Source organism: Homo sapiens, chromosome 8 (genome assembly GCF_000001405.40).
Source record: "Homo sapiens chromosome 8, GRCh38.p14 Primary Assembly".
NCBI classification, from domain to species: Eukaryota; Metazoa; Chordata; class Mammalia; order Primates; family Hominidae; genus Homo; species Homo sapiens.
This window is the reverse complement of record NC_000008.11, coordinates 73,128,874-73,372,666: the sequence shown is the minus strand read 5'-3', so window position 1 is coordinate 73,372,666 and position 243,793 is coordinate 73,128,874. Positions and strand designations below refer to the sequence as shown.

General features: G+C 42.1%; 3 protein-coding genes, 4 long non-coding RNA genes and 2 pseudogenes across 12 annotated transcripts, besides 19 other annotated features; 7 read left to right on the top strand and 2 right to left on the bottom strand.

Moving 5' to 3' along the window:
* Positions 1–2,046: 2,046 nt before the first annotated feature.
* Positions 2,047–4,559, top strand: LOC105375899 (uncharacterized). Its single transcript, XR_929044.3, has 4 exons — positions 2,047–2,220; positions 3,044–3,177; positions 3,312–3,454; positions 4,352–4,559. It is a non-coding gene; the product is annotated as an uncharacterized LOC105375899 (long non-coding RNA).
* An 11,646-nt stretch (positions 4,560–16,205) lies between these two features.
* RDH10-AS1 (RDH10 antisense RNA 1) lies at positions 16,206–61,761 on the top strand. The gene is made up of 6 exons (NR_125388.1): positions 16,206–16,375; positions 27,371–27,446; positions 31,369–31,503; positions 50,580–50,927; positions 57,062–57,101; positions 59,270–61,761. It is a non-coding gene; the product is annotated as an RDH10 antisense RNA 1 (long non-coding RNA).
* On the bottom strand, positions 47,386–78,065 carry RDH10 (retinol dehydrogenase 10). The gene is made up of 6 exons (NM_172037.5): positions 77,089–78,065; positions 75,238–75,473; positions 53,473–53,571; positions 51,590–51,735; positions 49,857–49,988; positions 47,386–49,754 (listed from the first exon to the last, which is right to left on the bottom strand). Exons 1-6 carry the CDS (start codon positions 77,375–77,377, stop codon positions 49,631–49,633), a joined length of 1,026 nt encoding a protein of 341 aa, NP_742034.1. The 5' UTR covers positions 77,378–78,065; the 3' UTR covers positions 47,386–49,630.
* Positions 67,922–68,423: an enhancer, noted in NCBI's record as "NANOG hESC enhancer chr8:74216479-74216980 (GRCh37/hg19 assembly coordinates)". NCBI's record gives its function as "activates a minimal SCP1, AML or CMV promoter by ChIP-STARR-seq in naive and primed H9 embryonic stem cells {active_cell/tissue: H9 hESC(naive and primed)}" and the evidence as "EXISTENCE:reporter gene assay evidence [ECO:0000049][PMID:30033119]".
* Positions 73,371–73,871: an enhancer, noted in NCBI's record as "H3K4me1 hESC enhancer chr8:74211031-74211531 (GRCh37/hg19 assembly coordinates)". NCBI's record gives its function as "activates a minimal SCP1, AML or CMV promoter by ChIP-STARR-seq in primed H9 embryonic stem cells {active_cell/tissue: H9 hESC(primed)}" and the evidence as "EXISTENCE:reporter gene assay evidence [ECO:0000049][PMID:30033119]".
* Positions 77,373–78,332: a silencer, noted in NCBI's record as "silent region_19287". NCBI's record gives its function as "represses an Ori minimal core promoter by ATAC-STARR-seq in GM12878 lymphoblastoid cells {active_cell/tissue: GM12878}" and the evidence as "EXISTENCE:reporter gene assay evidence [ECO:0000049][PMID:35858748]".
* RPL7 (ribosomal protein L7) lies at positions 78,201–82,425 on the top strand. 2 transcript variants are annotated; one of them, NM_001363737.2, is made up of 7 exons: positions 78,201–78,801; positions 79,870–79,978; positions 80,262–80,428; positions 80,757–80,894; positions 81,006–81,115; positions 81,415–81,624; positions 81,962–82,425. In NM_001363737.2, exons 2-6 carry the CDS (start codon positions 79,976–79,978, stop codon positions 81,621–81,623), a joined length of 627 nt encoding a protein of 208 aa, NP_001350666.1. In that variant the 5' UTR covers positions 78,201–78,801; positions 79,870–79,975; the 3' UTR covers position 81,624; positions 81,962–82,425. The 2 variants fall into 2 exon arrangements, with proteins under 2 accessions (NP_001350666.1, NP_000962.2); NM_000971.4 differs by lacking the exon at positions 78,201–78,801 and adding an exon at positions 79,034–79,068.
* Positions 78,366–79,073: an enhancer, noted in NCBI's record as "NANOG-H3K27ac-H3K4me1 hESC enhancer chr8:74205829-74206536 (GRCh37/hg19 assembly coordinates)". NCBI's record gives its function as "activates a minimal SCP1, AML or CMV promoter by ChIP-STARR-seq in primed H9 embryonic stem cells {active_cell/tissue: H9 hESC(primed)}" and the evidence as "EXISTENCE:reporter gene assay evidence [ECO:0000049][PMID:30033119]".
* Positions 78,423–78,912: an enhancer, noted in NCBI's record as "active region_27531". NCBI's record gives its function as "activates an Ori minimal core promoter by ATAC-STARR-seq in GM12878 lymphoblastoid cells {active_cell/tissue: GM12878}" and the evidence as "EXISTENCE:reporter gene assay evidence [ECO:0000049][PMID:35858748]".
* Positions 79,033–79,392: an enhancer, noted in NCBI's record as "active region_27530". NCBI's record gives its function as "activates an Ori minimal core promoter by ATAC-STARR-seq in GM12878 lymphoblastoid cells {active_cell/tissue: GM12878}" and the evidence as "EXISTENCE:reporter gene assay evidence [ECO:0000049][PMID:35858748]".
* Positions 79,033–79,782: a biological region, named in NCBI's record as "NANOG-H3K27ac-H3K4me1 hESC enhancer GRCh37_chr8:74205120-74205828".
* Positions 79,074–79,782: an enhancer, noted in NCBI's record as "NANOG-H3K27ac-H3K4me1 hESC enhancer chr8:74205120-74205828 (GRCh37/hg19 assembly coordinates)". NCBI's record gives its function as "activates a minimal SCP1, AML or CMV promoter by ChIP-STARR-seq in naive H9 embryonic stem cells {active_cell/tissue: H9 hESC(naive)}" and the evidence as "EXISTENCE:reporter gene assay evidence [ECO:0000049][PMID:30033119]".
* Positions 79,403–79,452: an enhancer, noted in NCBI's record as "active region_27529". NCBI's record gives its function as "activates an Ori minimal core promoter by ATAC-STARR-seq in GM12878 lymphoblastoid cells {active_cell/tissue: GM12878}" and the evidence as "EXISTENCE:reporter gene assay evidence [ECO:0000049][PMID:35858748]".
* Positions 86,210–86,709: an enhancer, noted in NCBI's record as "H3K4me1 hESC enhancer chr8:74198193-74198692 (GRCh37/hg19 assembly coordinates)". NCBI's record gives its function as "activates a minimal SCP1, AML or CMV promoter by ChIP-STARR-seq in naive H9 embryonic stem cells {active_cell/tissue: H9 hESC(naive)}" and the evidence as "EXISTENCE:reporter gene assay evidence [ECO:0000049][PMID:30033119]".
* Positions 86,710–87,211: an enhancer, noted in NCBI's record as "H3K4me1 hESC enhancer chr8:74197691-74198192 (GRCh37/hg19 assembly coordinates)". NCBI's record gives its function as "activates a minimal SCP1, AML or CMV promoter by ChIP-STARR-seq in naive H9 embryonic stem cells {active_cell/tissue: H9 hESC(naive)}" and the evidence as "EXISTENCE:reporter gene assay evidence [ECO:0000049][PMID:30033119]".
* Positions 86,735–131,336, top strand: C8orf89 (chromosome 8 open reading frame 89). Of its 5 annotated transcripts, NM_001391993.1 has the most exons (5): positions 86,735–87,054; positions 113,169–113,335; positions 115,541–115,694; positions 122,344–122,399; positions 131,062–131,336. In NM_001391993.1, exons 2-5 carry the CDS (start codon positions 113,209–113,211, stop codon positions 131,208–131,210), a joined length of 486 nt encoding a protein of 161 aa, NP_001378922.1. In that variant the 5' UTR covers positions 86,735–87,054; positions 113,169–113,208; the 3' UTR covers positions 131,211–131,336. The 5 variants fall into 5 exon arrangements, with proteins under 5 accessions (NP_001378922.1, XP_047277162.1, NP_001378924.1 ...); XM_047421206.1 differs by lacking the exon at positions 122,344–122,399; NM_001391995.1 differs by lacking the exon at positions 86,735–87,054 and having other exon boundaries at positions 113,137–113,335; positions 115,541–115,626.
* Positions 94,586–95,504, top strand: PRXL2AP2 (peroxiredoxin like 2A pseudogene 2; annotated as a pseudogene).
* Positions 110,412–148,256, bottom strand: LOC105375901 (uncharacterized). Its single transcript, XR_929046.3, has 4 exons — positions 148,071–148,256; positions 143,007–143,090; positions 138,033–140,547; positions 110,412–110,475 (listed from the first exon to the last, which is right to left on the bottom strand). It is a non-coding gene; the product is annotated as an uncharacterized LOC105375901 (long non-coding RNA).
* Positions 131,862–132,461: an enhancer, noted in NCBI's record as "NANOG-H3K27ac-H3K4me1 hESC enhancer chr8:74152441-74153040 (GRCh37/hg19 assembly coordinates)". NCBI's record gives its function as "activates a minimal SCP1, AML or CMV promoter by ChIP-STARR-seq in naive H9 embryonic stem cells {active_cell/tissue: H9 hESC(naive)}" and the evidence as "EXISTENCE:reporter gene assay evidence [ECO:0000049][PMID:30033119]".
* On the top strand, positions 156,041–156,938 carry LOC646197 (heat shock protein 90 alpha family class B member 1 pseudogene; annotated as a pseudogene).
* Positions 156,939–167,307: 10,369 nt separating this feature from the next.
* Positions 167,308–212,490, top strand: LOC107986891 (uncharacterized). The gene is made up of 3 exons (XR_001745719.1): positions 167,308–167,379; positions 170,937–171,029; positions 211,881–212,490. It is a non-coding gene; the product is annotated as an uncharacterized LOC107986891 (long non-coding RNA).
* Positions 186,931–187,431: an enhancer, noted in NCBI's record as "H3K4me1 hESC enhancer chr8:74097471-74097971 (GRCh37/hg19 assembly coordinates)". NCBI's record gives its function as "activates a minimal SCP1, AML or CMV promoter by ChIP-STARR-seq in primed H9 embryonic stem cells {active_cell/tissue: H9 hESC(primed)}" and the evidence as "EXISTENCE:reporter gene assay evidence [ECO:0000049][PMID:30033119]".
* Positions 187,432–187,932: an enhancer, noted in NCBI's record as "H3K4me1 hESC enhancer chr8:74096970-74097470 (GRCh37/hg19 assembly coordinates)". NCBI's record gives its function as "activates a minimal SCP1, AML or CMV promoter by ChIP-STARR-seq in primed H9 embryonic stem cells {active_cell/tissue: H9 hESC(primed)}" and the evidence as "EXISTENCE:reporter gene assay evidence [ECO:0000049][PMID:30033119]".
* Positions 187,499–187,793: a silencer, noted in NCBI's record as "tiled region #3216; K562 Repressive non-DNase unmatched - State 21:Repr". NCBI's record gives its function as "represses a minimal TATA promoter and a strong SV40 promoter by Sharpr-MPRA in K562 cells {active_cell/tissue: K562}" and the evidence as "EXISTENCE:reporter gene assay evidence [ECO:0000049][PMID:27701403]".
* Positions 198,039–198,333: an enhancer, noted in NCBI's record as "tiled region #10056; HepG2 Activating DNase matched - State 4:PromP, and K562 Activating DNase unmatched - State 12:CtcfO". NCBI's record gives its function as "activates a minimal TATA promoter and a strong SV40 promoter by Sharpr-MPRA in HepG2 and K562 cells {active_cell/tissue: HepG2 | K562}" and the evidence as "EXISTENCE:reporter gene assay evidence [ECO:0000049][PMID:27701403]".
* Positions 198,039–198,585: a biological region, named in NCBI's record as "Sharpr-MPRA regulatory region 10056".
* Positions 198,086–198,585: an enhancer, noted in NCBI's record as "H3K4me1 hESC enhancer chr8:74086317-74086816 (GRCh37/hg19 assembly coordinates)". NCBI's record gives its function as "activates a minimal SCP1, AML or CMV promoter by ChIP-STARR-seq in primed H9 embryonic stem cells {active_cell/tissue: H9 hESC(primed)}" and the evidence as "EXISTENCE:reporter gene assay evidence [ECO:0000049][PMID:30033119]".
* Positions 198,586–199,087: an enhancer, noted in NCBI's record as "H3K4me1 hESC enhancer chr8:74085815-74086316 (GRCh37/hg19 assembly coordinates)". NCBI's record gives its function as "activates a minimal SCP1, AML or CMV promoter by ChIP-STARR-seq in primed H9 embryonic stem cells {active_cell/tissue: H9 hESC(primed)}" and the evidence as "EXISTENCE:reporter gene assay evidence [ECO:0000049][PMID:30033119]".
* Positions 212,491–243,793: the final 31,303 nt, after the last annotated feature.

The window sequence follows — 243,793 nt, the reverse complement described above, 5'->3', positions numbered from 1 at the left end:
TGCTGATGCAAGAGGTGGGCTCCTACAGCCTTCGGCAGGTAGGATAGAAATGAGAGAGAAAGAGAGATAAAGCAGGGATGGTATGGTGGGAGAGAGGAATTGGATGAATAAAGAGCTGGAAGCAGAAATAAGCATGAAATATCTCAGTTACAGTAAATTATCAATATGAATGGCTGGACTGGAGGTCTGAGTCAAGATGTACTCATTAGACTATAAAGCAGAGCCAGCCAAATTGCAACAGTTCTGAATGCCAAGCTAAGGGTTCTGGACTCAGCATGTAAGCAGGACCCATTACCTCATTCACAGGGTCCAGTGAAAAATGAAAACATAAGGCCCCTTGTTCAAAAATGATTAAGAATTTCAAGACAGTGCAACAGAGATCAAACCAAATGCAGAGCCCTCCCAAGCATGGGGCCCTGTGCGACTGGCCAGGTCCTACACCCATGAAGCCCACCTTGTGTGCAAGCCTTATGCTAAGAATGCATTGAAAGATTTTGAGCAGGAAAATGCTGGATTAGAGTGGTCTATTAGATGGGTTAGCTGTCAGGTGCTGCCTGGATGGATGGGGACAGAAAGTGGAAGAGGGACACGTGTTAGGAAATCACTGGACTTGTCAAGGTTGGTGGCTGTTGTAGGAATGGAAAGAAAGGTCACATGTGATGTGATAGGATGGATCCCTGTGTATATGGGCTGGGAGGGGAAGAGCCCAGGCCTCCATGATATCACCATAGGTTGAGCCTGGATCTTGGAGAAAGCTGTTATCATTGAGAGAAAGAGGAAGTGTGGAGAGGGGAGCCGGCTTTGGGAGGCTGGTGCAGAGTAACCAGCCTTAGTCATGCTGAATGGGAGATAAGGGTAGGGCCTCCAAGAAGAAATGTCCAGCTGGCAGCTGAAGATGAGGAAGAAAATCCAGGCTTCGAAACGCAGCTTTGAAAAATAATGGGGTTGTGTAACTGTTGAAGTTGTGAGACCATATGCCATTTCTTAGGAATTAGGTGGATAGATAAGCAGAGTGCTAAAAAACAGATGAGGACTTTAAAATAATATTTTCTACCACCACTTCAAGAAATTGGGCAATTAGCTGTGATGTTGGATCTAGCAGCCTGGAAGGTTTATCCAATTGCGATTTCCACAAGGTGGTTGTGCAGAATAACAAATCTGTTTTCATCTATCAGTGTTAAAACATGGTTTTTTAAATAAATGCCGGAATATTGCTAAAAACTTATCAACATTGACTGTCAGAGGCGCTCCTGGCAGGTTCCCAACCCCCCTCTTCTCCCTTTTCTTCACTTTTTAATGATCCATTTATTTTTCGGGCAATTATTTCAGGAATTTGAAAGTTTAAGCAGGGGTTACATGGAGCACTAACAGGAAATGTCTCATCTTTCCAAGTTTATTGTTGAGAGTGGCCAGATGTCATTTGTTTGTGAGTGGGAAATGGGAAGTTAGATCACAGAACGTGAAATTTAAAACTCCATGTTTTTTTAAATAACGGGGAGTGCAATGGAGAAACACACGGGGAAGCCACTTTTGACTCCTCTGACTGTGTTAGCAGTGTAGGGGGCAGTGCTCGTGAGAAAGATGTTAATACGAGAACATGTTTCACTGTCTGCAAGCCCTGCTCGCTTCGAGGTCTGTGTGCAAACAGCTGGTCTCTGCCTGGCCGGGCCAGGGTGTTTGCGAGCTCTCCGTGGATCTGCTGTAATTATAAACCCCAAGAAGGGCCAGGAATGGAGGCCAGCATGCTTATTGGTCACTATGCCCCAGAATAAAGAATCAGAAAGTAACTTATAAAGAGTTCTGCAGTATTTAGCACTTACAAAAGCAATTATATTGATTTTTAAAAATTATATTTTCAGCCTCTGTGGTTTAAATTCTGGGTCAAACACTTCCCGACTGCTCGGGCTGGCTCGCTCGCTCTAGCCCCCGGTCTCTAATTGCTCACTAACTGTCCCGGAAATACCCTCTTCGTCCCTTGCTCTTGCTGCAGTGGGCTTTGGCAGGCTTCCGCTGGCCAGGTGTTGTCCCCAGCAGTCGCCATGGCAGCGATGTACAACAAAGACTCTGAGGGGCTTGGAATTGACAGGCCGGAGGTGGGGCCCGAGTTCCTGTCTCCAGCCCACGATTTGCCGATCCATCTGTCTTCCTCAGAGAGAGAGGGCGGATAATGCAGACTGCGCTTCCTTGGAAGACGGCAGGCTCCAGGCCAGACAAACGAATGTAAACTTGAAATTGGGCCAAATATGGGACATTTAGTTGAATGGGAGGATACAGAGCAAAGGGATCCAAGAGCAGCCCCAAGGTTCAGAAGGTTCTTGGCTGCTTTTGCAAAGGAAAAGAAAAAGTCTCCACCTACCTGCTGGACTTTCTTCTTCTTTTTTAAAAAAAATATTTATTTATTTATTTATTTTTTATAGAGACAGGGTCTCCATTGTTGCCCAGGCTGGTCTCAAACTCCTAGCTTCAAGTGAAGCTTGGCCTCCCAAAATGCTGGGATTACAGGTGTGAGGCACTCTGCCTGGCCCCTGCTGGACTTTCAAGAGCACAGGAAGGATTTCTCTTCAACCCTTACCCCGCTCCTCCACTCAAAGTTATTTAGCACGTTTTTCTTTCCTGGGCCCTGCCTAAGATCCTGAAATCCCACGTTAGTCTCTTCTTGGGGTTAAATCATTAAGGTTCCATTTATACAAATACTGAGCTGGTGCAGCCAGCCTATTGGCCAGCCTTGCCCACCATACTGGCTACCTGGTCATCTACTGCCACAATGCCCTGGGATGGGAAACACAGCTAACATGCTTTTTAAAATTCTAGTAAACTATACATAACATAAAAATGACCATTTTAACCATTTCAAATGTACAATTTAGTCTCATTACGTACATTTGCTGTCTTGTGCAACCATCACCACTATCAGTTTCCAGAACTTTTTCATCATCCCAAACAGAAACCCCATACCTGTTAAACAATAACTCCCCATCCCTCACCCCCCCTCCCCTGATAACCTCTATTTTACTTTCTGTCTCTATGAATTTACCTATTCTAGGTATCAACCATACAGATGAAGAGCTGAGGCTCAGGGAAGGAATTTGCCAAGGTCACGAAGCTGTAAGACACAGAACCTGGGGTGTCTGCCTGTAGAGCTCACACTGACTCTACAGCCACTGATCCAAAGCTTCAGTAAGGGGGTCTTTCTAGCAGGGCTCCCCCAGGGTGAGAGTAATGGTGGGGACTCAGCCAACCCTTTATGTTGACATTGTGCATTCCTGCAATTTATCTAATTTGCTCTTCTTCATAATATTCCTATCTGACAGATGAGCAAGAGATGAAGTGACCCCTCCAACCCCACAGCTCAGCGTCTTTCTTGAAGCTCCAACTCCAGGGCCATTGTTTTCCTGTTCTCCCCGCTCCAAGGCCTCTCCTCTCTCCTTGGCCCAACTCTCTGACAGTGATGCAGGTACTTGGCAAATTTAAATGGGAGGGACTGCCTTTAAAAACCAATGAACCCCTTCCGAATGAACATATTCTATTGAATGCCATATGAAGAAAAATCTAGGGGTTTGTACTGGTTTCCTGAGGCTGCCAGTAACAAATTGCCACAAACTAGGTGGTTTACAACAACAGAAATGTGTTCTCACAGTTCTGAAGGCCAGACGTCCAAAATCAGAATGGCATTTGCTTGAAGGATCCAGGGGAGAATCCCTCCTTGCTTCTTCCAGCTTCTGGTGGCTCATGGCAATACCTTGACTTGTAGACATATCCCTCCAATCTCTACTTATGCCTTCATATCACCTTCTCTTCTCTTATGAGAACAGTTGTCATTGGATTTAGGACCCACCCTAATCGAAGATGATCTCACATGTAGTTTAATTACATCTATAAAATATGCTTTTCAGTAAGGTCACTTCCGTGGTTTGAATGCCCCCTCCAAAACTTAATGTTGAAACTTAATCCCCAACGTGGCAGTACTGAGAGGTGGGGCCTTTTAGAGCTGGTTGGATTGTGAAGGTTCTGTCCTCATGAATGGATTAGTTCCATTCATGAATTAATAAATTAATAGGCTCATGGATTAGTGGGTTACCATGGGAGGGGAACTGGTGGCTTTATAAGAGGAGGAAGAGAGACCTGGGCTAGTACATTAAGATTCTCAGCCCCCTTACCATGTGGCGACCTGTGCCACCTGGGGACACTGCAGAGTCCCCACCAGCAAGAAGGCTCTCACCAGACTTAGCCCCTCAACATTGGACTTAGCCTCCATAACTGTAAGAAATAAACTCCTTTTCTTCATAAATTACCGAGTTTCAGCTATTCTGTTATAAATGACAGAAAACGACTAAGACAGTCACATTCACAGGTTCTGGGCAGGACGTGTCTTTTGGGGGCCATTCACCCCCAGGCTTCGTGGTGAATGACTGACTAGAAGCAGTGCCCTCCAAGTTGGTCCTTCTGAACCCATCAATGACAGTGGACAGAAAAGTTGGCCACTGATTGAACTTCAGATCTGTCTCGAACAGGGAGCCACTGATACCTGTGTAGGAACCAGCTCCATCACCCGGCATCCCAGCCAGACCCACCACTGCAAATGTTCCTACATTTTGCTATTGCATAGAATTTCCCTTTGGGGATTATAAATATACCTTCTTGCTTAGGTTTTTACTAGAAAAAAGAGAGAGAAGCAAAACAGCAAAGCAAAGCTCAAACCCCACCAGGCTGTGTCACAAATCTGTGTATAATGTTCTCCTGTTGCTCAAGGAAACACCCCCACAAAGGAGTTTTGTTGAATGCTTTGAACTGTCCCTCAGTGTAGAGGACATATTATGGGGTTGGAACATCCAACAATTTCTTTTTGGAAAATAAACTGGGTCCTGGTCCGGAACATACCCTTTGTCTGATTTTGTGCCACAAGAGCATAATGATGTAAAGCCTGAGGTTCCCAGCTTCCCAGGAAGATGTTGCATTGATAGATTCTGGTTCCACTCTGGCCAAGAGACCTTGCCCACTAACTCTTTGCCATATGAATTGCTTTCTAAGCTACAATTCTCCTTTCATCTTGCTTTTCTAGCCCATCTCATACTGAATTTAAAGAAGCTTACAATGGACCTTTTTTTGGTACCAAATATCTTTCCCTAGGAGGATGCCTCATTTCTTGTCATTCTGTCTGACTCAGAGTCCATGCTCTCCTTGAATCTTTTCCTCCTCACTCCTGGCCTCACAACTCAGGCCCTCCTCTAAAGTCCCAAAGGATACATTGCTGCCCCCCTCCCCAGCATGTGGCATCCCCCTCACCATGGAGGCCAATTTCCTGCCTCCCTGTATTCCCCTTCTATGTCCAGGACCAACATAATTGTATGTGACATAGTCAGAGCTATTTGAGTGACACTGGAAGCCCCCAGTATTCCTGTTACACGGGTTACCCCATGATCCCCGCCAGATAGGCAGCAGTTTCTCAGAATTCAATAGCTTCATAAATTTAATTCATTTTAAAATAGCTTTATTTTACTGATTTTTATTTATCCTGAAAAATTGTTGTGAAAGTTCCTAGCTTTGCTTCTTTTTAAATGGCCTATTGCTCATTTTATTATTCAGACCTCATCCTTGCTTTAAGAAAGAAAGGGAAGCATCGAATCCTGAGATCTGACCACTTTTATCTGTGACTAATTCATTTTAGCCTTAGAGAGTCAGCGTGATAGGAACCACTAGTCATGCATTGCTTCTGCATGGCTCGATCCTGCTAGGAAATGAAGCAGGATTCTCCGACACCGGGGTGCTTGGGCAGCCCCCCACAGGTTCGTCATCGTTGAGTGCATGGCTGTACAGTCAGGGGTAGAGAGTGGCTTCTTCACCCCTCTTCAGAGGTCCCTGCCAGGAACCCACACAGGGCCAACCGAGTCAAGCACTGCTCACTTGCTTTTACAAGTGTTTAATCCTCCCAGTGGGCCTGTGTAGACAGTCTTATTGTTATCTCCAGTTTAAAATAGAAAAACGGGGTCCTGAGAGGTTAAAGTCTCAGAGGTGGACCCCAGCTGCCTGGCCTCAGAGTCTGTGCATTTGACCACTGTGGCCCTTGCTGTGTCACAGGCCCCCTAAGGCAGAAGGCGCACCAGCCACCAGGCCACACTGCCGCCTCAGGGAGGAGAGAGTAGACATTTGAATCATGTTCATTAGGTACAGTGCGACGTGGAAAGTAAACTCCAGCATATCTCAGTTAGTATGATAAGAATCCCATAGGTTAGGATGAAGGCACTATTTATTTATTTAGTTAGTTAGTTAGTTATGTTTTGAGATAGAGTCTCTCTCTGTTACCCAGGCTGGAGTGCAGTGGCGCGATCTCGGCTCACTGCAACCTCCACCTCCCAGGTTGAAGCAATTTTCCTGCTTGAGCCTCCCAAGTAGCTGGGATTACAGGTGCCCACCACCACACCCAGCTAACTTTTGTATTTTTAGTGGAGACAGTGTTTCACCCTGTTGGCCAGGTTGGTCTCAAACTCCTGACCTCAGGTGATCCACCCACCTTGGCCTCCCAAAGTGCTGGGATTACAGATGTGAGCCACCACGCCCAGCACTATTTTTTTTTAACTTTTAATTTTTCCTTTCTTTCCATTTTCAGGTTAAGGTCACACAAAGGCACTGTTTTTATCACTATTTTACACATGAGGAATTGACAGTTCCTTGACTGGATTTGCCTAGGTTTGTTTGTGGGTAGAGGGAGGAGACAAGATTGGAACCCAGCCTAGTTCTTCCATCCCTAAGTCCAGGCTTTCTGGTTCCCAGGAGCACGCCTTCCCACAAGTGCGGAGGCAGTGCCTGCTGGGTCTGCTTTGATCACGTGGAGGAAACTCACTTCCCCCAAGACCTCTTTTGCACCTGCCTGCCCTTTTGTCTGAAGTCCCCCAAAGCCCCACCTCTGTTGGCCTCCGCCACGGGAGGTGCCCCCACTGGGTGGGCTCACTGTTTATTCCCAAACCTGACCTGGATGAAGTGGGCGCTCCTTACCTTGTTCCTCGTAAGGAGTTTTCCCCCAGAAAATCCCAGTTAAAATGCAAATGTGTTGCCTGGCAGAGACGCCTGGAGTTCGTGCATTGGTTCCTTCTCAGAGAGCAGGATTCTGAGGGTTGAGACTTGATAGGACTGAAGAACACAGTCGGGGGAACTGCAGGGAGGACAACGGGCCCTGGGGAGTTCAAGTGTGGGATGGAGGACCCCAACCACCATGGAAGAGGGAAGAGGAAGCGGTCCCGCTCTCAGGGAGAGACAGAGATAGAATGGGCACTATCCTCTTCAGCAGCACCCTGGGGTGTCTGGCCCTCAGGACACAGTGAGCCTGGCCACCTCATAGACAATGAGTGAAGCCCACTGGTGGAGTCCAAGGCTGGATTCTCCCCAGTCCTGGAAAAATGCAAAAGGAGCAGGTTTCCCCGAGAGGGCCCTGGGAGCAAGCTTAGCTACCCACTGCTCCTCTCCTACTCAGGCAAGTATCCCCCTGCCCCTTATAGGACAGTAAGTCAGGAAAGGATCCATCTCTCACCCCACCCACCCCAAGTTCATCAAGCAGCCCTGCACCCCATCTGGAGGCAAGGAGTGCCTCTTAGACCCTTTCCTAGGCCATACATACAGATGCACTGTACACGGCAATGGAATCACTCTACAGATCATTTTCTGCCCCACCATGCCCATTTAAATCTATCAGACCTGACACTGTCAATGACAGCAGTGTGCTGTCATCGTTTGAAAATAGCCGCATTATATTTCATCACGTCACATCGCATCACATAAGCCAGTTGCCCACTCATGAATTATAGACTCGTTTCCAACCTTTTGCTGCTGCAAATACTGCCACAACCGGCATTTGGGTACCAGTTTCTTGCATACATGGAGCAACTTGTTTTCTAAAGACATTCCATGAACCACTGAGCTTGCTGACCACAGCCTGTCCTTAGGAAAGGAGAGAACAGAAATGAGTTTTCCTAGGCAAAGGGCTCAGCTTTGGAAACTCAGCTTCAAGCTGCCCTCCAAGCCATGCCAACGCAGCAGGTGAATCATTTCACCCAGATTTCTGAGCCAACCTCAGTGAGAATGACCACGAGTGAGAATCTCACGCCAGCCAGGCCAGCCTCTCACCTCTTGTTCCGGGGAACAGAGGCAAAACCTGCATCATTTTCTGTAATGCCAGAGGAAATCCCCAGATAAGGCAGACACCCTGATGCCTCACAGAAGGCACTCCCACAGAGATATAAACGGATGAATGCTTTCTTCATCACAGTTCACAGTTCTCAATGGCCCTTCAGGGCTGCCAAAAAACCTCTCTTAGCTCATTGCTGCTTCTGCCGCAGCCAGACACAGCACTTCCTAGAAAATCGTCATTCCATTTACTGTTTATTCTTGGGGTGGATTACTATTTCCCATAAACTCTTGCAGCGTTAAAGGTAGAGTTTCAGTAAATCTCATCAGATGTCCACATGAAAGGAAAAAGATGTCCTTTATTTTTAATGTGCCAGAGAAAAGGAAACCATGACCGCATTTTTCAGTTAGTGACAAAAGCCAGTAATGGACGATTCTAGCTAGGGGACCCAGTGCTGCTTTACAATTGCTATCCCTACCTCTCTAAAAGGCCAGGGTGCTACCTGGCATGTAAAGATGTCAGGAGGACTGTTCCTTCATTACCCTTTGGAGTATATTAATTCTCATATTTGTCATTGACAGTTTGCATTTTAGTCAAATCTGTAAATCACTCACAAGAAGCTCATTATTTTTAATGACTTTTTTGTTAACATATTTTTATCCTGATCAATATTTGAAATAATGAGTTTAGTGTGCTAGTTGTATTTTTTTTTTCTAATGCCCATGTCAAAATGTCAAATGTTACATAGCACCTAGAATGCTCTGGAGCCTGGAGCAGCGGCACACTCTGCTAAATGCTGGACCGCATTGGATCCCAGATTCCAGCCTCCTAGCAGGGTGCCTCCAGAGGCTAACACACGTAGGCTACCTTTCAGACATGGAGATACTGTCATCTGTCTTTGCATTTATATGCATTTAATGTGCCACAGATTCAGAAAATGGGGGCTAGGAGAGATGGAGAAATTACCTACTTTTCAAAAGGCAGAGGTGCTTAATGGAAACTGCATAGGCTTTGGAATCAGGTCCGGTACACATCTTAGTGACATTAGATAAGGTGGCTCATTTGTAGAGGGGGCATATTAAGAGCCACTTTATAAAGCAGAACAAAGATTAAATGAGATAATAGACACAAAGTGCCTGATTGAGGAAAGGTATTCACAGCCCATGGCAGCCAGCATGACCTTCAGTGCAAGTCTGGATGTGATAATCACCCACGTGCAGACAGATCCAAGCCTTCGAGACGTTCATACCTGACCCAAGGATGGGTCTTGCCTCTGTCACTTGCCATCCATGTGATCTGGGGGAATGACTTAACCACCAGGGATTCTCAACTTCAGCTATACCATAGGGCTAACAATGTCTATCCATAGGACTTCTGAAAGGACCACACAAAACACACAGGGAAGCGCCCCAAGCATGCAGTAGGCCCATCATTAATGTAACTGAACTTTGAGCTGCGTGCCAGGATCAGTAGGCATCTGGGTGCTGGGAAACTGGGTTCCTTCTTTCCTTGCCTTCTGGGAATGGAGGGCAAAGCGAGGGAGTTGTGATAACATTTCTGGCTGATGGTCTCAGGGGACTGTGGCATTGATATGAAATGTCCATTCTAGATTCATGATCACAGCAGTGGAGGATGGTGGGCATTTGCGGGGTCTCTTATGATGATCTAAGTTTAAGTGTAGTCAGATTTATTGTGAGTAGGAGTTGGGGAGACAAAGAACACTCAGGAAAACCAGGAAGGGTATCAGACATCCCCCCTACCTGGCTCCATTTTCCTTAACAGTTACCACGTGGCATGGGGTCCTGCCCTGCCTGTCGGATCCAGGCGTGGTGGTAGTGGACAGGGTGGGGAATGGGAGGGCTGCATCCCGGCTGAGCTCCTGCAGCTCCCACACAGTCGGCCACCCTTAGAAGATGCGCTCAGATGTGGTGCTGAGAAAATAACTCTACTTCCTGCAGAGACTTCAAAAACCCACGCCCTGTCTACTGCTGCACATTTTTGCAGCTGAAGGAGAAACTGCTGGAAATAGGAGTTTCCCTGATGTTATCACGATGATGCCGACTGTGTTCTTCTGGAGACATCGGGGAGTTGGCTCAGGAAGGGCTGGGTGGGAAGTGATGCAGCTTTGGACAAAGGCTCTGGGCTCTTCACAAAGGGAGGTAAGGTGGGGCCTCCGGGTTCCGAGTTGGCTGAACTTTCACCTGCCCTCAGTGGCAATAGTTCTAGTCCTAAGAGTAAAGGGAGAGGAGAGCAGAGATTTAGAGAAAGAGATGAGCAGAGCAGGTAAGGCCATGCAAGACCCTCTTCAAACTTGCTGTCTTCCTTCACCCTACCCATCTTCTTCCAAAAAGGTAACATCTTTGTCCTATTGATCATCTTGGTGTTTCTAATTCCCTTTCTTTAGATCTTTTTGTATCGTTCAGAGATGCCCAGAGCAGTAAAATGAGCAATGACTCCTTTGGAGAAATAGCTGATTCCTGCTGGGATAGGAAATGTCCAAGATGAGCTTTATACATGTGATTTTACCAGAAAGCAGAAAAGCTCTTAAAAACTGGTCCAGAAGCCAGCTGGAGAGTCCTACTGGCCAAAGATGGGTTCATTTTTAACATTGCAAAAGAATAATGACTGCAATATATGGAAAGGTAATAAATATAGAAATCCATGAGCTCGCGATGATAAAAAGAGACCCCTCATTGATCACCACTAGAGGTTGTTTGGGTATCAACTCATTTCTCTAAAAATTGACAGAGAACAAGCATCGATCCCATCTTTCCTGTGTGAACTATATTTCAGAGTAACTAAAGAGCCAACAAGGTAAAGGTCATTTTTATGTAAGAATTTACCCCTAATAAATGCAGAAGGAATAACAGAATTAGAAAATTATGAGTTTGCAGTCCCTAATGAAATAATGAATTCAGAAATGATCATCAGTTGATACTGATGGCATGGTGGCAGGTGCCTGTAATCCCAGCTACTTGGGAGGCTGAGGCAGGAGAATCGCCTGAACCCAGGATGCAGAAGCTGCAGTTAGCTGAGATCATGCCACTGCACTCCAGCCTGGGCAACAGAGTGAGACTGTTTCAAAAAAAAAAAACCACTCTTACATAGTATTTAACATACTTGGCCAAGGTTCAAATCCTGCTTTTGGTGCCTACCTACCCATGCATTTATATTTTTTATTATTTATTATTTATTTATTTAGAGACAGAGTCTCACTCTGTTGCCCAGGCTGTAGTGCAGTGGCAGTGCAATCTCGGCTCACTGCCACCTCCACCTCCCAGGTTCAAGTGATTTTCCTGCCTCAGCCTTCCAAATAGCTGGAACTACAGGCGCCCACCATCACGCTCAGCTAATTTTTGTATTTTTAGTAAAGACTGTGTTTCGCCATGTTGGCCAGGCTGTTCTTGAACTCCTGATCTCAGGTGATTTGCCTCCCAAAGTGCTGGGATTACAGGTGTGAGCCTCCACACCCGGCTGACAGAGAACTTTAAAGCAGGAACTACACAGCAACACCCATGAAGTATTCGTTGCACATTAAAACTTTAAAATGGAATCTATTGAAACTCCTAGATCTGCCCTATCCTATCCGGTAGCCACAGGTGGCCTTTGAACACTTGAGATGTGGCTATTCTGAACTGAGATGTGCTTTAAGTGCACAATACATACCTGATTTTGAAGAATATAAAAGAAAAAGAATATAAAATATCTCATCTATAATTTTTTATGTTAATCACACTTTGAAATGATAATATTTTGGCTATTTTACATTAAATAAGTTATTAAAATAATTTCACCTATTTTTTTAAGTTTTAAAAGAGAAAGTTTAAAATTAAATATGTGGTTCAAATTATATTTCCACTGGACAGCACTGCTCTAAATATAACTTCACAGTTTATAGAAAATACTGGTGGTAATGGAACTAGTTAACACCAAAAGGAAATAAATCCAGAATGTGGGGCAATTTACTTCCTACAACAAATAAATGGTATTAGAACAAATTGGGAAGAGGGGTGGTCTCAGAATAAAATAGATATAACAACCAAATGCAGTATTTGAATCTTGTTTGCTTCCAGAACGACTATTTATAAAAAGATACTTTTGAAACAATCTGGGAAATTTGAACATTGAGACTGGGTATTAGATCATCTTAAAGGCTTATTGTTTATTTTGTTAGAGGTAATAACAGTATTACGGCTATGTTTTTAAAGATGTGCTTATCTGTTAGGAGTGCATAGCCAAGTATTTGTGGGTGGAATCATGTGTCCTCTGGGATTTGCTTTAAAATGTTCAGAGTAGGAAGGTGTGGTGGTTGGGTAAAACCAGGCTGACTAGATGTTGATTAATATTGAAACAAGGTGATGAGGCTATGGGAGTTCATTATATTTTTCTTTCTACTTTTTACACATTGAAAAATTCTAAAATTTAATTATAAATATTTAATACATATCTATATTTATACTATATAATGCTATATTTAATAATAAAAGTATGTATTTTATATAATAAGTTATAATGAATTTCGATGCCGCCAAAGCTATTTTTTATTTTTAACACCTGGCAAAGGTAAAAGCATGATTGGTTTGTCCGGCAAAGAGTCATGAGCCCTTAGAAGGCAGAGTCCAAAGGGACTGGGGAGGCAGGCTGAAAAGACCAGTGCCCCACTCTGGCCCTGCAGTAGCAGGTCATACCTGTTTCCCATGAGATGTGCAGGCCAACCAGGGCCAGTTCAAAAACACAGGATTCCCGAGGAGGGAGAGGGTTGGCAGGGCCCATGACCATCTAAAGGCCTGAGACGCACTTACAGGTCTGCCTGGGCAGGCCAGCTCAGTGCCTGGATGGGCCTCACGGGTGGGCACTGGGTCCCAGGGCCTGGCATATTCATGGTGTACCTGGAGGTGACTAGGCCTGAAATTCACGAGAGTGGATGAATAATCCCAATTTCTGTTTGCTAATTTACTGTGAGCTGTAACTGCCAAGGATCAGATATCCATGAACAGCATGTTGTGGAGAACCAACACTGGGTGGGAGAAGAACTTAGAAAGTAGCAGCGGCTGGAATCACCGGGCTGTGATAATTCCCAGTACATCTCTCCCCACCAGAGAGAAAACTGCCCTAGTGATGGCGCAGGACTTTCTTTTTGGTAGTAAGAGGATGTGGTTAAAAATGTAGTCCTGATTTTAAAGAATATAAAATATCTTATTTAAATTTTTTACATTAATCACATTTTGAAATGATAGTAGTGTGTCCCTAATTTTATCTGTTGTGGGAGACTGTGACCGACCACTGAACCCTCCTCCTCCCTCCAGACCTTTAATCAAGTTACCCTTGAGGTAGTCCATCTCTTTAAAGTAATTCTTCATTTTTATTCTGTGTTAAGAATCAGCTCTCAGAGGGCAAAAGTATTCTTTTGGTCCCAAGTTCTGATGGTGTCTTAGTCCCATTATGCTGTTTTAAAAAAATACCACAGATTGGGTAATTTATAAACAATAAACATTGATTTCTCACGGTTCTGGAGGCTGGAAAGCGCAAGGTCAAGGTGCCAGAAGGTCTGGTGTCTGGTGAAGGCTGCTGTTTGTTTCCAAGATGGCACCTTGTTCACTGTGTCCTTACGTGGAGGAAGGTTAAAGGCCAAAAAGGAGCAGACGCAGTGTGAAGCCTCTTTATAAGGCATTAATGCCATTCATGAGGGCAGAGCACTCAACCCCACCACCAGAAGGCCCTACCTTCCGATACAGTTGCGCTGGGGATTAAGTTTCAGCATGAATTTTGGAGCGGGCACGCACATTCAAACCATAGCAGATGGGATCCCTCATGTTACACCTTCAGGGTGTAGACAAGGGACTAAAGGTGAACTTTATCTGGTTCATGATTTCCGCAGCATAATAGTCATGAATATGGGTCCTGGAGTTGCACAAGTGGGGACTGTGTTTACTCTTACCTCATCTGTTGACTAATTGTGTGATCTTGAGCAAATATCCCCTCGAAGCGTTGGGTTCTTAAAAGTATATGCCCTTGACATGATTGCAAAACACCAATCACACAGAGCATCCACTACTGCACCTGGCATCTAGTGGGTACTTGGTAAATGAGAGCACTAGCTGTTGTGTTATTATTATGGGTGCAACTTAGAGTTGGTCCTGGCTAAATAGGTTTTGCTCACAGAGGCTAAACTATATGCCAAACCTAGGAAGCTTAGATCTGCACACCCCACTTGCAGATCTAAAGCATTTCTTAAGAGAATTAAAAATGGGACCAGGGCCAGGCACGGTGGCTCATACCTGTAATCCCAGCACTTTGGGAGGCCAAGGCAGGTGGATCACTTGAGGTCAGGAGTTCAAGACCAGCCTGGCCAATAGGTGAAACCCCATCTGTACTAAAAATACAAAAATTAGTCGAGCGTGGTGGTGCACGCCTGTAGTCCCAGCTACTCAGGAGGCTGAGGTAGGAGAATCACTTGAACTCAGGAGGCAGAGGTTGCAGTGAGTTGAGATCACGCTACTGCACTCCAGCCTGGGTGATAGAGCGAGACTCCATCTTAAAAAAAAAAGCGGGGGGGGGATACCAGGTTGAGGAATATAGGCGAATCTGATAAACGAGGTGTATTTGACATGCCCACCCTGCTTGTTTCTCTGCAATTTCATGAGGCTGCAGGGGTGGGGAAATGGAAGTTGCCTTTGACCTGACCCATGGCAGCCACTCATGACACAGGGAGTTAGCCTGTGTTCCACAGGATTCACTCCTCTTCTTTTCCCCAGCAACTTGTATCCATATGAGTCCTAAGACCCTCCCCATACAGCTGCCACCTTCCTTAGTGGTGTCCTGGGAAGGATGGTATTTGATGACTTGATAATGCTCAGTGGGTTATCCTCCAAGAGATATTTGCTTTTGAGCTCAGGATAAAGCCTCAGTTAGCTCAAAATAACAAACCTATAAGGATTCCTGTCAGAATCCCTAAGTGCCTGGCACCTAGTAGGTGCTCAAGAAATACTTATTAAGTGATAAATGGAGGGGATTTCAAGCACTGTTGTGAATTCCTGAGGGGCATCCTTAGGCCTGGGGACTTTCCTGGGACCATTCCAATCACCCCACAGAGGGTGCTTTCCTGTTGCAGTTATTCAGAAGGCCCGCCCTGAGCAAGGGCTCCAAACCAGGATTTCCTTCAGGGTTGAGGCCGACTCTAGTGGCAGCTTTAGGCGCTTCCTCGCTTCACAGTGCTTTAGCGCCATTAAAGCTCTGCTTTGGAGGACTGGGGTCCCAGGGGGAGTGAGAGAAAGCTCACCACTTAAGTCATTTATACTTTGGCTGCCCAGGCCTGAAAAAATGCCCTTGGGACTGATCCTGAAGTGCGGAAGGATAAGTTAAATGGCTTAATAGATCCTGGCAGCTTCGGAAAGGACTAATGGCTCAGCATTAATTGGGTACATAGAGTGCAGATGAATCTCTGAAAAGGTATTTCAGATTTGCCCGTTCAGCTTTCACTGGCTTCAAAGCATCACATCAGTTGACTCCCAAACAATGTGGATTATTAAAGAAATATGAATACTCGATATTTGCATCGACCTTCATATTTCTGGTGCTCTTGTTTATCCCCTGAGCAACAAACTGAATACCACTATGTGGCAGGGATTGTGCAGGGGGCTAGAGATAGATGAAGTTCCTGTCCCTGTCCCCACATGCCTTTATTCTGGAAGGCAGAGGTTGGGAATTTGAAAACAATGAGACAGCTGCTGGGTTGGAGGTCGATCCCAGGAAGACACAGAGGAAGGAGGAGGCCGGGGCTCCGCCTGGGTGGTAGGTGGCAGTGGAGGCTTCCTGGGTGGGTGGGGACTGGGGCATATGCCAGGCCTCCAAGGCAGGCAAACAAAGGCTCTGGCCGAGGGAGCAGCATGTGACTCACGCAGGGGGTTGGATGGGGAGCACACATGAGCTGGAGGGAGGAGGAGGGGGCTGGGCGAGGTAGGCAGGAGTCAGATAACGAAGAGCCAATGGGCTGTCAGGGGAGCGTCTGCCTGCACTGTGATGTGACTGTGAGTCACCGCAGGACCGGAACACGGACAGGACATGTGCGGCTCTGGGCTGTAAAAAAGACACCACTGAGAGTACAGAAAACACCTGTGAGAGAGGCTGGCATCCAGGGCGGGAAACCTCTTTTGAGGGCGTGAACCAGGATGTGAAGCAGCATTTGAATTCTTGCTGCTCTCTTCTGGAGCAGTGGGATATTGGGCAGTTCACTTAACCTCTCTGAGCTCCTTCCTCAAGGTGAGGAGAAAATGAAAAGATGTCTGAAAAAGAATATCTCAGGCACTTTGGTTGTAAGTGACACAGAGAAAACCATCTTTTATTTTTATTTATTTATTTATTTATTTTTTGAGACAGAGTCTCACTCTATCCCCCAGGTTGGATTGCAGTGGTGCCATCTTGGCTCACTGCAACCTCCACCTCCCTGGTTCAAGTGATTCTCCTGCCTCAGCCTCCTGAGTAGCTGGGACCACAGGTGCACCACCTTCACCCTTGGCTAATTTTTGTATTTTTAGTAGAGATGGGGTTTCTCCATGTTGGCGAGGCTGGTCTCAAACTCCTGAACTCAAGTGATCTGCCCACGTCAGCCTCCCAAAGTGCTGGGATTACAGGTGTGAGCCACTGCGTCTGGCCCAGAAAACCATTTTGAACCAGCTCAGTCAAAAGGAAGAATTTATGGGTAATCTCCTATTGCCCTGGAAGAGGCAGCGGTATGGAGGCCCTCAGGGTGGCAGAAACAGCTGCTGCAGGAGGCTCTCTCTCCATCCTTCACACTCCTGCTGCCCTCTGAGCACTGGTGCCATATTCCTCCCTGGAAACATGGCCAGCTACTGTTCACACGCCACAGATCACAGAGCTTCAGCACTTTCTGTAGTCTCTTTCTGTAGTTTCTGGTGGACAAATCCTGGAAAGAACTTTGATTGGCCAGGTTGGGGCTGGGTACTCTTCCATTGACCGGTCAGTTTGGACAGTGGGCAAAAATTATCATGACTGACCCAACTCAAGCCTTGTGGCCCCACTTCAGTCAATTAAATATGACCAGGGGAGCCACAGTTTAGAAACTGTGATGGCTCCCACTGAGAACACAGGATTGCAGTGTGGGAAAGAGTATTTCCTAAAGGTATGGGTGCTACGGGGTTGCTACGGGCTGAATGTTTGTAGGCCCCTAAGTTTGATACATTGAAGCCCTAAATCCCAAAGTGCTGGTGTTAGGAGTTGGTGCCTTTGGTGGTGATTAGGATTCGATGAGATCTTGGCTGGTATCCTCAAAATGGGATTTGCACCTTTTTAAGAAGAGGAAGACAGAGATTTCCTCACATACACCAATGAAAGGTCATAAGAGAACACAGTGAAAAGTCATCTATAAACCAGAAAGAGGATCTTCCAAGAACCAAATCTGCCAGTACCTTGATCTTGGACCTCCCAGCTCCAGAATTGGGAAATGAACATCCGTTGTTTAAGCCACCCAGTCTATGGTATTTTTATAGTAGCTCAAGCTAAGACAGAGGTGCAATCCCAGAAAATGAGAGATGCTGGGTAGATAAAACTGGATCAGCATTACAAAACACTTTGTAGATGTAAAACATTATACAAATATTAGATATTGAAGATATTGTTCCCTCTTTGAGAGTGGTACTTCTTTGGATCCATCTCTCTAGTTTCGGTGTGTAGAATAGTTACTGACACATAGTAGGGACTTTGTAACACACGGTACTGAGTTAGTGAATGCCACAGATTGAATTAGTGGATAGTCAGTGGACAGCATAACAGGCAGAGGAGTCCAACTTTATTAGAGATTAGGTTCTAAAGTCCACACAGGCTGGGCACAGTGGCTCACGTCTGTAATCCCAACACTTTGGGAGGCTGAGGCAGGAGGATTGCTTGAGCCGAGGAGTTCAAGATCAGCCTGAGGAACATAGCAAGACTCTGTATCTATTAAAAAAAAATGTGAAAATTATTTTAAAATTAGCCGAGTATGGTGGTGCACACCTGAAAAGTTCCAGCTGCTAGAGAGGCTGAGGCAGGAGGATTGCTTGAGCCTAGGAGGTCAAGGCTGCAGTGAGCCATGATAGTGCCACTGCACTCCAGCCTGGGCAACAGAGCAAGACCCTGTCTCAAAATAATAAATAAATAAGATGTGGAAATCACATGTAATCAACATAACCCTTGAAAATTCCCTAGAGAGGTGACCATGTTGAAAAACACATACCATCACTCAGTAAGTTTGATAGAACCATTTTTTCCTCCAAATTGGAACACATTGATGTTTCCTGTGGTCAAACACCAGAGGAAGCCGTTGGCTTTTATTTAAGCATGATGTTTTATAAGAAAATACATTAACAGCTGAATCTCATTTAGCATGGGGAGATGCTCAGGAGGAAACAGCAGATTCACTTCTCCCATCTCAGGCTCTCTCTGGACTGGGCTCATTGAGTCGAATGGCAGGTGGACTTCCTTGCGTTCAGTTTCATATTCTCTTGTTTACTTATTTGTACAGTGTATGGTGCTCATCTTCTAGAATGTGCATACATTGAGTTAGGAGGCCCATCTGTCCTGGTCACTACAGACTCTCCAATGCCTATCATGGTGCCTGGCATAGCAGGCTCTCAATAACCACATATCAAAGGAATGATCTACTGCACAAGGCACCATACTTGGTACTGAAGAGGTGGGATGAGATTTGTGAAACTAGCCTTTCCTCGGGGCATGGCCAGCCTAATAATAAGGGAGGTAAAATATGAAATGCCTGAAGAGACATGCAATGACAATAGCACCCAGCTGGAAGTGTCAGTAAATAACAGAAGAAAAAGTTCTGGTGGACTGTCAGATAAAGTAGGACCTACTTCTAGGGACCATCCTGACTTTTGCTTGAACTCCCTCCTGTTTGCTTCTCCATTCATCCAGAGACGTTTTTGCTTTTCTGTAGCCTGGGCCACGCTCAAGCCCAAGTGTTTACTTCAAATATGTGCTGGTGCCTGGAGCTAGCTGCTTTGTGACCCATTTGCTCAGGGATGTGCCTCAGTAAGGAGGCATGACAATTAGGTCTGGACTTGGTGACCCCTTGGGGGAAAGGGTCTTACATTCCTCCTCCCCACTGCCCGTTTACCACTGCTTTGTGGAGTAGGACTTCAGTCAGGCTGTCCCAGCTCTCACCTGAGTGTCCTAATTCCACAGCAGAGCTACTGAGGACGGTCACCACCTTTGTCCTCATGAACCTGCCCATCTGAGGAGCAGTTTCTTCCTCTTCTGCTCTTGCAGGCAAGAGAAAAAAAGGCCACCCACCCTGTCTGACCTGCTCTGGTCTGGGAAGAGTTTCTCTGCTAGTGGCTTTAGACTCATGTCCTGATGGGGATCATGTAACTGGAATCTCCGGTCATGGCCAATGTGGACAGGTAGTCAGTGCATGAAGGGAGGCAGCTAACTCATTCACCTGACTGCCAGGTCATGGATAGTTCACATGGAATATAAAATTTATTTTGTTTTACTGAGGAAAAGTTAAAGCATGCATACATAACCACCATACGTAGCAGACATTCCTCCAGACTTTTGAAAATTCTCTATGTATTTATCAATATACATGCATCTTAGTCCATTTTGGTTGCTATAACAAAACTACTATGGCTTATAAACAACTGAAATTTATTTCTCACAGTTCTGGAAGCTGGAAAGCCCAAGATCAAGGTGCCGACAAATTCACTGTCTGGCGAGAGCCCTGTTTCCACACAGACTGTTGTAACCTCACATGGCAGAAAAGGCAAAAAATCTCTCTGGCGTCACTTTTATAAGGACACTAATCCTATTCATGAGGGTTCTACCCATATGACCTAATCACCTTCCAAGGCCCCACATCCTCATATCATCACATTGGAGGTTAGGATTTCAACATATGAATTTTGAAGGTATGCAAACATTCAGCCTATAACAACACACAAATACAAGAATGGGATTATATGATAATTTTGTCACCTGATTTTTTTCACTTTTACTATATCATAAACATCTTTCAATGTCAAAAATACAGAATTGTCACTTTTTTTTATGTCTACATAATATTCTATTGCGTGGGTGTACCATAATTTATTTAATAGCAGCCTATCATTAACCAGTTAGTTGTTTACCATTTATTATTATTATTATAGGCAATGCTGCAATAAAATCTTGTACATACTAGCATACATTTGTTTGACAATTTTCTTTTTTTTTTTAAGACAGGGTCTCACTCTGTTGCCTAGTCTGGAGTGCTCACTGCAGCCTTGAACTTTTGGGCTCAAGTGATTCTTCTGCCTCAGCTTCCAGAGTAGCTGTAAGTACAAGTGCATGCCACCACATATGGCTAATTATTTTTATTTTTTGTAGAGACAGGGGTCATCCTATGTTGCCCAGGCTGGTCTTAAAGTCCTGGCTTCAAGTGATCCTCCCAAAGTGTTATGATTACAGTGCCAGGACTTGATAACTTCCTTAAGAGAATTTCCTGGAAGATTATCGAATTGAAGGGTATGCACATTTTAATATTGCATCAATTTACATTTTTTTATTCACTTAAAAAAAAAAAAAGAGATGGGGGTCTCTCTATTTTGCCCAGGCTGGTCTCGAACTCCTGGGCTCAAGCAATTCTCCCATCTCAGCCTCCTAAGTAGCTGGAACTACAGGTGCATGCCACTGGGCCCAGCTATAATCTACATCTTGCCAACGATGGACAGGAGAACCACCAATGGGGTACACACATTCTTTTTTGTCTTTAGTACTCTGAGCTCTTGTATCTTTTTCTAAGTGTCATTTTTGACTTCTATTAAGTTTTTTCATATGTTTAAGGTCCCTAGATTTCTTTTTTGGGTATTGCCTATTTGTGGATGATATTTTTTAATGTAAAACAAAATGACTCGAATTTACGAGGTCAGACTGTTTGAAGCATGTCAGTTTTATTCATTTCCATTTTCTCTTTTCTGTTTTTTCTCACTTTCTGAACATGACCTGTGTCATTTTCCCTCCGTTGCACCTATTTAGCCTGGTCTGGGCCCCTGGCCTGTCCCTGCCATAGCCCAAGGCCAGGATGATCCTCCCCTCCACACCCCCGATTGCCTCAGACACTCCTCAGGATAGGATTTGATTCATATTTCAACCTTATAAACAGTGGCCGAGAACCTCAGTGAGCTAGGGACTAGGCTGAATACTGAAGTGGTTAAAAATGAATAAAACAGCTGGGTGTGGTGGCTCATGCCTTTAATTCCAGCACTTTGGGAGGCTGAGGCAGGCAGATAATTTGAGCCTAGGAGTTGAAGACCAGCCTAGGTGACATGGCAAAACCTTGTCTTTCCAAATAAACAAAAAAATTAGCTGTGCGTGGTGGCGGCGCGTGCTGTAGTCCTAGTTACTCAGGAGGCTGAGGTGGGAGAATCACTTAAGCCCATGAAGCAGACGTTAGAGTGAGCCGAGATTGTGCCACTGCACTCCAGCCTGGGCAACAGAGTGACACCTCGTCTAAAAAAAAAAAAAAAAAAAAAAAAAAAGAATAAAACACAATCGTTCTCAGGAGCTGAGCATCTAGTAGGAGATTCAGACACGCCCCTCGTCACCAATGCTCTCAGATGTCCTCTAATAGAAGTGAGATGGGAATGGAGGAGGAGATAGGAATTTCAACTCTTGGATCTCAGATGATTTCTTTAAAAAAAAGTAGAGATGGCTGGGCATGGTCGCTCACGCCTGTAATCCCAGCACTTTTGAGAGGTTGAGGCGGGCAGATCACGAGGTCAGGAGATCAAGACCATCCTGACCAACATGGTGAAACCCCGTCTCTACTAAAATACAAAAAGTAGCTGGGTAGGCCTGGCGTGGTGGCTCACGCCTGTAATCCCAGCACTTTGGGAGGCCGAGGCGGGCGGATCACGAGGTCAGGAGATCGAGACCATCCTGGCTAACACGGTGAAACCCTGTCTCTACTAAAAATTCAAAAAATTAGCCGGGAGAGGTGGCGGGCGCCTGTAGTCCCAGCTACTCAGGAGGCTGAGGCAGGAGAATGGCGTGAACCCCGGGGGGCGGAGCCTGCAGTGAGCCGAGATCGCGCCACTGCACTCCAGCCTGGGCGACAGCGAGACTCCGTCTCAAAAAAAAAAAAAAAAAAAAAAAAAAAAAAAAAAAAAAAAAAAAATTTAGCCGGGTGTGGTGACACATGCCTGTAGTCCCAGTTACTTGGGAGGCTGAGGCAGGGGAATTGCTTGAACCTGGGAGGCGGAGGTTGCAGTAAGCCAAGTTCGTGCCACTGCACTCTAGCCTGGGCGACAGAGTGAGACTCTGTCTCAAAAAAAAAAAAAAAAAAAAAAAAAAAAAATTAGAGATTTGAGGGGAAAAGGTATTTCAGGCAGCACAAACAGTGTAACATTAAGAGCAACTGCTGATTAAATAATTGTCATGTGCCAGGTTAATTGGTGTTGTTGCTAATTCTGCCAACAGAGCTACACATGGTAATTTCTATTCTCATTCTTCTACAGCTGAGGAAAGGAAGGCTTAGAGAGGCTGAACAACTAGCCCAAGACTGCTAACTAGTGCCACAATGGAGGTTTGAACCCAGGTCTGGCAAAATAAAAGCGTGTGTTTCGTGCTCATCCAATTACTGCTTGAACGAAAGTTGGAGGGCAGAGAGTGTGCAGGGTACAGGATTCTTTGGAGATCAGGACTGCAGAGGGCTGTGAATGAGGTGGAAGCACCTGTTGTCTCTTACTAGTGTCTATTGTCCCTTCTGTCCTGCAAGTCTCAGTTCAGGTATCACCTCCTCCAGGAAGCCTTCCCCGACTTCCTCAGTTTTTCTGGATGACTATCCTCCGCCACCACCATTCAGGTGTAACCCTGTGCCTTCCTTTCCCGTGGAGTTATTCACTGTCTATTAATTGTCTACTCATCTCTTTCTGCCCACTGGACAGTAAGCTCTTTGAGGGTGGAGCCACATCTGATCATCTTTGCATTCCTACTTTGTGAGTGAAAGAATGAAGGAGTGAATGGGGCACTGGGTGTGGAGAAGAGGGAATGGATAGGTTCCAGGCAGCCTGGCAGGATCTGGCAACAGGCAACGGCAGGGGCAGGGTGGAAAGAAAGCTCTGAGGGTTCAGCCTGCCCTGAGAAGAGGGATGCAGGGAGAGAAGCAGGGTGGTGGGAGGGTCAGGGATCCATAATAAAGGTCATGGGGTCCTGAGGATAAACACCTTGGGTCTGGTTGCAGGCTGTCTGGGTTCATTTCCAGTTCTGCCACCTGACTCCCTTAGGACTTCTGGGAACTTTAAGACTGTGTCTCAGTTTTCCTCATTGGTAAAACGGGCCTATTAATCATACCAGCTCACAGGTTGTCATGAGGATTAAGCTGAGCTCATGTGTGCCCAGAGCTAGCATCACTTTCCTGCTTTTTCTCTGGGCATCTCCCGGTTTCCCAAGGCTCTGCTTCCCATGCAGGGTGTAGGCAGCGTTGGGGTGCTACTGCGGGGAGCTTGAACTGGTGCAGCCCAAGGCTGAGATGTCTTTGGTAAGGGATCTGTAGCAGTTTTGTTTTTTGTTTAAGGCAGTGGGCTCTGAGGTCACAGGACCAGGGACAAGTCCCAGCTCCAAACTTACTAGCCGTGGAATCCTGAATTTGTTACCTAACCACTCTGACCTTCAGATTCAGAGGATAACAAAACAGGGATAATAATAGCACATGCCTCGTCAGGTTGTTGGTGAGTGTTAATTAAGATAGTAGATGGCTTCTTCTTAGAATAACTTCAAATTTCTCATGGTAGCCTGGTGAGTCTCCATGTACTCTGACCTTAGATGGCCGCCCACCTGCCCCCGGCTACCCCCTGTCCTCCTCTCAGGCCCCTAGGACTCTGCTATTCCTGCAAACTTATTGTCATCTCAGAGCTCGCGCCTTGGAGCTGTTCTTGCCCAGGTCGTTGCAAATCTTTCTCCCTCACATCATTCAGGTCTTTGTTCAATGTTACCTCCTCAGAGTGGCCTCCAGGATCTCCCTTGTAAACTAGCTTCCTCCTGCCCTCCTATCCCCTCCCTACCCGCTTACCTTGCATTCTGGATGAGCCCTTCCATGCACATGATGTGCTATTCACAACTATTTGTGTATCGTTTCTCCCTTCTGGAATGTAAGCTTCCCGAGCACAGGCACCTGGTCTGTCTCCTTCACTGGTGTGACCCAGTGTCTGAAAAAGCAACTGGCACATATGAGGTCTCAATAATATTTATGAAATGAGTGTGTGAATAAACGAACTGCTTAGCACACACCTGACACACAGTCGGTACCCACTAAACGGTGGCGGTTGAGACTCTTAACATTATCATATCACCACGGCAAAGCAGAGTCATTTGGGTTGGAGCATGAGCTCCAGAGCACGGTGCCTATGTTCGAGTCCCAGTTCTGCCCTTTTCTACCTGCACAGTCCATGGCACAGCCTCTAGGCCTGGCCTTTGTGGTGTTGCAAGAGTCAGTGGGTGAATCCTCGTGAAGTCCATGCATCAGGGCCCAGGCAGAGGAAACCCTGCACGTGTCAGAGTTGGCTGATGGCACTTGTGGACTATACCAAGGCACACTCAGTAAAAGTGCTCGAGTTTTCAAAAGAGCAGATAACAAAATAACATTTCTACTCTCTTCTGCCACTTCTGTCTTGTTTTTAGCTTAAAAAACAAAACAAAACAAAACAAAGAGGCCAGGCACAGTGGCTCATGCCTATAATCCTAGCACTTTGGGAGGCCGAGGTGGGAGACTGCTTGAGGCCAAGAGTTCAAGACCAACCTGGTCAACATAGTGAGACCCTGTCTCTATTTTTTTAATTTTATCACAAAAAATTTTTTAAAATAAAAATTAAAAACCAGGCTGGGCATGGTGGCTCACAGCTATTATCCCAGCACTTTGGGATGCCGAGGCAGGAGAACTGCTTGAGCCCAGGAGTTTGAGACCAGCCTAAGCAACATAGCGAGACCTGTCTCTACAAAAAAATGTTTTAAAAATTAGCCAGGTGTGGTGGTGCTTGCTTGTGGTTCTATTATAGCTACTTGGGGGGCTGAGGCAAGAGGATCACTTGAGCCGGGGAGGTCAAGCTTGCCATGATCTGTGATTGTGCCACTGCACCCCCAGCTTGAGTCACAAAGCAAGACTCTGACTCAAATAAACAAACAAATAAATAAGTTTTTAAAATCAGGGCAAAATTTACATAACATAAAATAAACCTTTTTCAAGTGTACAGTTCAGTGGCATTGAGTACATTCACAATATTGTGCAACTCCACTTGTATCTAGTTCGAAAACCTTTCCTCACTCCAAAAGGAAACCCCACGCCTATTAACTACCTGTTAAGTAGCCAATCCCCAGTCTCCCTTCCCCCAGCCCCTGGAAATCCAGTCATCTATTTTCTGTCTCTATAGAGTTACCTATTCTGGCTATTTCATATAAATGGGATTATACAAATACGTGACCATTTGTGTCTGGCATTTTTCACTTAGCATAATGCTTTCAAGGTTCGTCTGCATTGTAGCATGCGTCAATACTTTTTCTTTTTAGGGCTAAGTCATTTTCCATGGTAGGTGGACACCGTATCTTGTTTATTCATTTATCCTTTGATGGAACATTTGGGTTGTTTCCACTTTGGGACGGTCACAGAAATGCTGCTGTGAACATTTGCATACAAAGTTTTGCTGGAATACCTGTTTTCAGTTCTTTTGGGTATATCTCTAGGAGTGGAATTGCTGAGTCATATGGTAACTCTATATTTAACTTTTTGAGGCACTGGCAGACTGTTTTTCCGTGTGGCTGCACCATTTTACATTCCCACCAGCAACGTATGAGGGTTCCAATTTCTCCACATCCTGACCAACATTTGTTATTTTCTGGTTTTATGATTCTAACCATCCTCGTGGGTGTGAAGACGTAGCTCATTGTGGTTTTGATGTTTATTTCTCTGATGACTAATGATGTTAAGCATCTTTTCATATACTGTGTGTTGTTGAACCAGGGGCAGGACTTAGTTTGATGGCCTTGTCTGAGGTTGTACAGTACAGGGAAATGTATTTGGAGAGTTCCATGTTTCCTCCCTGGTTTTCCCTTCATACCAGGGCGTGGGATTGGCTTCCTGGGTCCTATTTTACCTCCAAGTGGGCCCAGGAATTGGAGACCGCCCCGGTCTGTTATACAGGGACAGTGGTACCTGGCTCAGAGGGATAGCACATGAGATATGGGAGTAACTAAGGGAACAGACTGAAACCAGACTACTGGCATCCCAGTCCTGGCTCTACCTTATCTAACTATGACCTTGGGCTACATGAGTCAATGTCTCTGCCTCAGTTTCATGTCTGTAACTGAGTTTAATAATAGTAACTGCCTCGCAGGGTTGTCATGAAGATTAGATGAGTTAATATCTAAAAGCCAACACTCAGTCAGGGTCGGCTATCATTATCCCCAGCATTTCGTATTTCAGCTTCGGATGGACATGGGCTATCAAGTTCATGTTTGTTCTTCTGCCCAAAAGCCTCCTCGGAGTTCTTTATGGACCGTCTTCCATTTGAACTACATAGGAACTCTCTTATCTGCTATTTGTCTGTACCAATCTTCAAAGCAAAAAGAGCATGGTCTCATTTAATAGCTCATCTTGTGTCCAAGCAAGACTTTGATAAAACCTTTTAAAAACTGTGCACCTCTGATCATCAGACATAGGCCTGGAACGCAGAATGGGAGAAGTCAAATATGAAAGGCCAGTGTAACCCCCCAGACCACAGCTGCCTGGGCACTGCAGGACAGAGGGGAAAATCTGTTTCTTCCTCCAGCACAGGCCTCCCTGCCTTATCTCTGAATCCCACCCCAGTCCCTTCAGCATGCGGCTTAGCCAACCTAATCCAAACATCCCAGGAACCTCTTCTAGAGAAATGTGCCATGAGCCTCTCCTAAGGATGGCTTCCTCTGCCGCATCCGTGATTCCTTCAGCTCCCTTGATTCCTCACACCCTCATTTCAGGCCTCAAAATTCTTAGGCATGTGTTAGGGGTGGGAGGAGGGAGAGGATCAGGAAGAATAGTGGACGCTGGGCTTAATACCTGGGTGGTGGGATGATCTGTGCAGCTAATCGCCAAGGCACACATTTATCTATGTAACAAATCTGCACCTCCTGCATACGTACCCCCGAACTTAAAAGCTGCAAAAAAAAACTTAGGCAGGAAAATTCTTACTTTGTAGGAAGAGAAGAAAATCACTTTGAACTACTTTATCCCTTTTGTAGCCTTTTTTTCCTGACTACAGCGAGCAACAGCTGTTTGAGATGGTGGAGCACATTCTTGCTGGTGAAAGGAAGCAAGGTACTGAATGGAGTGGGAGATGGAGGGCGGGGGGAGTTGCCCATGGCTGTGTCACCAGGTCTGGTCTAAAAAAGTGTCTGGGTGCCCTTCATGCTCACAGCAGAGTAGGTTAACCACCTAGGGATCCCTTTCAGCCAGCTCCTGGAGCTAGGCAGGCCGTGAAAGCAAGGGCTCTGGTCCAAATCCCGGCTACCTACTTGTAGCTTTGTCCTTGTTTGTAATAGTGGGGTCTAATGAACTCACTGGCCTTTAATCTGACTTTTCCAATGATTGACCCGAGAGAGTCTAGTCCACACTCTCAGTTCCACAGATACGTGTAGAAATCCATCCTGAAAACCCAGACCCAACACAGGAAGATTCCTGGGCACTTCCAGGGCAGGCTGAAGACACACATAGGCTCCCTACTCTCCTCTGAGGAGTTCCAGAGCTGCCTCCCAGTATGTGCTACGGAATCTACCAGGTTCCAGTGTGGCAAATTAGGGGTGCAGGTCTGCAGTGACTGGAAACTCAATTTTCCCACAGCTTCAAATCCAAGTTCCTCTACGAGGATTCACCTCTAATCTACCTACTTATCGATTTAAACTAGTGGATCATTCAGCCTGCTAGTCACTGCACTCCTCGTGTTATCTCTCAAGAATTACAGTGGCTCACGCCTGTAATCCCAGCATTTTGGGAGGCCAAGGTGGGTGGATCACTTTAGGCCAGGAGTTTGAGACCAGCCTGACCATCATGGTGAAACCCCATCTCTACTAAAAATACAAAAATTAGCCAAGCGTGGTGGCATTCACCTGTAGCCTCAGCTGTTTGGGAGGCTGAGGCATGAGAATCACTTGAACCCAGGAAGTGGAGGCCGCAGTGAGCCAACATCACGCCACTGCACTCCAGCCTGGGTGACAGAATGAGACTCCAACTCAAAAAAAAAAAAAAAAGAATTACCAATAAGAGGTTGCAGGCTGAGCTGGGGCAAATTGATGCCATCACCTGGGGTGGGGACTTCGGGGAAGCCTGAAAGCCTCAGGGAGGGAAAGGGAGGAGGTGATGCTCCAGCTCCTATACATGGCATTGGCCTCAAACTCCGACACAAATGCTTGCAGCCTCCAAATCTGTGCACATCTCCTTTGTACTCCTGTGACATGCTGCTCTTCCCTCATCTTCTCTTTGTAGAGGTACAAAGAATCCCACCCCATGTGATTGGGCCTTGGGAGGATCCTTTGGACAGGTTGGCAAGAGGGAAGCACAAATGCGCCTGTGCATGTGTGAGTAGGGACCCATCCATGGACTCTAAAGAAGCAAAGGAATATGTCCCTGTGTCTTCATATCTGTGATCAGCTGTGAGGGGACTCTTCTGTTGGATAAACTCAGGGCTGGGGGCTGGAGGGACTACTCCTCAAAGTTCCTCAAATATGGCTGCTATGCTCCTGCCTCAGGGCCTTTGCACTGGCGGTTTCCTTTGCTTAGAACACTCTCCCCCAGACTTCTCTGTGGCTCACACTGTCACCTCACGCAAGCCTTTGCTTTGAAATTACCTTTTCAGTGACACCCATTCCATCCCCTGACCCTGCTGTATTTCCCTCCAAGTCATGTAACATCTTCTATAATTGTCTTATTTCTTGTGTTTGCTGCCCTTCTCCATCTACTACAGCATAGTTCCCTGGGGACTTGATTTGTCACCACTGTACCCCCAGTGCCTGAGATGGTGCCTAACCATTTATCTCATAGTAGACTTTCATTAAATATTTGCTAGATGAACTAATAAGTGAATGAATGACTTGTAAGGTATCCATTAGCTTTAAGAAGCTGTAATTTTGGGTCATGAATCTGAGGGCTCAGGTCTGAGTTCCAGCTTTGTCACTTGAAAACCAGGTTACCTGAAGAAAGTTAGCTGAAAGTGTGGGAGTCTCAGTTTTCCCATCTGTGGAGTGGGGTTAATAATAGATCATATTTATTTTGCGTTTGCTGTGTTCCAGGCACTTACCAAGCGCATCGCCTGAGCTTAACTCAGTTGTAGTGAGGCAACCTGTTATTAGGTGTCTCCTGATGTGATTCAATATTCAGTACACACCATTACTTAGGAAGTATTCTTGCCAAAAATATTTAACCTGAACCTAAACAAGCCTTTTGTTAGTTTACAAGAAAACCAGAAACAGAGAAACATGTTAAAACAATGCTATGAAGGAAAAGCTGACAAATTCAGAATTTAGGACATTTTTCATGACAACTGTCCTAGCCACTGAACACACATTAGTTTCAGAAAAATAATTATAAAGGTGAAAGCTTGTTTTAGATTAAAACGATATAAAGATACATGTGATGCATAATGATTTGCTTGGAATGTTGTTAGAAAAAATCATCTGAGTAGGCAGAAACTAGAAACAATAATAATATAGATAACCAGCTGAATGGATCTATAAACATGTATATAATATAATGAAATATTATACAGCTATAAAGCAGAATGTACTATATGACATAAATGTATCTCAAAAACATAACATGAATTAAATAAACCAGACTCAAAAGAAGAAGAAACCCATCATTTGGACATGTCTGAATTGGAACTGGGATTTAGATGACAATAGGAAATTGTTAGCATTGTCAGGTGTGATGTAACATTATGATTATAAAATAAAACATCCAGGAGATTTATACTAAAGCACTTTGAGATAAAATGTCATGAGATAACCTGAGGTAAGGAGTTCGAGACCAGCCTGGTCAACATGGTGAAACCCCGTCTCTACTAAAAATACAAAAATTATCTGGGTATGGTGGCGCACGCCTACAGTCCCAGCTACTCGGGGGGGCTGAGGCAGGAGAATTGCTTGAACCTAAGAGGCCGAGGTTGCCGTGAGCCGAGATCGCACCATTGCACTCCAGCCTGGATGACGGAATGAGACTCCATCTAAAAAAAAAAAAAAAAAAAGTCATAATATCTGCCAATGATTGAAATAGTTCTATATGTAGATAGATAGATGATAGATAGATAGATAGATAGATAGATAGATAGATAGATAGATAGATAGACAGACCGATAGATCTAGTTAGAAGTAAATAAACCACTGTGACAAAAAGTTTGCCACTGTTGAATCTGGGTGGTGGATAAATGGATGTTCATTGTACTATGTTTTCAAGATTTTGCATATTTGGAAATATTCATAAGAAGGTGGGGAAAAAAATCCAGGGAGTTTCTGTGCCTGTGCACTGCAGGGATTATGGACAGGAACACCTGCCCTTGATGTCAGCTTGTCCCCAGGTGTCCCTCTTTCTCACATGCATGCCCCCTCAGCAGCTCCTGTGCCACTTCTGTAAGGTGCTGTGGGCACCACAAGTTGATTGTTTAAATCTCCTTGAGGGGAGCTTTGTGTGTGAAAGGAGAGATTCTATTTGTAGTTATTTTTCAAAAATTATATTCAATTTATTTAATACATTGAAAAGAACTCTCATTTTCTATAAGCTTTTCATGTCAACGGACAACTCTCATTATTTTATTTATAAATCTAATAAATTTTAACAATCACTTTTAAGGGGGCTTTTTACATCTTAGTTAATTAAATCCCCTTATATATTTTAAACTGGACTTATAAATTTAGTATATTTGAATTCATTTACAAACACTCAAAATCCCTAACGATCAGAACATTCCCAAACACTTAAACAATTCTAGTAAGTATAATAAATTAAACTTTAAAATACAGTGCATCTCAAGTTCTCATGAACATTCCAATATTGTTTACAAACCTAGTAAAATCACAAATCTAAACAATTACTCAATAACACTTTTAAAATTGGAATCATGAGGCTAATATATTAGATTATTTAATGCCACTCCTCTTAAACATTACAAACCCTCAAAATGCCTAATATAAACAGATTGTTGCTAAACCTAACAGAAAAGCATTAATACTCAATCTGAACCCTTCCCAAGGTCAACAGAGACTCATAGAGGAAACATTCAACAACTTGAACAGTAAGCAAGTTGCAGTTTCCGTCTCAGTGGACTGAGGTGATACAGCAGATTTTGCTGTGGACCAAGATCCAGTTTTCCTCATAACACTCACAGGCAAGTTGAACAATCATAACGGAACTCCTTGCCTGCAGAGAGGGGCTGGAGTCTCTAGAGTTCACGTGATTCTATTGCCTAAGTCTCCCACCCGGTTTGAGTTTCTAACTCCTTATATCTAGGTTGCTTTGCATTATTTATTGCCTGATTCTGTTCAGAATTCCCTGCAAGTGTATCCCATCCCCATATATCCTTCCTGTCTAATGGGACGACAACTCTCAGCTATTTAATGACACCCAGTTGGATTCTGCACTTCTCTAGTGGCTTTGTCTAGCTCCACACTCAGAACACAAATCATGCTGGAGAACTGACTGGGGGCCCAGGAGCTGTTTACCGCCTCTGTGTCCTCTAAGGCAGCAGGTAGCCCAAACAGTGTCCCTGGGAGAGGGGTATGGGTCTCTTCTATGCTCAAATTCCAAATAATTGCCTTGGTTATTGCCACTTCCCCAGGGCTCTGCACAGGGCAAGGGCAGGGGCAGGGGTTCTTTATTTAGAGACCACAAAATCCATAGTTTTTTTTGACTACTCCTCTCTGAGTTTCTTCTCTTCATCTGCTAGCCCTGTGTGTATTTGAATATTTTCACAGTGTCAGGGGTGAGTGGGATCACTTCATCTTCCTTAAACCCCCTGAACCCAAGAAATTTGTCTGTGTGTCCCCTTTCTCTAAGGAGTCAAGTTCTCAGGATTTAGAAAGCAAACACCAGGAAGAGATTCGTTTCTCTTTCTTTCCTTCCTTTCTTCATCTCTTCCTTTATTTTCTCTCTCTTTCTTCCTCTCCTTCCTTTCTTCATCTCTTCCTTTATTTTCTTTCTCTCTCTTTCTTCCTCTCCTTCCTTCCTTCCTTGTCTTCTCTTACTTCCTCTCTCTCTCTCTTCTTCCTCTTTCTCTCTCTTCTTCCTCTCCCTTCCTTTTCCCTTCTTTTTATCTTTTTACTTCTAGAAAACTATGAAGTATTTCAAGCATGCAAGAAAGAATAAAGGATAATATAAAGAAAACCCAATTATCCATCACCCAGTCTGTTTGAGCTTAGCATTTTGCCATATTTGCTTTTGCTATATATACTTTAAAAAGGAAACACAAAGCATTATACGGCGGAAGCCCTGTATACTTGTCTCTCATCTGATCTTATTCTTTTTCCTCTAAGGAGATAAGCACTACCTGAAACTTGGTGCTTAGCATTTTGGGTATGCTTTTCTACTCTTATTTAATATGTGCATCCATAAATCAACATAAAATAGTTTTGCATCTTTTTTTTTTTTTTGAGACAGTCTTGCTGTGTCGCCCGGGCTGGAGTGCAGTGGTGCCATCTTGGCTCACTGCAACCTCTGCCTCCTGGCTTCAAGCAATTCTCGTGCCTCAGTCTCCCAAGTAGCTGGAATTACAGGCAGGTGCCACCACGCCCTATTAATTTTTATTTATTTATTTTTATTTTATTTTTTTGAGACGGAGTTTCGCTCTTGTTGCCCAGGCTGGCGTGCAATGGCGCAATCTTGGCTCATTGCAACCTCTGCCTCCCGGGTTCAAGCGATTCTCCTGCCTCAGCCTCCAGAGTAGCTGGGATTACAGGCATGTGCCACCATGCCCAGCTAATTTTGTATTTTTAGTAGAGACAGGGTTTCTCCATGTTGGTCAGGCTGGTCTCAAATTCCCGACCTCAGGTGATCCGCCTGCCTTGGTCTCCCAAAGTGCTGGGATTACAGGCATGAGCCACTGTACCTGGCCAGTTTTGCATCTTTTAAACTGTAAATACATGGCATTGTATAATGTGTCCTTCTGCAGTTTACTTTTTGTATCCAATAATAGGTTTTGTAAAACAACAACAGTACCTTTTTTTTTTTTTTTTTTTTTTTGAGACAGAGTCTCGCTCTTTCTCCCAGGCCGGATTGCAGTGGCGCCATCTCGGCTAGCTGCAAGCTCCACCTCCTGGGTTCACGCCATTCTCCTGCTTCAGCCTCCCGAGTAGCTGGGACTACAGGCGCCCGCCACCGCGCCCAGCTGATTTTTTGTATTTTTAGTAGAGAAGGGGTTTCACCATGTTAGCCAGGATGGTCTCAATCTCCTGACCTCGTGATCTGCCCGTTTCGGCCTCCCAAAGTGCTGGGATTACAGGCGTGAGACACTGCGCCCGGCACAACAGTACCTTTTGAGGTGTATCCATGTTGGTGCATATAACAATAATTCAATCCTTTTTTCATTGTTTCGTAACAATTAATTGAATGAACATATCACAATGTATTCATTCTCCTGTTAATAGACATTTAGGTTGTTTCAATTTATTTATGCAAAGATGCTACAATGACATTCTTGCTGACATCTCCTGTGCCCACGTGTGAGGATTTCTCTAGGCTTTCCCTCTAGGGGTGTGCTGTTGGATAATTCAGCATGTGCTGTCTTCAGTTTTGTTGGGTGTCAGAGGTTATATGCTCTCTCCAGCAATTATGAGAGTTCCTGTTGCTCTGCACCCCGGACGACTATTTGTATTGCTGGGGTTCACTTTTGCAATCTGATAGCCATGAAACGGTATCTCTTTGTGTTTGTTTTTAATTTTTTAAATTTATTTTTTCTTCAAACAATTTTTTTTTCTTTGTAGTGACAAGGTCTCACTATATTGTCTAGGCTGGTCTTGAACTCCTGGCCTCAAGTGATCCTCTTGCCTCGGCTTCCCATACTTTTGTGATTACAGGCATGAGCCCCTGCACCCAGCCTCTTTTGTGGTTTTAAACTGCATTCCCCTGATTACTCCAATTTCTAATGAGGGTGAACATTTGTTTATTGATCCTTTACTGCAGTTTTCTAGTCTGTGGCCTCTCACCCAGCTGTTTTAAAGAGATGGGGGATGTGAAACAGGTTTGGGAAAGAACTAATAGTTTCAGCAACCATACCAAGAAAGAATAATTAGTTTTGTTATTCCATAAATATGCAGTGGTTGGCTATAAGTGCAAGAGAATCAATGTGCCATTGCTGTCATATTTCCTTGTCTACCAATCTTACTTTATCAATTCAGCACGGCCTTCACCAGCAAAGTCTCATTCCCCAATTTGTTCCTAACCAACTCCAGTGCCAAAGGTGAGGTTCAGTTGCCTAGGATTGGCTATCCTTGGCCCCAAAGGCTTGCTACCTGCCTGGAAAAGTCTTTATCTCCAGCTAGTGTGCTTTGTTGGTGTTCTAATACTAACTTGGAGTTACTTTCCTGGGATGAGCACAGCAAATCTAGACATTCTGCCTCTAGATTCATGATGACTTCCTCCCTTCTCTAAAAGCCAGGGTTCTAAATGTTAGAATCTCTATATTTCACATGAAAACTCAAAGACTTTCATGAAACTCTAAAATAGTGAACAGCATCATCTGTTTATACTTACTGACTTTATGGCTATCTTCTTCCCACCCCAATCAGGGCCATTTTTTCCCCAAAAAGAAAGTGGTATTAGAGGCTGGGCCTGGTGGCTCACGCCTGTAATCCCAGCACTCTGGGAGGCCGAGATGGGTGGATCACCTGAGGTCAGGAGTTTGAGATCATCCTGGCCAACATGGTGAAATCCCATCTCTACTAAAAATACAAAAATCAGCCGAGCATGGTGGCGCATGCTTGTAATCCTAGCTACTTGGAAGGCTGAGGCTGGAGGATCGCTTAAACCTGGGAGGCAGAGGTTGCAGTGAGCCAAGACGGCACCACTGCCCTCCAGCTTGGACGACATAGTGAGACTCCATCTCAAAAAAAAAAAAAAAAAAAAAAGGAAAAAAAAGGTAGTATTAGAGTTTGTATCTCTGCTCTTTTACCTTAATTTATAAAGCACACTGATGTTGCATGGGTGAAGGAATATGGCTGGCATCCAGTCTCCCCACTTGGCCCAGGGACTCCCTAGAGTATGGCAGCCTCTTGGCTTACGGAATTCAAATTGGACCTCAGCAATTTTAAATGATGGCATATCATAGAACTCTGGGGTATTACATGCATATTCTTAGACACGAATGCTAAAACTTGAATGTTGAAAGTTTATTAAATATGTTCATTCATTCTGCCTTTAAGAAAATGCTCTATTGGAATATAATTTACATACTATACAATTTACCCATTTAAGAAGTGTGATTCAATGATTTTTAGTATAGTCACATATACATGCAACCATCACCACAGTCAATTTCAGAACAATTTTATCACCCCAAAGAGGAACCCCATACCCTTTAGCTGTCACACTCCCATCTTCCCACATCTGGTCCTGCATAACCACTGATCTTTCTGTCTCTATAGGTTTTGCCTATTCTGAACATTTCATATAAATGGAATTGTATATAATATAAGGTCTTTTTTGTCTGGCTTCTTTTATTAAGCATAATGTTTTCAAGGCTCATTCATGCTATAACAGGTATAGTACTTCATTCCTTTTTATGGCCGAATAATATCCCATTATATGGATGTACCACATTTTCTTTATCTCTTCATACACTGACAGACATTTGGATTGTTTCCACCTTTTAACTATTGTGAATAGTGCTGCTACAAACATTTGTTTACAAACTTTTATTTGAATATGTATTTTTAATTCTTTTGGGTATATAGCTAGGAGTGGAATTGCTGGATCATTTGATAATTCTGTGTTTAACTTTTTGAGGCACCACCAAACAGATTTCCACAGCAGATACACCATTTTACATTCCCATCACCAATGAACAAGTGTTCAAATTTCTCCACATCCTTGCCAACACCTATTTTCTGTTTTTCAAAAAATATTATTATAACCACCTTAGTGGGTGTGAAGTGGTATCTCATTGTGGTTTTGATTTGTATTTTTCTAATGACTAATGATGTTGAGTGTCTTTTCAAGTGCTTTTTAGCCATTTATATATCTCCTTTGGAGAAATATATATTCAAGTCTTCTGCCAACCTTCTAATTGGGCGTTTGAATTTTTGTTGTTGAGTGGCATGCATTCTTCAGTTAACATTTTCTGAGCACAAATTGTGTGCCAGGCATGGGGCTGTGGCACTTGGGAGGAGGAATGCAAAGATGAATAAGGTACAGCCCCTGTCTCGCAGCTGCCTTCAGCTGTCATGTGCACAGTGAGTGAGTCTAGCAAGGGACCCTGCATGCCGAGAGTTCAGTGGAGGGAAAGAGATGACACTTCCACCTGGCCAATTCTGGGACTCTGTGGAAGGAGTAAGGCCTGAGCTAGGCCCAGGGAAATGGGAGCTGAGTGAACTTGGGAGCCAATGTTGGAGTTGGGAAAGCAGTAGGAATGCATGGCCAGAGCCCAGGGATCCCCAGGGAGACAGTGAATCCAAGAGGATGTCAAGTGTAGAGGTGGAGGAAGGCACATGGGTAGAGGAAAATGCATAAATGAGATGATACACAGTTAAAAATTGACAGGGAGGCCAGGTGCGGTGGCTCACGCCTGTAATCCCAGCACTTTGGGAGGGCGAGGTGGGCGGATCACCTGAGGTCAGGAGTTCGAGACCAGCCTGGCCAACATGGTGAAACTGTGACTCTACTAAAAAATAGCTGGGCATGGTGATACACTCCTGTAATCCCAGCTACTCTGGAGGCTGAAGCAGGAGGATCACTTGAACCTGGGAGGTGGAGGTTGCAGTGAGCTGAGGTCGTGTCGCTGCACTCCATCCTGGGTGACAGAGCGAGACTCTGTCTAAAAAAAAAAAAAAAAATGGACAGGGAGCTGGGTGCAGCTGTAGCCTGTAGCTCCAGCTACTCAGGAGGCTGAGGTGAGCAGATTGCTTGAGAACAGGAGTTTGAGGCTGCAGTGTGCACTGTGGTGGGGCCTATGAATGACCACTGCACTCCAGCCTGGGCAAAAAAGGGAGACCCTGTTTGTAAATAAATAAATAAATAAAAGACAAGGTAAAGCTACCAAAAAGAAAGAAAATGAACGGAAAGTTTTGCCTGATGACTGTAAGTGCCTGGATCATGAATAACAAAGTGCCAAGAATTGCCTGTAGATGTAGCAACAGGTGGGTTGTACTGACGTGTGGTTGGGCTGTTATAGTCAAGGATACGAGTATGCCCAAGAAAACGTGGCCCAAATACCTTGGAGCCCAGAGGTGTTCTGTTTCTTACTAGGGAGTGTCTGCATTAACAGCTGGGCTGGTTTGGAAGGCCTAGAATTGTTGGTGTGGCCTCACTCCCTGTCCCCAGGATCTCTGCTCAGCTTCTCTGGAGCCACAGCTGGCTCTGCTGGCTGCCTTTGCACTGTTGGTTCCCCAGCAGTGCCTCAGCCTCACCGCTCCTTGTCAAATCTCAGGTCATCTACACATCTTCACCTACAGAGGTGAAGAACCAGAAGACTTGTGAGAAAAGTCAGCCTGGCTTCATTACTTTCCACCCTAGGCCAGTCAGAGAGCTAATTTCCAACTGGGTAAACTCCTTCCTTATCTTGGCAGGAAGACAGGTGTGAAGGACAGTAGCTCATGTGCCCTGAATACCTACTGGGTACCAACCACTCCAAGGGGAGGAAGGAAAGCAAGATTCCACCCTAACTCCAAGAGGCAACCCAGTCCAGCCAGGATCAAACACACCAGGAAGCATAAAAGCTGCATTCCCAGGGTTGCTCAGCGCGGAGTTGTTTCAGTGGGCAGGTCTATGCAAACCTACCTCAAACTCTGAGGAAACTGAGAGGCTCAAGAAAGAGGCTGACATATCCATTTCTCAGAAGGAAACCTTTAATAAGGACTTAGAAACAGAAACCATGACTGTGACAAGATGGTGGATCTGCTGAGCATTACCTCTCAAACTCAAAACCTATATACCATAGAAAAAGAAGCTGAAGCTGACACCTCAGGGAAAAGCAAGAATGCTATGGGAATCTGCCCAAGGGCAGGATTTATGGTTGAGGTTGTTTTGACCTAAGGGCAGGATTTACAGTAAGTACGTGCTCTTACACAAGGAACCCTAGACACAATAGAAACCTTAGAGGCATTCCTGGAACTGGGGTTAATTAGAAGTCAACATGGCGGATCAGCATCCAAGATGCAGTTACTTTAGCCTCTACACGAGTGCCCCTCAGCACTGAGGGGTGTTCACAGTGCGACTGGGAACAGTCTTTGGCCATGGAGTGCTTGTCTTCTCTTTTTTTGAGACAGAGTCTCACTCTGTCGCCCAGGCTGGAATGCAATGGTGCGATCTTGGCTCTTTGCGAACTCCGCCTCCCAGGTTCAAATGATTCTCCTACCTCAGCTTCCAAGAAGCTGGGATTACAGGTGTGCACCACCAGGCCTGGCTAATTTTTGTATTTTTAGTAGAGATAGGGTTTCACCATGTTGGCCAGGTTGGTCTCGAACTCCTGACCTCAGGTGACCCACCCACCTGGGCTTCCCAAAGTGCTGGGATTACAGGCGTGAGCCACTGCGCCTGGCCCATGGAGTGCTTTTCTAGCAGCATCTCGTGAGACCAATGCTCCAAGTGACACACTTGGGAAATTGTATCTTATGGCATCTTGTACATGCTTGACCTTATTTCTGGGTGTGTTACCAGTGGAAGGTATCTGAGTTACCAGCAGTGAATCTGTACAGGTCTGTGGCAACCTCAATTCTTAGCTCCTCAGAAGAAAGAATTCGACTGAGGGGATAAGGCAGAAAAGGAGACTGAGGCAAGTTTCAGAGCAGGAGTGAAAGTTTATTTAAAATGGATTTAGAACAAGAAACAAAGGAAAATACACTCGGAAGAGACCCAAGTGGGACACAGAGGTCAAGTGCGATATTTAACCTTGATCCTAGGACTTTATAGGCTGGCTCCTTTCCCATGCTTCTTCCCTTTGTGTGGGCTGCCCACATGTGCAGTGCCCTCCTTACCCTTGGAAAGTGAGCATGCACAGTGTGTTTAGGAAGTTGCACGCATGCCCATCTGAGACTTTCTTCCCGTTTCCAGTGGAGTGCCCTAGAAGGTCATGCTCTGCCATTTTGTCCCTTAATGCACATGCCCAGGAAGTTGCTTCTCCCTGGCAGCTGCATTCAGTTAAGACTTTAGTGCAATAGGTGTGGACCATCAGGGAATGACCTCTCCCTAGCCCTGGCTGCCAGTTTATCACTTTTAGAGAGGCAAAACAATAATTCCAAAACCGTCACTCGCCATTCCTAGTGGGTGGGGGAAGGTCCTCTCCTGTTCTGCTCATGCCTGTCTAACTACCTGTAACAGGTGCAACCTAGGAGTGGTCAGGGGAGCTGGAGAAACCATGGAAGCCAGGAAAGACATTGCTACATGGCTTAGAATATACACATCGCAAAAGTCTTTGTACTGTTCATAGAGAAATTATTTCATCTAAATATTTTGGCCTTTGGTGCCCTGAGAACAGGGGACTTCTGTATCCTGGCCCCCTTTGGGTTTTCAGTCCCCAGCATGTGGCATCAGCTAATAGTGTTTGTTCTGTGATCTGTCCTGTCTTGTCATAGAGAAGCATGACATAGGGTTGAGAGACCATCTGCTGCAGCTACTTACAGATGGAAAGCTGTCTTCTCAATAGTGGCTCCAAAGGCCAGGTCATTCTAGTCTTTTCTTAAAAAAAGAAAAACTGCAGTAAAATACACATAACATAAAACATACCATCTGGATCATTTTAAAGTGTAGAGTTCAGCAGAGTTAAGTATATTCACACTGTTGTGCAACCAATCTCCAGAATTTTTTTTCATCTTGCAAAGCTGAAACTTTGTACCCATTAAACGATAACTCCCCATTCCCGCTTTCCCACCAGTTCTTGGCAACAACCATTCTACTTTCTGTGTCTATGATTTTGACTACTCCAAGTACTTCATATAAGTGGAATCTCATGATACTCACCCTTTTATGACTGGTTTATTTCACTCAGTATAATCTCCTCAAGGTGCATCCTTGTTGTGGTATGTGTAGGAATGTCCTTCTTTTTTAAGGGTGAATAATATTTCACAGTAAGTATATGACACATCTTCTTTAAGCCATTCATGCACCAATGGATCTATGTGGTGGTTCCATCTTTTTGTTACTGTGAATAGTGTTGCTATAAATATGGGTGTTTGAATGATCTCTTCAAGACTCTGCTTGTAATCCCTTGGATATATACACAGACATAGAATTGCTAAATCATATGGCACTTCCAAGGTTTAATTTTTTGAGGAACTGCCATACTATTTTTTATAGTGGCGGCACCATCTTACATTCCCTCCAAAAGTACAGAGGGGTTCTAGTCTTTTAAATAGCTCTTCTAAGAGCAGAGTGTGTTCTCTAAATAGGTTTCACTTGAAGTTGGAAATATAGACCATTTTCTTCTCTGAGTCTCTTACAACTTTCTGCTTCCCAAAATTCCCAGTATGTCAATAATTTTGATGGCAAATGGATCTAATTTTAGGGGCCTGATACGATGAGAAAACACTAGAAACCCCAAGGCTGATAAAGAAATCAACTTCAGCCTGCAAGCCTCCACTGCCAGGGAGAGCAAAGCAAACTGGTCTGGTGAACCCTGCAATTTTGTGCATTTTTCTCTCTAGTCCACCAGAACCTCTCCTTTTCCTTTTAAGCTGACATTTAACTGATCTCTGAAGTTACTTAAATTCTTATTCTCATACATAAAATACTTCTTCCCTTCTAAGATAAATCATTTCAAACTGACATTTCCTCATGAAGAATAAGCCAGAAGCACCCACATTGCACAAATTTCTTATTCGTGGCTCACTGAGCTAAAATCTTGAGGTGCAAGTGAAACTCATTCCCAAAAGCCCAGTCCCGGAGAGGGAAATCTGGCGGATCCCTCTTCACCAGAATGTTCTCAGTTCCCTATGGCCTCTGTAGCAGGTAAGGAGAAATGGTTCCTGGGCTTTCAGCTGGCTGTGGGAAGGTCTTCAGGGACAGACTCCAGGCGGTGGTGGAGCAGGAAGTTGGAGCAGCTGGAGGAACTGTGGTTAGGGAATCTCCCCCGGGGCTGCAGTTTTGCTCCATCTACTTCCTTCCCTGACAGCAGTATTCATTTCTTCACTCCCTGGCCAGGTTCTGCATTTCCCGGCTCTCAGTCCTCAAGGGCCTCCGCTTCAGGAGCACTCAGGGCAGTGGATTGGGCTCCCAGAGTGGTCATGAGAAAAGCATCTCAGGTCCACTTCTGGGGGTGTTTCAAAGACCCCCTCAGCATACTGCAGTGAGTCCCAGGAAATCTGACAATGCCAAACCATCGCCAAAGTCAGAGAAAAGGGTAGAAAATAAAGGTGGCTTCTGGAGAACAGAGAACACTGTTTATTCTTTTTTTTTTTTTTTTTTCCCTGAAAGGATAAGCTTTCCATTGTCACTGCAAGCCAGAAGAAAATGGTGTTTATAGGGGTCAGATGGAAGTTCTCTCTGTTTGCATCTGTCTCAATGTTTGTCCTATTCAGAACCTGGCTAACTTGTTTTACTCTCTGAACTATCCAAGACTGGCCAGATATTCTGAGGGCTTGGGAGGACTCTCCTTGTTTAATTTTGGTAGAAGCAACATCTGTGCGGTTGCCTTACAAACTTTTCTGGCCTTCGGTAACCTCTTGCATACAGGTGACGTTGATCAGAGCAAAGGCTCAAAGAGCACATAAGTAGTAAACTCCTATGTCCTCACAGTTCGTTTAGGAGCAACAGGGCAGGGAAAAAAAATTCTCTGGTGCACAGACTTGGGAAAGCCCCATGCTTGGGTATTCCTATTTCACAGACCACCAAGTATTTGAAGAGCACAAAGGGCCATGAAGATCAACATTTATTGAGCATCTACTGTGTGCTTGGGTCTACGTGAGATGTTGGAACTAAGACTACCGAGATCACTAGAACAGGACACTTGTCTTCAGATGTACCAATAACTAATTGCAACACACTAGGTACTTGCAGTAGAGTGAAGACTATATTTGGTCTTTGTCCCTAGCTTCTGGCACAGAGCTCCTAAAACCCTTGGAATTTCCACAGTGACACGAGTGTCTCTTGTTATTCATAACCGGCCTCTTTACATCCTACTTGAGTCTATGCTAATGATGTGGACAGGGTGGGCCCTTAGAGAGTTTCAAGGGAGGAGTTGAAGTTTCAAACCCCGTCACTTCTGGGGAGAGAAAAAGGGGTGGAGACTGAATTGATTCACCTGTGGCCGATGGTTTGGTCAATCATGTCCACATAATAAAACTTAAGTAAAAACTCTTTAATGAGGAGATTTGGAGAACTTCTGGGTTGGTGAACATATGGAGGTGCTGGGAGGGTGGCTCCTGGGGAGGGCATGGGAAGCCCGCGCCCTTCCCACAGGGCTTGCTCTGTGCATCCCTTCCATCTGGCTGTGCCTGTGCAGCCCTTCTAATAAACGGTAATCAAGGACTGCATAGTGTTTTCCTGAGTTCTGGATCATTCTAGTGAATTATCAAACCTGAGCAGGGGTCTTGTGAACCCTGAATTTGTAGTCAGCTGGGCAGAAGCATGGGTAGCCTGGGGACCCCATTTGCGATTCTCTGGCCGGTATCTGAAGTGGAGGCAGTCTTGTGGGATCAAAACCTTAACCTGTGGGGCCTGCACTAACTCTGGGAAGTGTCAGAATTGGACCGAACTGTAGGACATCCAGTGGGTGTCAGGAAGTAAGAATTGTTGGAAACACAAAACAGTACCATAAATAGAGATTCTGATCTAGGTACTGTCACTATCCATCCCCCATCATCACTGTTATGTTGAACGAGATAAAAGTGCCTTTTTTGTAGGTCAAAAGAATTCAGTCACAGCAATTTCATATGATTCAACCTAATGCAATCTATTGCACACCTCCAAGGTGTGGTAGGCACAGTCCTAAGTGCTTATCTGTGTCCTCCCACATTCCTCACGATGCTCTTGATATAGGTACTGCAGTTATTCCCAGTGTACCCATGAGGAGATTGAGACTTACGAAGGTTAAGAAAAAGACCTGGGATCCATGGCTAGGGAGATGCAGAGCTGGACTTGCACTCAGGCTGTCTGACAACAGACCCTGAGTGTATTCATTTGCTAGGGCTGCTGTACCAAAGCATCACCAACTGGGTGATACTTAAAATAACAGAAATCTATGCTTTCACAGTTCTAGAGGCTATGCATCTGAAATCCAGGTGTCAGCAGGCTTGGTTCCTTTTTGGAGGCACTGAGGGAGGGCCTGCTCCATGCCTCTTTTCTAGCTGTTGGTCCTTGATACAATTCCTTGGCATTCCACGGCTTGCAGCTACGTCAGTCCGATCTCTGCCTATTGTTACATGGCATCTTCTCTCTGTGTGTGTCTGTGTCTCTTTGTATAAGAACACCAGTGATGGGATTTATGGCTTATTCTAATCCAAAATTACCTCATCTTTCTTCGTTGTTGAGACAGGGCCTCCCTCTGTCGCCCATGCTGGAGTGCAGTGGCACGATCACGACTCACTGCAACCTCAAACTCCTGGGCTTAAGCGATTCTTCGGACTACAGGTGTGCACCACCACACCCAGCTGATTTTCTCATTTGTTGTAGACATGGGGTCTCACTATGTCATCCAGGCTGGTCTTGAACTCCTGGACTCAAGTGATCCTCCCACCTCAGCCTCCCAAAGTGCTGGGATTACAGGCATGAGCCACTGAGCCTGACCAAAATGATCTCATCTTGATTACATCTGCAAAGACCCTATTTCCAAGTAAGGACACATTTGCAGGGACTAGGGGTCAGGATTTCAACACATCTCTTGAGGGGACATGATCCAATCCACAACACTGAGCTCTTAAGCAGGAACTCTGTGGCTGCCGGATACTGTGCTGTCAACATACGTAAGTATGCCTGTGTCCAGGCAGGACTCCCATCTGCTCATTAGCCTCCTGGACCACTCAGGCCCTGGATAAGCTGGGCTGGCCGGGAGATGGCCACCTGCTAGCAGAGGGCTGGAGGAGCTGGGCTCAGGTTCCTCCCTAGGGGGAGGGGATGCCTGCTGAGTGGCATTCAGGTGGACCACCCATGAGGTATGGACAAGGAGAGGGGCATTCTTCATGGCTGCTATGCACACACGTTTCTCCCTGCAGCATGGTTTCAATCACCTTGACAGGAAAACCTCAAACTTAGAATCTGGGCTGAAGATGCTTTGTTTTTCTTGCTAATCAATTCTCTTGCGTTTTGCTAGTGGTAGAAATGTTTCAACAGTCACAGCTCAAAAGCCTGTGAGGAGCTCCTGGAAGACATTAAGTTCTCTACAGCAACGGAGCACGTTAAATGAGAAATAATTACTCAATGAGCAGGATTCTCTGGACTGTGTGGCTGTGTGTTGTCAATGCTTTCCCCCAAATAATAGATGAGTTGTGAAATGTGTAGGTGCTTTGGTATAGCTATTGTAATGTAGGAACTGCAATCCCCAGAAAGCGTCATAATAAACAGTAGCAAGACTGTGGTTCCACACTGCTCTGCCGTGACATTTCCTGGGAAAGCTGGGAGTCACTGCATGTCCACCTTGACCCAGGACCTGCCTGAGAGGTTCTTGGCCCGCTGTGAGTTTAGTGCTTCAAGGACCAGATAGGAACCCGTCTTTTTGAGCACCCTGATAGAAGCAGGTCCTGTCTCATCTTTTTGGCACATAAAAATAGTTCATTTGCACTAACATGTATCCATTTGGTGATACTCAAAGTGCATTTTGTTTTTCCCCAGGGTTCTGATGAAACATTGCTTGCACATCTAAGCAAGTCATGCTTCTGAGGCCAAGCAAAGAAAATTGCCAAAGAACAACAGTTTCCAGGATTCACTCAGGAAGAAATTTTCCTTTGGTCCTTTTAACAATGGATTCAGTTACTAGAAACCCGAGTGCATGGTCGAAGCCTCCATGTGCTGTCTGTTAACACTGCCCTTCACCTTTTGGGCCTCTGCCCCAGGGCTGGCCACACAGACTCTTTTTCTTGGGCCAGACTGAGGTTTCTTAAGTGTGACTCAGCCTGGGGACTAGGTCCAAGCAGAGGAGATAATTATTTCTAGTCTGGTTTCTCCTTGGGAGGAGAAAGTTCCCTTCTTAACTTTACTCTGTCACCTTTTACACCTTCTGCTGCTGCTCCCCCACATTCCCCAAGCTGGGTCCTTGGATCTCCACTCATTCTGTGCTTTCCCCCTCCCAGGTTTGTTCACTTCACAGCCTCTATGTGGATGACTTCAGGATCCCAGCACCAACCTGTTTCCCGAGGGCCAGGATTATTCGCCTGTCTGCCAGCTATTGTCACCCGGCATCTCAAATGCAACATTTCTAAATCAGATTCACTGTTGGTGAATTCTGTTCTTCCCACTTAAAACCACTTGGCTCGAGGGATAAGCTATCTTCAGTCACCTAGGCTTGCAAGTTCAACCTCCTGCGGTATCGGTTGCTCAGCCTGGGTTTCTCCCTCCATTCCCTATCCCCCTCTCTTGCTGGCCCATTCTTAGCACCTCCCCGTGGACTACTGCAATAACTTCCTTCCTCACTGCTCCCTACTTCTTGTGCCTTGAAATTCTTCACAGCGGCTTCATTGATCCTATTAACTTACAACTCTGCTTCTGTTACTTTCCTGCTAAAAAAAACTTTCTAGGGCTTCTCTCTTCTGTATCAAATGAAGGGCCCATTCCTCAGCCTGGAATGAAGGCCATTCTCAAGATGGGATCTCCTTAGGGAACGCATGTCATTCTCTTCCCATGTTCTATGCTTCAGTCATAATGAGTATAATCTACTTTTTTTGATCTCTGGGCCTTTCCTGAGAATCTGTTCCCCGGAATCTGCAAACTCCCATTCCCAAATCCATCCATTGCATCACCAACCTTCCAGGCCACCTTTCCTTCCCTTACTGAGATGTCATCATACTCTGAGGCTTCATTTGTGGCATGTGCACATAGGTACTTACATGTGTACTTGTGAGTTACCTGCACGCTCGAGTCCCTGGGATGGGCGCTTCGGCAGATGCCTGGTGTGCAAATGCTGACTACATGTGCCCAGGGCCCACATCTCACCACTTCCGAACCATTACATCCTTGCTTTCCCTACTCTTCTGACTCAGGCACAGGCAATACATTTGGCATAGAAAGAATGACCCTGTTCCCCCAACCCCTACTGATCTTATATTTTGCTGGAGGCAAAAGCAAATTTCCAAGATTCAGGTCAATGTCAATTTAGAATTATTTCTGCCAGTTGGAAAAGAAAACATTTTCTTTTAACTTGAGAAAATTTGAAAGCTACAGCCTTCTAAGGAAACAGGATACCTAACACACACACACACACACACACACACACACACACACACACACACACACACACACACACACACCCCAGCCTGGCTTTACGTAGCTCAATCCTGTCAGGCTAATCTAATCTTTTGTGACAGAGCAGCAGACCTGGTAGATCAAGGGGGAAAACAATAGTTGGAATTTATGTTTGTTGGCTTCAAAACTTTTGATTCCTGGGTCCCACTCAATATAATTATCATTAAATTGGTTGAAAGGTTAGAGAAAGGGAGAGTGCCAGTATGAGCTGGGGGTGGTGCTCACAGACAGAGGTGGTGCTCCTTAGGGGATCAGCCTTGAGTGCAGTGGCCCTGAACATTCACATGAATGGGCCAGATGACAAAAAAGAGAACATATTCAAAGTCAGCATTCATGTTAAGGGGTGGGGGCAGGTGTAGATAAATAACCAGCCAGAAAAGCAACCTTGGCAATTACATAAGTGATCAACACAAACAGGCAGACTTGTCTAGAAGAGATTTCATGTTTAGAAACAATAATGCACACAATCAGCAATGTAGCATTAATAAGAACGTGACATTGGGATGAAGAAATGCAACTTGTAGGAATTCCATAGTTCTAAACCTGCATTAACTGTATCCCTTTCCAAACTCCACAGCTAAAGATGGGAGGGAGAATATGGACAACATTCAAGGAAGAGCCACAGAAGTGATTGAACTGGGCTGGGACATGGGAATGAAAGACTTCTACAAAAAAGTTAAATGAATTAGTTTATTGAACTTGGAGATGGACACCCTTATAAGGGCAATAACAAACAAAAATAGAAATAGGTTTAAGTTATAACACACAAGAATAAAATTAGATGTAAAGACGACTTTCCTCAGTTTTAAGGTGGATAAGTGGGTTGTTAAATTATAACAGATTTCTCTAGGAGGGTCTGGTGTACTCCAGGCTCGCTGGGAGGCAGACCTGGATAATCTCTGAGTATATCTGTCCCCACCTGGCATTGTTGAGACCCTTCAGAGTACTTCTTTAGGTCCATGATTGAAAATTAAGAGGCAGCCAGTGCCTCCATTGTTATAAGGGCCATAAGGTTTGGTTATCTTTGATAAAGAGAAATGGAAACATATAACAGAGCTCTTCCTCAAGTCCTGCATTGGGAACATTAGCACACACCAGGACCTTTCCTATATGTAGACACAGTGCAGATTTGATCTGTGGTGCAGCCAAACTAAAACACAGGTCATGGCATTGTTTCCCCACTTTTGGTACAAACAAGCCCTTAATCAAGTCTCTAATCTAGGGACAGTAACATCGGCTATTTGAGTGCAGGCACCCTAGGTTGTTAATGTCTGTTTCCCAACACTATTCCATTCCAATATTTTTCTTTACCTAAAGTGGGATAATGATCATAAAAAAAAACACAATAATTTTCCTTACAACACTGCTGATAACTAATAATCACACAATTGCATGTAAGTTAATTCTTTAAATTTAATCAGTCATTTATAAAACTCCCCAATTAGTAAAAGTTGGCTTATTTTAACAGCCTTAAACATTGGCCACTATTTAAACAAGACATTCTAAAAAAAAAAGCAATCACATAATAGTTTATAGTCATTTACAAGTGGATGGTATACATTTAGATACAGAGGTAGAAGTTCACCTTTACAATGTTTCACTAATACACATATACCAAATTCAAGGCACAAAATAGTTTGCTTTACAAAAAAATACTGTAAAAATGTCATTTGCTGTTCTACAATGTGAATAAACCTTTCAAAAGAATCTTTACACCCTTCCATACATATGCCATAGAATAAGATTTCTTCCTCTCACTAATCATAGTTGGCACAAAAATGGGGACTTTTCAATGTAGAAGTTCCCATTTTTAAAAACTGTTCCTTTGCAGAGCTGCTATGTATTCTAGATAAGAGTCCATCCAAAGAAATGAAACACAGCAACTTCCTGAGGAAAGGGCACTTTCTGTATGCAGCAAAATTCATAGGTAGAAAATGTATGATCTTTTAGGATAATTAGGTCTCCAGACACTTAATGAAGTATATCAGAGATAAAATTAAAAATTCAAGGCTGGGTGCAGTGGCTCATGCCTGTAATCCCAGCACTTTGGGAGGCCGAGGCAGGTGGATCACAATGTCAAGAGATGGAGACCATCCTGACCAACATGGTGAAACCCCGTCTCTACTAAAAATACAAAAATTAGCTGGGCGTGGTGGCGCATGCCTGTAGTCCCAGCTACTTGGGAGGCTGAGACAGCAGAATCACTTGAAACTGGGAGGCAGAGATTGCAGTGAGCCGTGATTGTGCTACTGCACTCCAGCCTGGTGACAGAGCGAGACTCCATCAAAAAAAAAAAAAAAAAAATTCAACTAATACTTTAGTCATTGTGACTTTAAGAAAGAGACTTGGTCACCTTTACTGTAACACTCAGACATCATTTACTTCAGTTGATGGAGATTTCAAAATTCCTTTTCAAAAGAGCTAAACATACAAACACCATGAAAAAGTCACCTAGGCCTTGCAAAACGGAAACTTAGAAAACGTGAGAAAATACAGCACTATCAGTCCTTGAAATTGCGAAGATGTCAACTGGCTAGAGTTTAATAACAAGAATGAGTAAACTCTGGGAATTCTGAAAAATCACACACATGAAACATACAGTCTAGTTATCATTTCTAGACTTCCTGCTCATTAAAAAATAATGGTAACCTGAAGATGTCACACTGCTTCTCTACAGATTTGACTGGTTTCTGGGTTCTGCCTAAAAGGACCCTGTTGGCAACAACCTAAGTTCACTTGTACTGATCACATTTTCCAAGTACTCTAGTCGGTTAATTTACACTTTATTTTTTTAAAAAGTTGATTTAAAAAAGAAACAACACAAGTTTAGAATCCATAAAATGTCAGCAATGCTGATGTGCACTGGACTGAAACATCTTGATCATCTTCTGATAGAAGTAATATTCCATACAAAAAGATTCTTAGATTCCATTTTTTGCTTCATTATTGTTTGTGGCTTGCTTTCTTTGAGCAATAAAGGGGTACATACACTTGTCCGCTCCTAGGAACCGATACATGCACACAACTGCTTCAAATGGTAGGATGCTGAAAAAGGGAAGTCACAGCTGTTAGCAAACTTGAAGTTTCAATTAAGACATCGGGCAGGCATGGAGAGACCCAGTCAGTGAGGGAACCCCTCCCAGTTACCTCTTCATGAAGGTCACGATGTACATGAGGCGGGGAGTGCAGATCATGGGCTGGTCAGTGAGGATGGCCTTCATGGCCTGCTTCACACAGTAATCAGGCTTCAGAGGTGGCAGAAAAGGCTCAATTTCTTTCCTGAAAGTTATTTATTCAAAAACAAAATGAAAAATTAACACAATAGAAAAGACTGGAAATACATATCAAAACATTAACAGTGATGTTATCTGAGTGATGGGATTTTGGGTACATTTTGTTTTCTTCATAGTGCTTTTCTGTATTTTCCAAATTTTCCTGCTATGAACACATTTTATTGGCACAGTCTGGAGAACAAGTTGGGAAAAAAAAGCAAAATTGGTCTGCTTTTCCATAAGATGAAAAAGTCATGTTTTTAAGATGCCTTAAAAGTATTTCAAATTATTTTCCTATGTTTTGCTTTCAATAGAAAGAGGAGAAGGTGTTTGGCATAGCAAACACTAATCTCAAGCAAGATGCCAAGCTTTTAGTATTAGTTGTAGTCAAAATGAGGGTGTAAGCTTTCAAAGTGAAAGGAAGGCCACAGGTATCCACTTTCCAGGATGCCGGAAGAGGGAAAGCTAAGGTATATTCTCTAGGGGCCCCTGAAATGAAGGGTATATAGACATCCTACCTTCAGTTTGATTCACTGGGTTACATGTTGAAATGATAGTGTGCAATTTATTCCTTTCATTCTTCATTTTGCCACCATAGCTTTGGACCCCTGCACCTGCTGCTATGCTACACTGGAGGAAACAGAGCTCCGCAAGACCCTCAGCAACTGCTTCCCAAGTACATAAGAGGAAAACAAAACAAAACAAACCACCAACACACACACATGTTCACACAGACACACACATGTGTGGGATAAGAGGCAGAGCTAGAGTCCATTTTCCAGGTCAGACTTGGGACTCCAAGCCTGACTTTGGAGTGATTCAAATCACCTTCCACCTATTTTGCTGCTTGTTCAGTTCAGTACACGTTAAGAATGGCCCCCAACCAACAGGGAACTGGTTTGGTTATCTTCCTTTGCCTTTCAAACTCACCCAAGCAAAGATAAAAGTAAGCATGTCTTCACAAGCATCCTCTTAATGATTCACAGTTTTGTTTATTCTGCTGAGCTCAAGTCAGATGTAACTTGACATTTATATTCCCATATACCTCCTTTCTATGTGTGTGGGTATTTTATTTCATTTTTCAGTATATCTAAATGGTTCTTCTCATTCTGCCAGAGTGAATCTAGTTACATACGCTTGCTGCAAAAAGGAAGTTTCCAAATCTGGAGTGTAATATTCAATGGTCTTTTCAGAAGAAAGGCACGTTACTCTCTGTGACAGTAACATTGCTTCATATCCAGACCCAAGTCACATGAAGGAATTTTCTTCTAGAATCCTTATTTACCAATACCAATTTTAAAGAAACAAAATAACTCCAAAAGATGAGCTTCTAAGGAAAAGACTGGATACTTATGTTTTCTCTTTACAGAGAAGCCATTTCCTATCTAATGATTCTGGATTAATTTCTGCAAATTAGTATCAGTGTGTAGCACCAGTCTCTCCTTTGCAAATCTTATACACCAATTTTACAAACTTTACAAATCTTGACCAATAAAAGCCACAGATTGTCAAATGATAGTTAAAATACAAGGTTATGTTTGAAAGTCCAGTTCCACATATTCTCCCAACATATTCTTTTTATCAGTAATAATATAGGTTCTCACTGACCTGATTCGGCAGCCTCTGAACATGCCAGTGTCTACAAGATAAGGGCAAACCAAGGTTGTTTTAATTCCATCCTTTTCAGCAGCCTTTAGTTCATGGCTCAGGGATTCATGAAAACCCACAACTCCAAATTTACTGGCACAGTAATCCTGAGTTAAAGAGGGGAGAAAGCAGAAATACTAAGCATATGCCCCTATCTCCAACCAAACTAAAGCTTCCCTGGTCCTATTACCATGTTTAGATGTCTAATACATAAGGTTACAGGTGACTACACAAAGAAAAGGAAATCATTTTAAAAGACAGATACCTGGCTGGGCATAGTGGCTCATGCCTGTAATCCTAGCACTTTGGGAGGCCGAGGTGGCTGGATCACTTAAGGTCAGGAGCTCGAGACCAGCCTGGCCAAAATGGTGAAACCCCGCCTCTACTAAAAATACAAAAATTAGCTGGGCATGGTGGGCCTGTGCCTGTAGTCCCAGCTACTCAGGAGGCTGAGGCAGGAGAATTGCTTGAACCTGGGAGGTGGAGGTTGCAGTGAGCCAAGATCACACCACTGCACTCCAGCCTGGGTGACAGAGTGAGACTCTGTCTCAAAAAAAAAAAAACAAAAACAAAAACAAAAACAAAAACAAAAAAAAAACACAAACCAGATACCTGATGTGGTTCAGTGCAGAAATAATATTTTCAAAGCAACAGCAGAAACAGATGAATACTTTTTGTCACATCAACTAAGTATCATATTACTTTGGGGAAGTTACCATAAAGGATTCTATGAAAGCTCACAAGCTGAAGTTAAAATGGAGAGAGGTTCACTTTGAAGTGTCTGGAAAATTTACAAATGGTCTCTTGTTCAGTAAAGGAGAAAGAAAAACCAGTTTGTTTAAATTAATGCAAGAAGAATAAAGGCAAATCTAGCTTAGGCTATAAATTGTTATGATTTGACTTTCTTTGTAAGGCGAAGTTAAAATGAAAATGATAATCATGCCTTGTAATCTTAAACTAGAACTTAACCTAAAGGCACAGAATATAGAAAAAAAGTTATTGTCCATGGCCCAACTTCAGAAATGGAATCCCTTGATATAGGTGCTATTTAAATAATGTGTCCTTTTGCATATTTGCATGGAGTGATGTTTTCAGTTTTACAGGCATGCAGAGGACAAACAGGATAGAACAACATATATACTCATACTTTATAATCTGAATATCGTGAAGAACAGGGTTTGATGAAATCCAGTTCTACAATTCTACAAACTTACAATGCAGGATACCTGACCGCCTCATCTGATGGGCTAATTAATACAAGATAGCTCAGTTTTGGCAAGGTGACCACAACCGAATGTGAACCTCTGGCCTCATTCTTCTGTTCCCCACAGCTTTCCATGGTTCCATTCTTGGCCCTGTGCCTCCTGCCATCGTCAAGTGAAGCTGCTAATGAAAATGGGCACACTGAGGGCTGGCCCATCTACTTTTCTTGTCGCTGCTGCTTTGTCAAACTAGTGTAAGAGATTTTATGGCAGAAGAGGCAGAAGTCCATTCCCTTTCTTTGTTTTGTTTTAGAGACAGGGTCTTGCTCTATCTCCCAGGCTGAAGTGCAGTGGTGCCACCATAGCTCACTGCAGTCTTGAACACCTGGGCTCGCACGATTCTCCCACCTCAGCCTCTCAAGTAGCTAGGACTACAGGTGTGCGCCACCACACCTGACATAGAATTCCATTCCAGTGGCTGGCCCTGGGTTCCTGTGGAACATTCTACATGCAGCACACATGCAGAGTGCCTTCGTGCAGCTTTCATGAATGGAGGGGCAGCAGGTGCTCTCCTGGAGGTTCTGGTGTACTTATCACAGGATAAACAGATTGAACGAAAGAAATGCTATATATCTGACAAACCTCAACTCCGGCAGTACTGAACAATCCCAAGGAACTTGCAACTGTCACAATATGACCATGATTAATCTCCAGCATCGTAGGAAGAAAAGCCTTAGTGGTCTGAAACAAAGTAAGATTCAAGTTTTAGAACTGATTTCATGAATTTCATCTAAAACCCAGTCCAGGATCACAAAACAAACTTTTATTCACATGATGTTTTGTTTCCCAATTCCTTTAAAAATATTTTATATTTATCAAAAAGATCTTTTAAGTGTCTGGCTAACTTAGCACTGTATCATCGGCATGGCAGGCCTATTATAAGTCGTGACCAACAAGACTGTAACTTAAAAGCTTTTGGGGACAGTGTCTAGAGATAAAAAGAGAGCCATTGGCAGAAGCTTCTTAATTACCTTTCAAGTGACAGTTATCTGCTAATTTAAAGTACTCCCAAGCCAGGTATTTGTTTCTGCTCGTGACACTTCAATGCAGCTATCTCATGGTTTAGGAGGGACCACAGCCTACTACAAACATTGCCTTGTATTAATGTGTGCCTTACGGCGATGTCTACGTAGTAATAGACCTATCAATGAAGAGATACTCCAGCAGCATGCTCTGGGATCCCAAGGCTTATTACCAAAATGTACTAGCAGGAGACAAAGTATTTTAGGATGTAAAAAACAGGCTAAATTATAGAACTATTTTTGTGAAAAACATATCATAATGCCAACTATGCACTGACAAGAACGTGTATCATTCTGAACAGTCACATTCCAACATGGGTTTCACCGCAGGGACTCTGCCACAGATGCAAGTGACTGGCCACACAGTGAGGCAGAGAGTGTGGCACAAGTTCCAGGCTGGGGGACCCAGAGGCCCTGAAACTTGTGCCAGAGGTGGCACAAAATCAGAGGTGGCGCCGATTTCTTACTCACTAAACTCTTTTCTCTCTAGCTCGCTTGCCTTCAAAATGCAAGGCTGTATCAAAAAAAAAAAAATTACTTCAAATTGCTTACGATGATCTATTAACTACTCCACCAGGCTCCCAACAGTTTTATAACCTGCTTCTTAAAAGAAAGCAGCGAAGAGCAATCTGTCTACTGCTGAGTTATCTCCTACTGCCAGCACAGCTTCCCATGATTTATGAAGTTAAAAAAACCCACACAACCAAACACTACAAAGCAGACTTAAGGAAGAGCTGCATTCCCTTCTCAGAGGATTTGCTGGCTACGGTATCACTGAGTTTTTGCATGAATACCTAATATGGGTTTGTGGTTTTTTTTTTTTGGGCGGGGGTGGGGGACAGGGTTTTGCGGTGTTGCCCAGGTTGGAGTGCAATGGCATAATCATAGCTCACTGCAGCCTCGAACTCCTGGGCTCAAGTGATCCTTCTGCCTCAGCCTGCCGAGTAGCTGGGACTACAGGCGCACGTCACCATGCCCAGCTAATTTTTAATTTTTTGTAGAGAAGGGGTCTCATTATGTTGCCCAGGCCAGTCTTGAACTCCTGGGCTCAAGTGATCCTCCCATCTCGGCCTCCTAAAGTGCTGGGATTACAGGCGTGAGCCACTGCCCTTGGCCTTATCTAATTTGTTATAATTTTTGTGTGTAAAGATTGAAAACAGCAATTCCCTTAATTCTGATGTTTTTCTGTGCTCCCACCAATTATTCATACAGGTGCCACATGAATTTTTGTGAAGTATCCCAAGGTCTTCCCCAGTCATCATGTAGTACCCCACTCCCAACTCACACCCTGTTTGAGTTTCCTCATCAGTACCCATGAAATGCTTATTCTCACCTGTGGCATTTGACCCATGAACTCTTCTGATAATCTATCCCAGACCCTTCGTGTGTAAATCAAAGTGTAATATTCATCACATATTTATATAGTCTCTCATGCTTTTCAAAGCGCTTTATGTCACTGGAGCCCCCTAATAATTCTTTACTGAAGGTAGTTAGGGTGTTAAACCTTTATCTAATATTATTCTAGGCCAGCCTGACTTTGTCTACATTTCTCTAAGACCTATAGTCAGTACCATTTACCTTAATGCGATTATGTGTTTTATAGTGCTTTGATTTTGATTGTCTTATACTTATTTGTCTGACTGTCCCAGACTAAGCTGGAAGACCCAGATCAATCTTCCAAATATTAAGGGAGAATTACCTTGCTACACTGAGACAGGCACTGTGGAGGAGAGCTAGTGATACGGTTTGGATCTGTGCCCCCACCCAAATCTCAGGTCAACTATAATCCTCAATGTCAGAGGTATGGCCTGGTGGGAGGTGACTGGATCATGGGAGTGATTTTTCATGTATGGTTCAGCACCATCTCCTGGTGCTGCTCTAGTGATGAGTGAGTTCTTGCGAGATCGGGTTGTTTAAACGTGTGCAGCCCCCACCCCCTCGCTTCCTCCTGCTTCTGCCGTGTTTATTGCTGCACCCTCTTTGCCTTCTACCATGACTGAAAGCTCCCTGAGTCTTCCCCAGAAATGGAGTAGAAGCCTCTATGCTTCCTGTACAGCCTGCAGAACCGTGAGCCAATTAGACTTCTTTTCTTTGTAAATTACCCAGTCTCACGTATTTCTGTATGGCAGTATGAGAACAGACTAATACAGCAAGTGAACACACTTCTCATTACTGCATTGCCCAAGTACACTGCTGAGGAAGAGAGACACATGTTTCAGCTTGATTGTATTTCTTTGTAGTAGTAAAAACAGAAAGAGTAATTATGACAGTAATTATTATTTTGATCTGTTACCAGAAAAAGTCAAAAACTGGTACTTCAGGTTATTATGGGTTCAACTTTAGGCTCTATAATTTATACATGGGTATTATATCACAGAATTGAAATAAAGTAACATCACAATGGAATTTATATATTCCAATCTAAACTAGAAAACAGCTGGGCACAGTGGCTCACACTTGTAATCCCCAAGCTTTGGGGGAGGTTAAGGCGGGAGGATCACTTGAGCCCAGGAGTTCAAGACCACCCTAGGAAACACTGTGAAACGCTGCCTCTACAAAAAATACAAAAAATTAGCCGGGCATAGTGGTGTGTGCCTGTAGTCTCAACTACTTGGGAGGCTGGGGTAGACAGATCGCTTGAGCCCAGGAGGTCGAGGCTACAGTGAGCCGTGATTGTGTTATGGCACCCCAGCCTAGGCGACAGAGCGAGACCCTGCCTCAAACAACTAGAAAACATATCCCTAAGTAATCAAGCCTATATGTCTTTTAAAAGTATCTAGTTATGATTAATTGTTCCCAGATTAGCCAAAAAGTATAAAACATATTATTGACGTTAACCAGAGATCATTTTTAAGTTTTGAAAATTTGCCTAGTCTTGGAAGACAGCAATAAACTTAACATAAAGGGTCTTAGTTATCTTTCTGTATAAAAGTTAAAGTATAAGGACTCAATATTAAATCCTAAGAAATTACATCCAATATCAAATTCCTATCAGAACCTGCTACTTGGTTACCTGACAAATCTGAATCACTCACTCACGTGTCCACTCTAACTCCAGCCAGCGGCTGGCTCTGACTAGAAACTCAGACACCATAGCAGGTTGGCTGTAATGACTTCCCTGTATTCACGTGCTCTGGTCTTGCCTGCAGGTATTAAATGACTAATCCAGATCCCCAGCACCACATCAAGGTAGGTGACAGAAGATTAACAAGTTCCTAACTGTTCTTTAAGTGTAATTTGTTGCAACGTTCTGAAACTGATTAATATCCCCTCCCCTTCTTGCCCTGAAATGAATCTGGTGGTATTAAATTAAATAAAATAGTTCCAGTTTGTCCATAAGGAGGGTAGTATGGCTGCATATTCTAAAAAATGTGACGTGGGGACACACTTCCACCTGTGGGACCCTCCCCCCACCCCCAAATTGTCTGAAGAGGAGTTAAGCTAGTGGTTTAAAGGAAAAGGAAGCAAAAAAGGGCGAGGGGGAGAGAGAGAGGAGGCCGGTGGGGGGAGAGAGAGAGAGAGGAGGCCGGTGGGGGGAGAGAGAGAGAGAGGAGGCCGGTGGGGGGAGAGAGAGAGAGAGGAGGCCGGTGGGGGGAGAGAGAGAGAGAGGAGGCCGGTGGGGAGAGGAAGGGAGAGAGAAAGAGAAACCAAACAATCCAGATATGGCTATGTGAAAAAAATCTTTTCCAACTGTGGGCTATAAACATTTGGAGAAATATATTCCAATTTTAAAGAGTAAAGTACGACACATGCTGGCTGGTTGTAATATGAAGCTTTCTTTTGAGAGGGAGATTATTTGTTTTGTTCTGTAAAGCACAGGTGAGTCAATGTTCAGTTTAAAACATGTGATTTCTTTGCCTAATCAAGGACAAATCTGGCCTTCTGTATAAATTAAATCCAATGTATCTTTGCATTTTCCACATTTTTAAGACAAAGATCCATATTTTTTATTTGAAAGGCTCATTAATTACAGGCAACACTGCAATTACTATAACAATCACTCACAGCGTCAACAACCACCAAAGAGCTGCGCGGAGGGAACTGAGAGGTGAAGAAAGCTATCCAGGGCCGCTAATCAGCCTGAGATCCCAGACGGCTTGTTTCTAAAGCTGGTGTCAAACATTTACTCAGCTCTGCTCTGTGTCGGGCAAAGGCAGGCTTGGGGTAGGAGCACCCACATCAGGACCACTCGGGTTTCTTTTAAGCCTGTGCTCAGGTTCCCGCTGGAGCCCAGTACACGTGACTGAGCACGAAGGCTGTTAATCATTTCCTTTGCTGCCTGAATAGAGGCGAGCAATTACTCCAAACTCCTGCCTTATGTCTGGGGCGCATTATTAAATAAACTTTGATCAACATGAATTCTATTCCATACTTTGCAAGAAAAATGCTATAGTTGGGTGACTAGAAAGCATCACATTTTCAGGAATTTTCCCAAGTAACCTGACTAGTTTTCTTTTCTAATTACTCTTGCCCTCAACAGTCTGGTAGATGACATTTGAGATAGCACAGCATATTCTGTCCTTGACACTGCTTGACAGCACAAAGAAATCTGGCACTTTGCAATGAATTATTAATGTGCACAAATATTGTAGCATGTATGAGATAGAGACCAGCAAAAGGTGAAGTGCTAGTTGCCATGACACCAGTCAGTTCAAGCTAAGGTTCATAATCTTTAACTTTGTCTCAAAGAGTCGTCAGAAGAACATAAAGGGCAAATCTGAAACACACAGCCAAACGGCTTTGGTATAGATTAATGCCTGTGACGCATGGGTGGATCTGAGAGGGCAGCACAGATAATTTGCTGACCAATAGGACTGCTGTGTTACATCAAGTATAAGGATGGATAGATCAGGAGTTATCATCTAGTAAAGGGGTCTCTAAATGCAGTACATGTGCTCAGTCTCCAGAGTGAGCTGGTGCCCATGCTGGTTGGCAAGGTTTGCTAGATGCTAAATGTAAGTCAGAGAATTGCACTCTATTGCAGTGTCCTCTTTACTGTCTAAAAAACAGAAGAGGACATCAAGTTCTTCAGCAGGAAAATATGGTTGACTCTTGATCTAGGGGGTCTCAAAGTCAGTAACCAATATATGAAACAGGAAGTTTACAGAATTTAGAGTTGGAAGGGGCCTAGGGATTTTCTTATTTGCAAAAGAGAAAACTTTTAATAACTGACTTTGGCTATTAAATGTAGAGCTAGAACTTTGACTACCATGATTAATTTGATCACAAGATTCCAATACCATATTCTGCTACCAGCTGACAGGGTTGCTGTGTGATTAAAAAAAAAAAGGGAAGGACATTCAAATGGACACTGACATTCCTATGAAACATGCTTAACAAGTCTAATATCTCCTTAGCTCCTCAGGGTTCCTCTTCAAAGCACTGGGCACTTTGAAAGATAACTGTAAAGGTCACATTTGTAATATAAGCAAGAACTTCTTAAACAGACATGTAAGTAACTGCACATAGACGTGACATGTCATAGCTCGAGAAATCTTTTAAAGTAAAGTTTACGCCAAATTAACTTCCAACAGCTCCGACTCTCCAGACCATTCTTGGTACTCTTAATGACAGACTGTGCAGCCCAAAGCCTGCAGCTGCAGTGTCAGGACAAATTAGCCTAAAGTGGAACAAAAGTCAATGTGAAGAAATGTGGTATCCGGCAAGGTCTGACTTTTGAAATTCTGAGATTGATGACATTTTAAAGGTGTAGGTACAACAGAATGTGTTTTCCATATTTGTAAGCAATTCTAGGTTCCTGAGCACTGAGAGAAAAGCAAAGTTAATTTCTCACCGTAGGAGAAGGCCTTATTATTTTTGTGCACATACACGACTGTCCTGTGATCAAGAAAAGGCATCTTTTAAAAGAATCGTTTTGAAATGTTTATCTCTTATTTGAAATCCAAGAAAGAGTAGACATTCATTTCCAAACAGGACCATAAATCATATAACGCTGGGAGAAAGGTCAACACCACCAGCACAGCACAGTTTTCTCACATATGCTTAAGGATTTTCAGAATCTCCAAATAATAGCATGATGTAAACTTTGAATAAAAAAGAACACCATCAAGACTCCACTGAACAAAGAACGTCTGACTGGAAATGCTTACGGCACCCTTCACATGGTTGGGCAACTTTCCTCTACTGTTCCACCCCTTCTGCCTGTGCAGCTGCCAGAGTTAACTTATCTTTATCAGAATCACAAAGGAACACTCTCCTGCTTATTTACAAGGCTAAAATGACATCTGGTGGCGCTCTTCTCTGAGAACTCAGTCACTGTTCCTGGAAAATGATGCAAAAGCACAAACTTTTGCAGGGCAACTGTAGGAGTATTCTTGTGCGTGTGTGTTAAGTACTAACTGCTGATGTTGCTCAAATGTTCCGCTAGTCCCTGTAGCCTCACAATGTTTTATTCATTGTCCTGTGATCAATTCAAAAAAGCCATCTTTTATAAGAATGGTTTTGAAGTGTTTATCTTTTATTTGAACATCCAAGAAAGAGTAGACATTGACTTCCACAGGGGACCATACCTCCTATAATGCCTGAAGGTGCTTAAAATATAGTGAACTGTGTTAAAGTTAATAGGATACATCATTAGTGTGTTAAAAAATGTAAAATGGTGACATACTATCAGCTCACCTGGGTAAGGAAAATATGGCTAAAGTACCTCTAAAGGTATCTACTTATTAAGTATACTGACCAAACTTTAGACATTTTACTTCGACCACAGAAAGTATTATTTGAAAAAAAAATCTTCATTACAAAATTACATATTTAATTAGGAAGTAAAACCTAAATCTGTATTTACTAGCAATGCCAACTTTAAATATTCTAGTTGCAGCTGACAACAGAAATTCTAACATGCATATGTTGTTGCATAATAGCCTCTTTTTCCTAGTTGGGTATGTTTGTAGAGACAGAAAGGTCCCCTGACCAATTGTGCAATAGAGCCCCAAGATACTTAAGCCTGGAACTACTCTCTCAGACTTAACAAAATGTTCATCTTAATTTCTATCAGATTGGGACAAAACATTCACTCTTTAGATAATAGAGGAGAGACTAAAGAACATGTCATAATAGTCAAATTTGTGCCAATGTTAAATCTATCCCTTTAAAAACATGTATTATTGTGAGGCCGCAGGGATTAGTGCAACATTTGAACAGAATCAGCAGTTAGTACTTAACACACATGCACAAGAATACTCCTACAGTTGCCCTGCAACCAAGAAGCTAATAAAAGAGCCAGGCTTTTCAAATGAACACCTCGATGATGACACCATTAGTTATTCAGCAAAAATAAATGCTTCATTAACTTGTCTTCCCACTGTTAAAGGATAGGATGAATTTACCTCAAGGCAGCAACTCAGATATTAACGTTCCCTTACATTTTAGAGCTCACTATGCAGAAATACCAGAAATAAGGTGACTTAAAACTCAATTTGTCTGTAAAATACACTGGCCTTTGGAATCCAGAAACCCACTTGGTCCTGACTGCCAATTACTTGACCTTCCTTTTGTTACTTGACCTCTCTGGATCTTGACTAAACTCATTTGTGAGACAAGAGGAGATGTCCAAAGTTTTTTCATCTCAAATATGTTACGATTTAGATTCAACAATTATTTTTCCAATTCCTACCACACACCCCGAATACTGAGGTCACGCTGAGGTATTATTTGCCTAAGACTCTCGTAAATGACTCAATAAGGGATCAACTCCATTAGTGCAGTGGCCAGCATTGAGTGATCAGCAAAAATATCTCATTGAGTATTTCTATGATGTCACGGCTGTGCCTTTTAACATAATGTAACTTGAATGTATGCCTCTTATCTATTAAAAAAATTACAAATTATTTGAAACAATCATCCTTCTTCCGTTTTACTTGAGTCCATGGAGGCTCAATGTGTTAAACAATGAATGCTGAACAGTGTTTCTGAAATGCTGTTTTCCCTCATCTTTCCCCTGCCGGGCCCTAGATGATCAAACGAGTGTTTGATGATCTCCTTCAGCCTCAGGCCCCTCCCCCTATTTAATAACTCTTTATGGAATAATGAAAATAACCCACAAAATTGCAGCCAAATAGCTTGCCAAACAACAGGCTGTCATTGATCTCTTTGCTTTGCCCCAAACTCAAACTGCTTCTCAGAAATTGTAATAAAGACAGATCTTCCAAAGGGCAGAGGCTTCGGTTCTGCTCTAGTGACCAGTAACTACTTCCATGACGCATAAACACATGCATGCGAGCTTAGCCACTGCTCCGGCCATCTGCAGTGGCAGACTTCTTAGCCCCTGTTCCAACAGCACAGCTCTCAATGTCCCCATCATCAACCCCTGTAATTCCTAAGTGTAAATAGTTCAAATTCTTCCCTGCTTTCTAGTTTGCTTACTGTGAAATCTTTAAAAAGTTAAAATCTTTACATAAATGAAGGGTAAATATATTCAAGAGATTACACCTGAAAACTTATTCTGTTTTTAAACATGCACTGTTAGAACTTAGAATTCACTCAACACATATGAGGGTCTATGAGGTACCTACATTGGGATAGGCATTGTTAAAAAACAAAAATAAGTATTTGTGAACCTCTTAAAGGATTTTAAAGATTGCAGATGGCAACTTTCCTATAAATCAGTGGTTTGGTACATTAGAATCACCTGGGAAGCTTTTCCTCCTGGTGTTCAGGTCACCTCTCAGACCAATTATACCAGAATCTCCAATGGGAGAATCAGGCATCAGGAGGCAACGTCCCTCAGGTGGTTCCCATTTGTAGCTGAGTTTGGGAACCAGTGCTCTAGAACAGCGTTTCTCAATCTCAGCACCATTACATTTGGGGCTGGGTAATTTTAAGCCATAGGATTGCCCTATGCATGGAAGGATGTTGAAGCAGCATCCCTGACCTCTCTCCACTAGATGCCAGCAGCAGCTCCACCAGTCTGACAAGAAAAATGTCTCCAGATGTTACCAATGTTTCCTGGGGGCAAAATCACCCACATGAGAACTACTCACTAGAAAGAACATGTACATTAGGAAAGGAAGTCCCGTATACTCCAGTGATGATTGTCCCTTAAGTTTTCATTCTCATATTGTAATGACATTTTCCAGGTTTGGAATATATTTGGGGCTGGAAATTGAAAAAAAAAAAAAAAAAGGCAACAACTTAAATATGGACTCAAAACTTCATCACTTTTAGTTTCTATACTTCAAACCACCACTCCACCATGAAATTAAGAAGTACCTTTGAAGGACAATAATACTGATCCAACAAGTCTGATATATTCTAGCTACCTCACAGAGGAACAATATTGAAATGTCATAGAAGATGACACCAATCACTTACCAATCACAACTCTGGTTAAACCACCGAAAATATCATTACTAAATTATGAGAACTGAAAAAAGAAAACTTCCTTTTAAGGACAACAAATATACATGAGACACCATTCCTTCCATTATCCAGCAATGCCACACAGTTCTTCACTGGCCGGCCCTGACTTTCTGCTGTGGTGCTTAGGGCTGTGAAAACTCCACCCTGGGCAGAGCAACCATTCAGACACTGGACCTGAATCAAAATTTAAAAAATAAACCTAGATCAGAGTGGGCCCCAGAGTGCGTGGTCTGACATCTTCCTAGGTACAAGATTCCTAAAGGGCTGGTTAGCTCAGGAAAAAAAAAGTGTGTGTATGTGGGTAAGGGGGAGATGGAATATTGAAAAAGTGGGAAGAGTAGTTCCTCTTCAAACTTTGGCGCACATGCGTGTAGGAATCACCTGGGCTCTGAATCAAATGCAGACTCAGATTCAGTAGTTAGGTGGTGCTGCTGTGGCTGCTCGGGACTACAAGCCGAGAAGAAGGTTCTAGAGTGAGCCTGAGCAATCTGTCTACTCCCAACCTCACGTGGCTTCAGATCAACTCTCCTAAGAGTTCAGTGAAACAGGCAATATAATTGATCCTCTTTCTGTTCCCAGTGCCTCCTACCCCTAGCATTTATCAGGTAAAGCCTGGTTCAAATCAATGCCAAGAGCCCCTAGTGCAAGAGCCCCTAGTATGAATGACCATGGGACTTTGTGGACTGACTCTATGTCTATTTACCTTGGATCCATTTTTAGCACTAGCAAGCCACCCAATCCCATTAGAACAAAGTTTGTAAAGAAGAAACCTAAAAGACTTCAAATCCTTCCCTCTGCATCCACAGAGGCTTTGAAGGCTTAGCTTTCAAGACAGGGACTGTAGACTCCGTCAGCCTTGGCACTTACCTCACTGGCTTTCCAACTTTACCTTGGACAAGTGAACCATAGAGGCTTTTATACTATGGTAAGCCTGTGAGAAAACCTCATTTAGGGAATAATTACCCCTTTATAGATCACATGCTTGGACTATAAGTTTGGACACTACCAGTGGCCCAAAGTGCACAATTTTGAAAATCCATGATTAACATTTCAAAGGCAAAGCTTATGAAGCTATCTGGAATTCTGATCCCATAAGAATATTATATAACAGAATAAAGGTTTTACATTTTGTTAGGAGATAAGCTAACAAAATGAACTAAACTAAAACCACACTTAACTGATATTTTGGTACCAATTATTCATAGAACTTTGTTCAGCCAGTCCTTGTAGAAGAGCCCTATCCATTCGTGACTTTTTTTGTGTCTAATTTGTCAATGCTGATATGCAAACTAGGAAGAGAAAGAAGGAAGCTGGGTGACGAAGGATGCACTACACTATTCTCAAGGAAATAATAACTCTCTCCAATACAAGCTATGGAAAAGTACAGAAAAGGCCCAGAAACACGCAAGTTGGGCTTTCGTAATAAAATTCTAGTATAGTATTGGTTCTTCAGGCTTGAATTTTACATGCTTGTCTAATCTACAGAGCAAGCTTCCTGGGGATATTAAGCTAGGGTTAATCAGTTACTGCTAAACTAACCATGCTAATAAAAAATCAACATTTGAAGATTAATTCTTACACTACACCACAGGGCAAAACTCCTAAGTGACTCATAGGAAAATCTACCTACTGTACCAGGAGCTTTGAACTTGTAGCCCACAGCTAAGTATTTGTACAGGCTCTAACCTGGAAGCCTAGGCTGAGGGTTTGGGTCCTAGTTTCTTCCTTCCCTGGCAGTGACCTTAGGGAAGTCCCTTCACCTCTCTGGGTTTGTTTCCTCATCCATAAACATGAGGATAGTGGCTCTATTTAATTCAGAGTTGCTGTGAGGCTCAAATGAGAAAAGTGTTTATGAAAAGGCTTTGTAAATTTAAGTGCTATATAAAAATTTAGTACACAAGGCTCATTAAGCATGTATTTATAGACTATTTTTGTTATAAGTGCTATCTATTTTTGGTTAGGTTGTTTCCTTAAGTTCCTGCAAGTCCTGGTTCTTACTATGTATGGCTCCTAGTCCTCCCTGCCCTCCACGCAGACCATATTCTGGTTAAAACACAGTATCTGACCTAAGAAAAGAAGTCGCAAAAACACTGCTAAGCAGTTGCTTCAGCTGCCTAGTCCCTTTCATCCCAAGTCCTAGATGACGCTGGAAAACAACGAAACTTTCCAACACCACCACCTTTCTAATCCTTCTTTTATCAGTCCCATTTTACTATAGGCAAAAAACGACTGTTATAAGTAAAAATCGCAACACTTAAAGAGTCCAGCAAACATAATAAAAATACAATATGAAATCATTTAGAAGTAATTCATTACACCTTATGCTTCTCTTTCCCAAGAGACTGCAGGACTAGCCCATGTAAAAAACCCTTAAGAAATCAGTAGGGGGCAGTATGTTAATTACAACTTAAGGTGGGAAAATTCAGGCTTTGAATTTTAAGTTTCACTTGTCCTCAAAATACCCATGTGTTTACATAAGTACCACTTATGTTATTTTGAGCCCTATTGTTTAGGCTAACACTAAGAAGCTGCACCATGTTAATATTCAAAAATTCCAGTACTAAACTATTTGAAGGAAAGGCAAGAAATTCACATTTTATGCAAGCAGCATGTAAGAAACACTTGTGGTTTTTTCCAAACCAAAAAATACAATGCTAACACCACTGCCACTTTCACACATCTTTGTGTGATCTTTGAAAGTTTCACAGACCAAGTAATGTTTTGTTTCCAAATGTGAATTCATTGTAAGTGGCTTGTCATTGTAAGGGGCTAATTTGACAGCACTCAAGGTTGCGGCAGTAATTGCCCTTACTTGTTAAATATTCTAGCAGCATTTGCTGCAGTGTTGAAAGTTTTATGAAGATTATAAGAGGATATTCATTTTTTCCCCCTGTGGCTCACTTCATTTCAGTTTCAGAGCATTTAGGAAAATGGTCCCTGACAGGTGTGAACCTGAGTTTTAAGAGAATTGACAAATAAAGTAAAAAAGAAGAAAAAAAATTCAAGAATGAAATACACTGGGGAAGCTCTTCAAGTAAAAAATGTTAGCATTCCTTCAGACCACATGAAAAGGTTTGCGTCCCCTCGCATCCACTCCAGTGTGGGGATGGCATAGGCCTGTATAAACCCAGGGATGCAGGTGACTGGAACTGGCCAGCCAGGTATGTCAAGGCAAATGAATCCCAAGGCCATGCTCTGTCAGCCTAGGCTCTGAACAATGGTATCTTAACAGAATGATAATTCACAATACAGGGAACCTTCTGAAGGCTACCTATTATGGGGACCAGCTGTATGCTTTAGAAAAAATCAGAAACCCCCATCTTCTGAGTTATTTTCCAATTATGTCTATATGGGGTCTCAGCCTAAAGGAGCTTCTAGGTCAGTTGATAGAATCTAGAAGTGTTAGTTCTTTGAATAGCTAACTACTATACCAACTTCTGATAAGAAAGATTAACATATTTTAATCTGATCTCTGGAGTTACAGGCTCAAAATATTGAACTTAACCCATTCAGCTGAGGCAGGAAATAGTTCTCTATTTCTTAAGGACTATTAGATTTTGTCATACTCCAAAGATTAGTTACAAAAGACCCTTTCTCTCAGGAAAATACTGGTTCTATGTGCAGGAAATAAGATACAAATCCACCCTGCCAGTACACCCCCTAGTGGAACTTCAGCATAGTACAGTTTGGGGGTCCAAAAACATCCTGGGTATTTAGGACTTTCTTTCCCAGGTCCAGTGGCTGTAACTGCACCATAATCATGTCTTCTACTTATTACTGAGCATAGAAAAACAAGCAAGCAAACAAACATAGCATGTCATCTGCACATTTATCCATATAGGCAGACATCTGGATTAGACACATGCAAATAGACTACTTACCATAATTGAAAGAGGCTTAATTTTAGTTTCTGAAAGAACTAAAGCAGAAATTTTAGATGAATTTGCTATTAATATTTCTCAACTCAAGACAAAACTTAAATGTAAAGGGGTTTCCTACTTAAAATTCATCTAACTCTCAGGTGAGGCTATTAAATTTTCTCAGATTGTCATGGGTTAGATATATTCAAGTTACTAAAACCGATTCATTAGAATTTCCCAAAGATCTCAAAAATCTGAAGCATGATCAGAGTAAAAACAAATGTAGGAGAAGAGAATAAGTGGAGTGTGAGCAGTTAAGTATTAAACTACAGGGTTTGTAGTGACCCAATCCTGCAATGAATGGCTAAGGGCTCTGCCGGGGCACTCTGCATTCAGTCTTTTTGAGAAAGCTATTCAGTCAGTGTTAGCATTAGCACAGGCTACACAATGCTTCCACTTTGACATATCCTATAGATTGATTTTATTTGGGCAGAAAATGGATAAAGCCTGGGATGTAGAAATAATGAGGCAGAAAAGAACAAATACCAACTTTGCTTCCTTCCAGGAATTGAGATAAATAACACAACTCACTCCATGATCAAACAAGAAAGGGCCATTCCTTGAGCCAAGAATTTCATGACTATTTTACAGGGACTGCCATCTTAACATATAAAGATATTATTAAGTGAACATGAAAATGTTTTGAACTTGTTTTTCTTTCTCAGGAATAGTGACGGATTTTTTTCTGAACTATTCAACTTCTGTTGTCTTCAAGTAAAACAGGACTCAAATGGCAGAACAGCCAAGCAGAGGCTCTTGTGTGAAGCATAAGTGTGTGCAAGGCTCTCTCCAGGCACAGTGAGGAGTCCAGCCCATCTGAAGTTTACAGTAGATGAGGGGATAAATAGGTGCTGACCTGGAAAAGCAGGTGGAAATCAGCTTTGGAAGGCCCAGGATGCCATGCTAATGAGCCTGGACTTCACGCTGTGAGCAATATGGTCATACAAGTGTTTTAAGCAGGCAGATAACAAACTCAAGGCTGCTTAGATGACCCTAGGTTGGAAAGCCAAAAGCGAATACAGGAAAAGAAGATCAGAGGCACTTTCAAGAGTCCAGGCAAGAGGTGATGGAGGCACACAGGATGAAGTAGGAAAGGAAAGGGGCGATCAATCAAAGCACAGGGGCACAAGCAAATAGTCAGGATTTGGGGACCCATGAATGTACGCAGGCTGGAGAGGTGAAGATAATGCTGATGTTTCTAAGCCTGGTGACCAGGGAATGCAAGAAGGAGCAAAGAGGAGTTTGTTCAGTTTTGTGACATGCTGCTTTAAGAGAATGTGTGGCGCAGTCAAGGTAGTTGAAGGCAGACAGAGAAGCACGACAAAGTGGGCTTATCATGGAAGCTAAAGCACTTGAGTTTCAAGGAGACGGTCAAGAGGGTCACATTCTGTAGAAAGATGAAGCTGCACACTGGATTTGGCAATGAGGGGAGCATTGCTGTTTTTTTCATTTAGGTTAGAAATTATGACATTGGTTATTTAGCAGTTATTTTTTAAACAACTGAGAAAAACAGACACAGATTAGAACATATTGAAGATGTTGGAGAACTTTTTATCTGATGCAGCGTCTGGTTCCCTATTCACACCAGCTATGTAAAGTGATATTTTATCATGTCATAGATTTTGATTTCTAGTAGCAACAGATTTGGGCCCAGCATGTAATGTATCAAATACAGAAACTCAAAGTTCAATGAGCATGTGATCCTATTTGGTGTATATAGGTATTCAGTCCCAGGTACCAAGCAGTTCCTATCAAAAGAGATGTTTTACTCAGTTTTCAACTGTGACTACAAGAATAAGATAAAATTGACCCCAGGTCAATTTACAACTCTGTTTAAGACATTGAAAGTACTTCTAAAGTTCAAACATTTTTATACATATGACATATATTTAATAACAGAAACCAGTTCTACTGGAGACTTCTAAAAATAGGCCATGAATTCCAAGTGTTTAGTAGCTATCTTAAGATAGGAAATCAATATTCTCTATAAACTAATTAGTCTTACAGTTATTATGGTAAGGAGAAATACTGGCCAAATATTTTTATGAATACTTTAGAAATGATTTTTGAAATTCTAAATGTAAGAAACCTTGAACAAAACTAGTTTCTGTAACCAGAGAACACAGGAATGCAGTATGTGAGATTAAAAACCAGTAAATCACATAAGAACCTAAACATTAATGATTAGGGACCATTTATGAGATATTAGGTACAACTGCAGCACTAATGTCTTTAAGTGCTACATTACTCAGATCTAGCTGGTGGGCTTTTACTTTTCCTGGATAGATTTTAACTAAATAGACTTTAGACATTTGGATATAGATAAATGCTTAATTCAGTAATTAGTATTTTAAAACTGTGAAACCTTTTAAGTTAAGTGGTCTATTAATTAACTACCAATTATCTTGTCTGACTACCATATCAATAGAAGTAAATTACCTACTAGCTATTTGACAGATTTAGTCCTTTACCATGCAAAAATTCTTCAGAATATAAAAGGCCTGGAGTTAAATGCTTTTGCTTCCCCCTTTTGGTTAATCAGGGATCAATTTGCTGCTCACGTATAAAGGCCAAATGCAGCTCTTCGGTTAAAAAGGATCTACAGATAAACTTTGGCTTTTAGAAATAGCAAGCTAAGATTCTACTTCTCTTAAAAAATAACAAGTAAAGCAATGTTAGTACTTTGAGGAAAACATGGGTTTGCATGGAGACCAACTTTCCATATTTCAAAGTAGAATACAGAGAGATATTTTTCTTTTCCTTTTTTTGAGACAGAGTCTGGCTCTCGTCACCCAAGCTGGAGTGCAGTGTTGCGATCTCAGCTCATTGCAGTCTACAACCCCTGGGCTCAAGCCAGCCTCCTGCCTCAGCCTCCTGAGGAGCTGGGACTACAGGCACGTGCCACCACGCCCAGCTAATTTTTGTATTTTGGTAGAGACAGGGTTTCGCCATGTTGCCAACGCTGGTCTTGAACTCCTGGGTTCAAGCAATCCACCCTCCTCGGCCTCCCAAAGTGTTGGGATTACAGGCTTGAGTCACTGCACCCCGCCCAAGAGAGGTATCTTTCAAGTTTTTACATCTCACCCAGATACAAACAGCCCACATGAATAATTTCTATGCTAGTGTTAAAGTGCATGATAGTGCATTCATTTTCCATGGTCTTGTACTGGGTGTTTCACAGTAGATTATGCTGACTAGAACCTACCCCAAATCTATCACTAAGTCTTGACTGGTGACCAGGAGAAGGTTCCTAGGAGAGCTACTGGTGATGGAACAACATTGGAAGATGAAGCGTCACAGCAGACTGGAAGGCTGTACAGAATTATGCCAGGCTGAGGAAAGGCTTCCAAAGGGTACAGAAATGGTACATGGTTAAGAGGGAAGGAAAGAATTGCCAAGGGGGTCCTCTTTTTGAGGACTGATCATTGGTAAATATGAATGGCTGTTACACATTCATTGTGAGCTTCATTCAAACTGGCATACCAACACCAGCCTTATCAAGTCACTAGCCTCACACCAATGAGCAGAGTTCTAACACAAAATAGTAAAAATCAGAACACATGTGGGACAGGGAGAATGGAAAGTTATGTAGGAAAGCAAAAGAAAATATGAGTGACAACAAGGGTGAGACAGCCCTGGTTTGCAATAATGGTCTTACACAGCTTTAGTCCAACATAATGCTCACCTTTTTCTTTCTTGAGATGGAGTATTGTTCTGTCACCCAGGCTGGAGTGCAGTGGCGCCATGTCTGCTCACTGCAACTTCGGCCTCCCGGGTTCAAACAATTCTCCTGCCTCAGCCTCCTGAGTAGCTGGGATTACAGGCTAGCACCACCACGGCTACTTTTTTTGTATTTTTAGTAGAGACAGGGTTTCTCCATGTTGACCAGGCTGGTCTCGAACTCCTGACATCAAGTGATCCGCCTGCCTTGGCCTTCCAAAGTGCTGGGATTACAGGTGTGAGCCACCGTGCCCAGCCCATAATGCTTACCTTTTAAAACTTCAGAACATAGACCCATGTGAGTATTCTCTGAATAGGTTATCTTCTAAATATTTAAGCCTATTATTATCAAATATTTATTGAGTGACTTAAGAATAGAGTTTTGGCCGGGCGCGGTGGCTCACGCCTGTAATCCCAGCACTTTGGGAGGCCGAGGCGGGCGGATCACGAGGTCAGGAGATCGAGACCATCCTGGCTAACACGGTGAAACCCCGTCTCTACTAAAAATACAAAAAATTAGCCAGGCGTGGTAGCGGGCGCCTGTAGTCCCAGCTACTCGGGAGGCTGAGGCAGGAGAATGGCGTGAACCTGGGAGGCGGAGCTTGCAGTGAGCCGAGATCGCGCCACTGCACTCCAGCCTGGGCGACAGAGCGAGACTCCGTCTCAAAAAAAAAAAAAAAAAAAAAAAAAAGAATAGAGTTTTGTTCCAGGCAAAGGAAAATGAAAGATGTATATAATAAACTGCCTTCAGACAGCTTGCCATCTACTTTGGGAGAATGATAACAAATGCTGTGAGAGATTAATGGAAAGAAAAGAAAAACCTTAGATGAGTCATTTAACCCCAACTTCACTGGAAAACAAAGGGTTGAACAAGAAGGTCTCTGGATTCTTGCAACTCTAATATCCAAAAATGCCAGAAGTGCTGCAGTGGGAAGGAAAGGTTATATTGAAACTTGAGCTACACCTTAAAAGACACGTGGAATGGAGGAAGAGGGTGTTTCAGGTAGAGGGAATAGCATGTGGACTGGTTTGGGAGTGCCCACAGCTTTTCAGTGGAAGTCCACATGGTTTTCTATTTCACTCACTTTTGCTCTGAGTCAGGATCAACATACTACTTGTTGAAATACAGGTATTAACTGCTGAAAACAGATATTAACGGTTACTTAAATGTCTGGTTCAGGATGATCTGTTCAAATGACTGAACAGTTCTTTGCTCAGCTGATGGACTTTTAAAAATGTATGGGGTAACTTCTTTTCCATACCCAGATACAGTAAAAAGACACACTCATTATTTTTTCTAGAAGGAAAACAGCACATGCCAACGTCAACACATCTTTGAAAAGTTGCCACCAACGCTTCGCATAAGAGGACTACTGGAAGGGAAGCTGAATTCAGGTGGCTCTTGTGACACTCCTTAACCCCTGTTAAAAAATTCACTGTAAAATCTATACTGAATTTTCCTTTAAATTTTGGTTGCTGAATCAAAACTTCTCAAAAGATTTGTAAATTTCAGCAAGAAGTCAGAAATTCCAACTCTAAAATGAATTTTCTGACTCAATATTGAAAATAAATTCTTAAGTTTAGATGCTTAGGGGAAAAACAGCTGGAGAATTCAGGAGCCTCCCATATTTTAATACAAAGTGACGTCATTACCATCAAGGCTTCCAAGAACTCCTTAAATTGTGTGGTTAAGCAACATCTCAAAGCACAGTGATGACTCTAGGAAGGTGCTATGCTCCTCCCTGGTATACAGATTCAGGTCCAGAATAATTTTTCTATTTAGAGATTTGATTTGACTTCCTCCTTATGTTAAAAAGTAGCCTAATATTAGAAAGACGGTATATCAATTTATGTGCATTTTCAAAGCTAAGGCTATGAATTTTCTGTGCTTTACACACACTAAATTAGCATTCATTTTATCAGATGTCTTCCTGGAGCTGGTTTCTTGTTTTAAGTATTTAACTGCAGATTGTATGGGGTTTCTTAAAAACCTGATTACACTTAAAATTTTACAATTAAGCAAAATAATCATGCAGACAAAGTAGGCAAGATGGCTAAACTTTAGAATACCTGGTGTAGGTAAAAGTTTAGTTATGTAGTCTTGCATCATCTTAGTCAAAGGTTACGGGAGAAAACAATCCCAGTCAGTATCTGCGGTTCATAATGAACCTACTGATAGTGCTGTAACTGTTTAGGGCTGACTTAAATCAACTGCAGTTTTTACGGCAGCTTCATCTTTACCATTCTTCAAATATGAAAATGACACTTCGCCTCCCACTTATGTATGTCTTTTATTTCAAATGGTAGTTGTTTTACTCAGGATTAGTCATAAACACACAAGATTCTTGATAAATTCTATGTCAAGTTTATTTGGTTGGACTGCCTTTTATTCATCTAACCACCCCTTTGACACCTGCTGCCTGTTCCTGGGGACCCAGCCACAGCAAGGACTTTAATTCAGTTCCCCACCCCCACTGAACACAACACACACCTACAGGCAAGCTGAAGTTGCCCAAACTGTATTTGGTGATTTCCTTACTTGTTTAAAACATATATAAGCTCAGGTCATTTATATATTCATTTCTAGAGGTTTGTAAATGAATTAAATAAAGTTCATGTTGGCCGGGTGCAGTGGTTTACACCTGTAACCCTAGCACTTTGGGACACTGAGGCGGGCGGATCACCTGAGGTCAGGAGTTCGAGACCAGCCTGATCAACATGGTGCAACCCCGCCTCTACTAAAAATACAAAATTAGCCGGGCGTGGTGGTGCATGCCTGCAATCCCAGCTACTTGGGAGACTGAGACAGGAGAATTGCTTGAACCTGGGAGGTGGAGGTTGCAGTGAGCTGAGATCACGCCATTGTACTCCAGCCTGGGCAACAAGACCAAAATTCCATCTCAAAATAAATAAACAGGCCAGGTGCGGTGGCTCACGCCAGCACTTTGGGGGCTGAGGTGGGTGGACTGCCTGAGCTCAGGAGTTCGCAACCAGCCTGGGCAACACCATGAAACCCCATCTCTACTAAAATACAAAAAATTAGCCAGGTGTGGCAGCATGTGCCTGTAGTCCCAGCTACTCAAGAGGCTGAGGCAGGAAAATTGCTTGAACTTGGGAGGCAGAGGTTGCAGTGAGCCAAGATCGCGCCACTGCATTCAGCCTGGGTGACAGAGTGAGACTCCATCTCGAAAAATAAATAAATAAATAAATAAATAAAGTTCATATTTAAAAATAAAACATTAAAATAAGCTTCCTCCAAGAGCAGAGAAAAGGTTTGATGCTTGAGGTGCAACATTTGAATAAGTACTTTTAATGCCAGATTAAGTTTTTAAGCAGTTGCTAAAAAATTAATGAGGTTTAATGTGACCTATTTAGGAGAAACAGTTCTTTGTTGTGTTCTATTAGAAGGCTAATCCGCCTATGGAAAAAAAAAGTAGAATCCTATTTCTTTACTCCTTCTTTATTGAATCGTATCTGTCTACAAAAGGAAAGGGAAAATACTGTGAGGAAAAAGAGCATAAAGTGGGTCAGCAGTGTGCAGTTATAGGGGACAGAGTCACACCTACCTTTACTGAAGACAACTTGAGATGAAAAACTGGGGTTACTTTTGCCCCTAGAGCAGCAGAAGGCCCTGCTCCCCTCCGTAGATCATGACATTGTTTAATGGTTAGAAGCGGACATTGTTTAAATCCCCAGCTTACCAGGTTTCACCACCTCGCCTCCCTCTCTAGGGTCCTATTAGGGTGATATTTGCGAGGCACTGTCTAACCCGAGAGAGTCCCGAAGCGTCCTGCAACAGGAAGATGCCCTGGACCCAATGGATGGTCAGGAGATGCGAAGTAACTGCCAGGGTGGCCTGGGCACTCCCAACAGACCACAAATGTTGATTTCAGAATCTTTGGCACTTTCCAAAATGTGGCTGAGCAGTAATTTGGAAGCCTAAATCCTGACTTTAGAAATTCATAAGAACAACCAATGTTTTATAAACTCAACAGAAAGTAAAATAAACAAACCCAGGGTTTTACGCTCCTTCGTGTTATTTTTATGGCAATCTTTCAAACTAGTTCAAAATGTTCAATCCTCTGCCCTCTCAAAAATACTGAGTTAGGGGTGGCGGGGGGGTGGGCGGGGACAAAACGACTAACAGTAACCAGCATACACTGCAGTTTACCATAGGGAAGAGCTAAGGAGACCTTGTGGCGAAAGAGTACAGGTTGCTTTCAGGCTGGCACTGAAGTCTCTCCCCTTCCCAACCTTCTCATTAAGGAGGGCCCAGCAAAGAAAACAAGGATGTTTATATTTACCCAGAAGTGTGCATGGCAATTGACCATCATGGTTCTCTCAATGAGCTCATCAGGACATTCCAGAAGGTGATGCCCAGAGACCACACCAGCATTATTGACCAGGACTGAGACTTCGCCAACCTCCTTGCGGACTCTTTCAGCCGTCAGGTAGACGTTCTCCCTCTTCCCCACGTCACAGGTGTAGGTAAAAACCTGCAAGTTACAGTGGGGCAGAATTTCTTCCTCACCATTCCCAGCTGTCCTCAGAAGTCCAGATGAGGAGAAAACATGCAAAAGAGAAGGAAGTGCAGAAAGTGAGTCACATGGCGATCAGTAGGACAAAGATCACACAAAACAAAAATACTACAGTGAGCTTCAAATTTCTAACGCTGCAAGGCTTGCCAACGACTGAGCTTTACAGCTGCCTTCCTCCCATGAAGTCTTTGGGAATTACAGCAATTTACTGGATAACTTTGCTTAGGGGAAAGTCATGTAATTGTGACAAGCCCAATACAAGTAGACCACATGGGATCAGCTTGCTGGAGCTAAAGACACCTGCAAAGAACTGATCTCAGCCCAGAGCTCAGAGAACAACACACACACACTACACACTCCTCTTTTTTTGGGGAAACAGTGGCCCAAGAGAAACAGCTCTTAGTCTTTAGTATGAGAACCCTCAAAATGGAAACTCACTTCAAGGCTCACAAATCAAAACTGCAATTAATAATCTGAACTCATCCAAAGCCAAGAAATGAATCCACAATTTTTAATGAAGAAATAGGGATCACTGGCTTGTTCTAACTGGGCTGACTCCTCTAAGAAGTACTCTCACAAATCAAGTTACAGGTAAATATGCAATTTTACCGCATAAGAACTTGACAATTTAAAAACCAAAATCGGTATCCTGGAAAATGAATACCCTTATCTTTTAGGTTTCGGCAGGGAGCACAAAAATCTGTATTTGCTACACCTCCATACCACCAATGAAAATGGTACATTTTCACCCTTAAATTAAAAACGCAGGTATCAATAAGTTTGATGATAAATTATCAATACAGGGGAGAAGTGCCCAAGTCAATTTTCTCCGTACAGGTAAATGTTTTCCCTAAAAATGAAAAATTTTGTTAAAAACCAACAGCCATTATCAAATTTCCTGAACCAATATTTATGGTTGGTTATGGACTTTGCTTTGGCTTAAAAAAAAAAACAACTCAGATTCAGGTTAGTTAATAAGTATTCAGAAATGCAGATTTTCTGGGGTGACCAAAAACATGGAAGAAATTTACAACGAAGCCTAAATCCTCCAAGAGCTTTCTCTTAGGAAGCAAGGCGTCTTTCAATCACGCTCAGGGAATGTAACTAAAGCACTTATCGCTGGCGAAACAATGTAATTATGTTCCTCAGGCTAAACTTATAATGAAACCGTCAATACTGCCCTCGTCTAAGGGGTTCAGACCACAGTAAGACAGACACTTCTTCAGTCTAGTCAGAACAACTTCCCAAAGACGCTTCAGTTTCCCATCGCGCCGCTTGTAAGTCGGAGCAAGACATTTCTTTGGGATCCAAACCTGTGGTAACAAGTTCCCTCCGCCTTCCCTACCCCGGAGGGCTTAGGAAACCCGCCCCCTCCCCCCGCCGTGGTCCCCAGAGACCGAACCTCCGCGAGGACAGGGCACCTTCTCCCTGGTAATACAGAAGTGATCGCGTTCCTTTATCAGGAAGCGAATTCCACTCGTCTCCCAAAAGACCGGTGGGGTGTTCCTTTCCTCCACAGCGGGGCTGACCAGGCAGCGGGGTTTGGGGCCTGCCGTGGTAGGGCGCGGGGTGGAAAGAGGCTTGACCCAACAATGCTCCCGCGCGGGTCCAGGTTACCTTGCAGCGCAGCGGCGTCGGCCGCCTCCAGGTCGCGGTAGATGTGGCGCACCATGCCAGCCGTCTCCTCGTTGCTTTGCGTGTTGATGTCCCACAGCACCAGCAGCGCCCGACGCCGGGCGAACTCCAGCGCGAAGAGGCGGCCCAGGCCGCTGCCGGCGCCGGTGATGAGGCACACCTGGCCCGCCACGCTCTTCTCCTTGGGCCGCACCAGCCAGCGCGCCGCGGCCAGCACGAACGCCCAGAGCACTTTGAAAGTGACCACGAAGAACTCCACCACGATGTTCATCGCGACGCCCGGGGCCCCGCACGAGCCCAGTGCCTGCGTCCGCGCCCACCCCGAGCCCGGCAATCGGGCTCCCGGCTCCGGGGCGCTTGTCACAGAGGCCGGGACGAGAAGGCTGCGCCCCGCGCCCGCCCCCGAGGTGCCCGCCGGGTTGGAGTGCGCGGCGCCGCTCCCTGCCTGCGCGGGGCCACTCCCGCCCGGGCTCGGCGCTGTGGCCCCGGACTGTGCCCGCCGCGGCAGTCACCCGGCTCGGCGCCTCCTGCCGGCAGCCGCCCGCCCGTCCCGCAGCGCCCGGCCGGCCGGCTCCGCTGCAGTGGCGGTGACAGCCGCGAGTTAGACTACTCGAACTGCCCTCATGGCCAAGCTGCTGCCGCCCGAGCGTCCCCGGAACCGGCGCGCCGGCTCCCTCTCACCCCGGGGGAGGGGTGCGCAGCGGAGGCGGCACGGGCCAGCGGGCTGCCGCGGGAGTTGTCAACTCGACCCAAGTTGCGAGAGGGTGGGAGAGTGGGGTGCGGGGCGGCGGAGCGCCGGGAAGGGGAGACTCGCTCGGCGCAGGCAAGCGCTGCCCAACGCCTTGCAGCTGCCCCCGAGGGCTCGCGTTCCCCGGCCCTGCACTCTCCGCGGGTGTCACTCGGGCACTGGGCTCCGCAGCGCAGCCCGCTTGCAAGTCAGAGCGCTCCGGGCCGGCTCTGAGCGGGCTCCACGCTCCGCGCTATATAACCCCGCGACCGGGAAGAGCCCGCGCCAGCCTCGGCATCGGCCCTCCCTCCGCCCGGCCTCCCCGCCCCCGGGCGCACCCCGCCCCCGGCCCAGCCCCCAGCCCGCCAGCCGTCCGCGGAGCCGAGCCGGGTAGCCCCTCTCACACGGCCGTGGCCGCAACCTCAGCCCTCCTCGCACCTCCCTTCGCAGCTCACGCCCCCTCCCGTGGGGTGTCCTGGCCTCCGCCTGCCGAGCTCGGCAGTCAGCAGAGCCCCGGCCATCCTCCTCCGGCCGTCCGGTCCCCACTGGTCCCTGGCTAGCCACTTTTCGTAAGCTAGAGCACTCCAGACCGCCCCGCCTGCGATCAGGCGCTGCGGAAGACAGCCCTGTGGGCTGGAGCGACGACAAGGACCTCGCGGAGCGGCGAAAGGGGTGTAGTCTGCGACTACCGCGGCAGGGAGCCGGGAGGGCGGCCAAAAGTGACTTCGAATTGCAGCTAGCCGTTTGGAACGTGGCCCAAGAGGCTCTCATTTTCCTGGCTGGAACCGTCGCCGCGGTGCTTGCCTGCGGTCCTGGTCAGCCGTTGCCCTCCCGCCGGGCGGGCGAAGACTGGTGCATGCTGGGATTTGTAGTTCGTCCCCATGAGGCTCGTCCTGGGAACATTATGGGGAGGAACGGAGCCTAATCCTGTCAGCGCAGCCTGGGGATTAGGACCCGGAGTTGCCAAGGTGTCAGCACTCTTTGCTCTTGAATTGATTAAAAAGTCTAATCAAATGCATATATTTTCTTCAAACAAGTTTTACCCGAAAGTTTGTTGAAAGAGGCTAAATCAGGGAGTTCTTTGCGTCTGCAAGGCGGCTTTTTAGTTCTGGATTCTTTTCCGGCTTATTCTAAGACACCTATGAGTCGTGGGGCTTCTCTCGCGAAGTCTTTAAGTGGACAGTACGCATGCGCCAACTTCCTCTTTTTCCGGCTGGAACCATGGAGGGTGTAGAGTGAGTTGCTTCTGGTCCTCTTGAGAATCCTTCTCCATCTCCAGAGCCAGATACTTTTTGTGTCACTTTTTCTCTCTCTGGCCGTAGCTTGCACCTTTGCCCACCTCCCTGCTTGATTGTGAACGCTGTGTGACACCAGTGGGGACCTGAGGCTAGGGTTGGGATGCGGGCGGTCTTAGGACGGAGGTTTTGGAGATCCCGGGAACGAGATGTCGGGTTGGAATGTGTGTGGAACCCGTCGGTTGGCTGACGGCCCAGTCCTCGGTAGAGGGTCTTTCGGGGGAGGCGCAGAACCTCTGAATTGTGTTCGTCCTTGGCTGGTGCTTGGTACAGGCCTCCCTGCCGCCAGGCCTTTGCTTTCAACATGTGGATCCTGATTGAACCAGAGTGGTGGTGGCTTGTTTTTTTTTTATTTTTATTTTTTAATTTTTGCGCTTAAAGTCTCGGGGTCAGTGCCTTGCAGTAGTCTTTCAGCTAGTACATTTTGTTATTCGGGTGTTGGTGTGTTTTTTTTGTTTTTTTTTTTAATTAGTCGTCGGAGGCCGGGCCTCTTGGTTGAAATAGGGAAAAACGTATTGCTATTGTCATATTTGTGATTGCGTTTTAGGCAACATGGTGTTAAAGGTTATTGACATGGAGCTAAAATATGCATCGTACACTGTAGCATGCCAGAGCAAGTAAAGTTACTAGTGACTAAAGTCAGTGACAGCATTTCTGGTAAACAACACTGCTCAGTACGGGAGTAATACAGCGCTGTGAGCTTTTTGAGCTATTGATAACATTTTTGTTTATTAACGTTAGAGAGAAGAAGAAGGAGGTTCCTGCTGTGCCAGAAACCCTTAAGAAAAAGCGAAGGAATTTCGCAGAGCTGAAGATCAAGCGCCTGAGAAAGAAGTTTGCCCAAAAGATGGTAAGTAAACTTTTTGAGGCACTAGCACATAAGGAGGCGCCTTATTGGGATTGAGGATGAGGTGAATGTTCTTGGCAAGATTTACTTCCTAACTGTACTGAGTAATTGCTTAGCTACCTAATGTTACAATCTGAAGGTAGTGGGGTTTTTTGGTGGGGGATGTAATTGCATACTGTGGCAAGAAAAGATTTAAAGGAAACATGTTGTAGTTTTCTTTTTAATGATTGGCATTGCTAATTGTGATTGAGCTAAAAATTATGAATAACTGATTATTGGTTTTCAGCTTCGAAAGGCAAGGAGGAAGCTTATCTATGAAAAAGCAAAGCACTATCACAAGGAATATAGGCAGATGTACAGAACTGAAATTCGAATGGCGAGGATGGCAAGAAAAGCTGGCAACTTCTATGTACCTGCAGAACCCAAATTGGCGTTTGTCATCAGAATCAGAGGGTAAGTTCAGTTTTACTGCATTCGGGTTTGAATGGGAAAAAAAAAAAAAACCTTCACATTACTTCTGGGAGCCCTGATTCTGAAACACCGGAGTAACAATATTTTAGGGGAAGCTAGAACAAGGAGGGTGCTGATCACTAATGGTTTAGTTGCAAGCCATGTTCCCCAAGCTCCTATCCCTTCTCTTAATAGAATACAGAAATTCAGTGTGTAACATGAGAGGATTCCTATCTGTTTAGGTAGGATTCGATATTCAAAACTATAATGGTTAGTATTAATAAAAATTTCGATGAAAGGCAAATGCATTTCTGGTCCGTTTTCACCACAGTATCAATGGAGTGAGCCCAAAGGTTCGAAAGGTGTTGCAGCTTCTTCGCCTTCGTCAAATCTTCAATGGAACCTTTGTGAAGCTCAACAAGGCTTCGATTAACATGCTGAGGATTGTAGAGCCATATATTGCATGGGGGTAAGTCTCTTTTCTCCTTTGATTTCTATTTGATAAATTGGTTATGTAGCAACATGAATTTTAGATGTTTTAACAGTGGTCACCTTATTTATGTTTGCTTTTTCACTTCAGGTACCCCAATCTGAAGTCAGTAAATGAACTAATCTACAAGCGTGGTTATGGCAAAATCAATAAGAAGCGAATTGCTTTGACAGATAACGCTTTGATTGCTCGATCTCTTGGTAGGTTCTATTTGGGGGAAAATTTGGTATTAGACCATGCGATAATTTCTTACCCTCTTGTGGCCGTACATTTCTCACTATTGTGAATCTTCATGTGTTCCCTATGATTCTTGATTTAGCTTAAAAGAAAACGTAAGACATGGTTTCATTAGCTTGAACCTTATCTTTGTAAAGCCATGCATTTACCTTGTTTATTCCTGGTTATGTTTTCATCTCACAGCCTATTCAAAAAGATTTTGAATAATTATTTCAAAACTTTTTGCAACTTTAATAATCTTAAATAACCTTAAAATATTTAGGTAAATACGGCATCATCTGCATGGAGGATTTGATTCATGAGATCTATACTGTTGGAAAACGCTTCAAAGAGGCAAATAACTTCCTGTGGCCCTTCAAATTGTCTTCTCCACGAGGTGGAATGAAGAAAAAGACCACCCATTTTGTAGAAGGTGGAGATGCTGGCAACAGGGAGGACCAGATCAACAGGCTTATTAGAAGAATGAACTAAGGTGAGAGACCTCATCCTGAGAAAGGTTGAGTTAATGTTAGAGTATAAGTGGTGGTAATCTTGAATACTTTTCCCATTAAATATTGATGGGGGTTTGAATTTTAATCAGTGCTTTTGTGGGGAGTGGGGGTCAACTATCTTAATGATTACAGTTGGTTTGTTTACTGCTTTTGAGGACCTTTCTGGAGGAAAGGAAAAGCCTGTTTTGGGGAGTCTTTAAAGATGGAAATTGGGTGGTCTTAAAAATGTAAACTCAATCATTACTTTATAACTGCCTAGTTTATGTTAATTGTTAGCTGCCTAAAGTGTTTTCTAATGGTTTTCTTTTTTCCTTTCAGGTGTCTACCATGATTATTTTTCTAAGCTGGTTGGTTAATAAACAGTACCTGCTCTCAAATTGAAATATATTGTTGTATTTGTGATTTGTTGTTGTTGTTGTTAGCCTGCCTCTGTCTTCCCTTAACTACTGTGGCAAGTGTGGTGTGTGATAAAATTAAGCCAAATCAACAGCCCATTTCGTGCAAAATCAGGGTCGAGTCTGTGTGAAAGACATCTCTTGGGTTTTTAAAAGGCTTTTCTATACAAAAGATTTTAATTTTTTGTTTTTTAACTGTGCTGAGTGATTCGAAATGGGTTTATTCTAAGAAAGCCTGTTTCACAAGCATTTGTACATGATTTGTCGGTAAGGTAATCCAACTTTGGTTTATGGAAAAAATTGAATTTAGTTGCTAAAATTTATTTCTCGGGCCTTCGCTTGTTTATAAACTGCCATGTAAATGTGTTGTTTTCCTTTTGCATTCCATTTTTGTGTTCTTGTTTTGCATCTTTTGCCATACTTACGTGAGTTACTAATAATTGTTACATACTGTGGGTATTATGAAGGAAGGCATGAAATTTGTGCCCAGGGATGCAAATTATTTCAGAGCATCTGATGAAATTAATGGGCAAAAACTTCAAAGGTTTTTTTGTAAATAACATTCCTTTATACTTCATGTATTGTTTCACCTAGACTAGTGAACAATGTAGAGTGTAACATGAAGTACATAGAATGAGAGTAAAAATGTTTGTGGTCCTCATTTAGTTGTCAAAGTTCTGACACACTGAAACAGCTCCCTTAGTAATTATTTTGGTACTACTGCTCCACAGTCATTTATTGCTTTTTAATATTCGAAAGTTGCTAGACAAATAGAATTTCTTTGAGTTCTTTGTTCCTGGTTTTGGGACCTATTTCTCTGGCTTAGTAAGTTTGTTTAGGGTCAGTGAATTTTGGAGAGAAATCAAGATGATCGTTTATAAAAATCATTTTACATATTTATGATTGTATCAGTGTTTTGCTAGATGTTTTTTGTCTTAGCAGTTGGGTCAATATTTTGAAATAGTACATGGATATCTAGGTAGAGCCAAAGAGTTTATTTTTTAATTTTCCTTTGTAGAGATGAGATCCACACCAGCCTGTATTCCCCAGCATGTTACTGAACTCCTGGCCTCAAGCAATCCTACTGCCTCAGTCCCCTGAATAGTTGGGATTACAGGCATGACCCACTGCCTCCAGAGGGTTTTTAAGTTATAAATTCAGTTTTGTCTTACTGCTTTGGTAGATAGAGAGTACAGTTCCCAGTGTTAGCACATCCAGTGTCATGAAGGGTAGTTGTGCCTCAGAAGATGTCAGAGCCTGTTTGGCTTCCAGGTTTTAGAGGAATAGTGAGGGCCATCAGTGGCCTCTGCAGGGTCAGAATTAAGACTAATTATGGAATGAAGTTGTACAGATGGTGTATTGCTTGCTTAATCTAGGTGCAGGTGGGTGGGTGCATGAAATGTGGGAAGTCTTCATTGGGATAGGAATAAGCACTTTATATACAGAGAGATACTTAGCAAAGCTTTTTTTAAAAAAAAATATATAAATATATAGCCCATGCAGACACATATTGTAAGTGTGGCCTGGGGCCAGGGAGGATGGGGAAATGTGGGAGGGGTTGCAGAGAACCAGGATTCCCATAGAGAACAGAGTAAAGTGGGATAACCAATCTGGTTTTATAAGAGGATTGTGAGGAACAATAATAGGTACGAAAATGTTTGTGAGCTGGTGGAACCTATTCAAATGCAGATTAACACCTGATTAGGAAACTCACTTCTTATAAATGTCATTGCTTTCAAGGGATCCTCCTCTGGAAGGCCTAACCAACCTTAGGGGTCTGGGCACCCAGTAGGTTCTCCTACAAGATTACACCTCATATATGTTTATTTCCTGTTCATCCTTCTAAGGTCCGGCTTTCTCTAGTGGATGGTCCCTTAGCTATCTCAGTTTTTATAAAGTTGTCTTGGACTCACTGGCCTTTAACCAGTGTTAACCTAGTTAGTAACTTCTTTGAAGGTTCATTTGTGGTTCGCTGGATTAGGAGTGTTGGCTTCGGAGCCAGAGTGCTTGGGTTCATATCTAGTCTCCACTTATTTGTTAGCGTGGGCCAATAAATAATCTCTGTCTCGGTTTCCATGTCAGCAAAATGGAGATAATTTTGCCTAATTTCATAGGATTTTAATGAAGATTAAATGTTAACAGGTCCTGTAAAATGCTTAGAGCAGCGCCTAGCTCGAAAGTGCTCAATGCTGCTGTGCAGTATAGCTTCAGCACTTAATGTGGGCACACAACAGTGAATTACGGAAAATAGCCTCTGCTTTCAGGTATCAGTCTGATGGGAAGACAGGCAACAGATACAGTGAAATGAGTGCCCTGGGGATGTATAGGATGTGATAGAGCTTCTTAGGGGTGTCTGGTGTCTTTGTGGGCCCACCTCCATGGGAAGATTGACAGCTTTCTGCTCCCAGTGGTTTTCCTTAGAAATGTGGTGTCAAAGAGCCAAAACATTCCTCTCATGTGCCTCCCTTCTGTTAGGTAGTAAACTTTAAGGCCAGGCCTTTTAATTTCTGCCCATTTGCTGACATGTAGGCACTCAGTGTTAAGTGAATGTATTAGTTTTCTTTTGCTGCTGTAACAAATGACCATAAACTTAAGTGAATTTATTGTTTTAACTTTTCTGGAGGTCAGAAATCTAAAATAGGTTTCACAGCCAAATCAAGGGGTCAGCAGGCCTGTGTTACTTCTGAAGACTCCTTTTCTTTGCCTTTTCCAGTTCTGGGAGCCCCTTGCTTTTCTTGGTTCGTGGCATCTCTGCTTCCATCGTCTTTGATCTTCCTCCTGCCTCCCTCTTAATATAAAAACTTCTGTGATTACATTGGGCTACTTGAATAATTGAGGATAATCTCCCCATCTCAAAATCCTTAATTCAAGCACACATCTACAAAGTCCCTTTTGTTGCTATATAAGGTAACAAATTTACAGGTCCCTGTAATTAGGGCATGGAAATTGGGAGGCCCATTATTTGATATTTTATTTCTGGCTCCCCAGCTATATTCTTTGTTCCTCAAAAGTGTCTTCAGCCTCCAGGTCTGGGTACTTGGCTTTTCATTCTGGAAAAAGGTCTTTTCTGACACACGTCTTCATATATCACCTTTTTTCATAGCATTAATTACTATCTGAAACTGCTGACTTGCTTTTCCCAGCCATTCTCCAATGTAAGGTTTGAGTCTTAGCTTTCTCTATTCTGGCACTTAGAACAATGCCTGGTGCATTGTAGGCACTTCACTTTTTTAAGGGAATCTAACCTCATCAGGAAAATAGATATTTAAAATCTTGAGACTTCAATTACTGGCATATTGTAGTCCTTGAGTATTTGGTGATGGGGGATGGCGACAGGAGGAATGGGGTAGAGTGTGGATTTATGGATATATATTTCTGTATATATAGTTTACTTTGGAGGACTCAGAAATTGCATTTTGTAGGAATAATGATTTGTAATAGTAGAAAACCATGTTAGGAGAGAGTACAGGAGATGCTTCATGCTGTGAAGATTTGGCAAGTTTCACAGAAGAGGTAGAATTTGGTCACCTGATGATAGGAACAGTTTGAGAAATGGCATGGAGTTTGGGAAGTGTCAGGTAGGGGTGTGATAGCAGAACTAAACAGGAGACCATTTAATAAACATTTGATCACTTGCTGAGTGCCAGTGTATCACTTGATCCACATAATCCTAGGTTAGTGTTTCTCCACTTTGATTGCAACCCCAGAACTAAATTCTTAATTGGTTTTGGGATGAGCCCTAGACTTTTTTCTAATTAAGTACTCCACATGATTTTTAATATGCAGCCTAGTCCTCTTGTTAGGTGGGTTAACTTTCCCTCACCCAGGATCACATAACTAAGTAGTGGGGCCAGTGTTACGATTCCAGGCCTAATTTGAGTGTTAAAAAAAATAACCAAATGACCTAGGAGAGGTTTGTGTAGAGCTTAATAAGAATGGAGAAAAGTGTGTTGAGAGCAGTTTCAGGAGTTTTTGTGGGCTCTGAAACCTTGTTACCAGGGATAAGCTTGCAGCTCTAGTGGGGAGTCAAGTCATGAAGGCAGAGGCTTTATATGATAACTTAATCTGGCAAGAGTACAGATGCTAAGATCCCACTGTGCAAGACAGGGTGCTAGGTGTCCAAGCCAGAGGGGGCACACACACCTAACCTTTTATAAAGGAACCAAAACAAAGGAGTCAGAACATGGAATTTGGGTGGACTCGTGAGGGAACTCGTCATTGTTGTCATTTACCTAAAATTGGGCTAGTCAGGTATTAAGTGGCTAATATTTGAAAGGTACAGCTCATCAGTACTCTGGAAAGCCTGGTTATTTTGAACCTGAAAAATAAGTCTTTGATACAAGCTGATGTGCAAACAACCCAGAAAATTGAATTACACCAAGCTTGCCCAACTGCCCTGTCTTTGCCCTATATGTGCTTCCTGGTGCTGTTTGCCATTGGGCCCCTCACCTTGTGTCACCACTGACCAGTGTTCACCCAGTTTTGATTCAGCTCACTCCCCCACATTACCCCCATACTCGGCAGCAGTGACCTGAAGGCAGAGGCACTAGTGCTGGTCGAGGAGTCCCGGTGGCCTCCGCTGCCCAAGCTGTCCAAGCACCCGTCATGGCCCTGAACCCTAACACTGGGCCCCTTGCCCTATGGAACTGAGGCGCGAGGCCCCGGGCGCCTAGCAACTGGTGTGCGTACGGCAGGCAGCGCTGCAGCCTCGGGAGACGCCGGCCGGGCCGGGCCCAGCGTCGCAGGGCTGCTGGCTGCGGGGCATGCTCACCCCAGGAGTGGTGAATGTGGGAGCTCGCGGCCACCTGCATCACCTGTCCCGCCCCGACGCCGTGGCCAGCCCTGCGACAAGGCTGGACTGGGCGGGGGGCTGAGGTGGGCACCGGGCTGCCGCTGGCTCCCACACTGCCCGCTGTGCCCGCTGCCCCAGCCACCCCTGCTGCCGGAGCCTCCTACCTGGGCCGCAACGGCCAGGATCGCAAAGAAATCCCTCCCCTCGGTGCAGCTGCGGGCACAGTGAGTGCTGGTGGCTGGCCCGTCTCAGGACGAGCCCTGGCCAAGGAGCGGGAGGCTCAGGGGACTTGCCAGGTCAGGGCTGGATGGGAGGTCGGGTCCAGAGGTCATCTAGTCCCACTCCCTCCCACGAAGGGGACACTAAGGCTCAGAGAGGCACGTGGGTCACTCCGAGGATGCTCTAGATGCACTTTATGATGGGAGCTGGCAGAAACATCTGAGCATGGGGACCTGAGGAAGGCTACTAGGTGGGGTCGGGGGATGAGATTGAGGGAAGCGGGTCCGCCTGCCGGATCTGTATATTCTTTCTGCACCCCTTACTTCTGGTAAGTAAGTACTTACATCTATCCGTTAAGTGGACACACCCTTACAGATTGACCCTCCCAGGCTTAAACTGGAGTGGGGGGAACGTGTTTACTTTCCTTCCCTTGCCTACCCCTGTGTCTTCCCTTCTCCCACACTTGCACCCAGCCATGCAGTGGGACATGGAAGACCAACCCAGTTAGACTGTTAAAACCCTCTTTCTGTTGCCAATTTTACTTTGAACCATTTCTGATTTACCTATAATTTGTGTGTGTGTTACTTTTCTCACCAGGAGTTAAACATTCTAGAAATTATTTGTGTAACATAGGTAGTCTTTTCTACTGTACTGGTCATTTTCCCATACAACCTTTTTGGGTTCATAGACATCATAAAAACTGGAGTCTCCAGACAAATGCAAACAATTTTGTGAGCACTTTTAGGGTATTATAATCCCTAAAGCACAAGAATTCTTGCTCCTCTTTATTGACTTGTTATGTACATTGTTAACAAGTTAAAATCTCTTGTTACAATGGTATTTCTTCAGAAATACTCTGACATTTCCTTTTTTAAGTTCTTCCTTACATTTTTCAAATTACATTATAATGTATAAGTACTTATTGAAACAGTACGGAAGTATATGGAGTTAGAAAGGAGAGGTCTATGCCTTTCTTTACTTTTTAATCCTTGTTAGAATTCATTTGGTGTTCATTCTTCCTTCTTTTTTCCTTTGTTTTTTGGTCATAATGGAATCATACCATGAATTATTTTGAGAAATGTCTTTTTTCACTTATGATGGAGCGGGCCAGGCATGGTGGCACACGCCTGTAATCCCAGCACTTTGAGAGGCCGAGGCGGGCAGATCACAAGGTCAGGAGTTTTGAGACCAGCCTGACCAACATGGTGAAACCCCGTCTCCACTAAAAATACAAAAATTAACTGGGCATGGTGGCGCGTGCCTGTAGTCCCAGCTACTCAGGAGGCTGAGGCAGGAGAATTGCTTGAAACCGGGAGGCGGAGGTTGCAGTGAGCCAAGATGGTGCCACTGCACACCAGCCTGAGTGACAGAGTGAGACTCCATCACCAAAAAAAAAAAAAAAAAAAAAAAAGATGGAGAATACCATTCATATCAGTTTACTTAGGTCTGCACTGAGTATTTCATAGTACAGATGTATCAGTTTATGTGACCATTCCTCATTGAGATTGGTTTCAATTTTTCCCTGTTACAAACAATGCAACAATAGGCATTCTTTTTTTTTTCTTTTTTTTTTTTAAGACAGAGTTTCGTTCTTGTTGCCCAGGCTGGAGTGCCATGGCGCGGTCCTGGCTTACTGCAACCTCCGCCTCCAGGTTCAAGCAGTTCTCCTGCCTCAGCCTCCCAAGTAGCTGGGATTACAGGTGTGTGCCACCATGCTCGAGTAATTTTTTTTGTATTTTTAATAGAGATGGGGTTTCACCATGTTGGCCAGGGTGGTCTTGAACTCCTGATGTCAGGTGATGTGCCTGCCTTGGGCTCCCAAACTGCTGGGATTACAGGTATGAGCCACCATGCCCAGCCACAATAGACATTCTTACACATGGGAACAGTTCTACAGAATAAATTCCTTGAAGCAGAAGTGCTAAGTCAGATGTAGGCACATTAAAAAATTTTGATAGAATCTTGCCTTTAAGAATCTTGAATGATTTATCTTTTTGTCAACAGACTGTATTGAGCAAAATCTGTATTTATTATTCTTTAAAAGAAGAGAATAGCTTCCACTTAGTGTTTATAACATGTCAGGTACTGTGCTGAACACTTCACATGCATTTTAAAATTTAATCCTCACCTTATGAGAGTCAGAGGCAGAATTATTTTCTTCATGACCCTGTGGTTCTGTAGCTCTTGAGGGGCACATTTAAGATTAGAATCCAAGTTCATTTTGCTTCAGTTCCTGGGTTCTTTGCAGGGTCTGAATCCCTGCTCAGTCATTGACTGGAATCTGTGTTTCATTGGGTGACTTAAGGATTAAATTGGATTGTGTATTTGCTGTTACAGTAATGTTATTAATAATTCCCTTCTCCAGTAACTTGCACAATTGGACATGGTCCAATGCTTCCTATGATGCTGGTTCCCCTGAACTGTCTGCCTCTCCATTCCTTCTCTGCCTTTTCTTCTTCCTGCCTTGCATATATTTTAAGGAAATCTCTGGCTTTTCTTCTTTCTCTCAAATCTCCTTTGCCAACTTTATTACAGTCTCTGGCCTTATTTCTCACGTGTAAGTAGATAACTCTTAACATTTTCATCTTCAAACCTGTGTACCTCAATTCATACTGCATAGATCCAGATTATATATCTCCATTGGATATCCTGTACTCACTTTTTTCTAAAACAGAACTCCTTGTTGCCCTCCACCTCCAGACTAGCATGTCCTCTTTGAATTTAATTCATGGTTCCATAATTCTCAGTCACCTCAATTCCCAGCCTCATTCAGCTTTGACTCCTTTTTCTCTGCTGAATCTCCCAAATTAAATAATCAATCTTGCATTCTCACTGTGACCACTCTAAATACTCTGGACTATTATGATTGCCTTGTAATTTCTCTTTTGGGCTCCAGTCTCTGCCATATTAATTTTTCTAAAGCATAGCTGTGAATAGAAACCATACCTCTGTTCAGAATATATACCATATGTCTGTTCTGTGGTTCCACATTACTCAAGAAAATATAGACCACTTTGTCCAGCATTCAGATTTGTCTGTAATCTCATCCAATTTATCATTTCATTATTTCTCACACTGCCTTTATCTGAACCCCTCCCTCCAGGCAATCCAGAGTACTTACATTACATTCTCTGTGACATCTTTCCCATCTATATCTTTTCCTGGAATGCCTCTACCTACATTTCTGCCGTCTAAATCTTATTTAAATGCCATTTTCTAATTTCTTTAAAGTCTTTTTTGAATCTCCCCCGAAAGTAATATCTCCCTCCTTTTAACTCTTCTACTACTTTATATATCTCCTAAGGATTTAATTTATACACACCGCTTTGTATTATAGTTGTATAAGTGGCTACTGTTTTTTCTTCTGGACTGGAAATTCTGTGCAGGCAGAATCTCTCTTTAGTTATTTTTGTGTGTTTTTTGTGCACGTGACACATTTATGTGTATATCGTACATGCTTAATGAATATATTTAAGTGAGTTACTACATTATTTGAGAATAAAAAGTCACATGTATTAGCCTATTGCTAGCTGTAGTGACAAACAGATCCCAACATTTTCTTGATTTAACATAGAAAAGTTATTTCTTGCTCACATAACAATTTCAAGGTAGGCGTCCCTGGTCAGCAAACGGCTTGCTTTCACTTGGTAGAAGGACCCAGACTCTGCCATTCGTCAGCACTTCACTCTTGTCTAAATCCAGTCAGCAGAAAGGCAAGGAGAAACTATGGAGAAAGCATACTTGCTTAGCTTCTTAGAAGCTTCTTGCAGTGTTACACATTACATTGGCTCACATTCCAGTCACAGGGAGGCAGCCACTTCCTAGAACAAACGCTATTCTCTGGAGGAGGAGCCAGGATTTTAGTGGACAAACAACCTTCTCTCCCACAGTTGATTTCTACTTGTGAAAACCTTTGGGACTTAGCTTGAACATCACTTGCTCAAAAAGCAAAAACAAACAAATAAACAAACAAACAAACAAAGAAAACCTTCCTACTTCTCCAGTCTGGTTAAGGTCAGCAAAAGTTCTGTTGTGCCATAGAATTTGAACGTAGCTTTATCGTAATGAACTAATTACTCCTCCCCACTACCTCCCATAGACCATGTGCTTTATCTTTAATCATTGTTGTATTACAACTACTAGCACAATGCATGACATGAATAAATAAATATCTTTCTCAATGAATCTATAACTCATCTTTCTTTATGTTCACTTGGTAATTATTTTGGTTCAAACAACCCTAAAATTAAAGATTATTTTGCCACCTGCTGTTTGACATTTGAGTTATTTTCATTCTCTTTTCTATTATAAGAAATACAGGAATTGATATTCATGTATCAATGATTATTTCTTTTTCTTTTTGTGGAGACAGGGTCTCATTATGTTGCCTAGGCTGGTCTCAAACTCCTGGGCTCAAGAGATCCTTCTGTCTCTGCCTTCTAAAATGCTAGGATGACAGGTGTGAGCCACCACACCTGGCCAGTGATTATTTCTTTAGGATAAATTCCCAGAAGTAGAATTGCTGGGTCAAAAATATATACAATTATAAGGACATGTATATTACTAGATTATTCGCTGGAAATATTACACCAATATATACTCCCACTGAAACCTTATTCCTTGCACTCCATCTTACTCTATTAATAGTAAAGAAAAAAATCCCTGCCATTTTGATTGGCGAAAGTAGCTCATTATATTATCTGCCTTTTATTTGAGTACTAGAGAGAATGAATTTTTTATTGACTGTATTTTCTCTGCAACAAGTTACCTGGTCTTTAATAAATGCACTCTCAGGATTATTTTTCTTTTCTTTTTTGATTTTAATATATACATATATGTATATATGTATGTATGTATGTATATGTGTGTGTGTGTATATATATATGTGTATATATATGTGTATATATATATGTATATGTATGTGTATATATAAAATAAATTACTGGCCAGGAGTGGTGGCACATGCCTGTAACCCCAGAACTTTAGGAGGACGAGGTGGGTGGATTACCTGAGGTCAGGAGTTCAAGACCAGCCTGGCCAACATGGTGAAACCCCTTCTCAACTAAAAATGCAAAAAAATTTAGCTGGGCCTGGGGCCATGTGCCTGTAATCCCAGCTACTCAGGAGGCTGAGGCAGGACAACTGCTTGAACCTGGGAGGTGGAGGTTGCAGTGAGCTGAGATCGTGCCACTGCACTCCAGCCTGGGCAACAGAGTGAGACTCCGTTTAAAAATAAATAAATAAATTATTCAGTTCTTTATGTCATTATTTAAAAAGCTATTCTGGGAACTTCTGGGCAATGTGGCAGACTGAGCTGGCATGGAAGGGTCCCCATTTTGCTTCAATATATTTCAAATGCTGAGTAAAAGATAATTTATGGAAATGTGGCTAAGCTAGGAACAAAGAAAAGGAAATCCCCAGGTGCCTGAAATGAAGGAATGTTCACAGAGAAAGCCACCGTTGAGCCATCTGCTGAAAGCTGGGAGTCACAAAGAAGTACTGTTCAGTTACTATGGCTTCATAACAAATTTCTCCAAAACTTAGTGGTATGAAACAACCATTTATTGTGCTCATGGATTCTGTGGGTCAGGAATTCGGACAGTGCACAGCAGAGACAGCTTGGCTCTGCTTCAGGATGTCTGGAGCCTCAGCTGGAAGATTTGAAGGCTCAGGACGGGAATCTCCTGAAGGTTTATTCACTCACATGTCTGGTGGTTGATGCTGGCTCTTGACTGAGACCTTAGCTGTAGATGTCAGCTGTAATCTTTGTATGTGGCCTCTCCATGTCACCTGGCTTCCTCACAAAATGGTGGCTGGATTTCAAAGGTGAGTGTCCTGAGAGCCAAGTGGAAGTCATATCACTTTTATGACCTAGCTTTGGAAATCACATAGTGTGGTTTCTACTGTTTTTTTGTTTGGCTGAGGAAGTTGGTTTCAGGGAAAGAAACATCTCACCTCTTGATGGAGGAGAGGAGGAACATCACAGTGAAGGAAGAGCATGTGGGACTGCATATGCATTAGTACACCTATCTTTGAAAAATAAAATCTACCACAAGAACCCTTTGACCCTAAGAAGATAACTAGAAAAACATCCCCTTATTGACCTGAGGAGGCAAGAAGGAAGCTTGCCATCTACTTGAGCTATGGTAAGAAAAGAGTCAGCTGCTAGAGATTAGAGATTAATGGTCCATACTAGCTCAAGTCTGGGGTCTGAATTCATATTACTACATGGTCAGGACCGTAGTCCAAGAAATTGACATTTTAGCTGGTCTGGTACCTCTGACACCCAGGGCCAGGCAAAGATCAATGAAAAACCTCTCTGCATAGCAAAGTTCCTGTAATTCAAGGAATCCTTGACTTCTATAGATATCGATCTCTCTATAGATGAGTTTGCAAAGATTACAGAATATGTAAGGAAATTAACTGCAAGGAAGCAGACTTGGCAGATGCTGCAAACGGGAGATTTGTACCCTAAAACTAAATAGAATGGCATAGAAAAAAATTTAAATTTTTCATATTCAAGAAGGTGAAGGAATGGAAACCATAAGACAAGAACAAGACCATATGAAGAAGAGCAGAAGGACTGGGAAAATGTCCTGTAATACTTAGGACAGTTTGGTACAACAAAGAATTGTCCTTTTAATTAACAGGGTAGCTAAAATGAGAATTAAAAAGGGGGAAAAAAAGAAAAAAAGAGTTGTCGTACCTAAGATGCTTGGGTTGAGACTCTCAGTATAGAAAATAGGGGGAGTTATGGATCACTAAAATGACTATAGTTAAAGATAGTCACTGAACACACTCATTAACTCACTTTCTTCTAAAATTCTATTGATAGGAAAGGGTTTAAAAATTTTTTTAATAGCATGGATTTATAAGGACTTAGAGAATAATAGATATAGTATCAACAAAATTTGGAAGTTGGAATCAGAACAGTATTGGGCTTCTCAACAATAAGAATCAAAACATGTAGACTATGGAATAGTCCTTTCAACATTTTTGGAAAAATAATTTATAATCTGAGATTCTGCTCTCATCCCAAGTTATCAATAAGTATGGGGGTGAAATGTAGAAAATTTTCAGACACACAGTATCTTAAAAAATTTTACTTCCAGGGGCCTGCCCCTGGGACCCTTGGGGCCAGGTGGTTTGGCCCCTCAGCGCCCGGGCGTCAGGGTAGGAGAAGGCTAGCAGAAGGGAGGCACTTGTGGTGGTTTTTAAAAAGAAAATAATGAGGATTTATTTTGAAAAGCATTGTGAAGGAGTCAGCTTGAATAGTCTTGAATGCTCCTGCTTAGGCCCAGCCTTGGAGAATGAGAATTGGGATTCTGACTGCAAACCCTGACTCCTTACCATACTCATTCATCAGAAAACTCTCCATTTTGTGTACAAATAACGTTTTAGGGGTAATCATTGTTTTAGAAATGAGAAAGAATTATACATCGTATTATGGCACTTTTTGTAAGCATCTATTCAGAGGTTTCTGAATCTGGCATTTGAGAGTAGGGCTGGGCCAGAACCAGGCAGACACACACCCCAAGGAGCAGAGCTGAGAGTTGGAGACTGAGGCAGAAATGTCTTTCTTCCAGAACCCAAGTTTCCTCACCATGGGCATGTGGTCCCTCGGTGCAAGAGCCCTGGGGGCTGCTGCCTTGGCATTGTTGCTGGCCAACACAGACATGTTTCTCTCTAAGCCCCAGAAAGCGGCACTGGAGTACCTGGAGGATATAGACCTGAAAATGCTGGAGAAGGAACCAAGGACTTTGAAAGCAAAGCAGCTATGGGAAAAGAAAATGGACCTGTGATTATGGCTGTGCGGAGGCCAGGCTGTTTCCTCTGTTGAGGGGAAGCTGCGGATCTGTCCTCCCTAAAACCCATGTGGACGAGCTGGGTGTCCCCCTCTATGCAGTGGTAAAGGAGCACATCAGGAATGAAGTGAAGGATTTCCAGCCTTATTTTAAAAGAGAAACCTTCCTGGATGAAAAGAAAAAGTTCTATGGTCCACAAAGGCAGAAGATGATGTTTATGGGATTTATCTGTCTGGGAGTGTGGTACTTCTGAGCCTGGAATGGAGGCTTCTCTGGAAACCTGGAAGGAGAAGGCTTCATCCTCAGGGAAGTTTTCGTGGTGGCATCAGGAAACCAGGGGATTCTTCTCGAGCACCGAGAAAAAGAATTTGGAGACAAAGTAAACCTACTTTGTCTGGTTCTGGAGGCTGCTAAGATGATCAAACCACAGACTTTGGCCTCAGAGAAAAAATGATCGTGTGAAACTGCCCAGCTCAGGGATAACCAGGGGCATTCATCTGCGTTCATTGGATGTGTTGCTCCCACTTGTGTCCCTAAGGAGTGAGAAACCCATTTATACTCTATTCTCAGTATGGATTATTAATGTATTTTAATATTCTGTTTAGGCCCAGTAAGGCAAAATAGCCCCAACTGACAAAAATCTAAAAAACCAATGAGGATTACTAAGCTAAACCCTGGAAGATTTGAGGCTTAAAATTGACTGCCGGGATGGGCGCAGTGGCTCATGCTTGTAATCCCAGCACTTTGGGAGGCTGAGGTGGGCAGGTCACTTGAGGTCAGGAGTTCAAGACAAGCCTGGGTTACATGACAAAACTCTGTCTCTACTAAAAACACAAAAATCAGCCGGGCATGGTGGCGTGCACCTGTAGTCCCAGCTATTCAGGAGGTTGAGGCAGGAGAATCACTTGAACCTGGGAGGTGGAGGTTGCAGTGAGCCGAGATCACGCCACTGCACTCCAGCCTGGATGACTGAGACTCCCTCTCAAAAAAAAAAAAAAAAAAAAAAATGACTGCTGTGCCTCATTACAAATGTATATGGTATTTGGGTGCTGTTGTTTGAAATTATTTTTCTTTCCAGGTCTTCAAAAATCTAAGAAAAGTTGATGGTTGACTTGAAGATTACAGAATTTAAGGTTTTTTGGCTTGTGTGTTTTCTACTAATAATTTGTTATATAATAATAATTTCATAATAGAATGGTCATGCTCTGGGATAGTTTGACAAAGGTAAATTATAAAGTGAAATGTCTTGTTTCATTGTCTTCCATTCTAACCTCAAAGATTTGTTTCTCTAGAATAAATAACCACCTCTGACTTTAATAAAAGTATGCATCAGAAGGCTGGGTGTGGTGGCTTACTCCTGTAATCTCAGCACTTTGGGAGGCTGAGGCGGGTGGATCACCTGAGGTCAGGCGTTCAAGAATAGGCTGGCCAACATGATGAAACCCCGTCTCTACTAAAAATACAAAAAATTAGCAGGGCGTGGTGGCATGCGCCTGTGATCCCAGCTACTTGGGAGGCTGAGGCAGAAGAATCGCTTGAACCTGGGAGTTGGAGGTTGCAGTGAGCCGAGATTGCACCACTGCACCCCAGCCTGGGTGACAAAGCAAGACTCCATCTCAAAAAAAAAAAAAAAAGCATCAGAAATCACCTGTATGTACAAGCTTTTCTGATACAACTAATAATAAAAATATATTTACCATAAAAAAATTTTACTTCCTATGAACCCTTTCTCAGGAAGCTTCATAAAACAAGGGAGCGAACAAAAACCAAACAGAAATAAGCTTATATGCACACATAAATGCATATATAATTTTTAGAAATTAAGGTAATGTGATAATGGCTCAGGGGTAGTTAATAAGATCAGAGAAACAGTATCAAAATCAGACTCAAATATTAGGGGATCTTGGCTTTATCTTTTTGTCTTAGAGTAGGAAAGAGGATTTCTTCAATATGATATTATAGAAAAATAGACAAATTTGACTATATCAAAATTTAAAGTTTCTGATAAACTAAAAGACATAAACAGGTTAAAAATAAACTAATATTGGGAGAGATATTTGCAACATATATAACATATAAAGAATTAGTACTCACCAAATATAAAGCACTACAAATAAGAATAAAACAAAACCCTGTACAAAAATGGGGAAAGCATAGAAATAGGCATTTCACAGAAGAGGAAACCTAAGTGGCAAATAAACACTTTTAGGGAAGTAAAAATTAACAAGGTACCATTTAACATCCAAAGATTAGCAAAAATTAAAATAGCTTAATTGGCAGGGTACAGTGGCTCATGCCTGTAATTCCAGCACTTTGGGAGGCTGAGGTGGGTTGATCACTTGAGGTCAGGAGTTTGAGACCCGCCTGGCCGACATGGTGAAAACCTGTCTGTACTAAAAATACAAAATGTTAGCCAGGTGTGGTGGGGCATGTCTGTAATTCCAGCTACTCCGGAGGCTGAGACAGGAGAGTTGCTTGAACCTGGGAGCCAGGGGTTGCAGTGAGCTGAGATCAAGCCACTGCATTCCAGCCTGGGTGACAGCAAGACTATGTCTCAAAAAAAAAAAAAAAAAAAAAAAAAGAACTATTACAAGTGTACATAAGAATGTGGGTAAACAAAAATTATGGGAATACAGGTAGAGATAACCACTTATTCAGTATAAATTAAGATTAGTACATGGAGAATAATCTATTAGTAGTAAGTAAAGTTAAATATCTGCACATCTTACAAACCAGTGAATCCAATTTTAGGTATATTGCCCTGCAGAAACACACATGTGTATTAGGAGTCATTTACAAAGATATTAACTGTCATATTGTTTGTAATATTAGAAAATTCTAAACAATTCACCTTACCACTTGTAGGAGGATGGATAATTACATATTCATATAATCGATATGATATAGACAGCAGCTAAAATCAATAAACTAAATCTATATGTACACTCAATCTCAGTCTCATGTGACTCAATCTCAATGACTCAATCTCGAGTGAAAAAAAGTTGCAGAAGATATGTGTAACTTATTTATGTAAAACTAATAAGATATCAAACAACTCAGTATCTTTTCTCCTATACCTACGTGCAGTTAAAATATAAAAGCAGACTTCAAGGATTCACACCAAATTTATGAGAGTGGTTGCTTCCGGAAAAGGAGCATGATGGGGGATGGAAAAATATTTGCTGTCTTTCCCTTAAAAACATAGGACGCAAACATGCAAATTCTTAAATTTTGCTAATATTTAAGCAATATTAGCATATATTTAGCATAATGTTAGGGTGATAGGGAAACAAATGTTACATTTCTCTCTGTACCAATGCATTTTTTAAAGCAAACAAAAGATAACCTAAAAAAGATGAAATGGCCAGGTGCGGTGGCTCACACTTGTAATCCCAGCACTTTGGGAGGCCGAGGTGGGCGGATCACAAGGTCAGGAGGTTGAGACCATCCTGGCTAACACGGTGAAACCCCATCTCTACTAAAAATACAAAAAATTAGCCAGGCGTGGTGGCGGGTGCCTGTAGTCCCAGCTACTCGGGAGGCTGTCAGGAGAAGGGCGTGAACCCGGGAGGCGGAGCTTACAGTGAGCTGAGATCGCGCCACTGCACTCCAGCCTGGGCGACAGAGCAAGATTCCATCTCAAAAAAAAAAGATGAAATATGGTCTGCTGTATACTAAATAATATAGTGTCAGGTAAGCACCTGTCTCCCCTCACCCAAAAAAAGTCCTTTTGACAAGCAATATAATATAAAAGAGAAAATAGTTAACAGTAATCTCAAGGTGGTAAAAAAAATTAGATGAACGTTTCAGAAAAGCATAATTTGGATGATATATCATTACAAAATATAACATTTTGACCTTTTAATGGTATTTCTTAGTTCTATTTAGTAGTTTTAAGAGTCATAAAATATACTTAACTAAGAAATAAAATAATTAGAATACATTCCATATAGTTACCAAGGTTAAGCAAGATAAACAGTTGGATATTAAGAAGACCATCTTATGTATCAATCTCCCATTTAAATTTTGAAGTTTGAAGTATCTTTCAGAAAAAAAAAAAAAAACTGGCATCACCAACAAAAAAGCACCACAAGTTCTCACTCTGGGCGCAGACTTCACGTGGAACTGACAGCCTGGGCCCCAGGCTTCAGGCTTCACTGGGGACCGCCTCTTTCCACCTAGGAGCCTGACTCCTGCCGCCATCAACCTGCCGTCCATGGTGCCCATGGCGCCCAGGCTATTCATGCAGAGGGGTTCCTGCAGGGCCAAACTGAGCTGCCCTCAGCCCCACCTCGGCCTCCCTCCTGTGCTCATCAGTGACCACAGTCTGGAGAGGGCCAAGGTGGCAGGCGGCTGGCATGTTAGTGCCTCCCTGAGCGAGCACACGCCCAGCCAGGTTGTGACAGTGCCTGGGCTCGGCCATAACTTTGCTCTAAAATCAGAGTGGGCACTGGGAGCTGGGAGAGGCCAGGCAGGGGAAGCAAGCACTTTGAAGCCTACAGAGGCAAGTGGTTTCCGGGGCCCTGAGAGTGCAGGGATGCCCAGGTCTGCAGCCATGGCTGGGTGGCTGCAGCTGTGCCCAGGAACATGGGACTTTTGCCCCGCCACTCAGAAACGGGCACGGCTTCTGCCTGTTCCTCGCTCCCACTGGCTCCATGGAGCATGCAGCCCTGGCTGCACCTCCCCCACTGCAACTGGCATCATGGCAATGACCACTCCAGGCCGGTTGCCGCTGCCATCAGAAGTTTTGAACAAAATTCTGAAAACTTTTGAGGCTCCTAATTTCTCTGATTTTACTTACCTTTTTCCTTGGCATTATAGGAGAGAGATTAAGGGCATCATCTTTGCAGTTGGGAAGGTGGCCTGAGTTAGATTTCCATTTCAAACAGTTAGTAGCTATTGGATTTTGTTATCTAAACCCCAGGTTTCTCAATGTAAAATAGAGATGATAATAATAATAGTGCCATCCTCCAAGGTAGGCTCAATATTTACACTTTACAAAAATTAAGCAGCCATAAAAAAATGATGAGTTCATGTCTTTTGTAGGGACATGGATGAAGCTGGAAACCATCATTCTCAGCAAACTATCGCAAGGACAAAAAACCAAACACTGCATGTTCTCACTCATAGGTGGGAATTGAACAATGAGAACACTTGGACACAGGAAGGGGAACATCACACACCGGGGCCTATCATGGGGTGGGGAGAGGGGGGAGGGATAGCATTAGGAGATATACCTAATGTAAATGACGAGTTAATGGGTGCAGCACACCAACACGGCACATGTATACATATATAATAAACCTGCACGTTGTGCACATGTACCCTAGAACTTAAAGTATAATAAAAATATATATATATTAAAAAAAAGAATTAAGTGGGCTGATATAATGTGCATGTCATAGTGCTTGGTACAGTGAGTATTCAAGGAATGTTAGATGTTTTAATTTTATTATGATTACAATAATAAGTATATTAAGCCCTGATTAGGTCCTTTCACAAATGGGCATAGAAATGGACAATTTTCCTGAGTTAACTGGTCAAAGGTGGGAGAGAGGAGAAAGGAAAAAGGAACTTAGAAAATGTTTCTGAATCTGCAAGAAAGATATACTTCTCTCATTAGGAATTAATTGAATTGCCAGTGGTAAAGGGGGAAAAGGTGGAGATCTAAGTTTGTAGTTTCACCCTGAAAGGAAAGAGGAAGAGGCATTGAGTCAAGCTATACATCCCCTACCCCAGCCATTAGTCGATTCTTGGCCTATAATAATAATCATGATGATTATGATAATAATTGCAGCTATCATTTCTTTCTGTGCTTAAGAAGGATCCCTTACTGTGGTCTGAAATGAAGATTCTTGCTTGAGAATTAAAGCAGTGTACTAGGTTATATGGTTTGGCTCTGTGTCCCCGTCCAAATCTCATCTTGAATTGTTCTCCTATAATTCCCACATGTTGTGGGAGGGACCTGGTGGGAGATAATTGAATCATGGGAGTGGTTTCCCCCCTCATGATTGTGAGGCCTCTCCAGCCACATGGAATTGTAAGCCCAATAATCCTCTTTCTTGTGTAAATTGCACAGTCTCGGGTGTCTTTATCAGCAGCATGAAAATGGACTAATACACTAGGCATTTAGTTAGGTGCTGTCTTAGTATGTTTAGTGTTGCTATAAAAGAATACCTGAGGCTGGGTAATTTATAAAGGAAAGTGGTTTATTTCACTCATGTCTCTGCAAGCTGTACAAGAAGTATGGCTCTGGCATCTGGTTGGCTTCTGGCAAGGGCTTTTGTGTTGCATCAAAAAATGGCAGAGAAAGTCTAAGGGGAAGTGGGCACGTGCAAAGAGGGACCTAACCCAAGGGGCATCCTGGCTTTATCACAACTCCCTCTCCTGAGATGTAATCCATTTCCCCAGAACCAATCCAGTCTCATGAGAGTGAGAACTCACCCACTGCCAGGAGAAGAGGCACCTAGCCATTCATGAGAGATCCACTCCCATGACCCAAACACCTCCCACTAGGCCTCACCTCCCAACACCACCACACTGGGGGTAAAAGTCAGCATGAGATTTGGGGAGGAAACAAACCATATTCAAGCTATAGCAGGTGTTTTCCTTAAGTTACCTTTAAACTTCACAATGACTCTGTAAGGCAGAGTGTGCTAGTTCTCAAGATTGGGAGACTGAGGCATAGACAGGTTGACATGAAAATAAATGGCTGCCTTATCCAGGAAGGGGTGGCAGGAATGGGGGATTGGCAAAGGGCTTTGAGGTGGCATGGATGGGGATGTAAATATATCACTCACCATTGCATCTATATACATTCATCTCTTCATTTCTTGATTCACAGGCTGTGAAGTTTTATTTCACAGAACTTTATTTAGGGAAAGCTTAAATGTAACTTTTCCTGTAAGTTGAATATTTAGACACAAATAAGCAAATTAATTGCTTTCAGATTTTGGAAGTGGGAAATACTTTTGTTCACATAAGCACTTTGCAAGTGTTTTTCCTAATTTTTCTGAATGCTGCTTATTTTGTTAATATTTATTTATTAATTTATTTGTTTATTTATAAGATTAGAGACCAGGTCTCCCTGTGTTTCCCAGGCTGGTCTCGAACTCCTGGGCTCAAGTGATCCACCTGCCCTGGCCTCCCAAAGTGCTGGGATTACAGGTGTAAGCCACCACGTCTGGACTATTTTTTAAATTTTGTTAGAGCTTCATTTTAATATTTCTTCTTTAGTTGTGTTCCTTCGGCCATCTCCCCTCCTTCCTGAAAGATAATTTGATAAAAGTAATAGTTTTTGTTTTGTTTTGTTTTGTTTTCTGTTGCATAACATTTGATGCAAACCATTTAACCTCCCCAAATCTGTTTGTTTAACTCAAAAATTAGGGGATTAGGTCTCTTAATCAGTGATTTCTGTTGAACCATTCTGTTAATTTTCAAGTAAGGATCTCAATTCAGACAGGAGTTAGATATTCTTTTTATACAGATACGTAGACCTGACTTTGAAAAACTGGTTATTACGCTATTAAATTTTCAACGACTTTCACTTATCTCCTTGCTTATTTTTAGATGTTTGGTATTGGGATGGGGGTGCATGGGCAATTCTAATTCCAGAAATCTTGCACAGAATAAATTTTTATTATAATGACTGAGGTTTTAAAAATGAAGATTTGAAAAAAAAACTTTGTTGTTTTTCATTTCACTCAATGATTCTATTCTCTTCCACTAAGTAATTAAAGATTTTCTTGCTACTATAAGTTTTTAATGAAGGTTCTTATATTAACAGGAACAACTTTCCCCATTAACATACTAGTGTTGCTTCAGTGAGTTTAATCTCTGTAAACAGGAACCCCTTACCTTCTTAATATCTTCAAAAATATAGATAAATATAACCAGATCTCTATGTTGAGGTCACCTTTTAATACATTTTAAAATTTTTGTTTAAGAATTCTGCTTTTAAAACAATATGTGTCAAGTGCTGAGTAGTGCTGATTTTTAAAATAACAGTGAAAGCTACAGCTTTTTGAAGCTTACTCTGTTTACATACTATATTGAGTTATTATGTCATGGGAGCCCCTAAGGAGCTGGGTTTGTGTTGTATTATTGGAGGAGGCAGACAGTAGTATCTTAGTGCACAGCCTGCAGGAATGCTGAATAGATGATTGCTTAAATCTACCTGCATATATTAAGTGCTTTGAAGGTTTGCTGGGTGGATGAATTTATCCTGAGGCAGCCCAGAGTCGCTGTAAGGGTTGGTGGTTCTGCTAATGGAAAAGAACACTGTGCATCTGCCATTGCTTCTCACCCAGTGCAGATCAGACTATAATGAATGTTCAAAGTTTTCTATTGTATTAGGTTTGGAAAAATTCTGTATTAGAGCAGAGACTATTGTTTCAATGTGATTTATGACAGTGGTGGTTAACTGAGAGGTTTTCATCTTTTCATTTTAGGAGAGCAAAAACTTATTGTCAGTTTTTTAGGGAGATTGTGGCATAACAGCAAAATATATTTTATACTCGTAATCACTTTTCCTCAAATTCTACAGGACAATTATTAAGTATTCCCTGTATTATATTATGAGACATAAAGGGAGGGAATGACATGTTTAGACTAATTTTTAAATAGAGATTTTGCCCTAGCCAGTGTAGCAGGGATTGCTAAAGTTTTCTCACTGTACCTGTTCCTTCTTTTTTTTCACTAAAAAGATTCCTGACATTTTTGCTGGATACTTGATCCCCACAATGAAGTCTACATTTTCCACCTTGTTTTGCAGCTTGGTGTGACCACATGGCTAAGTTCTAATCAATAGGATATAATCAAAACTCTGTATGACTTCTGGAAAGTGACCTTAAAGGGAAGGAGAATGTCTCTCCCCTTCCTTCTTCCTGTAGGCAGGAGCTCAAGCTGTTTTGTCTTGTTTTTCAATTGTGGAGTATGCTCAGAACATCCCAAAGTAGAAAGAGTTATATAATAAGGCCCAATGTACCAGCCATTCATTGCAACAATTAGCAACTCATGGCTGATGTGGTTTTACCCATACTGTCACCACTACCCTCTCCCTCCCACGCCCATTATATGGAAGCAAATCACAAACATTGTATCATTTTATCCATAAATATTTCCATATATATCTGGAAAGATGAGAGTTCTTTTGAAAACACAAACCATTATGACATCTTAAAAAATTAATCATAATTCTTTAATGCTATCAAATATCCTGTCAGTGCTCAGACTACCCTGATTGTCTCATAGAGTATCTTTTAAAAAGCAATTCATGCAAAGTTCATACACTGCAATTGTTTGCTATGTTTCTTTTCTTTTTTTTTTGTTTTTTGAGACAGAGTCTCACCCTGTCGCCCAGGCTGGAGTGCAGTGGCGCGATCTCGGCTCACTGCAACCTCTGCCTCCCAGGTTCAAGCAGTTCTCCTGCCCCAGCCTCCTGAGTAGCTGGGATTACAGGTGCGTGCCACCACACCTGGCTAATTTTTTTTATCTTTAGTAGAGACAGGGTCTCACCATGTTGGCCAGGCTGGTCTCGAACTCCTGACCTCGTGATCTGCCTGCCTCGGCCTCCCAAAGTGCTGGGATTACAGGCATGAGGCACCGCGCCCAGCCTGCTATGTTTCTTAAATCTCTTTTAATCTATAGATTATCCCTACCCCCTATACGGATGATTGACTGATTAATTGTAATTTATTTGTGGAAAGAAACAGTTTATTTGTCTCAGGTCAAAACTGCAGTCTGATTTTGCTGATTGTATCCCCGCGATGCCATTTAATATGTTGTTTTGTCTTCTATTCCTCTAAATCAGGAGTTAGATCTAAAGGCTTCATCAGAGTTGGGTTTGATTTTTTTCTGGCAAGAATGCTATATAGATGGTGGTGTTCTGCCAGAGACACATCTTCGGCAGGAGTTAGTACTGCAGTGTTGAGGTAGAATTTCCTTCCTCAAGGAAACATCAGTTTTTCTCCAGGGACTTTCAACTAATTAGATAAAGCCCACTCAGATTATTGAGGAAAATCTCCTTTACTTAAAGTCAACTGACTGTACGTGGTAACTACATCTACAAAATACTGTCCCAGCAACACCTAGATTAGTGTTTAATTAGATAACTAGATACTATATAGCCTAACCAAGCTGAAACAAAACATTAATCGTCATAATTGCCAAGCTCCATTTATTAAGGTTTGCAAAATGGTAATATTTTATAATCATACTCTAATTCCCTCATTTATTAGTTGAGATACTGTGAGAAACTTTCCTATCATCATTTATTTGAATAAATGCTTGGTTATTTCCTGATATGTATTGGGTTTCAAATTAAGTTGATCCTTTAGTATCCTCCAAAGATGAGTAAGGTTTTCATTTGTTTTTGCTGTTGTTTTGTTTTTAAGTGCTGTACAGCAGTTCCCCCTCATTTTCAGTTTCTGGTTTCAGTTATCCATCATCAACTGAGGTCAGAAAATATTACATACAATAAAATATTTTGAGAGAAAGGGCACATTCACATAACTTTTATTATAGTACATTGTTATAATTGTTCTATTTTATTATTAGCTGTTGTGGTTAATCTCTTACTGTGCCTAATTTATAAATTATCATAGGTATGTATATATAGGAAAAAACATAGCATATATAGGGTTCAGTACTATCCACAGTTTCAGGCACACACTGGAAGTCTTGAGCTGTATTCCCCAGGGATAAGGGGGGATTACCGTATATTTACACATTTGTGTATTCTACATGCTTAACATATTTTAATCCATTAAAGTTAATATTCTTATTAAGGTTTATAGTCCTATCTTTGGTCAGTTGGCACCTCATTAAATCGGTGACTGCCATGATTGCAGTTGTCTTTGATAGATTCCTAGACTTCTGAAATGACAAATTATTACAGGTTCATTTTGTATATTTCCTACCACAGACCTGGAATCAGCTACTTCTTCCAGGGGCCCTAGTTTTTTTTTTCTTTTTTCAGGAATGAGATCACAGCCTGGTTGTTAGGGGTTTTTAATGCTCTTGGTTTGATGATTGTTTCTGGGCGCCTGCAGTTCAGTGGACAGTGCTAGGAAACATTTTTTCATGGTTATTTTAAATAAAAGCCTGTATAATGATACTTCCAATTCATGTTTAGGACTTTGGGAGTTTTCACTTAATCTTATTGATCTTAAATCTTTATGTTTTTCTCCAACACTGGAAACCTTGGTTGCCATCAGCACCATATAAACATTCACCTACTGAAAAGCCACCTCAAACCATAAGGTAGATCCTGTACGTTCAGGGAGGTAGAGCAGTAAGATAGAAGTAGTCTGGCTCTCTGACATCCTGGCACCAGCCTTGAGAGGTCTGGCCAGGCTTTTATATGGTGGAAAATATTCTTGTGTAAGCCATTCATATTCCAGCCATCTTTTCCCATGTCATGATGACACCTCAAATGAGTGGATAGAAACTTTGAGCAATCTATCCCAAGATAGAAGGGCTTCATAGATTGCTCCATCTCAGAGTTCTGTGAGGGACCATAAGCAGGTCCATTCACTCACTGAAAAGCCCAGAAGGCTGCCTGCCAGCTACACAGTCATCCTAAATGAGCCAGAGGTGGCCGAAGGTTTTCACTCTTCTGTCTCCCTCTTTATCAATTTCTTTTCTGTTCTCCAGATGAATGGAGATACAAGAAAAGGTAAGAATCATTTTTTAAAAGTTAAGATACCTTCATTAGTGTTTTGAAATTCAAATTTTAGACTGTGGGAATGTGACTGGATGTGAGGAGATCAGTTAAATCCTAATACAACAACCCAGGCATGAAATGACAGTAGCTTGGAGTAGGGTGGAGATGGAGAGAAGTAGACAGATTAAGAGATATGTAAGAGATAAAACGAACAGCTCTTATTGAATGACAAGATTTAGGAGGAAAGAGGGGTGTCCATGTTGGCATCCAGGTTTCTACCTTTTGTTACTGGAGCATGATGATGTCAGGTACTGTTAGGGAATCTGGAAGGAAACATACTTCAGTTGGAAAACGTGGCTAGTTTGGGGGCATTTTGAATTTGAGATGCCCTTGAGACATCCAGGTAAAGCTCCCTAATAAGCAGTTCTTTTTGTATGCTGATTGCTCAGAAGAGATGCCTGAAGATATAGATTTAGGATTCTTTGAAGAATGGCATGGGAGAGATCACCATGCTAGCCATATTTAACTGCTTACATTCCTTGAACAGAGAAGTTCTTTTGATACCTCTGTGTCATTGCCCAGCAACGACTCTATAAAGAGGTCTGACCACTCCTCCAACCTGGACTTAGCTTAGGGGGGTCATCTCCTTAAAGCCTTTCCTGAGAATTAACAACTCCCTTCTTTGTGTTCCACAGTGTCCTTTATGTGCCTTTAAACCAGAGATTTGCTTTTAACCCAACTCTAAGATGTTTCTTCCTATTCAAAGCCTTCTGATGGATTTTTGATGCACGTAGAATAAAATCCAAACTCTGTTATGACTTATAAAGCCCTAAAATACCTGATATCTGCTATCTTTCAAACCTTGTCTTATTCTCCTCTCCCCTTTGCTAGCTTCATATGTAATTTAAAAATTTCTGAAAGCCACATTAAAAATGCAAAAAGAGACAGGTGAAATTAATGTAAATAACCTTATTTAATCCAAAGTATCCAAACTAGTATCATTTCAACATAAAATCAATACAGCATATAAATTGTTAATGAGATATTTTAGATTCTTTTTTTTTTCCTCAAGAAGTGTTTGCAATCTGATGTGTATTTTACACTTATAGCACATCACAATTCTGACTAGCATGTTTTAAGTGCTCAGTAGCCACCTATGACTAGGGTCTACCATATTGGATACCATAGCTGTGATACACAGAGCTTGTCTACCTATAGAACATGCCAACCTCATTCTGGTTTTATAGCCTTTGCACTCACTGTTCTCTTTGTGAAGAGTGCTCTTCACTTTTAGATATTCCTCCAGATATCTGTGGCTACTCTGGTCCATTGAGATCTCAGCTCAGGATCACCTTATTGCCAGATGTGGTGGCTCACGCCTGTAATCCCAGCACTTTGGGAGGTTGAGGCAGGTGGATCACTTGAGGTCAGGAGTTTGAGACCAGCCTGGTCAACATGGCAAAACACTGTCTCTACCAAAAATACAAAAATTAGCTGGGTGTGGTGGTGGGCACCTGTAATCCCAGCTACTCAGGAGGCTGAGGCAGAAGAATCACATGAACCCGGGAGGTGGAGGTTGTAGTGAGCCGAGATCGCGCCACTGCACTCCAGCCTGGGTGACAAGAGTGAAACTCCTTCTCAAAAAAAGAGATCACTTTGTCAATGAGACCTTCCTTAGCCACCCAGTCTGAAGCGCTTCTTGCCCCTCATGACATTGCCAAGTCAACCCTCATTATTCACAGATTCTGCCCTTACAGATTCATCTGCTCACTAAAATGTATTTGTAACCCCAAAGTCAATACTTGTGATGCTTTCCTAGTCTCCTGTGGACATGTGCAGAGCAGCAAAAAATTCACCTGAAGTATACTTTCCCAGCTGAGGTCGAACAAGTCAATGCTCTGCCTTCTCGTTTTAGCTTCCATACTGTAAACAAGTGTCTTTTTCACTATTTAGTACCATGTTTTTTGCATTTCTGTCCTTTTTTTGGTGATTTTCCTATTTTAGAGGACCCCCAAGTATAGTTACACTGAAGTGCTGTTCAGTGTTCCTAAGCACAAGAAGGCTGTGATGTATCTTGTGGAAAAAATACGGGTGTGAGATTAACTTATTTGACCGTGAGTTCCATGTTAATGAATCAATAATGTATATATTAAATAAGATGTCTTTAAACAGAAACACAAATATGACAAAGTGATGTATGGACTGGTTGATGAAAATGTTGGGACCAGAGGCTCATAGGAACCTACCCTTATAAGTCCCCCTAGGAACAATGGTTCAGTATTTGCTAATTCAGTGTTCACAGTGACTTTATAGAACTTAACCATCACCAATATAGAACTCTACTTTTATTGTACTTTATCTGAAATAAACTTGGTTCATTCATTTACTTACCTATTGTCTGACTGCCCCAATTAAGCTTCAGGAGAGCAGGGACCTTATCTCCTTGGGTTCAGTATTACATCTTCCATGCTTGACATGACAGATGTTCAATACATTTTGCTAAGTGAGTGAACGAATGGGTGGATGAATAATAAATATGTGAGCCAATATTTAACATTTCCTTTGAGTTCTAAGCTAGGTGATAAAAGGAAATCTTAATTTAAAAATATTTGAAATATTTTATTATTATTTTTTGAGATGAAGTCTCTCTCTGTCACCCAGGCTGGAGTTCAGTTGTGTGATCTCGGCTCACTGCAACCTCTACTTCTCAGGTTCAAGCAGTTCTCATGCCTCAGCCTCTGAGTAGCTGGGATTACAGGTGTGCACCACCACACATGGCTAATTTTTTTGTATTTTTAGTACAGATGAGGTTTTGCCATGTTGACCACACTGGTCTTGAACTCCTGGCCTCAACTGATCCACCCACCTCAGCCTCCCAAATTCTTGAGATTATAGGTGTGAGCCACCATGCCCAGCTGAAATATTTTTAAAATGTTTAAATACACCCATATTTGGGGGTGCCTTAAAAATACAGTAATTTTTTCACAGCTGTTAGTTTTAAACAAGTTTATCTCAACACTAGTTCTCTTTACTGGTAATTTGAGAAAGCATTTTTTCAGTGATTTTTTAATTGGTTGCCCTAGAACATAAGTACTTTCTTCTTTTTATTATCTCTTCCTACGTGTGTGTGTGTGTTTTAAATAGCCTTTTTATTAGTTCTGTAAAGTATCCTTAATTTTTCTTTTTCCACTAGAATTAGGTAGAGACCGTGTTTACAGGAAACATCACATCAAAAATATTTGGTTTTTCATGATTTCAGCATATTCCTTAAGTTATATATTCTTGCAGATATGGCTCTTTTATTTTGATTTTTTTCAATTTTTTTTTTTTTGAGCCAGGATCTTACTCTGTTGCCCAAGCTAGAATGCAGTGGCATGATCATGGCTCACTGCAGCCTAGAACTCCTGGGCTCAAGCAGTCCTATCACCTCATCCTCCTCAGTAGCTGGGACTACAGATGTATGCCACTATGCTTGGCTGTTTTAAAATTTTTTGTAGATTAGGGGGTCTCACTATGTTGCCTGGGTTGGTCTTAAACTTCTGGCCTCAAGTGATCCTCCTGCCTCAGCCTCTCAAAGTGCTGGGATTACATGTGTGAGCCATTATGCCCAGCCAGCTGTTACTTAAAAAAATTTTTTTTTATTTTGGAAAATTTCAAATACACACAAAAGCATAAGGATAACAATAGTATAATGAATGTGTATTTATCATGTGAACTTTTACTAAAAAGCCAGTTTTAGGAAAACTTTATCTTGGCCTGATAGAATAAAATGCCACTAAGAGGGCTGTTCTTTGGTATAACCTTGGTCTGGAATGTTCAGAAATGCAGATGTCCGCTGGAGGGTGTGAGGCATTTATTGTTAGTCCCTGATGGCCTCTTCTGTCCTAGAAGAGGGGCTTTGAAGAGGGAGAGGAGGCTGACTTAAAGCTGAAAGAAAGTTGTCTGGTCATCTTCACCTTTACAAATAAAATGAGAAAGAAGCTGTTAGAGTCTGGATCGTGATTCTGAGTTCTTTAAGACTGGAAATTATAATTTACTCCATATTTTAGTTAGTTTTGTTGCCATTTTCATTATTTTTGTGCTTATAATTGTCTTATTTGTTTTCTCAAGTCTTTAGCAACAAATCCTGTGAAATCAAAAGAGTTTGTCTTCAAGTACATCAAAGAAAGAAGGAGCCACTCTTCTTTCTTTGTTGCTTGGAAAGAGGATCAACCCCAAGAATAGAGAGGGTGGTGGCAGCATTAGAGAACAAGCCTGGAGCCTTGCTGCAGGGAAGGAAGCGTGGGCTGGGCCCAGAGGACCTGGCAGGACAGGTTGGAGCTGCCAAAACAGGCCTTTGGAACCAGTGCTGAGCTGGATTCTCCCCTTCCCTTTGCTGTCCCTGACTACGTTTCCTAATGCTCTTCACCTGTGCTCTGTAGCTCCTTACTGTCTGGTCTCCATCCTCACTTTTAGCTGCCAACACTGCCATTTCAAGCAGTGTAAAAAGCATGTCCAAGATCTCATCACAAAATCTAAAAACTTTCCCTCCTTTATTTTTAACTAATTTCTCACTTTGTAATAAATAACTTTCCAGGATCTGAGGCAGTGGCCCCTCAGGAGTAGCTTCTTGGGGAGGGCTCGCCTCTCCCTACTCCCCCATTGCTGAGGCTACCTTTGGGTCTCCCCCTCCTCTCTTCCCTCCCCTTCTCCCTGTTCCTCCTTTTCCCTCTTTCTCTTCTCCCCTTTGCCCTCACCGTTTGCCCTCTCTCCCCGTGTTCTGGGCCACATTCTTGTTTTTCCCCTTCCCTCCCTGCTGGTGTGCAGCACATACACTGCGGCTGTGTTAAACTACATTCTGGAACCCTGTTGTCTCTCACCGGAGAAAGGCATGCTTTTTATGTGCTTGTATTAGTCAGGGTTCTCTAGAGGGACAGAACTAATAGGATAGATGTATATATGAAGGGGAGTTTGTTAAGGAGTATTGACTCACGTGATCACAAGGTAAAGTCTCGCAAAAAGCTGCCTGCCAGCTGAGGAGCAAGGAAGCCAGTCTAATTCCCAAAACCTCAAAAGTAGGGAAACTGACAGTACCGAGAGCCCCTGACAAATCACTGGGTGTAAGTCCAAGAGTCCAAAATCTGAAGAACTTGGAGTCTAATGTTTGAGGGCAGGAAGCATCCAGCATGGGAGAAAGATGAAGGCCAGAAGACTCAACAGGTCAAGTCCTTCCACGTTTGCCTGCTTTATTCTAGCTACACTGGCAGCTGATTAGATCGTGTCCACCCAGATTAAGGGTGGATCTGCCTCTCCCAGTCCACTGACTTAAATGTTTCTCTCTTTTGACAACACCCTCACAGACACACTCAGGAAAAGTACTTTGCGTCCTTCAATCCAATCAAGTTGACACTCAATATTAACCATCACAATGCTCTTCCTCTGCTGGGAGCCATATCCTCCTCCTTCTGCTCTCCCACATCCTTGCTTTGCTGGCTTCCTCCAGAAATGCTTCCCTAATGCCCAAGGCTGCAGTGGGAATCCCTGCTGTGTGCTCCCACGGCACCCTTATTTTTTGCCCCCCATCATAGCACTTACTAAAACTGTATTATCCGTTTTCTTTCTTTCTTTTTTTTATTATACTTTAAGTTCTAGGGTACATGTGCACAACGTGCAGGTTTGTTACATATGTATACATGTGCCATGCTGGTGTGCTGCACCCATTAACTTGTCATTTACATTAGGTATATCTCCTAATGCTATCCCTGCCCCCTCCCCCACCCCACGACAGGCCCCAGGGTGTGATGTTCCCCTTCCTGTGTCCAAGTGTTCTCATTGTTCAATTCCCACCTATGAGTGAGAACATGTGGTGTTTGGTTTTTTTGTCCTTGCGATAGTTTGCCGAGATCAGAGAAATGTATTATCCATTTTCTCATCCGTATTTCTTTTACTAGATTCTAAGCTTCTCAAGGGCAGGGACTGTTTTGCTTAGCATGTTTCTCTAAGGCTTTATGTAATTCTTGGCATAAAATTGACACTCAGTAAATAATTTATTTTGCATGAATGAATAAGCATAGCTGAATCTGGCTATCTCTAATTCTTTGTTGTGATCACTGGAAAAAATGGATGCAAAATGCCCAGCAAGGATCCTGGAAAAATAGGCATTTCATAAATGGTAGCGGTCATGGTGGTGTCACTCCTCACCATTCCCATGGGACTCCTCAGGGTTTCTCATGGTTGTACTCTTTGGATGTAGTCTTGCCTTGCATGTAATAGATAATGTATATGACTGAATTGAATATGTGTTTAATATATTAAGTAAGCAGGGTAAGTGATTGATTTTCCTTCTGTGTCCACGTTTAAAATAAAAGTGATGATTATCTAGAAAACATGTTTATTTTCCATGGAGCATAAAATTTGTCTTTTTTTTTTTAGGCACAAATGCATTTTATAATGATAATGTTTTTGAGAGAATCCAAGTATTCCATTGTCTTGTAGGTGATAACTTGCTATTGGACTTTACTTTTAAAAATATTACCCAATATCTGTAACCTGGAATTTGAAAGAATTCATTAAAATGTTCAAAGTTTGAAAGAGAAACATTATGACACATCTGTTTGCCTTGTCTCGGACGTGCCTTGTTTTTTTTGTATTTTGTGTCCTGTCTCTGCAGCAGCATCTCCCTCTCATCAGCACTGTTGAAAGAAGAAAAAATGTCAGTGCTATCTCCTGAAATCAAATGTGAGACTTCTAAATTCACCAGAAGTTCCTTTGGCAGTTGTTTGATTTTTGAGAGTAGTTGGAAGAAAGCAGTTTTAGAAACACAAAAGATTAAGAAAGGTAACTTTATTGTTATTATTTTCCTTAAGAAAACATAGAAATAGTGCCTTGAATTTCCATGTATTTTTTTCATCAGGCAAGGGACATTTTCTGTGACATTTATGTAAGAATTATATCTTAAATTGATGAAAAAGAAAAATGGAAGCAAACTAAAATTAATTTAGTTAATGTAATTCTGTGACTCATGATGGAAACAAATTTTAAAGAGCTGTATTTCTTTTTTTTTAAACTCAAATTTGTCTGAAAGAACTGCATTTCTTAATATCCATTGCAGTACTGTCTCTGTTGAATCACACTCCGTTTTATAAATGGCATTTTCTTTTAAATAACTCAAGGTGATTTTTATATTTTAAGACATCCAAATCTTTAACAGTGCTGTTATGTATTAATAATTCTAACCAAAGCCAGGCACAGTGGCTTAGCCTGTAATTTGAGCACTTTGAGAGGCCAAGGCAGGTGGATCGCTTGAGCCCAGTAGTTAGAGATCAGCCTGGGCAACATGGTGATACCCCATCTCTACAAAAAACACAAAAATTAGCTGAGCGTGTTGGTGTGCGCCTGTGGTCCCGGCTACTCAGGAGGCTGAGGGTAGAAGGATCACCTGAGCCTGGAGAGGGTGAGGCTGCAGTGAGCCATGACCATGCCACTGTACTTCAGTCTGGGCAACAAAGTGATACCTTGTCTCAAAAAAAAAAAAAAAAAATTCTAACCAAAACTTTATTTTTGACTGAGTTATGTGGAGAGTATCTTAAATCCCATAGCTGCTCAATGAAGACTAGTTTGATAACTTTTGACATGTAGATGAGTATATTAATAGTTATTCCCCCTTACTTTCAAGTTAATTATATTTCTTGTTTATTCTGAATTCTGCTTCCATCTTTATTGATGGAGAAATAATTCTTTTTTTTTTTTTTTTTTTTTTGAGATGGAGTCTAGCTTTGTCACCAGGCTGGAGTGCAGTGGTGTGATGTTGGCTCACTGCAGCCTCTGCCTCCCAAGTTCAAGTGATTCACCTGCCTCAGCCTGCTGAGTAGCTGGGATGACAGGCATGCACTGCCATGCGCAGCAGATTTTTGTTATTTTTAGTAGAGATGGGATTTCACCATGTTGGCCAGGATGGTCTCGATCTCCTGACCTTGTGATCTGCCCACCTCGGACTCCCAAAGTGCTGGGATTACAGGCGTAAGCCACCACGCCCAGCCAATAATTCTTGAAAATAGTAAAATGCAAACTACTCAATGATTTATCCCTCTTTGGCTTTGAATGTGTTGCTATACTTTTTCTTCAACTTTCTTACCAGGTTTCCATTAAAGGTACTCAGACAGCAGTTTATCCACCCTTCTACCCCCCAAATCTAATTGATGAAAAAAGAGTCTATATGCTTTTTGACCAACAGAAACTATTTTTTCCAAAAGAGGAAAAAATCAAAAGTTACAAAATAACATTTTGAACATTCAATATAATAATTTTAGTCCCATTAAATACCATTTTTGTTGCTGTGCTACACTTGCTTTGTAGAGAATACTTTCAAAAAAATTCTCTATGTTTAGTTCAAAGAACACCCAAACCTTTAACCTCTTAATCTCCTTTTTCTTTTCATTTAATGCCTTGAAAATTTTTAAAAATAATTTGACCGTCTCTCTGTGCAATGGATATGTGAGGTTAGTAGAAGAAACAATCTTGATGCTTCAAGGTGATGGTTTACAGATTTGGTATGGAATTTTGTGGACAGAAAATCAAAATCAGTGCCTCAAGTATAATTCTTTGACTCTCATTGCTAGCTAAGATGATCATCTGTTTACACCTCTTATTTACATAAAAGCAGGAAAATGGAAATACTCTAAGTGCTAGATAATATCAGACTCTTGAAAGTGCCTTTTATTTCAGTGTGAAGGTATCTAATATTCTGGGAATTCTAACTGTATAAAATAATGAAAGCAGAGGATAGTGACGACTGTGGAAGATCCATGAAGCTGTTCTTTTTCCTTATTCCACTCTTAATCATCCCCTTAATCTACTCCTTCCTGCAGTCCCTATAGTCAGGATGTAGAAGGAAAGCCATTCTCTTGGGAAAGATGCTAAATTACAGTTGCTTAATTTTCTTTACTTAATAGCTGATTTTGTGTATTTTATTATGTGTTTTAGGATGCAGTAAAACAAGTAGTATGCATTTAATCAAGATGATTCTTATATATTTTTAACCAGAATATACCACAGCATTTGGTCTAGAAGAGCTCAAGGAATGTATCAAAATGCCATATTTACCAGGACTGCAAAGTTGCCAAAAAAGTGTAAGTTCAACTCCACTAGAGGTTCCTAAAAGACTGCCACGTGCTGATGCCGAGGTGTCTGCAGTCAGGTAGATCATTGCTATTTAATTCTCATTTGTTGAATGTGTATTTGTAGTAATACTGCTGAATGTAGAGGTTTTTCTGGTCAGTGAATTGCATTCATTTTTGCCTGTTTTTTTTTTTTTTTTACATAAAGGATTTAATTTTTAAAATCTAAGCTATTTTATTCAGTTTGACAACTCGGCACTTTTCTCTGTTTTCGAGTGATGTTACCAGAAAAGATTTAAGGGCTTTTTTTTTTTTTTTTTTTTTTTGAGACAGAGTCTCGCTGTTTTGCCAGGCTGGAGTACAGTGGTGTGATCTTGGCTCACTGCAACCTCCGCCTCCCGGATTCCAGCGATTCTCCTGCCTCAGCCTCCTGAGTAGCTGGGATTACAGGCGCCCGCCACCACGCCCAGCTAATTTTTGTATTTTTAGTAGAGACGGAGTTTCACCAAGTTGGCCAGGATGGTCTTGATCTCTTGACCTCGTCATCTGCCCAAGTCAGCCTCCCAAAGTGCTGGGATTACAGGCGTGAGCCACTGCACCCACCCCCGATTTAAGGGCATTTTAAAAAAAACCTTGATTGTCCTAGCCTAGATCATGCCCATGAGAGCATTGGAATTTTTAGCATTAGAAAAAAAAATTAACTCTCTGCAATATTAAAAAGTTTCTGTACCCTCTATATAGAACCTTGTGCTTCATTTCTGGTCTGACTGAAGTAATGTGAAGGAAGATTCTGAATGAGATGTTGGCCTAATTAACATCCTGCATTGACTATCAGAAATGAATTTTTCAGCCAGAAAAGTCTCCCTGACCTTGAATACTGACATTTGAAAACATTATTATTATTATTATTATTATTATTATTTGTTATTTATTTTTTATTATTATTATACTTTAAGTTTTAGGGTACATGTGCACAATGTGCAGGTTAGCTACATATGTATACATGTGCCATGCTGGTGCGCTGCACCCATTAACTCGTCATTTAGCATTAGGTATATCTCCTAAAGCTATCCCTCCCGCCTCCCCCCACCCCACAACAGTCCCCAGATTGTGATGTTCCCCTTCCTGTGTCCATGTGTTCTCATTGTTCAATTCCCACCTATGAGTGAGAATATGCGGTGTTTGGTTTTTTGTCCTTGCGATAGTTTACTGAGAATGATGATTTCCAATTTCATCCATGTCCCTACAAAGGACATGAACTCATTATTTTTTATGGCTGCATAGTATTCCATGGTGTATATGTGCCACATTTTCTTAATCCAGTCTATCATTGTTGGACATTTGGGTTGGTTCCAAGTCTTTGCTATTGTGAATAGTGCCGCAATAAACATACGTGTGCATGTGTCTTTATAGCAGCATGATTTATAGTCCTTTGGGTATATACCCAGTAATGGGATGGCTGGGTCAAATGGTATTTCTAGTTCTAGATCCCTGAGGAATCGCCACACTGACTTCCACAAGGGTTGAACTAGTTTACAGTCCCACCAAGGAGTGGGATTTCTCCACATCCTCTCTAGCACCTGTTGTTTCCTGACTTTTTAATGATTGCCATTCTAACTGGTGTGAGATGGTATCTCATTGTGGTTTTGATTTGCATTTCTCTGATGGCCAGTGATGGTGAGCATTTTTTCATGTGTTTTTTGGCTGCATAAATGTCTTCTTTTGAGAAGTGTCTGTTTGTGTCCTTCGCCCACTTTTTGATGGGGTTGTTTGTTTTTTTCTTGTAAATTTGTTTGAGTTAATTGTAGATTCTGGATATTAGCCCTTTTTCAGACGAGTAGGTTGCAAAAATTTTCTCCCATTTTGTAGGTTGCCTGTTCACTCTGATGGTAGTTTCTTTTGCTGTGCAGAAGCTCTTTAGTTTAATTAGATCCCATTTGTCAATTTTGGCTTTTGTTGCCATTGCTTTTGGTGTTTTAGTCATGAAGTCCTTGCCCATGCCTATGTCCTGAATGGTATTGCCTAGGTTTTCTTCTAGGGTTTTTATGGTTTTAGGTCTAACATTTAAGTCTTTAATCCATCTTGAATTAATTTTTGCATAAGGTGTAAGGAAGGGATCCAGTTTCAGCTTTCTACATATGGCTAGCCAGTTTTCCCAGCACCATTTATTAAATAGGGAATCCTTTCCCCATTGCTTATTTTTCTCAGGTTTGTCAAAGATCAGATAGTTGTAGATATGTGGCGTTATTTCTGAGGGCTCTGTTCTGTTCCATTGGTCTGTATCTCTGTTTTGGTACCAGTACCATGCTTCATGCTGGATATATGAAACTCAGACCCACAGATGTCTGCTGCGAGGTCTGTGGCTGGCCTAGGGGTGGGAGGGCCTAGGATGAGACCGGGAGGAGGGCGTGAAGAAGGGGAGGAGGTGGGACAAGCCCAGCCACCCAAATGACCAGGCATGAGGCGTCCCCTGGATAAAGCTGCATCTGGATCCCGTTTAGCAGCTTCCTTCTTGCCACTCCCAGTTCCTGTGACCTCCTGGGAATAGAGGAGGCCTCATTCCCTGAATGCCTTTTTTACAGAATAAAAGTGGTGGTGTTTTCAGTTTGGGCCAGCATCATCCTGATACCAAAGCTGGGCAGAGACACAACCAAAAAAGAGAATTTTAGACCAATATCCTTGATGAACATTGATGCAAAAATCCTCAATAAAATACTGGCAAAACGAATCCAGCAGCACATCAAAAAGCTTATCCACCATGATCAAGTGGGCTTCATCCCTGGGATGCAAGGCTGGTTCAATATATGCAAATCAATAAATGTAATCCAGCATATAAACAGAACCAAAGACAAAAACCACATGATTATCTCAATAGATGCAGAAACGGCCTTTGACAAAATTCAACAACTCTTCATGCTAAAAACTCTCAATAAATTAGGTATTGATGGGACGTATCTCAAAATAGTAAGAGCTATCTATGACAAACCCACAGCCAATATCATAGTGAATGGGCAAAAACTGGAAGCATTCCCTTTGAAAACTGGCCCAAGACAGGGATGCCCTCTCTCACCACTCCTATTCAACATAGTGTTGGAAGTTCTGGCCAGGGCAATTAGGCAGGAGAAGGAAATAAAGGGTATTCAATTAGGAAAAGAGGAAGTCAAATTGTCCCTGTTTGCAGATGACATGATTGTATATCTAGAAAACCCCCTCATCTCAGCCCAAAATCTCCTTAAGCTGATAAGCAACTTCAGCAAAGTCTCAGGATACAAAATCAATGTACAAAAATCACAAGCATTCTTATACACCAATAACAGACAGAGAGCCAAATCATGAATGAACTCCCATTCACATTTGCTTCAAAGAGAATAAAATACCTAGGAATCCAACTTATAAGGGACGTGAAGGACCTCTTCAAGGAGAACTACAAACCACTGCTCAAGGAAATAAAAGAGGATACAAACAAATGGAAGAACATTCCATGCTCATGGGTAGGAAGAATCAATATCGTGAAAATGGCCATACTGCCCAAGGTAATTTATAGATTCAATGCCATCCCCATCAAGCTACCAATGACTTTCTTCACAGAATTGGAAAAAACTACTTTAAAGTTCATATGGAACCAAAAAAGAGCCCGCATCGCCAAGTCAATCCTAAGCCAAAAGAATAAAGCTGGAGGCATCACGCTACCTGACTTCAAACTATACTACAAGGCTACAGTAACCGAAAACATTATTACAAATACTTTTCCTTCTAGAAATCAGACTGACTGACATACCATTAAAAGAAAACTCTCCAGAGGGATCTCTAAGTTAGTAAGATAGTCTCACATTCTACTCAGCTTCTGCTTTGGTTTGTTTATTTGTTCTTCAGATATTTGTTGAATGTCTAGTTCCTTTTTCTTTTTTTTGAGACGGAGTCTAGCTCTGTCGCCCAGGCTGGAGTGCAGTGGCGCGATCTTGGCTCGCTGGGAGCTCCGCCTCCCGGGTTCAAGCAATTCTCCCGCCTCAGCCTCTGGAGTAGCTGGGACTACAGGCGCCCGCCACCACGCCCGGCTAACTTTTTGTATTTTTTTAGTAGAGACGGGGTTTCACCCTGTTAGCCAGGATGGTGTCGATCTTCTGACCTCGTGATCCACCCACCTCGGCCTCCCAAAGTGCTGGGATTACAGGCGTGAGCCACCGTGCCCGGCCGAATGTCTAGTTCTTATTCACTCTGGTAGTATTAAAAAAAGTGAAGCACTTATAGCATTCTGAGTTGCACCTCCCTTTAGGGGAGGATTTATATTTTTATATTATCTTCCTATTATAATGAACTTTAAAGTCATCCAGTTATGCCTAGCACACAAGGTTGACGTTTCAAAATATGTTTCTTGAGTTTTCCAGCTAATACAATTGTTCTTTTTAAGTACTCTTGAAATAAATTCTGGTAATATAAATAGAGAGCTGGAACAGGTTAAAATGAAAAGTTGATAATTTTTATTTAAATTATGAAAATAAGAATAAGAACTTTGCAGAAAAAAAGGAAAATAATTATTTGATAATCTACCCATCATAACATATCCATTTTTATTGTTTGGATATTCCCTTCTTTCAAAAGAAAGAAAAAATTCTTTTTCATGGATATCATTTTCGTTGTGATTTTAGTGTACTTAAAATTTTTATCCTGCCTTTTTAAAAACTTTATATATATGCATTTTGTCATGCCACTATATGTTCTTTAAACAGTCTTACCAACCACATTATATTTCACTGACGGATCCACAGTTTACTTCATCACTTCCTATAGTTGGATTTTGAAAATGCTTTGATTGTTTTGGTTTTGTAAGTAACACCACAATAAACAATATCATACATATAGCTTTTGTCATCATTTTTAATATTATCTGAAGAAAGATTTTCAAGCTATAAAAATATAAAACGCAAAACTGTTCTTTCTGAAGTAAGGTTAGAATAAAATAAGGCAGAATTAGAAATGGAAGAGAGAGAGAGTTGCTACCAGATGGTAACTTAAGTCAAAGTGGAAAATGGCGGGGATGCAGAAAAAAGAGGGACCGTTTGAAACATGACTATAAAGCTACTAAGGACAGTCAGTTACATCGTAACCAAGACACTTGTGTCCCTGACTGTCAACTTATGTCATTTTCATCAAGGGTCACAGTGCCCTTTGGGGAGGAGGTAGGAGTGTGCAGGGCTGCCTGTGCCGATGGACTTTGTACTTTGCATCGGTATGGACCCGTCTTGTTACCCTTCCTTCGATACACGTGATCATCTCAAAGATACTGGAAGCCTGGAAAATACCCATGAATTAGCCCTTTCTGACTCTTAATTTGGGGTCTTTATTTTGCTTCTCATTATTTCCACCCTATTCAGGTTTTTGTTTGTTTGTTTCTGTTTTTCATTTGTGATTTGACTGTGAAATTATTTCTAAACATTTTACATTGATTTGAGTGTGAATTTACTTAGGTCAATGAAGGATAATTGACTATATTTTATTCATGTTATGACAAGTGTTCTTCATATATAAAGTGGAATAGTAATGGCTAAGTGACATAATGTATATGAAGTGCTTGGCAAACATAAGTGTTAGTTCTTTTCCCTGCCTTTAACTCAAGTGTCTTCATTTTAGCTGTTGTAGTGAGAACATGTCAAATTGCCTGCAAGTATTTTATTCTCCTGTGCACATTGCACAGCGGCCTGTGAAGGAGCGGTTTTGGCAAAGCAGAGAAGTACTCATTTTTGTTCGTTTTATGTACAACCCCTTACTCTCTTTTTTCCCTCCTTGTGTGAATATTTGATTGAAAGTGTAGTATTTTTTCAAATTTCCTTATTGGTAAGCAAAATATTTTAGTGACTCTCAAAGCACACTCTAGTAATATAAATAATAATAGTAATCCTAGAGGTGGAGTACTTAAAAGTCACTGCTGACTTTTAAAGTGTAAAATGGTTTCAAGAGGCTGGGCTCAGTGGCTCATGCTTGGAAACCCATTTTGGGAGGCTGAGGCAGGAGGATTGCTTGAGGCCAGCATTTTGAGGCCAGCTTGGGTAACATAGTGAGACCCCGTCTTTACAAACTTTTTTTTTTTAATTAGCCTTGTGTGGTGACATGCAGCTACCATCCCAGCTACTCAAGAAGCTGACGCAGGAAAATTGCTTGAGCCTAGGAGTTCAAAGTTACAGTGAGCTATATGATTGTGCCACTCCAGCCTGGGAGCGAGTGAGACCTTGTCTCAAAAAAAAATATTGTTACAAGAAATTTGGGATTTTATAATGGATTATCTCACCCACAGCAGATTCAATCATGATATATTTCCCCTAATAATCTACTTATTATCTAGATGTATTTCAGTGGGAACAAAATTATGACAAAATTCAGATTGAGGTGATTGATAGGTAAAAAGTGTACAAAAAAAGTGATAGTTGGTATTCAACGTATCCAAATGGCCTGTTTATCTTGATTCCCTCCCACTTAGCATTGCTTGAGTCATGACTAGTGAGAGGTATGATAAAGGTCTGTGGGAGAAGTTAGACCTAGCACTCAGCCACTGGTAAAATTTGCTAGCAAGATGTTGGGCTGGCTCATATCTGCTTCTGATGGAATGAGTTATAATGGAAAGACTTTCCTTTCCTTAACATTTATTTAATGTCTATGTGATGTTATTCAACAAGTGAGTTTCATTGTGCCCTGAATTTATATGTAAGTAATTTTATGATAATATATAATATTCAGGCTAAAGAAGACTAAGGAGACATGCAGTGTGGCACCACTTTGGGAGAAATCAAAAGGTAAGCTGACTCGTCCTTTTTTCTACTACCTCTCTTGGGTGTCATATACCTTATCTTTTTTTAAAAAAAATTCCTTTCTTTTCATTGATTAATTATCTTTGTTTTGTTACTACTTCTTTTAAGCTTTGTTTATTTTATAAACTAAGTGGATGTTGGGTTCATTATAAACATACTTTTATAATTTCAGGACTCAAGGGTAGGCCCTCATCATATCTCACTTGGGCCATTTAGTGCCTGCAAACTGGTCTTCTTGTTTTGAATGTCTGATCTTTGAAATCCTTCAATACCACAAAAAAAGCCTAAAACTTTGACTTCTAATCACATTAGTCTCTTCTTCAAACAGAATGACTCCCTCGTTACCCACAGACTGAGTATAAACTCTTTAGCTTGATGTTGAATCCCTTGCCATCTTCCCTCAGCTTTCCTTTCTAGCTTTATCTTCTAATTGCTATTTTTGTGAATCCTGTGTACTTATGACATCTAATACAGAAACTTATCTATATACCAATAGTTTTGGTCCCAAAAAACTACTTTTAAGTCAAGTTACTCCTAAGTTCATGGTGACTAAAAGGGTTTATGGTACTAAGGTATATTTTATTTGCCATTTGTCCTTCAGTCTATCAAATGATTCATCCTTTCCTATGTGCAACAATTATTTCATTAAAAGCTTAAGTTTTTTTATTGAATCAGTACAAATAGCCTACCATCAAAGAAAAGCCCAGGACTAGACAGATTCACAGCTGAATTCTACCAGATGTACAAAAAGAGCTGGTACCATTCACACTGAAACTATCTAAAAATTTGAGGATGAGGTATTCCTCTGTAACTCATTCTATGAGACAAGCATCATCCTGATACCGAAATATGCAGAGATACAACAAAAAAAGAAAACCACAGGTCAATATCCCTGATGAACATTGATGTAAAAATCCTCAACAAAATACTGGCAAGCTGAATCCAGCAGTATACCAAAAAGCTAATCCACCACAATTAAGTAGGCTTTATCCCTGCAGTGCAAGGTTGGTTCAACATACCCAAATCAATAAGGCAATTCATTACATAAACAGAGCTAAAGACAAAAACCACATGATTATCTCAACAGATGCAGAAAAGACTTTTGATAAAATTCAACACCTTTCCTATTAAAAACTCTCAACAAACTAGGTATTGAAGGACATACCATAAAATAATAAAAGCCATCTATGACAAACCCACAGCCAACATCATATTGAATGGGCAAAAGCTTAAAAACCTGAAAACCAGCACAAGACACTCACCACCCTTATTCAACACAGTATTGGAAGTTCTGACCAGAGCAATCAGGCAAGAGAGAGAAATAAAGTGCATTCCAATAGGAAGAGAGAAAGTGAACCTATCACTGTTTGTAGATGACATGATCCTATATCCAGAAAACCCCATAGTCTTGGCCCAAAAGCTCCTTAAGCTGATAAACAACTTCAGCAAAATTTCAAGATACAAAATCAACGTGCAAAAATTGATAGCATTCCTATACACCAACAACAGTCAAGCCAAGAGCCAAATCAGGAACACAATCCCATTTACAATTGGCACAAAAAGAATAATATACCTAGGAATACAGCTAACCAGGGAGGTGAAAGATCTCTGCAAGGAGAACTACAAAACACTGCTCAAATAAATCAGAGATGACACAAACAAGTAGAAAAACATTCCATGTTCATGGATAGGAAGACTCAATATAGTTAAAATAACTATACTACCCAAAGCAATTTATAGATTCAATGTGATTCCTATTAAACTACCAATGACATTCTTCATAGAACTAGAAAAAACTATTTTAAAATTCATATGGAACCAAAAAAGAGCCAAAATAGCCAAGGCAATCCTAAGCAAAAAGAACAAAGCTGGAGGTATCACACAACCTGACTTCAAACCGTGGTACAGGGCTATGGTAACCAAAACAGCATGGTACTGGTACAAAAACAGACACATAGATCAATGGAACACAATAGAGAGATCAGAAATAAGGCCACACACCTACAACTATCTGATTTTCAACAAAGCTGACAAAAACAAGCAATGGGGAAAGTTCTCCCTATTCAATAAATGATGCTGGGCTAACTGGCTAGCCATATGCAGAAGATTAAAACTGGACCCCTTTCTTACACCATATACAAAAATCAACTCAAGATAGATTAAAGACTTAAATGTAAAACCCAAAACTATAAAAACATTGGAAGACAACCTAGGCAATACCATTCTAGACATAGGAACAGGCAAAGATTTCATGATGAAGATGCCAAAAGCAATGCCGCAAAAGCAAAAATTGACAAATGGGATCTAATTAAACGAAAGTGCTTCTGCATAGCAAAATAAACTATCAACAGAGTAAACAGACAACCTACAGAATGGAAGAAAAATTTTGCAAACTCTGCATCTGACAAAGGTCTAATATCCAGCATCTATAAGGAATTTAAACAATTTACAAGAAAAAAATAACCTCATTAAAAAGTGGACAAAGGACATGAACAGACACTTTTCAAAAGAAGACATACATGCAGCCAAACAAGCATATGAAAAAAAAGCTCAACATCACTTATCATTAGAGAAATGCAAATCAAAACCTCAATGAGATACCATCTCACATGAGTCAGAATGGCTACTATCAAAAAGTAAAAAAATAACAGATGCTGGAGAGGTTACAAAGAAAAAGGAACACTTATACACTATTGGTGGGAATGTAAATTAGTTCAATCATTGTAGGAAACAGTGTGGTGATTCCTCAAAGACCTAAAAACAGAAATGCCATTTGACCCAGAAATCCCATTACTGGGTATGTACCCAAAGGACTATAAATCCTTCTGTAATAAAGACACATCCATGCATATGTTCACTGCAGCACTATTCACAATAGCAAAGACATGGACTCAACCTAAATGCCCATCAATGGTAGACTGGATAAGGAAAATGTGGTACACATATACCATGGAATACTATGCAGCCATAAAAAAGAACAGATCATGTCCTTTGCAGGAACATGGATGGAGCTGGAGGCCATTATCCTTAGCAAACTAATGCAGGAGGGTGTGGAGGGTGGGAGGTGGGAAAGGATCAGGAAAAATAACTAATGGGTACTAGGCTTAGTACTCAGGTGAAGAAATAATCTATACAACAAATCCCTGTGACACAAGTTTACCTATGTAACAAACCTACACATGTACCCCTGAACTTAAAATAAAAGTTAAAAAGAAAGTTAAAGATTTTTAAAACCTTATTTTAAATTTTTATCATAATCATACTTGTCTTCCTCTAATACACTCATACTTACATGACTTTGGCTTATGGAATAATGGAGTTAACTGAACACCTCCAAACAACCAACCAAAACTAAAATTACTAAGTAATGCTTCTATTGACATTATTGGTAGCTGTCAGAATTGACTTGTTAGCAGCTCTGCAAGCTCAGTCTATGGAAGTTTATAAGTTTAAATGTTCATGAACTTTTCCTTGGATGTTTTCTCTCTCTTAATTTCATATACTAAAACAATTTCTGTAATCAACAGACAGTGTAAAATAAAAATATAAATGTTAATTAGAACAAAAGACATTGCTGGCTGGGTGCGGTGGCTCACGCCTGTAATCCTAACGCTTTGGGAGGCCGAGGTGAGCAGATCATGAGGTCAGGAGTTTGAGACCAGCCTGGCCAACATGATGAGACTCCGTCTCTACTAAAAATACAAAAATTAGCCGGGAATTGTGGTGTGCGCCTGTAATCTCAGCTACTCAGGGAGCTGAGGCAGGAGAATTGCTTGAACCTGGGAGGCGGAGGTTGCAGTGAGCCAAGATTGTGCCACTGCACTCTAGCCTGGGCGACAGAGCGAGACTCTGTCTCAAACAAGCAAACAAACAAACAAACAAAAAACCCAAAAGACATTGCTTTGAATCTCGGCCCAAATGAACATTTGCCAGCCTCTTTTCTAACATTATGACTTCTGTGTCTTATTCACTCACCTTCATATCCCTACAGTGCCTACACTAGTTTCTGCAACAAAGTAAGTCTTCTGTAAATACTTATTATTACTTATTTTGATGTGAAGAATAACATTTACAGATTTTGTAATGTTAAGTCACTCTTGCATTCCTGAAATACACCCAATTTAGAAATGATTTATTATTTGTTTATATTCTGCCACATTTAATTTGCTAATATCTCATTTGGCATTTTTTACCTATGCTGGTAAGTGTAGTGAGATTGCCATGAATTTTCTTTTTTGTTCTGTCCTTGTCTGGATTCAGTGTCCACATTATAATGGCCTTGTGGAATGAATTGGGGACTATTCTTTCTCTTTCTGTTCTCTGAAGGATACGACCTAAAATTGGAATGATTTTTCTCTCGAAAGTTTGAGGAAATTCATTTATAAAATTCATTTGGGTTACTTGTTTTCTTTGGGAGAATCTTTTAATATTGGCTCAATCATTTTGAATTTAGGGCTCTTAAGGTATTCTAATTTTTCAATCAGTTTTGGTAAGTTATATTTTCTAGAAACTTGCATTTTGTCTAAGTTTTAAAAATTTATTAGCATAAAGTTTAGTCTTTGCTTTATCTGTAATTCTGTTCCTCTTTTCCCAATATTATATATTTGTGCCTTCTTTTATTTTCTTGAGTAATGTCACCAGAGGCTTTCCTTTTTTATTAGTTTTTTCAATGAAGAGCTTTTGTCTTTTTAAAAAATCCCTTTTATTGTAACTTGGTTTTCTACTTCATTGATTTCTCCCCTTTCCTATATTATCTTTTTCCTCCATGTTCTTTGGGTTTACTCTTTTCCTACTGTGTATCTAATACCTATGTTTTAAATTTTCAACCTTCTTTTCTAACATAGACATTTTAGGGTATAAACCTCTCTATATACAACTTTTGCTCCATTACACAACTTTTGTGATATTTATCATTTAGCAACAAATATTTGTATGTTTATTATGATTTGTTTTTTGACTGATAATTTAGAAAATGTGTTTATATGGTTTGACTGTGTCCCCATTGAAATCTCATCTTGAATTGTAGTTCCCATAGTTCCCATGTGTTGTGGGATGGACTCAGTGGGAGATGATTGAATCATGGGGGCGGTTGCCCCATACCATTCTCATGGTAGTGAGTAAGTCTCACGAGATCTGATGGTTTTATAAGAGGAAACCCCTTTTGCTTGGTTCTCATTCTCTCTTATCTGCCTCCATGTAAGACATGGCTTTTGCCTTCTGGTGTGATTGTGAGGCCTCCCCAGCCATGTGGAACTGTGAGTCCATTAAACCTCTTTTTCTTTAAAAATTACCCAGTTTCAGTTATGTCCTTATCAGCAGCATAAAAATGGACTAATACATGTGTACAAATTTCTAAATATTTCAGAATTTTAAATTTATCTTATTATTAACAACTTCCAACTTAATTGCATTTGTGTGTATGATACCGATTCTTTGAAGTTTTTTCAGGTTTGCCTAATGCCTGGAATCTAGTTATTTTGCTGCCAGAGGGTCTTTTAAAGTGTCAAGTCCATTGTACTGCTAAGAACAGAAGTCCTGATCATATTCTTAACTCTCACCTGTTTCTCTCTGAACTTCTCACTCATATTACCCCTGCAAACAAAACAAAACAAACAGAAAAATAACAACTACACTGGAGAATTGAAGATAGTGCTTTTTTTTGACACTTGAAACTGAAGTTAAATAATAATATTTTAAAGCAATATAGGTCAGTATTTTCAAGGCTGCATATATGTTTTTAAATAGAAATATTTCTACATATTTGTATATTGTATATAGAGAGGTTTATACCCTAAAATATTTCTACATGTATTTAGGGGTAATACGTAGTGATTGGAACTTTGATGAATCTGGATTCAAATCCTAACTCTGATAGTTACTAAGTATATGCACTCAGGCAAGTTATTTAGCATCCCTAAATTGTCTTTTTAAAATCTGTAACTCGAGATAGTACAGATGACTATTTCATAGTGTTGTTGTATGGATAAAATAGATGTAAAGTACTTGACAAAGATCATTCAACAAATGCTATCTGTTGTTATTACTACCACCCTATGATAGAAGTTTGATTAACGCTATTTCAGTTAAGTGAACGATTTTATTTTACTTTACAATTTTACTTCACTTAGCATTTATGAGAAATGTTTTTATTTGAAGAAAATAACTTGATAGGCATGTAAAATATGAAATGAGTTAATTATTTATGGAGATTATGCCTTTTACTTTGAAATAAATCTCACAGTTGTCCCATGTTTTAAAAAGTATTGTACAAAATCAGATTAAGTTGGTGCAAAAGTAATTGCGGTTTTTAGAACTGCAATTACTTTTGCACCAATGTAATTTTATATAATTAAATACAAGCATTAAAGGTTTTTTAGATAAATATTTTTTGAGGCACATAGTCATTTTATAAAGTAGCATTAAAACTGAGTGCGGTGGCTCATGCCTGTAATCCCAGCACTTTGGGAGGCTGAGGTGGGCAGGTGACTTGAAGCCAGGAGTTTGAGATCTGCCTGGACAACATGGTGAAACCCCGTCTCTACTAAAAATACAAAAACTAGCTGGGCATGATGGCACACGCCTGTAGTCCCAGCTACTCAGGAGGCTGAGGCATGTGAATCACTTGAACCCGGGAAGTGGAGGTTGCAGTGAGCCGAGATTGCACCACTGCACTCCAGCCTGGGTGACAGAGCAAGATTCCATCCTCCATCTCAAAAAAAAGAAAAGAAAAAGAAAGTAAACATGGCATTTTTAATTCAAAATATGTGTTATATCAAAAACTAGTCGTGTTTTTTTAATTTTCTGGGTACATAGTAGGTGTATTTATTTATGAGGTATATGAGATATTTTGATACAGGCGTACAACGTGTAATAATCACATTCACGTGAATGGAGTATCCATCCCCTCAGGCATTTATCCTTTATGTTACAAACAATCAAATTATACTCTTAAAGTTATTTTTAAATATACGATTAGATCATTATTGACTATAATTGCCCTGTTGTGCTATCAAATACGTGTTCTTATTCATTCTTTGTATTTTTTGTACCTATAAACCATCCCCACTTCCCCCGCATCTCTCCTCCACTATCCTTCCCAGCCTCTGGTAACCATCCTTCTAGTCTCTATCTCCATGAGTTCAATTGTTCTAGTTTTTAGCACCCACAAATAACTGAGAATATGTGAAATTTGTCTTTCTGTACCTGGCTTATTTAACCTAACATAATGATCTCCAGTTCCAACCATAATGTTGCAAATGACAGGATCTCATTTTTTTATGGCTGAATAGTACTCCATTGTGTATATGTACCACATTTTCTTCATCCATTCATCTGTTGATGGACACTTCAGTTACTTCCAAATCTTGGCCATTGTGAACAGTGCTGCAGTAAACACAGGAGTGCAGATACCTCTTTGATATACCGATTTCCCTTCTTTTGGGTATATGTCTAGCAATGGGATTCCTGGACCATATGGTAGCTCCATTTTTGGTTTTCTGAGAAACCTCCAAACTGTTCTCCACAGTGGTTGTACTAATTTACATTCCCACTAACAGTGAATGAGGGTTCCCTTTTTTCTCTGCATCCTTGCCAGCATGTGTTATTTACTGTCTTTTAGATAAAAGCCATTTTAATTGGGGTGAAATGATATCTCATTGTAGTTTTGATGCCTCTGATAATCAGTGATGTTGACCATATTTCATATGCCTGTTTGCTGTTTGCGTGTCTTCTTTTCAGAAATGTCTATTCAGGTCTTTTGGCCCATTTAACTAATTAATTAATTAATTTTTATTAACATGAGAGTTTAAATGAGACAGGGTTTTGCTATGTTGCCCAGGCTGGTCTTGAACTTCTGAGCTCAAGGGATCTGCTCACCTCAGCCTCCCAAAGTGCTGGGATTATAGACGTGAGCCACCCCTTTTGCCCATTTTAAAATGGGATTATTAGACTTTTCCCATAGAGTTGTTTAAGCTCCTTATATATTCTGGTTGTTAATCCCTTGTCAGATGGGTAGTCTGCAAATATTTTCTCCCATTCTGTAGGTTCTTTTCATTTTGTTGATTGTTTCCTTTGCTGTGCAGACACTTTTTATTAATAACTTGATGTGATCTCATTTGTCCATTTTTGCTTTGATTGCCTGTGCTTCTGGGGTATTACTCAGGAAATCTTTGACCACTCCCATGTCCTGGAGAGTTTCCCCAATGCTTTCTTTTAGTATTCATAGTTTGAGGTCTTAGATTTAAGTCTTTAATCCATTTCGATTTTTTTTTATATGTCGAGAGATGCGATCTGGTTTCATTTTTCTGCATAATCTCCAGTTTTATAATATCCATAATACCCAGTTTTCCCAGCACCATTTATTGATGAGACTATCTTTTCCCTAGTGTATATTCTTGGCACTTTTGTTAAAAATGAATCCACTATAGATGTATAGATTTGTTTCTGGGTTGTTTATTCTGTTCTATTGGTTTGTGTGTCTGTTTTTATGCATGCTTTTTTTTGGGTTAGTATAGCTCTGTAGTATAAGAACTAGTAGTGTGTAATAGTCATTTGTGGAAGAAATATTTCAGTCACATTATATTTAATAGAATATTATTCATGTGTGCTTAATTCATTTTAATAGCTGACTCCCCACCTCCTCCTCCAGGTTCTGGCTTCAGTGATCCTCTCACTGGAGCACCATCTCAATACTTAGAGAGACTTTCCAAAATAGCCATATTGGAATATGATACCATTCGTCAGGAAACAACCACAAAATCAAAAAAAAGCAAGAAACGAGACCTCCGAGACCGCTGAAAAATGTCGTACAGTGTGATGCTTTCTTCAGTGACTTTTAAGCTTTATATTTTCTTTTTTTATATGATATGATGCAAAATGATTTATATAAAAATGGAAATGTAAATAAATAAATATTTTACATTATAGATGAGTCATTTGTATTTTGTTAACATTACAGAGATAAATTATATTTTTTCCTTATTTATGTTGAAGGACTATAAATTATGGTTTATGGGAAAATAAGCATAAGATAAATTTTATTCCATGAATTTTATGTACATTGATTGTGTGTTTTGATTCAATTTGATACTCTTGAGTGTCTATTTTGTGCAATGACCTTGGCTAGCTGCTGGGGAAGATTGAAGAAAAAGAGAGGTCTTGAGGGCAGTGCAAGATGGCCGAATAGGAACAGCTCTGGTCTGCAGCTCCCAGCGTGATTGACACAGAAGACAGGTGATTTCTGCATTTCCAACTGAGGTACCTGGTTCATTTCATTGGGACTGGTTGAACAGTGGGTGCAGCCCATGGAGGATGAACTGAAGCAGGGCAGGGCGTCGCCTCACCCGGGAAGTGCAAGGGGTCAGGGGATTTCCCTTTCCTAGCCAAGGGAAGCTGTGACAGACTGTACCTGGAAAAATGGGACACTCCTGCCCAAATACTGTGCTTTTCCCAAGGTCTTAGCAACTGGCAGACAAGGAGATTCTCTCCTGTGCCTGGCTTGGCAGGTCCCATGCCCATGGGGCCTTGCTCACTGCTAGCGAAGCAGTCTAAGATCTAACTGCGAGGTGGCAGTCTGGCTGGGGGAGGGGCGTCTGCCATTGCTGAGGCTCGAGTAGGTAAACAAAGCAGCCAGGAAGCTCGAACTGGGCGGAGCCCACCGCAGCTCAGCAAGGCCTCTAGAGACTCCACCTCTGTGGGCAGGGCATAGCTGAACAAAAGGCAGCAGACAGCTTCTGCAGACTTAAACGTCCCTGTTTGACAGCTCTGAAGACAGCAGTGGTTCTCCCAGCATGGTGTTTGAGCTCTGAGAACGGGCAGACTGCCTTCTCAAGTGAGTCCCTGACTCCCGTGTAGCCTAACTGGGAGACACCTCCCAATAGGGGCCGAGAGACACCTCATATAGGTGGGTGCCCTTCTGGGACTAAGCTTCCAGAGGAAGGATCAGGCAGCAATATTTGCTGTTCTGCAACATTTGCTGTTCTGCAGCCTCCGCTGGTGAACAGGGTCTGGAGTGGACCTCCAGCAAACTCCAACAGACCTGCAGCTGTTGCAGCTGTTCTGCAGCCTCTGCTGGTGAACAGGGTCTGGAGTGGACCTCCCAGGAAAACAGGGTCTGGAGTGGACCTCCAGCAAACTCCAACAGACCTGCAGCTGAGGGACCTAACTATTGGAAGGAAAACTAACAAACAGAAAGGAATAGCACCAACATCAACAAAAAGGACATCTACACCAAAACCCCATCTGTAGGTCAACAACATCAAAGACCAAAGGTAGACAAAACCACAAAGATGGGGAGAAACCAAAGCAGAAAAGCTGAAAATTCTAAAAACCAGAGCGCCTCTTCTCCTCCAAAGGATTGCAGCTCCTTGCCAGCAATGGAACAAAGCTGGACGGAGAATGATTTTGACTAGTTGACAGAAGTAGGCTTCAGAAGGTTGGTAATAACAAACTTCTCTGAGCTAAAGGAGCATGTTCAAACCCATTGCAAGGAAGCTAAAAACCTTGAAAAAAGGTTAGATGACTGGCTACCTAGAATAAACAGTGTAGAGAAGACCTTAAATGACCTGGTGGAGCTGAAAACCATGGCATGAGAACTTCGTGGCGCATGCACAAGCTTCAATAGCTGATTCTATCAAGTGGAAGAAAGTGTATCAGTGATTGAAGATCAAATTAATGAAATAAAGCAAGAAGAGAAGTTTAGAGAAAAAAGAGTAAAAAGAAACAAACAAAACCTCCAAGAAATATGGGACTATGTGAAAAGACCAAATCTATGTTTCATTGGTGTACCTGAAACTGATGGGGAGAATGGAACCAAGTTGGAAAACACTCTTCAGGATATTATCCAGGAGAACTTTTCCAACCTAGCAAGGCAGGCCAACCTTTGAATTCAGGAAATGCAGAGAACACCACAAAGATACTCTTTAAGAAGAGCAACCCCAAGACACATAATTGTCAGATTTACCAAGGTTGAAATGAAGGAAAAAATGTTAAGGGTAGCCAGAGAGAAAGGTTGGGTTACCCACAAAGCGAAACCCATCAGACTGACCGTGGATCTCTTGGCAGAAAACTTACAAGCCGGAGGAGAGTGGGGGCCAATATTCAGCATTCTTAAAGAAAATAATTTTCAACCCAGAATTTCATATCCAGCCAAACTAAGTTTCATAAGTGAAGGAAAAAAAATCCTTTGCAGACAAGCAAATGCTGAGAGAGTCTGTCACCACCAGGCCTGCCTTACAAGAGCTCCTGAAGGAAGCACTAAACATGGAAAGAAACAACTGGTACCAGCCACTGCAAAAACATGCCAAATAGTAAAGACCATTGATGCTGTGAAGAAACTGCATCAATTAATGGGCAAAATAACCAGCTAACATCATAATGACAGGATCAAATTCACACATAACAATTTTAGCCTTAAATGTAAATGGGCTAAATGCCCCAATTAAAAGATATAGACTGACAAATTGAATAAAGAATCAAGATCCATCAGTATGCTATATTCAGGAGACCCATCTCACATGCAAAGACACACATAGGCTCAAAATAAAGGGATGGAGGAAGATCTACCAAGCAAATGGAAAGCAAAAAAAGGAGGGGTTGCAATCCTAGTCTCTGATAAAACAGACTTTAAACCAACAAAGATCGAAAGAGACAAAGAAGGCCATTACATAATGGTAAAGGGATCAATTCAACAAGAAGAGTGAACTATCCTAAATATATATGCATCCAATACAGGAGCACCCAGATTCATAAAGCAAGTCCTTGGAGACCTATAAAGAGACTTAGATTCCCATACAATAATAATGGTAGACTTTAACACCCCCCTGTGAATATTAGACAGATCGAGACAGAAGGTTAACAAGGATATCCGGGACTTGAACTCAGCTCTGCACCAAGCAGACCTAATAGACATCTACAGAACTCCATACTCCAAATCAACAGAATATACATTCTTCTCAGCACCACATCGGACTTATTCTAAAATTGACCACATAATTGGAAGCAAAGCACTCCTCAGCAAATGTAAAAGAACAGAAATCACAGCAAACTGTCTCTCGGACCACAGTGCAATCAAACTAGAACTCAGGATTAAGAAACTCACTCAAAACCACACAACTACGTGGAAACTGAACAACCTGCTCCTGAATGACTACTGGGTAAATAACGAAATGAAGGCAGAAATAAAGATGCTCTTTGAAACCAATGAGAACAAAGACAAAACGTACCAGAATCTCTGGGACACATTTAAAGCAGTGTGTAGAGGGAAATTTATAGCACTAAATGCTCAGAAGAGAAAGCAGGAAAGATCTAAAATTGACACCCTAACATCACAATTAAAAGAACTAGAGAAGCAAGAGCAAACAAATCCAAAAGCTAGAAGAAGGCAAGAAATAACAAAGATCAGAGCAGAACTGAAGGAGATAGAGACACAAAAAACCCTTCAAAAAATCAATGAATCCAGGAGCTGGTTTTTTGAAAAGATCAACAAAATTGATAGACCACTAGCCAGACTAATAAAGATGAAAAAGAGAAGAATCAAATAGAAGCAATAAAAAATGATAGACCACTGATCCCACAGAAATACAAACTACCATCAGAGAATACTATAAATACCTTTATGCAAATAAACTAGAAAATCTAGAAGAAATGGATAAATTTCTGGACACATACACTCTCCCAAGACTAAACCAGAAAGAAGTTGAGTCTCTGAATAGACCAATAACAGGCTCTGAAATTGAGGCAATAATTAATAGCCTACCAACTAAAAAAAGTCCAGGACCAGACGGATTCACAGCTGAATTCTACCAGATGTACAAAGAGAAGCTGGTACCATTCCTTCTGAAACTATTCCAATCAATAGAAAAAGAAGGTGTCCTCCCTAACTCATTTTATTAGGCCAGCATCATCCTTATAGCAAAGCCTGGCAGACACACAACAAAAAAAGAGAATTTTAGACCAATATCCCTGATGAACATCAATGAAAAAATCCTCAATGAAATACTGGCAAACCGAATCCAGCAGCACATCAAAAAGTTTATCCACCATGATCAAGTTGGCTTCATCCCTGGGATGCAAGGCTGGCTCAACATATGCAAATCAATAAATGTAACCCATCACATCAACAGAACCAATGACAAAAACCACATGATTATCTCAATAGATGCAGAAAAGGCCTTTGACAAAATTCAACACCCCTTCATGCTAAAAACTCTCAATACACTAGGTATTGATGGAACGTATCTCAAAATTATAACAGCTATTTATGATAAACCCACAGCCAATATCATACTGAATGGGCAAAAACTGGAAACATTCCCTTTGATAACCGGCACAAGACAAGGATGCCCTCTCTCACCACTCCTATTCAACATAGTGTTGGAAGTTCTGGCCAAGGCAATCAGGCAAAAGAAAGAAATAAAGCATATTCAATTAGGAAAAGAGGAAGTCAAATTGTCCCTGTTTGCAGATGACATGATTGTATATTTAGAAAACTCCATTGTCTCAGCCCAAAATCTCCTTAAGCCGATAAGCAACTTCAGCAACGTCTCAGGATACAAAATCAATGTGCAAAAATCACAAGCATTCCTATACACCAATAACAGACAAACAGAGAGCCGAATCATGAGTGAACTCCCATTCACAATTGCTACAAAGAGAATAAAATACCTAGGAATCCAACTTACAAGGGATGTGAAGGACCTCTTCAAGGAGAACTACAAACCACTGCTCAACAAAATTAAAGAAGACAGAGACAAATGGAAGAACATTCCATGCTCATGGATAAGAAGAATCAATATCATGAAAATGGCCATACCCACCCAAGTTAATTTATAGATTCGATGCCATCTGCATTAAGCTACCAATGACTTTCTTCACACAATTGGAAAAAAACTACTTTAAATTTCATATGGAACCAAAAAAGAGCCCACATTGCCAAGACAATCCTAAGCAAAAAGAACAAAGCTGGAGGCATCACACTACCTGACTTCAAACTATACTACAAGGCTACAGTAACCAAAACAGCATGGAACTGGTATCAAAACAGAGATATAGACCAATGGAACAGAACAGAGGCCTCAGAAATAACACCACACATCTACAACCATCTGATCTTTGACAAACCTGACAAAAACAAGAAATGGGGAAAGGATTCCCTATTTAATAAGTGGTGCTGGGAAAACTGGATAGCCATATGTAGAAAGCTGAAACTGGATCCCTTCCTTACACCTTATACAAAAATTAATTCAAGATGGATTAAAGACTTAAATGTTAGACCTAAAACCATAAAAACCCTAAAAGAAAACCTAGGCAATACCATTCAGGACATAGGCATGGGCAAGGACTTCATGACTAAAACACCAAAAGCAATGGCAACAAAAGCCAAAATAGACAAATAGGATCTAATTAAACTAAAGAGCTTCTGCACAGCAAAAGAAACTACTATCAGAGTGAACAGGCAACCTACAGAATGGGAGAAAATTTTTGCAATCTACCCATCTGACAAAGGGCCAATATCCAGAATCTACAAAGAACTCAAACAAATTTACAGGAAAAAACAACCCCATCAAAAAGTGAGCAAAGGATATGAATAGACACTTCTCAAAAGAAGACATTTATGCAGCCAACAGACACCCGAAAAAATGCTCATCATCACTGGTCATGAGAGAAATGCAAATCAAAACCACAATGAGATACCATCTCATGCCAGTTAGAATGGCAATCATTAAAAGGTCAGGAAACAACAGATGCTAGAGAGGATGTGGAGAAATAGGAATGCTTTTACACTGTTGGTGGGAGTGTAAATTAGTTCAACCATTGTGGAAGACAGTGTGGCAATTCCTCAAGGATCTAGAACTAGAAATACCATTTGACCCAGTAATCCCATTAGGATATATACCCAAAGGATTATAAATCATGCTACTATAAAGACATGCACATGTATGTTTATTGCAGCACTATTCACAATAGCAAAGACTTGGAATCAACCCAAATGTCCATCAATGATAGACTGGATTAAGAAAATGTGGCACATATACACCATGGAATACTATGCAGCCATAAAAGAGGATGAGTTCATGACCTTTGCAGGGACATGGATGAAGCTGGAAACTATCATTCTCAGCAAACTATCACAAAGACAGAAAACCAAACACTGCATGTTCTCAGTCATAGGTGGAATTGAACAATGAGAACACTTGGACACAGGGTGGGGAACATCACACACCAGGGCCTGTCAGGGGGTGGGGGTCTGGGGGAGGGATAGCATTAGGAGAAATACCTAATGTAAATGACGAGTTGATGGATGCAACAAACCAACATGACACATGTATACCTATGTATCAAACCTGTCCCTTATGCACAAGTACCCTAGAACTTAATAATAATAAAAAGTGAGGTCTTATTGTTGAGGTCATAAAAATTTCTTTTTTCCCTGCTTGAGTTTGGAAACAGTTGCTAGATAAGTATTCAGGCAGATGACAATGAAAATTTAGCTTGGTTTGCTGATCAACGCAGGATAGGAAGCCCTGTCTTAGATGTGTAGCAATAAGGGGCTTCCCATTACTGTCCTTCAGAATCGGGCAGATGGACACGCACAGGTAGTGTGAACACCCTCAGTCTCACCTGCACATCAGCGCCTTTACTGCCAAGCATAACAAGGCCTCTTCACTGTGTAGACAGGCAGGTCCCTGAGGAGAAAGGGAGGTGGGGACAGATGCTCTTCATCTCTATGGAGAGGAGAAAGAAAGTCTAGGTCAAGAGGAAAACCCCTTTTTGAAAAAGCCTGAGGAGTGGGGAAAAGTGTACATCTCTATCTCTTCCTGAGAAACAGGGAGAAAGCAAGGATATGACTGTGATGCCAAGGAGGGTGGGCTCTGGGCCATAAGAAAGCCACAGAGTGTTACAGACGTTTACAAACGGGCAGTCACATCCAGCGGGGTGCTCACAGAAAGCTTCAAGGAAGATATGGTGTTAGAAATGGGCCGTAAAGACAGGAAAGAAGGAAGGAGAGGGCATTTTCAGAAAGAGGGGGAAACAGAAGTAAAGACACTATGCATTTGGGAATGTCGCACTTGGCTGAGCACTAGGTATTCTAGAGCAAGTGTCATAAATCCACGTGCATGAAGGCACCAAGCCAGCACCAGATTGAGTGACACCAGTCAGGTGAAGGCTGTAGTGAACTGGGGCCTGTTTCTCCCTTTCAAAGGGCTCTGGCTGCCTAGCCTCAGCCCTTTGTGCCATGCAGGTTCAAAGCTGCCAGACATCCCAACTTTTCATGTTGGGATCCAGAAGCCAGAATCTGGATTTCTACATGAGAAAACCTTCCAATGTATAAATGTTAACAACTAATTTGAAATAAGCAGCTAATTCAAAATTTATAAAGCCATTGTGTTTCCCAAAGAAAATTATATCTGCAAGCTAGATCTGGCTTTTTGGGGCCATTCATGCACAACCTCAGGGACAAAGGAATAGAGGGCAATAGGTCCCAAAAGATAACTTGATCATCTGTGGTAGAGAGCCTCAGATGCCAAGCATGAGTTTATATTTAATGTTTCCCAGTGGGAGATTTTGAGAATGCAAGTAAGTTATTGCTTCGGTGATTAAGGATGAAGGTTCATCTAAGTATCATTTGTAGGCTAGACGGTAACAGGGGGACACTGAAGGTTGGGAAACCATTGGGAAGCAGGAATGGGAAGGAGGGACTGGATAATTAGGATATCAAGGGAGAGGACTTAAGATCAATTGTTTAGCTATAGAATATCAAGAAAGGAAGAATCAAAACTAGCTCAGGTTTCCAATCTTAGAGATAAGCATATCAGAAGGATATGCTAATTTGCAGGGGAATAAGATCATAAATGCAACTTCAGACATATTCGGTTTAAGGTGCCGTCAGGATGTCCACATAGAGATGCCAAGCAGGTATTTGAAAAGCAGCTCTGTAGTTATGGAAAAAAGACACTGACTAGAGTTGGAACTCTGAGAAACATTTGCACAGCAAAGACTGAGTTTTCCATGATAAAAATGTACAGAGAGAAAGAGTCCAAGTTCATGAGGGATGAGAGGAAATAGGAAGAAGACAGAAGACACAGAAGACAGAAGAGGAAGAAAGGAGGAGAAGAAGGAGGGGGAGTGGGAAGAAGAAGGAGGAAGGAGAAGGAGAAGCAGCAGCAGCTATCACAGATACAGGAGAATGAGCATATTCTATGTCCTTGCATGCTTTATATTAATTCATACATAATGCTATTAATACATATGTGTTTGTAAGCATTATGATACATTAGATCCTAGGAGAATAATTAACTACACTTAAATGGACATGTTTCTGCTTATGTCTGAATTTTGGTTAAGAATGATTTAGATTTATGTTTCTATTTTCTGATCACCTCTTCCAAGTATGGTCAATGATTAAAGAAATCGGAAGCAGGAGAAAATTTTCAAAGAAAATTTTAACTATTTTTTGGATGAACACTCCTAAACACCTTTGATTATCAGATGGATTTAATATTGAACTCCTACTATGTACTCTGAACATTTAATATTATTTATAAATCTTATGAAAACTCTAAAAAATAAGTAGGTGATATTATTTCTGCTTCATAAATAAGATAAATTTGGAGTCTCTGTTTTACACTAGGTCTCTAGCAAGAAAGTGGGAGAACTAGGATTTCAATCTACTAGGATTCAAAGCGGATATAATAAACTCCATGGAACAATTATTCTTAAAACCTTAAACCTAGCTGATACATGTAATAATGGTTTAATCACTTAAACTTTAGGGCAAGATAGTACTTCTGATACTGAAAATCCAGGGGTTCAGTCTAGATCCTGCTACTCGCCACACAGAAAGCCAATCACTGAGACAAGGATTATCACGGAGGAGGAAGTCTTTTAATAGGGTGCTACAGCCAAAGAGATGGGAGTTCAGTCTCAAATCCATCTCCCTGAACTACTAAAACTAGAGGTGTATATAGCAGGGAAGAAATGTAACAATATGCAAGAAAACAGAAACTAGGAACTAGGGAGGAGCATGGAATCAATCATGATGAATTAGTGGTCCAGCCTCACTGTCTGGATGTGGTGATCTGATGAGTTTCAGTTCTTTGATACTTTCTGTTTTGAGATGCTTGAAGGTCCTTCCCTGAGGAAGGAATTCACATAAAACAAATGTAAGTTTCAAGTTTTAAGACTAGAAGGATCAATTTCCATTTTTATCCAAAATAAAATTACCTATGGGAACATTGGGTTGGTTTCATTTCCACAGACAAAAATATCTCTCATGGGGACTTGTGGTGGTGGCTCATGCCTGTAACCCCAGCATTTTGAGGCCAGGAATTTGAGACCAGCCTGGCCAACATGGAGAAACCTGTCCCTATTAAAAATACATAAAAATTACCGGGGTGTGCCGGCACATGCCTGTAATCCCAGCTACTCAGGAGGCTGAGGCACAAGAATTGCTTGAGCCTGGGAGGCGGAGGTTGCAGTGAGCTGAGATTGCGCCACTGCACTCCAGCCTGGGCGACAAAGAGAGATTGTCTTAAAAAAAAAAAAAATCAAGATTGAGCTGAGTTCCTGACATGAACACATCATGGAGCATTTACACTGGTAGAATGGAAAGCAGGGACCATATACATGAATAATTATGTCTGCTCCCTGCCCCAGTCTTCCCTAGGAAAGAGTTAACTGAAGCCAATTCAAGAAAGGAGTGGAATGTTTATTTCTTTTTAATAAACAGGATGTGCTGACATTAATAATAAATCACCTTTTTAGCCTTGGGATTGGATTTATGTTTTTCATTAATTTTTTTTTTAACCACAGGCTCTACTTCCTTACCTCACATTTACTCTTTTCGTTTCTCATGAAATTTTAAGAAAAACCAGTGTATATTTTATTCACAGAAAGCTCGAATCACCCTCAAGTAAGATAAACTCAAGATTTAGAGATAAGCATGAGATGCCAACTTCTGATATTGCAGATGCCATGGATGTTCATCCTTGGGATGGAACACAATGACTCTTCTGCATTTGTGGTTTAGAAATTCCTCCAGTGTAAGCAATATCAATCATAACCTTGGGAAACTGTACCTTATGATAAATATTTAGGATGGGAAGATGGACTCCTGATCGTAGGCTGAGAAAACAATTCTTTACAAAGAATAATTACTTTGGTGAAGGACAAATCATTAGTAGTGATAGTTTCAAAGAAATTTCCTAAGACAGCTCACTTCCTTTTCTGTAATTTTCTGCTTACCAAGCAGCCTTCTAGTGTGTAATTTAGACTCGAGTACGTATGTCCACTAAAAATCAGATGCCTTCTCTTCATGACATGTTTTAGATCTGGGAATGAGTATGTTAATTAATGAATTGCTATTCTGCTTCACAGTCTCTGTGAATTTGGTTGGTGTGAATTACAGATCATGATCATCCTCATCAGATTAACATATAGAGGGTTTTTTTAATGAGAAAAATCACTTTAGTAATTTTGAAAAATAATGGATATTTTTAGGAATTTCAGCAATGTGGAATGGTACAAAAAAGAAGTCTAAAAAGCACCTCAAATCTCATCACTCATAAATAACATCAGATGCCATTTAAAATTGGATGATTCTACGTATGCTATACTTAAAGTTATTCAACTTAATTTTTACTCTGCTATAAGAAAAACTTCAGTAAAAATGTGACATTGCTTAAATTCAAATATTATTACTTTTAAAATTATATATTATAAATTCATATTTAGATCAATTTTTAGATTTATCTCCAAACTTAGATCTAGGTCTTCTTTCCTTAAAGATTCCTCTGTAAGGCTTTTGAAACTGAAGCATGCCTCCAGATCTCCTGGAGAGCTTGTTAAAATCCAGACTCTTGTAGGTCTGGAGTGGGGCCTGAGAACTTGCATTTCTCACAGACTCCCAGGTGATGCTGACGCTGCCTGTCCACAGACCACACTTTCCGTAGACCTGCTTGAGAATCGTCTGTACTCAGAATCACCTGGCAAACATCTGCGAATTACCATTGTCCAGGTTCCACCCCCACAGATTCTGATCTAATTGGTTTGGGGTGGCCTCTTGAACTGGGGTAATTTTTAAAAGCTCTTCTCATGACCAGCCTGGCCAACATGGCAAAACTCTGCCTCTACTAAAAATACAAAAATTAGCTTGGCATAGTGGCAGGCACCTGTAATCCCAGCTATCCAGGAGGCTGAGACAGGAGAATTGCCTGAAACAACCTCCCGGGAAGTGGAGGTTGCAGTGAGCCGAGATCGTGCCATTGCACTCTAGCCTGGGCAACAAGAGCGAAACTCCGTCTCATTTTTCTTCCCTTCAGACCTATATGGATGTTTTCCGTTGTCTTCTGGTATTAATTGTTACCATGGAGAAATCTGATTCCTCACCATGTTTTATCCCTTGTAGATTATTGGCTGTTTCTGTGGGGATGCCTCAAGATTTTCTTGATTTTTGAAACTGAATTAAAGTATGATTCACTGTAGGTAGTACCAGTTCAAGATGTCCTGGAACATGGTGTATTCTTTCAAGGCTGTAGAGTCCATTCTTTCTGCATTTTTGGAAATTTTTCTTTTATTAAATCTTTGAATACTTACTCTTTCTATTCCATAGTTTTGAGTTCTCTACTTCAGGGACACCAAATATCCTTATTTGGGATCATCTTCATCTGTTCTAAATATCTAGAGAATTGGAGAATAAGAATTTGTCAATATTTTCTATTTTCTTTCTGATTCCTTGAATCTGTGGAATTTTTTTCTCCCACGGATGCATTCACTGTTGATTATCTTAGCATTCTTCTAAGTCAGCAGTTCAGTTTCTAGTTGTGACTCTTCTTCCTTGCTGTTTCTAATTTATTAATTTTGTAATGATATTATTTATTTTCTTTGATCTACAATCACTCTTTATTTAATTCTATGTCCAGGGATTGGCAAACTTTTTTTTTGGTAAAAAGGCTAGAGGGTAAATATTTTAGGCTTTGCCGACCATACAGTCTCTATTGCAGCTACTTAACTCTGACATTGTAGCATGAAAACGGTTATAGACAATCTGTAAATTAATGGGCATGACTGTGTTCCAATAACACGTTATTTACAAAAACAAGCCGCTGGCTCGCTCATTCTCAGTGGCAGTAGTATGTTTAGCACATAGTGTTCTTTAAGTAATTGTAATCTTCCTCCTCCCTCTTTTCAAGACCAGCTCTTAATTCACTGCCTCTGGGGATAGTTTCCTAATTCTTCCTAAAGTGGATGCTTCTTCTCTGTTCTCAGAACACTTTGTTTACAGGCAGCATGATCATCACCAAGTTGATTTAATAATAACTAATGTTTTTTGCAGGCGAATTATGTGCAGGCCATTGCACTAAATGCTTTTCATCTACTATCTTGTTGAAACTTCCCAGTAAACCAATTTTACAATTCCTAGTCAACTCATCTTTACTCCATTCTCCTGGGTGACTATTAGGCACCTCTTTTCTTTTCAAATCACCAATGCCTTCCCTCAGCCTCCTATTCTGAGCTTATGACCCATCTCTTTATTTCACTAAGAAAATATTAAATAGACGGAGTCAGAAGAGAACTTCCAGCACCCTAAATGCTAATCTATAACCCTACCTGCTTCTGTTCTCAGACGTGCACTACCCATGTTCCCAAGAGCAACCTCTTCACTTGTGCAGCAAATACATCTCGATCTCCTCTTGCTGCAGCAATGTATCCCCGAACCATCACAGTTTTTCCTCTAAATTTGATCATTTCCACCAGCATAGAAACTTGCTACAAAATCTGTCTTAAATGAACAAGCATCCCTCTTGTCACCTGCTACTTCATTTCTTTGCTTCCCTTTATAGCAAAACTCCAGAGTGCCCTGGACTCAGTCTTCCTTCCTCAACCTCCTGGCTCTCTTGAACCCACTCCAATTAGGCAGTTGGCATCACCACTGCACTAAAACAGCTCTTGTCAAGGTTTCTGGTAACTTCCATGTGGCCAAAGCCAGTGACAATTCTCAGTCCTTATTTGCCCTGTCAAGCACCTTTTGACACAGTGGATCTCTCTTCCTTGAGGAGGCTTCCAGAGCATTATTTTCTTTCTCCTTTTACTTTTCAAGCCACCTCTTCTCATTCTCCTTAACAAAGTCTACAGCTGGTAAATTGGCACATGTGGGATTCGAGCTCCTCCAAGGCAGAAACTACTTCTTACTCATTTCTATGTCCCTAGTACCTAGCACTATCCCCAGCACCTCATGTGAACTGAGAAGAATCTTTATTATTTTGCAAGAAAGGATGTTAGTTGGCGATGAGATGGTTCAGATCAGAGATGCTGGACTCTGAGTAAGGTGAGGGAGATGGGATGGAATTTCCAAAGGGTGGAGAACAGGTAGGATACCTGGACAGCTAAGTGGCAAACATAGGGTAGGACCAGATGGAAGAAGGAAATTGAGTCTAGTCTGGCAGGCCCTGTCTTCAAAGACTAGCAGCATATAGTTGAGAGACCACTTCCTGGTCTTTAGTCAAGAACTCATTGCCTAAGGACATGTTCCCAGGGAAGAGAACTCCACATGTGCCAGAATTTTACTGGCTGTGCCTTCAGTAACAGTTCCCAGGAGGGTGGGCAAGCAAAATGATTGGGCAGAGGACTTGAACAGCAGTGCAGCCTCAGTGAAGGCTTCCACCAATCCCACATGGATCTGTGGAACTGGAAAAGACCTTCAGGATTTTCCTGCTCTGAGGCAAGGAGATTTCACCTTTATAAACTCCACCCCTCCCTGCACTAGTCAGCCACAAGATCATGGGATCATGGATCATGGGGTGCGACCCTGGGCAAGGTAGATCTCTTCTGCCGAGGGAAATTTCTCAGGAGGGCCTCTCCTGTGGACACTCTCAGCAACTGAGGAGCAAGTACTGCAGCTCTCAAGATGCAATTTGGATGGCACACTACAGTATTCATTACACCTCTCCCCAGAGAAACCAAAGTATGGTATTAGGTAGGAATGAAGATAAGCACCCAGGAGTAGAAGAAGAAGAAGATGGCTTGACCATGTATTGGTAGGGCTCCTCTTAGGAAATGGCTCAAATGAAGAGACTTTATGGACAGGGTTAAAGAAGCAGACACGATTGTGATGTACCTGGAGACTAACACAGTGAAAAGCTGTTGCCACCCTTAGGGCTAAAGGGCCAAAGGGAGAGCCAGTAGGAACAGGCACTGCAGAAGAAGTGCTGCCTGGTAGGAGCTGTGGTTATGAGGGATGCCAGAGATGGTGCCGCATGGGGAGCAGGGAAGTTCCTGACTCTTTCTACTCCCTCTTTCCACCTCCTGCCTGTGTGCCTCCCATGGCCAACCCCTGTTCACAGTCTGTTGATAATGGAGCACAGGTCCTGCATTCCACGGGAGTCAGCTTCTTGAGGTGCAGAGCAGGGTGAACAGAGAGTGGATGTGGGTAAGGAGATGGAGAATAATCAGCAGAGATCACAAGGTAAAAGCAGTATTAGAACCGGGGGCCACGGGTGCGTCTGAGATGCTACTCTGCTCTGCCTTCCAGGCTTTTCTACTGACTGAGACTGAGGCTGAAGTAGAGTCTGGGTGTGGCTGAGTCTGGGGTGGGTCCCTAATGTGAGGATTGAATGCCAAATTGAGGGCAATTATGAGTGGTAGGCATGGCTAAGTGTTCCCAGGTGGGAAGGTGGGAGGGATCGAGGGGAAAAGAGACAAGGAGGAGAATATGACGCCCAAGGAAGCAAAAACTCAACGAAACCCACACAGAACCCTGAGGCCATTTGACGTTGCCTCCAGTCCCACCAAGTCTGTTGGTTTTGTTTGGTTCTAGCTGAGGTCTCTAACACAGAGATCAGACGGAGGACCAGATCTTCCTTCCAGGGACACTTGAACTAGTGAACTTGGATGTGCCCTTCAGCATGAACAGCCTGTGAAATGCAGGGAGAGGGAGTGGCGAGAGAAGGGAACCTTTACAGTAAGGAGTTGGGCTGGATGGGAGCAACATCTTCCTATGGAAAGGCCATGTGTCACTGCCCATCACCATAAAAAAATCTTGTGGGCATCCGGTAATCAACACTTACGGAGCCCAAATGGTAGTGGAAAATGCTTTTGACTTTACTCATATAGTCGGAGTGAATTGGGCATCCAGGAATCCTGTCTTCCTGGTGTCCTCCCTCTTTGTTTTTAACCTCTGTAGCCTCCCTGCTCCCCCACCTTGGCAGGGGAGATCAAGGTTCTGGCGATTATTTTTCCTGAGGAGATGGGACGGTAGCAGCTTGTAAATGGTCCTCCTCCTTAGAGGTAATCCTGGTCTTTTAGTCTTTTCACAGTGGAACACCTATGAAACCAACCCATTTCCCTCCTGGCAAATGAGGCCACTCCCATGCACTTCTTTGATGTGTTATTCAAGTGAAGCTCCCCTTCCAAACAAGGGTGAGGGCAGGAGCCAAAAAAAAGGGTGGTGGTGGTGGAGGGCTGGGGGGTGGTGGTGAGGGAGAGAAAAGCCTTGTCCTTCCACACGAAAAATAGTGATAATAATTATTACTCTAGTGGGCTATTATTGAGCAGTGGTTCATCTATTCTGTGGCTACTCTATGTTGGTACATATTAAATGCATGTTGAATATCCCTAATGGGAAAATTGAAAGTGCTGCAAAATCCAAAACTTTTTGAGCACTGACATGACCCCGCAAGTGGAAAATCCCAGATCTGATCACATGTGATGGATCACAGTCAACACACAGGTGCGTGACACAGTGTATTCGGTGTCCTCAAGGAAAAAAAGACCCAGTCCATTTAAGCTGCAATATATCTGTGCAGACTCAAATTCCCCATGCAAGCACAACCATAAAAAGCTATAAAATGGTACGTGTGCCAGCTGGACACACCAACAGCAGCTCCCCCATGATGCCCCACCTGGGGCTAAGGCTTACGTGCATTGCTCACTGTTTTTTGGCGTGTGCTCTGTGGTATAAAGATATTGTTGAAAATGTCAAAAAAAAGGCTGCATGATATCCATAGGGTAATGCAGATATTCCAAAATCTGAAAAAATTCAAAATCCAAGACACTTCTGGTTCCAACTCACTTCCACAAGTTGAATATGAGGGATACTCAACCTGTACTATTTTGGCTTGAATGGCGGCCCTCCCAAAAGATATGTTTATATCCTAACGGCTGGAACCCATGAATGTGAACTTATTTGGAAAAAGGGCCTTTGCAAATGTTATTAAGTTAAGGATCTCAAAATGAGATCATCCTGGATTATCTGAGTGGACCCTAAATCCAAAGACAAGTGTAGAGTCCTTATAAGAGACAGATAAAGGGATCCAGGAGAAGAGGAGAAGACCATGTGGAGACAGGAGAAGAGACTGAAGTGATGCAACTGCCAGCCAGGGATCTCCTGAACCACCAGAAGCTGGAAGAGGGGAGTGATTCTCTCCTATGGCCTTCAGAGGGAGCATGTCCCCTTGTTCTCACACTTCGAGCCTCTGGAACTTTAAGAGAATAAATTCCTGTTGTTTTAAGCCACCCAGTTTGTGTTTATTGGTTTTGGTGGCTCTAGGAATCTAAAACTAATGTTTACATGCATTATTTCTAATCCTCATGGTGACTGGTAAGATGAAGGAATTTTTTCCCCCATTTTATAGGCAAATAAATTGCAAGTTAGTAACTTACCCAAGTTTCTGCAGCTGGTAAATTGCAGAGCCAGGATTTGAACCTGGACTTGCCTGAATCACAAATCCAAGTTTCTCCTTCATGATGCAGTTCTCTTTGAGTACTTCATTTTTGATATCCTTTCCATGCAAAAAGTGCTCTTCTGCAGTCCTGACTCATGGGCACGTCTCTGCTTGCCCCAGTCATACTCATTCACTCAGCAACATTTACAGGCACACCTCATTTTATGGCACTTTGCTTTATTGCATCTCACAGATACTGCACTTTTTACAAACTGAAGGTTTGTGGCAACCCTACATTGGGCAAGTCTATCGGCGTCATTTTTCCAATAGGATGTGCTCACTTCATGTCTATGTGTCACATTTTGGTGACTCTTGCAATATTTCAAAGTTTGTCTTTATTATTATTTCTGTTACAGTGATCTGTGATCAGTGATCTTTGATGTTACTATTGTAATTGTTTTGGGACATCACAAACTGCACCCACATAAGAGGGTGAACTTAATTGATAGTTGTGTGGGTTCCGACTGCTCCATTGACCAGTCATTTCTCATCTCTCTCCCTCTCCTCAAACTCCCTATTCCCTGAGACACAGCAATATTGAAATTAGGCCAATTAATAACCCTACAATAGCTTCTAAGTGTTCAACTGAAAAGAAGCATCACATGTCTATCACTTTACGTCAAAACCTAGAAATTATTAAGCTTAGTGAGGAAGGCATGTCGGAACTCAAGATAAGTAGAAAGCTAGGTGTCTTGCACCAGTTAGCCCTGCTGTGAATGCAAAGGAAAATTTCTTGAAGGAAATTAAAAGTGCTAGTCCAGTGAACACACAAAAAGTAAGAAAGTGAAACAGTCTTATTGCTAATATAGAGAAAGTTTTAGCAGTCTGGATAGAAGATCAAACCAGCTGCAACATTCTCTTAAGCCAAAGCCTAACCCAGAGCAAGGCCCAACTCTCTTCAATTCCATGAGGGCTGAGAGAGGTGAGGAAACTGCAGAAGAAAAGTGTGAAGCTAGCAGAGGTTGTTTGTTCATGAAATTTAAGGAAAGAAACCATCTCCATAGCATAAAAGTGCAAGGTGAAGCAGCAAGTGATGATGGAGAAGTGGCAGCAGGTTATCCAGAAGATCTAGCTAAGATCATTGATGAAGGTGGCTACACTAAACAACAAATTTTCAGTGTAGATGAAACAACCATATGTTGTGAGAAGATGCCATCTAGGACTTTCATAGCTACAAATGAGAAGGTGATGTCTGGTGAAATAGTTTAGATATTTGCCCCCACCCAAATCTCATGTTGAAATGTAATCCCCAATGTTGGAGGTGGGGCCTGGTGGAAAGTGACTGGATCATAGGGGTGTATTTCTCATGAATGGCTTAGTGCCATACCCTTGGTACTGTTGCTGTAATAGTGAGGGATTTCTCACGAGATCTGGTTGTTTAGAATTGTGTGGCACCTCCCCTGCCTTCTCTTTCTCCTGCTTTGCCTTTTGCCATGATTGTAAGTTTCCTGAGGCCTCCCCAGAAGGCAAGCAGATGCCAGCACCATGCTTCCTATAAAGCCTGCAGAACCGTGAGCCAATTAGGCCTCCTTTCTTTATAAATTACCCAGCCTCAGTTTTTTTTTTTTTTTGAGACGGAGTCTCGCTCTGTCACACAGGCTGGAGTGCAGTGGTGCAATCTCAGCTCACTGCAGCCTCCACCGCCCAGATTCAAGCGATTCTCCTGCCTCAGCCTCCCAAGTAGCTGGAATTACAGATGTGCACCACCACGCCCAGCTAATTTTTGTATTTTTAGTAGAGATGGGGTTTTGCCATGTTGGCCAGGCTTGTCTCAAACTCCTGACCTCAAGTGATCTGCCTGCCTTGGCCTCCCAAAGTGCTGGGATTACAGGCATGAGCCACCGTGCCCAGCCACCTCAGGTATTTTTTTATAGCAACATAAGACCAGCCTAATATGCCTGGCTTTAAAGCTTCAACACATAGATTGATTCTCTTGTTAGGCACTGATATAATGGTGACTTTAACTTGAAGCCATTGTTCATTTCCCATTCTGAAAATCCTACGGTCCTTAAGAATTATACTAAATCTGCTCTGCCTCTGCTCTAGAAATGGAACAACAAAGTCTGGATGACAGCGCGTGTTTACTGCATGGTTTGGTGAATATTTTAAGTTCACTATTGAGACCTACTCCACAGGAAAAAAATAGAGATTTCTTTCAAAATATTACTGCTTATTGACCATGCACCTAGTTACCCAAGAGTTCTGATGGAGATGTACCGGGAAATAAGCATTGTTTTCATGCCTGCTAACACAACATCCATTCTGCAGCCTATGGATTAAGGAGTAATTTTGAGTTGTAAGTCTTATTATTTAAAAAATATATTTAGTAAGGCTTTGCTTGCCATAGATTGGATTCCTTTCTTGGATCTGGGCAGAGTACAGTGGAAAACTCCTAGAAAGTCATCATTCTACATACTGTTAAGAACATTCATGATTCACAAGAGGAGGTCATACTATCATCATTAACAGGAGTTTGGAAGAAGTTGATTTGCACCCTCAAGTGTAACCTGGAGGGGTTCAAGACTTCAGTGGAGGAAGTAACTGCAGATGTGGTACTTGTCAGGGGATTGCAGCAATCTCATGACAAAACTTGAATGGATGAGGAGTTGCTTTTTATAGATAACCATAGAAAGTGATTTCTTGAGATGGAATCTACGCCTGTCAAAAATGCTGTGAACATTGTTGAAATGACAATTAAACATTTAGAATGTAGTATAAACTTAGTTGATAAAGCAGCAGCAAGATTTGAGAAAATTGACTGAAATTTTGAAAAAAGTTCTCCTAACGAAGAGACAACATACCAAAATCTCTGGGACATAGCTAAAGCAGTGCTAAGAGGGAAATTTGTAGCACTAAATGCCCACATCAAAAAGCTAAAAAGATCTCAAATCGACACCCTAACATCACAAATAAAAGAACTAGAGAACCAAGAGCAAACGAACCCCAGAGCTAACCAAAGACAAGAAATAAGAAAGCTCAGAGTGAAACTGAAGGACATAGAGAAATGAAAAATCCTTCAAAAAAATCAGCGAATCCAGGAGCTGGTTTTCTGAAACACACAATAAAATAGATAGACTGCTAATGAGACTAATAAAGAAGAAAAGAGAGAAGATTCAAATACTTACAATCAGAAATGATAAGAGGGATACCACCACTGACCCCACAGAAATACGAACAACCATCAAAAAATACTATAAACACCTCTATGCAAATAAACTGGAAAATATAGAAGAAATGGATAAATTCCTGGACACCTACACCCTCCTAAGACTGAACCAGGAAGAAGTTGAATCCCTGATGGGACTAATAACAATAACAAGTTCTGAAATTGAGACAGTAATAAATAGCCTACCAACCAATAGCTTAGCCCAGGTCCAGATGGATTTATAGCTGAATTTTACCAGAGGTACAAAGAGGAGCTGGTACCATTTCTCCTGAAACTATTCCAAACAATTGAAAAGGATGGACTCCTCCCTAACTCATTTTATGAGGCTAGCATCATCCTGATACCAAAACCTGGCAGAGATACAACAAAAAAAGAAAACAGGCCAATATCCCTGATGAACATAGATGCAAAAATCCTCAATAAAATACTGGCAGACTGAATCCAGTAGCACATCAAAAAGCTTATCCACTATGATCAAGTTGGCTTCATCCCCGGGATGCAAGCCTGGTTCAATACACCCAAATCAATAAACATAATTCATCACATAAACAGATCTAAAGACAAAAACCACATGATTATCTCAGTAGATGCAGAAAAGGCCTTTTATAAAATTCAACATTAAGTTAAAAACTCTCAATAAACTAGGTATTGAAGGAACATGCCTCAAAATATTAAGAGCCATTTATGAGAAACCTTCTGCCGATGTCAGACTGAATGGGCAAAAGCTGGAAGCATTCCCTTTGAAAACTGGCACAAGACAAGGATGCCCTCTCTCACCACTCTTACTCAACATAGTATTGGAAGTTCTGGCCAGGGCAATCAGGCAAGGGAAAAAAATAAAGGGTATTCAAATAGGAAGAGAGGAAGTCAAATTGTCTTTGTTTGCAAAGGACATGATCCTATATCTAGAAAACCCCATCGACTCAGCCCAAAAGCTTCTTAAGCTGATAAGCAACTTCAGCAAAGTCTCAGGATACAAAATCAATGTGCAGAAATCACAATCACAATGTGCAGAAATGCACCAACAACAGACAAGCAGAGAGCCAAATCATGAATGAACTCCCATTCACAATTCCCACAAAGAGAATAAAATACCTAGAAATACAGCTAACAAGGGAAGTTAAGGACCTCTTCAAGGAGAACTACAAGCCACTACTCAATAAAATCAGAGAGGACACAAGCAGATGGACAAACATTCCATGCTTATGGATAGAAAGAATCAATATCGTGAAAATGGCCATACTGCTCAAAGCAATTTATAGATTCAATGCTGCTATTCCCATTAAACTACCATTGACATTCTTCACAGAATTAGAAAAAGCTATTTAAAAATTCACATGGAACCAAAAAAGAGCTCGTATAGCCAGGACAATCCTAAGCAAAAAGAACAAAGCTGGAGGCATCATGCTATACTACATTCAAACTATACTACAAGGCTACAGTAACCAAAACAACATGGTACTGGTACAAACACAGACACATACACCAATGGAAAAAATAGAGAACCCAGAAATAAGGCTACACACCTACAATTATCTGATCTTTGATGAACTTGACAAAAACAAGCAATGGGGAATGAATTCCCTATTCAATAAATGGTGCTGGGAGAACTGGCTAGCCAGATCCAGCAGAAAATTGAAACTGGGTCCCTTCCTTATACCTTATACAAGAATTAACTCAAGTTGGATTAAACACTTAAATGTAAAACACAAAACCTTAAAAACCCTAGTAGAAAATCTAGGCAATACCATTCAGGACATAGACATGGTCAAATATTTTATGATGAAATTGCCAAAGGCAATTGCAACAAAAGCAAAAATTGACAAATGGAATCCAATTAAACTAAAGAGCTTCTACACAGCAAAAGAAACTGTCATCAGAGTAAACAGACAACCTACAGAATAGAAGAAAATTTTTGCAGTCTATCCATCTGACAAAGGTCGAATATCCAGAATCTACAAGGAACTTAAACAAATTTATAAGAAAAAACAAACAACCCCATTAAAAAGTGGGCAAAGGATATGAACAGACACACCTTAAAAAAAGACACATATGCGGCCAACAAACATGTGAATAAAAGGTCAACATAACTGATCATTAGAGAAATGCAAATCAAAACCACAATGAGATACCATCTCATATTAGAATGGTGATTACTAAAAAGTCAAGAAACAACAGATGCTGGTGAGGTTGTGGAGAAACAGGAACACTTTTACACTGTTAGTGGGAATGCAAATTAGTTCAACCATTGTGGAAGACAGTGTGGTGATTCCTCAAAGATCTAGAACCGGAAATACCATTTGACCCAGCAATCCCATTTGACCCAGCAATCCCATTACTGGGTATATATCCAAAGGAATATAAATCATTCTATTGTAAAGATACATGCATGCATATGTTCATTGTAGCACTATTCACAATAGTAAAGACATGGAATCAACCCAAATGCCCATCAATGATAAACTATGGAATACTATGCAGCCATAAAAAGGAATGAGATCATGTCGTTTGCAGGGACATGGATGAAGCTGGAAGCCATTATCCTCAGCAAACTAATGCAGAAATGGAAAACCAAACACCGCATGTTCTCACTTATGAGTGGGAACTGAACAATGAGAACACGTGGACACCGGGAGGGGAACAACACACACTGGAGCCTATTGGGGGAGGGTGGGGGAAGGGGAGAGCATTAGGGAAAAGAGCTAATGCATGTTGGGCTTAATACCTAGGTGATGGGTTGATAGGTGCAGCAAAGCTGTGTTACATAGGTGTTTACTGTGTAACAAACCTGCATTCTGCACATGTACCCTGGAACATAAAAAAACTAAAGCAATGTTTTTTAAAAAAGAAAAAAGTTCTCCTGTGGGAAAATACTATGAAATAGCATTCTCATGCTACAGAGAACTCAATCAAGGAATAGTCAATCAATGCGAAAACTTTATTGTGGTTTTATTTTAAGAAATTGCCATAATCACTCTCACCTTTTACACCACCCTGATCAGTCAGTAGCTATCAGAATCAAGACAAGACCTTCCACCAGCAAAAAGATGATGACACACTGAAGGCTCAGATGATTATTATCATTTTTTAGCAATAAAATATTTTTAAATTAAGGTAGGGAAAAATTCAAACCATGTTTTTCCTCTTTTCTCATTCAAAACACAACAACAATCAACACAAAAAAGTTCTGTGACCAAATGTGGGGGATTACTCCCCACCAAAAAATAAGCAATCTGCAGTTCTGCTGCAGATACGAACTGAGTATCCTCTAATTTAATTCTGACACTATCTACCTCAAGATAGTGTCAGAAACTTACAATCATGGTGGAAGGTGAAGAGGAAACAAGCACCTCTTCACATGGCGGCAGGAGAGAGAGAGAACAAGGGGGAAAGTGCCACACACTTTTAAACCATCAGCTGTCATGAGAACTCATTCACTATCACAAGAACAGCATGGGGGAAACCCGCCCCCATGATCCAATCACCTCCCACCAAGTCCCTCCCCCAACATTGGGAATTACAATTCAACATGAGATTTGGGTGGGCACACAGAGCCAAACCATATCAAATAATATCACAGGTATGTTCACTTTTAAAGACATTATGCTATTGCACACTTAATAGACCACAGTATAGTGTAAACATAACTTTTATATGACTGGGGACCCAAAAAAAATTGTGTGACTCACTTTGTCATGGTGTTCTGGAACTGACCCTGCAATATCTCTGAGGTTTGCCTATAATTAATGGGCTATTTGTGTTGGGCATTAAATTAGTGCTGTGGATACAAAATTGATTGTCACTAATTCCTTTTCCTCACCTCATTGAGGGCCTCAAATTTTAGAGGAGGAAAAGTCTAGCTTCCATATCTCAAAAAATAGGTTAAAATATTGTAGAACCCTAAGTTATGGTTTAAAATATTAGTGATTACTGGCATCTGTACAATTATTTATGGTTTAATAAAGGTTTTCCATCATGGTCTTAGTCTGTTTTATGCTACTACATCAAAATACCTGAGACTGGCTAATTCATAAAAAACAGGAATTTATTTCATACAGTTCTGGAGGCTGAGAAGTTCAAGATCAGGGTGCTGACAGTTTCAGTGTCTGGTGACGGCCTGGTCTTTGCTTCCAAGATGGTGCCTCATTTTTGTTTCCTCCAGATGGAAAGAGTGCTGTTTCCCCACATGGCTGAAGGTGGAAGGGTAAAAGGTACGAACTCCCTCTGTAAATCTCTTTTATAAGGGCACCTAATCTCACTCACAAGGGAGGAGCCCCATGGCCTCATCACCTCTTAAAGGCTCCACCTCTTTTTTTTTTTTTTTTTTTTTTTTTTGAGACGGAGTCTCCTCTGTGGCCCAGGCTGGAGTGCAGTGGCGCCATCTCAGCTCACCGCAAGCTCCGCCTCCCGGGTTCACGCCATTCTCCCGCCTCAGCCTCCCGAGTAGCTGGGACTACAGGCGCCCACCACCATGCCCGGCTAATTTTTTGTATTTTTAGTAGAGACGGGGTTTCACCGTGTTAGCCAGGATGGTCTCTATCTCCTGACCTCATGATCCACCCACCTCGGCCTCCCAAAGTGCTGGGATTACAGGCGTGAGCCACCGCGCCCAGCCAAGGCTCCACCTCTTAATACTCTCCCATTGGCAGCACGTGAATTTTGAAGGGGAAACATTCAAATCACATGATTTCATTTCAGCCTTGGACAGTGAAGTTACACGTGGATGTAACATGAGTAATTTTCTGGTGAGAGCAAAGAGCAGGTGGCCAATTCTGCTTTTGTGGACCGAGTGTGGAAGCGGGGCTTCAAGGTAGTCTCTATGACTGAGTCCATTGATGAGTCCAATGTGTGCAGCAGCTCAAGGAATTTGATGGGAAAAGCCTGGTCTCAGTTACCAAGGAGAGTCTGGAGCTACCTGAGAATGAGGAGAAGAAAATGGAAGAGAGCAAGGCAAAGTTTGAGAACCTCTGCAAGCTCATGAAAAAAAATCTTAGATAAAAAGTTTGAGAAGATGACAATCTTCAATAGGCTTGTGTCTTCACCCTGTTGCATTGTGACCAGCACCTATGGCTGGACAGCCAATATGGAGCAGATCATGAAAGCCCAGGCACTTCGGGACAACTCTACCATGGGCTACATGATGGCCAAAAAGCACCTGGAGATCAACCCCAACCACCCCATTGTGGAGATGCTGCAGCAGAAGGCTGAGGCTGATAGGAACAGCAAGGCAGTCAGGGACCTGATGGTGCTGCTGTTTGAAACCGTGCTGCTCTCTTCTGGCTTCTTCCTTGAGGATCCCCAAACTCACTCCAACTAGATTGACTGCAGGATCAAGCTAGGCCTGTTGAGGATGAAGTGGAAGCAGAGGAACCCAGTGCTGCAGTTCCTGATGAGATTCTCTAGCTTTGAGGGCAATGAAGATGCATCTTGCATAGAAGATCAGGAGTTTATACCTTGGGTCTTCATATAATGTCCCCACGGTTCTCACCGCAGCCTTGTGTGCCTTGTCCTACGTGGCTCCCTCTGCTAATGTCTAGTGTTTTTTCCTCTCCTGTCCTTGTGTCTCAGGCAGGAAACAAGGGCCTCAAGCCCCATTCCCTCCCTTCTCTGACAGCAGGATTGGATGTTATGTATTGTGGTTTTATTGTTTGATCATTTTGTTCTGAATCTAAAGTATGCAAAATAAAGAATATGCTGTTTTTATTTAACAAAACCCAAAACATATGAGTGATTTTGTGAATAAAGACAAAAGTGTGTTCCTAAGTCCAGAGGCTCCCTTGGTGTCACATGGTTTCTAGGTGGCGGCTCTCTACAGCACGCTGCCATCAGGAACACTTTCCAAACCTCCATTAGGTCCATCATAGACTCTTATAATCAGCCATAGAATTTCAAGTGCTTAATATTCCTCTGGTTTTTCTGTCTGAATTTTTCTGCATTTGAAAATGAGGGGGACTGCTACCTGGAATTATGAAGAGCTGGCTTCTAATTGAATGGGCTTAGAATGTTGAGTGCAGGGCAGACTTCAGCAGACAGTCCAAGTCAGAAGAAAGCTGAATTTAAGACCTGCTTTAGAATAAATATTTGTGATTCCTCAAGCAGTTCTTGTCTCTTAATGTATGGCATTTTCAAAATGCTTACAGTCTGTACCCTGATTGATGTTTATGTTTAAAGAAGTATAGAAATTGCCATCAGTACCTGTTGATCCCACGAGAATATTAAGCTAAACAGAGAAAATGTATGTGTTCACAGTTACAGGCACAATTTATAGTTCTTGGAATACAAGTTGATATCTACACAAAATAGATGTATAAAGAGAGGAATGCTTTTTGATTATTGAGAGTGCTTTGCTTGTGCCATGTTTTTACCTGAAACTAAAGAGACATCAGTGTGTAATTTTCCTACAACTCTACAAGCCTAAGTATAATCTGAGGTAATGTATGCACAAAGAGACCAAAAACCTATCTTCTAAAAACTGGGCCTGGTGAAATAATACTATCAGGGACCTTATCCTAGAACTTATAATTTTTGTGGTAGCTGACAGACTTGGAGTCTAGGCTTATAGAGTGTTGTTTTGGTGACAACAAAAATGTTGGAAGAAAAGATGCCTTTGGCTCATAACAAGCCAATTTCATTTAATATAAAGGTATTTTAGGCTGGGCACCATGGCTCATGCCTGTAATCCCTACACTTTGGGAGGCCAAGGTCAGGAGTTTGAGACCAGCCTGACCAACATGGAGAAACCCCGTCTCTACTAAAAATACAAAATAAGCCAGGTGTGTTGGCACGTGCCTCTAATCCTAGCTACTAGGGAGGCTGAAGCAGGAGAATTGCCTGAACCTGGGAAGCAGAGGTTGCGGTTAGCCAAGATCACGCCATTGCACTCCAGCCTGGGCAACAAGAGTGAAACTCCGTCTCAAAAAAAAAAAAAGTATTTAGCAGGTTAAATATATTCACAAATTGATTTACACTTTAGAAGATCTGGCATATATACTTGAAACAATTTCTGACAACTATCCCCTCTCCTTCCAACTACAGGTTGTGCTTCTGCAATCTTTTTTTTCTAAATTGTGATAAAATACACAAAACGATAAATTGACAGGCACTTTGGTTCACAACTGTAATCCCAGCACTTTGGGAGGCTGAGGCAGGAGGATTGCTTGAGGTCAGGAGTTTGAGAACAGCCTGGGCAACATAGCAAGACCCTATCTCTTCAAAAAATAAAAAAAGTTAGCCAGGTGTGGTGTTGCATGCCTGTATCCCAGCTACTCAGAAGGCTGAGGCAGGAGGATCTCTTCAGTTCAGGAGTTTGAGTTTGCAGTGAGCTATGTGCCACTGTACTTTAGCCTGGGCAACAGAATGAGACCATGTCTCAAAAAACAAAAACCCCAAAATTACCATTCTAACCATTTTTAAGTGTACAATTCAGTGGTATTAAATATGTTCACATCTACAATCTTGAGTTCTCTTGGTGTTTTGTTTAGGACTGACTTCCTTTCTTCTCTGTTAGTTTATTTTTATTTTTTTTTCTTGACTTCACTCTTACCATTCCAACAAATAGGCAAAAAATTCTGAAGCTTGGTACAAAAGGGGAAAAAGAACGATAGGACTTGTGGAAGGCTATCTCCTCAGAAACTGGAGGAGTGAGCTGCTGAGGCCTTTACTTGTGCCCTGCCTTCTGCTGTGGTAGCAGGAGGACCCTCTCCTGGGCTGCAGTGGGGCTGGAGGGCTGGGCAGTAGTGGGGAGGAGGAAAGGCATCAACTTCCCAGAAAAAGGTGGAAGCCTTTTCTGTTTCTATGGCAGGGTTGTCCTCAACCTTATGGAAGCTAAATAGACCTTTTTATGCCTTGGGACTCTTCTACTGCCAAACTGTAACCGATGCGCCCTCAGGTTCTACGGAGGAGGAGGAGAGGAATAAGATGTTTAGTGTTGAAGGACTCTGATCTGAAAAGGACTGGAAGAAAGAGAAGGAGGGTTTCTATATCCTGAGGCGCAGGTGCTCGAACCCCAACATGACACAGGTCTGATAGTTGGCATAGGGCCTAAGATGCTTGGGACTGGTGAAATGCTTGTGCTGCTGCCTAGGAGTGGCTAGATCAGAGAAGATCCATCCATCTCAACCCCACAGCTTTAGGAAAGAGTAGAGTTAATCATAACTTCAACATAGATGGAAATTGATCTTAGAGAGAAATTTGCCAGCTGCTGGAGTATGGAGGCTCTCTGGTATTGCTTACATAGACAGAATGGGACTGAAGGCAGAGAGTCCTAGTCATATACTGAGATGAAAGCTCAACACACAGTGGCGAGATTTGGCAAGCCTCTGCCTTATGGAGAGCCCCTAAGCAGGAGAGCAAAAGGGAGTAGACAGCCTTGTTACACTGTATTGTGAACCTGTGAATTCCTGTGAAAGTCTCAGTAGCTCAAGAAATATTTCTTATAATTTGGCAAGATTAGAGAGAAATCCACTCCTGAATTCCTTAGCAGAAGTTGTAGATGGGCTTGGGTGAAGATTTCTGTTTCAGCATACAGTTTTTCCTTGCAGAGAGATTATTCAAATCAGCTGAAAAACCATTGAGCCTACCATGTGAAGGCAACTGCAGTGGACATTCAAGTGTGGGTAAGACATGGTCCTCGCCTTCAGGGATTTTACAGGATAGTGTGGATAAGTGAGCATGGATACCTGTGTGATGGGATGGCATAAATGTTGTGAACTAATGTAAATGCACAGCACTGACTTTCTTTAAGACTTCATTTCTGGTATGGAGACCATATTAAGTCAATAAATGAAATAGAGTTATGAGGAAATCCACTAAGAAAATCACTAATTAATCAATTTATTTCAATATATATTGATCTTCCATGTACCAGGCACTAAGTCATTGAAAAATCTAAAGAAAAATAAGCATGGTCCCTGTTCTTGCAAGGCTGCCACACAGGATGGGGAGACTGACAGCCATCAGCAATGCAGTATCAGGAGAGGCATCAGCCGCCCCTTGACTTTACACCTTTTTTGGGGTGGAATTTCCAGGACCACTTGGACACTGGAGCATCCTGATTAATAAAATCACTGAAGGAGAGGCACAACCCCATGGTGCTTGGGTAGACAGGATGAGGAAGGGCAGTGCAAAAAAGGGCAGGAAGGAAGATAATTCTCCAAAGGGCAGGAAGGAAGATAAATTCTCCAAGTGTCTGAACATGTCACCACCAATGCCCACTCTGCCATGTTGAAATCTCTCTAAGACAGCATGATTAAAGCTGCAGCTCTTCTAAGTGGCCTGCGAATGTTTGCCAACCCTATAGTTGAACTGATCTTCCCCACCCTATTTATTTGCAGGATTATCACAGCTTGTCCATGCCCTGGGAAGGCCAACAGGATATGGCTACAGCCCGAGTTGATTTCCATTCCCTCTGAAGTCCAACCAAGGGGTCAGGGAGATAGCCTTAGGGACCAAACTAGAGCCTCACCTGGCTGGCTGGTTGCTGAGTGCCACATCTGTTGCTTTCAGAGCAGCCGGGGGGAGTGGAATATCATGGGCCTACTAGCAACATGGCGGGCATCTTCACCAAGCATGTCTTGGCTCAGGCTATTGTAACAATCCTATAAACTGGAGGCTTTAGTGACAAACAGTTCTGTCTCACAGTTCTGGAGGGTGCGAAATCCAAGATCAAGGTGCCAACAGACCTGGCAATTAGTGAGGGCTGGCTCCCTTGTTTGGAGACAGCCTTCTTACTGTGTCTTCATATGACTGAGAGAAAGAGAATCTCGTGTCTCCTCCTCTTTTTAAAAGGGCGCTGATACCATTTATGAGGACACCACCCTCATGAAATAGAGTTATGAGGAAATCCACTAAGAAAATCACTAATTAATCAATTTAGCCCACCTCCTGATACCGTCATATTGAAGAGAAGGCTTCAACATATGAATTTTGGAGGTTTACAAACATTCAGTCCCTAGCACAGCAGGCTGGAGTTTTGAAGTTCATGTTAGAATAGAGGTTAACCACGTGGGCTGTGATGTCATGCTGCCTGGGGGCAGATTCCCACTCTGGAAGTTGCCAGCTGTTTAACTGTTGTCAGGTTTCTTTGCCTTGCCAAGTGTCAAAATGGAGATGTAAAAAACCCAAAATAATAATAATGCTGGGGGTGTTGGGAGACGTAAGTAAAAGAATGCATGTAAAGCCATTAGCACAGTGTCTGTCACATGGTGCTTAATTGTGTTAGGTTTATAAACCCTTCAGGGGGGTTCCCACCACCCAGGGATTGAGCAAAACCCTAGGAGTCCCTGGGCTGGTGTGGGAAATAGGAATACCACATGAATCGTATTGTAACTTGAGATGGTCTGATGGGCCACTTTCCCCTCTTTCAGACGAGGTTGAGTGGGATACAATTACAATTTCTTAGTTTTTTTCAACCTTAGCAGAAAGGGTATAATTTTAATAAGATGAAAGGAAGCTTGCAGGCTCCTGATAACAAAGACTATCACAGGCCACCCTTGTGTGTCTGCAGTTTCTCAGATCATCTTGAGGAATCCAGATTAATGAATGTGCAGTAAAGGGATGACATTGGTGCATGCCGACAAGACCTCGCTTTCCCCATGGGGGATGAAGGAGGGGGAAAGGAACTCAACTTGAGTCCTCTTTCAATAATTGCTGCTGTTTAAATGGGGGTGGTGGTATACGTGTGTTTTAGAAAGACTCCTGTGAACATTCCTGAGCTCTATTCCACCAGGGTGGCAGCTCTGGTTTGTTACACTGCCTGATAACAGTTTAGAGTTGACGTAGGGAAAAACCATATATTCCTAGCTCTGTTTTTGAAAGAGACCGAGTAAATGTTCATATTAGAGTTTAATTAAAATGTGCATACATATTATTCTCTTAAATAAGTGTTTACACTGGTCCCTTCCTTTCCCTTTATGTTCCAAGTGAACAATACCAATATCTAACTTCTGTACTATTTTGGTTCAAGAAAACCATACAGAATCTAAGATTACCTCCCACACCCCACTTTCTGCCAGCTCCAGAATGGCTTTCTCCTTCCTTCCAATGTTTTTTTCCTTCATTCACAGCCTTATTGCCCAGTAGTTAACACTAATGCAGGAAAGACACATATAAATGTAATGCACTCAAAACTGTCAAGCCGTGAGTGACTTATTATATTCCGCCTCTATCTTGAAAATGACAACTTTCACTGACATCCCCCTTGGCCCTCCCAGTTGTCAAAGGAGTAGTGCTAAGAGTCCTAGAACAGTAGATCATAGAGCTGCTAGATAGCTAAGAAGGAGTATGACATCTCCATTGAGGCCTGTGAGAGAAGCATAGGTCCAATGCAGTTAAAACCTAGAGGATGTACGGATTAGTAACTGCTATTGTCACTTGTCTGATCTATGTCAGGTACTGTACTAAGTATTTAACAAACATTTCTTTTTATTTATTTATTTGTTTTTAAATTTCACTTTAAGTTCTGGGATACATGTGCAGAACATGTAGGTTTATTACATAGGTATACATAGGCCAGGGTGGTTTGCTGTGCCTATCAACCTGTCATCTAGGTTTTAAGCCCAGCATGCATTAGATATTTGTCCTAATGCTCTCCCTCCCTTTCCCCCCACCCCCCAACAGGCCCTGGTGTGCGATGTTCCCCTCCCTGTGTCCACGTGTTCTCATTGTTCAACTCCCACTTATGAATGAGAACATGTGGTGTTTGGTTTTCTGTTAGTTTGCTGAGAATGATGGCTTCCAGCTTCAACTATGTCCCTGCAAAGGACATGAACTCATTCTTTTTTATGGCTGCATAATATTCCGTGGTGTATATATGCCACATTTTCTTTCTTTCTTTCCTTTTATCTTTTTTTTGGATGGAACCTGTTGCCCAGGCTGGAGTGCGGTGGTGCGATCTTGGCTCACTGCAAGCTCCGCCTCCCGGGTTCACGCCATTCTCCTGCCTCAGCCTCCACGAGTAGCTGGGACTACAGGCTCCCACCACCACACCCGGCTAATTTTTTTGTTTTGTATTTTTAGTAGAGATGGGGTTTCACTGTGTTAGCCAGGATGGTCTCGATCTCCTAACCTCGTGATCCGCCCGCCTCGGCCTCCCAAAGTTTTGGGATTACAGGTGTGAGCCACCGTGCCTGGCCTGCCACATTTTCTTTATCCAGTCTATCATTGATGGGCATTTGGGTTGGTTCCAAGTCTTTGCTATTGAAAATAGTGCTGCAATAAACATACATGTGCATGTGTCTTTATAGTAGACTGATTTATAATCCTTTGGGTATATACCCAGTAATGAGATTGCTGGGTCAAATGGTATTTCTGGTTCCAGATCGTTGAGGAATCGCCACACTGTCTTCCACAATGGTTGAACTAGTTTACACTCCCATCAACAATGTAAAAGCATTCCTATTTCTCCACATTTAACAAACATTTCATTTATTCCTTGCAACAACCCCAGGTACTGTTTTGAGACAGAGTCTCGCTCTGTTGCCAGGCTGGAGTGCAGTGACGCAATCTTGGCTTACTGCAACCTCTGTATCCCGGGTTCAAGCAATTCTCCTGCCTCAGCCTCCCAAGTAGCTGGGACTACAGGCGTGCGCTACCGCATGCGCTACCACGCCCAGCTAATTTTTGTATTATTAATAAAGACAGGGTTTCACCATGTTGGCTAGGATGGTCTCGATCTCTTGACCTCGTGATCCACCCGCCTCTGCCTCCCAAAGTGCTGGGATTACAGGCGTAAGCCACTGCGCCCGGCCCAAATCCTGTGTTCTTAACTACTCTGCAGCCCTTTGGGACACGGGACTCTCTGTGGGATTATAGAAAATATACTTTTTTTCTCAAGCTGTTTATAGTCTAGAATGAACTAGAATGTATGCAATAGTATCTTGCTGTTCTACCTTAAATTATTTTCACTATCTGTTCACCAATAATCTGTTCCAACAGAAAATGCATGGAGCATGATTTTGTCATGCAGGGGAAGATCCACACGGATATAATTACTTCCCAAAGTGTGTTTTAGATTCACTTCCCCCAAAGGCAATGGTGTGGAAGCTTGAATGTTTATTCTGTAAGAACAAATGATACACTTAGTGTAGTACCTCCAGGTAAGGTGGCCTGGGGACTGGGGTAGGCTGGGCATGAGGGAATTATTTGGCTTGTGAGATGTTGCAGACAGATTTCAATACAGTCATGCATCGCTTAACATTGGGCATACATTCTGGGAAATGTGTCGTTAGGCAATTTCATCATTGGGCAAACACTGTAGGGTGTATTTACACAAACCTAGATGGCAGAGCCTGCTACACAGCAAGGCTAGAAGGTGTAGCCTGTTGCTCCTAGGCCACAAGCCTGCACAGCATGTTGCTGTACTGAATACTGTAGGCAACTGTAACACAACAGTAAGTATTTGTGTATCTAAACATAGAAAAGATACAGTAAAAATACAGTATAAAAGGCTTAAAAAATGGTACACCTGTAGGGCACTTACCACGAATAGAGCTTGCAGGTCTGGAGGCTGCTCTGGGTGTCAATGAGAAAGTGGCAAGTGACTGTGAAGGCCTATGACATTACCGTGAACTACTGGAGACTTTATAGACACTGTACACTTAGGCTACACAAAATTTATTTAAAATTTTTGTCTTCAATAATAAATTAATCTTAGCTTATTGTAACTTTTTTACTTTATAAATGTTTTTCTTTCTTTTTTTTTTTTTTGAGACTGAGTCTCTGTCACCATGGCTGGAGTGCAGTGGCGCAATCTCAGCTCACTGCAACCTCTGCCTCCCAGGTTGAAGCTATTCTCCTGCCCCAGCCTCCCGAGTAGCTGGGATTACAGGCTCCCGCCACCACACCTGGCTAACTTTTTTTGTATTTTTAGTAGAGACAGAGTTTCACCTTGTTGGCCAGCCTGGCTCAAACTCCTGACCTCAAGTGATCCACCTGCCTCGGCCTCCCCAAGTGCTGGGATTACAGGCATGAGCCTGTACTTTTAAAAAACTTTTTGGCTGTTTTGTCATAATAATTAGCTTAAAACACATTGCATGGCTATACAAAAATATTTTCTTTCTTTATATCCTTATTCTATAAGCTTTTTTGTATTTTTATGCTATTTTTTTTGTTAAAAGTGAAAACATAAGCACACACATAGCCTAGGCCTACACAGGGCCAGGATCATCAGTGTCACTGTCTTCCAGCTCTACCTCTTTGTCCCACTGGAAGGTCTTCAGGGACAGTAACAGGCATAGAGCTGTCATTTCCTATGATAACAGTGCCTTCTTCTGGATACCTCCTGAAGGACCTGCCCGAGGCTGTCTTACAGTTCTTTTTTTTTTGTTTTTAATAAGTAGAAGGAGTACAGTCATAAAGATAAAAAGAATAGTATAGTAAATGCTAGGCGATAAAAATTTTCCAGCTCCATTGTAATTTTGTGGGACCACTCTCATATATGTGGTCCATTGTTGACTGAAATGCTATGTGGTGCATGTGTTTTTATAAAATGAAAAATACAGTTTCCCTCAGGAGCAGCAAAGCTTTGGACCCTGTAGTGTGATAGAGTGATGGGTTTCCCTAATTATTGCTGATTTACTTCCATCAGAGAATGATTTACCACTAGCTGTGTTATGGAAGGTAACATAGGGTAGGCACTATGATAGAAATTAAGAATGCTGATTATCTTATTTGTATGTGAAATCTAGAAGTAGAAACCATAGAATGAGCGTGGAATGATGGTTACCTGGGCTGGCGGTGGGGTTGATGGGGGAGTGGAGTGCGAGAATGGGGAGTTACTGGTCCAGAGGTACACAGTTTCAGTTAGACAGGACAAATAAGTTTCGAGATCTATTGCACAGCAGGTGACTATTGTCAGTAATAATGTATATTTCAAAATAACTAAGAAAGTAAAGTTCAAATGTATAACCACAAAAAAGTTAAGTGAGATCATAGATATGATAATTAGCTTTATTAAATCACTCCACATTGTGTATGTGTGTGTATATATATATATATATATATATATATATATATATATATATATATCACAACATCACATTGCACTTGTGAAAGTTGTCAGAATCAAAGTGGAGTCAATTGTGTTAAAACTTCTGACAAACAGAGCTGGGGAAGGCCATGAAGGAAGGGATCTCATGCACGAATGCCTGATAACAAGAACTATCAAGGCCGGGTGCAACGGCTCATGCCTGCAATCCCAGCAAGAGGAGGGAAGATCGCTTGAGCTCGGGAGTTCAAGACCAGTCTGGGCAACACAATGAAACCTTGTCTCTACAGAAAAATTTAAAAATTACCTGGTGTGATGTCTCACACTTCTAGTCCCAGTTCCTCGGGAGGCTGAGGTGGGAGGATTGCTTGATTGCTTGAGCCCGGGAGATGGAGGCTGCAATGAGCTGTGATTGCACCACTGCACTCCAGTCTGGCCAACAGAGGAGACCTTTTCTCAAAAACAAAAACAGCAAAAAAGTAATACAAGACTCTACCAAAACCACAACCTTTCATTGCACAAAGGCCATTGCAACCTTACATTTCAAAAAAAAGAAAAAAAAAAACTTCTGCTGAAGACACTTGCCCAAAAACTTCCTATCCAGCCTCGGACTGGTACCACCTTGTTATTGATCTGTGTGGCCAAGGATAATTATCGCAAAATAATTATATAATCCTCCTTTTTTCTTTAAAAATCTTCCTTTATCTCCCTGAACACACAGTTTACTATGGCACATGTATTCCCATTGCAATGCCCATTCCCAAATAAATGTCATTTTGCTTTAGAGAGTTTCCCTCTGTTTGTTATCTAGGTTGACATACTCTATTAAAATGACACAAATTAAAAAAATAAGAGTGCTGAGATGAATAGGTGTTTTGGCTCTTCACTGAGGGAAAGAAAGACCTGTAAGCAGCCGAGTCCAATTGAGAGGTTAAGTGCAGACATGGAGGTGTGTGTAAAATTCTGTGTGAGAAAACAGGTCAGAGCACCTAATTCTGTTTGTGAGTTACAGGGGAGTATGAACATTTGGAGGAGGCTTTACGAGGTCAAGAAGGTCATTTCAAGTTGTGGAAACACAGCCCATTGGTTGGCTTGAAGGTATGAATATGTGTGTCATTATTGCAGGATTGTGAAAAATTAGTGACTGGGACATCAGCTCTGTATGGGGAGGTGAGAAAGATGGGGAAGGGAGGCAAACAGGTTTTCTTTTTTCTTTCTTTTTTTTTTCTTTCTTTTTTTTTTCTTGAGATGGAGTCTCTCTCTGTCGCCCAGACTGGAGTGCAGTGGTGCCATCTCGGCTCGCTGCACCCTCCACCTCCTGGGTCCGAGCGATTTTCCTGCCTCAGCCTCCTGAGAAGCTGGGACTATAGGTGCCTGCCACCACGTCCGGCTAGTTTTTGTATTTTTAGTAGAGACAGGGTTTCACCATGTTGGCCAGGCTGGTCTTGAACTCTTGACGTCGTGATCTGCCCGCCTCAGCCTCCCAAAGTGTTGGGATTACAGGCGTGAGCCACCGCGCCCAGCCGCAAACATGTTTTATAACAAAGATATGCAGCAAATTTCTTCCTGTTATATTTTAACAGTAACAAAATGCAATTATTTTAACAATAAAAGTGGGAAAGAAAATAATGCAGCATAGTTTTCATGACCACCCTGTTTAGATAAAAGTTCACCTTTTCAAATATTCCAAATCATAACAATTCCACTGGGTCATGGTCCATTCCTGGCCACTGAGCTCCTCATGAAAGTAGAAGTCTAGAAAGTGGAGATATTTCTTCTATAATTACAAATGGCAAGACTGATGTTAACTTATTGTGGCTTAAGAGATGTCTCTGACAGGTTGGGGTGAGACCTTTGAATTTAAAAAAAAATTTATACAAATTAATGGGGTACATGTGAAATTGTGTTACATGTATATAATGCGTAGTGATCAACTCAGGGTATTTAGGGTGTCCATCACCCGAGTATAAAACATTTTTCTTAACTATAGTCACCCTACTCTGCTCTCAGACATTGAATGTATCCCTTCTATCTAACTGTATGTTTGTACCCTTCAACCCACTTGTCTCCAGCCTCTCCCCTCCCGCAGACTTGAATATTTTGTTGATCTTGCAAGGGAAGAAATTCAAAAACACTTCAAGAGAAAATAGAGAGGACAGAGGTTAAAGCTGTAGAAGTCTTTGTTTCTTTACTCTTATCGACCAAATGACTTCTAGGCATAAGTGTGTGCTTGTGCTCACACACAGTGAATTATTTGTAGTTATTTACAAGATCACTCTATTTCATAATTGTAAGCTTTCAAATGGACGTTAATGATGAAATTCAAATGCCAAAGGAACAATGCATGTCATAATTCACAGGGCTTGCAGGCCATTCCAGCCTTTATAATTGCTACCCAATTAATGGTGACGCTTAAGCATACTGGAAACAATAGCAGAAAAGAGATTTACTTTTTTTTTGTCGAGGGGTGGGTTAGAGTTTGGGTCTCACTCTGTTACCCAGGCTGGAATGTAGTGGTGCAATCATAGCTCACTGTTGCCTTGATAACTTACTGCTTGGCTCAAGCAGTCCAAGCTGGGACTATAGGCATGTGCCCCTGCACCCAGCTCCAGGAGATTTACTTTGAAAATACTCTTTGAAATAATGCTAAGGCAGCTGAAAGCTCCCTGGGTGGAAAAAGCAGAGTAGGTCCTGGAACTACCAGGACACTTCCTCAGAGAATTTGAGAGATTGGGTGCTTTGATCTCAGGTTTGGCTCTCTGAGCCTCTCCCAGAGGGTGTGTTCTATCCTGCCCTGATCCAGGCCCTGATCCATTCAGAAAGTTCCCCAGAGAAAGCAGTTTCAGAAATAAGAGAGAGACAGTAACAATTCAAGCTTTCTTCTTCGGTGGTTACAAAGAGGAGGAGAACACAATAACCAGCACAGGATGGCTTAATTTTAAACGTTAAAAAGGAGAGAGTGAAAAGCAAATATGAAAACGTATTTCAAATTCCAAGGAGAAAAAAAAAGAGCAGCAACTCCCCACTTCGACTCCTGTGTGTGTTCATGGTGTCTACCCTGCCCAAGGAATCACAGGGCTGTTCATTATTTTGGAAAAAGGAATTTGTTATTGACATATCGATGTGTGCCCTTAACCATTTGGTGGGTTTTATTTTTCAATGCCCCTCTTTCATGTTCTGGAGTTTTTCCGGGACAAGGCCTCTCCATCCTACGGGATTACACATGGTCAGATTCATTTTACATTGGATGACAAATTGCATTTGAATTCATCGGGTTGAAAGGTCAGGGCTGTTCTCTGTTACCCAGTCAGGCTCCCTCAAAGTGTCTCAGTCATGAGAATATGTTGGAATCCCTGGGTACTCCATGCCGCTGCCCGCCCAAACCCTCATGAATACTGAACTCTGCGCCGACTTGGATTCCTAATTGGTGACTCCATCAAAAGGAGGAACCACAGCCAAGGACAGACAAAGTAAACGGCGTGGGGTCGTGTCATTCCTCTCCCACAGTCTGTACTCAGTGGTAACCCAGAATTTTTAAAAAGATCTATTTCCTGAACCCTAAATAGGAGATATTTTCTCCAGGATACTACTTCGTGACAATAAGTGCCTTACCAAAGATATGCCCAGAATTATTGGGAGGGGAATAAAAACGTAGTTCTGTACTATGGTTGTAAAAAGGTTGAAGAATGTTTCTAACCCAAGTAGCCCACAGGCCCAACAGCTTTTATCTGGTAGAGAAGGTTTTGTTCTGCTAAGTTTACATTAATTTGATTAAAAGTGACTGACCCCAAGATGCTTGGTTCTCCTATGAGCACCTTGTTTTGGTCTCTGGGTGGGCTAGGTATAAATGTCATGCTACACACACACGAACGCACATAAGGAGAAAAACCACATCCACTCGGATTCTGCTGGTTTTAAATCTTGTGCCATTCACACTAGTACTGGCTAGAATTTAGTTTTGTACTATCTCTAATCAAATGAGTTTTCATAAAATTTTAATAGTGAAAGGAAATTGTAAATAAAACACTCAGGAAATTTTTTTCAAGTACTTTTGAGCTCTAGCTAACATAGAAACAACATGCAAATTTCAGTCATTTTTTTACCTAAATCATTTAAGACGATTCTTTCAAGTCTTTTGCTAGGCTATATTAATACCAGTTTATTCAGCTAAATAATTACTTACCTCCTCCTTTCTCCAGGTTTCCAGAAACATCTATTGATAATTATGTTAAAAATGATGATATTGGTCATCATGTATACTTGTTATTAAATGTATATAAAAGTAACAAATACATAATAAAAATTTCACAATTCAGACTTTTCCCTTCATTAAGTATTTAATAACAGCTATCTTCTATTAAACCTTTTTTTAGTAGGATGCTAAATGCTTTATATCCATCTTATTTAACCTTTCACCAGCCCTGGGAGGAAAATGTAAATATGATATTGATATTGCAGATGGGATGCAGAGAGGTTAAGTAACTTGCCCCAGCTCACATAGCGTGAGTGGCAGAACTGGGATTCAAATTCAAATCTTCCTGATTCCAAAGCCAGGGCTTTTAACCACTGTGATGTACTGCTTTCATAGTGTGGTAAACTGGCCCCGCATGTGTCTGAATGAGTGAGATTCTTCCTGTCCATTTCTCTGCCCATAGCACCTGGCCTCCTGCAGTCATCAGCAAACACTTGTCCTGCCCTTGTAAATAGTTTTGGACGAATGAAGGATATGGTTAAAGACCAAACGAAAGGTAATATCCACAACAGGAAAGACTTGCTAACAAATTCATGAGTAGATTTTAATTTAGCTGATATAGTGAAAGTATTTTTGCGTGAAACAAAATCCCAGATCCTGCTTGCTTTTGTTGCAATGTGAAAATATTGATGGAAAGATTTAGCAGCTGTTATTCATACTTCTGAAGAAGGCAGAAGACTTTCATTATAATGATGATTCATGTCAAAAATAGAAGTGCAAATAATATATTTTTTTAAATTTACACTTTAGTTCTTTCTAAAAAAGTTTCAGATGACAGATCTAATAAATGATTTTTAATTGATTTTAGTTCGTTCTTTAGTCTTTAGATACATTGCATCTGTGTACAATGATGTAGAAATTCAGTTCTATTCTACACACAGGCACTGATAGCCTTTATGTGCCATTCTCTGAGCTGGCTGTTCCAGACACTTTTCTTCAGGGACACACAGGGTAGAAAGGTAGGCAAGCGGACATGCGCTGAGTCTGGAATTGAAGTTTTGGCCGGGCATAGTGGCTCATGCCTGTAATGCCAGCATTTTGGGAGGCCAAGGCCCGCAGATCCCTTGACCCCAGGAGTTTTAGACCAGCCTGGGCAACATGGCAAAACTCCGTCTCTTAAAAAAAAAAAAAAAAATTAGCCAGGTGCGGTGGCCCACGCCTGTAGTGCCTGCAGGGGCTGAGGTGGGAGGATTACTTGAGCCCAGGAAGTCAAGGCTGCAGTGAGCTGTGATTGCACACTGCACTCTAGCCTGGGTGACAGAGAGAGACCTTGTCTCAAAAAAATAAAAGCAAAACAACAACAAAAAAGAAGTTTTAAAATGATGGTTATGACCCATATAAGCACTATCACACCAGTATTTGGCACTAACAATAAGAGTAACAATAAAATTCTGAAGCACTTCCACAGAGAGGCAGTGGCACAGTTCAAACACCAAGAGTGGACTTGAAGTTTAGTCAGAGTATCTTCAGCTTACACCTTTGGATTTAACTAAATTGGAAATTACATTTTCTCCACATCTTAATCGACTAATTTTATCTTTCTTGCAAAGGGGCAGGTTAATTTTACCTGGGTAAAAATTTGTCAAATAAACCAGCATTTTTTTCTAAGCTGTGTAGTCTATGGCATTTTGTTGTAGCAGCTGAACGTGCTAAGACATCAGATCCACAATTGTGTAAGTCACTTCCTTGGTTCTGCTTCTGTGAGCAACTCTCACTGATACAGCCCATTTTGAACCTGTTCATAAGCTTGGCTATTATAAAGATTCTGATTAATGAATGGCTTTCTACTTTCCTTTCTATTACTTCTTTCAAGTACAGGGAGGATTAACTCTGTTCTCTGGGATTCAGGGATTTTGGGGGCAAAGCCTTTAGTCAATGGAGCTTCTAGGAAAATTGCTCTACTCTTGAGTCTCAAATTCTTTTTTTTACCATGAGCGTGCATCAAGTTACAACTGAGGGAAATAAAACATATTTTAAAAAAATTTTAACTGATATTTGATAAATAAATGTGTATATTTATTTACACATTTATTTATAAAAATAATGTATATTTTATATATAATATATATTTTATTGTATTATTTATTCATATATAAAAGATTATTTTAATATATTTTAATACATGTATATTAAATAATATATAAAATATATATTGTTTTTATTTATATATAAAAATATATTTTTTATTATATTAAAAATATAATAAAGACAGAGAGAGAGGCTGGTGATTACCTCCAAGATTGTTTCTAGCATTACATGTGTGCACAGGTTTGGCCATGACTTTATCAGAAGAAAACTCTGTGTTTTCTATTTGATTTCCTCTTGTTCACCTCAGTTTGGTTCAATGCCATCTGTGAAGCATCTGTTATAAGTCATGTACTGATGGGGGTCCAAAATTTTATACAGATCCCAAAAATATAAGTCTATAAAATTAGAAGGAATTTCACCCAATCTCTTGCTTGATCCTTTTGTTTTGTATATCAGGAAACTAGTTCAGTGGGTGATTTTCTCAAGTTTGTGCAGCCTGTTAATTATAGAACTGAGTCTAATATCCAAGTTGTCTGATTACTAATGCTGTTTTCTTTTTGCTGTGCTAGACTATCTCTGATTTGTTGTTAATTGTAAAAAGCAGTCTTTTAGGCGTTACCAACTTCACCAGATATAACAAGGCCTTCTTTTTTGGACCACCTCCCCTTATGTACTAGCTAAGAGCTCACAAATGCTTATTAGAAAGGAATTTGACTTGCTGTTTTTCTCATTATTTTGATTGGTACATATGTCAAGAAGTGAAACTCAAGTTCAGATGAGTCATATTCATATTTCATAACAGGGCAGCAGCAAATTGGTAGCCAATATTATTGGAGAATTAGGATTAAATTTAACCGTGATGAATCAAAGACCAAAGGAAAAGTAATGGTTTCTCAGTATCACTGGACACGTCCGTTGATTTGAGTTATCTTTGAATTCACAGGAGACACAGGAACAAAGTTTCCTAGACATCACCCTGGTAAGGACTTTGGTGGTCTGGCGACCAGCCTGTGAGCTGGGTTCTCAGAAGCACATCTTGAATTTCCTCTGCAGTATCCCCTGCTCTCCAGCCTCTTGTCTCTATGCCTCTTGCAAACTTTCAGCCTGGAATCACTCCCACCCTAACCCATCTACCTCCAGGTGGTAGTGAACTCTTGGAAAAGCCCACACAGCTATGTCAAATGGGGTGGCCACAAATTCACACTTCTAGGCTCAGCTGGGCCCTCAGTGCTGCCATTCAGTTTTTTGTTTTTTGTTTTTGAGACGGAGTTTCACTCTTGTTGCCCAGGCTGGGGTGCAGTGGTGTGACCTCGGCTCTCTGCAACCTCCGCCTCCCGGGTTCAAGTGATTCACCTGCCTCAGCCTCCCAAGTAGCTGGGATTACAGGTGCCCACCACCACGCTTGGTTAATTTTTTGTATTTTTAGTAGAGACAGGGTCTCACCCATGTTGGCCAGGCTGGTCTTGAACTCCTCAGGTGATCCACCCTCCTTGGCCTCCCAAAGTGCAGGGATTACAGGCGTGAGCCACCGCACCTGGCCCCATTCAGTTTTTTGTTTTCTCTTTGTTAAGCTCTCTCTTTGGTCTTATCAGTTCTTTTTTCATTACTGACTCAGTTCTCTTAGCAGATGCCCTCACCTTCTACTTCACCTAAACAATTTGTCAAATCCCCTCTGCCATCCTCTCCTGGTTTCTGTGAGTCTGCACTGATCTCTGGTCTGAAGAGGCTGGGGAGCCTTTCTTGCTACCAACACTCCTACCAAGCTTTCCACCTCTTTTCCTGCCATCCCCTGGGACCCTACTTCATCAGTAATCGCGTCTCTCATAATCTCTGATCTTTCTCTGCTGGCTCATTCTCCTCAGATTATGAACATGATGAAGACCCGCCTATCCTAAACAAATCAACAAAAAACAAGCCAAAACTTCTCTTGGTTCCCTGTCCTTCTTTAGCTACTAGCCAATCTCTCTTCTCCTTTGGGAAGTTTTTCTGAACAATGATCCCCATTTCCTCTGTCAACTTCCTCGACTCCTGTTCACGCCTCAACCTCCCTGGGTCTAGTTTCTGTTTACTGCCTCCACTCTCATTCATTTGTTTGTTTATTTGTTCATCCATCCATTGCATTCAACAAGTATTTATTGATCAGATGCTAGGTGCCAGGCATTGTTCTAGGTGCTGGAAAATAGCAAAAAAAACTCCATTGCAACTTCTCTTGCAAAGTCACATATTCCAAAAAATATTATTCTTTTAAGACATTGATTATAAAACAAATACAAGATACACGAAGTAACTTCATGGTATTGGTCAAGGCTCCACTTTGACCTCATTATTCCCCAATCTGTTACCTACAAAGATCCCCAGTGTGGCAGGTTGCAACTGCCTCTGCCAGGCCAGAACCCATATCCATCCCCCTGCTCCCTGCCTGCCCCCTGTGGAGTTCCTAGAAATGTCAACCTTAAAAGCACATCAATTTAAACACCAAGATGTCTTCAGTGTTTGCCCTGGAGCTCCAGAAGCTTTTGGTGAAGGGAGGTGAGGGTGGGGGGCTAGTGGGAAAGAATCAGAGGAAAGGAGAGGGAAGAGAAGCCCCAGGAGAGAAAGAGCTAAAGATTATGGACCATTCCACTAAAAGCCAAGGCCCTGATCAAAAGATAATAATAACAGTAGAAGTAGTAATAATAATAAATAAATGAAATTAATATTTTATTATTAAATTCATTGCAAAATTTGGAAAACACACAAAAGCAAAAGCACAAGAGGATAATAAAAATCACAAAGTGTACTTCCCAAAGGAAGCTATTCTTTTGGTATGTTTCCTACCAATAGGTATTTCTCTGTACATGTGGTGTACATCCCATGCAAAGTTGATATCCCACTGTAAAAGCTGATTTGCATATATCATTTTTCACTTAATATTCTATTATGAGATTTTTTCCTCAACTCATTAAATGTTCTTGAAAAGCATGAAGCTGGAGAAACATGCAAAGAATAGATTCTAAGAGACTGCAGCAAGGGGTTTAGATTTTTCCTGAAAACAGTGGGAATTCCCTGGAGAGATTTTCTTCACCCCCTACTTTTTTTTTTCTTTTTTTTTGAGAGGTTTTCTAAGTCAGGCTAATTGAGGAATAATTCACGTGCAGTACAGTAAAAGTCACCCTTTTGAGGTGTGTGGTCTGATGAGTTTAACAAATGGATGCATGTAATATTATCACAACCAAGACATACGATATTTCAATCACCACAAAAAGTCCTTTTGTGATCTTTATGTAGTCCATCCCCTTTTCTCAATCTAACCCCAGCAACCTAATCTGATGTCTTCGTTTTGCCTTTTCCAGAAAGTCATATAAATGAAATCATACAGAATGTTACCTTTTATGTCTGACTTCTTGCACTTAGCATAATGCTTTCTATCCACATTGTCGCATGTTTGTTCCTTTTGGTTGCTGAGTGGTATTCCATTTGATAGTATGGCACAATTTGTTTATTCATTCACCAGTTAATGACATTTGAATTGTTTTCAGTTGTTGATTTGTAGTTTTTTCTTTAAGGCCTTTGTCTAGGTTGGTATTAGGGTAATGCTGACTTCATCAAACAGTTTGGGAAATATTCCTTCCACTTCCATTTTCTGCAAGAGTTTGTACACAGTTGCAATGATTTCTTCTTTCAATATTTGCCAGAATTTACCAGTGGCACATCTGGATCTGGACTTTCCGTTGTAAGCAAAATTTTAATGGCAAGTTCCAATTCTTTTATACATATAGGACTATTCCAGTCATCTGCTCTTCTTGAGTGAGCTTTGTAGTTTGTATCTTTCAAGAACTGAATCTATTTATCTTTTATCAGACTTTTTGCTATTAATTTTATAATCTTTTAATCTTTTAATGTCTGTAAGATCTATAGTGATTCCCCTCCTTTCATTCCTGAAATTGGTAGTTTGTGTCTTCTCTCTCTTTTTTTCTCGATTACATTAGTTCAAGGTTTATACATTTTGTCCATCATCTCAAAAAGCCAGTTGCTATTTCATGATTATCTCTATTTGTTTTCAGTTTACCTGATTTATGCTCTTATCCCTATTATTTTCTTCCCTCTGCTTGCTTGGGTTTGATTTACTTTTCTTTCTCTCATTTCCTAAGGTTGAAGCTTAGACTGTTGATTTGAGACCATTCTATGTTTTAACATAAGCATTTAATGTTATATATTTCCCTCTAGGAACTGCTGTAGCTATATCCCTCCAATTTTGGTATGTTATTTGTTTTCATCTTCTTAAAAATATTTTATAATATATCTTGCGAGTTCCTTTTTAACCAAGAATTATTTAGAAGGGTGCTGTTTAAAATATTTAGATACTTTTCTAGATACTCTCTTATTATTGATTTCTAATTTTAATTGGCTGTGGTCAGAGAACAGAGTTTTATATGATTTTAATTTTTAATTTTTTTTTTATTTTGAGATGGAGTCTCACTCTGCTGCCCAGGAGTGCAGTGGCACAATCCCAGCTAGCTGCAACCTCCATCTCCTGGGTTTAAACGATTTTCCTGTCTCAGCCTCCTCAGTAGCTGGGATTACAGGCATGAGCCACTATGCCTGGCAATTTTTGCATTTTGAGTAGACATGGGGTTTCACCTCTTAGCCAGGCTGGTCTCGAACTCCTAAGCTCAGGTGATCTGCCTGCCTTGGTCTCCCAAAGTGCTGGGATTACAGGGGTGAGCCACGACTCCCAACCAATTGTAATTTTTAAAAAAATTATTGAGGCATGTTTTATGACCTAGAATGTGGTCTATTTTGATGAGATTTCATAAGCATGTCAAGTGAGTGTGTGTTCAGCTATTGTTGGTTAGAGTGTTCTGTAAATGTCAATTAAGCCATTTGTTTAATAGCACTGTTTGCTATCGTCATACTGATTTTCCATCTACTTTATTGAGAGAGGCCGACATATATGAAGAAGAGATGCTCAATATCAACATCACTAATCATCAGGAAAATAGAAATCAAAACCACAATGAGAGCATCTCACACCTGTTAAGATGGCTATTATCAGAAAGACAAGAGATAACAAGTGTTGGAAAGAATGTGGAGGAAGGGGAACCTTGCAGACCGTTGGTGGAAGTTCAGATTGGTACAGCCATCATGAAAACATTACAAATAGAACTACAAATAGAACTACCGTATGATCCAGCAATCCCGCTACCAGGTATACATGTAAAGGGAAAGAAATCAGTACCTGGCTGAGATAGCCACACTTTCATGTTCATTGCAGCATTATTCACAATAGCCAAGATACGGAAACAACCTAAATATCCATCAGCAGACGACTGGCTAAAGAAATTGTGACACACACACACACACACACACACACACCCCAGTGGAATAGCATTCAGCCTTAAAAAAGAAGGAGATCAGCTGGGCACAGTGGCTTATGCCTATAATCCCAGCACTTTGGGAGGCCGAGGCAGGTGGATCACCTGAGGTCAGGGGTTCAAGACCAGCCTGGCCAACATGGTGAAACCCCGTCTCTACTAAAAATACAAAAATTAGCTGGTTGTTGTGGTGTGCTCCTGTAAGCCCAGCTACTGAGGAGGCTGAGGCAGGAGAATCACTTGAACCCAGGGAACAGAGGTTGCAGTGAATCAAGATCATGCCATTGCACTCTAGCCTGTGTGAAAGAGTGAAACTCTGTTTCAAAAAAAAAAAAAAAAGGAGATCTTGCCATTTGTGACAACATGGATGAACCTGAAGGAAATTGCACAAAGTGAAATAAGCCAGACACAGAAAAGAAAATACTGCATGATCTTACTTGTATGCAGAATCTAAAAAAAACCAAGTCAAATCAAATACACAGAAATAGAATAGAATAATAGTTACTGGGGCCAGGGAAGGGAGGAAATGGGGAGATGTAGGTCAAAGGGTACAAAATTGCAGTCCAGTAGGATGAATAAGTCTAGTGATCTAATGCAGTGGTCCCCAACATGTTTGGCACCAGGGGCCAGTTTTGTGGAAGACAATTTTTCCATGGACTGGAGAGGGGGATGGTGGTGGTGGTGTGGTGGTGGGCAGGGGGAGAGGTGGTTTCGGGATGAAACAGTTCCACCTCAGATCATCAGGCATTAGATTCTCATAAGGAGTGTGCAACCTAGGTCCCTTGCATGCACAATAGGGTTTGCATCCCTATGAGAATCTAATGCCACCACTGATCTGACAGGAGGTGGAGCTCAGTTGGTAATCTGAGTGATGGGGAGCAGCTGTAAATATAGATGAAGCTTCACTTGCTCACCCACTGCTCACCTTTTGCTGTGTGGTCTGGTTCCTAACAGGCCATGGACTGGTGCTGGTCCATGGCCTGGCGATTGAGGACTCCTAATCTAATGGACAGCATGAGAATTACAGTTAACAAGATTGTATTGTATGCTGGAAGTTTGCTGAGAATAGATTTTAGGTGTTCTTACCACACACACAAGTAAATGTGTGAAATGATGGATGTATTAATATGCTGGACTGTAGACCATTTCAGTATGTATGAATATATCAAAATATGTTGTATACCTTGAATACATAGTACAATAAAAATATATAAAAATTATTGAGAGAAGAGTGTTAAAATCTCCAATTATAATTGTATATTTGTCTATTTCTTTTTTGTTCAGTTATGCTTCATGTATTCTGAAGCTCTGTTAAGTACACGTACATGTAGGATTATTATGTCATTCTGATGAAGTGACCACTTTGTCATTACACATTACATAATGTCTCTGTTTATCCATGGCAATATTCCTTTTTTCTGACATCTAGTTTGGCATTAACCATTTCAGTTTCATTTTATTAGTAATTTCATAATTACTGATTATTTCATAGTGTATCTTTTTTCCATTCTTTTATTTATTTATTTATTTATTTATTTGAGACAAAGTCTTCCTCTTGTCCCCAGGCTGCAGTGCAATGGTGCAACCTTGGCTCACTGCAACCTCTGCCTCCTGGGTTCAAGCGATTCTCTTGCCTCAGCCTTCCGAGTAGCTGGGATTACAGGCATCTGCCCCCATGCCCAGCTAATTTTTGTATTTTTAGTAGAGACAGGGTTTCACCATGTTGGCCAGGCTGGTCTCGAACTCCTGACCTCAGGTGATCTGCCTGCCTCAGCCTCCCAAAGTGCTGAGATTACAAGCGTGAGTCACTGCACCTGGCCTATCATTCTTTTACTTTTGACCCATCTGTGTTTCTATTTTTAAGGTGGGTTTCTTACAAACAGCATATACGTGGGTCTTGCATTTTTAATCCAATCTGACAGTCCTGGCCTTTTAATTTGGCTTCAGCCACACCTGTAGCACTCAGATAATCTCTCTTTCTGGCCCCTTGCCCCTTCCCTAGTCTTTCTCATGAGCACCTGGTAGAAGCCAGTGGAAAGAGCTTGCAAGTGGGTACAAACTCCCCCTGTGTCTGGTGATCCTACCTATTCCAAACTGATGTTCTAACCCACACTAGCTTTTAAGAATATGTTAAAATTTTAGATAATTTCTGTCTCCCCATGTGTATGGTAGCCACCTCTTCCTTTCTTGCTCTGTCAAAGGTGAAACAATATTTGAGTCTCATCTGTCCTCACAGGGTTTGTCACTCTTTGGTATTCAGTTTACCTTCCAGGGAGAGTGGAATTCAGTATCTCTTATGACCTCAGCTATTTGATGGGTTCGAAGAAAAGTGATGGTTTTGTAGAGACCAGCCATTTTCCCATTTTTCAGGGAGCTATGCTCTCTTACGCATTCTAAGTGGAAGCAGGATGATGCACTGAAAAGAGGGGAAGGAGATAAAGGGAGGAATTCAGGATGGCTGCTAGGCTTAGTTTGAGCAGTGGAATAAATGTTGACGCCACTTACTAATAGTAAAATGGATCTGGGGGGAAAGTCGAGAGGTCCGTGTTGCACATGTGAAGCCGTAGATCATGTGGATGTGTCCAGTTGGCTGTTGGATACTCAGAGGAGAGCTCTGGTGTGACAATTTCCCTGTGAGAGTTGACAATACAGAGATGATATTTACAGCCTTGGGACTGGATGGGACTACCTAGGGACAGAATGTAGACAGAAGAGGCTGCCTATAACTGAGCCCAGGGACAGTCCAGCACTTGACACAGGATGGAGGAAGCGGAAGGAGCATAAAGGAGAAAGAGAAGCAGTGGCCAAGGACACAGAGGAAAGACATTAGTAATCCCCTGAGGGAAGATTTTCATCTAGATTTGGTAGGAATCCATAAGCCACAAAACATTGTGTTTCATTCAAGACAAACTTGAGATCATAAAAATCTATTGACTCTTTTGAGACTTCCTATCGCTTATGGAATCTTGGGCCCAGGACCTTTCATTGATGCCAAGCAGAGGTCTGCTCCTGCTGAGGCATGGGCTAGAACCTCTCTCTTCCCAAGACCAACTGCAGTGAAAGTTAAATGGGCTCTTGAAAAAAATCCTGCTCCAAATCCCTGAGGATCAGAATGAGCCCTTCATTTGGAGCTCAATAAGATTTCTGGTAGTTGCATGCAGATATGTCTTTTTTGCCACTTTACTAGGCTTTACAGATATGTGCATTTGTCAGAAGATTGATGCTGCCCTTCAAATATTTGTCTCTTCTTCTCCCTCTGGGGCAAGTGCCCCATGGTCTGATGGGTGCTGGCCACATCACACAGATTCCTTCTTTGGTCTTTGCATGTGTTATTGTGAAATCTCCTGGTTATTCAGAGGAGACACGCTCTGTTGAATAAGAGAAATGTGGTCAAAGGAACATACTAATGAGGCTGATTAGATGGTTTTATTGGTGGTGACCTTTCTATTTCATGGTGGGAATGTGTTGGTTTTTGTTTTAAAAATAAATCATGCATCTCACATTTCTTTCATTTGGCATCTGCATCACCTATAGACCTATACTATATAACAGGGTTTAGAAAGAAAATAACGTTAGTGTGTTTAGATTTTTTTCAGGCAGTTAAAAACAATATTATGCTTCCCTTAAACATTCTGATTGACAGAATGATAAGACAAGCTGTATGAAGGAGGGCGAGTGTTTGAATGACAGCACCAAACACTGTCAATGCTACTTGTGTTTCCTAGTGTCTCTAAGAGGCCACCAGTTTGAACATATACCTAACACACTGATCCAAGGATCTGAGGCCATTAGCTTAAAGGGCAGTGCCCAGTTCCTAAATTAGCCTTTTTTTCCTTGCCTAAGACACATAAATTTGAAACCCCTCTTGATCTTTATCCATCTCCTTCGCACCAAGAAGTTAGATTCAGATCATTATTTTTAGTTAGTTCAGGCATTTCTGTGACTGTGTGCCATCTTAAGGATCTTAGTTCTTTCTACCAACCACGGGGAATGGACTACCATGACAGTGCTGTCATGGGTGGCCCCCACGCCAGCAGTGTCCTAAGATGGCCCTTCCTCTCCTTCCCCCGTCCTTCCCTCACTGCCCAGCGGGGAGAGCACTCCTGGCCCAGTGGTGATGCAGCATTGGTCTTGGGGCACCTGGGGCCACACTGGGAGGCATTTTCCATGTTTGTCTTTCTACAGAAACCAGTTGCATCAACTCATTCTCTTTGCACATTGCCTCTCTTAGGGTTTTATTTTGTTTGTTTTGGTTTATTTGGTGGTATGGAGGTTTCCTTAATCTCAGAGGAGTGTATGAATAATTAGAAGCAAGCTGTGATCACCAGCGAAGTTTACCATCTGGGTCTGCTTCTGAGTAAGTTAACTGAACATGCTTAACATATAGTCTGTGAATTTAAAAGAAAAAAAATTTTTGTTTTTATGGAACTCAGATGTCCAGATCAGTCCCTCTGTCTCTTAAGAGCTCCTTGAGTTTGGCCTGAATGTTGTGGAAACCTGTTGATTGCCCCCAAAGCTGTACAGATTCCTTGCGGGGGCAGAGGAAGGGCTCTTTCTCATGGTGGTGTCTAGCTCCACATTCCTGGTTCTCCTAAACTCACTCAGGTTGTGGACTGTATTGCCATCTGCTAGGTGCTATTTTGGTTCTATTCTATAACAACCCAGACATGAAACTTAGCCCATTCCTTTGGTTTACACACACACACACACACACACACACACACACACACACGTGTGTGTGAACACATGTACATGCACGAATACACACACAACCACTTGCACGAGGTATATGGCTGGGATGCAGAGGGAATATGTTTGAGAAAAAGGAGTGGAAATGCACGTCACAGCAACAAAGCTTCATATTTAATATTAGACATCCTGGTTGTATTAGGATTTTCCAGAGAAAGAGAACTAATATGATGTGTGCTTATATAGAGGAAGACCTATTTTAAGGAATTGGCTCACACGCTTATGGGGGCTGGCAAGTCCAAAATATACAGTTCAACTCTGAAGGCTGCCAGGCTGGAAAGCGAGGGAAGAGCTGATGCTGCAGTGCCAGGCCAAAGGCTCTCTGTGGTGGAATTCCCTCTTGCTCAAGGGAGGTCAGTCTTTCATTCAATTCAGGCCTCCAACTGATTGGATAAGGCCCACCCACATTATGGAAGGCAGTGTGCTTTACTCAAAGTCTGCATATTAAAATGTTCATTTTATCCAAAAACACCCTCACAGAAACAGCTAGAGTAATTTAGACCACATATCTGGGCACTGTGTCCCAGCCAAGCTGACATATAAAAGTAACCACCATCTGGTTTTCAAAAGTCCTTTCCTACTGCACTGAGTTGCTCAACGATTCTAGTCTTCCCACTCTGCCCCCAAATACCTGCTTATTTCTAGTGCTGTGAAATTTGGCTATTTATTTTATTCAGTTGAATCATCAGGGTCTCATTTTCCATTTGAAGTGGTTTATGAAGGTGTTTTCCTGAACAAAGATAGTTTCCTCCCTAAGAGTACCGGGGCTAGCTGGTAAGATGATGATTTTTCTCACTCTGTTTCCTCTATAAAAATGCTGTCAATGGAGTGGCAATTCAAAAGTCTTTCAGGATGTCCTGTTTTAAAGAAACTGCATAAACAATCAGCTGCATCTAACAAAATGACAACAATTTATAATATAAAAGGGCAAATGGTAAAGGGTCTATCAAAAAGAAACCTTCCCTTATTCATTTATATTAAAATAAGATGATGTATAAAGTTTGACTTCTCTGCAATTTCTCAGGAGCACACTGATAAGGAAAAGGCAGGCACAACTGCAGGTTGCTTTTTATCAAGCAAGAGTGAATAATTCCAGCCTAGAAAGCTGGAATGCCCTGTTGTACTTTGCTTCTGCCCTGGGTGAGTTCTGCCTCATGCCTACAGCTAAAAATACCTTGCTTCTGGCCAAGCCGGTGGTGGCCAAGAACAGTTAACTACTTAGAAGCTGATTCAGGGCAGAGAAGCTTTTCTCTATGCTTTTGTTTTTATCTTTTATCTTTATTATTAGCATTCGTTTATTCAAATGATAACAGCTAATATTTTTGAGTGCCTGCTGTGTACCAGAGTATTAAGCAGAGTGTATGCTGCATCTCACTTGCTCCTTACAATTCATTTATTAAGCATTCCTGTAAGCTTCATTTTATGGATGAGGAAATTTAGCTACTGCTTCCAAGGTCACACAGCTGTTTAATCCTGAAGCTGGGATTTACATCCAAGAGTATTTGTTGTTGTTTTTGTTTTTTGCTTCGACACAGGATCTCAATCTGTCGCCTAGGTTGGAGTGCAGTGGCATGAACACGGCTCACTGCTGCCTCAACCTCCTGGGCTCAAGCGATCCTCCTGCCTCAGCCTTGCATTGTAGCTGGGCCTATAGGCACATGCCACCATGCCCAGCTAATTTTCAGATTTTTTGTAGAGACAGGGTTTCACTATGTTGCCCAGGCTGGTCTCAAACTCCTGGGCTCACACCATCCTCCCACCTTGGCCTCCCAAAGTGCTAGGATTACAGGTGTGAGCCACTGCACCTGACTTTCCAAGAGGATCTGACTCCAAACTAGCAACTCTCGGCCTCCTAGAGGCCAGGCTTTCTCCTGTCGTGTGCTGGATATTCTGCTGGATGCGTCCCTATAGTAAACCAGTTAGTTTTGTAAAATCTCAGCTAGTTCATCACATTACATATATAGTCACTTAACAGCATTTTACAATAGAATTAAGAACTCTTTTTTTTTCTCTATTCCTTTCTGCAAATCAATTTTTACTATGTAGGAGGGAGGCCCTGGGGAAGCCTCAGCTTCTTAAGGCTGTGGCCCAAAAAGTCTCATGGAGCAAAGTTCCAACTCACTCCTCAGTGGTGCAGCTTGGGGCCAGTGTTAGCATCAACGTGGCATTGTGACATGGCGGGGCCCAGGTGTCCTCCTCAGGCCTGCCACCTGCTCTGACATCTGAGGGGTGTTATCTGTCTTGCTCTGAGTAACTTTTTGAAAAGAGGATTATTGGATACTCTCTGAGAATTTACTCCAGGATCTTAAATCAAAGTCAGGAAAAATAGAAAAACATAAGACAGAACAACAAGAACATCCTGAATTTCATAACAGGCAGGACTGGTATTAATATACATACATACATATATATATATATATATATTTTTTTTTTGAGAGAGGGTCTCGCTCTGTTGCCCAGGCTGGAGTGCAGTGGCAAAATCACTGTTCACTGCACCTTCTGCTTCCTGGGTTCAAGTGATTGTCCCATCTCAGTCTCCTGAGTAGCTGGGACACAGGTGCGTGCCACCATGCCCGTGAGAGCACAAGGCGGTTATTCCCCCTCCCTCGCGTGTACAAGGAGGAAGGAATGTTGTGGTCCAGCTGAGGCCTCATAGCCTCACTCCACCCTGGGGCTGGAGTGTCTGCTGCAACGTCACGGCAGCGGCAGCGTTCTTAGCTTTGCTCACAAGTAGTCAGAGTCAAATTTTTCAAATTTCAAATTTCAAATGGAGAATGATACAGTGAAAAGAAGAGGCTATAGAAAGAAAATGAAGAGAAATCCATATGCTGATTCAAATTTATGAATTTTTTGTAGAGACGGGGTTTTGCTATGTTGCCCAGGCTGGGCTTGAACTCCTGGACTTAAGCAATCCTCCTGCCTCGTCCTCTTAAAGTGCTGGGATTGCAGGCATGAGCCACTTCACCTGGCCTAATATTCTTAATAGCTATGGACAGGAGGAAAATGAAAACTGCCACTTGCTATCTCTCTTGTGTTCCCCACAGTGCCACCCCTGCAGTGATTCAGCTGGAAGGCCAGGGGTCTCCTCCTGAGCTCCTGGGAGCCCAAGAGGAGGTGACTTTTCAATGTGTTGCACAGAAAGTATCTAGGAAGTGTCTGTTTTCAGTCTGAAGCCCAGGATGAAAGTGAATAATCCCATTGAGAGGGGTTAAGAGCAGCTCTCCTCTGCCCTGGTGATGGAGCACTGGCCACTATAGGGGTGGGGACCTTGACACACAGGACCAAGACGTGCAGCAGCAGAAGCAGCACAATGCTATTTCCTACTAAGGAGCACAAGAAGCCAGAGAGCTGCAGACACATCGAAGGGTGAGACAGCCTTGGACTCAGCACAGAAGAGACTTTTACCACGCGTGAGCAAAGCTAAGAACTCTGCCGCTGCCCTGACTTTGCAGCAGACACTCCAGCCCCAGGGTGGAGCGAGACTATGAGGCCTCAGCTGGACCACAACATTCCTTCCTCCTTGTACACGCAAGGGAGGGAGGATAACTGCCTTGTGCTCTCATAATTTATATTGTAAAAATTCTTCTTAATAATCTCTCTTCCTTGTTATCCAAGTAATATACATGGATTGTGAAGCACATAAAGAAGAAAGAAGAAAAGAAGGACAAAAAAGGAAGAAAAGAAAGAGAAGAAGGAAAGAAAAGAAAGGCAAGCAAACAGCATGGGAGAGTTTAGTATTGAGGAAAAGTGGGTGAAGGGCACATAGGACATCTTTGTACCATTTTTGCAACTTCTGTAAATCTATAATTAATTCTGCAGCGTGCAGCTTTGGTTACGCACGTCTGTATAATTTGTTGTAATTAACAAAGCACAGTAAATCGAATGAGAGCTAATTACAGAGCCGGAGCTAGTCATTCTCCTCAAATGTTTGGCATCTGTATAATGTCTCCATGATTCCTCTGTGAATCTATCTATATCTCTGGATTGCACAGACCCCATCCGACGTGAGAGTAAGGATCTATTGCCCTAAATGGGCAAAACCCCAGCGACCGCCCCTGAATCGGATTCTGCCTTAATAGTGCTTATTTCTTTCTGGGTATATGATCCATCTCTGTTTCCCCCAGAAAAATATCCTTTTACTGAAGGCTTCAGAATCTGGCTGCTCAGGTAGGAAACAGTGCTCTATGAAAGTAACGAATATAGCTAATGAAGAATGATACAGTGAAAAGAACAGGCTAAGAGAGTGAAGAGAAATCCGTAGGCTGAACACAAAAGATGAAAAAGGCGACGCAGTGAAGGCCATGTATTATAGGCCTAAAATTAGGGCCCGATATTATATGTTGCTTTCAGATCCGAAACCAGAAGGACCTCGAATGGCCTGACCACAGGTTTCCCTCCCCACTTTGCTCCCCTGGATAAGGTCCCATTGCCAAACGACACTGCACATCACCGAGACCAGGCACAGTGCCGGTTATGCCTAAGCATCACGCTGCAGTTCTCTGCCGGCCCACGGAATGATTCAAACAGGCCAATCCCATCCTTCCATGGGAACCAGGGGGAACCCCACCCTCTTGGTACTCCAAGGCCTGTCTCCCACAGCCCCTGCTTGCTCACTGTGTTCCCGAGTGCAACCCCTGTGTGGCCCTGCTTGGCGTGCAGTGTCTACCCCGGGCTGTGACTATGTGACTCATAAACCGTTGTGGATCTCATCTGCCCAGTGTTGGGCGTTGCGTGTTCAGCCATCCCCAGAACGCTAGGGTGGGACTCTCTCCGTCACCAATGGGGTGAAGAGGAGGTGATCAAAAAGGGTGGAGGGCTGTGTCAGTAGCCGGAGCCTTGCCCGTCTGCGGAGCCGCCTGGCCTGGCCTTGGGCGCAGTGCTTCATCTCTGGTGTCTATCTTTGTGTATTCCAAGTCATAAAATAGAAAGCTGTTAGAGCAGATTGAGTCACTTCTGTTTGCCTTGATTTACTTACATTTCCTCCCTTTGTTGAGAAAATGTCAACAACCCAGAGTTTGCATTTCAGGGGTTGGTGCATTTCAGGGTGGGAAGAGCTGCACCACCAGGGCGGCTGGCAGCTGCAGGGGCGGGCACCTCAAAGGAGTGAGGGAGCAACACGTGGATGTACTGAGACCACAGGAGGAAGGGAGCTTATTATCTCCAAGCAGGCCTATTTTCTTGTTAGTGAGGTTTTTCCACATTAAATGTGTAAAGGGGCATAATCACAAGCATGCTTTTGAGTTCTAGGCATATTTGAGTAATTCAGAACAGGTTTTTCCTATCCAAAGGGACAAATAAAAGGAAAGGCTGGGAAAACAAGCTACTGAGGTTATCTTCCCTTTAGGAACCAAAGGAATGAGAGTAAATAAGTTCATTAAAGAAGAAAGTGTCCTCAACTATGTTTTGGGATCATTATCCCTATCTGTCCTTTCAAAGACCTTTGTTTTTATGATAATGGGACTACTTCATACTACTTTTTTGGGGTCTCTCTTTGATTGTTCACAATAATCCTATGAGGTATAGCAGCAACTTAATATTTATTGAAGACAGGAGGAGGCAATGCAGACATTATTATTCTCAGATAGCAGCTAAGTCAATGGTATAACCAAGGGAAATAGGGTCTCCCATTCTTTGTTACCATCATATTGGAAAGGATACATGTGGTATAAAAATCCTTCTTTGCAAGCTTGCCATGTCTCGTTTAGACAGTGCTGATCCCTGCTGCCCCCAGACACAGTGGAGACAGAGATGCCAAACAGGGGAAAAAGCTGGCTGGGGCTGGGTGCGGGGGCTCACGCCTGTAATCCCGGAACTTTGGGAGGCCAAAGCGGGGAGATCACTTGAGGTCAGGAGTTCAAGACCAGCCTGACCAACATGGTAAATGCCCATCTCTACTAAAAATTAAAAAAAAAGTTAGCTGGGCATAGTGGCACACACCTGTAGTCCCAGCTACTCATCGGGAGGCTGAGGCAGGAGAACTGCTTGAACCCAGGAGGCAGAGGCTTCAGTGAGCCGAGATGGCACACTGCACTCCAGCCTGGGCGACAGAGTAAGACGCTGTCTGAAAAGAAAAAAAAAAAAAAAGAGAAGGCTGATACTCTGGTACTCAGTCAAGGCTTCACTGACTGGTGGTACCTTGGAAAGGGTCACATGGTCCAAGAGATGATCCAGATGTGGAATTCCAGAAACTCTGGTCAGACCAAGGGGAATAACTCCTGCTCACAAAGACTGACCTGTAACCCAGATTTCCAGCTGGTTAGTCCACATTGAGATCCATAACTGCCAGTGGCATGAATGTGTATGTCAACTGTTCAATCTGAAGATACACCTTCTCCCACACTGCCATGTTTTCACATCTCTGACACAGGGATTCCCATCACAACCACTGTCAGTCAAGCAGCAGTTCTGACATAGTTGCCGTTGCCTACACATAGATGGATCTGGTTGTTACTTCTTGGGTGTCATGCTTGAAAAACGGCGCAGCAACCAGTGATGCTTCAGTGAGCAAACTCTGAGGACCCCTTGGGGGAAGGAATGTGAATCATGATTCCTGTCTGAAAACTTATGTGGACATCCATTTGGTAAGATCAAGAAAGCACTGATCTGATCTGAACTGGTGTTGGCAGCTTGAGAAAACTTGGAAAAAATTATTGGAGTGGATTTCTCAGTGAAGCACGCTCTTCCCCTACTCGGCTCACTGAAGCCTCTGCCTCCTGGGTTCAAGCAATTCTCCTGCCTCAGCCTCCCGATGAGTATCTGGGACTACAGGTGTGTGCCACTATGCCCCACTCCGAAATAACATTTAATTTTGGAAAACCTTAAGCTTAAAGAACAATTTAAAAAATAGTTCCATGAATACCTGTATATCCTTTATCTAGATTTTCCTGTTGATATCATTTTGAAGGCATTTCCTTTACTCATCACTCTTTATGTTTCTTTGGGCATTTTGTTTGTATGTTTGTTTGCTGAATCATATGAAAGTAATATGCAAATAGCATGACACCTCACTGCTAAACACTTCAGCACGTATCTTTTAAGAATAAGAACATTCTTCTAGGGTATAGTATTATCACACCCAAGAAATTTAATATCAATATCCTAATATCTAATAAACAGATCAAATTTCAAATTTCTATTGGAATATATATATTTTATATATAACATATATATTATATATAATATATAATTCAGAACAGGTTTTTCATATCCAAAGGGGCAAATAAAAGGAAAGGCTAGGGAAACAAGCTACTGAGGTTATCTTCCCTTTAGAAATCAAAGGAATGAGAGTAAATAAGTTAATTTAAAATATATATATATAGCATATATTTTAAATTCTTTTTTAAAGGTGCTGTATTACAAACATTGTTGAAGGTACACAGGATGATATTGTGCAGGAAAAATACAGACACCAAAGACAGTCTAAAAATGATTCAGAAGAATCAGACATTGAATTTGAAGAAGTTTTAGGAATTATTGCAGCCATTTTATTTCAGTTATATTTTTCTTTTCATTTATGTACAAGCTTGATGTAGAATAAAATCTATGTCAAAATAAGTGTAAAATGATTAAAAGTCAAAGTGAAAGGAAAGCATTATGATGCAGTGTAATTGGCATAAATGTTTCTTCTTTGTGGTACATAAAATAATGGCACGACTTACATATGATAAAATACTCTAGGCAGCTGGGGCTTCAGTGACAAGGAGAAAATATGCCGGGACACGAACTCAGCCGTGCATCCTGGAGTGTAACTGCATGGCTGGCTCCCTCTCCAGCATCTATTTGGCTGGAAACAGCCTGACCGACTCTCACTCTCTTTCTCCCTCTTCAGGATGCCAGGCAGGCATCTGTAGCCTCTGTCTGTTGCAGAAGACCAGAACATGTCACCCTAAGATACGCCACTTTGGCATAAAAGTTATTTTGAGCTGAAGGCAATCGAGAAGAAGCAGATATAAGAAAAGGTCTCTGCTCTACCCCATTAGCCTAAAAGCAAGACATAAATTTACCAAGACTATGATGTCCATCGTTACCTCTCTACCAGAAAGAACAAAGGTTGTTCACTGAAGGCAACTTTAGATCCTTCTCATCCTGGAGATGGCACCGAAGAATCCACATGACAAATTCCCATTTCCTCGCCTTCCCTCAATTTGCTAACCCTAGAGACTCACAGTACTTTTCCTTTGGTTACTTCTCTAACAATTTGCTCTTCTTTGTTAAAAATGCCATATAAAACCAGAGTTCTAAGATACTTTGAGAATTTCTCATTTCCTGGGATCTCCTATGTATATATGAAATATACATGCTAATAAATTTGTTTGTTTTTCTCTTGTTAATCTGTCTTTTGCTACAGGGGTCCATCCGAGCTACAAACTCAGAAAGGTAGAGAAAAAATTATTTTTCTTCCCTTACACTGTGGTCATATTCTATCTTCAGATGGGTTGCAATACAAGTAATTTAAGTTCCTCTTTCTCTCTGGGTGGACAAATCCCCTTAGATATTCCTAAGCCATATCTGAGCCCATCTTTAGGCAGACATTTTCTGAGCTTTCTCAGCTGGCTAATCACAGACATTGCGGGTTTATCTTCCAACCACCATCTGCTCCTGCAGGGCAATCGGATTTCTGCTTTCAAGGATCACCTTCCTTGTCACCTTCTAAGTACTGGCTATAGGTGCATCTTTGCCTACTTGCCCTGGATTCCACTCTGCAAAAGTGAGTATTGTTGAAGTTAACTGGTCTCTCTCAGCTTGTCCCAACAGATAGACTCAGAGAACCCCTAAGCATTTGGTCTCCTGTTCAGGGAAAATTTAGAAATAGATGGCGTTGCCATTGACATCTTTTCACCTCCCACCACCATATGATTTCTCCTTCTCTTCTCCAGAAACTCCAAAAGCATTTCTCATTCTTTTTTTCTTTCTATCTAATACCAAGCTTCCTACCCTTGGAAAAAGTTTTCTGCTTAATTAACCCATGCACAGGGATGAATGATTCCTTTCTCTTTGTGGTTTGGAACATAGACTGTAGAGAAAGGGGAGGGAAGAAAGGTTTTGTTTTCTGTAAATACTCAGAAACCCTATAAACCCTTGCCAGAAAAGTGGGAACATTTTCTTGCTTGATAGATTCAGGGTTCTTTAGAGGGACCTCAAGAGCTGCTTAACCAAATACCTACCATTTGAGTGTGTAAATGCTTGCTTTCATTGAGTAAAGTAACATTAAATAAAGGCATTTAATTAAAAATTTTTAAAATCAATTTGAGTGGGTTGTATAGTTATTGTTTTTGGTTTTCTAGCAAGTTTTCTCCTGTTTCCCTTCTTTTGGAAGTGGACTCCCATGCCTGGTCATAAAGGCATGGATTCATGGCCTGGGTCAGCAAATCAGAGAATCCCATTTCCCTGGAGCTCGACCCAGCTGTGGCCAATAAAAATCCTCCTGTGGGAATCAGTCACGTTTCCAGGATGGTAGGAAAGAGACGCTGTCTTTTCAAGAAGCTTGCTGAATTTGGATGGTGTAGATCTGGGGATGCCAGCAATCACTTTCTTTCTCTCTCTCTCTCTCTCTCTCTCTCTCTGTGTGTGTGTGTGAGAGAGAGAGAGAGAGAGAGAGAGAGAGAGAGCAAGCTAGCAATGTGCAGAATAAAACCAAGAATATATACAGGCAAAGAACTAAAAGTAGATCTACTATTCGGCCCAGCAATTCCACTACTGGGAATCTACCCAGAGGAAAAGAAGTTATTACATGAAAAAGACACATGCACACACATGTTTATAGCAGCACAATTTGCAATTGCAAAGATATGGAACCAACCTAAGTGCCCATCAACCAACAAGTGACGAAAATATGGTACATATATACCATGGAAATACTACTCAGCCATAAAAAGGAATGAAATAATGTCTTTTGCAGCAATTTGGATGGAACTGGAGGCCATTATTCTAAGTGAAGTAACTCAGGAATGGAAAACCAAATATTGCATGTTCTCACTTACAAGTGGGAGCTAAGTTATGAGGACACAAAGGCATAAGAATGATACAATGGACTTTGGGGGCTCAGTGAGGGGAAGGTTGGGAGGGGGGTGAGGAATGAAAGACTATATATTGGGTACAGTGTACACTGCTCAGGTGATGGTTGCACTAAAATCTTAGAAATCTCCACTAAAGAACTCATTCATATAACCAAAAACCACCTGTACCCCAAAAAACTATTGAAATACAATGAAAAATATATCGAGAGAATAAGAGACCGGCAGAGATAAGAAACAGAAAGGGAGAGGTGTGATGGAGCTGGATTCTCTGTCTCCTGAAGTCTTGTTTCTACAGAAGCTCTTCCTTTGATACTGAATAGATTTCAACTCCCTGCCTTTTAAAACCTTATTTGAGTTGGATTTCTGCCACTGGCAACCAAAAGCATCTCAAATAATGCAGCCATTGTACCTGTTCACTGAGTTGTATAATGGCCCCCAAGCAGTATGTCAGGGAAACGTGACTGTACCTTTATTTGATTACACACTGTATTTTCCCTTGTTTCCAAAGGTTTTTGCTCACAAAATGTGTTTCCTTTTGAACAACAGAAAAGATAAAAGGGAACTCTGGTCCAAGACAGTATTTTTGCTGTTTTACTATTACTGTTGTTGGTTTTCTCATCAATATGAATAGTTTGCCACACACACACACACACAAACACACACACATACACACACACACACACACACACCCCTACCTGGGTCTAGATTAAAGATTTCAAGCTCAAGTAATTACAGGAGTGAAGCAGGTCATGCCAAATGATGAGGAGGTGCAGGCATTATGGTAATGTGATAGACGGTAGAGGGACAGAAGTGAGCTGAAAGGAATATGCTGTCTAAAAGGCAGCACCATTCAAATTAAAACAACAATAGCAACCCCATGTGGGTCAAAGCAAACACATCTGTGATCCATCCTGCAGGCTGCCATTTTGCAGCTCCTGGCCCAGAGCGCATCAACTAGCCTAGCTCGCTTAGCCGCGAAGCACTGGGTTGTGAAGAACAGACTTCCATTCAAGCTAGGTCAAGGAAAGGGCCATTACCCATAAGTGTATGACAGGTAATTGCTTGAACACAAGATACAAAGTGCAAGCCACGTGGGAACTGGAGTGGGGCACTGCACAGAGCCAGGGACACCCTATTTCTGATTACAGTCTCCATATTGAACTTCAGAGTCTCAAGAGAGAGTTGACTAGTTTCTGGCCAGTGAGTCAGACATCTGTTCCTTGTCTAAAAGGTATATGTTGGAGACGGAGGCAGGTAGGATGTGGCCACTTAAGCCCATGTCTCAGCAGAGGCTGTGGACAGGGGTAGAGTGGGGCTGGGCTGGGCAGACAGTTACAACTGTCTCACATGGCAGGTTGGCCACTCCTACGTTATCAACACCTAAACTAGTTCAGATTAAGATTTGCTAACTTTGCATATTTTCTTTTAATTTTTTTCTGATCTGATAGAGGATGTGGGACTTTTAATAGGGCATATGTGTGTGTGAATGTGTATTTACAATTCGTCATCAGTGAACATCCTCTGGACTTGCACTGGGTCAGCTCTTATAGGAGCTTTTCTCTGGCTCCTTGGTAATCGTACGTCTCACTCTATAAGGCTCTTCTTATTCCACAGCAACACTCCTGCCTTGTGTTCTGCATAGATGAGTATAAAATGTATAGTTTCTTCCACTTTCAGAATATCCTGAATATCATTATCCAGTTAATCTTTCCAAAGTACCATTGTTATATTACTCTTCTCCTGGGAACATGCCATGGCTCCCTATTGGATTTCTTTCTTTCCTTTTTCTTTTTTTAGACAGGGTCTCATTCTGTCACTCAGGCTGGAGTGCAGTGGTGTCATCACAGCTCACTGCAGCCTCAAACTTTTGGGCTCATGCTATCCTCCCACCTCAGCCTCCAGAATAGCTGGGAACGCAGGTGTGCACCATCACGCTCAGCTAATTTTTAAATTATATGTAGAGATGGAATCTCCCAATGTCCTATAGGTTTTCTGTCCTGAAAAAATGAACTTCTCTGAATCTTGTACCCAATCGTAAAATGCTTCAATACCAGCCCTGTAGGGAAAGTGACAATGTCTAAAAATGCCTGGAGCAGTGCCTGGCAAAAAAGTGTAAAATAAGTGCAACAAAAATAAATATTTGTGCCGCAGATTTGGGTACTGTTTCCTGAGTCTACATCATTTCCACAGAGACCCCAAGCTCCTTAAGAACATTCCTTTGCTTTCTCTGTATCCTCCACAGCTGTCTAGAGCAGCCGACCACCCAGCACGTGCTCAGTGAGGCACATGCAATCAACCTGAAATATGGTAGGCCTGGTCCTGTGGCCCTGTGGCCCTGAAACAGGTTTGAGCTCCAAAGAGTGAATTAGAGGCTGGGTGTGGTGTCTCACACCTGCAATCCCTCAAACCTGTGTGCTTGGCTTTTCTTAGGCTCTGCGGAAGCCAGTGGAGTAGAAGCCCAGTGTTTCCCTGCACCTACAAATAGTCTCCGAGGCTCTTGTAATGGGCTGCAAGTTTCCTAGACCCTGTTCAGGGTGTTTCTGGGATACTTTTCATAGATTTGTTATCCCAGGATGAAGACTTAAGCACCTTATAACTCTCTTCCCCAAGACAGGACTAGGAAACTGCATGGTGGGAGGTTAAATAACAGCCAGTGAACTGCTGACAAGCATGAGTTTGCATCAACAAATCTCAACCTGGCCTGGCTCCCTAGATACCAGTGTGTGTTCGTTACCCTTCTTTGGTTATAAGGAGGAGAAGCATACTCACTGGCCATAAAAGGTCCATTGCCTTCAAGCTAAAAGCTTAACTTCTTAGCACGACATTCAAGACCCTTCTGATCTGGCTTCTGCCTGTTTCATGGGTTTCATCTCCTTCTCTTCTACTCACACTCCTCCCTCACCAATGCAGCGCACACCTAACGCACCTATGCACATGTGCACACTATTTGTGTATAGGCACCCTATGTTCTAACCATGTTCAACTTCTTGGAGTCCCCCAAATTTATCATATCCTTCCATGTTTGGAGGCCTTTCTAGATTATTTTCCCCTCTGTCTTCTGATTCACTCCAATTCACTCTTTTTTTTTTGAAACAGAATCTTGCAGGAGAGCACTGGTGTGATCTTGGCTCACTGCAACCTTCACCTCTCAGGTTCAAGCAATTCTTGTGCCTCAGCGACTCGAGTAGCTGGGATTACAGGCACGCACCACCACACCCAGCTAATTTTTGTATTTTTAGTAGAGACAGGTTTTGCCATATTGGCCAGGCTGATCTGGAACTCCTGACCTCAGGTGATCCACCTGCCTTGACCTCCCGAAGTGCTGGGGATACAGATGTGAGCCACCACGCCCAGTCTCTAATTCATTCTTTGGAACTCGGTGTCGTTGTTTTTTTGTTTGTTTTTGAGAGAGGGTCTTGCTCTGTCACCCAGGCTGGAGGGCAGTGGCATGATCATAGCTCACTGCAACCTCAACATTTTAGGCTCAAGCAATCCTCCCACCTCAGCCTCCCATGTAGCTGGAACTACAGGTGTGCATCACCACACCCAGCTTATTTAAAAAATGTATTCTGTAGGGATAGGGTCTCACTATGTTGCCCAGGGTGGTCTTGAACTCCTGGGCTCAAGTGATCCTCCCACCTAGGCCTCCCAAAGTGCTGGGATTATAGGCATGAGCTACCAAACCCGGCCCCAGTGTCAAGTTTTTAATAAACCTTCCTTGGCCCTCCAGAGCTGACTCGGATGCCTCCTGTCACGTGCCCTTGGCATATGGACCCACCGCCCATAGCACTCACCACACTGCTCTGTCTCTATTGCTGAACTTGTTTATATTCTTTATTGGATGGCAAACTCACTAGGGGCAAGAGCTATATTTTATTCACCATGGTATTGTCACATTTTGTTAGAACTCAAAATTTTTTTGAATGAGTGAATTTTCCCCTAAATATGTTCCTTTTGTAGAAGCAATACAATGAAGTTAAGAACATGAGCTTAGAATTTTGAGTCTCAGTTCTGCCACTGACTAGCTAAGTAACCTTAACCTCTTTGAGACCTGCATAGTTTATTGAGAGAAGGGACAGCTTGAAATCCTGCTCTCTTGGCCCCAGGCTCAGCAGGACCTGTGTCCACATAGGGTCAACCAGCAGAGGACCTAAACTGAGATGCCTGGCTAGGGACACTAGTCACCAAAGAGACAGGGCAAGATTTTCCTCCTTCTTGCAGACCTCTGCGGTTTAAACGAGACTGCTCCATATCTGCTTGTCCTTTAGGGGTTTCGTGAAGTGCTGCCTTGATTCAGTTTATTTTCTCTAATCGGCCTTTAAAAAGAACAAGGGTTAAACTCTATGGTTTGAAAAGTAGCAAAAAGAGAAAGACATAAGAATCCACCTACATGTCTAGACATGCCTGTACTATAGCTCTCACTCCATACTCTATTTTTTTAAAACTTTTATTTTGAAATCATTTTAGACCTTTCCCGCTTAAATCGTCTTCTTGATTTGGAATTGGTTTTTCATCAAAAAGTAAGTGGTGTGAGATAAATAGTGTCCCGGAGACTTTATTTTTTCTACTACTAATAAGGAATTTTCCAAGGACAGTGAGATACAGGGATCATCTACAGAACCCGGACAGGACACAGCAGAATTCACCCATTCCTATCTCCTTGGTTAATATGTCTGTTGCCAGCATGCGTTGAACTGGGGCCCAAGCAAGTGATTTCAGTTGTTGATTCAAAACTCACTGAATTTCAAGTTTAATATTGGTCTGCCTGGTTACTGTGGCCAGAAACCTTAAATAGAAAATAAAGACAAGGTGGATTATTGGTCTCCAATTGCCCCTCAAAAGCAACCTTCGTCTTTGATTGGGTTTTTATGTGGATACTCTCTCCCCATTATGGTGTTCAATACCCCATGCCCTGCACGCCAGAGCTGACTTACTGGCAGGAGGGTGCTCACTAGCCTTGGGGGATAAGCTTTTAATCATCTACAAAGAGCAGTTGGCCTTCTCTAAAAACACTTCAATAAAGCGAGATTCAGCCCTCAGTCGGCTCAGCCCTTGTCAGCCCCAGGCTTCCCTGTGCCAAAATGCATCGAAGCCAGAAATGGAGGTCAAAAAGTTGCTCAGCGTTGGCCATCCTGCTTGCCGGTTTTTTTGTTGTATGCTGATTAAAATATAGGTGAATGTTGGCTAGCTTCTTTCTTGCTCCTATAAATACGGTCATGTCAGTTTTCATTCCTTTCTTCTCTGTCTGGCTTTGCCAAGACGGTTTTGCCAGAGGATGAAGAGGCTGAACTCATCAGTAGAGCTGTCGGCTTACAAGAGGGATTCCCGGTGTCCCAGACGATTAGTGCTGATGATGCACATCAAGAGGATGGTGTTATGAGATCATCCGGGAACTGGCCGGACGGATCAGGACAGTCAGGGCTTTAAACCCTTTCCTCTGGCTTGTCTGAGTGCCTCCAACGGCAGCTGCGCGCTGTGTCCACTAGATGGCGCAGTGACACAGGCCCACACCAGGGGGACGTCTGGGAAAGCAGGGAGCCGAGGATGAACTCACCGAAGCTCTCTCCGCTGCTGGCTCTATTTCTCTAAGTCTCCATATACATGCCGTAAAAATTGTGTGGATTTTGTAAAACGCCGTGGACAATAATTAATGGCAAGAAGCCAAAGAAATGCAAAAATAGCCCTTGATTATGCAGGAGCAATGCCTTTTTTTTTTTTTTTTTTTTTGACGGAGTCTCGCTCTGTCCACAGGCTGGAGTGCAGTGGTGCGATCTCAGCTCACTGCAGCCTCCGCCTCCCAGGTTCAAGCGATTCTCATGACTCATCCTCCCGTGTAGCTGGGCTTACAGGCGCCTGCCACCACGCCAGGCTAATTTTTTTTTTTTGTATTTTCGTTAGAGACGGGGTTTTGCCCAGTTGCCCAGGATGGTCTCGAATTCCTGACCTCAGGTGATCCACCCGCCTCGGCATCCCAAAGTGCTGGGATTACAGGCGGGAGCCACCGCGCCCGGCCAGCAATGCCACTTAAAGTGGATCTAATCATCTCTGATACTTAGAAAATGTATCCTAGTATTTGGCGGAAAATAACATGGCTTAAACAGCATTTACGTTTTGCCTGGTGCTGTCTTCCCATGCCTTATCTGCATTAACTCATTTAACCCTTATAATAACCTCTGAGGGAGGTGCTATTAATATACTAATTTACAGATAGTAAGATCCAGGTATAGAGAAGTTAAGTTACTTGCCCAAAGTCACAGGGCTAGTTAGTGCTACAGGTGAGACTCAAACCAAGGGAGTTTGACTCCAAAGTCCAAGCTCTTAATGACTGTACTAAAATAGAAGTCTGGGAGCTCTGCATGGGTGAAAAAGAAGCCTTTCAGCTTTCTTATTACTAAGGAAAGAGCTTCGCTTCTAGACTTCTTCATCCCTAACATCCCCCCGCTTTAATATTACAGCATCGGGACGTCACTGAGATATGTCAGTGTTAACCAGAATCCTCATGTTCTAATTATACAGCAAATGTCATCATCCCTACAGAAATAATGTCAGAGGAATATCATATTTTTGTCCATCTGTTTAAAAGAACATTTACAAAAATCTGCCTGGTGGATTCTCATTCTGATTTTTATTTACAGATAGGAAAATAAATGTGCTAAGTCATTTGTCCACTTAAGGATACACAGGCTGTGGCTAGATAACTTACTCCAATATTCATTCTTCCAGCTTCCATTTCTTTTTTGTGTATTTTATTTTATTTTTATTTTTTGAGGCAGAGTCTCATTCTGTCGCCCAGGCTGGGGTTCAGTGATGTGATCTCAGCTCACTGCAACCTCTGCCTCCTGGGTTCAAGCGATTCTGCTGCCTCAGCCTCCCGAGTAGCTGGGATTACAGGCATGTGCCACCATGTCCGGCTAATTTTTTGTGTTTTTAATAGAGATGGGCTTTACCCACGTTGGCCAGGCTGGTCTCGAATTCCTGGCCTCAAGTGGTCCACCTGCCTTGGCCTTCCAAAGTGTTGGGATTATAGGCGTGAGCCACTGCATCCGGCCATATCTTCCATTTCTTTAATGAAGTCTACAGGACATACACAATGTGAGTGGCCCAGGACATGCACAATGTGAGTGGCCCAGGACGTACACAATGTGAGTGGCCCTGAGGATGAAGACAGCAAGGGCAGATTTGCCACTTTACACCATGCACAGTTTGATAGAGGAGGCAAACACCTCAACACGTCATCAAAAGCCGTGCTGTTGGGGCTGTCCCAGTACTTTAAACAGTTCAGAGAGGGGCTGCCTCACTCTGCTAGGGATCAGCCTCCACAACAGATGGGGTCCTTGAGTTGAATCATGAAGGATGAGCTGGGACCCCCACGGGTAAACACAGGGGGAAAGAACAGGGTGTGAAAATGGTTGGAGTTTGGAATGGCTGTTGTGCTTTGGCTGGAAGACCTGCAGAAGATGAATCTCAAAAATTCCCAAAGACCAGGCACAAATGTCTCCATGTTTTGAGCTTTCTTCTGTAGCTGACAGAGAGCCACAGCAGGCTTCCTGAGAAGAGATTAAGTCATTAGGTTTGTGTTTAAGAAGAGGACTCTGGTCTGAAGGATGGACTATGGGTTGGGGGGCCATGGCTAGAATGGACACAGGGTCCAGTTAGGAGGTTTTGTGATCATCCAGATGAACTAAGACAATTAGGGTAGGGGATGCTGAGTGGGATGGAGAAGAAGAGTGTTAGGAAAATTTCAAAGATACTATAAATAGAGCCTTTATATTCATACATATATATATATATATAGTATACACATACATAATAATTCATGCAAATATGTATATGTACATACAATACTATTTTAGAGCCAGTTTTATCCCACAAAGGGTTTGGGATAGCAGCACAAGACTCGATAACCACCAGATAAACATAGGGACCAAGGGAGAAGAAAGCATCCAATAGGACGCCCCGTCTTTGGCTCTTTGGCTTGGACGACTGGGTGGAAGGTGCTCCCTTAATCAATAAAGGTCATGATGGAAAAGATGCAGTGTTCAAAGGGATGGCCAAAGTTGTTTGTGTGTGTGTGGTCTTTTTTTTTTTTTTTTTTTTTGTGATAGGGTCTCACGCTGTCACCCAGTCTGAAGTGCAGTGGTGCAATCATGGCTCACTGCAGCCTTGAACTCCTGGGCTCAAGCAATCCTCCCACCTCAGCCTGCTGAGTAGCTAGGTAGGACAACAGGCATGTACCAAGATGCCCAGGTAATTTTATTCTTTGTAGAGGCAAGGTTTCACCATGTTCCCAGGCTGGTTTTGAACTCCTGGGCTCAAGTGATCCTCGTGCCTCAGCCTCCCAAAGTGCTGGGATTACATGTGTGAGCCACTGTGCTCGGCCCAACGTTGCATTTCAAATGGGAAGTCTGAAGTGTTGTGAACAATCAAGCAGCTATCAGGAGAAAAGCCAAGGTTGGAAGTGTAGAATTTGGAATTGTCAGAATATTAGTGTAGACAGAGACTGTGAGGGTGGACGTCATTATGGACTCTGATGAAAATGTGAACCATTGAGTTGTTTCCAAATATTTGGCTGTTTGGTATCTCATAGATCTGACTGCATTTTCCCCCTTTTCATCAGAAGTTAATATCATATAGAAAACTTCAGTGAGTAACAGTAGAACTGAGCAAAAGATCCAGTGTTTCCAGGATTCTTTTGTTCTGTTTTTTCTTGTGCCCAAAGTCCCATGCACCTTTTATACTCAATGTTCTTCCCAAGGTAAATCAAAGACTGGTGTGGAGGGAAAAGCCTTGAGATTTCAACCAGATTGTTGGCAGATTCTACATAAAACTCTACCTCCAGTGCCCAAGTAACGCTCTGGCTTTTTGCAGAACTGGAGAGAACATGTTTTGCTGGCAGGTGAAGAAAGGGAGGGCCTCAAGCTTGCATTTATTTTAAAACTGTGTAAATGTTTAAAATATGATATGTAAACTTGCCGTCAGACCACTTTTCACTTTAAGCACCCTTGACAGTTAACCATTAGGTTTCTCGGGGGTGGAGGAAGCTCTCTGGGTGTTCTTTGGGAGAAGACAGCAAAAAGGCTGCTTTCTAGGTGGTACAAGTTTTGCCATCTGCTTTTGGCTTTGGCAAAACAAAGGAATTGAAGGCACTGTGCCAGCACGTGGGTGAAATTGAATAGAAGAGGCCTTGTTCCTCCAAGGTCAGAGCTTTTACTGTGGTGACAAATAACTCCCAAATCTGTTTCCCAAGAGCAAATCCTCATGTCTCCATCACAACACTCAAGAGCAGCAGATGGACTACAGCTCTGTTCCAGGCTGTGGGCCAATTCTGGGTCTCCTTTTCACATCTTCTCGAATCTTCTTGTTCTGGAACAAAGGCTGCAGGAGCAGCATGCAGCCATGGCAGAGAGCAGCAGTGCAAGAGGCGGAGCCACGGCACATGCATTCACTTCAGGTTGCTGCTCAGGCGAGCCTGCGTCATGGCCCCCCGTATCCTACTGGCCAAAGCAAGTCTCACAGACAACCCCATAGTTGTTGGAGGCAGGGATGTGATATGAGGAAGGAGGAAGGCGATGCTTGAGCATAGCTGTTCTGTCTGCCACCATTAGTCATTCATTCGTTCATTCATTCATCAAATATTTCTTGAGTGCTAACTCTGTGCTAGCACTGTATCAGAAATTGATCTATAGAAGTAGACCGATCTGCCTCCTGCCCTTGGGGAGCTTGCAATCTAGTATGGGACACAAATAATAGAACCAGCAATTATAATGAAGGCTGAGCCCAGTTCCAGATTCCAGATCCCTTAAAAGGGTAGTGGAGCAACATAGCACTGAATGACCACCATGAACTTTTAGGGATAAATCACTCCAGAATGTTATCATACCAAGGCCTGTAAACTTCTCTAGAACCTCTTGGTGTGTTTCTATTCACCCGTGGCCTTGGACCTGATGGCTATGTAAGAACACATGTAAAAGATAAGTGTGAATGAATCAACGTTTTTCCACTGATGGGATGGAAGATGGGGAGGGGTGGTGGAAGGCTTCTGTTCTTGAAAAGTCTACTCAGGTCACTAGTGGCCTCCTGGGACTATTTATGGCCTTGTTTGCTGAAATAATGTCAAGTCTAGCATGTTACCTGCCTTGATATCTTTTATCCCACTTGCCATCTGCAAACCCAGACCCACCTGCCTTCCTAGTCTGCTCATGTCCTGAATCAGTAAGGACTTAAACAGATTCAGCTCTGTTTTCGGGGGCTGAGGATCCAGTTACTGTTGGGTACTTGCCTCCTTGACTGGCTGCCCCAGCCTTGAAAACTGGATTCCTGCTGCATCCCTAAGCTTTCTTTATAACTTCTCAAACTCTGCCACACTGTTCTGACCCATCCTTCCCAGGCTTCCACCCAGTGATTCCCTGTATATCTGTTTGATCCCCAGTTCCAGGGTTAATAACTGCCAGCACTCATTCAACATCTTTACAGAGTGGTATCTCTCACAAAGCTCCTCCCTGTGGGTTCCACTTCTCCTGTGGCCCGCTTGATCTCGGGACCAGGAGACAGACAGAGTGTTCTCCTTACATCCCAGTGTGGCCTCCTATACCCTGGTGACACACTTTGCTCCTTTGCAAGGAGAAATTCTTGGTTACATTTGTGTGGATGGCTTCACTGGTCTTCAGGGAAGCCCCTGGCAAAGGGTAGCTGCTGCTCTGCTCCACACTCACTGCTTGGTGCAACCAAACTACTGAGAAGGTATTGAGGAGTGGGTTCATGCATACGATGTGCAGACGGTGGCCAGGGAGGGGATGGCTTTGAAGTAGGGCAGACCAAGGATTTCCTCCGTGACTCGTTCACCTTTTCCATGAGTTCTTACACAGACATCGGGTCCAAGGACATGGGTGAATAGAAACACATCCAGAGTTCTGGAGAAGTTTGTACAGGGCTCACCGAGGCTGAAAGCAAGCCAGCCAAGTGGGGAAGCAACTCAAGTGCCCTGTCTGCAAAGCTTTACTGAGATTTATTTGGAAAGTTATGGTCTCTCCCACAACGAATCTGTAGATTGCCTTGCTCTGATTACAAGAAGAACGTTGAGGTCTTCATTAACAGTCATCATCAGATTCCTTCTCTCCTTAAGGAGATTAATTAGGTAAATTTCATTACAGTAACATCAAGTTTCTTGGAAAGAAACCATTCAACTTGAGAATGACTTTGCGTTTATATCTGGAAACAAAGCAATGTGAGTGTTTACAGTGAAGAACATGAAACGTTAGGTTTTAATAGATGTTGATGTCATTCTTGGCCTCCTGCAAATGATATAAATGACTCTGTGAAGAGGTAACACATTGTTAAATGTAACCAAAATGCGAAGAAAGAAGTGAAATGTACACACATGACGTTCAGCCCTGCCTCCCACTTCCCTCCCCTGACTTCGCCATCTGAGCTGAACCAGAAAACCACTTCCCTCCCCTGCCTTCACCATCTGAGCTGAACCAGAAAACGGCAGCTGACATGCCCCATCTGTCAGATGTCAAAGAGAGAGATGGAGGACTCTCTCTCGTCCTGTTTAGTGGGCTGATGGTCTAGAATTTCCAAAGGGGAGCCCAAATGGCCAAGGAAAGAGAGGCCAGGTTCAGACCTGGCTCTGCCACGACTTGTCTGACCTTGGACCAATCACCCCCTCTCTGGGCCTCAGTTTCCCCACATATGAGCTGAGAAGTCTGAACTCACAGGCTTCCAGCAATCATCATAAAACTGCTGAGAGAATAACTTTCCCACCATTTGGGTAGATTGTACAATATGCAGCCATTTGACAACTACCCTTTCAGCCCCAAGGGAATATAGAAGCTTTTTTTTTTGGTTTTGAGATGGAGTCTCATTCTGTCACCCAGGCTGGAGTGCACTGGTGCGATCTTGGCTCACTACAACCTCGCTTCTCTAGTTCAAGTGATTCTCCTGCCTCGGCCTCTGAGTAGCTGGGATTACAGGCACACACAACCACGCCTGGCTAATTTTTGTATTTTTAGTAGAGATGGGGTTTCACCATGTTGGCCAGGCTGGTCTCAAACTCCTGGCCTCAGGTGATCCACCTACCTCAGCCTCCCAAAGTGCTGGGATTACAGGTGTGAGCCACCGTGCACAGCCAGAATATGGAAGCTTTGAGTCTGAGTCCTTGAACCTGCCCAGGTGGCCAATCTGTGGCTGACCTCAGTGACAGTCCAGGGCTAGGACAGTGTTGAAACTCTGCCGCTCTGCTCCACACTCACTGCTTGGTGCAACCACAGTTGTTGAGGAGGTATTGAGGAGTGGGTTCATGCACACATGGGCCCGTGGTGGCCAGGGAGGGCATGGCTTTGAAATACGGCAGACCACGAGTTTCCTTAATGACTTGTTCACATTTATCTTCTCCATGAGTTCTTACATAAACATCAGGTCCAAGGCCACAGGTGAACAGAAACACATCCAGGGTTCTGGAGGAGTTCTGTCAGCTCAGAGACAGACTGTGTCAAAGCTTGCTCTTAGGACCTGCTGCCCCCACCCCGCTCTGTCCTCCATTGGTTTTGCCAGTTTTCAGAGTGTCACCCTATGTGACTCATTCTCACACCATTGCCAGGTGGGCAGGGCAAGTGTTACGTAGCATTGCTAAATGGAGCTCAAGTGTGTTAAGGAAATTGAAATTTAGACACAGCATACAATTTCTTCCATAATGCTGGGGAGAGGGGCGTCTCTCTGTGATCTCTCAGTACCCCTAAAGCCATTCTGCACAGCAGCTTTGGATGATTGGATGACTTTGGGAAGAGTTAGGCAAGGTCCAGAGTGATCTGTATATCTGATTTCCCCTAATAATTAATTAGTTAGTTTGTTCTTCTGTGGAGGCTTTAGGACCTGGCTAAGCTTTTAGTCGTCCTCTAGATCAGGGGTCACTAACCCCCAGGCCATGGACTGGTACTGGTCTGTGTGTGGCCTGTTAGGAACTGGGCCACACAGCAGGTGAGCAGTGGGTGAGTGAGCATTACTGCCTGAACTCCACCTCTTGTCAGATCAGCAGTGGCATTAGATTCCCACAGGAGCATGAACTGTATTGTGAACTGCACATGTGAGGGATCTAGGTTGTGTGCTCCTTATGAGAATCTAATGCCTGATGATCTGAGATGGAACAGTTTCATCCTGAAACAATCTCCCCTGTGTCTGTAGAAAAATTGTCTTCCATGAAACCAGTCCCTGGTGCCAAAAACGTTGGGGACCACTGCTCTAGGCCCCCACGTGACCTGAGTGCTAAACTGGACTTTCTATTTAAGACGTTAGAGGGTCTGTCTCTGAGGTTCCTCCTCCACCGTTTCTGACCTAAAATGTGTATGGATGGAACACGAATAATCAGAGACATGCTAGGACTCCACGGGCCTCCGAACAGATTTGCCTGGGCCTGGAGAGTCCAGGAGATACCCGCAGGCTCTAAGGCATTTGGACCTTCCAAGGAAGCAGGGATGTTGGGCATTTTTGCACTGACTACACACGCCCTCAAAATACTGTGCTCTGTTCTGGACTCAACAACTTATGAGTGACAGGAAAAAGTAAGATGAAAACTCAGAGGTAAGCCACAAAGATGAAAAAGTAGATTGGTAGATGTTATTTTTGCATGAAGATGGAAAAACTAGGAAGAGGCCATTTTGGAGAGAAAAAGTCAAGGGGAAGTTCGGGAATAATCTTCAAACACGTAAAGTTTATTTTACAAAAACAGGAGGCCATTGCTGTCCACGGAGAAGGGAACGAAGAGAGACGTGCATGCACTCTTGGCTGGGCGGATTCAATTAGCAAGAGGAAAACTGTCTTGCCAGCTAGAATGAGTGTCTGAAAGTTGTAAAATGACCTTCTCTGGCACCCTCCTAAGCAGGGTGGATTCTCCTCTTGCTAGTGAGTTTACGAGTTGAAGTCCCTGACAGTAGCAAAAGGGCTAGATCAGACATCCCATTAGCACTCACCCCAGTGGTTGTAATTTTTCACTGAAGACCAAATAAAATCTTTAGATTTGTAGAAAATGGCATCAAGAGAGCAAGAACATTAGAGAAAAAGGAAAATATTTGAACTGTCAGCTCCAGGAATTGTAAGCACAAGAGCTGGGATGCAGGGCCAGTGCCCTGGAACATGTAAAAGCCCAGCTTTGCTTCCCTCAACTATTTCTCAAACTGTTTACAAGATGGAATTAGCTATTCTTCCAAGCTTCCAGAATTCTGTGATTGTGAGTGCTTTTTACTTAAACATTTTTTAAAAATTTTTTTATTTTTATTTTTGAATTTTCATAATTTGGTGACAGAAATTGTTTCATTTTTATTTTTTGGAGACGGAAGTCTTGCTATGTTGCCCTGGCTGGTCTCAAACTCCTGGCCTCAAGCAATCCTCCCACCTTGGCCTCTCAAGTGGCTGGGCCTGCAGGCGTGCACCACCACACTTGGCTATGAGTGCTTTTTAAAAAGAATGGTTTGAATTTGTTTATATAAGCTACATAGGAATGACTCATTGTCCAGTCCATTGGCCACTCTGGAAGTGAAAAAAGAAGAAATAAGACTGTTTCGGTATTGAAGACCTAAACCAACAGTGAGGCTTGACTTTGCTGCGAGTTGCTTGATTTTCATGTGTGTGCATGTGTAAATAATAGCTGGTACCACTCTGAGCTGTGTTTCTCATTGTAGGGTTGGCTCTTAGTACTCTTGCGATGTAAGTCACAGCAATGTGCTGTGCTGAAACGGACAATGGACTCCATCACTATGAAACGGACAATGGACTGTCTCCATCACTAGGAACTGTGTGATCTTGGGCAAAGCCACCTAACTTGCAGAGTTCTGGTTTGCCTATCTCTAAGATGAAGTCTTTAGAATAGACTAGTGTTTCCTAAATGTCAGGCAATTGTCATTAAAGTCACATGTTTACCTTCCAACTACTACCTGTACTTTTATATTAATATTTTCTTTACATTAACTCATTTTAAAATTAGATAAATATACTTAAAAGGTAATTTTGTATCTTATTACACAAGGAATGCTACACTACTTGCCATAAGTAGAAAATAAATGCAAAGTAAACACAATGAAAATAAAACAATGTTATTAAATTCTAGCTAGTAACTGCTGCTTGCCAAAGACTGAGCCTGAGGCCTGTGCTCTCTCTTTACTAAAAGGAGATTCAGAAGTGTTAGAAACATATTAAAGATATATTAGTCCCCCCTCCAAAAAAAAAAAAGATATATTAGTCCCAAACTGATACTTTCTCTTTGACATAATCATGAGGGTTGAAAGGAACTTACAAGGCTGGCTAAATCTTTTTTAAGAAAACTTTTGTTTTGAAGTGATTTCAAATTTAGGGAAATTCGTAAGGACAATACAAAAGAACTCCTGTAGATCTTTTAGTCAGATTTACTAGTTACTAGTTCTGGCCATATTTGTTTATCATCCTCTTTTTTTTTTTTTGAGACGGAGTTTTGCTCTGTGGCTGAGGCTGGAGTGTAGTCACACAATCTTGGCTCACTGCAACCTCTGCCTCCTGGGTTCAAGCGATTCTCTTGCCTCAGCCTCCTGAGTGTCTGGGACTACAGGCATGCGCTACCACACCTGTCTAATTTTTTTTTTTTGTATTTTTAGTAGAGACAGGTTTCACCATGTTGGTCAGGCTGGTCTCGAACTCCTGACCTTAAAGGCTCTGCCCGCCTAGGCCTCCCAAAGTGCTGGGATTACTGGCATGAGCCACCACACTTGGCCCTCTTTCTTTCTGGATATATACTTGTAATTTATTTCTGAACTTTTAAGCAGGCTGCATATACTATACCTTTAATAACTCAATATGTGTTTCCTAATAACAAGGATATCCTCTTTTATAACCACAGCGTAATTATCATGTTCAGGAAATTTAACTTTGATGTGGTACTTCTGCCTGACTGAAGTGTATAATTCAATTTTGTCAACTGACCCAAGAACATTATTGATAGCCTTTTTTTTTTTCCCCCAGACCAGGAACCAGTTCAGATCATGTTTTGCATTCACTGGTGCTGTCTCTTTAGTCTTTTTAAGCCTGGAACAATTCCTCAGCCTTTCCTTGTCTTTCGTGATGTTGACATTTTTGAAGAAGGCAGGCCTAGTTACTTTATAAATTGACCCTAAATTCCTGGTTGTCTGATGTTTTATCTTGATTAGCTTCAGGAAACACTGGTATGCTTCTGATTTGCTAGTATTTAATGCCATGTCGATGTCCCTGTGAAATCCTTTCTTGTGTGATCCTGACAGCCACCCTATGCTTGGCTGACCCTGAAAGAGATCATCTCCATGTTAACTTTTATTACTATCTTTCTGAAGAAATCCAAATGCTAATATTGACCAAATCACATTATCTAAAATAAATCATATCATCCACAATATTTCATGTTGTTTCTGGTGCTACCAGATATTGTATAGACAGCCTAGAACTTCAAAAGAAGCTCTTTCTTTATACCTCTGTCTACAACAAGGATCCATGATGCTTTTCATTTGGGAGTCAGGAATGGCTGGGGAGAAAGAGTAAAGAGAAAGATGCATGAGGCCAGGCACGGTGGCTCACACCTGTAATCCCAGCACTTTGGGAGGCTGAGGCGGGCAGATCATCTGGGTTAAGGAGTTTGAGACCATCCTAGCCAACATAGTGAAACCCCATCGTCTGTACTAAAAACTACAAAAATTAGCTGGGTGTGGTGGCAGGTGCCTGTAATCCCAGCTACTTGGGAGGCTGAGGCAGGAGAATCACTTGCATTCGGGAGGTGGAGGTAGCAGTGAGCTGAAATCACGCTACTGATCTCCAGCCTGGGCGACAGAGGGAGTCTCAAAAAAAAAAAAAAAAGTAGATGGTTGTAGCAGTGATTTGTGCTCAAAGTGGCCTCTGTTGCGTACAGGCATGGAAAATAAATAATGGGTGAGAGATGGTCCCTGGTGAGGAATTATCTGGGTCAGAGTAGACGTCTTCACAAGCAGTTACAGAGGCAGACAGCAGCTGGTGGCCAAGAAGTATGACTCAAGTCTGTCACCGTGTCTGCTATATGAAGAATCTTTGTAGTTAAAAAAATATATGTTTAGAGACAGAAAACCAACTCAAACTGGCATAGGTAAAAAGAATAATTTATTGGCTCATTTATTAGGCTTCAAGAATAGTGAGATCCAGGAGCTCAAACGACATAATCAGGACTGTCTCTCCGCTCTACCTTTTTCCATGCCAGCTTCTTACTCAAATAGGCTCTTTCCATTTGGATAGAAAAAATGGCCCTGTTTGGCTTACACAATTGTCACAATCTTAGGAGAGACCCTCTTGTGCCTGTTGGTCTTCCAAAGTGCCCTCTGAATAACCCTCCCTGGGTCAAAAGTTTATCACCCAACCCATCATTGTGTTTAGGAAGGGGGAATACTCTGGCCCGGCCTGTGTCCCCCACCTCCCATTCCCTGGGGAGTCAGGGCACATGACTGACAAATCCCCCAGGTGTGGGAGAGGCAGTTCCCCAGTGGAAAAGGTATTTTGTTTGTTTTTGTTTTTGAGACAGAGCCTTGCTCTATCACCTAGGCTGGAGTGCGGTGGCATGATCTTGGCTCACTGCAACCTCCGTCTCCCAGGTTCAAGCAATTCTCCTGCCTCAGCCTCCCGAGTAGCTAGGACTACAGACATGCGCCACCGCGCCTGGCTAATTTTTGTATTTTTAGTAGAGACGTGGTTTCACTATGTTGACCAGACTGGTCTCGAGCTCCTGACCTCAGGTGATCCTCCTGCCTCGGCCTCCCAAAGTGCTGGGATTACAGGCATGAGCCACTGTGCCAGGCCCCAGATGGAAAAGATATTAGTCAAGGAAACAACAAGCAGATATTCAGGACAGCAATGATGCAGTATGGAGGATGATTTGGTGAGTTCTCTGATGCCATATTAAGAAGGCTTGGTGCAGTGTAGCGATTAAAAGCCCAGGTTTTGGTCTGAATCCTTGTTCTACCATTCACTAGTTCTGCTGGTACTTGGTAAATTATTACAAAATAAAAGCTGAGAGAGACATATTGCAATAAAGCATATCAGGAAATTATTAGAATTTTTCAGAGTTTAGAATCACTGGTTTTGAAAATTGTCATAACATTGCAAAGCAGATATCCACAGGGTTAGAAACAGAAATTAAATTTTGATTATCACCCTTAATGGAAAATAACTTTATTTCCACATGAAGCTCTGGATGAACCAAATCTAGTACTAACAAGGAAGATAATTTTATAATTAGTTTTTCCTTGCCACTGAAGATACAATGATAGAATGTAAAAACAGGTGTCTTGAATTATATATAAATCATAAAGCTACTTTCAGTTTCCTGTATGACTTCAACAAGCTACAGGGAATGTCAGAGGAAACATTAAAACGCCACTGTATAAATTTGCATCAAAAATTAAACTCAGACTCACACAAAACTGATTTGTATGAGGAGTTAAATCTTTTTAGAAAATCTCTTCTGCAAAAATTGTCAGCTCTAGATGTACTAAAATTTGTATTTCAAAAAAATTAACAAATTTATCTCAAAGTTGTCAGACTATAAAATACTTTTAACAACTTAAGCAATGGTGACTTTAGTGGAAAAGTCATTCTCAAAATTAAGGATTGTCAAAAATTATTTGTGACCTTGCATTTGCCAAGAACTGACATCACTTTCAATTATACTGATTAAGAATGATGTTGCTAAAAGCAATAAGTGACCTAATAAATGAATTTGTAGAAAAGCATGTGAGAAAAATCTTATGATCAATCAAGATAACATTATTACAACATTAACGTGATAACAATATCGTTCCCCGTATTATACAAAATTGACCCTTTTTTGCAATTTATAACTTTGTTATTAATGCATTGCTATTACCCCATAGTACATTTTATAAGTAATAAAATCTTTTTAATGAATTATATTTTAGTACCTTTAACTGCACTTTTCCTCCTGCTTTTTGAATAAGGGACCCTACATTTTCCATTTTCACAAGGCCCTGCAGATTATGTAGCTAGCACTAGTTACATGCTATACTTTAGGTGCAAGTGAAGCTGGAAAAACGTAGTTTCAGCGGATTCTACCTTGGGAAGGAGGATTTCGTAAAGGAAGAAACCAACTAGTCAGGAATGATAGACTATCAGCTCCCCACCCACCTCACTGGCTGCCAAACCACTAACCATATTTATTTTCTCTTGGTTTAGGAGATCCCAGCAAAGTTTGAAAGAGGATGAGATTCAGTGCACTAAACTCACCATTCTAAGGATCAGCCACTTCCAAAGGCTGGGGTGGTGCATCAAAGAGAAGCCAGCTGTGCCCCAGCTCCGTGAGGGGTGGTTTCCCTAACACCATGTGGCCCCTTGGCTCCAACTCAGCTTTCTCAATGCCTGTGGGCATTTGTCTGCCTCCCAGAAGTTATTTTTGTGCGTGTGTACTCTTTGGTGATTTTCCAATTCTGTTTAATGCACAGAATAGATAACTACAAATATTTACCTCTCTCAAAGCTAGGTCCCAGGAAATTCTTACTGATTTGAAAAGGTTAGTGATTTAATCTCATGCCATTTTCATGTGAGCTGCATGACCGTGAGTAGTCCCAGAATTCTCCTCTGCAAATATCCTGAAAGAAAAAGAACAAATTGTTCTGAATTGAAGAATGAATTCCAACCTGCTAACCAGAAACCTCCTCTGAGAGACTTGGCAAAGATGCATCTGCTGTCAATGCTTGGATCTTTCTTTTTATGCCTCAAAGGATACCATAAACACGTGTGTGTGTGGATGGCCAGTTTCCTAAAATAAATCTCATGTCTCATTCTTGTCCAGAGACTGGCCATCAAGCTCCCTGAGAAAACATGGTCTAAAAAGGAAGAATGGCCAGTCGTGTACCCCTAGAAAGAGACCACTGAAACACAATTTTTAATGTTTTAGAGATCACCCAGACCAAGTCCTTCTGTTTAGAGATAAGAACCCTGTGCCCGTGAGGCTGCTTGTTGGTTAGAGGATGAGTTGTGGACTCCTGGGTCCTGATCCAGGGTTTATCTGTTTCTCTTCCGCACCATCCCGCCACTGCCAAAACAAAGGAAGCAGGTGTCCAAGTGTCATCTAAGGGGTTTAGAGTACCTGTTTATCCCAGGAAGGGGAGACTTCTGGGTCTCCCACAGCAGGGAGCATAAAGGAGGAAAAGTCAAGACTAGAATACTGCTGTTTAGATTTGCAACTGGAATACTGGGGCCAGGTGGAACAGAAACAGGGATTAGAAAATTGCTTCAGTTTGGGATTGAGAAGGTAAGAAAGTGAGTTTGTATGCCATTTTTGTGGGAGAGGAGGAAGGAAAAGGCACCTGACTTTGACATCCCAAGAATCTGTGTGTGCGTGTGTGAGAGTGTGTGTTAGTGTGAGTGTGTGTGTGAGCATGTGTGTGTAGGCATATTTGAGTGTGTGAGCATGTGAGTGTGTGTGTGTGCATGTGTGAGTGTGTTCAAGAGTGATGGTTGTGAGACCACAAAGCTGCCATGGAGTCCCAGCTCCACTGCTGACTGGCTGTGTGCTCTGGGCAAGTCAAATCAAGTCATCTCTCTATGCCTCAGATTCTTTAGTTATAAAGTAGGGAGAATTGCCAAAGTCACTTCATAGAAATGTGAGGATTAAATGAGATTATCTATGCAATGTGCTTGGAATAGTGCCTGGCACATGGTAAGTGCTCCATAAATGTGTGCTTTTATTATCACATCAGGTAGCATCTATGACCTAGACTTTTCAGGCTGTTAGTGTACTGCGACCCCTGTCTACCAGGTACGCTTCTCACCTGCTGTACAGAGATGTAACATCCACCCATCCAGATTGCATGTAAACACAACTATGTTTAGAAAGGGACAAGCTCACCTCCCAGCCCACTCCTCCATGTGGGGATGCCCACCTCCCTCACCCACCTCGGACCTGCCTCCAACAATGGTTGGCAGGGTCAGAGGTCCATGGACTGTGGCTCGTATCCCAGTCCCTAAATGAAGACATTGTCTCCTTTCAGTCAGGAGAGTTGTGTCTGCATTTACCTATGAAATAAGTCAGATCTTAGGATTTATTCCTTATAGCGGATTTTTAATAAAAAATACCTTTTGCATGACTAGAGCAACATTGCCATATTGAATTGATTTTTGTCCACCTGCAGCCTGGGGAGACCAACCTTGCTCCTTGTTTCTTCTTTCTCATGACTTTATGGGCCTCCTGGGTTTCCTGGCTTTTTTATATTGGTGACTCTAGCTACTGAAACGTCTTTACTACTTTCTTTTCTTGCTGAACTGACTGGGTACCTGGAATCCTGCCCTTCTGAGGCTCCAGAGGGAGGCAGAACAGCAGAGGGTTAGATGATCTGAGACTCTGGGTTCAGGAGAGATTCTAGCCTGAGGCAAGGGTAGAGTTAATCAATAAAACAAGAAACCCTGAAGGGGACAAAAGCCCACATCCAAAGATGGGAGAGAAGTGCATGGTGGCTGGAGGTGCCACATACTAGCCTCATGGGCTGAGCCACAGGGGCCCCTGGCTGGCTGTAGCTCAGAATGAAGAGCTGCTTCCACTGCTACCTGCTTGGACTGAAGTGATGGAGGCCTTCCAGTGGGGGCCCTGACCTCAGGCAGCCCCCAGAGGCCCACATCGCTGGTCCCAAAGGACTCTTGATTCTCACTGACCACTGCTCAGCGAAGGGCAACACCACTGGGGTGAACTGGGTGTCCTCAGGGGTTCCTGAGCTATGGACAACTGTCTGGTAAATCCAAATAGATTGGTGGGCCAGACACAGCAGCTCACACCTGTAATCCCAACACTTCGGGAGGCTGAGGCTAGCAGATCACTTGAGCCTAGGAGTTTGAGACCAGCCTGGGTAACATGGCGAAACCCCATCTTTACAAAAACTACAAAAATTAGTTGGGCATGGTGGTGTGCATCTGTAACCCCAGCTATATGGGAGGCTAAGGTGGGATGATGGCTTGGGCCCAGGCAGCAGAAGTTGCAGTGAGCCGAGATCGTACCACTGCACTCCAGTCTGGATGACAGAGCAAGACCCTGTCTCAGAAATAAATAAATACATAAAACAAAGAGATTTGTATTTAAAAATTAAAAAAATTAGATGAGTGGCATAGGGTTTGCAGCAGCTGTGGTGTCTGGGGCCTGACCTCATAGTGAGATGTATAGTCGAAAACTGAGGTTGCTGGCCATGTCCCAGGCGAAGGAAACCTGACTGTAGATCTCTGGCATTCTGAGTTGATAACTTTATAATATTGTTCCCTATCCTCTTAGCAATTCACTTCCTTACTCACCTATCTACTCATTCCAACACCTGCTGAACGTCTACCATGAGGCAGACACTTTGCTGAGCAACAGAGAAATGGAGAAAAGAACAGAGCCCTGTCCTCAGTCAGGTCTGCTGGGAAGAAATCTTAAGAGAAATCCTCAGTGCTTAGAAAATTGCAGATTAATTTCATGTGTCAACTTGGCTGGGCCACAGTAGCCACGTATTTCATCAAACATTATACTAGTTGTTTCTGTGGAGTTATTTTTTCGATGATGTTAACACTTACATCAGTAGAGTTTTAGTAAAGCAAATGCCTCTCCATAATGTGGGTGAACCTTACCCAGTCAGTTGAAGGCCCTAACAGGAAAGACTGAGCTTCCCTGAATAAGAGGGAATTCTGCCAGCAGATTGCCCTTGGCCTGGAACTGCAGCTCTTCCCTGGGTTGCTAGCTTGCCAGCCTGCCTTGCACAGTTTGACTTCCCAGCCTCCATAATTGCAAGAGCCAATTCCCTAAAATCCCATAAAATAATTTCTCTCTCCCTCTCTTTCTTTTTCTGTCTACACACACACACACACACGCATGCACGCACACGCACATGCACACACCCTATTAGTTCTGTTTCTCTAGAAAACCCAAACTAATAGGGGAATACAGCCTCTGTTATATTCCTCTCCTGATGACCTTTGCATTTTATTAAACAAGTTTGGCATGAACCCGGGAGGCGGAGCTTTCAGTGAGCCGAGATCGCACCACTGCACTCCAGCCTGGGCGACAAAGTGAGACTCTGTCTAAAAAAATAAAAAAACCAAAACCAAAACCAAAAACCAAAACAAGTTTTTTTTTTTTCCCCAAAGATGAAATACACATTGTGGAAAACATAGAATATACAAACAAATAGGCTGGGTGTGGTGGCTCATGCCTGTAATTTCAGCACTTTGGGAGGCCAAGGTGGGAGGATCACTTGAGGTCAGGAGTTCAAGACCAGCCTGGGCAACATGGTGAAACCCCATCTCTACTAAAAATACAAAAATTAGCCACATGCAGTGACACATGCCTGTAGTCCCAGCTACTCAGGAGGCTGAGGTGGGAGAAGCATTTGAACCTGGGAGGTGGAGGTTACAGTGAGCCGGGATTGTTCCACTGCACTCTAGCCTGAGCGACAGAGCAAGACTCTGTCTCAAAAAAAAAAAAAAAAAAAAAAAGAAAGAAAGAAAAAATAAAAAAGAAAGAAAATACAAACAAATAGTACAAAATAGCCTGTAAACATCCTGCTGGGTGTGCCTTTTTTTTTCCTATGCAAACATAGACATGTATACTCAACAACAAAATTTGGATCATGAAGCTTTATTCTGTCTTTTTTCAAAAACATGAATCATGAGCATTTTAAAAATCTCATTAAAATTATATGGAAAGATGTTTAGGGCCTGCCCACTCATCTGTTTTTGTTGGAAATTTAGGTTGTTTCCTATTTCCTGTTATTATAAATAGCTATGCAATGAAAGTTTTTCTACATAAATCTGTCTGCCTCTCGGATTATTTCCTTAGGGAAGATTCCTGGGAGGGGAATTACTGAGAACGTTTGCCTCATAAATGGGAGAATTATGAAAAATGGAAGGGGAAAATGCAATAAATTGAATGAACTGGGCTTCTGAACTCATTTTAATGGAGAAAATAAGAAACACCTGACCTCCTCCAGGGCTGAAGTCATGGTCATTAGTGTTATTTAGGGAGACAGTTGGGTATGGTAGAAAGAAGCCGATTAGGAGCCAGAGCTTGGGTTCTGGGCCTGCTTCGCTTCTCTGTACAGCCAGGAGCCCCATGTTTTGCTTCCAGTTTCTTCATCTATAGAGAGGAGATATAGTAATGACCTTGCCTACTTTGCAAGAGGTTGCGAGGGCCATTGATGCAATTGGTGTGAATGACCCCTCTCACCCACCTGGCCTTTCCTCCCCCTTCCAGAACAAGCAGAACCCTGCTGCTTCTGGGAAGTCTGTTTAGACTTTCTGAGGATAAATCAGTAGCCTCTTCTCTAACATTCTCCAACCTCTTTTCTATAGCGTATATAACGTGGCATTAAAATAACCACTTCACACTTCTATTCCTCTAGCTGGCCTGCGAGTCTGAGTCTTATTCATCTTTTCTCCCCACTGATGCTTAGTATAGCATCAGGCATGCCAGAGATGCCCTATTCACATTGACTAAAATAAATAGTAAAGAGCTACATGAGCATCATTCACAAACATTTATTAAGCACCAACGGTGTGTCTCTGAACTCAAAGCACTCACTCGACAGAAGAAGAAATATCGCATTTGCTGAGTGCCCAATCAGTTGTGTGGATGCTCAGCACTGCAGGAACTTGGGCAGAGGGAAGACATCACTGAGGGCCCAAGTGGCCAAGAAGTCTTCTCAGACCAGACCTGGGCCTCTGAGAAACACTGGCCTCGGACGAAGAGAGAATACACAAAGGTAACCCCCCTGCAAAGGGGATAGCATGAGCAAGGGTCATCCAGTGGTGTAATATGTGGTCTGGTATACAGTAGGGGCCTCGTAAATACTTGCTGAGTGAGTAAAGAAGAGCACAGTGCAGTGCATCACATTTTCTGAGAACAAGATGGCCTTTTTGCACCTTCCCAAAGAGACTGTCTATTCTATCAATGCAAAAATGACATGTCATCCAATAAATAGGAATGGAGTGTCTAATCACCTCATCAGTTTCCAAATACAGGTACAAACACTGTCCAGCTAAATTTCCTCAGTGCTGCTCACAAAATTACAGGTCCACGTAGCTGTGCATGCTCCTCCACTGCCTCCTGTGACCTCCCTGGGTCTGTAGCAGATCTATGAGGAGCAACTGGCTACTCTGTCAGCTTCTGTTGACAGAGCTTCCACGAGCAAGTGACATGAAACTGAGGTGTCATCCTGCCTGATTCACGGTTCCTGTAGACAGGTTTTTTTTTTTTCTTTTTTTTGAGACGGAGTCTGGCTTTATTGCCCAGGCTGGAGTGCAGTGGCCTGATCTTGGCTCACTGAAACCTCTGCCTCCTGAGTTCAAGTGATTCTCCTGCCTCAGCCTCCCAAGTAGCTGGGACTGCAGGTGTGCACGACCATGCCCAACTAATTTTTGTATTTTTAGTAGAGACAGAGTTTCACCATGTTGGCCAGGCTGACCTCGAACTCCTGACCTCAAGGGATCTGCCTGCCTTGGCCTCCCAAAGTGCTGGGATTATAGGCGTGAGCCAATTTTTTTTTTTTTTTTCTTTTTTAAGCCGCTCTGTCCATTCTGTTCTGGCTGACATGGCCCAGCCTTTTATTTGTGTCAGTCATGTTGCTTGCCAAAAATCAGAAATTGTAGGTGTTTATCACAAAATCATCAGTAATCATGTTGGACAATGTGTTTTATCTCTTGGCATCTAACTTTAGGTAAAAGCTTCAAACTTGTCTTGGAAATGGATGGGTCAGTAGACTGATGTTTTTTGGGTAAAATTAATTTCAGCTGTAAATAACATAGACCCTCTCCTCACCCCTTCTAAAAGGTAAACAAGGTAGTTGCTTAATTATTTCAAACATATAAGAATCCAGAACTAGGTAGTGGAGGGTGTGTGTTGACTTCATTGTCACCAGGGATACAAAGCTCCTCTTGCCTCACCGTCATCCATCCCTAGTGAGGCAGGAGAATAGGGTCTGGAGGCAGAGAACCTAAGGCTGTTTCAAGCTGACTTCCTAGATCTAAATCAAAAGGAAAACCCCAAATTTCCAAGCCCATGTAACAAAAGGACCAGAAGCCACTCCCTTTGCCACATCCCCCTTTTCTGTGTAGCATAGGAAAAATTAAAAGTACCTCTGATTTGTCCCCTCCCACAACCAATCAGGCTGGTCACAGGCCAAGTCTTCATTTGCATAGGAATATAACTTTGTACCTTCACTTCAACCTCTGATTGGTCACTTTCCACACCAATCAGATGTTTGCATAGGGTGTAATTTTGTAACTTTGCTTCAGCCTCTGATTGGTCCCCTCCCACAAGCAATCAGATTGATGGTGGCCACTACTTCATTTACATAGGGTGTACACCAAGTAACCAATGGGAGTGCATTTTGTTCAATTCTTTGTTCAAGACTCCAAGAACCTGGACACCCTCCACTGGTAACACTAGGACATGGCCTGCTTCTTCATGTCCAAGGTTAGCCATTTCAACCACTTCCCAAACAGCAGGGTGGAAGAAGTGAAGGGGGAGGGGTGAAACTCCTCCCTTTTACAAAACTTTCTGGAAATCCCACACAACCCTCCTGCTTACATCTCATTGGCCAGAACATAGTCAGATGGCCACACCTAGCTGGGAAAGAAAATAGGAAATGCTGGGTATTGTATTGCTGTAGCTGGGTGTTGCTGTCCCCATCTAAAAAATAGAGCTCAGTTAATTTGATAGAGGAGAGGATGGATATTTGATGGACAACTAATAATCTCTGCCTCAAACTTGATTTCAGCTATCATAATCTTTGACTCACTTCAGAAAGCAAAGCAACGATATAAATAAATGAAAGAAACATGCCAAAATATCATGCTTGGGAAAAAAACTTGTTTTCTGAATGCCAGGCTCTAAAATTTCAGAGATATTTAATCAAAAGTTTATAGCCCAATTTAGGGCACTGATGTGTCTAACACTCTAGCCAAATATGTATATGTGTATGTGTGTGTGTGTGTGTTTATGAAATATAAAATGTATCTGTTTATTTAAATTGTTAGAATGCCAATTAACATTTGAATAAGGCAACTTTTGCTTTGAAAGTTTGACAATGATTTGTAATTGTCCTATAGTTATATTTTTTCAGTGTTCATCATTTTAACATTATTTATTGTGAAATATACATGTAAGAAAGTGCAGAAAACGTGAACTTAACTTACTTTTAAATAGAGCTTTAGAGTGCCTCTTTATCATTATTTAGCTTGACCCTCTGGACAGCTCTGTGAGGAGGGAATGGGAGACATCACACTTTCTAAGTGAGGAAGCACAGAAGGGAGATGACTTTCATGAGGTTCGAAGACAGAGGTGGATTCAGAGCTTGAATCTACGTCTTCTGCCTCAGAGCCCCTCGCGTGTTTACCACATGCTGCCAGAGACTAGAAATTCCATGAAATCTGTCAGAGATAGAAAGAGGCGGCACAACTTTCTGGAAAATTATTGGTAAGTAAAAGTGAACAGAGAGGACTAGTAGTCGCTGTTCATATTGAAACATAAGATATCCCAGAGCTGTGGAGTCGATGCATCGTGAATTACCACTTGACATAAACAGTGCCTTAGTGCGAGGAACATTGCAAAGCAGCTCTCACAGATTTAAGATTTTACTATAAATGAAATAAAGGGGGAAAGAAGGACATATCTTTGGCAACCCTTTCTCCTTGTCACTATTTTTGGTTCCTCATCTGAAGAAAGTTTGAAAGATTTCCTTGTAAGGACAAAAGAAAAAAATCATGCCATGGCCTCGTGACCTCAGTAGAAACAGTCATGAGTGAATGAATATTTCTCTTCTCTAGCACTTGGGAAGAATTGGTGGCAGACTGTAAAGACTTCCCACCCACCCAAATGGCATAAACGAATGAAATCAGCCCAGCGATTTCAAAAGGCCGTCTCTGGGACTGATTAATCTCAGCATTTCAGATACAAAATGCCCCCGGGATTTGGATAAGAGTGCACCCAAAGAAGAAGGCAGCCTTTTCTTCCTTAAGTAGACATTGGACCCGAGCCCTTAGAAGAGATGTTTGGTGATATGTATTTGGTTTTCATAAACCCTTTCATCTATGGAATTTCTTCCAGATGGAGGAAAGAGGAGAAGCAATAAAGCAAATGTCTCCCTCCCGTGTTTTTGCAGATTAGTTGTAATTGTGTGAACAAGTCACTGAACAGTGAGAATAAGTATAATCTTTCTCTCACACAGGAGTCAACTGACCCAGCTCATTTATTTATTAAACATACAATGCTTACTGAGTGCCAGGTGAAGACTTTACAGATAGTAATTCATGTAATCCTCCTACAACCCTCTGAGGGAGGTATTATTTACAAGAAAGGAAACTGAAACACTCAAAGTTTAATTAACTGGCCCTAGTCAAAGAGCCTGTAAGTGGAACCAGGCAGGGACCATGCCCTGAACCACCATTTATTCTGTCTCTCATCTTCCTGTATAGGGAAGTCCAGGAAGAATGCCTATCTGAAGACAAAGTCACTTGGGAGCAGGGATTATGTATTTATTAGTTTCACTGCCTTATAGATATATAATATACATATATATGTATATAGTATATGGTGTAGAAAACTTATGCTTCTCTTAAAAAAGGAAGGAAAGAAAATAGGAAGGAGGGAGGCAGGGAGGGAAGGAAGGGAGGGAGGAAAAATGGAGGTAGAATCATTATATACCAGAAAGAGAATCCTGGTTTGGACATTCTCTCAAAGGCTGCTGAAGATGAAGCTATCCTCAGTGTCTTCATTTCTTTAAACCGGGAGGAAGGATTGTCACAACCAACCTGCTTTCACTATGAGTTGTTTATAAATATAAGTCAAATTAAATAATGTATATCAAAGCACTTTTAAAAATTCTGGTATATATGCTCAAGTATTTTTGTAATTACTATAATCAAGCCAGCTTACCAGTTTTTGCTTTCGATTTTTCCTTATCCCAACTTACTTTGACTTTCGGGTAGAAAAAAAAGACTCAAACTAAAATTCTCATGTTCTCCAAAAGTCATTAGAACTAGCTGCTAATCTTTTTTCCTTTAGCTGAACATTCCAAATATTATACCACTTCTTCAAACACAAAACATTCATTCTTATAATGACACCTTCACAAAGGAAACATTTTCTGAATGGCATTCACGCAAAATCTTAAAGTATACTCATCTTCAAGGCTTCGAAATGTTGGATTGGCTCACAGTTGTTCAGCCCTTCTGTTTATCACGAAGGTAGGGGTGATCACCTTCTGATTATCTGTATCTACAGCAGCAGAGTCTTCCCTACAGGAAGCTTTATTCTCTTTAGGCCTCTTCCTGTCAGTCAGCTGTCAATCACAGAGCAGGGCTCATGGCCTTTGAAGTATCTGCTTTCTCTCTTTCTCCTTTTCCTAGAAGAGTTTCAAGGGCAGACATCGGGGCCCTGTCAGAGGAGGATTGGGACTGAGGGATGGGGTATCCGGGTTTACAAAATCTTGATTTTTGTATTGAGACAATCTCGCTCTGTTGTCCAGTCCCCTGCAGTGGCACGATCTCGGCTCACTGCAGCCTCCTGGGCTCAAGTGATCCTCCCACCTCAGTCTCCTGAGTAGCTGGGACTACAGGTGTGCACCACCATGCCTGGCTAATTTTTCTATTTTTATGGAGACTGGGCTTTGCCATGTTGCCCAGGCAGGTCTTGAACTCCTGGGCTCAAGCGATCCGCCTGCCATAGCCTTCAATACTACTGAGACTACAGGCATGAGCCACTGTGCCTGGCCTGAGTCTATGAAATCTTTAGCTTCAGATTTGTTTATCTATTTGCTCATCTGGGTATCCCACAGGCATTTCCAACCCATCGTGTCCAAATCTTTTTTAACATTATATTTGATTATAGATTTAGGGGGTACATGTGTAGGTTTGTTACCATTATATTTGATTATAGATTTAGGGGGTACATGTGTAGGTTTGTTACCATTATATTTGATTGTAGATTTAGGGGGTACATGAGTAGGTTTGTTACCATTATATTTGATTATAGATTTAGGGGGTACATGTGTAGGTTTGTTACCATTATATTTGATTGTAGATTTAGGGGGTACATGAGTAGGTTTGTTACCATTATATTTGATTGTAGATTTAGGGGGTACACGAGTAGGTTTGTTACCATTATATTTGATTGTAGATTTAGGGGGTACATGTGTAGGTTTGTTATCATTATATTTGATTGTAGATTTAGGGGGTACATGAGTAGGTTTGTTACCATTATATTTGATTATAGATTTAGGGGGTACATGTGTAGGTTTGTTACCATTATATTTGATTGTAGATTTAGGGGGTACATGTGTAGGTTTGTTACCATTATATTTGATTGTAGATTTAGGGGGTACATGTGTAGGTTTGTTACCATTATATTTGATTGTAGATTTAGGGGGTACACGAGTAGGTTTGTTACCATTATATTTGATTGTAGATTTAGGGGGTACATGTGTAGGTTTGTTACCATCATATTTGATTGTAGATTTAGGGGGTACATGTGTAGGTTTGTTACCATCATATTTGATTGTAGATTTAGGGGGTACATGTGTAGGTTTGTTATCATTATATTTGATTGTAGATTTAGGGGGTACATGTGTAGGTTTGTTACCATTATATTTGATTGTAGATTTAGGGGGTACATGTGTAGGTTTGTTATCATTATATATGATTGTAGATTTAGGGGGTACATGTGTAGGTTTGTTACCATTATATTTGATTGTAGATTTAGGGGGTACATGAGTAGGTTTGTTACCATTATATTTGATTGTAGATTTAGGGGGTACATGAGTAGGTTTGTTACCATTATATTTGATTGCAGATTTAGGGGGTACATGAGTAGGTTTGTTACCATTACATTTGATTGTAGATTTAGGGGGTACATGTGTAGGTTTGTTACATGGGTAGGTTGTGTAACGCAGGGCTTTGGGTTTCTGGTGAATCCATCACCCGAATAGTGAACACTGTACCCAGAAGGTAATTTTTCAAGCCTTGTCTCCCTTTCACCCTCCCGGCTTTTGGAGTCCTCACTGTCTATTATTTCCATCTTTATGACCAAGGTACCCATTGTTTAGATCCCACTTACAATTGAGAACATGTGGTATTTGATTTTCTGTTTCTGCGTTATTTCACTTAGGATAATGGCCTCCAGCTTCATCCATGTTGCTGTGAAGGACACGATTTCAGTTTTTATGGCCGTGTATATTCCATGGTACATACGTACCACATTTTCTTTATATAATCCACCATTCATGGGCATTGTGTCCAAATCTGAGCCCACCATCATGAACCTTCTTCTCTTCCTCTGTCCCCATTTCAGTGACTGATACCACCATCCACCAAGCCCTGGAGTCACTGTGGCCCTTCTCTCTCCCTCACACCCACAGTCACCAAGTCCCCCTGATTCTGCCTCCTTAGTGGGTCCATCTCGGTTTGCTTTCAATTCTCCTTCCATATTGTGGCTAGAGGGATCTTCTGAAACTAATTTGTTCATTATTACTCCTCTGTTTAAACAGTTTCAGGGGCTTATTCCTGGCATGGCACAGAGCCCTAACTCCTAGCCTGGCAGAAAAGGCTCCTAGTGACCTGTTCCCTGCCCATCCTGAGAAACCTCAGCTCCTCCTGCTTCCTGGCACACACCTGCACTTAGCCACACTGGCTGCATTCAACTGCAATTACCTCTCCCTCCTTTTTCCACCTGTCTAAGTTCTCTGCGACCTGGAATACTCAGCTCAAACATCCTGTCTCTCCAGCCTGCTGCCCAGGTCCTCCCTGCTGCTGCCATAGAGACCCAAGTAAAGCCCTTGCCATGTCATATGCTGTTAGTTTCCCTTTATCTATTTAGAAGATCTTCAGGGACAGGAGCTGCTTGTTTATCTTTGTATTTCCAAACCTAGAATAGAGTATTGCACCAAATACATGTGCCAAAAATGTTACTGAATGAATAAATGTATTCTAATATTAATTGTCTACTGCCTACAGACTCAGCCAGTGCCACTCTGCAGGGCACACTGAATCCCACACAACATAGCCTCTGATCAGGACACCCACTTTACACAAAGGGAGTGTGGGTGGGAGCCCAGGGCCATGGAATCCACTGAACATATCACAAATTGTACCATCTAGAAGCGACTGCCTCATCATGGAACACAAGAGCAGCCTACTGGATACACAGACACAGCTGAAGATTACACTGAGATGCAATTATCTGAAAGGATAGGAGTGTCCTCAGACACCTCTCTATGACACTGTGTAGAAAGAATACACAAGTGTGGGAACAAAGGGGTGGAAGTGGGAGTGCCTGCACTTACTATCACTTCCAGTGATCCACTGGGGGACTTGGCACTTCTCACCTCCTCAACTCTGGGCTCTGCAGTGGAGGTTCTCTTCCCTTAAAGGGACACACTCTTGCCAAGGGACCCAGACAGGGCCCCACTGCACTGCAAGCTGCAGCTGCCTCTGGGACATGTTAGACTCCTTGTGTCCAGGGACCAACAGACAAGAGAAGGAATCACCATCTTTGCAGGTGTAATTGCCCCTGTCAGGCAGGAGGGGGTAGGGTCACTTTTGCACCTTGAAGCAGAGAAGAAGACATGTGGGCCCCAGATGCTCCACTGAGCACTCCCTGTGCTCACTTTGGCAGCTGACTTTGGTTTGGGCACCCCCCATTGGCCTGGCTGAAATGATTGTAGAATTGTGCTGCCATTCAGGATGCTTTCTGGTCAACTTTTCTTCCTTCCTGCTCTCCTTTCACAGGTGTAATCCTTGCATTGCAGTTTGGTCTTTTTTTTTTTTTTTTTGAGATGGGGTCTTGCTCTGTCGCCCAGGCTGGAGTGCAGTGGAGTGATCTTGGCTCACTGCAATCTCCGCCTCCTGGGCTCAAGCAATTCTCCCGCCTCAGCCTCCCAAGTAGCTGGGACTACAGGTGTACATCACCATGCCTGGCTAATTTTTGTATTTTTTGTGGAGATGGGGTTTCCCCGTGTGGCCCAGGCTGGTCTGGAACTCCTGAGCTCAAGCAATCCACTCTCCTTGGCCTCCCAAAGTGCTGGGATTACAAGCGTGAGCCACTGCCCCAGCTGTTCTCTTTATTTTTAACAGGCATTTCCCCTAATAAGTCTGTTGCACTTCTAATCCCATCTGGCCAGCTGCTTCTCAGGGGACCAAGACTGCACAAGATGCAGTCCTTTTCATGGGCATCTGCTTTTTAAGAGATTTCCTAGAGCAAGCACTCTTTAATAAAATAAGTTAATGCCAAATAGTGGAATTGTAGGCCTGGCAGCAGGCATTCGGGAGTGTCTTTCACATGCTCTAGTGCTGGTGACTAAGCTTATTCCTAAGGCTGGCTGGCCTGGAGCACCTTCTCCCTCAGCAGATGTGCTTGGCTTCTGGTTGGCTTCTTCTTGTAGCCTGGTTGGCTACAGGTCATGTCAGGCTTTGGAATCAGACAGATGGGCAATTCATATCTTGGATTTGTGGAACCTTACCCCCTGGTAAAATAGGAGCAGTAACACTCATTAGGTTACTGGGAGGATTCATATAGAAAATAAATGTAAAGTGTGTAGCATACAGTAAGTGCCCAATAAAGTGTAGGTAATCATACATTATTCTTACTCTTAAACCTAGGAGACATCTTAAAGACACCTTTAAAATCTACTAATTCTAGGAGAGAATGGTGAGGCTAATCCTTTTTTTCTACTGAAGAGCTGAGTTTTTAGAAATGCGGTTGGCTTTTGTTTATTTTTTTTTAAAGGCCATTTCCAACTGAATAGCCTATCATTTGTATAACTGTGGCTGTTCATCAAATGGACATAAACACACAGCAAGAAGCCTGCCCATCTGCCTTTTGGTGTCTGGGCTCACTGTAGCACAGGTCAGTCATGCCACCCATCTACCAAACTGTCTTAGTCTGTTTGGGCTGCTGTAATAAACTAGTGCACACTGGGTCACTTATCAATAGAGATGTACTGCTCACATTTCTGAAGGCTGGGAAGTCCAAGGTCAAGGCACCAGCAGATTCTATGTCTGATGAGGGCCTGCTCCTCACAGATGGGGCCTTGTTGCTGTGTCCTCACGGGAAGAAAGATGGAAAAGGCAAGCAGGTCCTCTAAAGCTGCCCTGTTTTTTTGACAAAAAGAAAGAAATTTTATTATATATCTAAGAAAGGACTTGTATACAAAGTGCATAAAGAACAATGAAAACTCAAGAAGGCAACCCAGTAATATGGGCAAAAGATTTGAAACGATGTTTCACAGGAAGATATAAGAATCACCAAAAGGCACAGGAGAGTATGCTCAGAAATATTAAGTCATCAGGAAAATGCAAATAAAACCACAATGAGATACCACTTTCACACAGTAAAATGGCTTAAATTCAAATACCAAGCAATACCCAGTGTTGCTGTGCACGTGCTGCAGGTGACTCTCTTGTATGTTGTTGTTGTGCGTATAACATGCAGTCACCTGATTTGAAAACATCAGATTTCTTGTGAAGTGGATCACAAACTTATGAGATGATTCTGCAGTTCCATTCTGAGGTATCTACCCAAGAGAAATGGAAATGAATGTTCTTAAAAATTCTAGTCCAGGCTGGGTGCAGTGGCTCATGCCTGTAATCCCAGCACTTTGGGAGGCTGAGGTGGGTGGATCACCTGAGGTTAGGAGTTCGAAACCAGCCTGGCCAACATGGTGAAACCCCGAATCTACTAAAAATAAAAAATAAACAATAAACTAGCCAGGCATGGTGGTGCACACGTAGTCCCAGCTACTAGGGAGGCTGAGGCAGGAGAATCACATGAACCTGGAAGGCAGAGGTTGCAGTGAGCTGAAATCGTGCCACTACACTCCAGCCTGGATGACAAAGCAAGACTCTGTCTAAAAAATAAAAAATAAAAATTCTAGTCTAATAACATTCAAAAGAAATTTACTTATCCCCAAAATCCTAAACAACCCTTTTGTCAATCAAGAGGAGGATAAGTAAATTGTGGTATGTTCAGACCAAAACCTCTACTCAACTATAAAAAGGAAGCTACTGATGCATGCAGTGTGAGTGAATCTCACATTGTGCTCAGTGAGATGTGTTAAACACAAAAGGGCACATACTGTGTGATTTTAATTATATGAAATTCTAGAACAGGCAAGGTTAACCTATAGAGAGAGCAGTCAGATGAGTGGTTGCCTGGAGTGGGGAGTGAAAGGGAGATTGACTGTAAAGGGGAGTGAAGGAGGTGAAAATGTTTTATACTTTTGTCAAAAGTCATCTACTTGATATTTCAAATAAGTAGAACTTATTGTACATAAATTATGTCTCAATAAAGTCGGTTTATAAAAACTTGAGTGCTTTTTAAAAAAATTATTTTAAGTCCCATGATACATGTGCAGGATGTGCAGGTTTGTTACATAGGTAAATGTGTGCCATGGTGATTTGCTGCACCCATCACCTAGGTATAAAACCTGTTATGCATTAGGTATTTATCCTGATGCTCTCCCTCTCCCACCCCGCCCCCACCAACAGGACCCAGTGTGTATTGTTTCCCTCCCTGGGTCCATGTGTTCTCATTGTTCAGCTCCCACTTATAAGTGAGAACATGCAGTGTTTGGTTTTCTGTTCCTGTGTTAGTTTGCTGAGGATAATGGCTTCCAGCTCCATCCATGTCTCTGCAAAGGACATGATCTCATTTTTTGTTATGGCTGCATAGTATTCCATGGTGTACGTGTACCACATTTTCTTTATCCAGTCTACCATTGATGGCCATTTGGGTTGATTCCATATATTTGTTATTGAGAATAGTGGTGCAATAAATGTACACATGCATGTATCTTTATAATAGAATGATTCATATTCCTTTGGGTATATACCCAGTAATGGGATTGCTGGGTCAAATGATATTTCTTGTTCTAGGTCTTTGAGGAATCACCACACTGTCTTCCACAATGGTTGAACTAATTTATATACTCCTGCAAACTGTATATTATAAAAGCATTCCTATTTCTCCACAGCCTTGCCAGCATCTATTATTTCATGACTTTTCAATAATTGCCATTCTGACTGGCACAATGAGATGGTATCTCATTGTGGTTTTGATTTGCATTTCTCTAATGATCAGTGATCATTAGAGCTTTTTTTCATGTTTGTTGACCTCATAAATGTCTTCTTTTGAGAAGTGTCTGTTCATGTCTTTTGCCCATTTTTTAATTGGGTTTCTTTTTCTTGTAAATTTGTTTAAGTTTCTTGTAGATTCTAGTTATTAGATGTTTGTCGGGTGGATAGATTGCAAAACTTTTCTCTCTTTCTGTAGGTTGTCTGTTCACTCTGATGATGGTTTCTTTTGCTGTGCAGAAGTTCTTTAGTTTAATTAGATTCCATTTGTCAATTTTTGCTTTTGTTGCAATTACTTTTGATGTTTTCATCATGAAATCTTTGCCTGTGCCTATGTCCTGAATGATATTCTTCTAGGGTTTTTATAGTTTCGGGTTTCACATTTAAGTCTTTAATCCATCTTGAGTTAATTTTTGTGTAAGGTGTAAATAACGGGTCCAGTTTCAATTTTCTGCATATAGCTAGCCAGTTCTTCCAGCACCCTGTATTAAATAGGGAATCCTTTTCCCATTTCTCCTCAAGCCCTTTTATACTGGCACTAATCCCATTAATAAGAATGGTGCTCTCATAAACTAATTACCTCTCAAAGGCCCCAACACCTTGAGAGTTAGGCTTCAACATACAAATTTTGGGAGGATATAAACATTCTGACCATCGTGTGAACCTTCCACAGAATCAAGTTCTGCTTCATATAGGATGCCAAGCTCAGCACTTACCTTCACACAGGTTGCCAAGGTGTCACATTTACCTATTCCTCTAATAATTGGGCAGTCAGCTGGCCATGCTTCTTGGAAAGAAGTGATTTCATCTGGGTACATGATGATATAATTAGACAGTGAATATGTGTCTGCTCTTGGTCGTCTCCTACTCCCAGGCCTTGTAACCTTTCTCTGGAATCTGTTCTTAAATGCCCAGTTATTAGCAGCCAAGTGATGAAATAGAAAATAGCCTTAATTTCTTAAAAGGAAAGGGGAAAATATTACTGAAGTGGAAAATAGGATGGAGGAACAGCTTGAAATGGTTCCCGATGTTTGGGAAATTCAGGTCATAGTAAAGTAGAGACTATTTGTGTTATTTTTTCCATTTAAAAAAAGTTAAAAAAAATAAATGAAGTCTTACAGACTCTGAAAGAAATTTCTATCCAGAGACCACAAAGACTGGACCTTAACAATGCTTTTTAGAAATCTGGATCCATGATAATAATGCCTGGTTGGGGAAAGGGATAATATGTTTGCAAAGAAACTAGACTTTTTATCATGTTTGGGGTTGAGTCTGCTATGGGATCTTCTTATTTTTATTATGCATTGTACATCTGGCAGAGAGAAAAGCTAGACCCAGAAGCCTGAATAATTTTGGGTAATGAACAAATACTTCTGTAATGAACAAATACAAAATTTATATAATGATGAATCAGATGAATGGTTAATTTACAATTAAAGTCAGCAAATTTCAGTCCCTCAAACAAATGTATTCTATAGATTAAATAAACAACTCACTGTTTTACATACCTTGAGATTAAAGTTTATGTTTCAGAAAATTTTTTTTTAACTTTTAGGACCATCCCAGAAAGAAAAGTACATGATGAACTTGTGAATTTCTTAAGAAGCTTCTTGTTTCTTTTTAGGAAACACAGCAACGGTCATGGTTCATATAGTTCAAATAAAAATAAGATATTTTCCCTCCTGTCTGATTTTGCTGTTCTTTGTATTACAGAGATTACTGGAATAAAAACGCTTTTTAGCCCACCTCTCTATTAATAACTAGTACATGACGTAATAGGATTTTGCCCTCAAGATATTAAATTGATTCTGACCTACAGTTTCTTTCCATTTTAACCAAGACAGAATCAAAGTGTTTGTGTTTCTGTTTTCTTATCATCCTATTAACCAGACTGTTGTATTTGAAAGTTATATTTTTTCACTATAAAAATGATTCTTCCTCCCTGTTATTTTCCCTCTTTCCCCTCCTATCTTCCCTACCACCTTTCTTCCTTCTTATTTCTTTTAAAAAATATTAGTTGAGCACCTATTATGTCATGTAACAGATTAGATGTTGGAGATTAAAAGATAATTCAGACATAGGCTTTCACGGAGGAAGAGAGTACAGTGGACAAAGCAGATGTGCAAACAGAAAATCACAACACAGCGTGAGTGCAGCGCTTGAGACACATCCAGGGAGTGCAAATGAAAGGCACCACCTCAGAATAATGAAGGGTTGCACTTCATCCAGGGCCAGCCTCCTAGGGAAGTGAAGCTGTGCCTAAACAGGTGAAAATGAGTATGTGTAGGAGAGGCAGGGGCTCAAGGCTTTTCAGGCTGGGGACATAGCACAAGCAAAGGAACAGAAGTCAAACAAGAACAGGGAACAGAAGCAGATCAATGTTGCTGGAGTATAAAGTGTGAGGTGCGGAAGGGCAAGAGATGAGGGAAAGAGATTTTTCAGGTGCCAGATCATGAATAAACCTCTGCGTTGTATTAAAGAGTTTGGATTTGATTTAATAAGAAAAGAGACTATACTTGTGAGATCCAAGACTGAATGCAGGGAAACTAATTAAGAAACTGTCGGCCATGCACGTGGTGGCTCACACGTGTAATCCCAGCACTTTGGGAGGCCAAGAAGGGCGGATCATTTGAGGTCAGGAATTTGAGACCAGCCTGACCAACATGGGGAAACCCCGTCTCTCTTTAAAATACAAAAAATAACCAGGCCTGTGCCTGTAATCCCAACTACTCAGGAGGCTGAGGCAGAAGAATTGCTTGAACCTGGGAGGCAGAGGTTGCAGTGAGCCGAGATTGCGCCATTGCACTCCAGCCTGGGTGGCAAAAGTGAAACTCTGTCTCAAAATACATAAATAATTAATTTTAAAAAGAAACTATCACACTGGTCCAAGAGAAGAAAACATGAGGGCTCAAACGAGAGAGGGAAGAGGGGAATGGAGCCGAGAAATATTTGAAAGGTAAATTCAGCAAGTGTGAATGACTGCTTGGACATGAGGGGTAAGGAAGGCAAGGGCAGGAATGTGAGATATCTGCCAGGTTTCTAGTTTGTGTGATTGAATAAAAGGAGTGCTTTTAGTGCAGATAAACTAATCTTGGAAGGAAAAATGCTGAGCTGCATTTTGGAAACATTCAGCTGCAAATGTCAATGGGGTATGGGGCAGAGATGTCCAGATTTGGATGTATAAGTCTAGAGCTCAAGGAGAAGAATCTAAAGATACAGATTTTTTGGAGTTATTGGCATGTTGTGGTTAAAACCATAAGAAAGGATAAGATCACCCATGATTGCTCTGGGAAAGTGTTTAGAATAAGAGAAGCAGCGGGTTAAAGATGGAACTTTAGAGACAGGAACATCTAAGGGAGAGTTAGAGCAAAAGGAAACCCACGAAGAAGCCAGAAAGACAATGGTCAGAGGGATATGACAATTGAAGGCATTGTCACAGACACAAAAAGAATGAAATGTCTCAAGGGCAGCAAGAACAAGAGTATCTGATGGAGAAGTACATAAGACCATTTGAAATGTGTTCATCAGACCTGATGATCAGAATTTCACTGGAGAGAGAGCTTGGCTAGAGGGGAAGACTCCAGGAGGCAGAGGTCACACTACAACAGCTTGAGGAGGGAATAGGAGCTGAAAGTTAGAACAAGTGAAAGCAAATTATTCTTTCAAGAAGTTTGACTGAGAAAGAGAAAAGTGAGATTTGACAGTAACTAGAGGGGAGTAACAGCAACATGGAGTCAATGGAGGTGTTATTTTTCTCTATATTTGAACAAATCTTCTTTAGAGGCTGAAGGGAAGGAGTCACTTAATAGAGAAAGGTTTAAAGATATAAAAACTAGGCTGCGCGGATTGATAGAAGTGTATTTTGGGGGAAGCAATGGGAGGCATTAAGCATACAGGAGGAGATTTTGGTTTTGAGCAAGAACAGGACTCTTCCTCCTATGAGACTGGAGGTAGTAAGAATGGGTATGGTTAGAGTCAAATTGGTAGCCAAGAGCTCAATAAGTTGAGAAAGATTGCTGCTGGGGATCTCAGTGAAAGTCCTCAGCTGACAAAATGGGGGTGGAGTTTGTGAAGCCTTGTGAAGAGTGGTGAAGGTTGAGAACCGTCTTTGAGAGGACGGTTGAGGGAGCTGATGAAGGACAAGTGAAATACGACCAGCTGGTTGAGTTGGGAAACTGTCACGGTGTCAGTCCTCAGAGACTGTGTGTGACTTTTCTCCAGCAGCACTGATTGGACTGAGCATCAACCTAGAGAAAGAGGAGCTGCGCCTGTGATCTAGGGCTGGGGGGCACATGACCCAGAACTATCAGGGTGTTAGGGAAAAGATGAGAGAGAGCATTCAGATGACCAAAATGGGATCCAGATGGAGTAGTGAGGTCAGGAAGGAGCTCACAAGTTGAGAGAAAATGGAGAGTAAAAGAGGCTAGACATGTTTGAAGTTGAAGAAATCTTAAGCTGCAACATTCTACTCTCTCCTTTGCTGATGAGTTTCTTGAGAGAGCTGGTCTATGGAGAGAGTAGAATGTTGCAGCTTCAGATTTCTGATATAAAAGTAGCTCTAGATGACAACAAGATCCAAGGTGTGGTCCTAGAAATAAGTGTAGAGATGAAAGCCATTGAAGTTAAAGAGGTCTTTAAAGTGAAAAAGATATAGTAAGGTCCAGTCAAGGGCACTATATCTACAAGGTACACTCAAATTTCCTGGATTTGTGGGATAGATGGGTGTAAAAGTCTGTGAGCCAGGTTCTAAAGACTTTTGTGATTATAATTTTTCATCTTTATTTGGTGCTTATGTGTTTCTAAAACTATTCTAAATTCTTTGTATACATGTAAATCCTAAGAGGTAGGCATTAATATTATCCCCATTTTATAGATGAGGAAATCTTAAGAACAGAATGATTGAGTAAATTGCTTAAAGGCACAACATTAACAAGTAGTGGAGATAGGATTTGAACTCAGGCAGACTGATTTCAAGATCTTTGTATGTAACTATTGTGTTCTTAGCAAGAGGTTGACAATCCAATTCTTTTCCAGTAATGCTCATACCTACCTTTCCTTTTCATGTCCACTATTACTTCCCTTGGTTGGGTTCTAATTGCCTCTCTGCAATCTGCAATCTGCAGGACCTGCAATCTGCAATCTGAAAGGACCACTGCAATCTGCATGCGGGCCTTTCACAGACTGCTGCCAAATTACAGAGTTCTGACATTGGTCTATCCCATTGCCCTGCTGTACCCCTTGTATTTTTTTTTTTTTTTTTTTTGAGATGAAGTCTCGATCTGTCGCCCAGGCTGGAGTGCAGTGGTGTTATCTTGGCTGACTGCAACCTCTGCCTCCCACATTCAAGCAATTCTTATGCCTCAGCCTCCTGAGTAGCTGGGATTACAGGTACATGCCGCCATGCTGGACTAATTTTTGTATTTTTGGTAGAGACAGGGTTTTGCCTTGTTGGCCAGGCTGGTCTCAAACTCCTGACCTCAAGTGATCCACCCACTTTGGCCTCCCAAAGTGCTGAGATCCACCGTGCCCGGCCACACTCTTTATCCTTAATGACTCCTCACTGGGTCGAATCTGAACCTTCTTGTTCAGACCGTTAATGGACTCTGCAATCTGATCCCCATCCTCATTTCCAGCCCTGTCTCCTCTTACTCTCTTAAAAGACCTTCTTACAGCAGCTCCAGTGCTCAGCACAGTGTCCCACACATAACAGGTGCTCAGTGATTATTCGTTGATGAAGTCCTATTTTTCCCACTAATGAAAGCTCTTCATAACAGGGAAGAAAGCTTTGTATCCCTGTTAAAGGAGAACAATCTGGGAGGAGGACATTAAGACCATCTCGACCAGCAAGTTCTCACCCTGAGACACACAGGGTGGTGATCATTTAATAGACGAGGAGCTGAGACATTGAGAAGATAAGTTGTGAGCCAAATTTAGAAAAAAATATGTGAATTTTCTGCCTCAGTCTATGGTACTAGATTAGAATTACCTTAGATTTGGCAATTGCATTCATCTGTCTGCCTATCTGGTAATAACCTGAACCCTTTGAAAGCAGAAACTCACCTTTATTGGTAGCTTTCTAGAGCCTAGAATAGCATCTTGTAAACTGAAGATTCTCAGTAAATATTTGTTGAATGAAATAAAATAAGTGGGTGTTAATCTTTACATCCCAGGAGCAGCTTTGTTTACATATTAGATAATTTAATTCAATTTAAAATACATTTACTAAGTGTTTAGTCCCATATTGGGCTAAGCTCCCAAGAAATAAGAGAATTATCACCAGGCACAGTGGCTCACACCTGTAATCCCAGCACTTTGGGAGACTGAGGTGGGCGGATCACAAGGTCAGGAGATCGAGACCATCCTGGCTAAATGGTGAAACCCCATCTCTACTAAAAATACAAAAAAATTAGCCAGGCATGGTGGCAGGCACCTGTAGTCCCAGCTGCTGGGGAGGCTGAGGCAACAGAATGGTGTGAACCCAGGAGGTGGAGCTTGTAGTGAGCTGAGATCACGCCACTGCACTCCAGCCTGGGTGACAGAGCAAGACTCCGTCTCAAAAAAAGAAAAAAAGAGAGAATTATCATATGGCTGCATTGAACTTATTTATGCATTGCTGTATTTCTTCATAAATGGATCAAAAGTAAGATGCACATACAAACATGTAATGGGCCCCCATAGATTATTTAATTGCTTTGAATTTTGTATGTCCTTTGCCCAGGAACGCTATGTTCTGGAGTAGATTGATGACTGTTTGGAGTACAAGGTAGGGTGAACACTTACATCATGTCTTCACCTCAATCCCTACATGGTTGGACCCAATATTAATATTAATACATTTCCCTTATATTCTATCTGCAGTTTACAAGGCATGTTCACATTCATTATATTACCTAGGCTTCGATGAAAAGCTAGGAGTGTCCCCATGTTACAGATTCAACATTCATTTAACAGATATTTACTGAAATAAGCCAGGTACTATTCTAGCTACCATATTAAAGATTGAGTACAAAAACAAGTTCTCTACTCTCATAGACTTAGCTTCTTGCCAGGGCAGGCAGACAGTAAACAGAGAAGTAACCAGAAGATAATAACGTGGCTCTGAAGACAATGAAGTGGTGTGATTGAGAAGGACCATTGTTGAGAGAGGCTTCTCTGGGGAGGTGACACTTGGGCTAGATGTGTCCTGGATGAGAATCAGAAGTCACTCATGGGCAGGTCCCATGGAAACCTGTTCCAGATAGAAGGAGTAGCAAGTTCAAGGACTCTGAGGTGAAAATGAACTTGGTATGTCCAAGGGACACATGTGTGGCAGGAGCCTAGTGGAGAATGAATGAGATGAGATTGGAAAGATATATGGGTGCCCCATCAAGTAGGCCTTTTAGGCAATGACCAGTCAGTGCTGGATGTCTCACTCTAATTGCAGAGGGGAGCCGTTGGGGGTTTTAAGTAAGCATGTGACTACTGGGAAGCATTTATCCACGGATTCCTCACGTTCCTGCATGGTCCAGGCCTTCTGAACAAAGGCATTTATTGCCAATGTTCATTTAAGGAGACATTCCAAGATAACAAAGCGTAGAGATGTCTCTCTCCCTCTCTCTCTGGAGACATCCCAGGGTAATAAAGATAAAGACTTCCTCATGCCCTCCCCAGAGGAGATTTGCTTACATTCCAAGGTAATGAGTAATCTCTCTCTCAGCAGCCCCATACATGATTGAATTTTCCTAATTTCAGGTTTCCTCTTCTGTGATACACCCCATGCACATGCAGGTAACCTCTGGTCCTATCACATTGGGGAAATAAAGCAAGATATTGCTCTGGCTCCTGCTTTTGCTGTGAGTAACAGATGGTCTTTTCTCTGACCCTGAAGTCTCTTGTAACCTCTCAGCACATGTATGTAACACTATGGTAGGCTAACTTGTTAGTTTGCTAAGATAAAATTCCAGACCCTTCACAGCTTCCAAACTTGTCAATGACCTTATCCTATTTGCTTTTGAAAAATATTTCATAATAAGGAGACTGAGAGTTTGCGAGCTGAGAGGATTTTCCCAAGGTGAGGCAGCCATAAGGTTCCCATTAGGACAGTCAATACTACAGGACTTTTTAGGCACTTGCTTAGTTTTCTCAGAAGAAAACATTTTCTCAGAAGAAACCATTCTGATCACTGTGAGTTTTCTTTCTGAGCTCTCCAGGTGTGTTGTAATTCAGTTCCGGTTCATAGACTATTCCTACCAGTCCTCTGAAGGTCTATAAATTCAAAAAGTGGTGCAAGAAACAGCCCGATGGAAGAAATACATAGAAAGTTAGACCACAGACTTTGTGAAAAACAAAGTAAATAGGCTTGTTATGAGATTAAAAAAAAACCTATTTGAAATTTGATGGATTCTCATTTGAATTGAGTTTATTGATGAAAGACTTTATATCAAGCCACCTTTGCATTTTGTGAAAGCAGCGTCTCAGGGTGCAATGAAATACACCCCCACCCCCCACCGTCTTGTTTAGTCTATTGGCGTCCGATAGGCTGGAATGCTGCCAGCCCATGCATTGCAGAGCACTCGGGAGCTGCCTCCCACAAGGCACAGCTCTCTTGGTGTGGGAGGCTGTTCGATTCATGTCACCTGGAGAGAACAGTCACAAAGAGAAGAGTCCCTCGAGGCCTTCGTTTGTTTTATGTGTGTTGAACACAAAGCAAGGAACACTCTTGGTTGAACTCACTATTCCTGGTTCCTTCTGAACATCTGCTCCCCAGTAAAGAATATTGTTTGGATTCAAAATCAAAACAGAAATCCACATTATTTTATTTTGCAGTGTCCTTGTCTCCCCGTGTTGATCTCTGAAGTCTCTTGTAATCTCAGGTCTTAAAATAAGTATTTCTGTTCCAGGCTCATATTTTCAAAGGAATTGGTCACTTCAAAATTGCTTTGTGCTGAACTGTCACTTGCTAGAGTCTTATGCCCTATGTTAGATATGGAAAAAGCCCTAAGAACTGACCTTTGGGATCAATTACAATATTCTTTGGGTGGGCATTAAGGCAGTGGTTCATAACTTTTTGTACTGAATATCTTAGCAATTGCTGGATGAAAAACCTTGTTCCTATCATCAAAAAACAAAAACAAACAAAAAAACCCCACTTTTTCCAAAAGAGCGTTTCTACCTTGACATGCATTCTCAGTGGCTTAGAACTTTTAGGAAAACACTGCTTCTCACCCAGACTCACAAGACCATTTACAACCTTGGCAGTCAATCCTAGACCTGAGTAATTACATCTTGGAAATAGGTGTTTGGTGATTATTACTTTAGGTGAGGAATATTTGAGATCTAGGTAACCTGTAAAAACGTTGATCCCATTTATTTTAGTAATGGGTATCCCTTAGCAGTATCCTGGTAGTAAATATTTGCAGGCTGACAAGTATTGTGATCTCATTTTCAAGGTCGTGTTTTAAATCACTAAATAGCTCTCCTTTTCTACTTGCCTGGATGGACAGGGGCTCTCCATTCCCAATTTCCCCTGCTCTTTCTCCATTCAGTTATGACTGCGCTGGGTCTCACCCATGCACAGTGCCCTTCCTGTCTCCAAGCAGTTGACCATGTTCATATCTGAGGCTTTTTCAAGTAAAGGGAACTGAAGGGCTCTTCAGAGGCAAGAGATAAACAGGTCCATAGAAACTTCCCTTCCAAACTGAGACATTCTAACTTAAAATATTTAAACTAGGCCTTATGGATCACAAAAACAGTGTGGTTCTTTTCAACCTGATTCTCAAAACAAGCAATCCAACCACACACGCAGCTGAATCAAGTTTGTTGATCAACATACTGGCATTCGGAGTTACTTGCCCTGTTTCTGAGAGTGACAACACCATCTACTTCTTTGAAATATCTGAGCTGTCTGATGCAACGTTGGCTTTGCCTTCCTGTTTAACTATGGCGTGATGGAAAGAGAATTGGATGCGAAGTCTAGAGATGTAGGTTCCACAGCTGACTTTACTGCTGATGAGCTTGTGACTCTGGGTAGCAAGGAGATGTTCCACAACTCTCCCAAAGTGGCAGTGCTGGAATCTGAACCTGGGCAGCTGGCCCCGTGCTCTGACCTTCCCCACTGCAGTGCACTCCAATGGGGGTGTTGTCTGCCCTGTTAACCCGTGGGGTTGCTGTGATAATCACAGTTCACATCAGTAAGGAAAGTATGTTAGTTTCCCAATTCTTGAATGTAGTAAGCCAGGTTATAGGGTTATTTTCTTTGATCACTTAAAGTGATTTATCTTATTATTAAACTGCAGTGATAGCCTCTTACCTGGCTTCATAGCCCCCACTCTCTTTCTCCAAACATTCCTGCATGACCCCACTCCACTAACCCTCCTGGAGAACCACTACCATCACAGGTCACCCTGGAAAGAGTATTGGAGTAGAATTCAGAAGTCTCACATGCCAGCTCCAGCTTTCTCAGGTTTCCCTGAATTGTGTGATCTCATGTAGTTCACTTAGCCTCTCTCATACTTAGTTTCCGCATTTATAAAATGAAAGGGTTGGTGTAGATTTAGAGATGAAAAACAGGTTATATTTCTCAAGCCAATTTGATCAGTAGCAGCTACCCAGAGCCATGGGTTGAGAAGGATTCTGAGGTTCCAAAAGAGCTTAGCGGGAAAGAGCAATGCTGGCCTCATGTGGGAAGGAGGCAGTGATGGCGCCTGTGCCATGTATTTGCCAGCGCTGGTTTAGATGATCTCGAAGGTCTTCCCAGCTTAAACATTTGATTCTATGTTAATCTCCTGCTCAAAACCACCCATTTTTCTCCATTGCTTAGAAGCCAATCAAATGTTCTCAGTCTTTATTTTAGTACCAACCTTAATCCAGTTATTTCTAAAGATTCTCTAACAAGCACTTTCCGAACCTAAATGTTTGCTAATGCCAATGAGCAGATAAAGTGGTTCTTGAAAATGAGGTGATTTAGGCCAGGTATGGTGGCTCACACTTATAATCCCAGCACTTTGGGAGGCCTAGGTGGGAGGATCGCTTGAGCCCATGAGTTCAAGATCAGCCTGAGCAACATAGAAACCTCATCTTTATTAAAAATAAATTTAAAAATCAGCTGGGCCTGGTAGCATGCACCTGTATTTCCAGCTACTCAGGAGGCTAAGCCAGAGGATGGCTTGAGCCTAGGAGTAAGCAGCTACAGTGAGCTATGATTGCTCCACTGCACTCCAGCCTGGTGACAGTGTGAGACCCTGTCTTGAATTAAAAAAAAAAAAGAAAAAAAGAAAAGAAAAGAAAATGAGGTGATTTGCAGGGTAGATAATCTTTGGGTAAATGTACAAGGGCTGATTTATCATCTATGTGAAGATAACAGAAAGCACTGAACAAAAATTAACAATTGATTTGATATGTGGCATTATGTAAATAGTATGGTGTTATGTATGTATGATATAATATATAGATTTGGGAAAGGAATTTAAAGGATTAAATAGCATGAGAACTTTATAAAGACACAGCATTAGGCTTGTTTTCCTTTGAAATAGTTTATTTTGTCATGATACGCTTATTGAGTCAAGACCGTATGGCCGAGTGGTATAATAAAATGGATAGGCTTTGGCATCGAATGCCCTGGGTTAGTTCCACTGTTTACGGCTCTTGGCCCAGGTATCTCAGTTTCCCCCTCTGTGAACTGGGGGTAAAGCACCTACCACCTAGGGTTGTGTAAGGACTGAGTGAGTCAAAATACACAAAGTACTTGCAACAGCATCTGGCTCATGTTAACGCTAAGATTATATGACCTCAGTGGGATGATAGAGAGAAGACAGCACTTTTTGCTTTATCACAAAACTTGCCATCACCACGCAGATAGCACCAAGGGGTTGTAGAGGCCAGGCTGTCCCACAGCCCTCAGTATCTACTTAGATTGGTGTCCTCTCTGACCTGTGTCATGAGTTAACACCTCCAGGATGCTGCCTTGTGCTTAAACCATAGGACAGGCTTAAGAATTAGTAGAAAGATTCTTGCGTGTGTAAAGTAAATATGTTATTAACTTATTAATCTTAAGTTGTGAAGAGAAGGAGGAAGGGAAAAGCAAAGAGGAAAGGAAGGGGAAGAAGGGGGGGGAAGGAGAAAAGAATGAGGGAAGAAGAGGGAATAATAATCTTCTTCACCAATATATTTAATTGAATATTAATCTAGAGGAACAATTTATGATGAAATTTGGCTCTGTGAGTTCAAAGCACATTAAATCCTTTTACAGCCTCTTGAATGTATATCAGCACTAGGTCAACTTCAAAATTCCTCCAAGAGGAATAACTCCTTTCTCAGAGCATTGAGAGTTTATCTAAGTACTCCCTTACCCCCTCTTTAAAACAAACAAACAAACAAACAAACATCATATCTTCACAGATTCTGGTCTTCACATTTATTTAAATTAAAAAAAAAAACTGGGCCAGGTGCGGTGGCTCATGCCTGTAATCCCAGTACTTTGGGAGGTTGAGGCAAGCAGATCACAATGTCAGGAGATCGAGACCATCCTGGCTAACATGGTGAAACCCCGTCTCTACTAAAAATACAAAAAATTAGTCGGACGTGGTGGCGGGCACCTGTAGTCTCAGCTACTCGGGAGGCTGAGGCAGGAGAATGGCGTGAACCCGGGAGGCGGAGTTTGCAGTGAGCTGAGATAGCGCCACTGCACTCCAGCCTGGGTGGCAGAATGACACTCTGTCTCAAAAAAAAACAAACAAACAAAAAAAAAACAAACAAACAAAAAAAAAAAAACTGGAAAACTTTCCACGGGGCTGGATTGCCTGTGGCTCTCCACAAATCATGGAAGTCACCTGGTAGGTTTGCAGGCCATTATGGTGCTCAATAGGTTCAGTCAGTCTGCCCAGAGCTTTGACATTCAATGGTGGGAGGATTGTAAGATACAGTCAGGGGTGTGGGTGGTCCAGCTGACCCACACAGCCTGACTGTGAGATGTTGTAACGAATGGGATGGATGCTCATGGGTCTCCTCCAGGGTGTGAGTCTGTCCATCACCTGACAGAGTGTCAGAGTTACAACAGAATCTTCTTTAGGCTGTTTTGCTATGAAATGCACAGAAGACTCACATGATGCAGGGGTGGATAAGGATGTCATTCACCCCTTTGACTTTAGACAGTGCTGTGTTTCGTTCATCCCTGCCACTGGACTGTCTGATATTTTGTTTTCCAAGGAAACATCTCCACTAAAACAGAGGCCCCTGTCGGAAGGAAACTCGCCTGCCTTGTACCTCTGTTTCCCCAGGGCCTGTCCCAGAGCTTAGCATATTGTGGAATCCCAAGAAGTACTCACTCAAGATCTTCACAGCTTCCTTGTTAACAGTTTACAAACCAACTAGCCCTAGGTTTGAGAGAGTTTCAGTAACTCCACCAGTATTGATTGGGTGCCGATTCAGTGGCTGGCACTTCAGTGGATACTAGAGAAATGATGGTGAGTAAGACATAGTCCCTGCTCTTGAAGAATCTAAATCCCTCATTTCAGGCCCTGATGTTTCTGGCTTTATCTCGGGCATTTTAGTCAGGTTGCCCTGCACGCAGGGCCTCAGCCTTATTCCAATTGCTTGTAATGCTTGTTCCCTGGTGCCATAAAGAATAGCACTTGAACATAAATTTAATTTCCTCAGCAAGGCCATTTTTATACTTTCTGCAGAAAGGGTACACTCGCCAGCAGTTTTGTCATGAGAGTACACTGAACGAAGGAGACAGGGTCATTTATAACCTGATGCTTCCACCCTACTGCTGTGTCTGGTTTCCATTGACTGAAATGGGACCTCACATTCTGTATTTGTCCCGATTGGCTAGCAACTTAGAACTTTTTAAAAGAGGCAAAGGCAGAGGTGTACAAAGGAAGGAGAAGTAACTTGTGGAATGCTGAGAAAGGTAAAAACACCTTCAAATAAGGAAGAGGAACAGGCTATGGCCTACTGCTTGCTTGGACCAGTATAAGCATGCCAGGGCAAATATTTAGGCTAAATTGTGGAAGCTAACAACATAAAGTACATTGATTTCCTTATTATGGCTAGCAGATATTTAAGAATGTTAGCAGGTCTTTGAATAAATTTTGTTTCTAACAGAAGTTACTATTTGTTCTTAATTAGATGGGGAGGAAAGTCTTTGAAGAGGAACCTCTACTTCGCTTTTTACATCAGGATGTCCCTCCTGCTCTTCCTCTTGCCCGGAACAACCTCCACCTCCTCTCCTCCATTCTTCCTATACCCTGAGACCAGCTCAAGTACCCCCTCTCCCACAAAACCCTCCTGACATCACCAGATCCTGCAGCTCCCCTGCCCAACCACCCATAGTCTTGACACATCATCATTTTCCTTACAAACTGCAAGGCTTAATTACACAGCTTTCTGTGGGCTTCCCTTGTTTCACCATCATGCTTATCTTATGCCCCAGTAGAATGCCTTAGGTGTGGGTCTTCCACGTCTCTGTCTCCCATAGTGTTCATGTTGCTCTTACTACATGGTTACTGCTCAAGGAATACTTGGTTGATGGTATAGTTCTTTTCTTCCTGTTTTATTAGTGCATATAAAGACCATCAGGACAGTATTTTATTTATAGTAATCCTTTATGTACTTGTTAGCTAAGGTTACTCCATTTCTCACTTTTTCAGATTAAATAGTCCCAGTTCCCTGCATAATTCCCAATGGTTCTCATCTTTTACCTGATGTGATTGGAGCTGCATTCCAGGAGTACGTCCCATGAAACACCACATGAAAAAGTATTCTGTGGGTAGTTTGACAACTCTTGCTCTTTTGTTTACTGTGGCTATGCAGATCCTTTAATATCCTCTACTATGTTATGAATCTTCTAAAAGTAAGTCTAGTGTGCCTACTTAACACTCAAAAGTTTGAGTCTTATTTTACTTTTACAGGCATAACTTGGATTTATTGAAAGTTCAGTTCCAGACCACTGCAATAAAATGAACATCACAATAAACTGAGAGACATGAATTTTCTTGGCTTCTCAGTACATACACAAGTTAGGTTTA

Coding starts and splice junctions, on each gene's coding strand:
- RDH10 (NM_172037.5), bottom strand. CDS start 77,377: ATGAACATCGTGGTGGAGTTCTTCGTGGTCACTTTCAAAGTGCTCTGG. Junction 53,572..75,237: donor ATTGCCATGCACACTTCTGG/GTAAATATAAAC, acceptor ACTTTGTTTCAG/ACCACTAAGGCTTTTCTTCC. Junction 49,989..51,589: donor TTCAGAGGCTGCCGAATCAG/GTCAGTGAGAAC, acceptor AATAACTTTCAG/GAAAGAAATTGAGCCTTTTC.
- RPL7 (NM_000971.4), top strand. Junction 79,979..80,261: donor AGAAGTTTGCCCAAAAGATG/GTAAGTAAACTT, acceptor ATTGGTTTTCAG/CTTCGAAAGGCAAGGAGGAA. Junction 81,116..81,414: donor TTTGATTGCTCGATCTCTTG/GTAGGTTCTATT, acceptor TAAAATATTTAG/GTAAATACGGCATCATCTGC.
- C8orf89 (NM_001391993.1), top strand. CDS start 113,209: ATGTCAGTGCTATCTCCTGAAATCAAATGTGAGACTTCTAAATTCACC. Junction 113,336..115,540: donor AACACAAAAGATTAAGAAAG/GTAACTTTATTG, acceptor ATTTTTAACCAG/AATATACCACAGCATTTGGT. Junction 115,695..122,343: donor GCCGAGGTGTCTGCAGTCAG/GTAGATCATTGC, acceptor TATAATATTCAG/GCTAAAGAAGACTAAGGAGA.